The 231173-nt window shown below is 47.3% G+C and overlaps 3 protein-coding genes across 9 annotated transcripts; 2 read left to right on the forward strand and 1 right to left on the reverse strand.

The window, feature by feature from the left end:
* The first annotated feature begins 16377 nt into the window (after nucleotides 1-16377).
* ASAP2 (ArfGAP with SH3 domain, ankyrin repeat and PH domain 2) lies at nucleotides 16378-176438 on the forward strand. 2 transcript variants are annotated; one of them, XM_055400978.2, is made up of 28 exons: nucleotides 16378-16845; nucleotides 66503-66575; nucleotides 85519-85664; nucleotides 104824-104898; nucleotides 107013-107062; nucleotides 110692-110821; nucleotides 115179-115264; nucleotides 121500-121575; nucleotides 121833-121919; nucleotides 128199-128302; nucleotides 128856-128925; nucleotides 134537-134624; nucleotides 137799-137847; nucleotides 137925-138091; nucleotides 140574-140707; nucleotides 148266-148360; nucleotides 153923-154112; nucleotides 154836-154921; nucleotides 156642-156757; nucleotides 157785-157852; nucleotides 159146-159259; nucleotides 161457-161709; nucleotides 164259-164393; nucleotides 165868-166036; nucleotides 171314-171363; nucleotides 171833-171924; nucleotides 172286-172408; nucleotides 173973-176438. In XM_055400978.2, exons 1-28 carry the CDS (start codon nucleotides 16720-16722, stop codon nucleotides 174045-174047), a joined length of 3027 nt encoding a protein of 1008 aa, XP_055256953.2. In that variant the 5' UTR covers nucleotides 16378-16719; the 3' UTR covers nucleotides 174048-176438. The 2 variants fall into 2 exon arrangements, with proteins under 2 accessions (XP_055256953.2, XP_055256954.2); XM_055400979.2 differs by lacking the exon at nucleotides 164259-164393.
* Nucleotides 176439-177743: 1305 nt separating this feature from the next.
* ITGB1BP1 (integrin subunit beta 1 binding protein 1) lies at nucleotides 177744-193228 on the reverse strand. 4 transcript variants are annotated; one of them, XM_055400980.2, is made up of 8 exons: nucleotides 193083-193228; nucleotides 187110-187220; nucleotides 186040-186143; nucleotides 183045-183123; nucleotides 181579-181715; nucleotides 179388-179480; nucleotides 178480-178629; nucleotides 177744-177988 (listed from the first exon to the last, which is right to left on the reverse strand). In XM_055400980.2, the coding sequence occupies exons 3-8, from the start codon at nucleotides 186109-186111 to the stop codon at nucleotides 177917-177919; spliced, it is 603 nt and encodes a 200-aa protein (XP_055256955.1). In that variant the 5' UTR covers nucleotides 186112-186143; nucleotides 187110-187220; nucleotides 193083-193228; the 3' UTR covers nucleotides 177744-177916. The 4 variants fall into 4 exon arrangements, with proteins under 4 accessions (XP_055256955.1, XP_055256958.1, XP_055256956.1 ...); XM_055400983.2 differs by having other exon boundaries at nucleotides 193119-193220; XM_055400981.2 differs by having other exon boundaries at nucleotides 193045-193169.
* Nucleotides 193229-193318: 90 nt separating this feature from the next.
* On the forward strand, nucleotides 193319-225522 carry CPSF3 (cleavage and polyadenylation specific factor 3). Of its 3 annotated transcripts, none has more exons than XM_055400985.2 (18): nucleotides 193319-193523; nucleotides 197971-198034; nucleotides 199702-199799; nucleotides 200688-200816; nucleotides 202289-202466; nucleotides 203769-203858; nucleotides 205160-205310; nucleotides 208730-208905; nucleotides 209894-210052; nucleotides 211292-211438; nucleotides 214075-214227; nucleotides 215175-215283; nucleotides 216854-216952; nucleotides 218479-218573; nucleotides 220272-220359; nucleotides 221265-221334; nucleotides 222381-222477; nucleotides 225340-225522. In XM_055400985.2, exons 1-18 carry the CDS (start codon nucleotides 193474-193476, stop codon nucleotides 225439-225441), a joined length of 2055 nt encoding a protein of 684 aa, XP_055256960.1. In that variant the 5' UTR covers nucleotides 193319-193473; the 3' UTR covers nucleotides 225442-225522. The 3 variants fall into 3 exon arrangements, with proteins under 3 accessions (XP_055256960.1, XP_055256961.1, XP_088697305.1); XM_055400986.2 differs by lacking the exon at nucleotides 193319-193523 and adding an exon at nucleotides 193797-194621; XM_088841179.1 differs by lacking the exon at nucleotides 193319-193523 and adding an exon at nucleotides 196276-196338 and having other exon boundaries at nucleotides 197969-198034.
* The last annotated feature ends 5651 nt before the right edge of the window (nucleotides 225523-231173 follow it).

Raw genomic sequence — 231173 nt, forward strand, 5'->3', positions numbered from 1 at the left:
CAGTTACATAGTCTAGACTGTGAAGGGCCCTATACAGTTCACCAAGGAATCTGGGTTTTATTCGCAGACTCTGGGAAGCCATTAATTCACTGGCATTTTTAAAGGGTCCTTTTTGGAAAGATAACCCTGGTTCCCATGTAAACAGGAGGGACTGGAGAGGGACTTTTCGATCCTTGGGTCGGGAAGATCCCCTGGAGGAGGAAATGGAAACTTGCTCCAGTATTCTTGTCTGGAGAATCCCATGGACAGAGGAGTCTGGCAGGCTACAATCTCTGGGGTTGCAAAAAGTTGGACACAACTTAGTGACTAAGCACGAATGCACACAAGCACCCTGGGCCGGAGACAGGAGGACTTGTCATAAAGCCCGTTCCTCATGCACGGACAGAATGCGGACCCGAATCAATGGACAATGAGGGGGGAACTGAGGGGACAACCATGTGGATATTAAACAGGGGGAAGCATCAGCACTGGTGACTGATGGAACGTGTGGGATGAGGAAGGAGAAGGGTTTAGGATGGTGCCAGTTTCTGTTTGGACAACCAGATGAAGAAGAGCAAGTTAAATGAACCATGAGGTGGATTGCCTTTTTGCTTTGGGTTAGCATTTATTGCAGAGAAGGCAATGGCACCCCACTCCAGTACTCTTGCCCGGAAAATCCCATGGACGGAGGAGCCTGGTGGGCTGCAGTCCATGAGGTTGCTAAGAGTCAGACACGACTGAGCGACTTCACTTTCACTGTTCACTTTCATGCACTGGAGAAGGAAATGGCAACCCACTCCAGTGTTCTTGCCTGGAGAATCCCAGGGATGGGGGAGCCTGGTAGGAGGCCGTCTACGAGGTCACACAGAGTTGAACATGACTGAAGTGACTTAGCAGCAGCATTTATTGGGGGCTCAATCAAAGAAAGCCATCTTTCCTTTGGTTTGGGGTTAGCCTTTGAGCAAGGAGGTGAGGAGGTCTGGCTTTTAGCATTGCAAGAGACTCTTACACTCAAGAAGTGTGAAGACTACTTATTCAGCCTGCAAGCCAGGGGTCTCTGAAGCCCTCCACAAACCATGTGAGTCAGTCCTACCCTGTTATCTTCTGATTCAGGTCTGTATGCTTTTGCTTCTGAGAGCTCCAGACTGGATTTGCAGTGTCAATTTATGGATCAGAGCACAAAGGAGTCATTGATCAGCTGCTTCTCCTCCCATCAAATCCCTCTGCCATTCCTCTGCTGGGACCGGTCTCCAGGGTAATGACTCCAGCTGACCCAGTGTGCCCGACCCTGATTCCGGAAGTCTGTCCCTGTGGGGCATCTTCTGGCCACACTGGGGGGCAGTGCCCAGGGGAGGTTCAGGACAGGACCCTGGTAGAGCCCAGAAGCCCAGGCTCAGAGCTGCTGTGCTCAGAGCTGATGGAAAGTCTGATCAGGGCCTGAGCAAACAACACAGCCCACATCTTGGCATATGTAAGTGGGACTCACCAAAATGCGATGCGGTCAGTGAGTGAAGTCAGCTTTGGCAGCGAACCTCGAAAGGGGTGGGTGGGGGCAGAGTCCGGGGAGGAAGGAAGGGACAAAGCAGCACACGTCGCCAGGGTGTCACCCTGGTTTGAAAATGAGAACAGATAAAGGAGCCCTTGGAGGAAGGTCTTGACTCCAGATCCAGAGGCATCAGCCATCACTCAGCTGGTATCTGCCTGGGGCAGCCCTGAGCACCCTCTGGTCAAGTTAAACAGCCTTAGGAAACGATTCACAGTCCCTTTCCAAGGAAAGTCACACAGACAGCCTCGCAGACACTGGGAATTCCACGGAACCAAGAAAATGAAGTCTCTGTTTAAAGTCATGCCAAGGTCTCTTATGTGACTAAGGGTTATTACTTCTGCTTAGAGGCAGCGTATGTCTACAGCTCCATATCCTACAGGCAAACCAACCCCTCCCCGAGTGTCAGCTAAGCAAGCACTTTCAGAATGAGTACTGGGCATTCTCAGATCCCGTGGGAACACTTTTGCTCTCAGATCATAATTTTGTCAGGAGTTCTCCAGAGAAAGAGTTATTGTTTTGTGGTGGGGGCTTGCTCACCTCAAACCTCCCCTCTAGGATTTGTTCTGACACAGGCAATGCACTTGAAAATGAGTCCAAAAGTCTTGGTTTGGGGTTTCTCCTTTAAAATGGTAGATGTAGCTTTCCAAACTTGCTTTATCTAAAATCTCCTGGAGCTCACATTAAAAATCCAAATTTCCAGACCCCTTTCCTAAACACTGATTCAGTGGGTCTAGAGTAAGGCCTTCTGGAATATGGATTTTGTTTGTTTGTTTTTTGCTGTTTTTAAAAAGGATATAGAATATAGAATGTGAAAGTGTTAGTCGCTCAGTCGTGTCTGACTCTTATGACCCCATGGACTATATAGCCCTCCAGGCTCCTCTGTCCATGGAATTGTCCAGAATACTGGAGTGGGTAGCCATTCCCTTCTCCAGGGGGGTCTTCCTAACCTAAGGATCAAACTTTGGTCTACTGCATTGCAGGCAGATTCTTTACTGTCTGAGCCACTAGGGAATAATATAATACATATATATTATTGGATTATAATTACCTTATCATTTCGTGTTAGTTTCTGCTACAACAAGGTGAATAAGTTACATGTATACATATATCCCCTCCCTCTTGAACCTCCCTACCTCCCATCCCATCCCCTCCTACCCCTCTAGGTCATCACAGAGTCCTGAGCTGAGCGCCCTGTGCTATATGCAGCTTCTGACTAGCTACCTGTCTTACACATGGCCGTGTACAGACATCAGTGCTCTTCTCCCAACTCACTCCCCGCTCCCCTTCCTCACTCCCCGCTCCCCTTCCTCCGAGCCGTCCACGTGTCCTGTTTCTACTTCTTCGTCTCTATTCCTGCAAACAGGCTCATCTGTACCATCTTTCTAGACGGAATCTGGCTTTTTTACAGGGTCCCTGGAAATGCTTGGAATTAGACAAGTAAAAGCACTGTTTTTGAGTCATGGGCTCTGATAGAGGGTCTGGGCCAGCCCATGGTCATTCCTACCGCACCCTGGACAGGTAAGCAATGAGCAAATAAGGAGGCAAGCAAGCTGATCCGGTTGACCAGAAGGTGACGTGGGGACAACAGGCAGGAATGCTCTGGGGGGAAGGAAGCGGTGCCAGGACAGGGTGGAGAGGCGGAGGGACTTTTGCCAACAATTCTGCATTTCCTCAAAGTTCATAAGAAGACCATCTCTGAATAAGATGTTCTAAATAAGGCTGCATCTGCCGGGATTATGAATCACCACCGCAGGACTGTTTGGACAGGACCTGTTTGGGATGTAGCGACAGGATGGAATTAATAGACTGTCTGGAGAGTTGGGAGAAAAATGTAATTATCGGGGAGGTTTCATTGGCGCTGGATGCCCAGACCACAGGCACCGATCATAAGTTCTGCGTGTGACCTTGAACTCCTGTTACATAGACTGCAGAACGCCTCTGTGAAGGGCGTGAGTTTGCTTCTGTGCACGAAACCAGGGGCCTCTGCAGACACCACTTCACCATCATCTCTGCATCCCTGGGCCCAGCACAGCACCGGACACACCATCCATGAGTGCCGCCAAATGGCTTTGCACAGCATCTTGTATCTTTTTTGACCTTACACCTCCTGGCATTGTGATGAAGGCATCTGACTCATGACCAGGGTGAGATTTGATTCTGATTTTCTCTATAAAGCATCAGGAAATGCTTAGACCTGTGGCATTTCAGAGACTTATTCTTAAGTCTTTCTGTATTTATTCACTTCAGACTCAACGCTGACTCAGGTCCGTCCCTTCAAACGGATGTGCTGGGAAACGCCCCCGAACACAGATTTAATAACCCAGCAGCCTGTAATCTCAAGGGTGGGCTCCTTCCTGGGGAACCTTCGCTCTCTTTCTCCAATTCAGCAACATGCTCTTTTGTCCCAGCTGGAACATGTTGCTGAAATACCAAGTAGTGTGAGCCTTCTTTGACAGCTTCAATTATCAGCTCAAGGAATAAAAACAAAAGGCGGGAAGAGGTGTCAGAGGCAGAAAAGCAGCACAGAGTTGGTCCTCCTGTGCCATGAAAAGTGTGAAGGGATATGTTTTTCTTCTAAGTTTTAGTTCTCTTTTGGGAGTTTGATTGTTAAGGGGCACGATAAAGGTCTTATTGAACCATTTAGAAAAATAAATGACTCAAAGAAAGATTTATCCATGATAGAATCACACTGTGTTTTCAAGGGTAAAATGTATGGACTAGTAATGATTTTACTGAGCAACTACTGTGTGCCTGGGGCTTCCCAGGTGGCTCAATGGTGAAGAATCCACTTGCCAATGCAGGTGATGAGGGTTCAGTCTGTGGGTTGGGAAGATTCCCCTGGAGAGGGAAATGGCAACTCACTGCAGTATTCTTGCCTGGAGAATCCCATGGGCAGAGGAGCCTGGGAGGGCTATGGTCCACAGGGTCACAAAAGAGTCAGACACAACTCCATGACTAAACAACACACTGTGTGCCTAGATAATCTCTAATTCTTGAACACTCCTGCTAGACTCCTTTTCCCATATCCACATCTTTCCAGTGGAGAAGTTAAGGCAATTTGCTCAAAGTAACAGAAAGCTGGAGAGCCAGGATCTGAATTTTGGATCCAAATCCTAAGTTACACTTTTGGAAAATGTTTTTAAGACTTTTTATGATGCTAATTTGTGTTTTATTTTGGTAATATCTTTATTCACATAACATACAATTCAACCATTTAAAGTGTACAATTCAATTATCTTTAGCATATTCACAGTTGTACAACCATCACCACAGCAATTTTAGAACATTCCCATCACCCATAAAGAAACCATGTGCCCTTTAACTAGAACCCTCCTATTCCTCCAACCTCTCCTGTGCCCTGAGCAACCAGTAATCTACTTTTTGTCTTTATAGATTTGTCTTTTCTGAATATTTCACATAAATGGAATCACATAATATGTGGCTGGCTTCCCTCACTTAGCACATTTTCAAGGCTCATTCAAGTTGTAGCCTGTGTCAGTACTTCATTCCCCTTTATGGCTGAAGAGTATTCTGTTGTTTCAGAATGGAATTGTGCTCCCTCAAATTCGTATGTTGAAATCCTATCCCCTAAAACTTCAGAGTATGGCTTTATTTGGAGTAGGATCATTGCAGATATAATTAGCCAAGATGAGGTAGTATGGAGTAGGTGGGTCCATATTCCAGTATGATCAATGTCCTTATAACAAGGGGACATTTGGACACAAAGACATGCACACAGGATGAATACCATGCGAACACGAAGAGAGAAAGAGATGAGAGTCATGCTTGTACAACCCAGGGAACAGCAGAGATTGCCAGCAACCCACCAGATGCTAGGAGACAAGCACATATTCTCCCTCCCAGATGTCAGAGGGTATCCGTCCTACCACAACTTTGATCTTGGACTCTAGCCTCCAGAAGTGTGGGATGATAAATTTCTGTGTGAGATGATAAAAAAGCCACCCAGTTTGTGGTTCCTTGTTGCAGAAGCCCTAGCAATCTAATACACATTATATGAATTGACCACATTTTATTTATCCATGCATCAGTTGTCGGACATTTGAGTTATTTCTACTTTCTGGTTATTATGAATAACCAGGTAAACATGTATGGACAAGTTTTTGTGTGATCGTGTACCATCATTTCTTTTGGGTATATACTTAGATGTGGAATTGCTGGGTCCTTAGATAACTGTTTAAACTTTTGAGGACTATTTTCCTTAGTGGCTGCACCATTTTACATTCCCACCTGCAGTGTATGAAGATTCCAGTTTTCTCCATATCTTCGCCAACACTTGTTATTATCTATTTTTTATTATAGCCATCCTGGTGGGTTGGAAATAAATTATACTTTGGTTTTGATTTGCATTGCTCTGATAACTATAATGTCGAGCATCTTTTCATGTGCTTCTTGGCCATTTGTAGCTCTATTCTGGAGAAATAATCTATTCAGATCCTTTGCTCATTTTTAAAACCAGGTTGTCTTCTCATTATTGAGTTGTAAGAGCTTTATATTCCACATTCTAGATACAAAACCTTTATCAGATGCCTACTTGCAAATACTCTTCCACAACTTGTGGATTTTCTTCAGTTTCTTGACATGCCTTTGAAGTACAAAATTTTTAAATTTTGATGAAGCCCAATTTATCCATTGCTAATTGACTCACTGGAAAAGACTCTGATGCTGGGAAAGGTTGGGGGCGGGAGGAGAAGGGGACAACAGAGAATGAGATGGCTGGATGGCATCACCGACTCGATGGACATGAGTTTGAGTGAACTCCGGGAGTTGGTGATGGACAGGGAGGCCTGGTGTACTGTGATTCATGGGGTTGCAGAGAGTCGGAAACGACTGAGCGACTGAACTGAACTGAACTGAATTAGGGGTTCAGCCCCCTGCTTTGCTGCTACACCTGCCTACAATCATTTTTCCAAGAGCAGTCCGTCATCTTTTTTAAGTATAAAGCAAAGCCTGCCATCCTTCTTGTGCAGGAAAATCTCCAAGATTCTGAGGCCTCACGTGATCTGCCCCCATCCTCCTCCTTCATCACTTCATGTCCTCTCTCTCTCCCTCTTTTTTGATATTGTTTTCCCCATGACAACCCAGATGCTCTGTCCTTTTTTCTCTAAATGTCTATCCAGGTCCTGCTTTGGGAACTCTGTGTTCACTCTGCCTTTGTAAAAGTCTCCCCTGCTCCTTCTTTTCATTCTGGGCTCAGCTCAACTGTTCCTTTCTCCAAGAAGAAAGGATTGCCCTCCCTAATGTCGCCACCCCTCACCCATGCCAGATACTCTTTACTACCCCATCCTGTCCATGTGTGTCAATGGGACTCACATGAAATTATTTTATTTCTGTATTTACTTACCATCTGCCTTTTCCTGCTAGAATCTAAGTATGATAACAGCAGCAACCTTTTCTGGCTTGTTCGCAACTACATCCTAGTTTGGGGGACGGTGTTTAGTCTACAGTAGATAGTAAGTACTAATTGAATTACTGAGCAATGGAATTCAATTACAAGTTGAATTACTGAGCAATGGAGTACAACAGCCACGAGACAGAATGGATGACAGCATGGCTTTTCAGAACTGAAAGGAAACTTCATGAATCTCAGCATTAGAAAGAACCTTAACTCTTTAGGTTTTATCAAGTCCCATGGGCATGGTATAGTTTACATATTTTGGAATACCGGGCTTCCAACAGGATGGGAAAGCCAGGTTCCTGCTTGTGGTGTAATCACCCTTTACGTATGCCAAACCACAGTTCCTCAAATTTTAAACAAATGACTTGGGGGTCCTGTGAAAGTTCAAACTCTGACTCAGTAGGTCTGAGACTCTGCACTTCTACCAAACTCCCAGCTGATGCTGATGCTGCCAGTCAGGGGACTACACTTTGAGAGGTTAGGGTTGAGGGGACAGAGTGCCTTAGTTTACATGGGGTGAGGTCACCCCACCACCAGGTAGACACCAGCCACGCAGTAGGTCTTCTGTTATTCATAACAAGGGAGGAAGACTGAACAAGTCCATTTCTGCAGAAGTCTGCTCATCAAGCAAACTGCCCCCCACCCTCAAGCCTTGACTCCTCTCTGCAACTGTATGTTTACCAGGATACTCTAGCCAAGAGAAGGAAAAACCCAGGATGCTGCCTACATCTTCATCTCTCAAACCTACAGATTTTCCTTGTATTGAATTCATGTCTTCTTTCATTTTGTGTATTAGAAGAGAAGCACATCCAAGCAATTCGTGTTTATTAGGCACCTACTGTGTGCATGTTCTGTGTTTTGGGGCAAAGATAAACCAAACCTGGCCCTTTTTCCCCCAGGAGCCTAGCCTCTGAAGGCAGTGAGATGAGAAACAAAAGCTCTGGTCACGCTATAACGTGGAACTTCCTGTCATGGAACCATCTAGTTCTTTGAGTGAGGTGAAGCACTTTTTCTTTCCAGGGTGAAGTTAAGGCTCATCAGTGGAATGAAACAAGAGCCCCCATCTTGCCTGGCTAATGCAATTGCTCCACACGCCAATGAGAGGAGAGAGAGTGGTGGGGAGCACAGGAGGGAGGAAGGACTGGAGACCTTCAGGGTGTCAGGATGCGGAAACAGTCACTTCATTTCACTTCCTAGCAAGAGCATCGGACACAGGTCTAAAGCACAGTGAAAGCACAGAGGAGATGGCTGACCCTGCCTAGAATGTTCAAGAGACCTCATGGAGGCGAGGTTTGCCTTTGACCCCGAAAGGTGGCCAGTGTGTCAGATGGACAGATGAGGGCTCCAAGCCAAGGGGCTTGCGGGGAGGGAACACTGAATGTTGAGTGAACAGTGAGTCAGGGGTGGCCTGAGGTGGTTGGGGTTGCAGGGCGGTGAGAACCTGGGGCTGAGGGCTGGGGAGGGGATGAGGCTGGAGCAGAGAGAAAGTTATGCGAGGCCTTGCTAACTGAGTCAGGACTCGACCTTCTAGGAGGCAGGTTAGAGGCAGAGAACTGCATTAATTCACCTCATAAGAGGACTCTATGCGCTGAAAAAAATGAGAAGCTTGGTGAGGTTGGAACAGGGTAAGCAAACTTCCTCTGTGAAGGGCCAGATAATTACTTAAAAATTTTAGGTAGGGGGGTTGTAGGTGGGTTGCAACGACTCAACCGTACCACCACCCTGGATAATACGTAACTGAGTGGCTGTGGCTGGGTGTCAGTAAAACTGTGGTTTTTGTTCAGTCACTCAGTCGAATCAGACTCTTTGAGACCCCATGAACTGCAGCATGCCAGGCCTCCCCGTCCCTTACCGTCTCCCAAAGTTTGCCCAAGTTCATGTCCGTTGCATCGCTGATGCCATCCAGCCATCTCACCTCATATCATTTTCATGTGTTAAAAAAAAATTCTTCTCCTGATGTTTTTCAACCATTTAAAAGAATGTCAGTGGCTTCCCTGATGGCTCAGTGGTAAAAAAAAAAATCTGCCTGGCAATGCAGGAGACTAGGGTTGTATCCTGATCCAGGAAGATCCCACATGCCGCAGGGCAACTGAGCCTGTGCACCACAACTATTCAGCCTCTGCACTAGAACCAAGAAACCTCAACTCCGGAGTCCATGCGCCACAACTACTGACAAACGCCCTAGAACCTGTGCTCTGCAACGAGAAGATACTGCAATAAGAAGCGCATGTATCACAACTAGAGTAGCCCCTACTTGCCACCACTAGAGAAAAGTACACGCAGCAAAAAAAAGACCAAGCACAGCCAAATTAAAAAAAAAAAAAAAGTCTAACCATTCTTTCCTTGGGGACAGTAGTCAGGCTGGAGGCCATCTTTAGCCCCTGGGTAGTCTGCCGACCTGGCTGGGAGAAGGTTAACAGTCAAGGGAGTTAGGACGGAGCCTGGGACACATTAAAGGTTTTAAACTATATCCTATGGGGCCAACGGGGAAGCATTGGAAGTCTTTCGAGCCGGGATCACGTACAAATGGACTGCTGGGTCACCTAAGAGGGTGTCCCACCAAACCTAAGAATGGTTCTAAATGGTGGCAGAGTGCCTGGACTCAAGAAATTATTGCAGGCACTTTTTAATAAAAGTTTTAGCAAAATTTATGTGCATACAGAGAGCTAATTAAAGGGTTTTATCTTTGCTTTTTGATTCAAACAGACCACACCCTCTGTTGGCACTGGTTGGTGTTGGTCTCAGTACTTGAAAACAACAAACGGTATTTTCTTAATTACTCTGACAGTTTCTATGAACACAGTTGCCTTTGCGTGTATAGTCCAGTTTATTGAGGTTGTGTCCTATGTGGGCTTTATCCTGTTGGCATGACTCAGAATGGGAAGGTCTCATGTTCTTCATCTTGGCAGGGAAGATGCAATTACACTCAGCAGTGGGTTGGTAAATGTTTAACAACCTGCTCTGCAAAAAATGTCTGTGTGTGCATATATACATAAGTTTATTTTCATTTAATTCTACAAAGGAAGTATAGCATCCAATTTGTAAATAATAACAAGTTATATAATACTCTTTATTATAAATTCCACTTGTTGTTGTCATTTAGTTGCTAAGTTGTGTCCAACTCTTCTGTGAAACCAGGGATTGTAGCTCCTCTGTTCATGGAATTCTTCAGGCAAAAATTCTGAGTGGGTTGTCGTTTCCTTTTCCAGGGGATCTTCATGACCTGGGGACTGAACCTGCATCTTCTGCATTGGCAGACAGGTTCTTTACCACTTAGACAATCAACCAAACAATAAAGTTGTGGTTTGTTTTTTTTTTTTAACATTTGCCAACTGTGCTGGTGTAAACGGTCCCACTGTGGACAATTTCAAACTGACAGAATGTAGAGTCAGGGAGAGTTGTGTGGTAGTACACCATGACAGTGGTATTTACACCACACAGACACAACCTGCAGTTTGCAAAACACCCGGAAAGTTAACAGTCAGCTCTCTGGAGTCAGCAGGAGCCGCCTGCAGCACAGTAAAATGATACCTCACTTATCTAGAACTGATTTTTGCAACGGATAAAGAAGCTATAGTACATGTATACAAGGGAATATTACTCAGCCATATAAAGGAATGTGTCTGAGTAAGTTCTAGTGAGGTAGATGAACCTAGAGCCTGTTATACAGAGTGAAGTGAAGAAGTGAAGTCGCTCAGTCGTGTCCGACTCTTTGCGACCCCATGGACTGTAGCCTACCAGGCTCCTCCGTCTATGGGATTCTCCAGGCAAGAATACTGGAGTGGATTGCCATTTCCTTCTCCAGGGGATCTTCCCGACCCAGGGATCGAACCTGGGTCTCCTGACAGAGTGAAGTTAGTCAGAAAGAGAAAAACAAATATCATATATTAATGCATATACAGGGACTCTAGAAAAATTGTACTGACAAACCTATTTGCAGGGCAGGAATAGAGACTCAGATAGAGAACAGATTATGGACACAGTGGGGGCAGGAGAGGGTAAGACAAATTGAGAGCGTAGCACTGAAATAAATACATTACCATGTGTAACAGTGTCAGACTTTATTTTTCTGGGCTCCAAAATCACTGCAGATGGAGACTGCAGCCATGAAATTAAAAGACGCTTACTCCTTGGAAGGAAAGTTATGACCAACCTAGACAGCATATTAAAAAGCAGAGACATCACTTTACCAACAAAGGTCCGTCTAGTCAAGGCTATGGTTTTTCCAGTGGTCATGTATGGATGTAAGAGTTGGACTATAAAGAAAGCTGAGCACCGAAGAATTGATGCTTTTGAACTGTGGTGCTGGAGAAGACACTTGAGAGTCCTTTGGACTGCAAGGAGATCCAACCAGTCCATCCTAAAGGAGATCAGTCCTGGGTGTTCATTGGTAGGACTGATGTTGAAGCTGAAACTCCAATACTTTGGCCACTTCATGCAAAGAGTTGACTCATTGGAAAAGACCCTGATGCTGGGAAAGATTGAAGGAAAGAGAAGGGGACGACAGAGGATGAGATGGTTGTATGGCGTCACCGACACAATGCACATAGGTTTGGGTGCACTCTGGGAGTTGGTGATGGACAGGGAGGCCTGGCGTGCTGCGGTTCATGGGGTCGCAAAGAGTCGGACATGACTGAGCGACTGAACTGAACTGAACTGAACGGGAAGTTGCTGTATAACACAGGGAGCTCAACCTGGTGCTCTGTGACAACCTAGAGGGGTGGGATGGGATTGGAGGTGAGAGGGAGATTCAAGAGGGAGGGAACATATGTATACTTATGGCTGATTCATGTTGATGTTTGGGAGAAACCAACACAACATGGAAAGCAATTATCCTCCAATAAAAATAAATATAATGAGCTTTATTAAAACAAAACCAAAAAAATGAACAGACCTAAAGTATCTTCTGGTGAAGTTAGCTATGAATAAATCAATTTGCCATCTAAATCTACCAGCTTAACAAAATGACAACATTCTCAAAAATTAGTCCCCAACGTCATCTAAAACAGGCCTGTTCTCAAGTGAATAGGACCACTGATTAGATTTCCCCAGTAGCAATGCGGCCCTTGTAGCAGTTCCCTCTGAAATTGCCTAAACTAACACAGAATACGGATGATGGAATCATGAGATGCCTGCTCAGGAAGTAGCCTTTGAAATTAGCTCATCCAGCTTCCTTCATTTTACAAATGGGCTGAGTCCAGGTAGGTTAATTATTATAACTTATTCAAAGTCACAGAGAAGCAAAGCTGACATCAGAACCTAAGTTTTCATTTGTAAAATAGTTTCTTCATGCTGATTTTCCCCCCTCAAGTGCTAAGGTGGGATCACTGTGGTAAGTGTATTCAAATTTCTCTCACTTTGCGGATAAATGGGTCCCTTCAGAAACACTGTTTGAGGGTGAATGTTGTTAAGCATGGAAATGAAACTTCTGCTTAAGCTTACATGTTCACATCTCAAGGTGGGGGCATTTTTCCTTCTTTTACTATTTAATTACACTGTTTACCATAGTTCTTTTAAGACATAGATCTCTCCTTTCCAAGAATAATCATTTCCAAATTAATCATTTACAGCAAGTGAACTGGCTAAGTCTTGTGTTAAGTCAGCCAACCCTCAAGCAAATTTCAGAGATAAGAATGTATTTTAAACCTTGATTTCAGAGTGAAAAATTTCAGGTTCTTGAGAACTACTAGGGTTAGAAAATTCCTTTGGAAAATGGGCTGTTGGCCAATCTCAAAGGGCTGCTGAAAATTTCATTTTTGAGAGAAGAGTTTCTTTCCTCTTCATCAGAAACGACAAGTCTGCAACACCATGTTTCTTTTCTTAATAATACAATCCTACAATCTCTTATCTGAAACCAACCCCTGAGGTGAGATGTGTATGGAACTTGTTGGAGTTTAGAGAGTTAATACAGCACATACACTAGATATTCTAAGTCACGCCCAGTGAGGTCTGCGGCCATACTCCATAAGCAAGTATATTTATAGTTTGCAGGAAAACATAAATATTCCGATGAAGCAAGACTGTAGTCATCTCATTTTAGGTCAAGTTTACTACTAAAAGTGTTGCTTTTGAACTTTAGATTTTTCAGAGATATTCAGAATTTTAAAGTTCTAGATAAAGGAGTATAGGCCTGTAATGATTTCCCCAGCATGTTTTTCTTTTCTTCATGAATCCCCACTCCCCACCCAAAAAAAAGCGTGTGTTTATAATGTCTTCTTGATCCACATTCAACTCTCATTTTTTTTTTTTATTTATTGGAAACTACTCATTCTATTAATTTCAGTGACACATTAGCTATGTTGGGTTCTGATCTTGCTTTAATTCTGGCTTTTGTGCTGGGCAAGGTTTTCTGAGATTCTCAGGGATGGCTGGAGCGAACTGCTTGGGTGTTCTATCACGGATGTTCTCTCTGTAGCGGACTTGGTAGGATGACTTGCTTTCCACCAGCCTTCTCATCCCCGTGTATAACACAGTGCACCTTTGCCATTTTATTTTTGTTTACTACAGGTTTCTGGGACTCCCCTGGTGTATCAGACAAGAATCGCCCCTGCGATGCGGGAGACCTGGATTCGATCCCTGGGTTGGGAAGATCCCCTGGAGGAGGGCAGGGTAACTCACTCCAGTATTCTTGCCTGGAGAATCCCCATGAACTGAGGAGCCTGGCGGGCTACAGTCCACGGGGTCGCAAAGAGTCAGAGATGACTGAGCGACTAAGCACAGTACAGCACAGGTTTCTGTACCTGAAAAATACTATTACATTGTAAAAAACAAGAACAGTAATTGCACATGAAGAGAGGATAGAGAACACAAAGCTCAAATTGGTCCTTGTAGAAGAAGAAGTTTGGATCGGTCTGGTTAATGCCATACTAGTTGTCAAGGAAAAACACTACTTTCTTCTCTCCTTATATCCTTAAATCTGTAGCTTGATAGATACTATTCCTCTAAAAATCAAAACTTGAAAACTTACCAAGGATAAGAAAAACAACACAACTATAGCTAGAAAGCTACCTAGGAGGGAATAGAATCTTCCTGGTGTAGGAGAGGATGTGTGTGCTCAGTCGTGTCTGACTCTTTGTGACCCCATGAACTGTAGCCTGCCAGGCACCTGGATCCATGGGATTTCCCAGGCAAGAATACTGTAGTGGGTTGCCATTTCCTCCTCCACGGGATATTCTAGACCCAGGGGCTGAACCCGCATCTCTTATGTCTCCTGCATTGACTGGTAGATTCTTTACCACTGTGCCACCTGGAAAGCCCATAGGAGAGGGTGCATTAATATAATATCTACAGAATCTGAACTATAGAGAAGAGCAAATAGCAGAAACTACCAAAGACACCAAAAAGGGTGAAACACATAAACAGAAGACAGAAACAGAGATGCCACAGCTTTAAACAGAGATGCTACAGTTACTTATTGCCTGGTACAGTTATAAAAGCTATCCACTAATACAGTTATTTCAGAAAAATGAAATTTCATATGAAATGCTACTAAAATACCAAAGGCCATACATAATGTCTGACCCATGCTGCCACCTCATATAGCAAATTCTTACAAGGGAGCTTTAAAAAGATTGTTTGACTGGTCCACTGTCCTCCAGTGTCAGGAGACTGCTTTGTCTCAGATATTAAATTTCCAATGTCTCTCACACTTCCTCCTTTTCTGATGCACAAAAGGTTTTTGTAAAGTTTCTATTGGTTTTCCTGCTGGCAGCTACAGAAAGCACACCATACGCCTGGTGTAGCGTTACGGGGTGGGATTTTACTTGACCAGTGTCTTCAGAATTTCTGCATTAAAAAAATTTTTTTTTATTAGAGTATGAAAGTGTTAGTTGCCCAGTTGTGGCTCAGTCCTGTAAACTCTTTTGCGACCCTATGGACTGTAGCCAGCCAGGCTCCTCTGTACAGGGGATTCTCCAGGCAAGAATACTGGAGTGGGTACCATTTCCTTCTCCAGGGAAATCTTCCCCACCCAGGGATTGAACCCAGGTCTCCTGCATTGCATGCAGATTCTTTACTGTCTGAGCCACCAGGGAAGCCTTATTAAAGTATAATTAACATGTTGTGTTAATTTCTGCTATAAGGTAAAGTCAATCAGTTATACATATACATATATATGCTCTTTTTTAGATTCTATTCCCATATATGTTATTACAGAGTATTGAAAAGAGTTTCCTATGCTATATACAGTAGGTTATTAGTTATGTACTTTATATATAGTCTGCTCCTCTGCCCCCATGGGATTTCCCAGGCAAGAAAACTGGAGTAGGTTGCCATTTCCTTCTCCACGGATTTTCCTGGCCCAGGGATTGAACTCAAGTCTCCTGCATTGGCAGGCGGATCACTGAGCCCCACCTGGGAAGCCCACAGTAGTGGTAAGTCAGTCTTAATTTCCCAATTTATTCGCCTCCCCTTTTAAAAAATGATTATGATCCTTTCCTTAAGAGTTGTTCAATGGAAATCTGTACTAATTCAAACTCTTTACTGGACCAGTTATGTATAAGCTTTGCCCCCTCTTGTTGCATGTTCTGGTTGAAATCATAAGCAGCAGCTCCTTCTTCTGGTTCTCTGTCTTATCCCCCCCGCCCCCGGGCCCCTCTATCTCCCCCAGGAGCACCACTTTAGCGTCTTCTTACCTGCCTAGAGTGAGTCCTGGCCTAGTACCCCGAAACTATTCCTAACTAACCGAGAACGACCCAGGACGGCAGGCACACGGACCGGGACATTGACCAGGGGTCCTGTTAGCTCTCGAAGGAAGCGCCCCGACTCGGATCTGAACCCCAGTGGGCCACTCTGTGTACTCTCAGGAGCACCGCTCTGTCTTCCGTGTTAAACGAATAACCACTCCTTTACTTGCCTCACAAGGTTGGGAGGACTGGGTGACTCCATGGTCGTTTCTCATTACCGTCACCGAACCCCCAAACTGGCTGGCGGAGGGGCGCGTCGTCCTGTAGGGGGCGAGCTCCTCCCACATTTTCTCGCGCGCCCGGACGGGCATCCCCGGCGGCTCGCGGGTGGGGGACGGCCAAGAAGGGAATCCACTCCCGGGTGGGGCGGGGACGGGGCAGGGGGAGCCGGTGCGCCGCCCGGGAGGTGTCCAGAGCACCCCGTGCGCGGGTCCGGGCGCGGGGCGGGAGGGGGGCCCGGGACGCGCCCGGGAGTTCTGTCCGGCCGGCTCGGCGGGGCGCGCCATGGAACCCCGGCGCGCGCGGCTGGGCGCCCGAACGCCGAGACAATGCGGCGCGCGGCGGCGGGCAAGCAGCTCGGCGGGCCCGGGGCGCGCGCCGCCTTCCTTCCTGCAGGCTCGGCTTCCCGGCGGCGGCGGCGGCGGCGAGCGCGCGGATTGGCGGCCCGGCCCTCCGCGCCGCCCCGCCCAGCGCCCGGCCGGCCGCCGCCCCCCGGCCCGGGCCCGCCCCTCTCTCCGCTGGAGTCGCTCGCGGCCCGCGGCTGGCTGGCGGGCACTTTCCGCCGGCTGTGCGCCTCCGATTCGGGGACCGATCGCGAGCGCAGGCGGCGGCGGCGGACCGACCGACGGACGGACGGGCCGCGCCCGAGCTGCGCGGGGCTGCGCGCGCGCAGCGCCTGCTCCCGCCGCCCGGGCCCGCGGGCGGCCCACCCGCGCCCTGCGGCGGCTCGTGCGGCTCCCGCGGCGGCAGCCCGCGCCCCGGCGCCTTCCTTTGTCCGCGGACCGGCCGGCGGCGTCCGGGCGGCCGATCGGAGCCCGCGCAAAGCGGCTGAGGCGGCGGCTGCCCCGCGGCCGGCCGCCCGCCGCGCCGAGGCGATGCCGGACCAGATCTCCGTGTCGGAATTCGTGGCCGAGACCCATGAGGACTACAAGGCGCCCACGGCCTCGAGCTTCACCACGCGCACGGCGCAGTGCCGGAACACCGTGGCGGCCATCGAGGAGGTGAGCGGCGCCCGCGGGCCTCGCGGGGCGGCCGGAGGCGTCTCCGGCCGCAGGTAGCGCCGCGCCCCGGTGCGCCCCCACCCCGCCCGCCCCCGCCCGCACCGGCCCGGGCCCGGCTCCGGCATCCCGGGAAAAAGTTTCTTTCCCTCGGAATCCGGACGCGGCCGGGCGATCCCTGCCCGAAACAGAAGCCCTTTGTTCCAGGAGAAGGCTGCTGCTGCCAGGCTACCTTGGGCCTTTTTAAGACCACCCCCCGCCCCTTCCCTCCCCAGCCCCCCGCGGGGCCCCGGGCCGGACGGTTCACACCCCGCCCCGCCAGCCCGCGCCCCGCCAACTTTGGCCCGAGAGTCGGGGCAGTGGTGAGCAGGGAGCCCCCCCTGGCTGTCGCGGCGGGGTCATCGGCTCGCCAGCGGGCCCCCGGCCCACCTCGCCCCCCACCAGCTTGGGGAATCGCCCGGGTGCCCAGCCTGCCCGGCGCGGCGCTCTGTGCCTGGGCCCCGCTCTGCCGCACTCGAGGGCCGGTCCGGGGGACCCCGGCTGCCCAGGAAAGGTGTGCGCACCTTTAGCCAGGGAGGCCCGCCCGGTCCCGCAGCGCGCCCTGGGAGGAGTGCGGGGAGCCGGGCTTCTGATCCGAAGGCCTTTGCTCCCCTCCTCTCCCCAGCCCCCACCACCTCTGGATGTGTGTATCTTACCTGATCGCACCCCCCTGACGCCTCCCTTCCTCATCAGCCTGGAGAAGGCCTGATTTTAGGCAAGGTGCAGAGTCATCGTCTGCTGCTAACTAGGAAGCCCTCCACGTCCTAGGCGAGCGCGCTTAGGACCAGCAGGCTTAGGTGACGGTCAGAACGGCCTGCTACCGAAGGGCAGGGTTTTTGAGGCCAGGGCCACCGCTGACTGTGGTTTGGGGCTTTTCCTCGCTTCTCTGCCCTCATTTACCCTTACTTGTCAGACGGGACGAGCAGTGCATCCTTTCCAGGGTGGTGATGAGGGTCAGAGACAACTGTGTGTCAAGTGCTTGGCTTATACGAAATAGGTATATACTAAATATACTAAATAGGTAACTGGTTTACAAGCCCTAGGGTGCCGCTATTGAATGGATGATCACCTTCTTCTCCGCCACAATGTCAAGGTACATCCTTGAAATGGGGTATGGTAGGTATTTTAGAAGGAGAGGACTGGGCTTGAGTGAGTGAAGGGAGGTCACCAGAAGAGCTTAATTAAGAGATGGGATTCAGTTTTTTGCCCGCTTGAACAAAGCAGCTGCTGTTAGGAACTGCTTGGGAAAAAATAAATCCAGATGTTTTCCCTTAATGAAAAAAAAATTTCCTTTGTAGGCATTAACAGTCAATAATAGGCTAAATGAAAGCAGCAGATTCAGCATTCTGAATGTTTTAAGTGTAGTAAGGGCATCCTCCCCTCCCTCCTTCCTCGCCTCCCCCCACCACCTTTTTTTTTTTGATGGAAGAGAGCTGCATGTAAATATTCTGGAGTGAGCTGTGTGATCCCACATCACTTAATTCTACTTTTATTAGCAAGGCTTCAAAATGATGCCTTTAAATTAGGCTGATGGGGGATGAGCATCAGAAGTTTCTTCAGAAGTGCTGGTTGAAAAGCAAGAAAAAAACTTTTGCAGTGTTTTGAAAATACATCATTAATAATGTTTATGGACTGATTGCAACCCAAAAGGTAGCTGAGTATGTTTTCAGGGAAGGGAGCTTTTTATACATTGTGCCTTAAAAAAGAATGCTTAATTGTGTTTAAAGTTCTGTTTCTTTTCCCTACTGCAGTTTGTCGGTTAAATATTATTAACACTGGCAGATGTTGGAAAGCTAGGCAAATAGGAGTTGCTATTAAAATTGGCATACCCTTTCGTGATTAATGTTAGTTTGCGGTGTGTAGTTCCAAAGCTCTTTTAGTGTGCTGGGCAGATTACCCTAGAGCTCAGTTACTGAGTGGATGAAAGAGAGACCGGATTTGGTCATTTTATTAAACTGCAGGCTTGCTCCATGTTGCATCTAGGAACACGAATTGGTTAAAATCTCAAAAAAAAAAAAAAAAACAACTTCATTACAGGTCTGTCTCACTTTAAGCAGATCCTGTACACATACTGAGATGATGCTACATGTGAGCTTACATTTATGAGAGAACTGAATTGGGAACAGTTTTATTTAACAAGTGTGTCTTCATATTTTGATTTTAATCAAGCATGTCCTCTTCCTGCCGACAGTGGTTGTTGGGACAGAGTTACTCATTTCACAGAAATAAATATAAAATTTGCAAGTGCATGGTCCTATGTTTAAACAAATGTGTCACGGAATTAGTAAACTAATTTTGAACTGAGTAACCTTTGTGTATCTGTTATTTCCAGCATAGGCTATGTCTGCTAAAAAATCATCCTACAACTGAAGTGTACTTTTTCTTTGATACGCTCGCCTGTTGCTGGACTACCCTACCTTGTACTATGAACCTCTCATCTGTTGTATTTATTTCTATCCCCACATTACACGTGAGGAAGTTGAGGCTTAGAGATGTTAATTTCCCTGGTAGCTCAGAGGTTAAAGTGTCTGCCCGCAATGCGGCAGACCTGGGTTCGATCCCTGGGTCAGGAAGATCCCCTGGAGAAGGAAATAGCAACCCACTCCAGTATTCTTGCCTGGAGAATCCCATGGATGGAGGAGCCTCTTGAGCTATACAGTCCACGGGGTCGCAAAGGGTCGGACACGACTGAGCGAGCGACTTAACTTATAGAGCTATTAAGTTGAAGAGCTAGAGTTTGAACTTGGCTCCATGCTGTTTTCAGAAATGATGCTGTTATTTGTTACTTTCAGTAAGGCTGAATTCTCTAAATGACTCTTTTGTCGGATTGTCCAAGTTCAGACTCCACCACTGGCCAGTTGTGTGAACTTGGATGAGACACCTAATGTTTTCTCATTTGCCTTGATGTTAGTGTAGATAACAATACCTGTCTGCCTTGGAGAGGTGTGAGGGTTTAATGAGATAGTCCACAACACAGTACCTGGTAGACAACCGGTATAATACATGCTAACTGCTTTAAAAGTTTGTATTATAATTAATCCATAGAATCTGATGGGGATATTTGGCCCCAAGATGAGATTTACATGGGTAGGTTGATGTGGCCTAGGAGAGTAAGGGGAAGGAATGGTTGAATGAGTAAGTGAATGGAAAGCTACTACATGTGTGTTAACCATTGCTTTTTAACTGGTTTGTTGTCTTGGCAGCAGGTCAGCACAGCAGTGTTTTAAAATTTTCACTTGGTGATCTCTTGGTGAAGTAATTGTTTTGCATGGTTTTAGCCAAGTCTGGTGCTTCAACTGGGATCTGCCCTGTGTTTTTGGAAATGATGGAAAAAATCAGTAGTGACTGAATCTGAAAACCCTCCCCTCTACCGATTGTGGGGGTTTTATTGCTGTCTCACTTTCTTTGAGTCTCTGAACTCTTTGAAATATTCTCAGAATAGGGAAAAGTTGTATGCGTATGTGAAATGTTCATCATTAGACCCTCCTTTCGAGCATCAGCCATTCTGTCGTGCTTATTTGGCTTTGTCAAATACATAGTTTTAAAAATAAATTTGATGTTGACTCGTAAGTATTAAAATTTAATCTGCTTCCTTCCGGGCCATAGTTCTCCACTCTGTTGTCCTTGGTTGCCTTGGAAATCTCATTGCTGTCACAATCACAAGGTTCTAACTGCAGGGAGAGAAGGAGCATCTGGACTGCCCAGACTCCCAGGGGCCTTGCTGTCCTTGGGGCCAGATGCCCCTCCCAGCAGCTATTAGTGGGAACCCGGCCTGTGTACTTTTTAGGCAAGAGTATGGTTCTAAACCTTAGCCCTGTGTGACTTGCTTGAAAAACACCTCTTCCAAATAGCAGATTAATGGATTTTTAGATTTATTGTCGGGTTTCCCTGATGGCTCAGACGATAAAGAATCTGCCTGCACTGCAGGAGACCCAGGTTTGATCTCTTGAGTTGGAAAGATCCCCGGAGAAGGGAATGGCTACCCACTCCAGTATTCTTGCTTGGAGAATCCCACGGACAGAGGAACCTGGTGGGCTATAGTCCATGGGTTTGCAGAGTCGGACACAACTGAGTGAAAGGACATCACCTACTTGCCCAGTCCATTCTTATTTTCAGAAATGAGCCTGTATGGGTCAGACAGGACCACCTTAAAAAAATAGACATATATGTTTGTTTATGTGGCTGCGTCAGGTCGATCTTTGCTGTGTCCCTCCGACTCTCTGATTGTATTGCGCTGCCTCCAGAGCCCAGGTGCTCAGGAATTGTGGCTCAGGGGCTTAGTTGCTCCATTTCATGTGGGATCTTTGTTCCCTGGCCAAAGCTCAAACCTGTCTCCCCTGCACCACACAGGGCAGATTCTTAACCACTGGACCATCAGGGAAGTCCCAGGGCCGCCTTTTTTATGCTGTGTTCTGTAATCCGGACATAGACATCTGGAAATCTTGGAGTGATTTGAGAGAATGATCTCTGCTTACGAGATTCCCATTCTCCGCCCCCCCTGCTGCCCCTTCAATTTGTCTCTTTCTTGTGATTAACAGTTAAAGTACTAATGCCTTCCTGGTGGGGTTTCAGGTCTGTCCCTCATTCAGTATTTAGTAAGTGGTGCTCTGTGCCAGGTGATGGGAAGAGAGTTCCCAAGAGGAATGTGTTCTCTCTTTGAAGCAGCCTGCAGCTGAGTGGGAGAGACAGCCATCCTATAAACAAATCAGTTCAGTAAAACATGGTGAGGCTGTGACCACAAGATTGTCCAGAATCCTGGATGCCCAGGGATCGCAGGGGTCAGGTATGTCTGGGGCCAGGGGTAGGAAGACCTTGCGTGATGATGTGAGATTGAGTCTCGAAGTCAAGATAGTCATCTGTGGGTTACCACGTGCTTTAATTACTAAGCTGTCTCAATAGAGCCTTTTGTATTTGTCTCCCCGCCTTAGGTAAATATTGACCCACTCCTGAGGTGGTGGCCATCTAGGCCTCTGGTTGGATTTTCATAGCCAATCCACAGAGCACTGCTCAGACCACAAATTTGGAATAATCCTTGATTCTTACCCTCCCCATTCCAGGCCCTGATGCCTTTCTTCATGGAACCACATGCATTCGAGATCTGCACTGTCCAGTTTGTTGTTGTTCAGTTGCTCAGTCATGTCCGACTCTATGTGACCCCATGGACTGCAGCACGTCAGGCTTCCCGGTCCTTCACCATCTCCTTGAGTTTGCTTACACTCATGTCCATTGAGTCGGTGATGCCATCCAACCATCTCATTTTCTGTCGGCCCCTTCTGCTCCTGCCCTCAATCTTTCCCAGCATCAGGGTCTTTTCCAGTGAGTCTGTTCTTGACATCAGGTGGCCAAAATATCGGAGCTTCAGCATCAGTCCTTCTAGTGAATATTCAGGGTTGATTTCCTTGAGAATTGACTGGTTTGATCTCGTTGCAGTCCAAGGGACTCTCAAGAGTCTTCTCCAACACCACAGTTCGAAAGCCTCAATTCTTTGGCGTTCAGCCTTCTTCATGGTCCAACTCTCACATCTGTACGTGACTACTGGAAAAACCGTAGCTTTGACTAGACAAACCTTTTTCAGCAAAATGATGTCTCTGGTTTTGAATACACTGTCTAGGTTTGTCATAGCTTTCCTTCCAAGGAGCAAGCATCTTTTAATTTCATGGCGGCAGTCACCATCCACAGTGATTTTGGAGCCCAAGAAAATAAAATCTGTCATTCCTTCCATATTTTCCCCTACTGTTTGCCATGAAGTGATGGGACTAGTGATGGTTAATTTCAGGCAGTATCCAACATGGCAGCCTGAAATGAAGCATTCAGTTTCTCGGCTGCTCCAGCCACATTTCAAGTGCTAGTAAGCACATGTGCATTGGAGAGTGTAGGTTTAGAACATTTTCGTCATCGCAGAAAGTTCTGCCGGACAATGCTTTTTAGACACTTGCAACTCAGAAGGGTCTACTGACAGCAGCATCGATATCACCTAGAAGTTTGTTAGAAACACAGACTGTCAGAGCCCACCTTAGGCCTTGGAATCAGAATCTATGGTTTCCCAAGATCCCCAGGTGCAGTCTATACACATTAAAGTTTGAGAAATGCTGTTCTCACCGTGACAGACAGTAGAATCACTTGCAGGGAGGGAGGAGGTTGTCAATAGAGAGATGCCTGGGCCACTGCATGAAATTGTGACTTTATTAATTAGGGTGGGCCCTGAAGCATTGGCATTTTCTAAAGCCGCCCCCTAAATGGGGTTGATGATCACTGCAGTAAAGTAATGTAATGCCAGGTAGTGATAAGTGATAAGTTACACAGGATACAGGAGTAGAATGAGACTCTCAAGAGCAGGAAGCTGAAATCAGGAGAGGCCTCTCCGAAGAGGTGGCATTAGAGCAGAGCCCAGGACGCAGTGAGGAGCCAGGGAGGAGCAGCCTGTGAAAAGGCCCCGAGATGGGGGTGACTCAGCCATCCTGGAGGAGAGGAGCGGCACGGGTGGGGGCCAGGCAGACCAGGTCACAGGAGGCCTTGGCAATGTTGGGAGGGAGTTGGATTTTGTTCTCGGGTGGTGGGAAGCCGTTGGAGCATTTGATCTGATTTACGTTATCGACATTTCAGGGTGGTTGTTCCAGGCAGGATAGACAGGCAGGGCAAGAAGGAAAAGAAGGAGACTGGTGGGGGCTGGGGGTCTTCCCGGCAGGTGGATGCAGTGGGGGCGATGCGAGTCCAATGGAGACCCTCTGTGCTGACAGTCCTGGTGTGCACTGGGGCCAGCTGAACAGAACAGGGTCCCTGTCCCAGTGGAGGCAGCGGCCAGGCTCCGGCCCCCGAAGAGTGGACCGCCTGGTGTCCCCCTGGCGAAGCTGACACCCTGGTGCTGCTTAGTGTCGAGGCCCGTTGTGTGCTGCTCAGCACGGCTTGCTCTAGAAGTTGTGTTGAAACCAACACTGGACGTTCATTTGGTTTTCCGCAGACATGGATCAGAGAAGGGAGAGGGGATGCAGAGCTATGTGGACAGGGTGTTTGCTTCTCTCCTCTTGTTTGTAGGCAGATGTAGCCGGTGACACTTTCTTAGTGGTGTCAGATGCCTGGGACACTGTTCCCATTCAGCTCCCAAACACTCTTCTTTCCACTAAAAAGAGGTGGTGAATTCATTTCCGCCTCCTGCCACCATAGGAACCTGCCTGCTTTGCTTATACTTTCTCTGTGTCATATGGCCTTCCAAGTACTTCCAGGTACCAGGATCCTTCCAGGTACTTTTGTACCGTTATGGTTTTATCATGTGGACGATGTGGAATAAATGAACCAGAGCTGGAATGCTGGGGCTGTATTTTCATTTGTATTTGGTTGTGTTGCGTCTCCTGATTCGTGAATACATCTGGGCACCTACCAGTGTATTGTCACTGTGGAGTGCCAGTGATGTAAAAGCGGGTGGGACCAGCTCCTTCCCGGTAAAGCCCTTATTTTCTCAGTCTTTTGTGTACAGTTAGTATTTATCCCTTCAGCCCTTTTTTTGTGCCGTGGACCCTCTGGAACTCTGGTGAAGATATTTCAGAAAGATGTTTTAATGCATTGACTTAATTGAACCCAGGTCTCCTGCACTGCAGGTGGATATTTAATGTGTCTGAGCCACCAGGGAAGCCCAAGAATACCGGAGTGGGTAGCCTATTCCTTCTCCAGGGGATCTTCCCAACCCAGGAATCAGAGTGGGGTCTCCTGCATTGCAGGCGGATTGTTTACCAGCTGAGCTGCCAGGGTCCCCACACAGATTCTTAAATGGGACCAGATATATTAAAATACAGTTAGAAAAATATTTGAAAAAATCTATCATACTAATATATATTTCTTTACTAATGTATTGAATATCAAGATTTGGTTGGTTGTGGGTCTACTAAATACTTTAATTTTGAGGTCCTGATGAATGTAAGCAATGTGAGGAGCTATTTCTAACAACTCTAAAAAACTAGATTAAGTCTTCTCTTTGGAGTCACAGGTACTGCTGATGTTACCATGGTGTGTTGCTTACATTCATAATTGAGGGAAGTGCTAAATTTCAGTTGGGGGCTAATGAAATACAGATGTAATTCTTTTTTTCCAATCCCAGCTCTCTGAATTCAGACTAAGAATTCCAGCTTGAGAAGATTATTTTAGTTGATTGTCTTTTGGAGTGAGTGAGTGACTCTAACAGTGTTGTTTAAACAAGCCTCGTGATTATTACAGTGTCATTGTCATGAACTGGTTCTTAGAGTTCAGCAGAGAGGGGTGACACCCTGAGCCTGTGTTACAGTCATCGAGTAGTAAAGGTGCTTAGAGGAACTAGGGGTAGAGGGTAAAGCTGTCAGTTGTGCTTGGACAGCCACGCTCTCCACATTTTTTTCAAGGTCAGGGCTTGGCCGTTTCTCATGTGATCCCAGGTTAGTTCATACCCTCATGCATGCCTTGGAGTTCAGTGACTCTATGAATTGCATTTGTGAGTCCTGCAGTTAGGACCCGGAGCTGGGCTGCTCAGTTCTCCTATTTTTACCTTTCTTGTTTTTCTGATTTGTCATCTGCTGTCCTTAACTCTGAAGGGCAAGCTTGGGTGTGAAGTGACAGGTTTATAAGTACCTTCTGCCCAGAATTCCAAGGGGAGACTTGGACTTCCGCCTTGTTCTCGGTGAGGGGAACGTATTTGAAACGATGCTGTTGTTGCGTGAGTGTGTTTGGGGTGTCTACAGCATAGCTGAAATGTTACTGTCAGTCCCTGTTTTTTTTTTTTTCTTTTCTCTTGCCTCTTAGCACTTACTGGATGCTTACAGTATGCCAGGCTTGCTTTAAGTTTTTTACACATATTAACTCTTGTTCAGTGATTACAAAAACCCTGAAACGTCCCCGGAACCTAAACCACTTTTCCAGGAGCACAGAGCTAGGAAGTGGTGGAGCCAGGATTCACATGCAAGCATTTTGACATGCGCGTTTCCGCTCCTATTGCCGCCGGCTGCCTCTGTGGAGCCTGGCCTGGAAAACGCCCTCCGTGCTGATGCCTCTGTGATTAATTGGCACGACCTCTCTCTTGCTGTCCAGTTTAGTACCACGCACCTGCTGCCTTCCTTGAGTGGATGCTTTTGGGGAATGCTTGCTGCCTCTCTGCCTCCTCTGTCTGTGTTGCCCCCCAAATGGTTCCTCTTTACTCCCTTCACTGCTCTGCTGACATGCCCAGCCCTGCAGAGCCCAGTGGCCCCAGGCACTGCTCACACCCTGGCAGGAGGCCTGCCCTACTAACGGGATTATCATCTTCCTGCTCCAGCTGAAGATGGCTCTGTCAATATGATTTTATACACAGGTGCTGGCAATCAAAGTCCTTGGCTGGTGAAGACAGTTCCCGCAAATGATGAATTGCCTTGGCTTTTAGGATTCTAGCCAGGTAATCTGGATTTGAGGACCTCTTTCCCTAGTTTCTTAGAAATCACAATCTTAATAGAGTTTTTTTTTTGTTGTTGTTGTTTTAATTTTTTAACACCAATGGCTGACATTTCTTTGAGCCCTAATTCTGTGTTAAGGGCTGTGCTGTGTTTTAATTGGAAGTTTTTGATGATTGAATACTTTCACTTGGCCTGTCTGGTGTAGATCCTGTTACCTCTGTTTTATAGTTGAAGACACCAAGGCTCAGACAAGTGCCGTGACTGCAGGTAGCTAGCCTGCCCAACAGTTAGCAGATGATGGAACCAGGAACCCCAGCCACGCCGAGATCAGCCTGTGTGCTTAAGACTGTTTTCTTGCTGGTCCTTTAATGCCTCCCTGATAGTCTCCTGCTGGCATCTCTGTTGCTCATAAAGATCCCTCTTTAGGTGTTTCTCTGGGCTTCATTCGTGCAGGTTGATAGACTCCTGCTGGCATTTCTGTTGCCGGTAAAGATCCCTCTTTAGGTGTTTCTCTGGGCTTCAGTCGTGCAGGTTGATAGTCGTCCACCTTCTGCAGGTGGGTCTCCACTGTCGATGCCGTCGAGGTGAGGTTGCCTGAGTAGGGTTGTCAGACTCTAACCTTTAGGGAGGTGCTTCACATCAGAGGTGTTTATTAAGTGGCCTTGCCTGCTTTGGAGTGAGTTAGAAGGACACATGGGAGAAGGCAATGGCAACCCACTCCAATACTCTTGCCTGGAAAATCCCATGGTACAGGAGCCTGGTAGGCTGTAGTCCATGGGGTTGCGAAGAGTCGGATATGACTGAGCGACTTCACTTTCACTTTTCACTTTCATGCATTGGAGAAGGAAATCGCAGCCCACTCCAGTGTTCTTGCCTGGAGGATCCCAGAGACGGCGGAGCCTGGTGGGCTACCGTCTATGGGGTCGCAGAGTCGGACACAACTGAAGTGACTTAGCTGCAGCAGCAGCAGAAAGACACATACCCCCACCCCCAGAGCTGAGGACACTGCCACAGCTGCTTGTAGAGAACTCCAGAGCCACATAGGCAGTGACCAGTCCATCCAGTGTCCCCCCAGTGTCAACAGATATGTGTTTAGAGAGCGACCACTGCAGGGACACAGATGTGACTTGTCTAGGCAGACAGAGATTCTGAGGGGAAGGGAGAGTGTTCGGTCCCCGTACTGTGTCTGTTCCCCTGCTAGCCCTGATCTGATAGCTCTCCTGGTGTTGGGCCTTGGGCAGCTGATTTCAGTGGTCCAGCCTCAGTGGCCTTGGTTGTAAAGTGGAGGGTGGATGAGATGTTTCTTAACATTGTGTCTACAACACAGTTCATCTGCCTCTTGCCTTCTTTCCTTTTCCTGACCATCTCTTCCACTTTCTCTTGGCCTTTCAAATCCATACCTTTCAAGAGGTTAGAGATGAAAATATCCCTTTCTCTACTCCCCCGTTAAACATTCCCTCCCCTAAAATACCACTGGAGTTGATAAGGTGGTTGGCCCAGAGGCTGGAATTTCTTTGGGTGCATCACTAGTTTGTCTGGGACAAATGGGGCTCTGTACTTTGCCATCCCATCTCACGGCGAAGGGTCTTTCCGGGTGCACGCCTTGGTCTCTTGATTGCAGCTCTGTTGTGCTTGGCTTCTCTGGTGAAAAGAAGAAGGACTTGCCCGTGTGGTCTCTGATTGCAAAGTCGGTTAGCGGGAGCGTCACTGTTGATCGCCTGGTTGGTTGCAGATACGTGCTTCATTTGGCCGGGTGTGCCGTGGTACCTGGGAGTTTTCCAGTCCAGGGCCAGGCCTTGTCTGTCTCTGCAGCAGCTAGCTCAGAACAGTCCATTGTTTTTCCTGGTTGTCCTCGCCTTTTGGCTGCTTGTTTCTATAAGCGTCACCTTGACCTGTTCAAGGTGGGACTCCTCGCTTTTTGACCAAAGGTATCTGTTGAGCTTCCTGGTTTTCTTCTCATCTTGTAAATTCTCTTGTGGGTTTTTCTTTTGTGGCCAGTAGGAATGAGGTGTGTTTACTCCTTGTGCTGTTGGGTTGTCAGAACCTGCAGCTTTTGTTTGCGCTGGTGGTAGCTTGCCAGGCCACAGGCTTTTCTCATGGGGAAGAGGTATCAGGCAGGGTGGCGCACGGCGGAAATCTTCAGGAGGCAGAAGGCTCCCCACCTCCTCCGTCTCCCTTCCCTTCCCTCCTCCACGCTATGGTTTCTTTTCCTTGGAGACCAGGTTGCTGATGCTGCTGACTAGGCGGTGTCCAAAGCTGAAAATTCTCACCTTCCTTCTTTTTCTCCTGCGTTCTCTTGCCTGCACTCCTTTGGTGTATTTCCGGATCCCCAGGCCCTGTACATCCTTTTTAAAGTGGATTTCCCAGCCAGAGGGGACGCACAAGGGAAGATTTAGTTTGGGGTTTCAGTCTGCAGCTTTCTTTCCTAGGGAGCTGCTCTTTGGTGATGACACTTCACAGTGGCCTCCTTTCCTACCACCCTGCCTCCTCTCAGTTTTCCAGGAACTGGGTTTATTGTTCTGTCTTTTAAAAATGATTTATTGTCTTCTGTAACAGTGTGGAAGGAACTTAATTTTTTGAAGTGCACCGTCTTCTTCTTTATGGCCAGAGCAAAGCACAGGTTTGATTGATCTTATGACACAGTTGCTTTAGTCATAGCTAATGTAAAGTCTCTTAAGGGCTTCTGTTTTATTTGCTCTTTTTAATTTTTGAACCTCCTTGCATCCCTGAGCATCTGTGCACAAAGCCAGTGAGGCCTGGGGTGTCACATTCAGGGCTTTATTCCTGCCTCTGATGCAGCGAGCTGGTAGGGCGTTCTGACAGTTGGTTAGGTTTTGGGTTGAATTAGGGAGTAGCAGTGTCAGCAGATGAGTGTTTCAGGAATTTGTTACTGGTTTTCCCAAGGAAAACGTACTGTTAGGTTGAGTAATTAAAGCCAGTGGTAGACGTGTGTTAGAAGGTAAACAGAAGAAAAAGCTGTTGTCAGTAGCTGCTGGAACACCCATCTTGTTTCTCTGTAGGTCAGGGTCATCCTCAGGATTCTCGAAAAGACTAGGTAGTGAAATAGAAGTAACAGGGACCAGTGCTCAACAGCTGAGACCAGTGGAAGGGAGGAAGAGAGAACACTGGACTCACTCAGAGTGTGGGGCTACCCCTTCTCCAGGGATCCCCGAGGTCTCTCCCTGCTCAGCAGCAGGACTAACAAGAGTTCGAGTCGGTACTCTCTGCCCTATTGGGCAGGGAGACATGTGATCCATTGAGGGGAGTTTGCACGAGGATGGTTTTTGAGCTTTGCTGTGTAATTTTGATGACTTGTACTTCACTGAGAAAATTCACTTACATGGAACAACTCCTTCCTTTGGTGTTGGTCCGAATGTGGCAATTAGGACATCTTTCAGAATGGGGTCTGGGCCGTGGCAGAATGACATGGAATCAGTTTCTGGGTCACTCAGGCTTTCGTGAGGACAACCCTGGGCTTTTAGATGTCTGCTGTTAAGGAGCATGTGGTTTGCTGTCAGACCTCAGAGTATCTTGGCATTTCCTTCTCGGGGGCAAGGGAGCTTCGGAATCCACAGTTAGGCCTGCTCTTAGGGTCCCATTGGACCCTCCTGCCAGACCCTGAGAGTGCCTCAGTTTAAGTGTCCCTTCTCTTTGAATCCTCGGAGTCCCAGGTGGTTCCCAGACCATGGTTCTCAGAAATTGTCTGTTGAGTGTGAAGGCCCGGGTAATCTTTGTTTTTGTGATTTTATATCTTGATCTTCAAATGGCTTGCTGTATGTTTAGAAATAAATTTGTTTTGATTTGCACAATCAAGATTGTCATGTTATCCTTTGAAACAGGTAAATCTGTATAAGAATTATCGAAATCTCCTCTCTCTGAAGCACCCTGATATCAACTTTCTTCACTGAAAAATATTTTTTATTCTGTAAAACCTTCCCTAACATCCCTCATCTATCAAAACTTTCTTCTCTTTTTTGAAAATAATTTTTAAATTTTATTTTATTTTTTGGCAGTGCTGGATCTTTGTTGCTGCGTGGAATTTTCTCTAGTCGTGGCAAGTGGGGGCTACTCTAGTTGCAATGTGTGGGTTTCTCCTTGTGGGAGCTTCTCCTGTTGTGGAGCAAGGGCTGTAGGGCCCGTGGACTTCAGTAGTTTCGACTCCAGGCTCAATAGTTGTGCTGCATGGACTTAACTGCTCCGAGGAATGTGGGGTCTTCCCGGATCGGGAATCAAACCCATGTCTCTTGCACTGGCAGTAAGATTCTTCACCCCTGAGGCACCAGGGAAGCCCTTCTCTGAAATCTTAAAGCAGTTACTCCGACTCACTTTTGGATCAATCTGTCCATCCATTGATTCAGGGTTTGGTTGATCCATCTGTCCATCCATTGATCTATTGATCCGTCAGTGGTGGATTGAGGCATCCATCTGTCTGTCCGTCCGTCCATCATTGGGGCAGACCTGGGATGTCTCATGACATGAAGTGTGCTGCGTGCAGTGTGGTGGGCCATAGCAGCTGCGGGTCCTCCGTGTGTGCCGAGAGGGCCCGTGCTTCCCTCCTTGGTGCTCACTCGCTTCCGCAGGGCTGGAATCTCATCAGGGAGGACACAGGAGGGGGTCACTTGTCTGAGGGTTTGGGGTTCTCAGAGTTGTCCCTGTTTGGTCAGGACAGAGGACGGCAAGCTTACAGTCCACCCTGTTTTGGTTTGCTAAAAAAAAAAGCTAAAACAAAAACCAAAGTAAACTAAAATGAAAATGGTATTTGCAGTTTAAAAAGAATTATACAAAAAACAAAACACCCAAATCTGAAGACTGTGTGGATGTGGCCTTCAAACTTGAAATACTTTCTGTGGGGCCCTTTACAGCAAGTGCTTGTGCCCCAAGGTACGCAGATGGGCTGTGAGTGTAGAGAGTCTTGACTGAGTGGGCAGAGTGCTGGGGTGTGTGGAGCCTTTGGGTGGCTGAGTCCAGTGGTCCGTGTGTCACACAAGCGCGCTGAGCAGGTCTAATCCCTGTGGAAGCACCTTCTCTGCCCCAGGCTACAGGAAAACACCGCAGCTTTTGGGAAGAGGAGTGAAGTGAGTGGGGCTGGGCTTCAGGCAGCCCATCTTGGGTGGCAGGCAAGGGGTCAGGAGGAGAGGGTCAGCCCTTCGTTGTGGGTGCCCTCGGAAGGGGTACCTGGTGTTCTGCACCCTGAGCCCTGCGGGAGCTGACCCCAGGCCCGCCTGCAGGAACGGTCAGGGGTGACTCGCCTGAAGCAGGCATGCATTCCCACCGTCAACCTGCTTCCTGCATTTGTGTTCTCGTTTCCTGAAACCAAACTGCAGACTCCTGAGAGCAGGAGCTCTTTTTTAAAAAAATAATATGCTTATATTTTTATTTAAACTTGACTGTTTTTCACAACACGGTTTGGGCTGGACAAGTTTTGTGCCCATTTTATAGCTGAGAAAACAGCCTCCCAGGCATCTTGTGGCTTCATAAACAAAGACAGTCAGTGGTAGCCCTGAGAATTGAACCCAGATCTCACAGCTCTTGTCACTGAGGTATCTGTTTCCCAGAGCAACTGAGTACCTGCTCAGTTATCGTTTTATGGAGTTAAAAAAAAAAATTGTGGGTACAGTATTTATGCACAGATTCTGTATGTTTAGAAGCTTCTTTGTTCAGTCTATTTTAAAAGAGATTCAGAATGATGTACATGTATCATTTGCTATGAGTTACTGTCTTTAGAAATGGCTAGAGAGGACAGATAATTTAGAAATATTTGCAGCTTACTTCAGAAGAGAGTTAATAGTACCCGTTACCATTAATACTAGTGGTATTAGCTGTTCCGGGAAAAGGTCCTGTTTATTCATAATAAGCAGATAATAGCAGCAAGATTGGAGAGGAAAGCCCAGATATCATTGAGTGTAGGTGTAATTATAATTTAAATTCCATGGGGGGTATTTAAATATCAGGTTTTAAGAGCTGAGTGGAAGTATAAGGCATAACTCCAGTCTTGTCTGTAACAGGAGGTACTTTTTGGCCCTGTAACCTTGGCGACGTCATCAATCTTGAATTATTCATCATTGGAATGAAGTATCTTTTGAGAGAAGCATATCTTCTTCAGTGTTAAAAATATGTTTCTCTCATGTGTCATAGTGAGTATTCTAGTTACATTGGATATATCTTTTTTTTTTTATATCCTGCCCACTCTACTTGGTTATCCTTGAGAAGAGAGAGGGTTTTAGGTGGTAGCTATGTGGTTCCCAGTCTTTGGGTCTGTAATCACATTCCACATTTTTACAGTTTTCTCAGTCCTTTTTGTTGCTGTTCTGATACTTGACTTTAGATCTCTTTCTTTGGGGAAGGTCCCTTTGATGGCTGAAGGAGAACTGGGCCCATTTAGGGGCTGCTAGAGGATGTATTTTTGTTATGCTTGACAAGTAAGCAGCGTCCTTCCTCCTGAGTGGAGCTCATCAGTGATGGACAAATGAATGGTCTCTTTCCATCTGGTTGTCACACAGACAGGCGGAAACGATGGTGCCGTTTGAACACTGAGTTTCTCAGACTCCCAGGGGACAACAGAATGTGTATATGAGTTGGCATGCCCAAATGCAAATGATTTCTATTGATACCTAATGTATGTAAATTTATGCTGCTTGGTTGACAAAGACATTATGAATGATACTGTTTCTCAATAGTGTTATATAACTGAAATTTTTGTTTTATCGTCACAATGGTGAAGTACAATTCCTGCTGAATTTCTGTGACATTTCTAGCAGCTCCAAAGCTGGCTATGGGGCTGTTGCACCAGAGATGGAAGATTCCACATCTTCCGGAGTGTGTGCGTGCCTCTCTCCTAAAGGCCTTGACTGTCTTCTCCCCACATGGAAATGCCCTTATTGAGGGCAGGGTGAAAGTGTATGGTCAGGGTAGTGCAATGACTCAGCAGAGAAGAGGGGTCTTAGTCCAGTTTTGGGGGCGGGGCAGGGCGTGGCGCTGAGACAAGGGACTGCTTTGGGAAGAAAGTTATCGTTTCCTTTTTAACATTGATTCCTTCTTTTCTTCTTCTGGCAATTACATTACATCTCAAATTCAGGGACAGAGAATCCAGACAGGTTGTGAGAGAGAAGGGTTTCATCAGTAGAGTTGGTGGGATAGGGCCCCGTGTGCCTGATGAACCCTGCTCAGCCCTGGTGGGGGACGTTGGCACTGGGCCATGCTTCACCTAGTGGTCATGACAACGGTATAAGCCCCACTTCTGCTATCTTTACCTCTGCTCTCCCCTGAGCCCTGACAGTGGCGTCTCCCCATCTGGCAGTTAACCCACCTGAGGACTGTGTGCCCACCCTCACTGAGCTGGGCGCTGGGGCAAGCTGCCCAGTAGATAGATGTCCCTGCCCTCCCGACTGTGCCACTAGCCTGGCGGGAGAGGCCGGTGGCCAGTGTGCTTCCTGCAGGACCTGAACTTTTGCTAGATCTGGAAGCATGATCAGGCGTTAGGTAGCCTGCAACAAAGCCTAATGCACAAAAGAGCCCTCTGGGATATTTGCTGAGTAAATGGGAGAATGAATGATAGCAGGAGGTGAGACTCTTCTAGAACGGGGACTAAGTGCCTGAGCCCAAGGCAGGGCTGAGTAAATGGGAGAATGAATGATAGCAGGAGGTGGGACTCTTCTAGATCAGGGACTAAGTACAGAGCCCAAGGGGTTCGGAGTAAATGGGAGAATGAATGATGGCAGGAGGTGAGACTCTTCTAGGTTGGGGACTAAGTACCTGAGCCCAAGAGGGGAGACTGGTTGCGTGCAGAAAGATAAGGCAGCACAGGGCTCTGGAGGGCTGTGCCCAGTGGGTGATTCTCTTGCTTGGGGTAGGGTAGTGTTGGGCTCTTTGTCTGTGTGGCTGGGAGAGAAATGAGCATGTGGAGTAAAGAGTCCTAGCCTTGCTCTACGAGGATGGGAAGGCATTGGTCGAGAGCAGCTTTATGATTTCTGCAATAGAGGGGATTTCTGCAAGAGGAGATGGTTGTGTTTGCTTTTCCCCCCATCATTCATTGAAGGTCTCCCTGGCCCGTTCCAGCACTGGGCGTTTACTCATGTGAGTGAAGAACATCCTGGATTTCTAGGCGTTCACAATTTCACACAGTTCATCTGTGTAAACAGATGAGTAAACAAACAATTACAGTATGGTTTGATAAATACGGTAAGATGCAGAGGCAGTTGCTATGGCAACGCCAAGTCACTCATGACATCCTGCGAGAGCCAATAGGCTTGCTTGCTCAGGGTCTTCTTGTAGGGGACCCAGCGGAGGAGTGATGGTGAGTGGTAGTCTGCCGCTACCACTCAGATGAGCCTGCTGCCGTGTGCCTGGGTCAGCCCTGACCCCAGCAAGTGGGTTTGCCCATGCAGAAGTCTTAAGCAGCTGTGGGCTGAGCCCAGGTCCTGTGACGTCTCTAGCACAAGCAAGAAAAATCTGCACTGGGACCAATTCCCCAGAGGGCAGTCCTACAACCAGATTGTGGGGTGCTCTCCCTGGGTAGATGCAACCTCATGAAGGAGGGGTGGTGGGGACAGAGAGCGGCTTCCACACACCGACCTGGGTTCTGCCAAGAACCAGGATGCTAAATATAGTCCCCGTGTCTCCTGAGCTACTGGGCGAAGGGATGTTTCTTGTTTCCCATCTAGTCTGGGAGCAAGGGCAGGTATGGGAGGAGAGTAGGTTTTTCCCCCTATTTAGGGTTGATTACCAGGAAAGCATCTGCATTTCATAATCAATGGAAGAATCCTTTCAATCAGATCAGGCAGATGTACCAGGGTCTTGACTAGAACGTGGAGAAGGCAGTGGCATCTCTGTGGTGGGGACAAAATGATCTCCGTGTGGAGTCCAGCTGTCTGCCCTCCAAGTGTGGACCACAGGGTTCATGGGGGCCCAGCTGTCCACACTCCAAGTGTGGACCATGGGTTTCGTGGGGCCCGGGCATTGTGTGCGAAGGTTGTGGCGGGGCGGGGGGGGTCCTTGGCTACTTCCAGTGGCAGGGGACAGGTCAACTTCCTGCCTCTTGACAGCACAATCACCTGCCCGTTTTCAGAGAGGAGATCAGGTTGCTCTGTGGTTGTGTGTCACTTTCCTGAGCCTCTGATTTCCTGTTTCCTCTTATATACCAGTCTGGCAGGAGGAACTCCTCTTCCAGCCGCAGGGCAGGTGGGCGGCATTCCGTCTGCTGGAAGGATTTTTCTGGTATGACTCTGCACCTCCCATCCCTCCAGCCAGGACTCGCCACTTCCAGGAGGCAGGTGACAGTCTCCCCTTGACTCCTGACTGGACTCTCAGGCTCTGTGACTTGACCTGTGATCCCCTCTGCCTCACTGCCTCCTCTTGCTCTGGGATATGTGTGGAGTCACATCTAACTTTGAGCCCCGTTTGGATGGCATTGCCAACTCAATGGACATGAATTTGAGTAAACTCTGGGAGTTGGTGATGGACAAGGAAGCCTGGAGTGCTGCAGTCTATGGGGTCGCAAAGAGTCGGACATACCTGAGCGACTGAACTGAACTGAGGGGCATCTGGTGTGGTCGCAGCCTGAGCTTCATATAAATGTGGGTTTGAGTCACAAAGCAGGCTTGCCGTCTGCTTAGTGCTTGCCAGTCACCAGGTGTGATTTGGCGAAGGAGTTACTGTTGCTGGTGCTCGGTCAGCATCTCCTTCGTTTTTCTTAGAGTGAAAGTCCCTCAATGAGGGACCCTGTGTTATCTTCCTGACACAGCCCCGCCACCCTGCTCCCCGACCCCACGCTGCCTCCCGGGGATTCTACTTCAGAACATTTCCCCACCGTTCATTCTGCCTAGAACCATCTTCTCTCTTCACTGTTCATCCACACAGTTCACCCTCTTACCTCTTTTAAATAAATATCGCCTTCTTGACATCCTACCCTGACCACCATTTAAACCAGCTTCCTGCTGCCAGCCCCCTGACCATCTCTTGTCCCGCACAGCTCTTAGCGCCTCACAGCCTAGGACATAACTTACTTAGTTGTTATAGTTTTATTTTCTAATTTCCTCTTTCCTGCGTTAGATCATCAGCTCCATGGGGGCAGGGATTCCTGGCTGTCTCAGTTAATGATGCATCTCCAGCACCCAGAATTGTGCCATGTGCCTGGCACACAGTCCATTAATAGTGCACATTTGTTGAATGAATAAAAGTGGCCAGCAAATACAATTTGGATTGCCGGAAGTGAAACACGTGATCCAGGAGCACTGGTGCTGTTGGTTCATAGAAATCTTGTTTCTCGGGAATTCTTTGGCGGCCTAGCAGTTAGGACTTTGCCAAGCCGAGGGCTGGGGTTTGATCCCTTGGTAGGGAAACTAAGATCTTGGAACCTGTGTGGTAGGGCTCCCTGTTGCTCCTGCTCCTGCTAAGTCACTTCAGTCGTGTCCGACTCTGTACGATCCCACAGACGGCAGTCCACCAGGCTCCCCTGTCCCTGGGATTCTCCAGGCAAGAACGCTGGAGTGGGTTGCCATGTCACTCTCTGCTCCTCCCCAAATAAATTTACACTTGATTCTTAGAGGGTACTGCTTGAAAAGTTTTATTAGTGAATGAAGATCCATGGAAAAGTAAGAGCATGTTTGCGTGGCTCAGTTCCACAGGGCTTGAGGCTGCTGCTTGCCTGCAGGGGTTCGGATCCAGGGTTAGAAATGTGCCCAGCCTCTCTCTCTATCCATCTCCAGACGGCCTCTGGGATTCCCTGGATGTTTCCAGATTGCTGCTTAGTAGGAGTGGAGAGTGCGGCTCCTTATTTCTTTTACTCATTGGATGCAAAGTAGTTTGGAATTAGAGTAATTCACAGACATGGCTTTAAAACTGTGAGTCAATTAATTATTGTTTAAGGGAGCTTGGAGGTTCACCTCCAGGGTTGCTTTGGTGACAGCGATCTGATGTCTTATGTGACAATTATGACAAAGGCTGGTATTATGTTGGGACTTTGAAGAGTATATCAGATGGTGAAGGAATTGAGAAGCAGTGGTTACCACCTGCCCTGTCTCACCCTGTTTTCTGGTTTGGACTGTTGCCTTGTGGAAATTTATTTGTTAATGTTCAGTTCAGTTCAGTTCAGTCACTCAGTCGTGTCCGACTCTTTGTGACCCCATGAATCACAGCACGCCAGGCTTCCCTGTCCATCACCAGCTCCCGGAGTTCACTCAAACTCATGTCCACAGAGTCGGTGATGCCATCCAGCCATCTCATTCTCTGTCGTCCCTGTCTCCTCCCACCCCCAATTCTTCCTAGCATCAGACTCTTTTCCAGTGAGTCAACTCGACGCATGAGGTGGCCAAAGTATTGGAGTTTCAGCTTTAGCATCAGTCCTTCCAATGAACACCCAGGATTGATCTCCTTTAGAATGGACTGGTTGGATCTCCTTGCAGTCCAAGGGACTCTCAAGAGTCTTCTCCAGCACCACAGTTCAAAAGCATCAATTCTTCGGCGATCAGCTTTCTTCACAGTCCAACTCTCACATCCATACATGACCATGGGAAAAACCATAGCCTTGACTAGACGGATCTTTGTTGGCAAAGTAATGTCTCTGCTTTTTAATATGCTATCTAGGTTGGTCATAACTTTCCTTCCAAGGAGTAAGCGTCTAAAATTTCCTGGCTGCAATCAGCATCCACAGTGATTTTGGAGCCCAAAAAAATAAAGTCTGACACTGTTTCCACTGTTTCCCCATCTATTTCCCATGAAGTGATGGGACCAGATGCCATGATCTTTGTTTTCTGAATGTTGAGCTTCAAGCCAACCTTTTCACTCTCCTCTTTCACTTTCATCAAGAGGCTTTTGAGTTCCTCTTCACTTTCTGCCATAAGGGTGGTGTCATCTGCATATCTGAGGTGATTGATATTTCTCCCGGCAATCTTGATCCAGCTTGTGCTTCTTCCAGCCCAGCGTTCCTCATGATGTATTCTGCATATAAGTTAAATAAGCAAGGTGACAATATACAGCCTTGACGTACTCCTTTTCCTATTTGGAACCAGTCTGTTGTTCCATGTCCAATTCTAACTGTTGCTTCCTGACCTGCATACAGGTTTCTCAAGAGGCAGGTCAGGTGGTCTGGTATTCCCATCTCTTTCAGAATATTCCACAGATTATTGTGGTCCACACAGTCAAAGGCTTTGGCATAGTCAATGAAGCAGAAATAGATGTTTTTCTGGAACTCTCTTGCTTTCTCTATGATCCAGCGGATGTTGGCAATATGATCTCTGGTTCCTCTGCCTTTTCTAAAACCTGCTTGAACATCTGGGAGTTCACGGTTCACGTATTGCTGAAGCCGAGCTTGGAGAATTTTGAACATGACTACTAGCGTGTGAGATGAGTGCAATTGTGCGGTAGTTTGAGCATTCTTTGGCATTGGAATGAAGACTGACCTTTTCCAGTCCTGTGGCCACTGCTGAGTTTTCCAAATTTGCTGGCATATTGAGTGCAGCACTTTCACAGCATCATTTTTCAGGATTTGAAATAGCTCAATTGGAATTCCATCACCTCCACTAGCTTTGTTCGTAGTGAAAGGCCTCCAAAATAAGCATTCTTAGAATGGTTGCCAGGATTACAGGATTACCGTGATGAGAGGCTGGTCTGCTTTTTGAACTTCTTTCTTTTGTAGGCCCTGGTAGGTTGTTTTTTTTTTTTTTTTTTTTCACTGTTGATAAGCTCTTTTCAGAGAAACCATATGAATTTTTCAGATTTCCCTTTCTTAGTAACACAACACTTCTAAAACATGTATGGTGGCCTGGGACCCCTAGTTTTGCAGGAATGACGAGATGGATGAGACGTGGTTCGTGCCTAGGAGGAGCTTATGTTATCCCTGAGCCTGTGCAGTGATTAGAGCCTCTGCTTTGAAGCCGCTTGGACCTGGACTCCACCACTGATTTTACCAGTTCATGCATGTGTTAAACCTATTTAGTCTTTACAACAACCGTGTGGGCAATAGGAACTGTTGTCATCCCAGCGTTTAAAGAGGAGGAAACTGGGACACAGAGAGTAGATCCCTTTCCTAAGGTCATTGAGCTAGGCACTCACAAAGCTGGAATCTCCACCCCAAATACTCTGAGTTTTGAGTCCATGCTTCTTGTCATGACACTCTGCTACCTCCCAGCTTCCTAACAAGCTTGAGCTTCCTAAATCCATACAATGGAAGAACTGGTCATAACGCTGCCTGGGTGCAGGATTGATGTGAGAATTAAGTGAGAAAACCCCTGTTAGAACACTCAGTCTGTTGCGTGGTAAGGGCTTGTGGCAGCTGGCGCTGCTACTCCAGCCTGGCGGAGGGAGATAAGATGGTACACAAATTATACTCATGGAAAGTAACGTGTGTTAAGTGTCCTCGAAGAGCACTGATAACAGAGATGACTTCCTGTGGGGCCCTGAGAGGCCTTGGTTGGAGGACAGACTTGACACCACCCGGGCACTGACCATCAGTACGGCAGGCACTGTCCCGTTTGATTAGCTCCTGGAGCTAACTGGGGCTCTAATTGGTTACCAAGCCCAGGGTTGGACGGGATGTGAGATATCACAGGGTGGAGGAAAGGTGGGTCTGTTGGGAGGAACCAGAGGGCTGGACTCTTGAGCAGAAGGAGTGAGAGGAAGGCTGACCAGCACGGTGGGGCCAGCAGGGCCCACCTCCGGCCTTGTGAGTGCTTAATTAGCTTTGCATATTGTCCTTCTGTTCCCTCTCTTTGCAAGTTTTCTCCCACACCTTCCTTCCAGTGGATTTCTAGAAATACTCTATTTTTCATGACTCACTGACGGAGCACATCCTGTTTGGGGAAGTCCTGGGGGAGGCGTTTCGGGACATTGTGAAGGGTGCTGCCCATGATGTATGGTGCGGGCACCAGATGGCTCTGCTTTTCTGAAGCAGAAAACCCTCCCTGCTGTGTACCCGTCTGAGCTTCTCCATGTGTGGGGTTTCAGTGCCTTGACCTGTTTGTGCCCCCTGGAGTCTCCCTGCTCGTGTTGTAGGCAGGGACCTATGTATGGCTGGCTGCAGCGTGACTGATGACAGGATTAATGGAGTTAGACACGGGGCCTGAAGTTTGAACCTGACTGCGTCGGGTGACCTTTTGAACCAAGCGGATGGCCCTACTTCTTGTGCACCAGGGAGCCCGTGGTGGAACCTGTGCCCGGTGCCCTGGACCGAGTTGCTTGCAGAGCTTTGTTGAGAGAATTAGAGAAATGGGGACGGCCTCTCAGGGCACACAGAGCACACAGTGTGCGGTCAGCCGGCCCTTCCCTTGGATAGTCTGATTTTACCATGAACTGCTGCTATTCTGGTTTTTTTATTATTGGCCTTCCTCCTTCTAACAGAGGCCGGATGTTTTAAATCATCACGCAGTGGCTGTCTTCTGTATGGCCCGAGGCCTTCTGGCAGGCTGATTGGAGAGCTCAATACATTAGGTGGTGAAATAATAGGAAAAAAAAAAGAATAGGAGAGGCTGAACTTGAGCTGTGGAGAGGGCCGAGGTCAGGGGGCTGGCCGGGTTTAGATGGAAGGAGAGTATGCCCTGGTGTGGGAGGGGCTGGCCGCTGTGATGTGGGGCTGGACCCAGGGACTGGTGGCAACCTGTGAGGAGCCAGTCAGGCTGTTTTGTCAGAGACTGTGAACCCTGAGGGCGGCTGTGGTGGTGGAGTACCTGGCATGGGGTGCAGAATGGGGGCTGATGATGCCCTCCCGTGAATGGTGAGGGCGGTCAGATTAGGCTGGCACAGAGCCGCTCAGCCTGGGCAAGTTTGCCTCCTAGGGGACTTTTGGCAACATCTAGAGATGTGCTGGATGGCTTCGGCTGTGGGAGGGGAGGGGTGCTGCTGGTGTCCAGTGGGTGGAGTTCAGGGATGCTCCTGAACCCCCTCCAGTATGCAGGGCGGCTCCTGGCCCTTACGAGTGCTGCGACCAGAACTGCAGGGCTGGAAGGTTGTCAGGTCCTGGGAGGCTTGGGGGGCCCAGGGGGCAGCTCTCTGTACCCCTGGTGGCTCTTGCTTCCCTGGTGAGATGAGGGAGGGTCTTGGTGGGCCTGAGTTTCTTCTTAAATTGGGACAGGATGAGGATGGTTTAGGAATTCTCATAAGCTGAAGTTTAATCAAGTGCCGTGAAGTGAAGATCATGATTTCAGGGCACTCGGATGTGTTAAGTCGATCAAGACCTTCAAGGGATTGCATTAAAGTGCTGATCCTCTTAAACTCCTGGCGTGTTCTCCTCTCTCCCTGTGTTATTCTTCCTGTCCTTTAACCTTGTGCTGTGCAGAATACTAAATGACCTCCTTTGGGGTATAGTTTGATACCTTACTTTTATGATATGAAGATTAATAAAATTAAAACTGCCTTAGTACTGATATAAAGAGCTTGAATTTCATTTACTTTTATAATTATCTGCACTTAAAAAATCTTAATTCAGTATCTGTAAAAATAGGAAGACTTTTCACTAGAGAGGTAAAGGGAAGCATAAAGATTGATAGAATTAAAAAAAAAAAAAAGGCAACCCATTACCCCTTTATTGTGTATGTAGCTTTGAGAGTTACATGATACATTTTGCTTTTTTTGAAATGCCCTGCCTGTAAATTTTGGAATTATAATTTATTTCCAGTAGAATTAAAGTCCTTTTTTTCCCCTTGCTTTTCTTTCTCCTTTTCTGTGTCAGATAAAAGTGTTTATTTGCTTCTGAGAATGTGTTGACTTCTGATTTATCTCTCATTTAAAGTTCTGCCGTAAGCTGAAGAGCTTAGACTTTATCCTGTTTGTGTAGGGAGGTGTGGCCAGCTTTTGAGCGAAAGGACAGGGCATGGTCTGAGTCAGAAAGAGCCCTCGGAGGCTGGAAGCAGGGAGACAGGCTGGCCAGCCAGGGACAGGCTGGTGAGAGAAGAGGATGAGGTCTGAGCCTGGGCCAGAGCCAGGGAATGGGAAGGAAACAGACAAGAGGGACAAGTCTCAGTGACCTCTTGGCTGCGGGGGCTGAGGAAGGGGTGGGAAGTCAGGAAAACACCCAAATTTCTGGCTTGCGTGGGTAGAATCTTAAAAAAAGAAGGGGGGGGGAAATCCCTGTTTTATACATGCCTTGATTGTTAATTTTGCTTTCTGGCTTTGGCTTTTCAAAAGTGAAAACGGCGTCATGTCTTGGGGCTAGATTGGAACCTTTCTTACTTTACTGTGAATTTTGGATTAAAAGGTGATGTCTTTGGAAAGATGAGGATTCTTCTGCTTCCTCCTGCTGTTTAGCAAGTCCCAGTTTGGTCTGTCCGCTGTGTGATTGGAACGCTGGATCCTGAGCCTCCAGGAGGATGGGAACCAGGCTTGATATCCTGGTGAAGAGCACATTGCACACAGAGTAGGCAGGCACCAACACTCTGCCTTTGATTTGAGGAGTGGTTGTCCTGAGAACAAGTGGATGCGCAGATAGAGTTTGGAAGGGGTCTTACACCTGTTCCCAAATAAAAGCAAGCGGTAAGGCTGGGGAGGTCCCAGTTGGTGTGTGGCATCCTGTGTCTACCTTGTGGTCCCACGTGTGCAGTCCCTGGCAGGAGTGGAGCCCAGATGGTGTCTGGCGTGGCTGTCTTGTGTTCTCTGTCATTTTTTTCTCTTCTCCTGCGACCGGGCAATGATGAGTGGGTAGCCCTTGCCTCTGACCCTGGGTTCGAATCCAGGTTCCAGCACTCCTGGTATTGCTCCTGGACGGGCTACTTAGTGGTCTTTCACACGTACTGTCTACTGATGATGCAAACTGCAGGTTCAAGTTACACGGTGTAGCTTTCTGTTTGTTCCATCTTTAAAACATAAACTCATCTCCTTCTGGTCTTCGGGAGAAACTTCTGTGTTCTCTTGGGCTCGTCACTCCTCCTCTGTTTGGAGCCTCTCTCTGCTTGCCTGCGACACGAGAGAGCTAGACTGGGGCCCCTGGAGATGCCAACCGTTTGGGTCCAGACGTTCCAGGTCTCTGTCACCACCCATCCTCCGAGCAGCCATGCTCAGCCCCCTTCTAAAGCTGTGTCCCTCCTGATCACGTTTGCCCTTGTGTGGAAGTTGTTTTATCCCTGAGTTACTTTAAAGTGTCTTTCTCAAGAGCCTTTTCTGATTTATAAGTCAGAAATACCCCCTCGAGGCAGGGAAACCACAGAGCTTGAAGCATTTCAGGTCTTGTAAGTACAGCATTGTGTCCCAGTGGGGAGGAGGGTGCAGGCCTGCAGCCTGCAAGCAAGGAGTGGCTGAGTGTTTCCTGTTGTGGTCAGCTTTATCGTGATGTGATTTACATGTAGTAAAATATACCACCTTTAAGAGTACAATTCAGTGAATGCTGACAGATAGTCGTGTAATCGTCACCACAATTACGATGTAAAACAACTTCTATCACCTCCCCAAAAGTTTCCTCCTGTTTCAGACTAATGTATTGGTGGTTCTTGTAGCTTTTTTGTAGGTTCCTTAGCGTTTTCTGCACAGATGATCATGTCATCTGTGAATAACAAGTGTTACCTCCTTCCTTTACTGTTTGTCTTATTTTATTCCTGCTTTACTGCACTCCTGGGTGCTTCGGTACAACGTCAGACCTTCATGGGGAGGAGTGGACATCTTTGTCTCGTTTCTGATCTTAAGGGGAAAGCATTCATTCTTTCACTGTAAAACATGACATAGCTGTAGGTGTCTTCTGTAAGCCCATTATCAGGCTCTCTTCTATTTCTGGTTTGCTGAGGATTTTCCGACATGAATGGGTGTTTAATTTTGTCAGATGCTTTTTCTGCATCGATTGAAATGACCATATGGTTTTCCTTTTTTAGCTTGTTAAAAAGTGGTGAGTTCCATTACATTTTTAATGCTGTGACTACCCTTTGGTATGGAAGCCTTATGTGTAGGGTAAGCACAGATTTTGTGTCATATTGGGATTTGAGGATTAGCTGTGCTTCATTTTTTGATTTTTTTCTCTTCCGTTATGGTTTATTACAAGATATTGAATATAATTCTCTGGACTATATAGTAGGACCTTGTTTATCTATTCTATATATAGTAGTTTGTATATCTGCTAGTCCCAAACTTCTACTTCATCCCTCCCCCACCGCTTTTCCCTCTTTAGTAAATGTAACTTTGTTCTTTTTTTTTTTTAGGTCTCTGTCAGCTTGTGTCCAGGAGCATATTTTATCAATATTAAGCAGTGATGTTGATACTGTAGAATTTGGGTTGAACTGTTGGCATGTAAAACATTCTTTACTTGCCTAATAGTTTTCAGTGAAAGGTTTTCTGGTAAGCCATCACCTATTGCCACTGTGTATGCTAAGTTACGGTTTGATTATGAGTTCCTTATACACAGTTAGAGTTGGCTATATGTGGGCTTCCCTGGTGGCTCAGAGGTTAAAGCATCTGCCTCCAATGCGGGAGACCCGGGTTCGATCCCTGGGTCGGGAAGATCCCCTGGAGAAGGAAACGGTAACCCACTCCAGTATTCTTGCCTGGAGAATCCCATGGACGGAGAAGCCTGGTAGGCTACAGTCCACGGGGTCGCAAAGAGTCGGTCACGACTGAGCGACAGAACGGAACGGAATGGATATACATATGTACTTGAAAATGAAACTGATTTAAGTAAATGCTCATGCCTTCACGGGAAAGTGTCCCATAGTTTTCCCATTGTGCACACAGTCAACATTTACTAAGCATCTACATCAGGCCAGGCAACCCTGCTGAAACACGGAAAGGGAGACGACAGAAAGGCCTCAAAGGATGAGTTCAACTGGCACAAACAGGGTTGAGGGCTGGCGGACACAGGACTCTCTTGATGGCATGTGTTCAAGTCCAAATAAGTTTAATGTTTCAGGCCGCCTATTAAATTGATCGAGAACTTTGTTACTGGACAAATACGTGTGAATTTTAAGCCTGATTCTGCCATTGGCTCTGTACTTTTGGGCAAGGTGGTTTATCTTGTTTAGCCCTAGTTTCTTTGTATGAAACAAAGGAGATGAAGGTACAATGAGTATTTCACAGGTGTTTAGTGTGTGTGTGTTTCTTGTCTTGGAAGTGAGACGAGAGGTCTGTGCTCTGTGTTGGAATGAACGTTATTTTTTTGGCCAGATGGTAGTGAGGGTTGTTCTGTTTGGGCTGGGATCTCATGGGCGCCTGTTTTGGTGGTTTACAAATAAAATCTGCTCTGGCCTGGATCTTGGGAAGTGCAGGCTCAGTCCCTGGTTGAGACTGTCAAGTGTTTTTCCAGCATGCAACCCAGTGCCAGCACGTGGGTCAGGCAAGGTAAATATGTTTGCTGAATCAATGCACCAAGGTTTTACAGTAACCTCTGGAGATCTGCTTTTCTAAGTCTTTCCTTCTGGGAGGATCAGACCTTGGGAGGTTGGATGCTACAGATGGTGACCAGTCCTCGCACTGTAGCAGCTGTGTCCAGTCTGGTGGTGATGGGTGCTTGACGGTCTTTCAGCCTGACCTGGAATGAACATCTTGTGTTGAACAGAGCCTGGCTTCTGTTTCCTGAGCCTTCTGTTTGAAGCCTTTGGAGAGAATAGCTGGTGGCTAGATCAATGGCAAGCCACTCCAGTACTATTGCCTAGAAAATCCCATGGATGGAGGAGCCTGGTAGGCTGCAGTCCGTGGGGTCGCTAAGGGTCGGACACGACTGAGCGACTTCACTTTCACTTTTCACTTTCACACATTGGAGAGGGAAATGGCAACCCACTCCAGTGTTCTTGCCTGGAGAATCCCAGGGCCGGGGGAGCCTGGTGGGCTTCCATCTATGGGGTCACACAGAGTCGGACACGACTGAAGTGACTTAGCAGCAGCAGCAGCAGCAGATCACTGTTGGCCTTCCCCAGTGGCTCAGTGGTAAAGAATCCACCTGTAGTGCAGGAGATATGGGTTCATTCCCTGGGTGGGGAAGATCCCCTGGAGGAGGGCATTGGCAACCCACTCCAGTATTCTTGCCTGGGAAATCTCATGTATAGAGGAGCCTGGTTGGCTATTGTCCATGGGGTTACAAAGAGTTGGACACAACTTAGCAACTAACCAACAATAACAAAGATCATTGTTAGGAGAGGATCCAAAGGCCTGTGTCTCCTTGTAGTTCCAGGGTAGATTCAAAGAGAGAATTCACAGCTGATCACCATCTTATTGTCTTTTTTTTTTCCTGTTTCCTTTTCTGTTTCAACTTTTCTTTCTTTTCCTACCTCTTTTATGGAGGAGAATTGCCCTCTGCGGGGTAGCATGATATTGGGGAAGCAGCTTTTGATTGTGTAACGATTGTCAGATGAGACTTTACATGTATTCAAACCATTAGATATGAGACCTTGGTGAGTATTAGTTGCTTGGATATAACTGAGGCCCAATAACATAAAAAATCAAATTTTTGCTCATAGAAGATGCATTAGTGGCTTTGTGTATTTTCTTTATTCTGGCCTACCCTCAGTAATGACTTCAGGTATAATGGAGAAAAGGCATATGGATTAATAAAAGTTTGCACTTTGACTTCCATCAACAGGAATGTTTTGCCCCAGTGAGCCTTGAAAAATTCTACCATGCACATTTTTGTTCACAAATTATAATCACAGTTGGTAAAGGAACTCAGATGGAAAATGTGACTAAATCAGAAAAGGAACTGTTGAAATGATATTTTTTTAAAAAGCATCTGCTTACTGTGTCATGCAGATGAATTTTAATTAAAATACTTTCAAGATTTAGTTAGGTTGGAAAATCAAAGATATACTCTATTTTTCAGGGAGGTAGGGACCACTTGGAGAAACGGAAGCTTGTTTTGTTTGTAGATGGAGCAATTGGAGGCAGAGTGAATGGGTAGATAGGTCACTCTGGTGTGCATTTATTCATTCATTGACTTGTTCACTTACTCATCAAGCAGTTTGATCGTATACTGTGCTAATTGCTGAGAATTGCCTAAACATGGACCTTGCAAGGCTCACAGTCTAGTTGTAAGGGACAGAGAGGTATAATCTGGAAGTAATGTGGTAAAAATAGCCAGCAAACTTTGTTCCCCAAAATGAAAAGTGGTTTTTCCATGTGTGTTAGCTTTTATGAAACATGTATATGAAGTTTGCTTTTGGGAATTAGTGGAAAATTTACATAAGTTTATCATTAAAGAATTTGAAGCTAATGAGGCTTTAATAAGCCATTGAGATTAGGATTAAGAAAATTATTAATCAATGAATATAGTGAAGTTGCAGGATATAAAATTAATACCCAGAAATCCCTTGCTTTCCTCTACAATAACCATGAAAACTCAGAAAGAGAAGTTATTACGAAACAGCCCCATTCCCCACTGCAGCAAAGAGAATAAAATATCTAGGAATAGTCCTGCCTAAAGAGACAAAAGACCTGTATGCAGAAAAACTATAAGCCGTTGATGAAAGAAATCAAAGATGACACAAACAGATGGAGAGATACACCATGTTCTTGGATTGGTATTTTTCACAGAACTAGAACAAAAAAATTCACAATTTGTATGGAAACACAAAAGACCCCGAACAACCAAGGCAGTCTTGAGAAAGAAGAAGGAGCTGGACTTCAAGTGGACTCTTGACTGTGATGTAGAAGGTCAAGACAGGAAACATACAGGCCCAGGAAGGATGTTAGCTTCTGCCTCTCATTGCAGGTGTGGCTGGAGCAGTTTTCTTTGTCTCCCAGTCTGCAGACTGTAGGGCTTCCCTGGTGGCTCAGACGGTAAAGAGTCCATCTGCAGTGTGGGAGACCCTGGTTCAATCCCTGGGTCGGGAAGATCCCCTGGAGAAGGAAATGGCAACCCACTCCAGTATCCTTGCCTGGAGAATCCCATGGATGGAGGAGCTTGGTGGGCTGCAGTCCTTGGGGTCACAAAGAGTCGGACACGTCTGAGTGGCTTCCCTTTCACTGCAGACTGTCAGGAGGCTCAAGGGTCATAATGCGTGTTACATGCCTCTTCCAGTGTGCAGCTGTGGTCAGGATTCAGTACTTAGGTGGTGATGATGTTATTATTGTTATTAGGGAGTCTGGGAACTAGTGTTGATTTTCATACAAAGAGCAGGAATCCTCCCAGACAAAAGCTTCTGGTCTGAGAAAGACTAGTACTGCCTCTGTTGGGGAGGATGTTTTTTTCTAGATCCTTTGATGACTCTGGGGTGGTTGTGCTGCTGCTGCTGCTGCTGCTGCTACTCCTTGACATCTCGGGTTGGGGGGATGGTACTGCCTGAACCAGAGCTGGCCTGCAGGACCAGTCAGTGTATGCTGGGCCAGCTCGGTCACTCACCATGCTCAGTGTGGAGAGTTCTATAAACACGAGCCCTAAAAGATGAGCCATACATTTATATTGGGGCATTTCTTGAAGTAACGGCAGTTGCCTCCTGTAACGCAGTTGCTACGTCTTTCAGCACATGTTGCTCAAGCATCGCGTCTTCCTGACTTCCCTGTCTGGACGCACCGCTCTTCACCGTTGTGTATTCCTGGGGAGCTGTGCCCCAGCAGTGAGCAGAGGACGCAGGAGGCCCTGCCTTGGGGAGCCTGGTGATGCTCTTGCTTTGCAGTTGACTCTGTCTGACGCGTCATGCCCGCGTGTGTCGCTTTCTGTGTCTACTGGGGTGGCTCTGGACCCTCCAAGGGCTCAGAGTCTTTGTTTCCTGTTCCCTGATTTTTATTTATTTATTTTTGGCTGTGTTGGATCTTTGCTGCTGCGCATGGGTTTTCTCTAGTTGCCATTGAGTTGGGGCTGCTCTCTACTTGCGGTGCACGGGCCTCCTGACGGTGGCTCCTCTTGTTGCAGAGCATCCGGCTTTAGGAGCGCAGGCTTCCGTTATCGGGGTGCACGAGCTTAGCTGCCCTGAGGCACGTGGGACCTTAGTTCCCAGACCAGGAATTGAACATGTACCCTGCATTGGCTGGTGGATTCCTAACCACTGAACCACCAGGAAAAGTCCAGAGGCTTCGCTTCTGTTTGCCGTCAGCTCCCTGGTGCTCTGAACAAAACCAGAGACATGACCGGGGTCACAATAAATATTGGTGGTTGGGCCCCAGGTGCAAGAAGAGCGAGCCCCACCTTTGACTCGCTGATAGAACTTATTAATACAAGTAGTGTGTGGAGGAAATGGTTATTTAAGTTTAATGAAAGGACCACAGGGTTGTGTCCTGGGGCCAGGATGGAGCTCTGGACTGGGAGCTGTGGGTCTGCTCCTCAGAAAGTGCTTGACTTTGGACAACACTTTGCATTTGTGAGCAAAAAATTGGATGGGATTCTCTGTAATATCTTCAGACTCACCCTCCCTGCTCATTTAGCACAGGCAGACTTAACCACCATTCAGACTCACCCTCCCTGCTCATTTAGCACAGGCAGACTTAACACCATTCAAGGTGCATGTGTCTTTTCGGTAACCCAGGTGTGCTGAGCGGTGAGCAGTGTGACACTTTTAATCCTTCAGCAGTATGTAAGGTTTCATCCTGGGTCCAAAATTCTTTTAAAAAAGCAAAAATGCCTTCAATTCAGTAATCTTCAGTACGGTGTGCCTTCCTCACTCCTCCGTCCCTGTGTCCTTGATCCTTCCTTTATATCCCAGTCATTCAGCCACTGTGACACCCCTGTGTGGGAAATGCTTGTCCCCGGGAAGGCCTAGTGTGCAAGCAACGTGTGCAGAACCATCAGCCAGTGGGGGGTTTCGTTGAGGAGACGACTCTTTGCCTGGCAGCAGTTCATCTGTTCCCGAGTTTTGATGGCACAGGCTGCAGGGGCTGGGTGTTGAGGAGGCAGCTGCTGGGAGCCTTGATGAGGCTGAAGTCTCTGCTGTCAGCTGGGGAGATCTCCTTGTGCTTTGAGCTTCCCTGGTGGCTCAGAGGATAAAAAATTCAATGCAGGAGACCTGGGTTTGATCCCTGGGTTGGGAAGATCCCCTGGAGAAGGGAATGGCAACCCAGTCCACTGTTCTGGCCTGGAGAATTCCATGGACAGAGGAACCTGGCAGGCTACAGTTCAAGCGGTTGCAGAGTTGGACAGGACTATGTGACTTTCACCGCCACCTTGTGCTTTGGGGGAGAGGCACCACCTCCACACAGTTGCACATCACCAGGTGCCTCAGGTGGGGAGTCTCAGGTGGTCCCCTATCCTCCTGTGCTCCAGGTGATTGATGGTTTAGCCGTTTGCCTCCGTGATAGAACATCAGCCTCAGGGACCTTATTCCACAGGTGCTACTGTCGCCTTTTGATTCATGTGCTTCTGTGGGTTTGCTGGCTGCTTCCCTGGTGGCTCAGACGGAAAAAGCATCTGTTAGCAATGCGGGAGACCCAGGTTCGATCCCTGGGTTGGGAAGATCCCCTGGAGAAGGAAATGGCAACCCACTCCAGTATTCTGGCCTGGAGAATCCCATGGACAGAGGAGCCTGGTGGGCTACAGTCCACGGGGTCGCAAAGAGTCGGACACGACTGAGCAACTTCACTTTCACTTTCTGTGAGGAGGGTCTTTAAGGCAGCGTGAGACGGCGGAAGGAACCTGGGTGGGCACTGGCGTTTGTGTTCCCGGGTTCAGAGCTCGCCCCCACTGCTCACTGGCTCGTGTGTCCTCCGTCTTAAAAGCCCAGCCTGGCCCTCAGTGTCCTCATTCTGCAGTTTGGGAATGGTACTAAGTCACTTGTTAAATGGCGCCCGAGAGCACAGGGCCAGCAGCAGGCACAGAGCAGGTGTTCAGGGCACGGGCGCTGTTCCTGTTATTGCTGCACGTGCCAGCAGTGCCCGTCCTCGCCTGGTCTCTCTCCTCCTCACTGCACGCGGCAGGCGTCTTCAGGTTAAAACCTGGCGCTCAACTGGGCTGGTCCCGGAAACTGTCCCTCTCTGGACCCAGTCCCCCTCCGCTCCACAGACCCATGGATACACACTCACTCACACACACTCACACAGTCACTCTCACACATACTCATACACTCTCACTCACACACACACTCACACATTCACACACATTCACACTCACATCCTCACACACTCTCACACTCACTCTCACACTCACACATTCACACACACATTCACACACTCACACACATTCACACACACTCTCACATCCTCACACACTCACTCATACTCACTCTCACACACATACAGTCAAACACACACTCTCTCACACTATCTCATACACACTCTCACTCACTCTCACACATGCACTCACACACACTCACACTCACTCTTACACACTATCTCATACTATCTCACGCACTGTCTCGCACACACACACGCACACTTTCTCACAAACTACACACACACTGTCTCACACACACATGCACACTTTCTCACACACAGTCTCTCATACACTTTCTCACATACACTCTCACACACACACTCTGTCTCACACACACACATGCACACTTTCTCACACACACTCTCATACACACACAGTCTCTCACACATGCACTCACACACACACACTCTCAAATACACTCTTACACACTATCTCACACACACGTACACTTTCTCACACACACAGTCACACACACTCACACACAGTCTCTCACACACACACTCTCTAACACACACACACACTCACACACACACACTGTCTCATACACACACATGCACATTTTCTCACACAGTCTCACACACACTTTCACACACACACACTCTCTCACACACACACTCTCACACACACACACTCACACACACACACACTCTCACACACACACACTCTCTGTCTCACACACACATGCACACTTTCTCACACACAGTCTCACACACGCACACTCACACACACACACACACTCTCTCTGTCTCACACATGCACACTTTCTCACACACACAGTCTCACACACTCACACTTTCTCACACACACTCTCACACACACATGCACACTTTCTCACATACAGTCTCTCACACGCACACTCTCACACACACACTCACACACACACACTTTCTCACACACACTCTCTGTCTCACACACACAGTCTCACACACTTTCTCACACACACACACACACATTCTCACACACACACTCACACATACACTGTCTCACACACACACTCTCACACACACACTCTGTCTCACACACACATGCACACTTTCTCACACACACACTCACACACACGCACCCTCACACACGTACACACACTCTCATACACACACACTGTCTCACACACACATGCACACTTTCTCACACACACACTTTCTCACACACACTCACACACACACACTTTCTCACACACAGTCTCACACACTCACACACACAGTCTCTCACACTCACACACACACACATTCTCACACACACACTCAAACACACACACACACTCTCTCACACACACACACTCTGTCTCACACACACATGCACACTTTCTCACACAGTCTCTCACAAACACACACTTTCTCACACACACACTCTTACACACACGCACCCTCACACACGTACACACTCTCACACACACACTGTCTCACACACACACATGCACACTTTCTCACACACACAGTCTCACACACACATACTCTCTCATATACACTCTCACACTATCTCACACAGACTCACACACACATGCACACTTTCTCACACACACATTCTCTCACACACACTCTGTCTCACACACACATGCACTTTCTCACACAGTCTCTCACAAACACACACTTTCTCACACACACACTCTTACACACACGCACCCTCACACACGTACACACTCTCACACACACACTGTCTCACACACACACATGCACACTTTCTCACACACACAGTCTCACACACACATACTCTCTCATATACACTCTCACACTATCTCACACAGACTCACACACACATGCACACTTTCTCACACACACATTCTCTCACACACACTCTCTGTCTCACACACACACATGCACACTTCTCACACACACAGTCTCTCACACACACACTCACAGTCTCACACACTTCTCACACACACAGTCTCTCACACACACACTCTCACACACACACAGTCTCACACACACAGTCTCTCATACACACACAGTCTCTCACACACACTCACTCTCTCACACACATACACTCATTCTCACACACACATACACACACTCTCTCTCTTTCTCTCTCTGTCTGTGATAACCTTTTTGTGACGTGTCCCCAGCTCTTAGGTTCAGTCTTGCCCCACGTGTCTAGGGGTCAGACACTTAGCAACCCCGGCCACCTGAAACAGGTCCAGGAACTGGAAGTCAACAGAATAGGCCTCGGCTCAGCCGCCCTGGAGCCTAGGAGGGCCGAGGGTGGCGGCTGAGGGCAGAGAAGACGTGGTGCCCAGTGGTCCTGCTTCCCACACAGACCGTCCAGGTGTTACAGGCCAGGTGGTCTTTGGTGCTCCCAGCGAGCCTGAGCAATAAGCAGAATTGTGCTCCATTCTCTATTTAAGAAAACAGGACAATAGAAAATATGCTTCTCTGGGATTTCCAACCAAGATAAGTTTTTTTTTTTTAACTTTTTAAGTTTTATAAGTTTATTTTTTGAAGTTTTAAAACTAAAACTTTTAGTTTAAAAAAAATTTTTTTTTTGGTATTTCCGTGTTATTTTTCCCCCCCAGATAGTCAGTTTATGTAGAACTCTCAGTTTTCAAATATGAGGAAATGTTAGACCGCGGGCTGTGGAGTCACAGTCCAGGGTGTGACTCTTGATGACTTCTGCCACCTACTTGCTAGGTGACCCAGTGAGAGCTAACTATTTGAGCTTCAGTTTCTTCTTCTCTGAAACAAGGGATTGCACCTAGCTCAGGGTTCCCAGGAGAATCCATGACACACTGAGCAGAAGGCGTCAGATGTGGGTAATTGGTAGGTATGGGAATTTGCTCTGTTTCCCTGGCATTCACTGTTTCTAGCCATAACACCCCCCGATGTCTACTAGTCAGTTACTTGGTGAATTTTCCTGGACCGTTTGACTTGTAGGTTGTGTATTTCAGTTAGATTGGAAGTCCCTTATGGTAAGGGACCCTGAATCCAGGGATGAAGTTTGTGTTAAATAATGCTGTTCTTTGTGATCTATCCACTCCCATGTGCATAGAGGCGTAGACTCCTAGAATTTAAGTCTAGAAAAAACTCCATGCTAGCATTCCTGTGGACAGTGGCACGTTCTCCAATGAGCCAGCCCTGGCCGGGGCTGAGAAGTTGACCATTGGCCAAAGCCACACACACAGCTAGTGGTGGAGCCAGGTTGGCCCCGGGGTGTCCTGCGTGACCCAGGTTTCTTTCCTCCTTGATGGGGGCCTAATGCCTTGTTCTTCTGCTGTGAGGTTTCGGGCTCAACATCCTGCTCTAAGAACACCTTAAATGTGGAGTGAACCTGGCATGAACTGGGCAGCACAGCAGGTCTGTGGCTTCACCCTGCCCCTTAACCCTCTCTCTGTCTATTCCATCTGCCCCCGGGTCTCCAAAGTGGGTGGCAGAGCTTTCCGCATGTAGCAATTTTCATGTTTGTGATGGTTGTGGCGTCTATAGGGTTACATAGTTATACACTTGAACCACACATTCAGGCTTCCCTTGTGCTCACATGGGGAGGGGTTTGCGGGGATGTCTTTAGCTGTGTGTGCCACGCACACTCCCTGGGGGCCTGCTGGTAGTGTGCCCTGGAAGCGCCTTGCTGAGGTCATGGGGAGAACCCCTGGGAGGAAATGACAGGTGTCACGTGCCTGCCCATCGGGCCTTTGCGGGGTGGGGCAGCACCAGTGGTGCCATGGGGCCCAGAGAGTGGACGCCATGGGCATGCTGAGTCCTGCCGGCGGCCTGCCCCTGAGGGCCGAGTGAAGTTGGCCTCCCTGCTCCTTCAGAGGAGGCCAGGACCTCCCCAGGGGCCCTGGTCACAGAGGAGGCTCCCTCCAAACCCCTCTGCCAACCTCTGGCTTCTCATTTGGGGTCTGTGAAGGGAGTGTGGGCCCGTCAGGCTGGGTGCCGTGGGGGAGGGAAGTCAGGAGCTGGGGGTCACACCCCAGTTACAGCTCCTCCTGTCTGTGCTGTTTCCTTGCAGAGGAAATGTACTTCATCTCCTGAGCCTCAGTTTCACTATCTGTTGATGGTCATTCGCTCAGCGTGTCCGACTCTTTGTGATGGACTGCAGCACGCCAGGCTTCCCTGTCCTTCACCATCTTCCGGAGTTTGCTCACACTCATGTCCATTGAGTCGGTGATGCCATCCAACCATCTCATCCTCTGCCGTCCCCTCCTCCTCCTGCCTTCAAACTTTCAGTGTCTGTAAAATGAGGGAAGTAACACCTACATTAACTACCTCCGGGGTTATTATGAAGCTGAAATGGTACACGTGGTCTCTCTCCTTGGGGCTGAACCTCCATCCATCCTGGTCACTTCTAGCGTGTAGCTTGCTGCCAGACGCAAGTGGGCATTTAAGGTTTGTTGGCCAGCATTCTGTGATCTGCAGGGCATGCTGCACACATGGCGATTGTTCCTTGTAATTCAGCCGCTGCTGTTTGACCACAAACGCTATGGTTGTTCGGGGGACAGGCAGTCTCATTGCATCCTCGTTTCTAGAACCCTGGAGTCCTGGCAGCTCCCAGTGCCACGCATGACTCTGGGGATGTCAGACCCGGGGCCCTGTGCAGCGGTCACGGTCTCAGCCTTAATCATTTAACACGCTTTAGAATGTGTGAAGTGTTACCCCATCCCACAGCTGGTCTGAAAGGATGTGGGGACATTGCCTGGTTCCCTGGGGAGAAATACAGCATAGTGTGTTTTTGTCTAAACCGAGTCCACAAATAGCCACCAGACACGGTTGGAAAGCAGTGAACTGTAGCTGAGAGATTAACCGTGGCTGGTCCAGTGAGGGAATCGACAGGAAGGAAGGATGACCTGACAGGACCACGGATGGGCCTGGGCTGAACTGAGGGACTTGAAGAACAGGAAGTGCAAGTCAGCAGCTCTCATTTTCTCCTTTCCTTAATTTGTTATTTTTTTTTTCATTAATTAACCTGTCTGTTTCACTGAGTTTCTCTCATCAGTGTTTTGTAGTGAGCCAGACTGTATGCTTGGCATGTACCGACAGGGAGACGTTTGCATGTGGCCTGTAGAACATGGCCCTCAGGGAAGGACTGGAAGGAGAGCTGTCTGCAGAGTCAGACAGCCAGTGACATTCCCTACTCAGATGCTGACCGGAGGTACTGTTGCCTGTGGGCAGGGGGGCAGACAGATGCCTGAGGCCATAGTGTTGGAACTGCATTGGAGTTCAGGTAATTGAGGAACCAGTGACCCTAGAGGAGTTGATCTTAAAGGCCTTTGGAAGGTACTTGAAGAACTGAGGGCTCATGCAGGTGTGAGATTTATTAATACCTCCACCCCTAAGGTGACTGCTGACTGACATCTCCATGTTGGTAGCTTGACCTTCTGGTGAGCCGTACAGACACACACTTGACGTTTCGCCCTCTTTTGAGAAGTCCAAGCCAGGGAAATATGACATTTTTAGTTAAAAATTAAGTTTTGCTCTTACCAAGGATTTGTTTGTATATTTGGATTAGGCTTGATTATTCACAGTATTAATGATCGATCTATTTGGTTGAGATCCTTGGGCAGGATTCTCAGTTACCCTGGATAATTAATCCATTATGTCAGGTGCATTTGGCTTCCCTGGTGGCTCAGAGGGTAAACTGTCTGCCTGCAGTGCAGGAGACCTGGGTTCAATCCCTGGGTCAGGAAGATCCCCTGGAGAAGGAAATGGTAACCCACTCCAGTATTCTTGCCTGGAGAATCCCATGGACAGAGGAACCTGGTAGGCTCCAGTCCATGGCATTGCAAATAGTCGACATGCTGAGTGACTTCACTTTACTGCACTTCAGGTGCATTTGAATGCACTTATAGTCCCTCCTTGGAAAGATGGATAGCTGAAATGCAAACTGCCTTAAAGATAGTAGTTTCATTGACTCTTTTGTCTGGGACCTCAGGGGAGAAGTGACTTGTCTCAGGCCACGATACAACAGGTGACAGAGCCTGCCCGTGCCTTTTCCCGGCCATTGTGCCCACCCTTGGTTTTGCACAATCCATCATTCCTGTCCCTGTAATAAATGTAGCCTGGGCTGCTCAGCTTCTACTAGCAGAACGTCTATGGACGCTTGCAGCTTCTGCAGGTTTCTTGAGAAACAATACATATTCTGTATCTTTTTTGAGGGATAGTAAATACTTCACATGTTAGCTTTAAAAGCAGATAGCATTCTGGTCTGAGAAATGTAGGATATCTACTTATATCATCTGGGATGGCAGCTGCAGCGGGCATGTGTCCTGAGCCGGGTAGGTGGGCGGGTGAGTTGGGGGTGGAGAGGAGAATGAGGACTGACCGGGGGTCCTGCAGGCAGGAGGGGGCCTCTCCCCTGGGCTGTGGGAACCCGTCCCCTGCTCTCCCTCCGATTCTGTCAGCTGGGGTTTAGTTTTCTTTGGATAGAGAACAAAGAAAGTAAAACGAATGGTCTGAAGCCCTTCCTTGGGGAGAAACACTCATATCCCCAGATGCTGAAAATAAACAGCCTCTGAGACCCCCGGCAGCCGCCTTAGCCCACTGAGAGCTGCTCTTGCCTTTGCCTGCCTGTCCCTGCCCCCAGGTCCAGCCGTATCCCGCCAGCTCGTCTGGCTCTGTGGCTGCCTCTTCCTGCCGAGCTGCTGGCTCCTCTGAAACCTCACCTTTTCCTCCTCCCTGACCTGGCCGGGATCTCCACTCCCCACGATCTCCACTTCCCAGCTTCCCCCTACTTCCTGGGTGAAAGGGTGCCGTCTGGGGGCGGAGTGGTTCAGAGGGAGGAAGAAGGGGTAAGGCCCTCTGTTCCCCCGGTGGTCCTCCTCTCTGGTCCCAGCATTGCTCCTGGTTGGGTTCAGTTTGCTTTCTGATGTGGTAGAAGCCGTCTTCCGCTGTGTGTGTGTTTAGCAGAGATTTCTGTTCTTTGGATGAACTCATCTGATGCCTCGTCTGTAAAGCAGCCCTGCTGTGTTCCAGGCTGGGGGTGCTGATGGTGAACTCCCCCCACGCCCTCTTTTCAGCTCTCATACACCTGAGAGGTTCTGCACGCTCCTGAGATTAAACGCAGCAGGGAGCAGGGGGCCCCTGGTGTCGACCCACCTGGGGGTTCCTGGCTCCAGGAGCCCCCATTTGGAGCACCAGGGCTGAGGGCAGGCTTGATGCCCTCACGCCCCGGGCACCTCAGCTTCACCCCTTACCCAAGCGTCTGCCCAGTGTTCATCCAAGCTCTGTCCATCACTCCTTACAGATGACCACCCTTAGGTTCTGGAGTGGAGCATCTTGGGGAACAAGCCCATCCAGACCCCAGCTGTGAGTGCAGGGTCCTGGGGTCTGGGTGTCCTCCATGCCAGCTGGGGCGGGGGGTGTGGACTCCCCTTGGCCCTCGTTGTTCTCACCCTAAGTGGACCGGGGCCAGGCCCCCCAGAGCAGCCACCAGGCCCTGTGTGGCCCTGGGTCTGTTCCAGCAGTGACCAGCCATGTGACCCGCCCATGGGGCTGGTCTGTGCAACAGGGATCCCCCGAACATGTGTACTGATGTGCATTTTCACCTCCTTTTCCCCCCTGGAAAACTCCCACTGCTGTGCTGCTGCGAGGGTGGCTCTGTGTGTGGCAGGTGGCTCTGGGGCCTCAACAAGCTGGCTGGTACCTTCCTTCCTTCTTTTGGGTTTCCCTCTTCCCTCCTTCCTGCCTCATCACAGGGCAGGTGCCAGGCCTTTGGGATGGGAAACAGGAACCAAGAAGTGGAAGATCAAGGCACGGCCAGATAGCGGTCCTCTCTCTGAGCTTCCCCTGGAAAAGTCCGAAGTCGATGGCGGAACTAGGCAAGCCCGCCACCTTCACCACCACCCCTTCTCGGCTCTTGGAAGATTCTGGAGTCCCAGACTGGTTACACCCGTGGTCTGCACAGGTGTGTCCCTGCACCTGGACGAGCTTAGAGGAAGGGGCTTAAAACGAAGCCCAGGGAGCGAGGTGCAAGAGCGATGATTTCCCATCGTTAGGAAAGGTGCGTGTAGAAGCTTGGTAAGCTCCACTGGCCACTCTGGAACTCCGGACGCCCAGCTGTCAGCACACGGGGCTGGGGGCGCAGTTCTGGAAGCTTGCCCCTTAGCTTGCAGAACAGAGTCTTACTTTGTGCTCCTTGTCTGCACACGGGGCCCAGAAAGAAAACGACATCTCCAGTCCCCCCTGCCCCGTTTGTGTCACCAGCATGGTGTTCAGTGACTTGCTCCTGTGCCCCCAGGCTGACCTCACTCCCAGCCGCCCCTGCTGCTTTTTCTGCATGGCCAGGCCTGCGGTGCCGGGTCCACGCCTGTTCCCCACCCCGCTTCCTGCAGGGGTGTGCTGGTACCTTCTGGAATAAGGTCCCTTCTGTTTGTGAGCAGAGCACTGTGGGAGGTGTTGGGGGACACGGGCCAGGCCCTCCCCTTCCCCCTCGTCTGTCCAGGAACAGGGCACCAGGGCCAGGTGCCTTTCTTTGCTTCTGGTGGATTGTAGCTCTCTTTCCAAAATTCACCTTTCCCTTTTAGCTCCTCAGATCTCCCAGAACCTACCCCCTAGTAAAAATCAGGAGGGGAGCACTTTTATAAAGCTGGGTTCATATCTGTTTCCGTTTCTCTGCATTAGTGATTCTGATAAGGCCTGTGTTGGGGGCTGGCTTTCCAGGGAGAGGGTCCATGGGGAGCCTGTGGATACACGGTCCTTCAGCCTTACATGCCTCAGGGCTCTCCTTTGTTATCCCGGGTCTTTGTACATGGTCTGTATTCTTTTCCACTTCATGGCTTCAGTTGTGTGACCCAGTTGGCATCAGTCATCCTAACAAGTCTAGACTTGGATCATAGGAGGGCACTGTCATGTGTGAGGTTACCCCCTTAGCTGGGCATTTGTGTCTCTTTCCCATTTTTTCTCAGTAACACCTACACCCTTAAACATAATCTAAATCCCTGAACACAGTCTAATTTTGTCTAAAATTTTTTTATGGTATTATATTGCACGTTTACTTCTGCAACTTGCTTCTTTACAATTTCTGTGAATTTTCATTTGTGTTCTGGGTGGGCAAAGTTTGCTCGTTTCCATCACTGTGTAGCCTTCCGTTATATTACTATACGACAGTTCATCCATTTTCCCATTGATAGGCATTTGGTTTTGCCCAGTTTTCAGCTCCTTGGAAGCGTACCACGAACATCTTTGTATGTATCTTCCAATGCAGATATTCACATACTGTGAGTAACTTTGATATTATTAGGCAACACCAAAGTTCGACCTTCTGGTTTGTCCTCATGCACACGTTACACACAGCTGTGATCCAGCTTGGCTATTTATCTGATCTTTATTCTTCATGACACCTGCTATTCTCCTGGCCTCTGCTTTATTCCCAGGAGGAGGGCAATCCATTATTGCTCTCGCTTTAAATCGAGCCTGCAGGCCACAGTGCATTTCTGTGCTTCCCAAAAGGCTTCTGGAAATATTTGACACTGTCATTAATGTTCTCTGTAACTTCAGAAGTCAGGTCAAACATGCGATGAGGCCAAGCCACCATCTCGATGTCTGTACAACCTTTCTTGGCAAAGCCGTCCTTAGGGCACAGGTCTGCGCATTGTTTTGTTCTGCTATTTGGTCTTCTATCCTTCAAATCTGTCATTTCCTCTCCAGTTAGTCCTTCTTGAAAGGACTGAGGGGACAGGAGATGGGTCAGGCTTTGATTGTGGCCTGAATGGGGAGCCCTGTGGTCCACTGTCCTCCAGAGCAGCATCTCTGGTTTCCAACAATAGACCAGGCCATTGCCACCCTTGCTGGCTCCAGTTGTGGCCTTAGGGAGCTGGAGACCAAGCTGGCCCTCCAGGTCAGGGCAGAAGCAGCAGGGTGCCTGACGGTGCTGGGAGAAACATTTCTGTGGATCTGCAGGTCAGGGATCAGCAGAGTTTATCTGCAAAGGGCCAGATAGTAAATATTTCAGGCTTTTCAGCCCCAGAGGCAAAATTGAGGAAACTGTGTCCATGCTTAGATAATAAGAGATAAAATAAATTTCCACAAAATTTTTTTATTAATGAAAATCAAAATATAATAATGATGATGAAGTATAGTTCTTTTGGTTTTGTTGTTGCTGTTCAGTCCCTAAGTCGTGTCAGACTCTTTGTGACCCCATGAACTGCAGCATGCCAGACTCCCTTGTCCTTCACTATCTCCTGGAGTTTACTCAGATTCATGTCCATTGAGTCGGTGATGCTATCTAATAATCTCATTCTCTGCCATCCTCTTCTCTTTTTGCCTTCAGTCTTTCCCAGCATCAGGGTCTTTTTCCAATGAATTGGTTCTTCACATCAGGTGGCGACGGTATCGGAGCTTCAGCTTCAACATCAGCCTTTCCCATGAACATTCAGGGTTGATTTCCTTTAGGATTGACTGGTTTGATCTCCTTGCTGTCCAAGGGGGTGCTTAAGGGTCTTCTTCAGCGCCGCAGTTCGAAAGCATCAGTTCTTCAGTGCTCAGCCTTCTTTATGGTTTTTTGGTAATGCAGATCTACTAATGAGAAGAGTGGAATTCCTCCTGGGAGGGATGACATTTCTCTCTCTCGCTTTCTTTTTTTTTCTTATTCATTTATTTAATTGAAGTATAGTTGATGTATGAACCTTTCTTTTAATGGGGGTTCAAAGTTAGTATCCCGCATCACCCCTTCATCACCTAGATTGGACTGACCCTTGGCTCATGGCCGCCCGTAAACAGACTGAGGGGCAGACATGCCTGTCGACCCTGGATGCCCGAGGTTCGCCTCAAACAGCCTCAAGGTGTGGTCCCACAGTCCAGCATCAGGACGAGGGTGCCTTTGTGCCAGAATGGAGGTCCCCATAGGGCCCTGGGGACAGGGGAGACAGGCGTGTCACATGGTGATGTTTGTGCCAAGCTCACCGAGGGAAGAGGGCATGGGCCCCTAAGTGCTCCCAGTGTTTTATGGGGCAGCCCTGGTGGCTGGGACACAGAGGGACCCGCAGAGAAGAGGAGAAGCATCAAGGGCAACCTGCTTGGAAATGGTCTCTGGTCCACGACTGGAGCTCCAGAGAAAAGGAAGCGAGGCTGAGGAGCTGACTTTTTGTCTGTGGCTAGTGGCTGCCATCCTGGACAGCACGGGTCTGAAAAGGAGAAGTGTGTGCATCCTCCCGGGAAGATGTCCTTTCCCACGCTGCACACAGCCCTGGACCAGCCGTGGACTCAGAGGAGAGCTGCTTCCGTGAATAAATAAGAACTGTGGCTATTAATAAAACAGTTTAGGGGATCAAAAGAGAGGCCTTAAAAGTGGTTGTAGACGGTTGTTTATTTCCCTCTGAAATATCTGAGACACATCCCCACAGCCTTGTTTATGTGATAAATATACTCTGTGAAATTTGCTTTATAAACTAAAGGTCAGCTGTGGTCCGGCTCCTCAGAATTAATGAGCTTTGGCCAGACAACGGTGCCTGCTTAGGGCCGTATTGTCTATTAGATTTTTGCTTGTTTATAGTTTTTACATGCAAATTCTGGTTGTAATTACAGCTTTTTTTTCTCTTTCCCTGAGCTCGTGTAGATTTTAGAGAGGGCTTGGTGTGGGTGAGGGTGTGATCTGGTTAGAAATCTCAGCCCAATTGCTAGAAGCTTTTGGTTCCTTGAAACTCTCAAATTTTTATTATTTTTGTTCTAAGATTCCTGTGCTGTTTTTATATATAAATGACAGAGGCTTTTTCCAGCACTTAAGCCATCACTTGAACTTCTGACCAAGTTCAACCTTAATTATCTGTAAATATGCACCATAATGAGGGGTGTGTTTTTCAGTGGGGCAGTAATTGCATTTCCCTCTTGTAATTTTAATTAAAAATTACCTCTACCGCCCACCTCACCTTTACTTCCAGGCTCTTCCTAACAGACTGGAAAAGCAGCTGTTGCTGCTTATCTGCTCTTTCCTGAGTTCAGGAAACAGCATGGCCCTTTAATGACAAATCGAGGATTCCATGGGGCGGCATATTTTTATAAGACTTTGAATAATCAGGGAGGGGTGTGTCCCACAGTATAACCTGGGTGGAGATTGTCTTGTGATAAAGCGTGTTTCCTCTGCTGTCAGCCTTCCACACTGAAGTTCCCATTTTTCTCAGCGTGATCGAGCCAAAGCCTTCGTGGACAGATTACTCTCTCGGAGGACTGGCAGCTGGAGAATTTCAGCCTGGTTGAGAGTAGATCTCGGTGGCCACTCCCAGACCTTTCCAGCGTGTCTGCTGCCCTGCCTCGACCTTCCCACTGTGGGGCCTAGCTGGTCCCCCACCTTTGGGTGGGCTTTCCCTGAATCCACTCCCCTGCCTGCCCAGATCCATGTTCTCGCTGGGTCGGCATGACCTTCTCCTCCCCTCTGCCCTCAGCCAAGAAGACTTCAGTGGCTGCCCCTTGTCTGTCCTTAGAAGAGAACGTTAGGAAGGTAAAAAGAAACAGTAAAATTAATTTTATTTATATTTTACTTAACCTAGTATGTCCAAAGCAGCATCACTTTAAGGTGTGCCATGAGCCACATTTCCATGCTCAGCAGACACTTGGGCCTGGTAGGTAAATGGTCAAGTAGAAAAGCAGGTCAAGCTCAGTCCTGGACCCCTGGCTGTGGTCACAGTTAATTTGTGTTTATTTCAGGCATTTAGTTGCTAAATTGTAAACTCTATGAAGGCAGGGGCAGGTCCTGTTTTGCGCCCTATCGTATCTATACAATGTGGCTCATATTCGGCTCATGGTAGCTGCTCAGTGAATCTTCAGTTCAGTTGCTCAGTCACGTCCAACTCTTTGCGACCCCATGGACTGCAGCATGCCTGGCCTCCCTGTCCATCACCAACTCCCAGACCTTGCTCAAACTTTGTTCATTGAGTTGGTGATTCCATCCAACATCTCATCCTCTGTCTTCCCCTTCTCCTCCCACCTTCAGTCTTTCCCAGCATCAGGGTCTTTTCCAATGAGTCAGTTCTCAAGCATAGAACTTGGTAGGAGAAGCTGTGAGGAGCACCACCTAACCCATCCAAAAAGACTTTCAGGAGGAAGAGGTACCTCTAAACCAATCAAACCAGATTCAGCGTGGAAGCTGAGGGTCACGAGGAGGAAGGGAGAGTGTCCTGGGTGGTGGGGGAAGGAGGTTTACAGTACTCGGAAGCCAAGAGAAGGTAGCAGGTTGATGGGAGCTTCATTAATTCATTGTAACAGAAGTTCAGGGTGCAGGTTCATCAAGTTCTGCCGAAGAGCTGAGAGGTTATCCTAGGACCTCCTGGGCAGGGAGCAGTCCCTCTGACTTTTGTCAGTTTCTCTCTTCTGTGCAGAATGTTTTCAACCTTCACACCTCCTACCACGCAGGAGGGGCTTAATATGAATACTGGCTGACTTACAGTGTTTCCATATAGTCTAACCAGGCTGCTGTTGATGTCTTCTGCTATCTGTGGGAAGCTTTAGAAAGAGGATCAGGTTTTATTATTTGAAGGCAAGTCAGACTCTTTTCTACACACTTTTCTACACAGCGCAGTAGTAAAGAATCCACCTGCCAAGGTAGGATACGCAAGTTTCCTCCCTGGGTGGGGAAGATCCCCTGGAGAAGGGCATGGCAACCCACTCCAGTATTTTTACCTGGAGAATCCCATGGAGAGAGGAGCTTGGCAGGCTACAGTCCCTGGGGTTGCAAAGAACTGGACGCGACTAAGCATGCAGGAACCACAGATTCTTTTCTAGTGATTTCAAAGTCTGGGCAAGACCAAATTCTCTCAAGACATTAGGCAAGATGTTGAGTAGAACAGATGTGTTTTCTAGTAGTGGCCCCTTATGTGGGGATTGGGCCCTTTCAGAGCTTTTGATGCTTGTTTTGAGCTTGTGTCTTTGTATGTGAGAGCCGTGTTCTCTGACACATCATTGTCCAAGCTTCAGGAAATAGTGTTTCTGACACAACCCTGAGCAAACCCTGTCTTCTTGCTGGCCCTGGGGACCCTGGGAGTCGGTGCATGTGTGGGCAGTAAAAATTGATGAGATTTTGTGAGAAAGATAGTTCAGTAGTGATTTTCATGGGTTATTTGCTATTTCCAAATCTCTTTTTTATCTCAAGGGAAAGTCAGGAATGGATTAGAGATGACCTTCTAGGAAAATAAAAGCTAATTCTCTATAATTATGTTTACTGTCTTATTAGTCCATACCTACTGTTTTCTACAAAATGTTGGAAAACAATGCTTTTTTATTGTATCCTTTCTATTTCATTACTCTGTCAAATATCTGGTGCCTTGTGATCATTTTTCTGTGTAAAATGTCAACAGCAGTCACATCTGTTTTTAGCGTCCAGCAAAAAATAGTCATTACTGCATTAGAACTAGGACTTATGAAGCAGGTATTGAAAAGGGCTTCCCCAGTGGCTCAGTGGTAAAGAATCCACCTGCCAAGCAGGAGACGTGGGCTCAGTCCCTGGATCAGGAAGATCCCCTGGAGAAGGGAATGGCTACCCACTCCCTGAAGAATCCTATGGAGAGAGGAGCCTGGCGGGCTACAGTCCATGGGATCTCAGTAGTCGGACATGACTGAGCAACTGAGCTTACGTTCAAAATGGATTCAAGAGGAGATTCAGGAAGGCCGGACATCCAGAAGCTGTCTCTCTGGGGAGAGGTGTGCTCTGTGTAAGATGATCCGTCATTGTACTTTTTGGATCAAACTCAAAATGAGTAACAAGTACTGTTATCGATTATCTGCTATATACCAGATATTAGGCTAGCTACTTCCCTGCATGTGTGAGTGTAGTCTTCACGAAAGTCCTGTGTTTGGTGTCCCTGTCCTGGTTTACAAATGCTTTTTCCCTCCCATCACAACAAAAAGTGACACCGCTTGCTCTTCTGTAGAGTTTCGTTGGGATAAAAGGACATTTTACCCCTGTGTCTTTTATGATTAAAACTCCAGGTGTGATTAGTCATTGAACAAATATTATTTGAGCCCTTACTATGTGCTAAGCATCGTTAAGAGCTGAACACACCTATGGTGTGGTGGTTGGTCGAGGCCCTGGCAGGCTGGCACGTCCTCGGGCCTGGCTGGTTCATAGGGATAAACTAAGGGTTGGTGGAAGCAGAGTTGGTTCAGGTTGACTCGCTACACTGCGGGAGGCCAGTATCCAGTGGGCGCAGTGATCAGAGACAACTCAGCCTTCAGGTGGATGAGGGCATGGCAAGGCGGTGGCTTTTAGGGACCACCTGCCTCCCCGCTGCACTGAGTGCTCGTCCCAGGGAGGTGGCCCCAGACTGGCCTCCCCGTTGCTCTCGTGTGGCTGCTCTCTGTAGCTGTGATCTAAGCTCAAGCGTGTGTTAATGAGTACATTCTCTGTATTTTAGGCCTTGGACGTGGACCGGATGGTTCTCTACAAAATGAAGAAATCCGTGAAAGCAATAAATATCTCTGGGCTGGGTGAGTATGCGTTCTTTTCTAGTGTACTTTGTGGACAATTTTGTATTCGCAGTCAGGATATCATAATGTTAATTACCGTGGGTGAATAATCAACCAGACTTCTTTTTCTGGGTGTATAAATTAGAGAGGTGAGTTGGGATGTGTCATTCTTAGGCGTGTGTGTGTTTCCTGTCCTCTGAAGTGCAGTTGAGTTTCCCTGAACAGCTTTGTCAGACTGGTTAGGGGGTGGACTCACTTCTGCCTCTGTTGTTAGGTTTGTGCTGTTAATTACACCACGTGCCCTTTCCATTTTCTCTCTTACATGTCTTGTCTGGAAAGAAAGTAAATAAAAAAGCATAATCAACTAATTTGATTGTAGTAATATTTGATCTAGACTTCATTATATGTTAAAAACAAAAAACACGGAACTTTTGACCTAAAAATGATGGGCTGCACGTATGTGGTGGGTATGCTCCCTGCACAGGACATTACAAATGATAGAAAATGTTTTTTAAGTCATTAAGTGACTGTGAAGTTTGACTCAGAAAGAAGAAGCCTCGGGGGACCAGCAGTTGTGAGGAATCCTGAGGAGGTTGGAGTAGGGCTGATGGTGGGCAGAGAGAAGGGCTGGCTGGTGGGAGACAAACACCGCTGCTGAGGGAGGCAGGTACCCCAGGGGTGCCTACAGGCGGTGGCCTGGGAGGGGAGGGGTCCAGGCTACGCCCCCAGGAGCAGCACGTTGTGCCCTCCCTTCAGGGAAGACGGTGACTGGAGCAGAGGGCAGGGAGTGCTGCTGGGGGTGTAGTGTCAGGAGGAGGGCTATGAGACCTTCTGGAAGCGCAGTCCCACGTGACACCCCTGTCCCCCAGCTCAAATGCAGGTGACCCTCATGGGTCCCATGTGACACCCCTGTCCCCCAGCTCAAATGCAGGTGACCCTCACGGGTCCCACGTAACACCCCTGTCCCCCAGCTCAAGTGCAGGTGACCCTCACTGGTCCCATGTGACACCCCTGTCCCCCAGCTCAAGTGCAGGTGACCCTCATGGGTCCCATGCAACAGCCCTGTCCCCGAGCTCAAATGCAGGTGACGCTTGCACAATGCTGGTTTGAACTGCGCAGGTCCACCTACACGGGGATATTTTTCAGTAGCAGATTCGGATAAGGTCCATGGTTGGTTGAATCTGAGGATATGGAGGAACCACGGGTATAGAGGCCTGGCTGTAAATTCCGTTCCGTTCCGTTCCGTCGCTTAGTCGTGTCCGACTCTTTGCGACACATGGACTGTAGCCTACCAGGCTTCTCCATCCATGGGATTCTCCAGGCAAGAATACTGGAGTGGGTTACCATTTCCTTCTCCAGGGGATCTTCCCGACCCAGGGATCGAACCCGGGTCTCCCGCATTGGAGGCAGACGCTTTAACCTCTGAGCCACCAGGGAAGCCCGGCTGTAAATTATACCCTGATTAATCCCCGCCTTATTCAAGAGTCATCTGTAAAACAGACTCAGAGAACAAACTTATGGTTACCAGAGGGGGCAGATGGGGGAAAGAGACAGGGAGTTTGGGATGGACATGTACACACTGCCATAAAGACATTTAAAAAGAGTCCCCTGTCATGTGAGCACAACTCTGTTTGCTGCTCTGTCTCTCCTCCAGGGAGGGCGATGCAGACCAAGACAGTGAAGAATAGTAGATTTCAGCTACAAAGATGATACTGCAGTTGAGAACGGCCAAGTATATTTAGGAGCAGATTTAACAAAAGATACGTAAGAAACTGACATTGAAAACTACAAAACGCTGCTGACAGAGAAGACCTAAATAAATGAAGAGGTATATGGTGTGTGTGGAGGTTGGAAGATAATGTTGTTAAGATGTCATTGCTTCCCAAATTGATGTTACTGTTCAGCGCAATCCTAATCAAAGCGTCAGCAGGGGAACTGACAAGCTGATTCTAAAATTTAACAAATGCTGCCGAAACGGCCGAATATCTATGTGGGAACAAGGGAGTCATGACCCTCTCCCATCCCTTACACAAAATATTAATTTGAAATGGATCACAGATTTAAATATAAAAGCTAACCCTATAAAACTTCTTGAAGAACACAGGAAGATATCTTTGCATCCTGGAGTAGGCAAAAGTTTCTTGGGTAGGGCAGAGAAAGCTATAAACAAGAAAAAAAATGGATAGACTTCATCAAAATGAAAATCTAACTTACTCAGATAGTATCAAGAATAGCCTAACAGTTGAAGAGAAGCTGAAGATCTCGTACTTGAAGAAACAGATTAATAAGGCAATCAAAGCAAGACTTTTCCGTAAGAATGAATGATTTGGATTCTTCAAGGGGCTAGGGAGGTTATTATTGAAATGGGCAAGTACTAGTGAAAAAGAACTGGTAAAAGGCGTGGAGATTTAAAAAAAAAAAAACAACTTGTTGAAATGAAAACTAAAATTTGATAAATGGCAAGCTACACACATAGGAAGACGGAATTAATGGGGCCCCAGGAGCATGTTATGTGAACAGAAGGAGCTGAACAGAAAAGCCAGTGAGAATAGATTCAAAAGAGTCGATATTAGCATCCACCTAAAAGGAGCTCCAGAAGAGGGAAAAGAGAGTAGAAAGGGGGGGAATGTTTTTTAATTGACAGCTGAAAAAAAGTCCCTGGAACTGAAGAAAGATTTCAGATCTCAGATTTAGAGTCCACTAAATTCTCAGGGAAACAAGTTTTATATAAATGTGTGTGTACTAATATCCACATGGACATATATGTATGGGTGGATATGTGTGCATATCTCAAGACTTGTCCTCCTGTCGTGACATCAAGGATAAAGAGAAAATTAAAAATTTACCAAGATGGGGAGAAAAGCTTATCCACAGGAGAAAATATTTGTTGAGGAAAATAGGCTAAAAATGAATGCTGCAGAGTTTTGACTTTATAGATATTTCTCCTCCCTTTATTTTGCATACTTTGTATGTTGTAATTATATTGACGTTGAGATGATTAGAGGTGTTAATTGTTTTCGACAAGTGCCGAATGAATGTGAAGTAAGTTTAGGAAAGCCAAGACGAGCTGCGAGTTAGGTTCGCCACTGAGCCGGCCCCCACTAAACTGGGAAGCTTTTTGGGCCCGGAGTTTGTGGCACGGGGCTGCTGTGCCCCGGAGCAAGCACTTAGGAAGCCCTGGCTTCCTCGTCTCTGAAATAGTGCATTTAGGTTTGGATGCGAATCAGTGGTTCTCAGCCGGAGTGATTTGCCACCATCAACACAACACACACACACTGAAAACTGAAGAATGTGTGTGTGTGTGTGTTTCGTGCATGCACACTCGCTATTGGTACCTGCTGTTAGAGGCCAGGGATGCTGCTGAAGGTCTTGTGACACAGGACAGCCCCCAGCAAAGAATTATCTGGTCGCAAATGTCAATAATGCAAGCTTGAGAAACCCCCCGTCTAGATTCTCACAATCCTCTACAGCTCTCTTTTTAAATTTATTTTATTGAAGTATAGTTGATTAACAGTGTTGTGTGAAACTCTATGCAGCAAAGTGATTCAAGTATACATATGTACACATCTTTTTCCATGTTTTTTTCCATTGTGGTTTATCACAGGATATTGAATGTCGTTTTCCCTGTGCTATACCGTGGGACCTTGTTGTTTATCCTCGACAGCTTTTTAAAAACAAGCAACAAAAGAAAAGCAAAACCACCACCATGCTTAGCTTGCCAACACTTAGATGTTAACTGATTGCCTGACAACCACTGATTTTATGAAAGAAGGAAGTGGAGTTTTCAGTGACTAACACGTAACTGGAAGTAAACATGTCGGGAAATTTTTATTAATTTTTTTTTTTCTATTTAAAAGTAAACATCAAAGACAAGAGTATAAAGCTTCCTGCACTCACTAGAGCCCTGACATTTGCTGAAACAAGGGATTTTCAATATCCAAAAAGGTGGTCACCCCCGAAAAAAAGTATTTTTCCTGGTTAAAGTGGGGGGTGGACAGAATAATGATAGTCTTATGTTTTTGAACATTTCTGTGTACCTTGGTGTTATACCTTTATACTCATCTTTGGAATACATGGTCCTCATTTTACAAAGAGGACTCTGAGGGCAAAGGTTGCGGGCATTCTCTGGATGCTTCTGGAGCTCAGCCTCCTGCCGGCAGGGCTGTGATCAGTGGCCCCTCTGCTGCGAGACTGCAACTGTTGACCCTGACAGGCTGTCTTCCAGACGTTGAGAAACCACTAAGAGATGGACGTCAATTTTTTGACAGACAGCAGATTGCAAAAAATGTCTTAAGATATTTTTTTTAATTGTGTTCACTTATAAACATTTGAGTTAAAAAGCTTGTGTAAAAGAGATATTTCATAGTCTGATCAGGTTCAAAAATGACCTTGAAGTCCTGCATTGAGAAGTTGTTCTGATCAGAAATAACATGAAGTCACGTGCACACGTCTGCATGGTCGCTGACTGCCTCGAGGAAGGACTCACCGTGGCTCCCGAGGCTGGCCTGGGGCCCGGCAGAGCAGCTTTTGAGCAAACAAGCATTAGGAGGGGAAGGTGTGTGCACTTTGGCGTCCAGAAGCTGCCTGTATGAATTGAACACCACTGGTGGCTGATCCACCTTTCTGACCTGTACTGCGGAACACATGCCTTAAACCTCATGACCTGCCCCCCCCAGAGTCATTTTCTAAAACACGACTCAGTGATGTCGCTTCTGTGTTCATAACTCTGCAGTATTTCTTGTTTGTCCGCATTGATGTTCGTGAAGTTCCAGAGCTTGAGAGAAATGAGGAAGGACGTGTTTCTGTGGGCTCCAAAAATTTTAGGGAAATTGGACCAAAGCACGGGTGACAGGTTTCTCTTCCTGCGAAACTAGCCAAAAAGAGTAACATGCTAGAGTGGATTGTGAGGGGGAACTGGTCTTAACCTTTTCCAAATTCATTTGCCTATGAAACTGCCGCTGCCTCCCTGAGCCTGCCCGCAGCTCGAGCCTCAGCCCAGTCAACACGGCAGGAGACCAGACGTGATCCCGGCTCCTGGCGTCCCCTGGACCCTGGATTCCTGTGCAGAGCCCCTCCCGCCTCTCTGCGCCCTTCTTTGTGTGCACGTGGCTCGCTGTGTGCCCCCAGGTGCCACACTTTGTGTCCTCTTTCCCCAGCACACGCTCTTCCATCTGCTTGAAATGGCATTTTGCCACTTGGTCGGAGGGGAAACTGAGGCCTCAGGAGGTTGAGGCGTTTGCCTGGAATTTTGACATGGCATTCTGGGCACCAGCTTGTTCTTCCTGAAGCACCGCACAGAGTGGGCTGACCGTCAGCCTGACCTTGCAGGGGGGCCTCTATTTTTGTCGCCTTTTACCCATCATTACATCATGCCAAGTTTGAGTTATTATAAGGCTGTGAGTCTGAATTTTTTTTTTTTTTTTAAGCCAGAGTACTGATCCTGGAATCTTTATTTCAGAGCAAGTGTTGTCTCCTTCAAAACAGTCACCCGAGGAAACCCTGTACCTTCTCATGTGAGCTGCTGACATAGTTCACAACATTTTGGATCTCTTCTTTAGCACATTTTCTTGATTATATTTAGTGGGGGGATTTAAGGATAGATTAAACCGTTTTAGAACTAGATGTCAGAAGTAAGCCAGGCAGATTCAGTAAGGGTTTGAGCTGCTGGCGACGATTCGGTTAGGAGCGTTGTGACTACCATCCTTCTGGCTCTGAAGACAGTTCCAGGAGGAGTTACCATAGTGGTTTAATCATCCTTGTTGTTCAGTCACTAAGCCCTGTCCAACTCTTTGTGACCCCATGAGCTGCAACACATCAGGCTTCCCTGTCCTTCACTGTCTCCCAGAGTCTGCTCAAACTCATGTCCACTGAGTCGATGATCTCATCCAACCATCTCATCCTCTGTCATCCCCTTCTCCTCCTGCCCTCAATCTTTCCCAGCATCAGGGTCTTTTCCAGCGAGTCGGCTCTCTGCATCAGGTGGCCAAAGTATTGGAACTTTAGCATCTATCCTTCCAATGAATATTCAGAGTTGATTTCCTTAGGCAGGAAGAATGCTCATTTTATGCACTATTAGAAGAACAGTGAAGATAATTTAGTATTTATGCCTCACACTGCCATATACTTTTTCCTCTCTCATGTTCCTTAATTTATGTGCCAGAGGGACTTCTCTGCCAAGTTTCATGGTTGGTGGTGGGTTGGCGCCATCCGACCTGAGGGCTCTCTCAGGCTGGCCGGTGCCTCCTGCTGCAGGAGCGTGTCACCTCCATGTCTGTGTCCCGAGTGGCCCTGTTCCTGGTCTGTCCGCACGCTCTCCTGTCCCAGGCCTGCCCAGTCTTCCCCATCCAGCCAGGACCTGATATGGTACTGGCCTCCTTTCACTGTCTTGTATTAGTGTCCTGTGGCTGCTGTAATTACCACAGGGTGCCTTCAAATGACATTGATTTATCTTCCAGCTCTGGAGACCAGGAGTCCAAGCTGATCTCACCAGGCTGAAATCACGATGTGAGCTGGCTTCCTTCCTGGAGGCAGGGAGGTTTCCCTACCCTTTCCGGCTTCTAGAGGCCCCTGTGTTCCTCCGCTCATGGCCTCCTTCCATCTTCAGAGCCAGCCACGGCTGGTGTAGGCTTTCTCATGCTCCATCACTGTCTTCCTCTGCCCGGGGCTGCCATAACAGTGCCACCGGCTGGGGGGCTTAAACCTCAGACATTAGTCTCACAATTCTGGAGCCTGGAAGGCCAAGGTCAGGGCACCAGTGTGCTCATGTTCTCATGAAGGCTCCTTTCCTGGTTTGCAGATGGTCATCTCCGCACGTGGTGCAGAGAGAGATGGAGAGGGTAGGCATGGTAGAGCTGGTGGGCTCTCTGGTGTCTCTTTTTATTAGTATAAGGACACTAATCCCGTCTTGAGGTCCTGCCCCCTGGCCACATCTAAACCTAATCACTTCCCAAAGGACCAGCCCCTGAGTATCATCAAACTGGAGGTTCTGGCTTTGGGGGTGGGGAAGAGGCTCACGGCTCAGTCCCCAGCAACACTCCCTCTTCCCTCATCCCGTGATTACGTTGGGGGAGCCCACTGGGATGATCCCAGATAAGCCTCCCCACTCAGCTGAGCTGATTAACAACTCGAATTCCATCTGCAACCTCAAATGGCAGCATACCCTACTGCCCCACCTCCAGGGATTAGGAGGTGGGTGTCTTTGTTGGGGAGGAGACAGCGTTCTGCTGACCACACTTCCCCTCTGAATTGTGAGTTTTGAGGTCAAAACTGAAAGAGACTCTAATATGCAGACTCTGTTCACTCTTTAAATCTTGTTCTTTATTGTTCCCTAAGAGTTTTATGTCTCTTGATCTTTGCCCTCCGATTAGATGACAAGCCCTGAGGTCCGTGACCCATTCTGAGAGGCATTGTGGTTTAATGGGTATCAGAATCCTGAAGGCCAAGTGGGTGGTGCCGCTCAGAAAGTCACTGGGAGTGTGGTTTGCTATTCTGAGCCTCAGTTGCCACACTTGTAAAGTGAGAATGTTAATATTTCATAGGCCTGTCAGTGACAGCGAGCTGAGATAACAAGGAACAGTGAGAGACGTGGTTCTGGACACACACAGTGAGGCAGGTACGAATGTACTTCTTGTGTGTTCCTTGCAGTGGTCGGCACGGAGGCTGGCAGATACACAGCACGTGCTGGTAACACTCATTTGTATATTGTTATGTTTTTCCTATAGGTTCTTACACTGTCTTAGTGCAGGAAAGATAAATTTATAATCCTACTTTTCTAAAATCCTTTTTTAAAATTGGAGTATAGTTGCTTTACATCCCATATCAGTTTCTGCTGTACAACAGAGTGACTGGAAAATTTATATCAACATCCTTGAAATGAACATAGGTTTAATTAATAAGGGTTTCCCAGGTGGCTCAGGTGGTAATATGCCCACCACATGGGAGACCTGGGTGATATGTATGCTTAAATCCCCTCTTTTTTGGATTTCCTTCCCATTTAGGTCACTGCAGAGCACTGAGTAGAATTTAAGCTTGCAGTTTTAGCTGTAAACAGGATTTATATAGATTTGTGTATGCTTCTAGGGGAAGCAGTTGAGATGTCTCGGAGCAACCAGCTGTGCTATTTACAGCCTGTGAGCAAAGAATGGTTTTTAGCACCTGAGTGCATATCTACCCAGAAACCTCAGGATTGCCTCTTGGCCTGCAAAAGCTTTTAATATTTCTCTCTGCCTTTTAGGAAAAGTTTGCTGACCCTTGTCTCAGAGCAGTTGTTCTGACATGTGAGAGTGCCCCAGAACCTCTTGCAGGTCTTGTTAAAGTCCAGCCTGCTGGTCTCTGCCTTCAGGAGCTTCTGGCTCAGTTGGTCCAGGATGGGGCCTGAGTATTTTCCACATGAATGAGTTCCCAGGTGATGCTGAAGCTGCTGGTCTTGAGAATACACCCCACCCCAACTTTAAACATTGGACCATGTCCCCATATATGCAAAACAATAATTTTCTCGCACAAAAGCAAGTATATTATGTTTGTTCCCAGTTTCCCAAAGGATAACAACACAGCTAGATGTATTTTCTAGATTGTCTTGTGAACAGGTTTACAAAGGCAGTTACTATGATGATTTGTTGAACTGTTTCCTCAGTAACTTTCCCACCTACAATAAACTGCTATCTGACCTCTTAAAAAAAAAGCAGTTCATATTTATTCTAATCCTTTCTTAGTCTAGACTTTTCGCAATCTCTTTCTCAGAACTTAGGTGCTTTTTTCGCCCCCTGGGAAGTTGACGCCAACATTTTTCAGCTGTTTGACATATCAGTGGGTGGAAAATTCATTTTTTTCGAAAAGAAAGCAACAGAAGATTTTCATTTTCACTTCTCTAGAATCACTTTAGCTTAAAAGCTTGATGGAGCTATTTTTACTGAGAGTGAGATATTCCTTCTTTACCCTTAGTCTGAACATCCTAGAGAAATTGGCACATCCTTGAAATGAAAAATACAAAGAAAGAAACGCTAATTTTTCTTCAGACCCTTATCATATACTACCTACAAAAGAAAATGAGAGTTCAACTTTGTTTCTCCCTGTTATTTGCAATGCTAAAAAGAATGGCTGTTAACACAGAGAATTATTTTTATTACCATATCATAATTAGGATAGAACAATTCAAAAATATATGTAATTATTTAGGAAGTGAAATGTAATGTGCATTAAGCAAGTACTATATCTGGCATGATTTTCCACCTGTTACATGAGAAAATAAGTTATAATCCTCAGTGTTTGTCAAGAATAAGGTGAAACTGGTATTTTGTTACTTTGTTGTGACATTGAGAACTGGAGCATGGAGTTTTTAGAAAGAAATTTGGCCATGCATATCAAGAAAAAAGGGAAGCACTGACTCATTGGAAAAGACCCTGATACAGGGAAAGACTGAAGGCAAAAGGAGAGAAGGGCAGCAGAGGATGAGATGATTAGATAGCATCAGTGAGTCAGTGGACATGAGTTTGAGCAAACTCCAGGAGATAGTGAAAGACAGGGAAGCCTGGTGTGCTGCAGTCCATGGGGTCGCAGAGAGTCAGACACAACTTCGTGACTGAACAACAACTACATCAAGAAAAATAAGGTCATTTTTTGAGAAGGGCACAAAAATGCTACTTGCATTACCTATCAACGTGAAAAACTGAAAGCCTCCTGTAACTAAGTCAGAATATAGCTCCTTGATGGAATAATGGTTATATAGCAACATGAAGAAAAATACTTATGGTGAAACTTTCAGACAATAAAACTGAGGCTGCAGCACATGTGTATACCATTATCTGTGATTAAGAGAAGAATAGATTTTAACGCCTGATGATAAAGCGAAGAAAGTGCATCTGTTGAAGCACTTTTATGAATTTAAGAATGGAAACAATAATAATAATCATCTGACACTCATATAAAGTGTCGTTTATAGGCCAAACCCTCTTCTGAATAAATACACTGAATCCTCACACTGTGAGTTAGGTTCCGTCAGTAACTCTATTGTAGATGAGGTCCCTGAGCCGTAGAGGAGTGACTGACCTGGGGCTGTCCAGCTGGCAGTTAGAGGAGCTGAGATTCAAAACCAGCTCTGCTTCCCAGGCTCTCCTGTGACCATGGCAACCTGGAGACACCGCCTGGGGCACAGGGGAGATGGGGTGATGGGGTGCCGGGGGGGAACACTGGTCAGTGATGCCGTGGGGGCATCCTCGACCTCATCTGGCTGAGCCGGAGCGGCTCTGATGAAAAACTTTCTGGTGGTCTGGTTGGTCACACATTCACTGTGAGCCTGCACGTGACCGGCATGCCAGAGGTGAGTATAAGTGACCTTCGGGAAGTGTGTAGGTAGTGGCCCCACTGTTGAGTTGTTAGAGCAACTCTCTAAGAAGAGACCCACATGAGAGCCGGAACCCCATGGTGGTAGTGGGGGGACGTGGGAAGGACCTGGGACGTCTTCACTTGCAGGGGCATGGGGGGAGCAGAGGGTGCATCTGACGGCTTGCTTGGAATGAGGAAGTGAGAGGATTCTCTGCCCCTCTCTCTTGGGTAGTTTCAAGATAGCAGGTTTTGACTCAGGTCTGAGAGAGAAGTTAGCTGGGGAGGTCAGCCCGGGGTGAGCTGGTCGTTGAAAGAGCTCCAACAGGGAGAGGACTGGCGGGTAGCCCAGTGTCTCTAGGGCAGTTTAAGGGGAAACTAGAGTCGTGGACTCGAAGACCTTGAGGTGTCTTCCAGGGGCAAGGCTCTGAGCTCCTAGTTGTCTCTTCTCTGCTGGTTAAGAACAGTGACTGGAATTTAGATGGCTAATTTGTGGAATCCCAGCAACTGTGATCAACATATTAATCATGGAAGGATAGTGCATCTGAAGGAAAGCTAAGATATGTGACTTAATATCCCAAGTATTAACATGAATCATGTGTGGTTTGTACGTAATCAGGTATGATCACACATAATTAAATATTATTAACATGGTCATATTTTGGGGGTAGGGAATTTATGCTGATCTAGGCTAGGGCTTTTTTACCTGGTGTGTTGAGTCTATAGACAGGCCTAAAGGGTCTGTTCATCCCAAAATTTGTATGAAAAATTATATCAGGATACCTTTTCCTGAAGAGATAATCTACAGCGTTCTACTGATTTTTATTGTACGTTATCCAGTCCCTTGGACTGCAAGGAGATCAAACCCGTCAATCCTAAAGGAAATCAACCCTTAATATTCATTGGAAAGAACTGAAGCCGAAGCTCCAATACTTTGGCCACCTGATGTGAAGAGCCAACTCATTAGAAAAGACCCTGAGGTTGGGAAAGATTGAAGGCCGGAGGAGAAGGGGACGACAGAGGATGAGATGGTTGAATGGCATCACTGACTCAACGGACATGAGTTTGAACAAGCTCCGGGAGATGGTGAAGGACAGGGAAGCCTGGCGTGCTGCAGTCCACAGGGTCGCAGAGTCGGACATGCAGAGAGCAACTGAAAAACAGCAGCCGGGAGATAGGTCTCGATTTCTCGCCCCCTCCCCACCTCCCCCACCCCGGGTGTGCTGCTGCACAAATTTTATACGGAGGTGACTGGGGTTGTGTTCAGTTAGTTGCATAGACTCCAAGTGTCATTTTTTTTTTTTTTATTTAACTGTTTATTTAACTGCACCACTTATCATACGAGATCGTAGTTCCCCATCCAGGAGTCGAACCGATGCTTCCACTGGACCACCAGGGAAGTCCCCCCAAGTGTCATTTTGTTGTCATTAGTATAGGGCAGGATCAAAGAATATCAGGTGATCACAGACAACAGTTGATACATTTTAATAGCTCACACTGTGACCTTCTGAACTGATTATTGGCTTCCTGTGCCAGACACCCGCAACGGTGACATCCAAAGGTCTCCATAACGTCAGAGGGGACACCCCAGGGAAGTCTTGATGGAAATGAGTTCCGTGTGAAGTTTTGAAAATAGGAGGGGCCTGGTGTGTTGGAGAGAACAGGGGAAGTGGTGAGACCCAGGGGCGAGGCCGTCTTTCCAGATGCCTGTGTCCCTGGCTTGAGCAGGACCCAGAGGGCTTGTAGGAGAGGACAGGAGTTCTCACCAAACCCCCTGGTGGCAGGTGCTTGTGTCTCATCAGAGATGATGCAGGTACTAAGGCCAGCTTGCAGAGGCCGTGTCTGTCATCTCAGCTGGTCCAGGAGAAGCTGGTACAGAAAGACGGATTCTGGTCATCTCAGAGGCACAGAGAGCCAGGGTCAGTCAGCCGTTGTAGCTGGCATTTCAGATTTCTCTCTTTTATTAATTCCTTGCATTGTTATCTGATGATAAAGATAATATGAGCTTAGTTTAGAGCATTAAAAAAAAAATCCAGAAAAGCAGTGGATCAAAGTCAGGGTTCAGTTCATGCCCGTCTCTCTGAGATGGGAGGGGCTGGGCTGTACTCTTAGTCTGAGGTTCCCAGGCTGTGATCCTGGCCAGTCAGAATTGTCACCTGGCCCCCACAGTCTGTCCCCTCCTCCAAGAAATGCCCCCTTGAGGAGGACACAGTGATGCACAGGAAAGCATCTGGCTTGCACCAGCTGCCAGGTACCGAGCACCTGCTCTTTTAACACCACCTTAGCATTTTGATGTTCTTTCCTTTCAGCCTTTTGCCTACGTTTTACATTTTTAAAAAATTGAGATGAAATATATAGTTCTGTGTCCTGCCTTTTTTTAACTTGGCATTCTATCCCGACCATATTCCTACATCATGATGTTGAAAGCTTACATAATATTCCATTTTATAAGAGATACTCTTAACCATTTCCGTATCATTCGAGCTTCATGCAGTTTCAGCTTATCAGTGGTTCCCCACATACATCTCTAAGCACTGGATTATTTCTTTAGGATAAATTTCTAGAAATGAGAGGGAATGACAGACAGCAACATTTGAAAAACTTTTCATGCCGATTATCAAATTGTGAATGGAAAGATTGTTATCTGGGATGACTCCAGAAATAAAAGTTCTAAAAATGGCTTTCTCCCATGGGGTGTTCACAGGGTTGAGATTCTGTTAAGCAGAGGGGATTATCTTTGACTCCGAGAAATTGCTTTCCCATGTGCTGTTTGTCGAGAGTCAGATCTGAAACCAGGTGACATGCAGGGCCCGCGGCCTGAAGGGAAGTGGCCCGGCCTCTTTGCCATTGAGTTGTGCAGGTTCTCCTGATGATACGGTTGTGGCTCACATTTGAATGTTAATCATCCTCTTGGTAGGGTTTTTATAAAGCTGCGACTGTAGAGAATGTATTTCTCTCCTAAAATGCACCCTTGGCAGAGCTGTCTGCGTGGATGCTGGGTGTGTGCAGTATCTGCTTGGATTCGCTTCTGCCTGGCCCATGAGTGGCCGGTGGGCTGGAGGGTCCCAGTCAAGGGGAGCACCATCAGGCTGCCTTCCCCTATTCCCACCCACACCCCCATTTCTCTCTGGTCAGGGCTCTTGGAACTTTGGGTCACTGGTGCGTGTGCTTGGCCTGGAGGATTGTAGCATGTTCCCGTGTTAGCCTAGAGCCGGGAAGAGTGACTGTGTGATGAGCAGTTGCAGAAACGGGGGACTGGGCCCTGGGAAAGCTGCGTTCTAATTCTCTGGCTGCATCAAACTAGCCTGTGTGAAGCTGAGCAAGTCAGCGCCATCTCTGAGCTTTGGTGTCCTTGTCTGTGCAGAGGGGGTCTCTGTCCTGGGTTTCTTTTCAGGATCCTCCAGACTGTCAAGACCCCAGGAGTGGCCCTGGGTGGGTGGGACAGTGAGGCCAGTGCTGCCCTGAGATGGCCTTGCTGGGTGCTGGCGGGCACTTGCAGACTGGGACAGCCGTCACAGCCTCTGCACACACGGGACCTCTCGGCCATTCTCCTGGGGTCAGTACCTTCCTGTTACTGCTCATCTCTCTTGAAATTCCTACCTGACCTGGAGCCCCAGCTCAAACGACCCCTTCTTGGCGTCTCTGAACCGCCAGCCCCAGGATGTCACAGGCCATCACACATGGCTTGATGCACCTGTCCCTGGACACAGTCACACGCGTCTCTGTGTCACACCGTCACAGCCCAGCGAGGGGCAGACACTCCCAGAGATGTGAATGTGGTGGAGGTGAATTGGCTGTGGGACCCTTCTTGTCCTTTGGTAGCACTGGGCAGGCGGTTGGCTTCCCTGACATGCTGTGGTCCATCCAATGGGAGTAAAAAGGCTGCGTTTTTTCCTTTTGGATCCAACATTTTGCTTGAATGGCATGCACTGGGCCTTCTCCTCGGTATCAGTCTTTAAACTGACATAATCAAGTAAACTAAAAGGCACACTTTGCCTACAAAGGTCCATCTAGTCAAGGCAGTGGTCATGTATGGATGTGAGAGTTGGACTGTGAAGAAAGCTGATTGCCGAAGAATTGATGCTTTTGAACTGTGGTGCTGGAGAAGACTCTTGAGAGTCCCTTGGACTGCCAGGAGATCCAACCAGTCCATTCTAGAGGAGATCAATCCTGGGTGTTCATTGGAAGGACTGATGCTAAAGCTGAAACTCCAATACTTTGGCCACCTCATGCGACGAGTTGACTCACAGGAAAAGACTCTGATGCTTGGAAGGACTGGGGGCGGGAGGAGAAGGGGACGACAGAGAATGAGATGGCTGGATGGCATCACCAACTCGATGGACATGAGTTTGAGTGAACTCTGGGAGTTGGTGAGGGACAGGGAGGCCTGGTGTGTTGTGATTCATGGGGTCGCAAAGAGTCGGACACGACTGAACGACTGAACTGAACTGAACTGAAAAGGCACACAGCAAGACCCAGCCTTTACCCCTAAACATACCGAGTGCGCCTGTTTGCTGGCCTCATGGCAGCTCTTCCTGCAAGAGTCTCTGATTGCACCCCCTTTGACGGATTGGTTGAGGGTCTGACCTTGGTGCAGTGAGATGCGGGAAGTGGGAGGGCTGCCCCCCGGGGGAGAACTGGGATCTCACCTGCTGTCGTCTCAGGGATTCACATTCTCATCCTCCCAAGCCCCTCCCTCTTCGGAGTTTCTTGGCCCTGGATGGTGAATGAGAACCAGAGCTGGAGATGCAGCTGAGCAAGGAGGAGGCGGGGGCGTGAGCTCTTCTGAGAGGGACAGCCTTCACAGTGCTCTCAACAGGAGATGAGAGACCCAGGTTGGGCTTTTTCCAGAAACTTGATTCCCAAGCCATTTATTTTAAGTTCCTATTTTAAATTTAGTTTTGGCAAAAGAAAAGTAAAGCAGCTCAACGACTTTCTCTAGTAGGAACATCTCAAACTTTGGGTGATGTGGACCAGTAGGTCAGACAGACAATACATTATGTGTGAAGAATTTACTGTCCTGATGGTGGGCACCAGGCCCAGCTGTTTCAGGGAGACCCAGAAATGCACGGGCTGTGGTCATTTTTCAAGAAGTTTTTCAAGTGTGTTTGCAAGAAGAGAAATTGGTCTCAAAAACCCCAACTATATCAGTGTGAAGAGGTTTCCCTTGACCTAAGCTGGGACAGTTTTACGCATCAGAAGATAGTGATTGCAGTGGATCAGAATGCTTTAAATATAAATACATGAGGTGATGGTGACAGTGATGGTCCAAAACACTCATTAATCACCATTGGGGTTGCTGGGATCAGCACATTATTTTGAAGGTTTAAAAGGGAAAGAATTTTTATTAAAAAAAAGTGACCTATACCAGGTGGTTAGTTAAAAGGCCCAGAAGGAGGAATGAAAGGAAGTGCATCTGTCCTTCCTGGCCTCGCTGGCTGTGTGTCCTCTGTGCCAGGTTGGTCGACTACCCCTGGAGAGAAGGCAGCATCCTTTCTCCCAAGGTTGTCCCAGGCTGGGGCAGCCTGCATGAATAGAGGATGGACTTGACCCCTGAGCCACCTCCTTGTGTGATCTCGGGCAGATCATATAGGCCCTCTGAACCCTACTTCACTCAGCAGATAACAAGGGATGCTGCAGCTGGTACCATGTAGTGTCATTAGGTTTAATTGAACGAAAGGCTTGTGGGCCACTTAACAGCCTTGACTGAAAACTGACACCCCCTCTCCCCCTTCACCCAGAGCAGCTGTGAGGGTTCAGAAGTGTTGTGAAGGCAGCACGTGGCTCCCGAGGTGACTGTAGCCTCCAAGTTCCTGTCTCTCAATGGGGGCAGGGGCGGGAGGGTGGCGATGGTGAATCAGCCCCAGACATCTGCTGGTGGCCGCCACACCCTTGCAGAACCACATGGAATTGCCCACGTCTTGACCACTGGTTTTGAAATAGTTACAGAACGGTGTGTGGTTTGAAAGGACCTGCTCTTCACTGTTGGCCACGTGTTCTAGAATTGTAGAGCAAAGAAGGAGTAACCGATCTGCCTCTGAAATGGAATTTAAAAAATCTAAAACTTGCGTGCCTTTGGCTTTGCCAAGGTAAGCTATTTTTAGAATGGACCGCACGGAGGGGAGACCTCGAATGGGCTTTGGGGTCAGGTGGGCTCGGGTTTGCACCCCAACTCAGCCACTTTCTGCCCTGCTTCCATGGACAGCTTCCTTGACGTTGAGTCCCGGTTTCCTTTCAGCATTGTGAGGAGTCGTGCATGTCACGTGTCAGTTGTTGTGAGGTCTGGAGAACCGTGGACGTTTTGTGCTCAGTGTAGATGACATCTGTGCTGCTCTTGGCCGGTGTCACGGCTGGGGGCGTGTACTGGGTGTGGGTGAGCGGGATTCTCCCCTCATCCTTTGCTTCTTACCTTCTCCTTGTGTCTCACAGCGGGGCTTTGTCCTTCGCGTGGCCCTGACTGTAGCCCCGTGAGAGTAAATGCATGCGTTCCCAGGTTGCCTGTGTTTACTGGGAGGCACAGACTCCAAGGTCTGGACCTGCTAAGGGCTCTTCCAGCTCTACCGCCTGTTCAGCACGGGGTAGGGGGTGGGGGTGATGTGGGGTGTGTGTGTGTTGCTGAATATAGTCTCAGAAAGAAAAGAAAGTGAAACTCGCTCAGTCGTGTCCTACTCTTTGCGACCCCATGGACTGTAGCCCACCAGGCTCCTCCATCCATGGGGTTTTCCAGGCAGGAGTACTGAAGTGGGTTGCATTTCCTTCTCCAGGGGATCTTCCTGACCCAGGGATTGAACCCGGGTCTCCCACATTGCAGGCAGATGCTTTACCCTCTGAGCCACCAGGGAAGCCCAAAAATACGTAGAATGCATCCAGAACTCTCAGGCTCTTTTCTAGCATAGAAGATAGTCAGAAAGAAGGAAAAGGACCGAAGTGGTGGAATTCGTGTTCTCTTGTCTTTGTTAGATACTCAGGAGAATTCCGTAAGGCACCCACATGCCCCCGATGAAACCCGAGGGCACAGTGCCTGCTGGCAGGGTGGGTGGGCGCACCATCAGTGGATCCTGGGGTCTAGCTCAGGCCCAGGGCCTCCTTCCATGAGCACGTGTCCCCTGTGGGTCCCAGTGCTGCTTGCTGATGGTGGTCCCGTTTCCCTGAGGAGGACTTTGCGGGGGGGGGGTCACAGGTGGTTTTTCAGGATCCGTTCTTTGGTGAAGGAGCTGCAGCACGGGGCTTTCTGGCAGCCCTGGGCCGTCCTCCTTCTGGGGCAGCAGTCTGAAGACGTGGCTGACCTTGCCTAGTGTGGTTCATGTGCAGAGTGACATGCCCGCCCACCTGCCCTGATACACCTGTAGAGTTGTGTCACGTTTCTGACTGGAGCCATGGAGGAACAGAACTCAGGTGTCCATGCCAGCAGGCTGTTTTATTACAGACTGGTGGGTTCATTTAAAAATGCTGGCTCTGAAGTGAGGGCTCACATCCAGCCACACTGGCTGACTAGAATTCCCTGTCCCCTTCCCACCCTGCTTCTAACCCTGAGACGGGACTCTGGCTTCTGCAATTTGACAAGAATCTGTGTATGATTTTGATGTCCCACGGGGCCTGGGACCCACAGAGTCGGTGACTCAGAACCCAGGCTTTTCACGCATTAAGCTACTACTGCCTTGGAGCCTAATGGTGGTAAAACACCTTCAGATGGGTGACCAGGGTTTGCTTTTTGCATTCAGACAACACATATGTGGTCTTACATCTCAAGCACAAAGATGAGTAAGACTTAGTCCCTCCCCTGTAAGCACCTGCTGTGTTGGGGACCACGCTTACCAGGTGGTTGCATGCTTACCATGCTGAGTGCAAGGCCAGGACGGTGTTGAGGACATGGGCAGGGGCATGGAAGGCCTGGAGAGGAGAGCAGGGCCCCTGGGCAGAGGGCATGTCATGAGGAGATGTGCCCCGGCCTGTGCTCCGAGGACCATGGCTTGGCTCGTCTGTATTGCAGGAGAAGCCAGGGTGTGTGGCTGGCTGAGTGTCATACCAGAGGCTGGGTTCCAGGAGAAGACTAGGGCTATGGGCTGCGATTCCTGCAATCATTTGGGCCATGAGGGGGTAGAGGGGGCGTCGCCTTGGGATTTCATCGCATCAGTTAGAGATTGTGGGGCCATGGGGGGAGGTCCCCTGGGATCTCATTGCATCAACTGGAGACCGTGGGACTTGTGTGAGCTGCCTCCCTCCTGATCATCCTGCTTGTTCTTTGGGGCCTGTTGCTGGCGCGACTCGGGGCTTCCCTGGTGGCTCAAGTGGTAAAGAATCCTCCTGCCAATTAGGAGATACGAATTTGATCCCTGAGTCAGGAAGATAACCTCAAGGAGGAAATGGCAACGAGCTTGAGTATTCTTGCCTGGGAAATACCATGGACAGAAGAGCCTGGTGCGCTACAGTCCATAGGGTCACAGAATCAGACACAACTGAGCACGCACGCACGCCGGTCCAATGGGTGGTTGTTGGGACAGCAGAGTTATTTCTGTCCCTGGTGCGACTTGACTTTTCTGATTTTCAGGCTTTTAACATGTCCAATTTTGCTCACCCGTCGGGACCCTGCAGAGGGTGGGCCTGGCATGTTGATGCCCTGACCGTGCCTCTCCCATTACTGTTACAGCGCACGTGGAGAACGAGGAGCAGTACACGCAGGCGCTGGAGAAGTTCGGGGGCAACTGCGTGTGCAGAGATGACCCAGACCTGGGGAGCGCGTTCCTCAAGTTCTCAGTGTTCACAAAGGAGCTGACAGCGCTGTTCAAAAACCTGGTGAGTGTCATGAGAGTGTGCGGTGAACAGGTGGTGCGGAAAGTGTCAGCCGATGCTCCGGCCAGGAAGGTGGCCCCAAAGATGGTCGTTGAGGTTTGTCTGATGAACGCGGAATACGTTTCCTACCTGCCACGGTACCTAAAAGAATTATATTTTCTATGTACATTAGGTCACTTTGGAATCATTTTAGAACTGGAATTTTTCCTCTAGTGAGACTTTTGTAAAATTTAACTTGACATTTTGCAGGTGCTCAGCTGAGGCTCAAAATGGATAAATGCATTTGTCTTCTTAAGGGGCTCTGAGATCAATTTTCAGTAGTTTCTTAACTGGGTCGCGTAAGCCTGTTTCTGGTGATTAGAGTAGGTATTTAAACTTCCAGTATTTAATAGATATGTTTCAGACTTGTCTTACACAGCACGGTAACCTTTAATCAAAACCCAGAAATTACTGTGAATATTTAAAGGCCATTCATGCTCCCAAATGCAGAACCTAAGAAAAGACTCACTTTTTAAAGCAAACGGAAGTACAAACTGAGTAGTTCCTGCCTGTGGTAGGTTGCTGGGTAAAATGGGGTGAATGGGTTCTTTCTTGTGCTCGGCAGCCCTGTGTTGTCCCCGTGACGGGAGCCAAATTCTGAAGAAGTGGGCAGCCTGAGAGGGAGCGGGTGTGTGACCCTTTGGACAGTTTCTTCCACGAGGGGAATGTACTCGGGGATGGTCCCGGCATCTCTTCCCTGTTTTTCTCTCCTTAGCTTCTCCCAGAGGTCATGGACAACCAGACCAGGTCAAGAACTCAATAACGCTTTCTGTGTAGGTTGCAAACAGCAGCGTCTTTTTCATTTGTCCTGTCAGCAAGCTCATAACAAGTGAGAAACGAGCTCCTCATTCTTGCAGTGGTGATGGTGGCGGCTTGGACCTCCACAGCGTGGGGGTTAATAACCAGGAGGGGAGAGGCCCAGATCATTACAGCTCTCTTGGTCTCTCTCTGTGTCTCCACTCGTGAAATGTTTCAGTTGGAAATGGTAAGAGTAAAAAGCTGTTGCTGTGCTAAAGTTCTTTACTGGGGTTAATCTGGAGTCTTTTGGGGCTGTTGTCAAGTTTGTCTCCCGTTTGTCAGGTGACAGGCTGACAGCACGGAGACCAGATTTGGAGCCTGGCGCCCCTCTTCCAGCCCCACTCCCTCCCCGGACACGGGCACTTGGCTTGTTAAGGCCTCACCGCTGAGTCACAGGGGAGCTTTCCTTTCTTCCCCACCACGCCCCCCAAACTGGAGAAACTGGGAAAGTTCTCTTTAGACGCTGACACACGGGGGGTCTTCTAGTGTAAAACCAGCCTGCGGACTAATCCCCCAAGTCCCTAATCCCCCAGCCCCTCGGGAGGTAAGCCCCTTTCTGTCTCACTGAGCTGCCAGCCAGCTGCCACATGCCTCCCTCTTAAATATGAATGAACTGCCCCCAGAATGAAAGAGACCAAAATAAACACAAGGAAGATCTGAGGGGGGAACAGACAATGCAAAGAACAGAAGATAACTTTAAAGAAGCTACATTTAATTCCTCAAAAGCAGTCGGAAGGGAGCGTGGGATACAGCTTGTCATTAAAGAGGGGGAGACGGTTAACGTAGGAAAATGTGACATTGGGACTCCTACGAGAAGGGATAGAGTCAGACAGGTCTCTCAAAAATAGATCAAAAGGACCAACCAAGACCAGAAAGTGGGGGAGCAGTTAAAGGCTGTGTCGGGGATTAATCCTCAAGGTCCATTGTCCCACTGACAGGCGTTTTACAGTCAGAGAATAGGAGAGAGAGGAGGACAACCCAGTGAAGCCGAGCATGTGTGCAGCCGAGTGAAAGACGGTTCCTGCAACTAGATGGAAGGGCCCAGGGCAGGAAGGGAGAGGACCTGCCCACCCCAGGGCATCCCCGGTGAAATGGCGAAAGACCTTGAATGCTTTCAGAAAGCACGCACAGGATTAAGCATCACGATGGCACTGGCCGTCTCAGCAGTAACCCTGGAAACTTTGAAAGGTCTGGAACCTTGCTGCTAAAATCCTGGGGAACATAGTCTAGCCTAGAGTGAGACCCAGCACCTGAGCATGAAAGTAGACTTAAGAGATGTTTCAGACATGAAAGGCTTCCAAGCGTCATTTCTGTGAAACTCCTAGAGGTTGTGCTTGAGCATCGTGAAAAGGGAAGCCAGAAAAGAGGAAGATGTGTGAGTCAGGGACCAGGATCCAACCAGAATAAAAGCAGTGAAAGGGGTCCCACGAGGACGGCGAACGGGAAAAGTCAGCGCCGTGACTGAGCAGGTGGCGTGGAGGCAGGAAAGGGAGGCCAGGGGCTAGGGTCTGTCCTCCACGCCAAGCAGCCAGCTCTGGGTCTTCTTTCAGCTGATCTCCACTCGGGTTTTCTCAGCTGTGAGATGGAGATGATGATGCCATGCCTGGTTTTGTTAGGAACACAACCAGTTGCTTTTGCACATCTTAGCTTATTTCATCCTTGTAGCAATCCCATAAGGTGAGTCAGTCTTGTCCCCACTTTGCAGATTAGGTAGCTGAGGCCCTGTGGGTTTAAAGAGCTCATCTCCCTCCCGGCAGCTCGCAGTCTTTGCCAGCTTTTGGATGTGTGCCGCCAGGTGTCGAAGAGCCCACCTGCATTGATCCATATGGTGGACTCCTACGTGAAGTAGCTTGTCCTCAGCTTTAACATGAGCAGCTGCACAGTTAGACAAAAGCAGCCCCTTCGTTTTTTGATTTTCTGCAAAACTAAAGGCAGAGCAGGGCCTGGACATTGTAACGCGTACACTGTCACGTGGGGCCACTACCCCATGGTTCTGCCACTCCGGGCACATCAGAACTCCCACCAGGGACAGTTAGGAGTCACATCTGGGTCTTAAAACCCCAATCCCTTTCCTCGTGGTATTTAAATGAATTTATTTAAATGCCCTTTCCTCGTGGTATTTAAAGGAATTTAGGCCCCTTGTCACCTTGGGAGGAAAAAGGGACAGAACAGAAGGGAAGGCAATGCAGGGGAAAATGTGGCATAAAGACAGGCCCCTGGGTTGTGTTGCTGCAGCCACAAGGCGCCTAACACCGTGGCTGCCTCATCCTAAAACGGGTGAGAAAACCACCCCGCCTCATCTGGCCAGTATCAGTATAACAGGGATCAGTGGGAAGGGCTGTTGGTAAATTAGAAACCCAGCACACAGGTGGCATATCTGTGTTACTGTGGTCAGGTAACTTATTACAGGGCTTCCTTGGTGGCTCAGATAGTAAAGAATCTGTCTGCAATGCAGGAGACATGGGTTTGATCCCTGGGTCAGGAAGATCCCTTGGAGAAGGACATGGCAACCCACTCCAGCATTCTTGCCTGGAGGATTCCATGTACAGAGGAGCCTGATGGGCTACGGTCCATGGGGTTCCAAAAGAGTCAGACACGATTGAGTGACTAAGCAAAAGCAATTTACTACAGCTTAGACAGCAGTAGCTCTGAGTCCAGGTGCAAACTGTTGTTTTGGTTTTTACTTTTTACTATCCTGTTTCCAAGCAGATATCTTATTTGTGTGCAAATTCATGTTCCCAGGCCAGGTACCCCTGGCAGGGTTGATGCTGCAGGTCTGTGGCCTTAGGGACGCCAAGCGGCCGCCTCTAAGAAGCTGTCACTGAGAGTGAGCTGCTTATAGCAGAATTCTCCTTTTTTGGTATTTTGTATACCATTCTTACTCCTATTTTGGTCAAATCTGTTCTATCTCTTGTTTTAAAAGCCTGGCTTTTGCTTTTCTCTCAGGCATTCAAAAACCATTTCAGTTCCACATGGCCAAGAGCCTCAGTTTTACCTTCTCGTCCAGAAAGAATAATAATTACCATCTACCTGCTCTTCAGGATGAAAGAATGTTTATAAAGCAGTTAGAACATCTCCCAGAGAAAAGTTAACTCATATAGAGTGATGATTTTGTTACTAATGGGTGAGATTCTCACCTTCAGAAAGGCTGTGAATTCTCTCTGCTGTAATGCAGGAGAAAGCAAAAAGCAAGGTTGCCCCCAGAAATGTAACAGGTGTGAAGTTAGGCTGGTGATAAAGTCAGCCCAGTCTCCTGTGTTCCTGGAAAGGTTTTCCAGGGCTGCTTCAGTGTTCCGACGGGGCCTTCTGAATGCATGTGACTCAGTTCTAATCAGACGGATGAACCTAGAGCCTATTCTACAGAGTGAAGTCAGTCAGAAAGAGAAAGACAAATACTGTTTATTAATGCACATATATGGAATCTAGAAGGAGGGTACTGACGAGCCTACGTGCAGGGCAGAAGTGCAGACGCAGCCATAGAGAACAGACTTGTGAATATTGAGGGGTGGGAAGGAGAGGGTGGGATGGACTGAGAGAATAGCATTGAAACACATACATTACCATATGTAAGATTAGAGAGCCACTGGAAATTTGCTGTATGATGCAGGTGGCTCAAGTCTGTGACAACCGAGAGGGGTGGGCTGGGCTGGGAGGTGGGAGGGAGGTTCAAGAGGGAGGGCCCATAGGTATACCAATGCTGATGTTTGGCAGAAGCCAGGGCTTCCCCGGTGGCTCAGTGGTAAAGAATCTACCTGCAATGCAGGAGACCTGGGTTTGATCCCTGGGTCGAGAAGATCCCCTGGAGGAGGGCATGGCAGCTTGCTCACTCCAGTACTCTTTCCAGGAGAATCTCATGGACTGAGGAGCCTGGCAGGCTATATAGTCCATAAGGTCGCAGAGAGTCGGACATGGCTGAAGTGACTGAGCATGCACGCACACATGGCAGAAGCCAACATGATATTGTAAAGCAGTGTTCCTCCAATTACTCATGTACACCCCGGGGCAGATTCATGTCAATGTATGGCAAAACCAACCAATATAATATTGTAAAATAATTAGCCTCCAATTAAAAAAAAAATGTTAAAAACAAAAAAATAAAAATAATTTTTTTTAAAAGTGGCCTTTTTGTGAAGGGCTGCATGAAAGGACAGATTTCCTGAAAGATCAGTTGCAGGTGTGTCGTGTCCAGCTCTGTTTTCAGAGAATGGCTCATGAAATATATACCCTCAGATCGTAAACCTGCCCCAGGTAAGAGCATGGCCAGGATGGAGCTCCAGGGTGAGAGCTGACACCGGCCCAGGGGTTGAGGAATTTCACTTCACTCATGTGGAAAGAGGAACCTAAAGTCCCACACTGACCAACATGTACGGAAGTAAAAAAAAAAAAAATTTTTTTTAACACACAATTGGAGTTAGAAGACATTAGTAGCCATAGAGCAAAGAGCTAGTAAGGTTGTTGGGGAGAGTGAGGCTTTGTCCCTGTGATGTGGGCAGGGCCCGACAGGGAGGTCTGAGGTGGCAGGTGCTGATTCTCCACGATAAAGCTCATCGCGTTTTGCTCAACGTGGAGCTCGCTTAAGCAGAGGCCCTCAGCCTCAGTGACCCCGTAAATTTTCTCCTGTTTTCGCATCTACTGAAAATGTGTTACATACTTTCTCCTTAAAGCATTTTTAAAAATTGCTGTAGAGTTAATTTACAAAGTTGTGTTAGTTCCAGTGTGTAGCAGAGTGATTCAGTTATACAGCTATATTCTGTTTCAGATTCTTTTCCCTTGTCGGTTATTATAAGACTTTGACTTAGTTCCCTGTACAGCGGGTGCCTTTTGTTCCTGTGTTTTATCTATAGTGTGTATGTGTTAATTCCAAACTCCAAATGTGCCCCTGTCCCTGCTATCTCCTCTGATAACCATAAGTTTGCTTTCTATGTCTGTTTTCCATTTGTGTTTTTAAATGCCCTACAGTATTTATTTATTCAATGGGGGCACTGATCGTAATTTCATCTTTAGGGGAAGAAGGTTTACTGTTGTCCCAGTTCAGTTCAGTCGCTCAGTCGTGTCTGACTCTTTGTGACCCCATGGCAGGCAGCACGCCAGGCCTCCCTGTCCACGGCGCCAACTCCCGTAGTTTACTCAAACTCATGTCCATTGAGTCAGTGATGCCATCCAACCATCTCATCCTCTGTCATCCCCTTCTCCTCCTGCCTTCAATCTCTCCTAGCATCAGGGTCTTTTCCGATGAGTCAGTTCTTCGCATCAGGTGGTCAAAGGATTGGAGTTTCAGCTTCAGCCTCAGTCCTTCCAATGAATATTCAGGACTGATTTCCTTTAGGATGGACTGGTTGGATCTCCTTGCTGTCCAAGGGACTCTCAAGAGTCTTCTCCAGCACCACAATTCAAAAGCATCAATTATTCAGTGTTCAGCCTTCTTTATGGTCCAACTCTCACATCCATACATGACCACTGGAAAAACCATAGCTTTAACTAGACAGACCTTTGTTGGCAAAGTAATGTTGTACAGTTGTCTAGGGCATAAATTAAGGAGCTGCACGAGACTCTAGAGAAACCCCCCAGTGCCTGGTACTTGCTGCGTAGGAGTAACTGCCCTTAGACTGGTGCCAGACTGTCAGATTTCCATTTTCAACATCTGTGTTTTTTTTTTAATATCCTGACACTGTTTGCCCCGCTAATTGCTGGTCTCCACCGCTCTTAGCACCTGCTTCCCAGCACTGTGAGCTGGAGAGCGCCATGACCAGCTGCTTAGGTTGTACACAGAGTTGGAGTCCATGAGCTCTGAGTGGGAGGGCTTGAAGGCTGGGGCTTCCCTAGGGGAACAGAGTTCTGGATGGACCTACTGGCAGTCATGTTGGACACCTGGAAACCTCTGCTGTGAATGATTTTTGTCTGGCCTGATACATGCTTGGAAATGCTTTTTGCTGAAGAAGACTCTTGAGAGTACCTTGGACAGCAAGGAGATCAAACCAGCCAATCCTGAAGGAAATCAACCCTGAATATTCATTGGAAGGAAACTGATGCTAATGCTGAAGCTCCAATGCTTTGGCCCCCTGATGCGAAGAGCCGACTTGTTGGAAAAGACCCTGGTTGATGGGAAAGATTGAAGACAGAAGAAGAGGGCCACAGAGGATGAGATGGTTGGATGGCAACACTGACTCAGTGGACATGAGTTTGAGCAGACTCCGGGAGATGGGGAAGGACAGGGAAACCTGGCGTGCTGCAGTCCATGGTATTGTAGAGTCGGACACAACTGAATGACTAAACGAGAACACCACAAGACTTAAGCACTGCAAGCTGTTTCCTGTACTCACAGATTCCTGACCCGAATGAAAGCATGTCCTTAGTTGGACCAAAACAACAAAAGCAGTAAGGCTACTTAGTGTCAGAGGCTGTGTTGGGTTGTAGCACAGACACTACTGTGTATACATTGTACTTCGATTCCTTTTTTTTTTTTTTTCAGAAAGGCAGGGCCACTTCATTGTAACTCCTATGGTACACTGACTCCTCAAGGTCTGAGAGGTGGGGAAAGCCCTGGGGGTGCCCAGGAAGAGAGCCCAGCTGAGAGGAGTGAGTGAGTGCCTGTTGGGGGGCACCCAGTTCCCGGGCAGGAAGCACTCACTGCTCCCATCGGGGCTACTTTTATTCAAATGCTGTGTGGGCCAACCCAGCCCTGTACAAATGCCGCGGAGGCCTGAGGGTGCGACCTCGGAAGGTGTCGAGGTGACTCTCACGACCTGGGGTGCTTGGGTAGAGGTGGGCGGGGGTTCTGGGGGCTATCCCAGGGTCCATCCACGTCCAGGCCCTTCACCAAGTTCATGAACACATCCCTTACCTTAAAAGTGAAAGTGTTCGTCACTCTGTGTGTCCGACTCTTTGTGACCCCATGGACTGTAGACTGCCATGTTCCTCTGACCATGGGATTTTTCAGGCCAAAAATACTGGATCAGGTTGCCATTTCTTTCTCCAGGGGATCTTCCTGACCCAGGGATCAAACCCCTGTCTCCTGCATTGCAGGCATTCTTTACGCCTGGAGCCACCAGGGAAGCCCTCCTTTAAACCTAAAATTTGACAAGCTACATCAGTACTTGTATATTCTAAATTCTGATTTACAAAGCTCTTGGACATCATTTGTTTCATTTGCCATCCCCAGAATCCTCATCTTGCCCTCAGAGAGCCTTGCACTCACATGGAGTCACCTGGAGCTACTTAGAAATGCAGGACCCCATCCCCCACCCCCAGGCCCTTGTCCGCTGGGCCTGCCGAACTCCATTTTCCTAGGGCATGAATCACAGCCCATTCAAGTCTAAGAAGCATTGCCTGAGAGCAGAAACTCTCAAAGTATGGTCCGTGGACCAGCAGCAGCAGCATCTGGAACTAGTTAAAAGACACAGGCCCCACATACACCTACTGAATCGTGGTTCTCGAGCTTCACCAAGTGACAGCACCTGAACGGCTGCTAGAACACTCTGCTGGGTGCTGTCTCCCAGAGTTCACCATCCATTTGCATTTCTAATCAGTCCTGGTGACACTGAGCTTGGTGTCGGAACCAGCTGTGCTAAGGACAGCCCAGTGGACCACTTCCCATCTTCCCCCAGAGAGACTGAGGCCAGGATACCAGAGTGTCCACTTGGCTGCAAGTGTCCACCCTCAAGTTCTCAGAGCTGATGCATTGGAAAAGGTGCTTTCGTTTTTGGTGATGGCTTAACTCAGCAATTTTAACGTCACGTGGGTTTTAGAAGACGCTATGGATTGATGAGTCCTGGGCTTTTCTGTGCCAGTTCCCATGCCTCTCAGAGTTGACTACACAGCTGTAGGTGGGCTGCGGTGTGTCGTTTCATCATCTGCTTCCCAGTGGAAGAGGGTCTCCGTTTTCTCTGCACTAAGAACCTGAAAGATCAAAGCGGAGTGACTGCCAGAGACGCAGCGCTAAAGGCAGAAACCGGGTCAGCTGCCTCCCCTTTTTCTTGTGTGAAAGTTGCCAGTGTTTTTGGCAGCTGCCTGGTTTTGATCTTTCAGTTTGTGTTAAACACTCAGGAACAGTGTGGGCTCCCCGTCTCCCTTTTTAATTAAACAAACCATCAGAGTGACTCTGCTGCCAAGAACCAGGCCTGGGCGCGTGTGTTCATGAGAGCCCCATGTGAGAGCGCGAGCAAGACACTGTGTGATGTGTACACGTGTGTGCATGCATGGCAGGCTTTGGGCAATGTTTTCACCAGTCCCTGGGGAGAAATCACCAAAAAATGAAAGTGGCCTAGATGGTGTTCCTTTCTCAGGTTTTCCTATGTGTCTCTGAGGAACTGCTCTATGGACTGGAAATAGGGAACCCCAATATAGATGGCACGTCGTGTAGGGTGGGCACCTCCGGGGGGAGCAGGTGTTCGGCCTCCACCAGTCCCGCTCCCGCCGTGGGTCAGGCTTGAGCAGCCCTGACCTCTGTTAAGGTCAGTCGCCTCTGGCAGGGAAGTGACCAGCAGAGCGCTGGCCTCATTCTCAGCTCAGCTGCTGCTTAGCTGTGGGCTTTGGGGCAAAGTGTGTCACCTGACCCTCCCACTGTTCCCTTTCTGTACAATGGGGCTAACACTGACCTCTTAGCAGATAAGCCTTGCAAGTGGTTAAGTGGCCCTGTGCTGTGTCATGAGTCACTCAGGCCACTTTGCCTGATGCTTCTCCAAGAGGTTTTCTGTCTGGATGTTCGTTCTCTCGGATAAGAAGCCTTTGAAAAGAACAGAAAACTGCTGTGATCCTGCCAGGCATGCGCCTGCCTTGGGCCTCGGTGTGAGGAATTCCCTCTGTTGGGAATGCGCTCCCATCAGCGTTTCTCTGTGCCTGCTGACTGCTTCCTTCAGACTCTGCTGCTTGTCACATTCTAAAATTGCTTCCTGATCACTTTTCAAGAGTCCCATCTCTCGAGTAGCCTTATCTGTAAGATTCAGGTGTGCCTGCCTAGTCACTCAGTCATGTCTGACTCTTTGAGACCCCATGGACTGTAGCCCACCAGGCTCCTCTGTCCATGGAATTCTCCAGGCAAGAATACTGGAATGGGTTGCCATTTCTTTTTCTGGGGGATCTTCCAACACAGGGAAGGAACCCAGATGTCCTGCATCACAGGCGGATTCTTTACCGTCTGAGCTACCAGGGAAGGAAGCCCTTTGTAAGATCTGTAGCAGCTGTCAGACTGGGAAGAACTCAGAAAACTGTCGGCAGGTGTGTGGATAAGCCAGGTGATGGAAAACTGTTCCACAGGAATGGGAGGGAGCCATTGATGCGGCAACACTGATGGCTCTCAAAGCAAGGATGAAAGAAGTTGGCAGAAAGCAGTGCACGGTGTAGGATTTCACGTATGTGAAGCCCCAGAAAATGCAGGTTACTCGGTGAAGACAGAAGCAGATCAGCTGTTGCCTGGAGACTGGAGATGGAGGAAAGAGCAGCTGGGAGGTAGGGATTGCATAAAGGCCCTGGGGGTGACGGGTGCATCCACTATCTGGATTTGGGCAGTGGTTTTCTGGGTGCGTGTATGCATCATAACGCCCACTGTAATGTGGGCAGATTATTGTACTAAGACGTCAGTTACACCTCAGAGCTGCTTAACGTTTTCTTGAGGTTGCTCATGTAAAGCACTGCTGTCCACCACAACTGTGTGTCGATGGACATGGTCTGCATCTGCTCTGTCCAGTATCGGAAGCCACTCGCCACCCATGGCTCTTGTGCGCCTGAAACATGCTAGCACAGCTGAGGAACTCAGTTTCTACCTTGATTTAGTTTTAAGCCACTTCAATTTGGATGGGCCTGTGTGGCTAGTGTCTGTTGTACTGGACTGCACGGGTGTAAAGCCTCTCCTACTACTGTAACACACCCTGCAGTGCACACACATGCACCCACACGTACACACACTCCCTCCCACCCTGCGCCAGGTCTCAGGCTCCAGCTCCTGGAGAAGACTTCGCAGCTCCAGGCAGGTGTAGCCTGTTTCCTCCATGCATGTCCTTGGCTCGTGCCAAAACCTCTGCTAGGAATGCCCTTGTTTGAAGCAGTGAGGTCTGAGGTCTTTGCAGCTCTCCACCCTCCCACACAGAGGTGCTGCTGGGGCCTGTGCACGTGTGAACAGGTGTTTGCCCTTCTTTGAAGTCTTGACTTTACCTCCTTAACTCTGTGATTTCCGGTAGTCATGTATGGATGTGAGAGTTGGACTAAAAAAAAGCTGAGCACCAAAGAATTGATGCTTTTGAACTGTGGTGTTGGAGAGGACTCTTGAGAGTCCCTTGGACTGCAAGGAGATCCAACCAGTCCATCCTAAAGGAAGTCAGTCCTGAATATCCATTGGAAGGACTGATGTTGAAGCTGAAGCTCCAATACTTTGGCCACCTGATGCGAAGAACTGACTCATTTGAAAAGACCCTGATGCTGGGAAAGATTGAGGGCAGGAAGAGAAGGGGACGGTAGAGGATGAGATGGCTGGGTGGCATCACTGACTCAATGGACATAAGTTTGAGTAAACTCTGGGAGTTGGTGATGGACAGGGAGGCCTGGCGTGCTGCAGTCCATGGGGTTGCAAAGAGTTGGACATGACTGAGCAAGTGAACTGAACTCTGTGATAGAGCAGCATTTGCTCAAGTTAAAAAGGAAACAAAACCCAGCAGATCCCAGTATCGTCATTTCGGCCTCTGATTTCTCATAGATCAGGCATGTTAAAATAAGCTTACGTGACACAGCTGCATTTCAGGTAAGGCTCTTTAGCCATGTTTTATATATGGCCTTTTAAGGAAACACTGACTGTCCCCGAAGAGTTGGCCACTATGAAAGGTTTTTGAGGAGAGCCCTTAAAAGACCTGTTCTTTTCTAGATTCAAAAGCCAAGAAGATTCTGCCCAGCAGCTTTTCTGTCCCAAGTCTTCTTGTTGTTTGTTGTTCAGCTGCTAATTTGTGTCGGACTCTTTGCAATCCCATGAGCTGCAGCACACCAGGCTTCCCTGTCCTCCTGGAGCTTTCTCAGACTCATGGCCATAGAGTTGATGATGCCATCCAACCATCTCATCCTCTCTCGTCCCCTTCTCCTGCCCTCAGTCTTGCCCAGCATCAGGTTCTTTTCCAGTGAGTCAGTTCTTTGCATCGGGTGGCCAAAGTATTAGAGTTTCAGCTTTGGCATCAGTCCTTCCAGTGAGTATTCAGGACTGATCTTCTTTAGGATGGACTTGTTGGATCTCCTTGCAGTCCAAGGCTCTTCTCTTTGCTGCTCCTGAGAACAGTGCACTGAGATGTGAGGATTCTTTCTAGCTTCAGGCTTCCGGAAGGATGCCCAGGGCAGCACAGGTGTACTCACTGTCTGAGTCGGGAAGGAGGATGCTTGCGGGGTCCTGGGAGTCAGGCTGGGACCAGGGGCGGAGCTTTGCCTGGCTCAGCAGCTGCTGGTGACCAATGATGAGTGAAGGAGCAGCTGAGACCTTGCCCCTGTGGCAGGGTGAGTGTTGGGGAGCGGATTTTAGAATATGAAAGTGGCAAAGCTAGGGTCAAGGAATTTTGAGACCAAAACATAATAATTAGGAAGAAGCCATGTGGAAAGATGGCTGCTGTCTGGCTGTATTCTCCCACTGCCCCCATCTCCTTATCTGTCTCTGCTGATCAGCTGTGACTTTACGGAGGCCTTTACTTCACCCTTGGTCTCTGATCGCCCGTCTGCCTGTCTCTCCATGACTGAGTCATTCTTCTCCTTCCGAGATTACGGACATTTGATCACTTATCAATTCTTCTTGTCAAGACATATCCAAGTGAACCCAGGAACAGGGAAGACAGAAGGGGAGGACTGTTAAAGATTGCCTGTGTGCTCTCAGTGTTAGATCAGTACTTACTGGCAGCAATTAAGAGTCATGATTTGTACTCAGATCGAGCTTGGTGTTTCAGAAAAGCCATTTTACTTATACTTGTTAAAAGTAAGTCAGAGGATAAGAGAAAGCCCGGTGCTTGCTCGGTGCTAAGGAAAATATTTGCGTTGGGTCGCTCAGGGGTAATTTTAATTCTTCCCGTAGATCATAACAGTTTTGTTGCTGGTAAGTTGAGGCTGGAGCCGTTGAGCACGAGGCATGTGCAGTGAACCCTTGGCTGTGGTTTTCACCTCTTGTGGCCGGAATGGGTATGGTTTGTTCAGCTGTGGACCTCAGACTGCGGGACAGCTCCGGTACAGGCTGTCCAAGGGAGGCCCAGAGCTGGTCCTCTCTGTGCTGGACCCAGACAGGACACCTGGGCTCTGCACACGGTTCAGGGCTCAGGCTGAGACGAGGACCAGTCATTTCCTGGATGCTCACCCTGAGTCATTGTGTGTTGTTCAGGTTGCGTATGAGAGCAGGTAGACGCAAAGGGCGGGCAGAGGCTGGAGCCGGGAGTGCGGGTGGGGTGCTTTGCCAGTAAACCCACCAGTGGCAGTCCTGCATATGTTCGTAACAGTTTCTTCTTTAAAAAAGGAAAAGCAGCTTTATGAGCTGTATTATATATCACAAAATTCACCCATTCTGTTTCTACAAGTCAGAGATTTCTAGTAGCTTTGCTAAGTGTGCAGCTGCCACCTCGACTCAATCTGGGGACATTTCCTCCCTCCCCACCCAGGTAAGGTCCTTCCTGTCCCCTCCTAGTTAATCCCCATTTCCACCCCCAGCCCCAGGCAACCAGTGATCTACTTTCCGTTTCTTTTGTAATAATTTCACTAATTATGTTCTGATTAGAGAAGTAATAGCTTCTTATTTTAGATCATTTGAGTAACCCCAGAAAGAGAAGTGGCTGGAAGGAGGGCCGGAACCCCCTTGGTGGGATCCTCTCCGGGCTGCTCTTTCTAGCTCTTACCTTCCGCTGCTCCCTCCGTCCACCTGGCCGAAGTGCTTCCCCTTCTCGGTCCTGTGCCGGGATGCCCTCCACCCGCTCCCACAGCAGAGTCCTCCCACGTAATCCCCCGTCAGCAAAAGATTTCCCTGGTGTTCAAACTGAAAGCGATTCTCTCTTCTGAGCAATTCCGTGGTGTTCTGTTTATGGCTCACAGGGCTTCCGTGTGGCACCTGCATGCTTCATCTTCCTTACTAAATGGTGAGCCATGAGAACCGAGCTTCTGTCTAATGCGTCTTTGTCTCCCAAGCCCTCTCACCCGCTCCATCTCCCGTTGCTCCCTGAGTGCCCCGTGTGCCTCCTTCATCACTGTCACCACGGCTGCGATGGCTGTTGCGTGTCACGCCCACCTTGTCCCCAGTGTCCAGTGTGAAAGCTGGCCCTGTGTTTGCATGTTCCTTAGGTTTTTACTCTTGGGTGCTGAAGCCTAGTTTACCTCTTCTCACCTAAACCTATCCTCACTACCTGACTTCATTTTTCAATGAAAAAAATAATAATAAAATCTTTTTTTTTTTTTTTTGGCCACACCACACAGCTTGTAAGATTTTAGTTCACTGACCAGGGGTTGAACCCAGGCCCTCTGCAGTGAGAGTGCAGAGTCCTAACCACTGGACTGCCAGGGAATTCCTGATAACAGTCTTAAAATAGATGTGTAAACAAATTCTGGGTGCTATTCTTCTTCCCTGCTGTGCGGAACCTGGTTTTTCTCTCATTCATGCATGCACTCACACGTAATGCACCTCTCGTAGAAACACAACAGAGTTCTTCCTAGAAACACAAGTTTTAATCAGCAAGCACCTTATTCTTTTTTTCCCCCAACCCACCGTGTATCTGTTTGTTTCCGTGTCTTTAGCTCCGCCTCCTGCCCTGAGCGACTCTGACGCCCCCTCCCAGGCCATTCCTGCTGCCCCTGGTCTTACACTGGCCTCGTCCAGGCAGCTCTCAGGACTGAACTGACCTGTCGGACTCAAGCCAGGACTCTGCAGTCCAGTGGACGAAGGGGCAGAGTTGAGGCTTAGGAACTGGAACAGTCACGTTCTTTCCAAGCCCAGGTCAGCCTACCTGACTGCTCAGAACCACTGGTATCTGTACAGAGGCCAACATGTTGCATGTCGTGTGTCTTACACTTTCATTTAATTCTTGGCGTCTGCATATTTATGAAGATTCTTGAGAGTCCCTTGGACTGCAAGGAGATCAAACCCTAAGGGAAATCAACCCTGAATGTTCGTTCGAAGGACTGATGCTGAAGCTGAAACTGCAATCCTTTGGGCACCTGATTTGAGGAGCTGACTCATTGGAAAAGACCCTGATGCTGGGAAAGATTGAAGGCAGGAGGAAGAGAGCAGCAGAGGATGAGATGGTTGGATGGCATCACTGACTTGATGGACATGAGTTTGAGTAGGCTCCAGGAGTTGATGATGGACAGGGAAGCCTGGTGTGCTGCAGTCCATGGGGTCACAAAGAGTCGGACACGGCTTAACGACTGAACAACAGCAACATATTTATTCTTCCTCTGAGATGGCAAACCTTGATTTGTTCGTTTGTAGCCAGCTTTCTGCTGTCTGTAAAATAGGTGCTCAATAAATACATGGTGAATGAGTTAACGAATTCCCACTTTCATGATGTGATGTTTAAAGCTATTAATATATCTCTGGATTCTGTCTCTTATTGTTGTTCAATTCAGTCACTCAGTCGTGTCCGACTCTTTGTCACCCCATGGACTGCAGCACGCCAGACTTCCGTGTCCTTCATCTCCCAGAGTTTGCTCAAACTCATGTCCATTGAGGCAGTGATGCCATCCAACCATCTCATGCTCTGTCGTCCCCTTCTCCTCCTGCCTTCAATCTTTCCCAGCATCAGGGTCTTTTTCAATGAGCCGGTTCTGTGCATCAGGTGTCCAAAGTATTGGAGCTTCAGTATCAGTCCTTCCAATGAATATTCAGGGTTGATTTCCCTTAGGATGGGCTGGTTGGATCTCCTTGCAGTCCACGGGACTCTCAAAACTCTTCTCCAACACCACAGTTCAAAAGCATCAATTCTTCAGTGTTCAGCCTTCTTTATGATCCAACTCTCACATCCATACATGACTACTGGGAAAACCATCGCTTTGACTAAATGGATCTTTGTCGGCAGTGATGACTCTACTTTTTAATATGCTGTTTAGGTTTGTCATAGCTTTTCTTCCAAAGAGCAAGCATCTTTTAATTTCATGGCTGCAGTCACCATCTGCAGTGATTTTGGAGCCCAAGAAAATTAAATCTGTCACTGTTTTCATTATTTACCCATCTATTTTCCATGAAGTGATGAGACTGGATGCCAGGATCTTAGTTTTTTGAATGTTGAGTTTTAAGCCAGCTTTTTCACTCACCTCTTTCACCTTTCAAGAGGCTCTTTAGTTCCTCTTTGCTTTCTGCTGTAAGGATATCTGAGGTTATTGATATTTCTCCCGGCAGTCTTGATTCTAGCTTGTGCTTCAACCAGCCCGGCATTTCGCTTGATGTACTCTGCATATAAGTTAAATAAGCAGGGCTACAATATACAGCCTGGACGTACTCCTTTCCCAATTTTGAACCAGTCCATTTTTCTGTGTCCTTGACCTGCATACGGGTTTCTCAGGCAGTAGGTAAGGTGGTTTGGTATTCCCATCTCTAAGAATTTTCCATAGTTTGTTTTTCCTGCGCTACAGTCAGAGGCTTTAGCGTAGTTCAGTTCAGTTCAATTCAGTTCAGTCGCTCAGTTGTGTCCAACTCTTTGCGACCCCATGAATCACAGCACGCCAGGCCTCCCTGTCCATCACCAACTCCCGGAGTTCACTCAAATTCATGTCCATCGAGTCGGTGATGCCATCCAGCCATCTCATTCTCTGTCTTCCCCTTCTCCTCCCACCCCCAATCCTTCCCAGCATCAGAGTCTTTTCCAGTGAGTCAACTCGTCGCATGAGGTGGCCAAAGTATTGCAATTTCAGCTTTAGCATCAGTCCTTCCAATGAACACCCAGCATTGAGCTCCTTTAGAATGGACTGGTTGGATCTCCTTGCAGTCCAAGGGACTCTCAAGAGTCTTCTCCACAGTTCAAAAGCATCAATTCTTCGGCTATCAGCTTTCTTCACAGTCCAACTCTCACATCCATACATGACCACTGGAAAAACCATAGCCTTGACTAGACGGACCTTTGTTGGCAAAGTAATGTCTCTGCTTTTTAATATGCTATCTAGGCTGGTCATAACTTTCCTTCCAAGGAGTAAGTGTCTTTTAATTTCATGGCTGCAATCAGCATCCAAAGTGATTTTGGAGCCCAAAAAAATAAAGTCTGACACTGTTTCCACTGTTTTCCAATCTATTTCCCTTGAGAGTTAGTGAAGCGGAAATAAATGAGTGCCATGGAGAACAGGAAAGCTTGGAGCCGCCCCTTAGGATTTGTGGCATGCATGACCTTGATAAGATGCATGCAGGGTGGAACCTGTTAAGTCCCTTAAGAAATTTTTTAAAAAGAAAATCCTGGGTATTTCCTTGGTGGTCCAGTGGTTAAGAAGCTGCCTTCCAATGCAGGGGACAGTGGTTCAATCCCTGGTCTGGGAACTAAGATCCCACATGCCACAGGGCAACTAAACCCAAGTGCCACAATTAAATCCTGACATAGCCAAAAATAATGATTTTTTTTTTTTTTTAAAGAATATGTTGGAGGATCGGTGTTGGGGTGGGCATTGCTTCCTGCTGAGCAGTTGGGATGTTAATGAAAATGATGGCAACTGAGTCATCCTCATGGATGGACAGGTGTTGGGCATCAGGGTAACAGGGAAGACCGTGAGCTCAGGATGGAGCACGACATCCGTGAACTTAGACGCCGGGGAGCAGGAAATGAGAACGACATCTGTTCAGCTGGACATGGGAATGAAATGTGGCAAATGAGGTTTGACTATGAGGGTTGAGATGCAGAAACAGGTTTGGTTTTTATCAGGAACACATCAGAGAAACCAGACAGCTGCAAGAAAGGGGTTGGGGCGGGCGGTGGAAGTGATGCATCAAGTCCAGAAAAGGGGCAGGGAGGTGAGAAGGCAGAGGGAGCGTGCGGACGGGTAGTGGCTGAGGGGCTGGAGCCCCAGGAGGCAGGCTGAGTGCCAAGCTGGCGGGTGGAGACATGGGACACGTGTGGGGAAACCCAGGCACGGCTCACGCCAGGGGTGAGTCACCTGCATGGCCTCACCTTAGACTCGGGTTTTCAGTATTTAAATCCGAACTCTCCAGACTGAACCTGGCAAGTCAGAGCTGAGGGCGTCGTGTCTCCGCTGGTGCGTGCCGAGTCGAGCTGTGGGAGCCTCAGACAGAAGTTACACAGGAAGACATTTCAGAGATGACAGTCATGACTTGACCATTCATCTGGCAGGGGAGGTGGCTGGTGCAGGCATGGTTACACACCTTGCTAGTAGTAGTTTTCAGGTGAATTTCTTCCTCCATTTTGAAAGTTCATATGCTGAATAGTGCATGGAAATCAGATCCCACGTGGCTGTAAAAATTGTGATGGTGGTTGGCCTTTCAGCCCAAGGTAATTCTATTAAAAGTGGAATTTTCCTTTGTCAGGTTGTAAGAAGGAAGGGTCTTACAGAAGGCTCTTCTCTCTGTTGACGGTCCCGTAAGTAATTTCGGTGCAGGTCTCTGACGTGACACAGGCACCCGCCTCAGCGGGCCGCACGGCAGCTGTGCTGACTTGGGGAGCGTGTGTGGGGGTAGGTGAGGACAGAGAGCCTGAGCTTTCATGCTCACTGAAGCTTGGTGTCTTCAAGTTGGCTCACAGCTGAGTGGCCGTTGGGGTCAGGCCCCAAGTGTGTCAGGAGGCTTTGGTTCTCCTCGATTTAATCCATGGTGACAACTTGCTAAGCCACCATCTCTTGCCTTCTTGCTTCAGGGGGAAGAACAGGGGACCTCGAGACTGCTTGTCCGTCTTTCTCTCACCTGCTTTCTCCAGCCACCCCCAACCCCTCAGTGCTTGTTCCCTCTCTCTCTCTCACACATGTTCTCTATTAGTTTCCTTTGTTGGGGGCCATGCTGTGGAGACTGGGGAGGGGGGCTGTGGACCCCCAGAACTGACCAGAGCCACAGCCCCAGGCAGGGCATGGATGGAGCTGTGAGAGGAGGAAGTGTTGGTGGGCTCCTGTTCCTGGATCTTTAAAGTGCTTCTGTCATTGATTTTTTTTCCCTTCATTGTAATGGTTGTCTTTCCACAGAGTTCATAGCCCATTAATAGGTTAATATTGTGTCAAATATAAACAGATGTAGACTTTTCACTGTTAGGTTTTCATTCATAAGATGACATCGTGACAGAGAATGTTAAGAATGATGGGGTTTTAGGGAAAGTTTATCACCATGTGTTCTCTTAACGTCCTTACTGTCCTTGCTTTAGATTAAAAAGGAAATGGAATAAGAATTTTTTTCTGTTTTTTTTTTTTTGTCTTTTAGATTCAGAACATGAACAACATAATCTCCTTCCCTCTGGACAGTTTGCTGAAGGGGGACCTGAAAGGAGTGAAAGGGGTACGACCTGTGGAGTCCTGTCTGGGGGGCGGTGGTCTAAGGACAGCATCGCGGTCTCGCTAGCCCGTCTGGGCAGATACCCCTCAGGCCTTCCTGAAATGGAGGGACAGCTTCGTGCCACCTTGGGCTCCCTTGACTGGCCACCTTGGCACCACCATTCAGCCCTACAGTGGTGACCTGTGGCCTTCCCAGCCATCCCACTGGTGCTTGAGATGTGGGAGGGAAAGAAACAGGAAACTATGAGCGACTATGGGCTCGGCTGGCGGAGCAGGGAAGCCCATGTGCAGTCCAGTTTTCCAGCTGGCCTGGCCCTGACTGGCCCCTGTACAGGCCCCTTGCAGGGACGTGGTCTCCCCACTGGGAGATCAGCACCAGCAAGGCCTGAGCCACCTTCGTTTTTCTGTCCTGCAAAGGGCGCCCATTGTTGAGGCCTCACCAACCTCCCACAAGCCCTCGAGCCGTGAACTGTGTCCTGAGCACCTGTGTGTAGGGCTCGAGTGCAGTGTGGGGCCAGGTGCTAAGCAAAAAGTCACTTGTGCATGTCTCTAGCACAGACAGGTGTGTGATACAAAAGGGAGACGACCATGCCCCAGTCCTTAGGAGGCCGAGTTCTCTGATCCCCAGCAGCCTCCACAAGGCCAATCTGGCCGGCCTGGGGTCTCTGCAGAGGCAAACCATGCACGGAGAACTGTCGGGGAAGGGAGTCTGGCTGGGTGAGCAGTTAGGAGTGAAGACACTGAGGGACATTACTCATTGTCCCCTGGGGGCCCGGAGACCATGTCAGGGGAGGTAGGCAGTAAAACGGGAGGGCGGGGCGCACAGGGCAAGTTGTGCCCCAGGGCCTACAAGTCTGGCCTGTCTGCAGCAGCCAGACGCAGTCTTGCCCCGTGGCCTGAGCCGCGGGAGTGGAGATGAAGCTGATGGGGTGGACTGGCCCCTTTCCTTCAGGCTCTAGGTGGCCAGGCTGTGGAGCTTGGGCCTTGTCAGAAGGCCGGAGAACAGCCAGAAAGAATTAGAAATTCCTGCAACAAAAGGGTTTTCTCTTCCAAATGAGCCCTGTTAAAGGGAGCATACATAGGTGGGAACAACTTGATGGAATTTCTGGTGGCTCAGTACTTTTTTAAGTCAGGTTTCATCAGAGAATGTGAATAGAATCATGTAATCCCCTTGTAGCTCACATGGTAGAGAATCCGCCTGCAATGCAGGAGACCCGGGTTCGATTCCTGGGTTGGGAAGATCCTGCTGGAGAAGAAAATGGCGACCCACTCCAGTGTTCTTGCTTGGAGAATCCCATGGACAGAGGAGCCTGGTGGGCTATAGTTCATGGGGTCACAAGGAGTCAAACACGACTGAGCACAATGAGCACAGACATGTCTCTGGCACATACAGGTGTGTGACACGAAAGGGAGACGACCATGCCCCAGTCCTTAGGAGGCTGAGTTCTCTGATCTCCAGTGGCCTCTGCAAGGCCAACCTGGCCGGCCTGGGGTCTCTGCAGAGGCAAACCATATACGGAGAGCTGTCGGGGCAGGGAGTCTGGCACAGACTCCCTACACAGTCCGTGGGGTCACAAGAGTCCAACACAACTGAGCGCCTAAACCATCAGGTCACAGGAGACAGTAAATGACTTTTATATTCTTGTTTTGAGGCCCACATCAGGGGTACGTGTGTTGAAATTCCTGTATTAAAAATTAAAAAAAACAGAGTCCTTTTATTTCAGAGGGATAAATACTTGCAGATTAAATGTTATGTCTTTCTGGGTTTAATTTCAGAATAATTCTAGGGCAGAGGGCAGGGTCTAGGTGAAACAAGATGTGCTGTGAGTTGATAACTCATTGTAACTAGCTGACTGGCACATTATACAATTCTCTCCTCTTCTTTCTGTGTGCATTTTGTATATTCTATAATAAAAATTTCTTAGAAAAGAAATGCCACCATTAGACTAATTAAAAAGCCTAAACTTAGATCTTAGGCTCTTTATTTTTCATGGGATCACATATGTCATTTATCACAGAAATTAATATTCCTTTCAGGGCTAGTCTTGGGATACGTAAGTTTATCTTGCCCAGAAGTTCATGATTAGTCTAGTTTAATTTATGCCTCTCTGTTTACAGGATTTGAAGAAGCCTTTTGATAAAGCTTGGAAGGACTATGAAACAAAAATGTGAGTGTTTTCATTTTAAAAAATAAGCGTGGGTAACTTGAGGCTTTAAGATCGCGCTTTTAATTGCTTAAAGGTATTGTCTGAATGAACCTTAATCCAGGAAAGAATTCACCCAGAACTGTGTTGCCCTGTTGTGCTGTGGTTCTAGATGTTTTCTTGCGCACCAAGTGTCTGCCTTCCTGATGTTCACCTCTTCAGACAGGCTTTTTCTCGTGTCTGCTCGTCCGTCCTATGACTGCTGATTGTTGTTTTCAGGAATGTTAATTGACTGCTGCTGGTTGACTTTAGGCAGCTGTTGTAACATTTCTGATCACAGTTTCTCGATTCCTGGAATAGAGAGGATCGAGCTAGCTAGAACTGGGTGAGCGATTGTGGGGATAATGGTTTTGGTTATTTTAAATACCCGAGAAGTAGAAAATATGTTTTAATGCCTCATGTTTGCTTTGTAATAGCAGTGCATTGGGTAATAGAATTTTCTCAGTGGAAATAGAAACTTTTATATGACGCCATCTGGGAAAGTGGGAAGTATTCAGAAGAAAGCCTTTTCAGATGTCACTGTTGTTGGTCAGTCTCTCAGTCAGGTCTGACTCTTGGTGACCCCTGGACTGCAGAACGCCAGGCTCCCCAGTCCTTCACCATCTCCTGGAATTTGCTCAGATTCACATCCATTAAGTTGGTGATGCCATCTAGTCATCTCTTCCTCTGCTGCTCCATTCTCCTTTTTGCCTAATTTAATCTTTCCCAACATCAGGCTCTTTTCCAATGAGCCAGTCTTTTCCAAAGTGTTGGAGCTTCAGCATCAGTCCTTCCAGTGAATATTCAGGGTTGATTTCCTTTAGGATTGACTGGTTTGATGTCCGTGCAGTCCAAGGGATTCTCAAGAGTTTTCTCCAGCCCCACAGTTTGAAAGCATCGATTCTTCGGCGCCTCAGCCTTCCTTATGGTCCACCTCTCACATCCATACATGACTACCAGAAAAACCATAGCTTTGACTATACAGACCTTTGTCAACAAAGTGTTGTCTCTGCTTTTCAATACACCGTCTAGGTTTGTCATAGTTTTCCTTCCAAGGAGCAAGTGTCTTATAATATCATGACTTGCAGTCACTGTCAGCAGTGATTTTGGAGCCCAAGAAAATAAAATCTGTCACTGATTCCACCCTTTCCCCTTCTATTCCATGAAGTGATGGGACTGGATGCCATGATCTTAGTTTTTTGAATGTTGAATTTCAGGCCAGCTTTTTCACTCTCCTTTTTCATCCTCATAAAGAGAATCCTTAGTGCCTCTTCACTTTCAGCTGTAAAGGTGGTATCATCTGTGTATCTGAGGTTGTTGGTATTTCTCCTGGCAATCAGATGTAGCTCCAGGTAGGTAATTGGGTTTGTTTGTTTTTACCAGCCCCCGGCATCTGTTCAGAGGTGGAGGATCAGAAAGCTCACATCAAGCAATACCAAATCCTTGGTGCTCATCCTGTCCTAGAAATCTAAGTTCCCATACTCCAGATTCTGGAGTTTTTCTAATGGCAAGCATTCACATATTAACAGAGATTATTAAACCAGAATGCTTTGAAGGTTGGCTCAACCCAAAGAGGCTCCAAACTCACTATGCTTGACCCGTTAGCATCCTGCATCCATGTGCCAATTCAGTTCAGTAAATAAGAAGGGGATCCAAATTCCTGCTTTATAGACGGGACACCAGGCCTCAGTATTTGCTCTGGTCAGTCACAAGGGACAATTGTGCCAAGGGCAGGACGTGGGTTTGCCCACTTCCATTCAGCTGCTGTCGCTGCCAGACTCATGGGCCTTAGAGAAAATGCTTCTGTGCATTTCTGAACCCAGGGTGTGAAGGGGTCTCTGAGGAGGATTGCTGGAAGTCTTCTGGTTCTGAAAGCGAAAGATTTGAAAGAAGAATGAGATCAAATTCTATAAAATCAAGACACACATAGATACGGTGAAGACTCACAAAATCCCAGAATTGGAGGACAAATGAGCACCACCCTTTAAAGCTCAGAGTAATTGTGGTGCTGGAGAAGGCTCTTGAGAGTCCCTTGGACTGCAGGGAGATCAAACCAGTCAATCCTAAATGAAACCAACCCTGAATATTCATTGGAAGGACTGATGTTGATGCTCCAATCCTTTGGCCACCTGATGCAAAGAACTGACTCATTGAAAAGACCTTGATGCTGGGAAGGACTGAGGGCAGGAGGAGAAGGGGACCACAGAGGACAAGAAGACTGGATGACCTCATTGACGTCATCATGAGTTTGAGCAAACTCCAGGAGATGGTGGGGGAAGGGAAGCCTGGTTCGCCGCAGTCCGTGAGGTCGTAAAGACTTAGCAACTGAAAAATTAACAACAACAATCCTGGGATAAATTTTAAAATTCACTCTACCCTCTTACATGTGAGATCAGATTATCCTGAGAGGCCCTGTGATGTGTAACAAACAGCTTTAAGACGTCTTTAAAATTCCTGGCCTGCAGTTCCACACCTGACCATTTTGAGAGTGACCGATGTCTGGACTGGATCTCAGTCCCTTTGCAGTAGCGGTGGCGTCAGGGGTGCCTCGGGGCTGCGTAATTGTCCCGTGACCTCAGGGGCCTCCAGTCACACTCCCTCCTGGGGCATGAGTCACTGCAGCAACACCTCTACCAAGTGGTCGCCTTGTACTCACCCATTCAAGTCAGTGACTGTCTACTGCGCGCCTAGTGCTGTGCTCCAAATAAAAAACAAGAATTAGAAGCTCTGTTTCTTGCCTCTTCTTAAATACCCCCTCCCCAAAGGATGGGGACTCTGGACCCAGAGGAACCCATGTCATGTTGAACACTTTCTGAAGAGTGCTGCTTGTGTGGTGTTGCTGTCCGCCTTGGGGTGCTATGCAAAGAGTCTCTGCCCTTATCGTGGTGGTAGCCTTAATACTTCTGAGGGCTTTCTGTGGCTTTTGTTTAGCTTCCTTTTCTCCCAAATAAAAGTCTAATTAGTATTTCAAGCCCTTCCTAACTGATGTGACTTGTAGCTACCCTGGTCCCCCCTCTCAGGACACGCTCCAGGGAGGGGTCAGCTGGTACCCTGTCCCGCACACTGGACTCAGGAGCACAGTCGAGCAGGAGATAAAGACAGAGGGGAATAAAGCTTAAAAACAGGAAAGGCCGTCTGTTTCCTTCTGTGACTGTGAAAGTGTTAGAGCTCAGTTGTATCTGACTCTTCGCAACCTCATGGACTGTAGCCCCCCCAGGCTCCTTTCTCCATGGAATTCTCCAGACAGAAATACTGGAGTGGGTTGCCAATTTCCTTCTCCAGTGCATCTTCCCGACCCAGAGATTGAACCCTGGTCTCCTGCATGGCAGGCAGATTCTTTACCATCTGAACCACTAGAGAAGTCCTCTGTGACCTTGAGCACTGTCCTGGTGAAGTTGCTGTGGAATCATTTGCTGAGTTCAGCACTCAACAGAAAGGGCCAAGATGGATATTTATGGGGACAAATCGCATCTTTTCATCCCAGTGAGTTCAAGTCCGTCCTGTGCTGAGGCATCTCGGGGAGGATTTGTGTCCAGGGTGGGTGTCAGGATCGCAGAGGGGGCTCCCCAGTCTAGAGGTGTCTTGACTGATTCTCTCGCTTTTCCACGTGTTAGAACCAAGATAGAAAAGGAAAAGAAGGAACACGCCAAGCTCCACGGGATGATCCGCACGGAGATCAGCGGGGCTGAGATCGCAGAGGAGATGGAGAAGGAGCGGCGCTACTTCCAGCTGCAGATGTGTGAGGTGGGCGGGCAGGGCCCACCAGAGGCCTCGGGGCCAGCGCCGAGGTGCCATGGATGCTGTTGTCCACTTTCTGCCCCTCAGGGAACCTTAGGCTCCTGGAGTGTGGGATTAGATTAATATGACATCAACATTTATTAAAGGTAGGGAAAGACTCATTTGAAAGATGGGAGGAGGAAATGGCAACCCACTCCAGTATCCTTGCCTGGGAAATCCCGTGGACAGAGGAGCCTGGTGGGCTACAGTCCATGGTGTCACAAAAGAGTCGGACATGACTTAGGGACTAAACAACAGAACTTGCAAGAAAGTTCTTTCTGCCTCACACAGATCCTCCTGGAAACACCTCTCCTCCGCTTTACGTCAGCTAGAATACCCCCTTAAAGTGAAGTTGCTCAGTCTGTCCGACTCTTTGTGACCCCAAGGAATGTAGCCTGCCAGGCTCCTCCGTCCATGGAATTTTCCAGGCAAGAGTACTGGAGTAGGTTGCTGTTTCCTTCTCCAGGGGATCTTCCTGACCCGGGGATCGAACCTGGGTCTCCCGCATTGCAGGCAGATGCTTTACCATCTGAGCCACCAGGGAAACCAGAATACCCGCCTAGGTGCTTTTTAGGTGAGACCCTCTCCCCGACAGCCGTGGTCCCCTCTATGAGTGTGAGCGTCTGTTTCCAGAAGCCCCTGCCTGTCCAAGCCCCCCACTCCCACCCTGGGCTCCACCTGCTCGGGGTAGGGATGCTCCCAAGGCCTGAAGTCCTCTGTCCCGCTCCACTTGAAGCTTGAGTCCTCACCTCCGGGAGGGGAAAACGGCAGGACTGACACTCAGAACTTTTTCTTTGCTGGAGGCTCAGGGATGGAAAGTCCCCAAGACCAGCCATGCAAACCTTTGCTTCCAGCCTTTTTTTCATGCCTTGCTTGGGGATCTGTTGGTTGAAACAGCTTGTGAAAACAGTTCCCCCCTTGCCCGAGGGCTTATGCCTCCAGGGGTGACAGTGGAGTATCCGTGATTGGTGGCGTTTGTGTTCCCCCACAGCAGTGCAGACATACGTTTTGAGTGTGCCCTTGCAGGGGTGATGTTTGTGACAGGCACCGAGACTCCATTCCCTGTGAGCTGTCCACAGCAAAGCTCATCAAAAGGCACTTTGTGATTTTAGGATGTTTGTTAATTACAGCAAGCACCTAGCCTTTCCATATGTGTATCTTAGGAGTGTATTTAAATGACTTTCTATTCCCAGAGCACACTAAGTGCTCCACGGAGGAGAATCAGTCCCTGGGATGAGAGACGGTTGTCTGATATTAATACAGCCACACTGACTCTCTTTTGGTTTCTGTTTGCATGGGATTTCTTTTTCCTGCCTTTTACTTTCAACTTACACATATCTTTGGCTCTGAAGTGTGTTTCCTGTGGGCAACCTATATTTGGGTCATGTTTTTTTTATCCAGTCTGACAATCTCTGCCTTTTGATGGGATTCTTTAATCATTCACACTTGATGTTACTGTGTATGTGGTTACGATAGTAACATCAAAAAAGTCTGTTCTTTTAATTTTTTTTTTTTTCATGTCTTAGGTCTTTTTTGTTCCTCTGTCTCTCCTTTGGTGCTTTGTTTTTCATTACGTGGATATTTAGAAAGGTGTAACTAGGCTCAAAGTGTGCCTGTGGACCCAATGGGAGAGTGGATGTTTTTATCCACATGCTGTTTTATTACAGCAGGCATCACTTAGACTAACACTGGCCTAGCCCGTTTCGCACAGTGTTGGCGAAATCAGCCCGGACAACAGGAGACAGGGACGAGGAAGCAAAACTGCTGCATGTCATGCAGACACAGGGCGTTGCTTTTATTGAAGTGGGATAAAATGAAGTAGCAGTGTTTCACGGAGAGTGGATTTTGAGGGGCGTGTGTGTGAGTTCAGGTTGTGCTCTCTCTGGCTAGTGAGGAGGAAAACTGTTGACCTGCACTCTGCAGGACTGCTTATTCAAGTACATTTAGGGACGAGAGACTCAGCCGGGTGTTACTGGCATTTCCCTGTGGCGAGGATGTGCTTTCTGCAGCGTGCACCTGGTGTGCACCCGGCACTGGGGCTTGTCCTTGTCTGGGCGAATGGGCTGTGAGGGCTGTCAGATGGGTTATTTTATTGGAAAGGCGCTATCTGCCCAACACCGCTAAGTCATACACATGAGTCTTTAGGGCGGGTCCCCAGGCTGTGCTGAGCATCACAGGGTCCCCGCTCTGCAGAGCTGGCTGGGGCAGGGCCTGGCGCTGTGTACAGGCACAAAAGTGGAGGTGGGCCAGTGGGTCGTGAGGTTGGAGTTTGCAGAGGAGGACGCATCTGATGAAACTGCAGACGCTGACCAGCCAGACCTGGGCTGGAAAGAGAGTGTGTCTGAAAAGCAGTCCCCGAGAACCCGGCCCCTCAGAGTGAAGACTGCTGGAGTTACAGTGGCTTTAAAATTGTTCAACCGCTTCCTCAAACTGAAGCCCTCGAGCTTTGTAAATGCTCAACATTGTTCAGGTGTTTACCATTTTAGTTGCCTCGGATCTAATGTAGAGAAGTGACTTTCAGGTGTTTATTCTAAATCTGTGGGATTTTTTCTTCGAAATGAATTTTATAAAGACATTCAGTATGCCAGATCGGTAATACAGATGAATAGAGAATGTATGAGAGATCTGCTCTTGCTTTTCTTATGATTATAAATATGTGCACTTTAAAAACATTGGTCAGTATATATGTGTGTGTGTGTATATATGTGCATGCATGCGTGCTTAGTCACTCAGTTGTGTCCAGCTCTTTGCAACCTTATGGACTGTAGCCCACCAGGCTTCTCTGTCCGTGGGGACTCTCTAGGCAAGGATACTGGAATGGATTGCCATGCCCTCCTCCAGGGGATCTTCCTGACCCAGGGATTGAACCTGTGTCTCTTATGTCTCCTGCATTGGCAGGTGGGTTCTTAACCATTAGCACCACCTGGGAAGCCCATGTATATATGTGTATATGCATAAAAGAAATTAAAAGTCACTACAGATTTTACTTATTAAGGTAACCACCTTGACGTTTAGCTGCACATCTTCCAGATGTCCCTGGTACGCATACGTTAAAGACAGTTTGTATAACCAGGATCATTCTCTACTGCTGCTTTGTATTCTGATTATTTTCACTCACTAGTGTGCCACAGACATCTTTGCACATCAGGAAGTCTCTGCTTTACTGGCTTAATTACTAATAACCCTTCTTTCTATGGATGCGTCACACTTTAGTTCCCCATTCATTACATTTGGCTTGTTGCCATTTTTCACTTTTATAAGCAAGTCTGCAATGAACCTTCTTTTCCATTCATCTTTGTAAATTTTTATGATTGTCTTCTTAGAATAAATACCCGAAAGTGGAATTTCTAGGTCAAAGGGCACATGGATTTTAACACTGACACATGGCCAAACATCTCATTAACCATCTAACCATTTTGCTCCATTGCCAGACATCTTATTTAATTAACAGTGAATAAGTATCAGAAAGGAGGGAGATGAGGACGTAAAGGCAATGATGGAGTTACTGTTTCAGAGCAGCCAGGCAGGAGGACACTTGAAGGCGAGTTTCCCAGGTTACAGCTGCGCCAGTGGTCAGTGGGGGTCTTTCTAGGGGGCTTTCGGTCTTAGAGGTGACTTATTCTCAGGATTGTAAATATCTCCTATTTCGATAGTGAAGGGGACAGGGAATTTATGGGCTCTTTTGTTCTATGAACTCTTAGCAAAGAGCAAATGTACGTCCTGATACTAATTCTATACATCCCTGGGGTTTCCTGCTGTCTTGTTATTGTTATTGAATTCTCCAAGTTAAAAATGATTTTAATTTATTTTAATTTAAAATTTGTTTTTTTTAAATTCAGACAATCACAATGTTTATTTAAATTGTCGGGGAAGTGTTTCAATATCAGAGATGTGGAGACAAAGCCTTAATTACAGAAGACCAGCAGTTAGTGTTTAGACAATGACCTACCTGAAGAAAGGGCCCTGGAACAGGGTCTATGGACAGCAGAGTCCAGAAGGTAGAACCCTTTCATTCTAACCATCCTCACTGGGGCAACTGGGGCAAAAGTTTCCCCTGGCTGGTTAAGACAGAACGTTTTATTGCAAGGAGTTCTTGGCACTTAAAGCTAAGTATTTGATTACTCAAAGTTCAGGTAATTCTTTGGCACCAAAATAAAAGAAGCATTTAGTTGTGGCATTCAGAAAATATTAAGCATCTATCATGAGCCCTACCCATAATACAGGATGTCAGAGAAGGCACGGAGGTGACCTGCCCTCAGAAGTTCATGTTCAGCTCATATTCTGTTTCTCTGACATTTCCTGTTTTGTTTTGTTTTTTAAACAGTATCTGCTGAAGGTCAATGAAATTAAGATTAAAAAGGGAGTGGATTTACTTCAGAATCTGATCAAGTATTTTCACGCTCAATGCAAGTAAGTTCTTGGTTCTTTTCCTTCATTATCATGGTATTTCCGATGTTTCTCTCTTTACGGCAGCTTCTTAGAGATCTGTAGTATTATGCTGAGGAAAGTATGCATGTATTTAAAAATATACTAGTAAATAAGTAAAAAGAGTGAAACTGTGAGGCATGCTGCAACACAGGCGAACCTTCAAAACACACAAAGTGAAAGAAGCCGGAAACAGAAGACCACGGACTACATGAGTCCACTTACTTGAAAGATCGGGAATGGGCAGACCCGCTGCGACAGGGCTTGAGGGGAGGGGAGAGTGGGGAACGACTCCCAGGGGGCACAGGGTTTCTTTTTGGGGTAATGAAAATATTCTGGAATTAGACAGGGCTGATGATTTCTCATCTTTGTGAATAAATATACTAAAACCCACTGAATTGTATGTTTTAAAAGGTTGAATTTTACAGTTTGAGAATTATATCTCAAAAACTAAAAAATAATATAAAAATCTACATTACTTTATCAAATATACTTTTTTTTTTGGTAAAGTGCCAAACTAGTTTGATTCTTGGATGTTCTTTTTGTTAAAAGAGAAGTGAGATGGTTTTAATACAGAGTCTTAAATTAGGAGAATACTTTCATGTATTCCTGGTCTATAAAACAGATGATGTGCTAAGCAAAGGTGGCTGTCTGGGGAGAGAGGGAGAAACGTTCAGGTTCAGGGGACTGCACACGTGCTCATCTTCGCTGTGTCTGTCAGCCCTCCACACCTGGGGCCTCATCTCTTGGCCTCATTGTCTTTCGTGAGCCTGCATCTCACCGTTGACGTGAACAGGCTGTGGGCTCATTCACTGCTGCTGTTGAGTGTGTGCTGTGTTTTGGGAGCCCCCTGAGATACTGGAGACATGGTGGTGTACGTCCTGGGCACAGTACCTGCTGGAGCAAGACGCAGGCAAACCCATGTATAATTGGATGCTTCTCAAACTACCTGAAGTACCAGAGTCTGAGAGAAAGTATAACAGAAGGACCTAATTTAGATTGAGATGGAGGGCAGAGATTTCTTTTCTGTTTCATCCTTGATTTGTTTTCCAGCTGGCAGAGCACAGCACCTGGCCCACAGGAGGTGTTCAGATTCTTGAGTTACCTGCAGGTCTCTCTCAGGGACGTGGATTCTGGGGTCTGAAGGACTCGGACGGGCCAGCAGGTGGGGAGCAGGGGAAGAACCTTCTAGGCAGAGTCAGGGTCTCGAGGCAGGAGGGAGGCCAGCCTGCCTGAAGCCTCGTGAGCAAAGAGAAGCTGCATGGGAAAGCTGGAGGCGGGCACAGTCTGGAGTCTTGTTCACGGCATTAGATTCTGTCCCACACGTATGGGGAGGCGCACAAAGTTTCAAGCAGAGGATTCGTTCAGCAAGTGTTGGTTGAGTTCCTGCTGCATGCAGGAGGACACAGAGTGATACAGAAGGTCCAGGTGATACAGCAAGAAGGAAACCGAGCTCCTGTGGCCTTACTGGTGGGACGGGGCACAGCAGCGAGCCAGCCAGCAGGGCTGTGACAGTCTCTGGAAGCGGCTGTGACCTTGAGGAGGCCACTGCAGGACGAGCGGAGAGTGGAGTTGATTGGGAACGTCAGGGAGGCATCTCCCGATCCGTTTCTGCTTTCATGGGGTTGCTCTGGGTGCCGAGAAGGACCAGATGGGATGGGGTGGGTGTGCGACCACTCAGGTGCAGGGGTCGTGTCCAAGGGTGGCTGGAGCCCAGGCTGCCTGGGCCTGGGGATATGTGAGTGACGTGGAAATCTCTCGAGGGTGTTGTTCCTACATGTATCCACATGCCTTTCCCTTAAACGGGCTGTGCCCCGCACTGATATCCTTTACCCTGCTGTCCCTTTTGCCTGGAACGCAGTTCTGTTTCTTCTGTGCCTTCCCCCAGCCTCTGGTCCTGTGAGGCCCGGCTCAGGTGTAGCTGCCGCTGTGAGGACGTCCGCTCAGCCCACCTGCACATGGCTCTTCATTCTTGTCACCATGGTGCTGCCTGCCCATCCCCACAATGGCGCCTTTCAGGTGTCGTGTCTCTTGCTCAGCTGTATCCTCTGCAGAGATGTCCTCTGTGACATTTATTTTTTCACCTTTGGCCACGTCGCATTTCCCTGACCTGGTTTGCAGTGGTAAATTGCACTGAAGTGGGTGGAAATGGGCTTCGGAATTGTGTCGTCTGGTTTATCCTAGGTTAAAAGAAGAGCTCCTGGCGTGGAGCTCAGGAAATAGGAAGACCCTCAGTTTGTAGAATTTTTGAGATGACTTCTTTTATAGAAGCTCAAAATGCTATGTGATGACCATACAAGTTACTTCTTCAGTCTTCTCTTTGTAACCTTATGTGAGGCCATTTAGGAAGTGGGTCGCTTCCTTGCTGATATTTTATTTTTTAAGAAGTTATTCTGGGGTTTCCTTTCTTTTTTTTCCTTTATTTTGCCCAAACTAATCAGTTGGTTAGCAACAGACCGCTTGTGGAAAAGTGAACGAGTTGGCCTTTTATGGGCATGAGCTCAGTAACTTTTAAAAATGATGAATCTTCCATTACTTCCTTTTTGGATGGAGCTTGTGTGTGTGTGTGTGTGTGTGTGTGTGTGTGTATACACGTGTATATACTGCATGCTGTTTGAAGGGCATAAAACATGGAGCTTGAGTGATTCAGCCATTGGATGAAGGAGCCTGTGGCCACACACGTGTTTATCCGCTGGGCAGTTCCCATGTGTCCCCATTTCACACTCTCTGTCTCCACGTCTCACGGGAGCACAGCCCAGCCTGGCGAGCACAGTGATCCTGGGGCGGAGGCAGCCTGCTGAGCAGGGGCTGCTGGTCTCTGCAGGTGCCCAGAGGCCTCGTGGTGGAGCCTAGATTCCCTGGAAGCATACTTGTGTGTTCTTCCTGAGAACTGCTTAGACAGACTTTACTCTTCTTCCTGTTTGCTTTTTCCAGAAGCCTTCTTGAAGAGTATCTTCTTCATCTTGAGTTGCTCAGACATGTCTGACTCTTTGCGACCCCATGGACTGTAGCCTACCAGGCTCCTCTGTCCATGGGATTCTCTGGGCAAGAATACTGGAGTGGGTCGCCATTTCCTCCTCCAGGGAATCTTCCCAACCCAGGGATCAGACCCTGTTCTCCTGCATTTGCAGGCAGATGCTTTACCACTGAGCCACCTGGGAAGCTGATCGTCTTATAAACTTATGATCTATGCCTTTTATATCATGTAAGGAAAGAAGTGGCATCTCCAGGTCCTAGAATAGCCTGGACAGTGTCTTACTAGCCTTTGCTGCTGAAGACGGAGGCTCCTGTTCTCTAGTGGAATCTAAAACTAGGCAGTCTTTAAAACCAAAATGGTGACGTTCTAGACAGTGGTGATGAGCGCTGCGGTGACTCGTTCTTTGTACCTGCTGGGAACCTCTGTGACCAGTGGCGGCTGATGTCCTTGGTGTTGCAGATGGAATAAGACCCACTCCGGTGCCCCCTCCAGGAGAGAGAGGGCCAGAGGCCACCAACCATGAGGGGGTGCTGGTGGGAAGGCTTAGGAGGGGGAGCCCGCCCTGCTTGTTGGGCACATGAAGATTGAATTTCAGTGGGGGTATTATAAAGCCTGGCGAATTTGATCAGGTAGGCTAGAAAACACTAGATAAAAAGCAAAATTTGATATTTGGTAGTATGGATGGTACTGTTGAAGCCTGGGAAAGCGCTGACAGGCTCAACGTAAGAAAACTGCCTGGGAGTTTGTACTTAGGCTTGAAGTGACAGCAGTTGGTAAAGAGGCCCCTTGTTTTGAAGCGCTTCCCCTAAGGGCAGAGAAGATAGACACGACACACATGCCTCAATACAGATCAGTACACAAAAGATAGGAGTTTTGAAAATCAGGGGGAAGAGCTTTCTAGGTAGATGGTCAAGATTGGCGAGGCTTTCCACAGCGATGAAATCAAGTCTGGATCATTATTCCAAGCGCAGGGCCCAGTGTTGCAATGCAGTGTCTGTGATGAGAAGCACCTCTCTGGGCACCTGACTCCAGCGCAGGGTGCACGTGGGGACCGTTGCCAGGCTTGGAGTTTCCAGGGCCCAGCACCTGCTGCCCTACGCCAGGAGCAGGACCCTTTCTGGGCCAGTCCCCGGTGATGTTTCTCCCCCTCCCTAAACTTGCGTGCGTTCAACTTCCCTTCCCTCTCTGCCTCCTTCTCTCCCTCCCCACCCCCGCCCCCCTCAACCATCACCTCTTGCCTTCACTATTTTACAAGAATTTGAATTGATTAGTGAAATAGTTGTACAAGAGAAAAATGTAACTCAGGCAAAACAGCAGAACCAAATGAGTTCATGACAAGAGGGAAATGTCTGCCCTCTCATTCCTGTGTTTGTGCTTCCCGGTTTCCTTTTCAATTTAAAATTGCTGCTCTGGGTCGGGCATTGTGCTCAGAGTGGAAACACAGGGATGTGCAAGACATGGCATTTCTGCCCTGGCAGTGGAAACAGACACGAGGAAAAGTCATTATAACCCGCACACAATTGCTCTACCAGAAGCGTGTTCTATATTTAGGGGAAGAAAAAAAAAACGAGTTAGGCAAAATACAGGAATGAGAATATAAAGTGAAATTACGCAAATATCTAAAGATTAAAGTAAGAAATGCTGATCGCCCAGCCTCTTTCCTAATAACCAGCTCATAATGGTTCGTGACCCGCATGCTATGTGTACATTTCCCCCTTCCTTCCTTCCTCCGCCCTCCTTGGAGTTGTTGTATTAAGTGTCATGCAGTATTGTTTTTACAACCCCTCCTATTAATTGCAAACTTGATATGGGAAATTCCCACAGGACTGTCGCTGAGTTTAAAAGAAAGAAACGTGTGAGTCCCAGGTCACTTTTTGAAGATAGTCTCCTTGGTACCCAGTAAACCGGCAGAAGTTAGAGACGCCTTCCTTCCTTCATTAATTTCTCCTTTCAACAAATATCATGTGCTTGAGATGTGTCAGGTTTTGCGGGTACCGTGTTCTCACTCTCCCAGAACTTCGGATCTGATGGGGGAACTATATTTTAAACTGTTACCCCAGTGAACACATAACGGCAGTTGTGGCAAGTGTTTCGAAGCCAGAGACAGGATCCCCAAGAGAATTTGGTAAGGAGACCTCTTTGAAGGGAGGGGAGTGTGGCACACCTTGCTGATGAGATTGTATTTAGCTGAAAACTTGGAGAGTGAGTGGGAACCAGCGGGTGAACCAGAAGGCAGACTGCAGGGCCTCCTCAGAGGAAAGAACAGTCTTTGCAAAGGGCCTGAGGCAGAGATGACTGGGTGGCCATGGAGGAGTAGGGAGAAGTGAATAAAGGGGCAAGGAGGGTGGACTGAAGCTTGAAGGTGGGCACTTTAGGCCTTGTTACAGGTTTTGAACCCTCGCCTAAGCTCCCAGAAGCCTCTGCTTCCCCTCAAATGGACTCAGAGGCCGAGCTGCAGAAAAAACTCGTCCAGCCTCCATTCTCATTCCTGAATCGCTTGTTATAAGTGACTTTTGAGCCCTGGGTTCTGAGCGTTAAAAATGTTCCTTTTGATATTCGATCTCAAGTTCTCTGACCATGTCTCCCTGCTCTGCACACAGGGCCATCCATGTGCATTAAGCCAGCTTGCTTTTTTCTTCGTCTTTTGTGTTTTCCACTTAGCTGTGGCCTGTTAAGGAGCCTAATTTACTGTCTTCTTAGGTTCACCCTGTGCTTTTCTGGCCTCAGACTCTTCTACTTCTGAACCCAAGCCTCTGCTGTGATTTGTCGGGAGAGTCCTGTTTTCCCACTCTAAACTGAGAACTTAGGGTTCACTTCATATAAAACAGTAGCATCCCAACCTTTTCTGCTCTGTTCGTCGCTGGATAAGTAGCTCTTAGCACCTAGTCACATAGACTCTCGTCATTCAGATGGGTGTTTCTCTCGCTTGGGCTCTGTGGTTCCCCTACCCTGGTGTCCATCTGCCTGTGTGGCATCAGCAAATGACTAGTGACCATCTGAATCTTCCAGGAAAAACCACAGACACTAGGCTTATTGCGGTTCCTTCTCAATCCATCGCTCATAGTCTTAAACATCACTTTGTTCGTGGTTTGCCTGATATTTTAAGGTTTGATTCCTAGTCTTTTACCCCCAGGAATTACATCATGATCTCAGCCATTTCCTTTGAAGAAGTCTTTTTTCTCCATCTAACGAAATTGTTTTCTCTTTTATGAAACACAGCCTATGTTCTTTTTTCCTCCCTAGTTTTTTCCAGGATGGACTGAAAGCAGTTGAAAGCCTCAAACCTTCCATTGAAACACTTTCCACAGACCTTCACACAGTAAGTAACTTCCCTCCCACGTTGAGTGTCCAAAGTATGCACTACACACTTGGATTTAAATGTTGCTCCCGTGTGATCTCGTGTTTGTATGCCTCACTGCCCAGAATGTGACCGCCCTGGAGCGGGGAATGGGGTTCCCGCTGTATCCTGCGTCTTGGTTTAGGGGGGAAGGTTGCAGTTGTTGAGAAATGACCATGAGCTCCACCATCTCGCTGCACTTCGGCCATACTTTCTCTGCTTTGTTTTGTTTTTTAAAGATCAAACAGGCCCAGGATGAAGAGAGAAGGCAGTTGATACAGCTCCGAGATATTCTGAAATCGGCATTACAGGTTGAACAGAAAGAGGTGAGGGGATTTAAGTGTGAAAGATCGCTGTTTTATCCTTTCATTCCTTAGTCTTGGGGTCTCTAGGACTGAAGAGGTGAGATCCAGGTCTCTGGGTGCTCCTTCACTCCAGGGTTGTATTGGACGGCATGAAAATATGTAGTTTGTTCTTTGAGTTGGTTTTATAAAGCCATCTTTTAAAATACGCTTATTTCATGGAGGAACCATTACCACAAGCCTTGCCTTAATGGCAGCATTTCAACAATTGCTGCTCCGTCTGTCTTACCGTCTCTTCACGTAGACACTCGTCATTCATATCAATTACTGTTGATTCGTTCCCCCGGGCTCTGTGGTTCCTCTGCCCTGATGTCCCTAGGCCCTGCAGGCCATGTGGCCTCAGCAGGTGACTGGTGACCATCTGAATCTTCCAGCCCAGAGATGATGTTCCATAAAATGGGAGGAGCTCGATTTTCTGCTCTCTGATGGGCAGAAACCTTAGTTTCTTACATCATCTCTTTTGTGTAACTATTCCTTCTCTGCATACTAACACATTTGCAGTGATCATTTGTATGTGGGGAGCTCGGTAGAAAAACCAGTAAAAGGTGCATTTTAAGGTGATTTCACATGTTTGCTACAGTGCAGATATTATAATGTGAAATTTAATGCAAACATCTTTGTCAGTGAAATTAAGTGAATTTCAATTGTCAATGAAATCAATCATCTATTAAATGATTTAGCTGGGTGTAAAGTTCACTGCTGCCATTTTGGCATGCTCTATTTTGTTTGAAGTTCTTGTACTATAACCGAATATTGTTGTTTTTCTCCCAAATGCATTTACCTTTTGTGACCGAAGTCTAGGAGAGTAAGTAGTTCAGTATTTTTAGTAAATCGTAGAACTTTGCATGCTTTCTTCATGAACTTCAAAAAATAGATATTTTTTCCGTGAAATGTCTAGTAGCAATTTTTATTTTTGTGCTTCCTCTTCCAAGAGCTGTGGGTTTTATTAAAGACCAAAGAATTTGAATGCATAACTGTTAGTGAAATGGAAGTTTTCCAAATTTCCAGTTTAACATTTGGGGGTCACTCCTTTGTGAAGGTGAAACCTCCGGCCCCCTCCCCTTCCATTGCATCACTGAGTTCTTCCTGTCTTCTGAATCACCTCAGTGCCTGCCTCTGGAGCAGGAGCTGCCTGTTTCCCCCAGCCCCAGGGATCTGTATTGCACATTCTGTTTGAGTGACTTTTTAAAAAAATGACAGCATATATGTTTGGGGCCTTGTTGGCCGTGTCCTCAAGTGTACAGATGCTTTTTTCTCCAGCTGGACCTTGAGCGGGCAGAGGAGGCCTTCCAGCCTTCTGTGCCTGGCCGGCCATCAGGTCATCTCACCATATTGCTCCTTCCGTAGGCTCTTGGTAAACACAGGTCAGCTGAGTGAGAGGTTGGCAGATTGAGGTCAGATGCAGTGCTGGAAATTTCTCACAGCCTGGTGACTTCCTCCCGGGCTAGAGAAATCTAGGTCCTGATATTCCCAAACATGGAATATAAACAGCAAAAGGGAAAAAAAAAAGCTTGGAGTATGGAGTATCAGACAGTGGCCTGATTGTAACCAGAGGAGGGGAGATGGCACTGATGTAGGAGCCACCGGCCCCGGGAGAACTCAAGGAGGATCCCTGAAGAAGGGTCAGACCTGTGCAGCAAAACCCAGGTTTAAAATGCCGGAGAGCAGGTGCTGGGGTTCAGTAGCCTTCGGGGCACAGAGAGGCGGGGGCTGTGTTTGCTTTGGCTGCCTGGGAAGAGGAGGTTTTTTATAGCTCTGCAGAAAAGTGTAACAAACTTACCAGCGCAGACCAGAGGTCTTTAATGGCTTGTTGTTTTTCTGTTGACCCGCCTGTCTGCCCCAGATGCACACAGGGGCCGAGTGAGCCTTCTTGGCTGGCTCCTCTGGCTTTACACCAGAGATGGAGCCCCCCATCCACTGCCTGTGAATGTGCTGTCTTTTCCGTGTCTCACGCTCTGTGTTGCTTTTTGGTGATGATATTTCATCAGCTGGACATTCTGTGAATACACTGCAAGTAGTAAAAATTTAAAAATGTGTGTAAGTTAAATCTGATCTATTTTAAAATGACTTTTGTAATTGAAGTCCCTGCAGTTAAAAGAACTGAATATTTGGGCGTTACTGTTGTTTAGTTTTCATTGCTTCTTTTTGGATTCTCTTCTGTGACACAGAAAAATGAAGGTGTTGATGGATTTGATTCAGTGTTATAAAAATTCCAAATCTCCATGATTATAGTTCATAAAAATTAGGTAGCGTGCCCCAAAGAAACTGCACTGTTGGTTGGTAGGACCTACCCGCTGTGTCCTCTGTGGCGTTTCCTGCCTGCTTCGCTCCTCAGGTTTTTCCAGGCTCTTGCTAAGTGTGACTAGCATCAGGCCTTAAAACGGCATGGCGGGGCAGGTAGTGTTAGCCGACGTTCACAGCTTGAGTCTGAGAAATGCACTTGCTGGAGTGAACTCAGGTTTGAGCCCTGGTCTCTTCCACTGCAGAGCTCTTCTCTTTCCAGCTGTATTATGTGACTTTGATAATATCTCTGTCAGATAGTATCTTTTAAGAAGCTACTCAGAGGGAATTCTCTGGCGGTCCAGTGATTAGGACTTGATGCTTTCACTGCCAGGGCTTGGGTTCAGTCCCTCGTTGGGGAACTAAAATTCCACAAGCTGCTGCTGCTGCTGCTGCTAAGTCACTTCAGTCGTGTCCGACTCTGTGCGACTCCATAGACGGCAGCCCACCAGGCTCCCCCGTCCCTGGGATTCTCCAGGCAAGAACACTGGAGTGGGTTGCCATTTCTTTCTCCAATACATGAAAGTGAAAAGTGAAAATGAAGTCACTCAGTTGTGTCCAACTCTTAGCGACCCCATGGACTGCAGCCTACCAGGCTCCTTCGCCCATGGGATTTTCCAAGCAAGAGTACTGGAGTGGGTTGCCATTGTCTTCTCCGACAAGCTGCGTGGCAGTGGCCAAAAACAAGTGCTACCCAGCAGTAACGGGGAACAGGTGGTAAGAGATGTTCACAGATCACAGCTTAGTGCTAACTTAGCAGAGCCCCGCCCCAGTGTGTCCATGCACATGTATCCAGGGATATACCTGGAGAAGATGGGGGCAGTTGGGCATCACACCCCTCCCTTGGCAGAGAGACTTGAAGCCTCCAATCCACTCATCATGAGTTGTCTGAACATAGACTTTCTGAGAGGCGGATGGATAAAACGTAAAAGTGTTTGTGATGTTCTAGATTCCTAGGGAGCTCAGGGATATTTCTGGGGTGTGTGTGTGTAAAATATGCAGCTTCCTCTCTCCCCCTGATACTTCTGGGGTGTGTGTGTGTAAAATAATATGCAGCATCGTCCTTCTCCCAAGGCATTCCCAGGTGGTACAGTGGTAAAGAATCTGCCTGCCAGTGCAGGAGACTCATGATGTATGGGATCGATTCCTGGGTCAGGAAGATCCCCTGGAGTAGGAAGTGGCAACCCAGTCCAGTGTTCTTGCCTGAAAAGTCCCACGGACAGAGGAGCCTGACGGGCCACAGTCCATGGGTTGCAAAGAGTCAGACATGACTGAGCTACTATGCACGTGTCATGTCCCCACCCCATTCCTAAAGGTTTCAGACATGGAGTCTACTGTTCATCTGGGTGGTTTCTGTCTCTGCAGGCTCCAGTGGCTAACCCTTCATAAGGCCACACAAAACTGAAGATCTTGGTTGGTGCCTGGGATCTGGGAATTTGTCTGGGTGTCACAGGACAGAGGGTATATTGGTACTGATAGAATTTTATGAGTGCTTTCGGAAGGTCTATAAAATGCCTACATAACCTGTGTGCTTCAGACATACTAATCGTCTCCACGGGGAGGTTCACTCAGTCGGTCTTAGGTCATCCTTGGCCCTCCTGGGGAAGCATGAGTACATTGGAGAATTTCAAGAGTCTGGGCAGTGTGGACGCCCTGGCCAGTTGTCTGTGTTGTTAGGTGATGGATCTCCTTAGAATGAAAGGCTCTTGTCCCTTGATGTCCATTCCGTTCAGCTGAAATCTTGGTTATATGAAAGGGCCAGTTTTACTTCCTTCCCTTGATCACATGTCATATAAATAGGTAAAGAAAGGCTTTTTTTTTTGTTGGGTCACAATAGAAGTCACCTGGAAGGTGCTGAAATAGTTCTAAAGCAGGTTCAGTTTTATGTTAGATGGATTATATTCCTCTTACAAATTTTAAATTTTATAGTTTCAGATTTGCTTGCACTTTGAAATTGATTCAAGAAACACCTTGTCTGAAGAATAAAACAGTAATTTCTTCCCCAACCTCTGGCATCGCGTCTGATTCTGTCGAAAAGAACGTCCTTTTTATCCTGTTCATAAGACCTGTGAAGCGTTCCGATTAATAATATGCATGGCATGAACACTTTTAGCACTGTGTCACATGTTTCACCACTTTGTTCAGGGTTTTTCTTTTTCTTCCCCTCCCCAGATCAATAGAGGTACTTCTTGGTTGTACGGTGTAGCCTTTCGGCAGGTCTGTTTTTAGTCTTTCGCGGAGATCCAGATAAGTGAACATTGTTTCTCCATTTCCCTCCACTGCATTCATGCCCAGTGATGTTTAAAGCTGGTTTGCCCTCAGTGTCTAGTGCCTTCTGAGAGAATGTGGGAACTGGGACCGTTCTCATCTCATGAAGGAGTTGCTTGCCTTAGTTGTTTAGGGGCATGAATCCCCGTGGAAAAGGAGGGTGTTTCTCCTGTTTGAGGCCTGCTTGTTCAGGCTCTGTTGTCAGTTCAGTTGTGGAATGGTTGTGTATATTATTGATTTCTCAGATGAAGATTTTTAAAAAATATATATATATATTTTTCCTGAATTATCTCACCTATATTTCAGAGTTTAAAAAGTCAGTGTCAGACAGCCCATGTTCATGGATTGGAAAATTTAACTATTCTTAGGATGGCAGTATGCCCCCAAATTGATCTACAGATTCAGTGCCATCCCTATCAAAATAAAATCCCAGCTGCCTATTTGCAGAAATCCACAGGCTGATTGTAAATTCATACGGAAATGCAAAAGGACCCAGAACGGCCAAAGCAGTTCTGAAAAAGAAGAACAAAGTTGGAGGACTGAGCCTTTCTGGTTTCAGAACTTACCACAAAGTTGTAGCCGTCAGGACAGTGTGGAATTGACGTGAAGATGGGCACATAAGTCAGTGAAACCCTCACATTTATGGTCAGTGGGTTTTCAGCAAAGGTGTTACAGACAGTGCAATGAGAAGGGCTTCCCTGGTGGCTCAGATGGTCAAGAATCTGTCTGCCATGCAGGAGACCTGGGTTCAATCCCTAGGTCGGGAAGATCCCCTGGAAGAGGGAATGGCAGCCCACTCCAGTGCTCTTGCCTGGAGAATTCCATGGGCAGAGGAGCCTGGTGGGCTTCAGTTCATGGGGTCACAGAAGAGTCAGACACGACTGAGTGACTTTCACTTTTCAATGAGGAAAGAGTCATCTTTTTAGTAGATGACGCTGGGGCAGGATAGCCAGAGCAAAAGAGTGCATTTGGCCCCTGCCTCATGCCATAATAAAAAATTAGTTCAAGAAGGCTGGAGTTTGCCGGGTGTGGTGGAGTCGGCCAGATTCTCAGCTGATGGGGTGGACGGTCTGCCCCGAGGGATGCCCACAGCCCCGCTGCTGGGGTGCGTGGGGTCAGAAGGAGGGTGTCGTTCGTGTGTGTAACATCCCAGGTGTTCACACAGGTGGTCTTCCTCAAGCCTTCCTAGGTTTACAGTCCTGACTAGAAGTTGTTTCCTGTTTTCCCAGGAGGAAACTGAGGCAGGGAGCTTAGTAACTTGCCCAAAGAAAGAGGCGGAATGTTGCTTTTGTGTGTTTTGCTTGAAAGCCTCACCTTTGTCAGCTCACTGTGTTTCCTTTCTTCTCAGAGGCTGCTTTTGCTGCACCAGGAGCTTCTTGCCATTGTCAGGGACTTAAGGCTTGTAAATAAGTGAAATTTAAGTAACTTCACAAGTCACTGCCAGACAGCCCCTTTTTCTTTCAGCCAGTTTGGGGATGCCGGTGTTTGTCATCTCCCTCTCCAGCCTGTGGGTGGCATTTATGGGTCCCAGGATGTGAATTGTATGTCCCTTTTTGGATGTGTTTAAGAAGGGAAATTCTCTAATTTAAAATTTTTTTTTTTTTTTGGTAAGGGCATAAGTGACTTTGTGTGCTGCCTTTTGAAAATTAGAATCTGGACAGGATTAAAAACAACTCACTTCTTGACCCTTTTCAGGATTTGCAGATGCGCCAGAGCACGGCCTATAGTTTACACCAGCCTCAGGGGAACAAGGAGCACGGCACGGAACGCACTGGCAACCTCTACAAGAAGAGCGACGGGTGCGTAGATGGGGTCGCTGCAGGCTAGGGGTGTGCGCGCGTGTGTGTAGACAGCATCGCTGCAGGCTCGGGGTGTGCGCGTGTGTGTGTAGACGGCGTCACTGCAGGCTCGGGGTGTGCGCATGTGTGTGTAGACAGCATCGCTGCAGGCTCGGGGTTTGTGTAGGGGTGTGTGTGTGTGTGTAGACGGCACTGTTAGAGGCTCAGCGAGTGTGTGCACACATAGAAGGCGTCGTTAGAGGCTTGGGGGGTGTGTGTGTGTGTGTGTGTAGACCGTGTCACTAGAGGCTTGGGATGTGTGTGTGCACATAGATGTCATCACTAGAGGCTCAGGGTGTGTGTGTGTGTGTAGATGGTGTTGCTAGAGGCTCAGGGTGTGTGTGCACACATAGACGGCGTCGCTAGAGGCTCGAGGGGTGTGTGTGTGTGTGTGTGTGTGTGTGTGTGTGTGTTTGTGTGTAGATGGCATTGCTCGAGGCTTGGGGGGTGTGTGTGTGTGTTGTCCTGCGTCTACAATCTTTGAACTCCTTATCTTTCCCCATGTGGCTGTAAGGATCCGAAAAGTGTGGCAGAAAAGGAAGTGTTCAGTGAAAAACGGCTTTCTGACCATATCCCACGGCACGGTAAGTATCCTCTCGTTGCAGTCCCCGTGGTAAAGTGATGAGACGTGCGGGCTGGAAGCCTGGGGAGGGGACCCGGCCCTGGGTGCTGGCCCTGAGGGTGCATTTTAAACACGTTTCCTGCTGAGAAACGCTTGTCTGGGTTCCTCCTCTGTCGGTACACCTGCTCCTTGTTCACGGTTCCCTGATCGGGGGCCCTTGCTGCCTAACAGAGTCAGGAACATCTGAGGAGTTGGGTGGTCTGTGTTTGGAAATTGAACGTCGCACTTGGGACGATTTTTTCTTTTCCATTAGAGGAAAACAGGCGGTCAGGACTCTGGGAATCAGAAACCCAAGAGAGGAGAGATTTCAGTAACATCACTGTAGACAGACACACTGCACCCAGCCTTCATCACGTTCTTTTCTCCAACCCTGTATACAGTTGCCCATGCAGGAAACTGAGCCAACTTAGGCTGAGCCAATTGGAAAACCAACTGGAACAGGATGGTTGGCTAATCTGGCTTGCAGAGACCGGGACTTGTAACCACAGTTACAGACACGGCCCTTGTCCATGGTGGTCTTGAGGCTTGTTATCACCTTACCAGGCGTGGACGTGGGATCCAGTGAAAGCCACGGAGGCTGGTAGATATTTGTTAAATGTCTGGAGGTGGAGTTGGTGGCCGTTTTGCTATGACCGAGGATGCTGGTGGTGGCCTGTGTTCCCACGCTCCTGACCACAGGCCCATGATGGAGAAGAACCAGCTCCCCTGGGAGGGGCAGAGCTGGGCAGGAGCGCACACAGGCTCTCTGGGCGTCCAGACGGAGCTGATAGCTCAGTGTGGTTCTAGGGAAATGGCCCTTGTCCGTGTTGAGGAGTAACGAGACAGGTGTAAACCCCACTCGAAGGATGGCACTGTGGCATGGGATGTGTTCCACCAGGAGAGGTGGCCTCCTTCATGTCCTCTGACTCTGTGTGGGGAGGGAGAGATCATAGAACTAGTGAGTGCCAAGAGTCAGGAGGGGTCTCTGGGGACCTCTGACCTGGGGGTGGAATGGGGCTCCTGCCTGGGCAATTGAAAGTCATTTCTCTTCTCTAAAATCCAGCCTTCATGGGCCTTCTTTACAGTCATCTCATCCCTGTGGGGCCTTGCAGTCTGGGTCCTGATGTGAAGTTCTGTCTATATGGGTGTGTGTGTGTGTGTGTGTGTGTCTGTGTGTGTGTGTGTGTGTTGTGAAGTTGTGTGTGTGTTGTGAAGTTGTGTGTGTGTGTGTGTTGTGAAGTTGTGTGTGTGTGTGTGTGTGTGTGTGATGTGAAGTTCTGTCCATATGGGGGTGTGTGGGGCCTTGCAGTCTGGGTCCTGATGTGAAGTTCTGTCTATATGGGGGTATGTGTGTCTGTGTGTGTGTATGAAGTTGTGTGTGTGTGTGATGTGAAGTTCTGTCCATATGGGTGTGTGTGTGTGTGGGTGTGTGAAGTTCTGTCTATATAGGGGTGTGTGTGTGTGTGTGTGTGTGTATCGGGGTGACAGTGTTGTAGACTAACGAAAGCAGATTGATTCAGTCATCAATCCTCTTCAACGTGGAGAATAGAAAAGATGGAGGAAGGCCAGGTTCCCTTCCTGCCCTAACATCTGTGATTCTCTGGTTTGCTTTCCAACTGTTCTCTACTCTGTTTTAACTCAGGTTTACTGTCTCAGTGCAGAAAATATTATAAAGTAAGACTGGGTTTCCCTGCATGCTTGTTTACAGCCCTAAAGTCATCAGGTCTCTTCAGCTTCATTGGTGTGTCCATGAGACCCAGGGCCTCAGCTTGAACCAAAGAGTGGTTCTGCCTGCACTTCAGAGATGACAACAGGCCTGGTCATTTCTGGTAATCCTTTGCTGACAACATTGGTTCTCATCACTTCTGTTGCTTGAGCTTCCTCTTAAAAGACACAGAGGCTTAGTTTTCTTTAAATGTTGCCGGGTTGTCCCAGTTTTCAGCAGATAGTACAGTTATAACCAGCTTTACTCATTGGAAAAGACTGATGCTGGGAAAGGTTGGGGGCGGGAGGAGAAGGGGACGACAGAGAATGAGATGACTGGATGGCATCACCGGACTCTATGGACATGAGTTTGAATGAACTCCGGGAGTTGGTGATGGACAGGGAGGCCTGGCGTGCTGTCATTCATGGGGTCGCAGAGAGTCGGACACGACTGAGCGACTGAACTGAACAGAACTGAACTAGCGTGGTGACAGCTCAGCTTGCCACACCACCGCATGTTGAGTTAGCGTTTCCTCTTCGGGGGTTCTGCTGCAAGGAGTCCTTCTCTCTGGACGCCTCCTCCTGCCTTTAGCTGCCAGCCCATAAGAGTGGCAGGTGGGGGCTTCGTCCCTCTGCCTCCCCTGGGAAACAAGTCAGCCCTCTTTCTTCAGCGGGGTTCCCTGCATGCTGCAGAAGGCAGACCCCGATGCCCCAGTGCCACCGCACCCACAGAGCGTTCACTCGTGAATGAACCTCCACTGAGAAAGGAAGGAGGCCTGTTTGGTTTGGTCTGGTTTGAATCTGGCTCCTTGTGTGGCTTACCTGTTCAGCCCGCATCTCCCTTGGTGTGCTGATTTACCATCAGGAAAAAATGGGCGCAGTTTTTCCAAGACTCAACCGAGTAAATGGGAATCTTAAGAGCAGAGTCCGCCACCCAGCTGAGAATCAGGTCTTTAAGTTGTGCGGAAGCTCGGGGCGTATTCACATTGCTGGGAGAGCTAGTTTCTTCCCAGGGAGCTGGCCGCCTCTGGCCCACAAGGTTGCTGTCTTCTGTGTTTCGGTGGAGGCCAGTGATGACATCCGGGGGGGATTCAGTAGGAAGCCCAAGTTGGTATTCCCCATTAGCCAAAGCTAATTGTGTTTTCTGGCACCGGAAAGAAGTTATCCTTGGGACAAAATGACTCTAATTAGATATCCTCCTTGCCAGATTCATCGCTTTGCCACACTGCCAAAGACTAGAGACTGCACCACGCTGGAAGAGAAAAGTCTGTTGGCGCTTACAAAAATCTTTAAAAAAATTTTTTTTAATGATTCTCAGTCAGGCAGAAGGAAGAATATAAGCTTCCTTTTAAAAAGCCTGACAAATTGGGGGGAAAATGGAATGGCCTGATTAAAATGGAGCCTCACTAATAACCCGTGTCTTCATGGCAAACACTTAGGGCTGTAGGTCTGTTTTTTGCTCCTTCCTGAGTTTTTTCCTACTAAACCAGGGCTCCTCATAGAACATTGGTATCTGATGAGCTAGATGGACCTGTTCCACAACTGAATTTTAATGATGGGAGCGGTGCCCCCAAAATTGTAGCATGGAGGGAATTTAATGGATAGAATGTTCTCTGCTTAAAATTTTTCTCCCGTGAATTTTTCGGACAGCTTTGCTGGCAAACTCATCATTAATCTGAATGGGCCAGTAGCAAGCCCTTGTTAATGTAAAACTCGGAACAGCTCAATGTGGTTGGCTTCTGTGTTTCGTGGACCATTCTCATGGTTATCCTTTGGAATTGTAGCCACATTCACTCCATCGTCATTCCTATTTCATAGATAGGCACTGGATATTTTTCCAGTATTGTGTGTATCTCACAGCACACTCACGATGAAGTCAGAAGTCTGTCTTTGAGAGGAGTTGTGTCTCAAAAAGAATGGACCACTTTCCCAACTTCCCAGGAACAACGAAAGAATGCAGGTTGGAGGGGGATGGATGGAGGGGAGCGCTCACTCAAGTGTGTCTCTTTGCTGCACTCAGGACACCGAGAGATAATCCAGAAGTGGCTCTGCTTCCCAGGAAGCCGTGTCGAGGGCCGTCAGGAGCTCAGGCTCCGGGGCTAGGCTGCCTGGTTCCAGTGTTGGCGTCACTGCTCCCAAACTGTGCCTGCATCATCAGATTTACTGTCAGGGTCACTTTCTTTGTAAATGGAGGAGCAGTTCCTCCCTAGGAGAAGCAAATGAGTGAGTTCTTTAAAAATGCTTTCAACAGTGCTTGCCTCATATAAGCACATATGATAACAACCGCAAGAACAATAGCAGCAACTGAGTAAAAGTGTCTGTTCTTATTCAAAATCATCTTCTCGTCCATGGAAGCGTTTCTGCATTGAGCACGGTCTGTCATCACCCCTTTCACCGCTCCCGGGTCTAGATTCAGTGGACAGCAGCACTTGGAAGTAGTCCAGGAATGTCACCTGAGTGCGCCTGAACAGTTGTGGGATTCCGAGAGGTAACACAGTAGATGGATACCTCTTGTGGGCCAAGCGCTTGATTGCAGTTGCGGTGGTGTGGACTCCTACTGTAGAAATATACCATTAGATCTCCTGGTTCCTGGATGAGCCAGTTAACTCTCCTGATACAGATCTGAAACTGGATTTATGGTGCTTGGGATTGTCCAGGTGTGCTGGATCAGGCCGAGCGTAGAGTCCTGGAGCACGGGTTTCTGACAACCCAGGGCATCTGTTGGACATCTGCTGTGATAGACACCCCTTGATTTCCATGTGAGGGATGAGGGCAGCATGGCCGTGACCTGGAGAGTCCAGTCCAACCCTGTCTGTCCAGCTCCTGCTCACCCCCAAGTTCCTTTTATCAAACTTGTTCATGCTGCCGGGGTCAGTCCTCTTGGAATGGAGACCCTCACTCTCGACTCCGAGCTCAGTGGAGGTGGGTCTGTAAATGCTGGTCTGCCCAGGTGTGGATGCATGTGAGTGTGTGTCTCGGTTAGTCCCACATCCAGGCATCTGCCGTTTATTGCCTTGTCTGGTGGTCATGGGAAGGGTGAGGAAGAACGGCTGAACTCTGAGACATTTGACTCGGTCGCTGCTTTAGCAGCGTGGTAGGTTGTAAGACAAGCCATTCACATTGGGAGATTTCTTCAAGATTTCCAAGGGCATTTTGCCATTCAGAATTATTTTTTTTTTCGGAAATTATCTTCTTATCCTCTGCCCTTTGCTTTCTGGGGACTAGGTATAATAGTTTTTGAAATAGTAGTAAAGTAGTCATTTTTGCCACATCTCTGACAAAAGCGTGCTGTGATCTCTTGTTACCATTGTGCTTGGAGTGGGGAGGGGATACATATGTGAATGAGGTGGGTTTTGTGGAAAGTTCAGTCACAGATGGCTGGCGTTAAGGATCATGAACCTATCATCTGTCATTATTTCAGAAAGCCAGGGATATGATTTCACTGTTATATTTGTGCCCTGAGATTACTCTCCCTGAAAGTGCTCAGGAAAACACTTTGAGGTCGCTCGAAGCCCATCTGGAAGCCCATGTTCCCAGCTGATCAGGATGGAGTGCCTCTGGGCTTTGACCAGGGAGCATTTTGATCTCAGGGAGTCCACTGCCCTTGGACCTCAAAGCTGGCCCAGCATCACTTGTCCCCCTACCCAGGTCGGGGTGTAGGCCCTGAGTGTCCCTTGCAGGGAGGGGCAGCTGCCCCCTGGGAGCCAAGACCCAGGGACACCCTGCCAGGTGCCTTGTTGTGACTTCCAGAGAAAGCCTGCCTTCTGGTTGCTGTTTCTGCAGCCCCGAGAGACCCTGCTCTTGCTGCATTTTGATGAGGAATGATGCTGTGGTTTCCCATTCCTTTTCACCCAGATCTGTTTTCGTGTTTTGCTTTTGTCTTTGAACAGGCTAACCGGCCTCCCGCAAAGCTTAACCTGTTAACCTGCCAAGTGAAAACCAACCCTGAGGAGAAGAAGTGTTTTGACCTAATTTCACGTAAGCTTCTTTCTCAGACACTCTGCTGCAGAGAAATTATTTAAACTCTCGTCTAGGGCATCAACCCCATTTCAAACAGTACATTTTGAAGAATTGCTTTTCATGGAGAAATGCCTTTTTTCCAGTGACTGCATCCTCTCTTTCCCCTCCTGGTGACTACAGTCAGCTTGCTGGTCTCTTGGGTTCAGGACATGAAGCTGCGCCACTCGGGGGCTCTGTAAACCCGCCACATCCTCTCCACTTCCCAGGCCTCCAGTTTCCTCTTTGTAAACAAGGAGATTGTGCTAGATCAGCCCTCTAGCCTACAGTCCTCTCACTGTGAAAACAGGGCAACCCTGTCTTCAGAGCTTCTCTGACTTGGGGGATGTTAGAAACACTGCCATATTGGCCTTGATGCAGCCCCCAGCAGAGCCCTTGAGACCCCCAGGTTGGAAATCAACTTATTTTTCCACCACAGAGTCAGTGTTTCTGTTCCTGCGTGCTGCTTGTTTCGGGGGCACACCCAGAAGAACCCCACAGACCGCTCCTTTGTGGTGTGAGGCCTTTTGACCTCCCCTGAAGATGAATGCTGTCTCATTAGCCTCCGTCTCTCCTCAGATCGTGAGGCTTTTAAAGATTAGTGTGGGGTTGTATTATTGAACCTGGGGAGTTTACTATGTAGTTTAATGCTCCCAGCCCCCGGAACGATCAAGGGAGACAGAGCAAAGTGAGAAGACCCTGGCCTGATGAGCCTCCTGAGAGGCGGGGATCGGCCTCCTGCCTGACTCTGCCTGACTCTTCCTGCTGAGCGGGTTGCTGGGGGCACGCATCACCAAGACACCTTTCTTAACACACGTGGGTGGTGGGGAACCACAAGTCAAGCTCCAGACGGGCAGCAAGGGTGCAGTTTCGGGTGTGGGTCCACCAAGCCCCCAGGAGTGCCCATTCCTCCTGAATCTCCCCCTGCAAAGCTAGCTTGGCTCTCTTAACCAGAGAGCCCAGAAGAGGAACAGACTGACCACCGGCTTTAGCCATTTCCCCACAGGATCCTCCTTTACCCATCTTACCCCCAGATGGGGATTGCCGCGCTGATCAAGCTGTCTGTGAGCCTGGCTGCTCAAGGAGGACGTTCCTGTGGCCAGGCCAGCCGTTCCGGGAGCTCGTCCTACCCCCTTGCCCTCAATACCCTCTCCCCTCCCCCCCATTTACAAATCCAAGTCCTGAGCTGTTAGCCTCAGATCACATGGTCCACTCGGTGCAGGAGAAGCTGGAGACGGTCTGGGTCAGTCCCCTGAGTGGGACGGACCCTCCGGGTCCACATGGAGGGCAGGTGGCCAGCTGGAGCCTGAGCCCACAGTGGAGGAACAGCCTAGCCTGGGACCCGGCATAGTGGGTCTCCGACCACATCCTCTTGCTCTTCTCCCTCCAGCTGAAGCTGCTAGAAACTATTCTTGGTGTAAAGGCATCTTATTTAGTGTGCATGCCAGGGAATTCTTATTTGGCAATCTTCATGGAGAATTTTCCCGGCTCCCCACCATTCACGTGCTAGAGCACAGAATTAGCTATGGACGTGGGTTGCTCTCCACCCCACCCCACCCCCATCTCCTTGATTTTCCTGTGCCTGGTCTAACCGTGAAGTGACTTGGGGAGAATGGAGGGTGTTAGCCTGATGTCATACTGGGGCCTCTGGACAAGCTGCCGTGGCCAGGGCTTCCCCAGGACCCGGGGTCTGCTTGGGGTGGGTGAGGCCCTGTACCCCAGGTAGACTGGAGGTGGGGAAAGTGGCCTCTCTTCTCTTCCTAGCATCAGGCAGCAACGCCCCACTCGGCCACTAACATCTGCACTGCAGGATCAAGTTTATTTTTCACTTGACACAGTTCTCTTAAACCCTGTTTCTTTCCTCAGTAACGGGCGTGGGGGTGGGGTTTCCTCTGGGTGTCAGAAGAAAGGTAGGAGGAGGCTGGAACCTGGAGTCAGAAAACCTGGCACACTCGTTCCTACCCCTTCACCTCTCCAGGCCTCAGCCTCCTCTCGGCCAGCTCACCAGAAGTCTCCTGAGGACTAAAGCGCTTGCATGAGTGTAATAACAGCAGAGGCTGGAGATGCTGTGTTTGCTTACTTTGAGGGACACGGATGTTTATTCTGAACCCAGAGTATAGGCCCTGCCCGGCCCTGCCCTGCTGTCTACAGAACTTGGATCTCCCTCACCCCTTTTACTTTCTTTGTGTTTTAAATTTAACTTTCTTTTTTACATTGTTTCTGGACCGATTGTAGACAGAATTTCTGTATATCCCTTATCCAGCCCTCCTAATACTGACAGCTTAGTACAGAACAGCTTAATTCCATTAGCTAGTTAGTCACTCGGTCATATCCGACTCTTTGCGACCCCATGGACTATAGCCCACCAGGCTCCTCTGTCCATGGGATTCTCCAGGCAAGAATACTGGGGTGATCCTACTCCAGGGGATCTATCTTCCTGACCCAGGGATCAAACCCTCGTGTTCTACATCACAGGCAGATTTTTTACCATCTGAACCACCTCCAGGCCACGTCTGGAGCTGTGAAAACCAGGAAGTTTGCATGGCTGCGATGCCTGTAACAGAATCTTATTCACAGTTTACCGTTTCTTCTGTTAGTGTCCTTTTTCTGTTCCAGGGCTTCACATTGCTACTGCTATTTCGTCCTAAGTCTCCTACAGCCTATAATGATCCTGTATCTTTCCTTGTCTTTTGTTACTTTGATACTTTGAAAATTATTGATCAGCTTTTTGGTCACCTGGCTCTCAGTTTGTATTCCTCTGATGCTTTCCCAAACTGGACTGAGGTTACACATTTTGGGCTAAGAACCCAGAAAGCTTGTAAGATCTTTGCTTTAGAAAAGGCTTTTATACTATTCAAAGGGCCACAGCAATTGGGGACCAACTCTGTAGCAAGTTAAAAAAAAAAAAAAGACTGATTCTCTTTAGACTTGAATGGAGGAACCAAGGCGGCTCGCTAATTTGCATCACAAAACCACAATTTCCAAGCCAGGGCCTGCCTGCGAAGGGGTGGGAGTGCCTGATTGTACACAAATCATTGACTTCCTAGCGGAGTTTAGACTGTTCCCAAGGTTAATTACAAACCACTTTCTTTTGGAATTGTGTGTGAATTACTGTCCAGGCTTATAATTGACAAAAGTCCCCTCCTTGCCCTGCAGATGACAGGACGTACCACTTTCAAGCCGAGGACGAACAGGAGTGTCAAATGTAAGTTACACAGCGGAGGAATCTGGGACGGGCCATTGTCCTTGGGATTTAACAGAGCGTCACTGTTACTTCTCTAGATGGATGTCCGTGCTGCAAAACAGCAAAGAAGAAGCTCTAAACAACGCCTTTAAGGGAGATGACAACACAGGGGAAAATAACATCGTCCAGGAGCTGACGAAGGAGATCATCTCAGAGGTCCAGGGCATGACGGGCAATGACGTGTGCTGTGACTGCGGGGCGCCAGGTGACCCAGCGGCCCCCTCCCAGCCCTGGGGCTGTGGAACATGGTCACGGATTTTCGCTCTCCTGTCACATGTCCAGTTCAAAGCAGCCCAGCCCAGCCCGGGCTCTCTGAACTGTGTGCAGACTGTGTGGGGAGAGGGTGCCTGCCTCCCAGCCCTCAGAACAGGCCCGGGAGGGGAGAGAGCTGAAATATACAAATGCTTTCTGAGAACTGAAAACAAGCACACAGTGAGGGTGAAGCCGGGGTCACCGGTCACTGTTGGCTGGAGGCTGCGGTTCCTTCCGGGGTTTTATCCATGCTCTCTTTGTATCACGTCTGCGGCAGCTTTAAGCTGCTGTCTAGCCGATAACCCTGGAAGAGCCACTAGCTTTGTCAGATGGCAGTTTTCCTGTTTGGAAAGCAAACGGACCAATCCAGACTGCTTGTGGGCCCCTTCCAGCTGCCGTGTTCTGTGAAATGAGGTTTTTATTTCTGAGTTTTGATAAAGCCTGCTGGGCTTCCTGGGTGGCACTAGCCGTAAAGAACCTGCCTGCCAGTGTAGAGATGTAAGAGACGTGGGTTCGATCCCTGGGTCCAGAAGATGTCCTGGAGGAGGGCGTGGGAATCCACTCCAGTGTTCTTGCCTGGAGAACCCCATGGACAGAGGATGCTGGGGTGACAGTACATAGGATTCCAAAGAGTCAGACATGACTGAAGCGACTTTAACACTCACTGGGGTTTCATATTTAATGGACAGAAATTTTCATTGTAGATTTTAACAAGCAGTACTTTAAAAGTTTAAACATCTTGTAATTCAGATGGAATGGTGTCAGGGGAGCTGCAGAGTAGTGTTTTCTGAATATTTGTAAAATGGGAAAGGTTGTGGCTTGGTTAGGATGGCCACTTACCTTCTCGTTCCTCTAGTTCTATGATGATTTTTATTGAAAACAAAGCAAAGATAGAGTGGACAGTTGAGAAGGGCCATGGTGGGGGGTGGGGGGTTCCTGTTAGGTTGGAGGCTGTATTTGGGGGTAATTTGAATTACCTTGTGAGGCCTTGGACCATTAATAACATGTCTTTGGCAGGAAGTGAGGTGGGTAGCAAAAGTAGTAAATTGCACGTTTTTCTTAGATGAGGACATGTAGTACTTGGACTTCTAAAACACTCTTATAAGAAAGAAAGTCAGAGCTACAACATGTTCGTTTTAAAATGCTAAGACAATGATAAGACTATAAAGTATTAGTAGCCTACTTTAATATGACATGACATAGTAAAGCTTGTGTCTACTAAGCATGACGCAGTTGATAACAGCAGAATAGGTCCAGAAAAGTGGAAACACAGGTGCCCAGGAGTGTTTCCAAACTCGGATAAAAATTTTATAACTTGAACATATAAAAAATAACTTCGTGATTCACATGACCAAGGTTGTAGTATTTACCTGCAATGAGTTTCTGAGGGCAAACAAGCAGTTCTAAAGAGAATTGAACTTCCGGACTGTGCTCACATACTCAAGTGTGTTTTATTTTGAATTCTGAGTTTTTCAGTAAACCTAGCATTCAGCAAACCTTTCTTAACTGCTTACTGTGACACGTGGTTAGGACACTTTCTCGAATAAGTGAACATGCAGTGCGAGCTGGGTTTGAACCCGCGTAAAGGCAGGGCTGCGGTCTGACTCTTCAGCATCAAGCAAGGCCTCTGGCCTCTCTGAGCAAGATCATGAAGGCACCGGCCCTGTTTGCATCCAGATGCTCATGTATGTGTTAAATGAGCTATAAGGAAAGCACCTGTAATTTCTGAAGCTCTTGTTACAGGTGGAGCTGTTCCTGCTGTAATTGCTTCAGCTCTGTGCTGAGCAGAGCTTGGCATCAGTACATATTATGTGTTCTCTGCTGGTATTATTAACATCTTTGACATACAGACATGTGAATTAAGACTGTCCCCCATGTGGCACTAGACTGTCCCATTTGCTGATACAACCTGGTTGCTGGTGGGTGTGGTCTGTGTCCAGGGACCCATGACCACTAGAGGGCACTGTGTTCTATTCTACGCACAGCCCTGCCTCTTGGGCGTATTTATTAAATGAGTGGAAGGATAGGCAGGTGGAGCCGTAGGAAGAAGGAGAAGAGATATGTGCACTGTGTTTGACTTGTGTACTTAGTCACTCAGTCGTGTCCGACTCTGCGACTCCATGGACTGTATGTAGCTCACCAGGCTCCTCTGTCCATGGGATTCTCCAGGCAAGAATACTGGAGTGGGTTGCCATGCCCTCCTCCAGAGGATCTTTCTGACCCAGGAATCAAACCCAGGTCTCCCATACTGCAGGCGGATTCTTTACCATCTGAGCCACCGGTGGTAATTAATGATGGATGAGGGTTCCCACTGCACCTCGAATCCTGCTGCATGGTGCATCAAAGCTCCATGTTGAGTAGTAACTATACAAGAACAAAGCCCTGACCCTGGCCCCCTCCTTACAAGGTTCGGTGTTCCTCGCTGTCTTTGGCAGATCCTACATGGCTCTCCACCAACCTTGGCATTCTGACCTGCATCGAGTGTTCTGGGATCCACAGAGAGCTGGGAGTCCACTACTCGAGGATGCAGTCCCTGACGTTAGACGTGTTAGGAACGTCCGAACTGCTGGTAAGCTTCAGGTCCCTTGATGTTGGAATTTTGGAGTGAACACAGATGAGCTGAATGCGAGGTTTCCATTTTGGTCTCCTAAAATTCCCCTGGGCCTGGTAGCTGTTGATTTTATTGCCAAGTACATTTGGGTAATTAGAAACTCACGGGTAATCCCTCCTCCTCAGCTACTAGAGGTTGCGGGTTGCAAAGCTTTATTCTTAAATGACTAAAATGGAAGTGAACTCGTAAAGGAGTGTGGAGACTGGTGTGAGTGTTGGCAGAGTCCCATTCACCCCAGGCATTGAGAGGACACAGAGCCCAAAGCCCCTTCTCCAGAGTCGTCAGACAGATTCTGCTGAGTCTGTGGTCACTACCTGGCTGGAGCCTTGGGTGGACTTTTTCTCTGCCCCTTATTGTTTGCCTTTTGGGAGAGAGAGTGATATTTGCTTCTACTGCCTGTATTTCTTTAAAAAACAAACAAACCTCTCATTCTAGGTTCAGAGATACACATAGCCATGCACTATAGATCACTATTAGAGGTTGAAGCATTTGCTGTGAAGTGACTTTCAGAGCCTGAAGACTGTGGTCCCATCAGGGAACAAGTGCTTTGGGGTCACCTAAAGCATGAGCTCTTTGGAGTGTTTTCAAAGTCTGTAACTGCTGATTAGAAGGCAGTATTTGAAGTTCTTTGTTGAGATAGCCAAGCATTGGACAGTAAATATTAAGAGGATATTGATTACCATTGATTTTAATGTCAAGAGCAATAGTCTTGGCAGAAAAATCAATTGCTGTGGTCAATAGACCTCTCGAGGGGCCGTAAATCTTATTGATGACCATTCTGGAACAGACGTGTCTGAACTTGTAATGCATTTTGAACTATCTTGTCAAACAAATCCTTTGTGTCTTTCCAAGGAATTCCTTTATGGTCTTGAAAGACAAAGCTGGGAGAAACTACAGTGGGTTCTGGTAGCCCAGTTAGTAGCATCACTGATTAATTGAAGTTTAAAACTAAGCTATCCTTGGCAAGACCCAAGCAGTGTATTCTTTGTTACACAGTACAATTATTGTTAATGTCATAATGCATACAGGCTCCATCATAGATCTGTGTGTGCAGGCAGTGTCCTGGGTAACTGGAGACAGCGTAGACATGAAACGTTGGTAACTGGCGACAGCATAGACGTGAAACCCTCACGTGTATTGTCATTGAGCACTGCTAAACCAGGGTAGCTGCTATTATAGCCCTTGTTATTGTTCAGCTACTAAGTCAAGTCTGACTCTTTGTGACCTAGTGATTTAAAAAAAAAGAAACAGTGGGAAGTGTTAACTGGTTTACGTTGAGGTTTAATTGTTGATTTTACGTGAGGCACTTTGCAAAGCACTTTGTGTATATTAGCTCATTTGCTCTTCAACCCCGTGGCCTTGGTATATATTATCCCCATTTTACAGAAGAGGAACTGAGGCTTAGAATGTTGTAACAAGCCCAAGGTTACGTGTTATCCACACACCGGTTCTGGAGTGGTGGGGGCCTCTTTAGTCAGAGCTCACACTCTTAACCCCCAAGGACTCACCCCATGGGGAATGCATAAACCTCACTGCAGCCCCTCCGTATCCCCCCTCCCCATCCCTGACAGTGTCTACAGCCAGCTGTCTGGGAGGCAGAGACGTCCTGCTTTGTAGTCTGCTCAGTCACATGATGTAAACACTCCCACTGGGGCCATTTTCAGGCCACCATGTGAACCACTGAATGAGCCATAAGAAAGATTTGGTCACACACGTAGAGTAAGCTCACCCCACAAAAACACTGTTGTTGCAAGTATCTTCAAAAACAGAATAGTGAGATGTAGTAAAATCAGAAGTGATGAGTTTTGAGGACTGTTTTTTTTTTTAGTATAATTTTTATGTTAAAGCCACGCCGTACTGCTTTCAGGATCTTAGTTCCCTGACCAGGGATCAAACCTGGGTCCCCGGCAATGGAAAATGTGGAGTCCTAACCACTGGACCACCGGGGAAGTCCTTAGTGTAGTTTATTTGATCATGAGTTTATAGAATGTAATTTTTAATAATGACTGTTTAACAGCTGAGCTTGTATAAGCTGGTGGGAGCACATCTGTTACACCTGCTTAAACACGTCTCAGAAATTTATCTGATGGTCTGCGTGAGACTGTTGCCTGCTGCAGAGGGAAGCGCCAAAGAGGGCTGGAAGGAAAATGTTTCCGTCTCAATGAAAGGAGGAGGCGACTTCTGATCCCTGGCTCAGAGCTTCCTTCCTGTCTCTCAGAGCCTCATCTGTATAATCTCTCAGGCGTTTACAGTCCGACCAACTCAGCCATTATGGAGAAATCCAGGCAGAGGCCGCTTAACTGACAGCTGCAACTATTTCTGATGTCTAATCTCTGCCTAAACTCCCTTATCTAAGCCTCTTTTCCTCCATGATTATCAGAAAAACAAAGGGCAGAGGCCTGAATCACGTGGGGTTTATTCCCACCCTCTCTTTGCCCTGAACTCTAGCCACTCGCAGGAAGGGGAAGTCTCCCCACCTCTCATCCCAACCCGGTTACTGCGGACGTGACCCCACGCCCAGACCCTTACTTCTCAGGTAGAGTGTGTGTGTCAGGTGTTAGTAACACTTGTAAAGCATGAGAATTTCAAGCCTTTATAAAGCACCAGGTTATTTTGTTCAGACAGATGCTGCCTGAACAGAAGATCTCCTGAAGGCTTGACTCACACACATCCTGTGTGTGGATGTGTGTGTTTAGAATTCCACCTGGCGCATAGTAAGAACTATCAAGTATTGCCTCCTCCTCCAGAAGGATTGGAACAAAATCCTCCCAGAAGAATGATCCGTGTGTCATAACATGTGAATCCTGCAACCAGCCCGACTGCTCCCTCTGTGAGCTCTTCAGGTTCACAGAGCCGTGGTGTCAGGGTCCTGGGCTGGGTTCATCGGAGTGTGTCTTCTGGGGTCGCACATGGTAACTAGACTCTCTGAAAGAGATACGAGGGTGAACTGGAGGAGGACATGCTGGCGTGTCTGAGGCTGCAGCCTGCCCCGAGCCAGGGTTCCAGCCCCACACAGGGGGTGCTGTGACATGAGATGGGGTTTCGAACAGCCTGATGGAGACAGCAGAGATATGAGCAGGCAGCTTCGTTTCCTGTCGGCATTGCGTTCTGAACAGACAGATGCTCACCCCGTAAAATGCCGCCTCTGTCACTCCATATGGCCTCAGCGTAGCCCTCATGATGGAAGTCTTTAATTCTGTCTAAATTGTCTTGCAAACAGCTTCCTCTGATGTGGTGCTTCACCATTTCTTTTTTGTTTTTGTTTCAAGCATGCTGGAGTCCCATTTTTAGTCGAGGGGTTTTAGCAGCCTTCGTGAAGGTGGCTGGTTGGCAGTCATCTTTTCTTCCCTTTTCCTTCTCCTGGAATCACTTCTTATTCAGTGGAAGGAAACTGGGGTAATTGAGGTATTAATTTGATTAGTTCAGGGAAGCTGTGCCATCTTAACTCGTGTGCACCAGCTTAATACCCTTAGATGTTAAAACAACTCTACTTTCAGAAGGCCTCCTGAAAAGCAAAGATTTTAAAAAGATAAATTTCCTCCTTAACACAAAGAGTATGATTTCAGCTCCAATTTTTAGATCCTTCATAGAACAGTATTGTTGGTATGAGACTGCTAGTTTCATATGATCAGTTTCACATTGTAAATGAAGTTACTAAAGGAAACTTCAGTGTTCTGTAATTGAATTTGAGTCAGTAATTTAAAGGGCTTCCCAGGTGGTGCTAATGATAAAGTATTCGCCTGCCAATGTAGGAAATGTAAGAGACACGAGTTTGATCCCTGGGTTGGGAAGGTCCCCTGGAGAAGCAAATGGCAACCCACTCCAATATTCTTGTTTGGAGAATCCCATGGACAGAGGAGCCTGGTGGGCTATCATCCATGGGGTCGCAAAGAGTCAGACAGGACTGAAGTGACAGCACGCATCCACAGTAATTTAAAAATCATCTAACATCAGAGAATGGGGTCAGAAACCCCAGGATCCCACAATCCTGATTCAAGCCCGTTTTGTGACCTTCTCTTGCCTCCTTCTCCTGAGGTTGTTAACAAGCTATTAAATGTAAAGCAAATGAACTAACAGCTGGGTCTGTGAGAGAGAGGAGAGGAAAACCCTCAGAAACTGAGAGCCTCCTTACAGATGACACCGCTGTTTCACTTGGGGCTGAAATGAAGCCATTCAGGCTGCAAAGAGCAACAGGAAGTTGCAGCGTCAGCCCCCGTTTACTGAGTGACTGTCATGCTCCAGACATCGTCCCAGGTCCTTTGTCTTATCTAGCCTGAACAAGAGCTCTGTGTTAAAAAGGTGGCTAAAAGGTTTATTCTTAAATCACAATTATGAACTTTTAAAAAACCACCAACCCTATCAGAAAAAATTGAGCACCGAAACCTAGACCAGTATGTAATATATAGTTGCATTTGTCTCACTAAGAAGTGTACTGTATACTTCATAAAATATATCTAAAGTAGAAATTTTAAAGGCTTAGGAGAAACATACAGTTTTTCTCAGAGTATTTTATTGTGCTCTCTTCTTTGGAGGCAGCAATTTAGAGCTCACTGCTGTTTCTTAGCTCTGCCGACAAGGGTCAAGTTCTTTCACTTTCCCAGAGCCTTTTCTGTCCATCTGTGTGCCATGCACTCCAAGCTTTCCAACCTTCTGGGATCTGAGGGGGCCCAGGAGATGACACCCCATTTTCCTGTGTGGATTTGGAACCACTTGAGAGATTGAAGGTCCAATTCATTGTTGAAAATCGCTGCATCCGCTGACCTGGTTCCCACTTGTGGGGCTAGCCGAATCCCAGACTTGGACTCAGGGTCCAGGCGGGGCTAGAGGGGCAGACCCACCCCACGCTGCGTCCTGGGGGTGTCCCAGGAGTGTCTGTCCTTCTGAGCCCCTCAGGCAGGGAGGTGTTTTCCCTCACTGTCCACTCCTCTCCTCCGGGGCATAAGTACAGGAAGACAGAATGTCTCAGGAATGGTGACCCTCCACCTAGAAGCATGAAAACAGGGCGCCAGAGGCTCCCCGTCCTCACCCAAACTCTGGAAACCGTCTCTAGAAAGAACCTATAGCCCCTTTCTGGCTCAGGGGCCCTAGAGGATAGGTGCCCCGGGTCTCCAGGAATGTGTGACTCCTGGACCTCGTCCTCATCCTCAGGTGCTTTGTGCATCAGGGAGATGCAGTCCCAGGGCATGGGGTGCGGGGTGCGTCCAGTCCAGACCCCTGCTCTCCCACCATCCTGCTGTCTCCATTCCTGCATTGCCGGTTCAGCCCTTATCACAGGTCCCTTCCTTTGCTTTTTCATTCACCTCTGTCTTGTTAGCCTGAGTCCCTTGGAGCAGGCCTAGAGTCCAGACTGCCTGAGGGCCCCATGTGTATTCTAGCCTTCCCTGAGGCTCACTTCCCTGATGACATGGCTTGTAAACACCCCAGACCCCCCAGATCTGCTGGGACCTTGTGTTCCCTCGATGAGGCACCCCGTCCAGGGACAGTGCTCTGGGAGCAGAGTGGGTTGGGGCTGGTTAACCCTCCTTCCTGCTGCCCTGGCTCCTTCCCTATCCTGCTGGGCCCCTGTTTTCTTGACATGACGCTGCACCTTCCATCTGCAAACACTGTGCTTTGGCTCCTGGTTGCAGAGGGTTCTCCGCAGGCTGGACCATCCACTAAGACTTGGCGAGGCTGTGAGGCGGCCCATTGACTGTGCTGGATGGCTGTGATGCACAGCCGTGGTGGACCCCTGGACCAGCTGGCCCCTGTGAGCCGGCCAAATCCAGCAGAAGGGAAGCAGCTCCTGATTCCCGGGAATCCTCCTCCTCCCCTCGCCCCTCCTATCTGCCTATAGCCCAAGGGGCTGTGCAGGGGTGGGGCGGGGGCTTGTCCCATCACCCCCCTGAAGGCAGCTATGTTTGGCTGCAGGATGCCGTTCATGTTGGGCGGAACAGTGGGGCCTTAGCAGGTGCCTGGCTCTAAACCGGGGCTCCGATACCGGGGTTCAGTCTAGATTCTTGGTACGCTACATCACCCACTGTGGCATGCTACTCTGATCATCAGCTTTGTCTCCGGAGACAGAGCAGTGAGGCACCTGGAGTTTTGCCACCAGAGACCCAGGGGCCAGGCCAGAGGCCCAGGCAGGGGCTCCTGAGAGCCTGGGGCTCAGGACATCCCAAACTTGGTTCACAAGGACTAAGAACTCAGGAAGTCTCCCCACCTCGATCATGAAACTGGCATGTTTCTCTGTCCTTCGCACCCCCCTCGCCAAGACCCCCTCTCCATGTCGTGTGACCTGCCACCAGGAAGTGTGGCCTCCTCCAACCCAGACCCCTTGGCTGTTGCTTCAGCCACGCCCCCTGAGAAAGGCCGTTCGGGCGTAGCCTAACTTCCTAGAACATCCCACTCACCTGTCTCCAGTTGGTTCACTGAGGGCAGAAGCCCCAGAAGTGTCACTGTTCCCACTGTTGTTGTTTTCAGTGTGGAAATGGGAAATGAAAATACTTGTTCTCTGCAAATCACTGGGCCTGGTGTTCCCGTTTGGACTTTTTGTTTCATTGGATGTTGAAGAACCCAATCTCCATCCAGTGTTGAGCAGGGTGCTGGGGGCAGGATGATTAAGTCCCTGTTCCTAAGCCCTAGTCACCTGATTTGCACTGGGCCCGGTGTTCACGTTCGGTTTCTTTGTTTCGCTAGATGTTGAAGAACCCCACCTCGGTCAGGTGCTCAGCTGGGTGCTGGGGGTGGGACAAATAAGTCCCTGCTCCTAAGACCCCAGTCACTCCAGATTTGCACATCCATTCAGGAGTGTGCCAAGTGTCACGCTGCTGGGGTGGCCTGGCTGCCACCAGCCATGGTGTTTACGTGGTACCCACCGCATCCAGCACAGAGCCTGTGTCAGCGAGCAGCGATGAAACCTGCTCGTTTCTAACTAGGTCATGGGCTTGATTGGCAAGTGAGAACCTTACCTTGAAACAGACACGTTTTCAGTGCTTTGGTGTATTGAATGCTTTCACATAAAATCCCATTTTATCATTATTTGCAGGCTGGCAAGGTAGGTATCATCCCCGTTTTTCTATTAAAAAACCAAAGCTCAGGGAAGCCACCTTGCCTGTGGTCACAAAGCCAGTAAATAGAACCACGATTGAATGTGAATCTTGGCTCCCTGGCCGAGGTCCCCCCCTCGCTGGCAGGAGTAAAGGCTGTTAGATCTCTCTCAGCCAGAGCGCAGGTTCTTCTTAGGGTGGGAGGTTGGGGAAAGAATAGAAACTTGAGCCGAGTTCCTGCTCCTCCCCGTCCATGGAGGCTTTCTGTCCAGGGGACGTTTTATGAGAGCCCTCCTCTGTAGCAGGCTGTCTTGTCTCTGGTTTTATGGGTACCTCTGGGGTTTGGGTTTTGTCCAACTTCATTAAAGGCAAACCACTTTATTGCTCTATTTCTTAGCGACCATTAAATAAATCATCAGCCGTGTGAGTAGTGTGGAGCGGTGGAAGGTATTAATAATTGAGTGCACTGAAACAGACTTTTGTTTTTGCAGCTTGCCAAGAATATCGGGAACGCAGGCTTCAATGAAATCATGGAGTGCTGCCTCCCCGCTGAGGACTCTGTCAAACCCAACCCGGGCAGCGACATGTACGTATGTGCCTGGCGGGTCTCGCCCACTGAACAAAGGTTGGCTTGCCCCTGGGCCCCCAGAAGCAGGGGACTGACAAGTCTGGGTGTATAGATTGTTGCTTCTTTAAGGAAGAAGTCAGCCTGTGTTGTGTATAAAGTCTCTGCAACCCTTCTGGGTGTCTAAGTAGAAATTTGATGTGGCAGTTTTTCTTAGAAGCCATAGGCAGGCAGATTTCCCTGGGGGTTGGGGGTTGGGAGGGAACACTGAGTGTAGCCCTCTGTGTGAGCACAGCCTTGCCTCTGTCTCAGGGCAGGGTCGTCACCCTCCCACCTGAGTTCTCTCTGAATTCTGAGCCACTGAGAGGGTGGGTTGTCATAGATATGTGGTTATGTCTGGTCCTCAGAGCAAATGTCGAGTGTGTTGTTCCCTTCAAAACAGTTTTTGTTTCTGTTTTAACTGCTGACACGAAACCTGATTAGGACACGTTCGTGCCTCGTCACGCACCCAGCTGGCCCACTGAGACAGAGCTGACAGCAAGGGAATTTCCTGCCAGTGTTATCGTATAAAGCATAAAGCACCCAGACCGCACACTGGTCCTCGAGAGAGGTGGTGGGTGACCGGGGGCCAGGGCAGTGCCTGGCCTGCCCCCAAGGCTCCAGCCCTGTTCTCCCTGGATGGCCTGTCTGCTGCACCTGGACTGGGTGGTTTACCCGCTCTAGGGGGGCACAGTGAGGCAGATGGGGGTGGTCCCAGGCCAGTTCAGCATTTGAGTGGTATTGTTGTTCAGTCCCTCAGTCGTGTCCAACTCTTTGCAACCCCATGGACTACAGCACGCCATGCCTCCCTGTCCATCACCAACTCCCGGAGCTTACTCAAATTCATGTCCATCGAGTCAGTGATGCCATCCAACCATCTCATTCTCGGTCATCCCCTTCTCCTCCTGCCCTCAATCTTTCCCAGCATCAGGGTCTTTTCCAGTGAGTCAGCTCTTTGCATCAGGTGGCCAAAGTTTTGGAGCTTCAGCATTAGTCCTTCCAGTGAATATTCAGGGTTGATTTCCAGTCAGAATATGTTTTGGCAGGAAAGGGGAAGCGAGAAATACATGCTCAGGGACTTACCTGGTGGCACAGTGGATGAGAATCCACCTGCCAATGCAGGAGACACAGGTTCAATCCCTGATTCTGGAAAATTCCACATGCCATGGAGCAGCTAAGCCTGTGTTCTGCAACTACTGAAGCCAGCACACCCTAGAGCCTGTGCTCTGCAACAAGAGAAGTCATTGCAATGAGAAGCCCCTGCTCGCTGCAACGAGAGGAAGCCTGTGTGCAGCAATAAAGATCCAGTACAACCAAAAAAAAAAGAAGAAGAAGTAAATAATTTAAAAAAAGAAATATATGCTCAGAAAGAAGAGAAAATCCATTCACTGAGACAGCCATCCCCTGGGAGTAACCAGAACGAGAGCTGCTTTCAGGGCTCCCCCAGGAGTCAGGCGAGGACCCCGAGCCGTGGTGGGGAGAGGGTTTCATGCTGTGGGGGCGGGTCTTTGGAAGCCAAGGTCACAGGATCTGTGTTCTTTGGCCTTGGGTGAGGTGACTTACCTCCAGGGAGGGAGCTTAGACAGACTAATGGGAGGAGCAGGTGACCTGCACTCGCACACCCTCACAGGTGTCAGCCTCGGAGGTGAGCGTGGGTGGGGTTGGATTAGCACCAGTCCTCGTCTGGGTCCTGGAGCAGATGGCGGTGGTGTGGCATTTCCTTGAGATTGTACGAGGTGTGATTTTAGATTCCAGGCACGGGGCTTACTGAGTTGGTATCCTCTCCTGATGAGGATCTGAGTTCCAAGTCTGTATCCTTACCCAGACCTGGAGAGACAACAGGGAAGCATAGAAACCTGCATCCTTCCCCACCACGGGAGCTGGGAGGGTTCGTCAGCTTCCTCTGGCCCTTTTCCTTTAATAGAAGCAGAGGGACAGCCGTCCGCCTGCTCAAGAGTCGCTGGGACGTACATCAGGGTGAGGGGGTCACTCACCTCATGCCTGGTTGGTGTTGGCTGCCCTTGCTGCTCACTGTGGGCGTGGGTGCTGAGACGTTCGGGTCCTCTCGAGGCAGGTGTCTGTGGAGAGGTCCCTCGACATGGGCTGACTGGGTTACAAGAAGGTCTGTTGGGACAGAGACGTCGTGGTCCCCTGGGGCACTTCACTTACTGTCTCATAGACACCTGCTCTCACGGTGAAGGGCGTGGTCTCCTGAAACCCTGTGGTACTGATCCACTTTGAACAAAGTATAAGACATGGTCACTGGTTTCTACCAAGTACCAGGGGTTCTTTATAAAAGCAGAGCATTTGTTTATTCTGGGGGAAAATGGTTCTAAAAAGTGAATTCTGTCTGCGTGGGACTCTTGGATATAAATGTTCCATCTACAGTGAGGCCCTGCCCCACCCCCCAGCCTTGGCGCCAGTGAAAAAGATGTTTACTCCCCTCCTTTGTTTTTTTCAAAATGAGGGCAAATGACCAGTGTGACAGCAAACTGGCACCCTCGTGGATGCCCCTCAGCTGGAACCAGTTGCGGGAGCAGCTGTTTTAAAGCATTCCATTCCCCTTTACATTGTACCTAGGTGTCCACATACTTTTTTCTAATAAATCTCACCTTGCTCGTGTTTGTATGTCCCACCACAATATGTTGCTTGTGATGGGAAATATTCGTACCTAAACAACGAATCAATGAGTCAGAGGTGAACTCTAGCTCTGTGACTACTTAGAAAAGCTACTATCTTACTTCCAGATTAAAAGGAGTGCACTGCTCCTGGCTTTATCTCAAAGCAGCACTCCATCTGCAGATGAATCTGTTGAAAGGGAAGCCAGAGACCGTCTCATGGCCTGTAAATCCCCAGATGGATTTGGGGGGGTGTTGAGAGATATAAATAGGCAGGAAGCAGGGAGCTTCCTGCTCACAGAGGCCAGAACCATTTCTCTCCTGTGATTCAGGGCGCTCATGCACGCCCTGTCCTTTGGAAGTATAAGAAGCCTCCCTCTCTGAACGCATGCCAAATACATTATTATTAAATTCATTGCTCTCCTCCAAAAGCCTTAACCTTTCCCAAAAAAAGAGGGGGTGGAGGGGTCACTCTGGCAGAATCAGCTTCCACCAGGAATCCGTGGGGCCTGGTGTGGCCCAAACAGACCTGTACCTGTGCTGGTGGAGGGACCACCTTCCGGGTTTGGGACCCAGAGCCTGGACAAGTGGATAAAACATTTAAAAAGTATAAGGTCCAGTTTATCACTAGCCCCTTCCTTAGGGTTCGTAGTGATGCTGCCCCAAAGTGATTATTGGAGCCATCTAAGCCCTGACACCTGTCCAGCCATGCCTCCCGTCATATGAGACCTGTAGAGTTTCATCGGACGGGTTGTTGGTTTTGTCAAGCCAGGACGGTCACCAGGCAGCAGCCAGAGCGTTGCTCTGGCCAGGAGCCCCTGTGAGGAGAGCTCAGGGCAGCCCTCGGAGCTGCCAGGCTGCTGGAGGGCATGGGTTCACATTCACAACGCTGTTGCGAGGGTCAGATGGACAGCACAACTTCACCTGACCTGTGGCCCACAGAAACCGTCCCCCATGGGGGACACGTGTGACGTCCCCCAGCACAGTTCACACGAGGCAGCGTCTATGGACGCCTAGGTGATGGTTTGTTAGGTGAAGCCGGCAAAGTGTTGTGTGCCCCCGCTGGGATCCTGGAGTTGACCCACCCATTCCTGAACCCTGGTGGACTGCAGCAAGGACCCACATGGGTCGACCTGGGGGCCTTGGGCCCTGACGATCATAGAAGCAGGTGCGGTGGGTGTAGCCCTGGTCCCAGGGTGGGAGCGAGCAGTGCCCCAGCCAGGAAGAGCCGGTGGGTTCCCCCAGCACCTCTTTACTCCGCGCTGCCCTGGTTACTGCATACGGAATCCTGGGCTGAAGGCCTCAGCGTGCTGTCTCCGTCTCTGTGATCCCGCGGAGGCCTGTGAGCAGACGTTGTTGGCTTGTGCATGCCTCACACGGGATAAGGAGGTTTGAGTCGCTGGCCCAGAGTCACCGGGGTGGGGGTTGGGGGATTAACGCCTTGATCCGTGCTGAATTTTTGTCTTTGGAATTTTAACAACTTGGTTGAAATATGACTCACATACCATCACAGTTCACCCATTTAAAATAAGGTTCACTGGCTTCTAGTATATTCTCAGTTGTTCTTCCATCACCACAAGCAATTTTAGAACATTTTTTCATCGCAGCACAAAGCCCCGTACCTGTTAACCATCCCCTGTTCTGTCCCCTTACGCGCCCCCCTCCCCCCAGCCTGGGGCCATTGCTCCCCTACTGCCTATCTCTACACAATTGTCGGTTCCGGGCATCTCAGTGAATGGAATAACACCATGTGTGGTCTTTAGTGTTGGCGTCTTTCGTTTAGGATTTCAGGATGTTTCCAGGGTTCGTCCACGTGAGTGCTTCGTTCCTTTAGTGGCTGAGTCGTACTCTTGTTATGTGGACAGCACGTCTTTTTTACCTGTTCATCAGCTGATGGACCCTTCTGCCTTGGTTGTCATGCGTAATTAGCGTTCACTGCCCCTCAAACACCGTGTGTAGGTTTTTAGTGTTGCTGTCGCTGCTTGTTACAGTCCTTGGAGTGAGATGCTCAGGCCTCCGGACCAGGAGCCGCTGTTTTTCTTGCTCCGTCTTTCAGGTTCATCAGTACTTTCCGAGGCCCTACGGACCTGCTGGGAGTGCGGCAAAGTGTCACCTCGTGTGCTTCACCCAGGCTGTGTCCTTTCCACAGATAAGAAGATTTGGGGTCACATACTTGCCCAGGGTCACTTGACAGTCTATGGCGGGGGAGGATTTTGGCTCCCCTGGAGTTGCTGCTGCTCTTTGCTCCTTGGAGAGGTGGGGGTCTGTGCCTGCAAGGCCGAGTTAAAGCCAGGAAATAGACCATGAAGATGGACAACTCATTTGATTTAATGGGGCACGTGGGGAACCTGGCTGCCAGGCATGGTGCCCACAAACAGGACAGCAGTCTTCCCTTGGAGTCTGCCAGTTCCCTCACCCAGCTGCTTAGCCCTTAGACCCAGACCTTGATACCCCTTGTCTTGGGTGTCCAGCCTCCTGAAAGTGCTAAAGGCAGAGTGGACGCCGATGCTGCAGAAGAGCCGCCTGCCACCTGCCTCCTGCTCTGTAATTTTCTGCCCTTGATGCTTGTTACCATGTTGTTCAGTCGCCAAGTCGGGTCCAACTCTTTGCCACCCCATGGACTACAGCATGCCAGGCTTCCCTGTCCTTCACCATCTCCCAAAGTTTGTTTGAACTCACGTCCATTGAGTCGGTGATGCCATCCAGCCATCTCATGCTCTATCACCCGCTTTTCCTCCTGCCCTCAATCTTTCCCAACATCAGGATCTTTTCCATTAAGTCAGCTGTTTGCCTCTGGTGGCCAAAGTATTGAAGCTTCAGCATCAGTCCTTGTTACCATGAGGGGGTGGGATTATTTTTAACTCATTACAGATGAATGGATGTTAAGGCCCTTAATCATTTACAGGGCAGTTATGTTTGATTTCAGGAACGCAAGAAAGGACTACATCACTGCCAAGTACATTGAGAGGAAATACGCACGGAAAAAACATGCAGATAATGCGGCCAAACTTCACAGTCTTTGTGAAGCCGTGAAAACAAGAGACATTTTTGGATTACTTCAAGCATATGCTGACGGTGTGGATCTTACAGAAAAAATCCCACTGGCCAACGGACATGTAAGAAAGGACATGTGAAAACAGAAAGGGTTGGGGAGGTTGATGGGGAGTGACAAAGCAGTATCATCAGAAGTGCTGACAGTGTTATGAAACACCCTGAGAGAAGAGGCAGTGAGTCCTGGGTGAGAGGAGATTCGTGGTTGATTCTTCAGCCAAACTGTAGTGGCAGCTCTGGGAAGAGAGTCCATCCCCAGGGGAAGGAGCCTTTTCTCAGAGGCCCACGCTTCATCATGTTGATGATGCAGGGAGGGGGTCAGAAAGCTTGAGAGGACTTTGCAACGAAACCCCCAAATTTCTCATTCTTTCCCGGGGACGGAGGAGGACTGGGCCTAGTCTCTAAATGATAGGCAGTCTGTAAATCCCCAAGGGCAGAATTTGCCATGGAGACTGGCTTCCCTGGTGGCTCAGCTGTAAAGAATCTGCCTGCCAGCGTAGGAGACTCAGGTTTGATCCCTGGGTTGGGAAGATCCCCTGGAGCAGGGCATGGCAACCCATTCCAGTATTCCTGCCTGCGAAATCCCATGGACGGGAGAGCCCGGCAGGCTATATACAGCCTATGGGGTTGCAAGACACAACTTAGCAATAGGTAACACATTTTAGAGATAGGTTTTTCAAAGGACAGACTCAGAGGCTTTTAGAAGAGAAATATGCGCTTTCACTCGTGTTGGCCACAGAACTGAGTGCTCCCCTTGGGATTCTGGAATGTTTCTGTTTGGCCTTCAGGAGCCGGATGAGACTGCCCTCCACCTTGCCGTCAGGTCCGTGGACCGGACTTCTCTCCACATTGTAGACTTTTTAGTTCAGAACAGGTAGGTGTCGTGAAATCAGGGCTGGTGTTTGATTTTGCTCCTGGCTGTTTCTGGGGAAGGGATCAGGGTTTGCCTCACTGCTTCTGCGGTGTGGCCAACGTGCTGGAATTTCCTCAGGTGTGACTAAGAGTTACGGGACAGCAAAAGGGCTGCAGGTGTGGGGTGTTCCCGTGCAGTCTTAACCCCTCCTGGTATCTGCAGCATCCAGCTTCTAGTGTCGGGGGCTCAGGGGGATGCCCCATGAATAGGTCTGCTGAATTCCAAGCCCCTGGAAAGCAGCCTCTGGCTGTAGCCCCCTTGACTGTCAAGTGGGAAGTGGTCCCTACGAGGTCAGGCAGGGAAGTCCCCGGGCTTGTCCTGTGAGGTGGGGGGTGGTCCCCATGACATCAGGCAGCGCAGCCCTCAGCTTGTCCTGTGAGGTGGGGGTTCCCATGACGTCAGCCTGGGCGCCGTGAGCAAAGGGAGAGGGAAGCAGGGCTCCACCTCCAACGTGGGCCGAGGCAGTGTTGTGGGCGTTTTGCTTGGTAGGAAAAGCTGTTATTTTCAATTAGGGTGTGCCTGTGGAGAGGACGTGCGCGGGCAGTTTCCTTGGCCCCAGCGCTTCCATCAGGTTCGTCCTGCCTTGCTTGGTGCAGGGCTGGCCTGACGGTCGGAGTCCAGTCATGAAGCCTGGTCAAGGTGCATCATGTCTCCCTGAGCATGGCTTTGGCTGGGGGTCGGGGCAGGGAATGGCCAGAAGCCGCAGAAATTCTGCAGCAAGTGCAGAAGCAAAGAGCTGTTTTGTGTTTTGTGTCTTCTGCCGTTCCTGGAGGGAAGAGGGAAGAGATGGCCAGGGCTGGTGGAGCTTGGGGGCGGTCAGCTCCTTCCCCAGGAGCTGGGAGCTCACTGGACGCCTGCGGGGAGCTGCCCACCCAGCACCAGGAGCGTGGAGGGGCTCGGAGCAGCCATGCGGTGCCAGCTCCCTCAGAGCAGACTCTCAGGGGGCAGGAGAAGGGCAATCCTGGTCCCTCTTCTCAGGAGCGGGGAGCAGAGAGATCAGAGATCAGACTCTTTTTTACTGAAAACATAGCTGCTTGGAAAAAAAGGAACAGTGAACGTGGCTGGTTTCCTCCTGTTGGGATCCTGAGGCATTGTCACCCGGTGGTCCCTCCACGTCCCCTCGTGTCTGTCCAGGGTGGAGCCCTGCTGTCCCGCTCACAGCGTGACAACGGCTGCCCCACCGGTGGGCTGAGTGGCTCATTCTGGGATTGCTCAGTCTGTTCTGTGTTGGCAGAACCCGTGTGGTCCTCTCGTTCCCCCGGAGCCTGTTTTCAGGGTGGTCCAGGGCGAGCCAGCTCAGAGGAGCCTGGTGACTCTGAACTTTGGAAAAAGTGGCTTTTCCCCTCCCTGGCAAGAGTGTCGTCAGTAGGATGAAAAGAGCTCAGCCCAGCCTTCCGTGCGGTGGGACACACTGGTGGGGCCTTAGCAGTGCAGCAAGAGGGACCCCGGTTTACCTGCCCTTCTCCCAGCCCCCGCTCCGGGGTGCACAGGTGCCTCGCCCCCTTTATTTGGCTGGGTCTGCTCGTCATTTATTCCCCGAAGGCCTTAAGCGCCTGCCAGCCACGAACCCGGGCGCCAACTGCCTCTCGCGCTTCCGAACCCCAGTCCCCTGCCCAGCACCCCAGCCCTCTGACCTGAGACTTCCCTGTCCTCCTCTCTCTCTCTGCGTCGTCCTCGCCAGCGGGAACCTGGACAAACAGACGGGGAAGGGCAGCACGGCCCTGCACTACTGCTGCCTGACCGACAGCGCCGAGTGCCTGAAGCTGCTGCTGCGGGGCAAGGCCTCCATTGGCATCGGTGAGCCCCAGCCCCGCCGCCTCCTCCTCCCCCGACCCCTCTGGCCACTGGGCTCCGGGCAGAGCCGGGAAGCCGGCGCCACCTAGCAAGACAGGGTCCGCTCTGCCAGGCTGCTGTGGTCTGATACTTAGCAGTTTTCCTCCGCTGTCTCATGGACTTGCCCCCGTGTTGCAGGCATTTTCTGGGCTCTGAGAGGCAGAGGGTGGCCTGAAGCTGTTAACCGGTGGCCAGGTGACCCTGGACAAGGTTCAGGCATCTTGCCCTCCTCTTCCTGACTCCACCTGAGATCTGACTTGGTCCCTCACTGGCCCTGGGTGGGCACGTTTACTGCTGGGAGTCACTGCCCACTGCCCCTCTGTTCACTGGCATGGAACCTCCTCCGTGAGGGACCATGTCTGCTTGGCTTCCATCACTTCGTCCTCCCAGGGCCCTGACCTGCAGCTAGCCAGGCATAGCCTAACCCTCAGGACATCTGGTCTGCGGAGGAGCTTTGAAGAATTATCAAACAGAGAGCCAAGACTGGAAAAAAGGCTCATGCCTGCTTGAGAGCCGAGTTTTTTATTTTTTAATCAATCATCCAACCTCACTGACTGAGGCTTGTTTATAAGAAAATACACAATTCCAAATTTACAGGCTACTTATTAATAAAAGGAGGTGTAAAGTCTTTCAGCCAGGTGTCTGGAACTAGATTAGCAGTGCTTTTGGTTAGAGAATTACCATGAACTGCTTTATTCAAGTGAATTACGCCTTGGACATTTATTTTTACATTAGGTGGCTTAACTTTAGTTGGCTTTTACTTTCATGATTAGTTCAAACCTTGTCTTTTAAAACGTTACTGACTGCACACTGCTTGGTTCTGCATGATTTCAGAACAGTTCAGCCCCTATGGGGGCTAAGTTGCCAGAATTCATTAGTCAGGTCCAGTTTCATTTGGGCTGCTTCACTGGGTCTCTGTTTAATAGCCTCCGGGTATCAGACCTTTGCTTGATTTGGCCACAACATGTCCTTTCATCCCACCGTCCCTTAGCTAACGAGTCAGGAGAGACACCACTGGACATCGCCAAGCGACTCAGGCATGAGCACTGTGAGGAGCTGGTGAGTCTCCCCTGGTGGGATGGGGGGTGCCCCTTGGGGAGGGTCTGCAGGAGGATCCTGAGCAGATCCCAGTGTCCTAGAGGGGACAGCTCGGAGCAAGTGTCCTGGGGCACCTTTAGAGAGGAGGGTACCACCTGCCTAGCAGTGACACTTTTGGAACATGAGTCATTATTTTCTGGTTGGACATGTTTTCGGCTCTGGCTTTGGGGGTGAGTGGAGCCAAGGCCCCCTGGGTTTGCAGGGAGCTCCACTGCTGTGGCTTGGGAAGGTCGCGCCAGCTCTCCCCACTGCTGCCTTGTTTATAAAGCGGAGTCGGCTCCGCCAGTCTGCAGGGTCGTCATGGACTTGAACTCTGTGAAGCCGTGGGCACGTACTAAGTGCTCAGTAAACAGAGCCATTAATAGCCGCTGCTATAGAAGATGAGGAACATTATTATTATTATCCTGAGCTCTTTGTGTCCATTAACTCGTTTAATCTCGATAACCCTTAGGACACTGATTAGTGGGCGCCTACTGTTACCCCTTAGGACACTGGTTAGTAGGAGCCTACTGTTACCCCTTAGGACACTGGTTAGTAGGCACTTACTGTTACCTCTTAGGACACTGGTTAGAAGGCGCCTACTGTTACCCCTTAGGATACTGATTAAGTAGGCGCCTACTCTTTCCCCTTAGGACACTGATTAGTAGGTACCTACTCTTACTCCATTTTACAGATGAGGAGACAGCTTCAGAGGGTTAAATAACTTGCCTGCGATCACATGGCTACTGTCTGGCTTTGGAGAAAATTTAGACCCTGATGTGCTAAGACACCCATTTATCTGATGCAATAACTTCTCACCTGTGCATCTAGAATGAAACCAGCTGTCTACCTTCCCAGAGAAAGCTGGGAAAGCAGTCATTCACGTCATTTTCCGCAGGGCTTAATTCTCTTGCACTGGTCAGGAAAAGCGGGGTCTACAGTTAACAGGCTTATTCCTTCTTGGATTAAGTGCTCCCTATGCAGTTGTGGGTACCCAGGGGCTGGCCATTACCTTTTAGATCTCAAACACTCCTTGGCTGCATGCTGTCACTTTGCAGCTTACAAAGCACTAAATGGGAGTTGTCGGGTTTGAGCTTCCAGGGTTTGTGTGGATTTGGGAGGGGCGATTGGCCTGAGACGCAGCAAATTAAATAAGCCAGCCTCATGCTGGGGCAAAGCTTCTCTGGGGCGCAGGCCCGCTGCCTCTCGATCCACATCTGCTTTATAAGGCCGAGTGTGTGAGCAGCGTCACTGATGGCCTGTTGTCGTTCTCAGCTGAACCAGGCCTTGTCTGGAAGGTTTAATTCTCACGTTCATGTGGAATATGAATGGCGATTGCTCCACGAAGACCTGGATGAAAGCGATGACGACATGGACGAGAAGTTGCAGGTCTGTGCCAGCTTGTAAAACGTGAAGAGTTTTATGATGAGCATCCTTCAGAGTGGTGTGGGTTCTGGCCTGTATTTAGGGCAGAAAGCTGTTGTAGGAAAGGAAATAGAGTTTACTTTTTGCTTCCGCTGATCTCAGTAGTTCTTGGGTTTTACCCGTCCCACAACTGCCCCTTTCTCCCAGCTCCTACAGATGTGACTCTACGGGACATTAGTTAAGTTTTCATGGCAGCAGCTCACCTTCTGATACGAAGGAGAGATATACGAGGGCCTCTGATTCTGGTGGATGTTAGAGGAAGCTCTCTCACTGAGAATGATGTGATGAAAAGCCATGTTTCCCCCAGGAGCGGCTTTTGTGTTCACTGAGTTGATCTTTAAAACCTTCACTGAAGTCAGTGACCCTTAGAGCTCATCTGGTCCAACCCGTTCCTGTATCAGATGGGTTATTCAAGCCTCAAGACTGAGAGGCTGGCTTGGCCACAGTGAAGCCAGCTCTTGGAGACTGCCCGGCTCTTCCCTCCTCATCCAGCTGCTCTCAGGATTCTCTAGCTTGTGCACTTGGGGGCACCCCTGGAAGGTAACCACCTTCACACCCGTCTCAGAGCTCAGAGTCAGACCCAGGACGACTACTCCAAAACCTGTATGCCTCGAAGCTGTGAAATTAGTGGGAGTGCCTTGATGTTATGTTTTAATTCTTACTGCTGGACTTTAATGTCCTTATGTGTATATTTCAGAAATATGTGGCATTTCTGAAAGCTGTTGGACTATTCTGTTTCTTAGAATAAGGAATTTCTGAGTTCGCTGTAAAACAGTATCAAAGTGAGAGGAGCTGGTTATTTTATACTTAGATTTTCCTTTAAAAGAGGTGAAGGTTTGGGACTTCCCTGGTGACCCAGTGGTTAAGACTCCACACTGCCAGTGAGGGGGCATGGGTTTGATCCCTCCTTGGGGAACTAAGATCTTGTATGGGTCAGCCAAAAAATAAATAAAAAACAATAAAATAAATATTTTTCTTTAAAAAAGAGAAGCTTTGAAACATCTGCCCCGGCATGAGTGCCTCTTGGTCAGGCACACGTCACGTTGTCAGGTTCCCAGGGTCATGCGGGCAGTGACTGGGCAGGTCCTGTGGTCCCAGTGAAAGCCCAGCAGCGGTGCTGACATTCACGCCCCCCGCTCTACTCCACCTCCAGCAGTGAGCAGTGGGCATGATTCACACAGCCATAGCCGTGCTCCCTGTCAGAGTTTAAACTCTGTAGGAAGAACCACTGGCCATTGAGCTCTTTGCACTGGAGCTGAGTGTGAGCCGTTGGTTGGCCAGAGCCTTGACCAGGCAGGTGGTCGTGTGAGGGCAGGTGGGTGTGATAGCTGATGCTCATACCTGCTAAATTCTGGGCTCTGTGCCGCTAGTTAAATTTGTACCCATTTAACAGATGAAAAATAGGGTCAGCAAGGCTAGTTTGCTCAAGATCGCAGCTGTTACAACAAAGCTGACATTTGAGATAGGAGTTTGATCAAATTTACCCAAGTCCCTGGTTCCTTGCACATGACCTTCAGGTGGAGCAAGATTCAGCAAACCCATAAAGGGCCGGATGACAGATGTTTTAAGCTTGTGGGCCTAAAATATGAGCCTGTGTTCCAACTCCTGTCCTCCAGGGTGGTAGGAAGAGCAGCCATGGGCAGTGTGTAAACTGCAGGCATGGCTGCTTTCTGCTAACGTTTTACTTATTAAAACAGATGGTGGTCCCACAAGTCATAATTTGCTGACCCTGAGCTAGAGGACTCTGTAGAGTCCTAGTTCTATGGGAGGAAGACATTGAGCTCCCTGAATTAGCTGTGTGGCTGTTGGGGATCGCTCACAGCTGTGGGTGCTGTCTGAGAAGGATGCTCGTGGAGGGGATGTGCATTGAAAACAGAGCTAAACTGAACCAACTCCGGCTGGTACAGATGAAGCAACTTATATTCTAAGTTCTTCCCAGAGTGAAGAATTGCAGGTTCTTGTAAAGCATGGCTCTTTTGGTGGGTGTGTCCATTAAGAGACATGCTAAGAGGGAGGTTTAGGTCTCGCCATTGTCCTGTAAGAGCAGAAATGCGCTGTGCCCAGGTGGTTGAGTGGAGTGCCTGGGCTTGTCACCAGCACATCCATAGCTGTGAGGTCAGCACGTCTGCATCTCACACACCTCTGCCCACCACCCCCACAGCCCAGCCCCAGTCGGCGAGAAGACCGGCCTGTCAGCTTCTACCAGCTGGGCCCCAGCCAGCTGCCGACCAGTGCTGCAGCTCTGGCGAGAGACGCCGGCAGCCTGGCCAAGGACAAGCAAAGGGGATTCGTGCCCAGCCTCCTGCAGAACGAGACATACGGTGCCATCCTGAGTGGCAGCCCGCCACCCACCCAGCCTGCAGCCCCCAGCTCGGCCAGCGCCCCCCCACTCCCCCCGCGGAACGTCGCCAAAGGTACGTACTGAGCTGTTGGTTGCCCTGGGTGCAGGAGCGCTGTGGTTGGGGTCACGCTTTGGGGACTCTCTACTTGCTTTGTCCCAGCTAGCTCGCCTCTGGGTCAGCGTCAGGACACGTTTTTCTTTTGGGTGTTTTGTTTTGTACTTAACGTTCTTTGCTTCCAAAATGAGCTCCATCATTCTTAGGGTGGTGGGAGTGTGTCTTGGCTTCATTCTTGTTCCGGGCAGGGAGGTGGCTTGTGTGGCTCAGGGAACATGGGGACTGCACTGGGCAGGCCTGGGATGGCCGGCAGAGCCCTGTCGCTCTCCCTGGGTGTTTCCCACAGACCTGCTTCCTGGTGCTTTTCTCTTTGCTCTCCACCCCTCCCTTTGCCTCCATTCTTTCCCTTTCTATCTCCTTCTGCCTCTACACGGCCAGCTTGTGGCATCTGATTATTTTTTCTCTCTGTGATTCCCCATGAAGTGAAGGATAGAAAGATGCTAATTTGGGAAGCAGTGCTCAGCCTAGCTGTAAAAATACAGAATAGTCCCTGAGGGTCCTGCTGGCACTTCAGGTGCTGAAGCTTTGCTGTGCTGGCCTCAGTCGCTCTTTCCCAGCATAGTGAGTTTGACACCACAGATGCTGTTTTCTGTTTTTATAAAAATGGAAACTGAAGGCCCGCCCACTCGCCCGCCCACAAAGGTTAAGTAATTTACCCAGCACTGGAGGCCCACTGGCCATTTTGCTCCTTAAGGTAGGTTCAGCAGGTAGCCAGGCCGGCTGTATGCTGGGGCTCCAGGAGGCTTCCCAGCGGCGGGGGGCAGCAGCCTGCCCTGGGTGTGATGGCCAAACCCCACAGCTGCTCTAGGCTGATGGCAGCCCCAGAAGTAAGTCCCAGATTGCATTTCGCAGGAGCTACTCTCGGAGAGGGGCATGTGGCGGAGTGGCGGTGACGCTGGGAGGTCTGGAGTCTGTGCTTACAGTGTGGGATGGCTGTTGCCCCCCCACCCCCATCACCCCGCCCTGGCTGGGAGGCCCAGGGGTCACAGGCTACCATGGGCAGACCTCGGAAATCAGCCTGCCCGCTCCTGCAGAGCCCGTTCCTCTTCCCAGGCCTGCGGGGAGCCCCTGTGTGAGGAAGGAGGCCACGTCCCGCAGCTGGAAGGGGCCCCGGTGTGTGAGGGCTGCTGTGGTCAGGGGGTCTCATGGGGGTGGCTTGTCGCCTCCCCCTCCCTCCTCCCAAGTCCCAGGTGTGTGTGGTGTCTTGTGAGGCTGGAGCTAAATGGTTAGGTCGTCCCCACCTCGTAAGCGGCTTTTCCTGGCTGTGTGTGTTGTGGGTGGAGAGGTTTTCTTTTGCTCTGCTGGGTCACACGGAGAAGGCAATGGCAAGCCACTCCAGTACTATTGCCTAGAAAATCCCATGGATGGAGGAGCCTGGTAGGCTACAGTCCATGGGGTTGCTAAGGGTCGGACGTGACTGAGCGACTTCACTTTCACTTTTCACTTTCACACATTGGAGAAGGAAATGGCAACTCACTCCAGTGTTCTTGCCTGGAGAATCCCAGGGACGGGGGAGCCTGGTGGGCTTCCGTCTATGGGTTCACACAGAGTCGGACATGACTGAAGTGACTTAGCAGCAGCAGCAGCAGCTGGGTCACAGAACAGCGGTAGAAAGCTGTTCACCTGTATTTCTTGGCTTCCTTCAAGTCTTAGGATGAGAAGGGTTTGGAGGGTTCCCTGTGTCTTCCTTTGATGATGGAGATCGCCCTTCACCCCCTCCAGCCCCCTAAAGCCTATCTTTGTTTTCCGTCTGTTCTACCCTTGATCCACATGGAGTATCCACCCAACAAATGGAAGAAGGTCAGCGCTGTCCCCGTCAGCAGACATGGGAAGACTCCCCCTACCCCAGGTCTGCCCTATGTGGCTGTGGCCTGTTTTCATCTCCAGGCCCAGCTGGCCATGTGGGCCACAGGCAGCCTCAGACGCGGTCACCCCTGTGCCCTGGGCAGACACCGCTCTGTGAGGAGGAGCGGGCAGAGGAAGGTGTCACCAGGTGCCAGCGTCCAGCCAGAAATACATCTGCCTTTCATCTGCCCTTCACCAGCTGTGTGTGACTTGGCCCTCCTCTCACGTGCTTTGTCTAAGGACAGGTGCCCCCCAGGGCAAGGTGCTGACCCCACGGGAGGATGTAAATGGGTAGAGACGAGCAGATGTTCCATCCCCGAACGCAGCGTTCAGAGGGTCACTGTGGCTATCATTTCCCTTTTCAAACTGTACTTCCATTAGAGAAATCCGTAAGATGGAGACCAACTGGGAATTTTCCCAGGAGCATCGTTGGTTTGGTGTGTATTGGTATCTGTCTTCCAGGTGCCAGAAAGAATTTTTTTTTAAACAAATGAGCATTCTATTTGTAGTCTTACCGCTGTTCTGTCCACAGAAGGGTCACGTTTCCCGTCGCACAGGGAGAGGATCAATAATGCCGTGTTCTGTTTCTGTTTTTGTTCTGTGCTCCTGCGTGCGTGTGCATGCCTGCGTGTGCATGGGCGTGCGTGTGCGTGCGTGTGCAGCTCAGCCAGCCTCCTCCGCTAACGCCCCGTGGAAGACAAACTCTGTAAGCGTGGACAGTATAAGCCGGCAGCGATCTTCGTCAGATCCGCCCGCTGTCCATCCACCGCTGCCCCCTCTCCGCGTGACATCTACCAGTACGTTTTTTTTTTTTCCTTTTTCCTTTCTTCTCGTCGGGCTTCGTACTACACGGATGGCTGGCGGGGAGGAGGGGGGTCCTCTCGGCCACCACGTGGGGAGCAAGCCCCGGCCTGCACACTGCTGGGGGCTCCTCCGTGGCCACCTCCCTGCGGCCCCCCTCCTCCCCGGCAGCTGGCTGCTGTCTGTCCCACTCCCCACGGGGGCCACCGCCACCCCTCCTCCGTCTCCAAGCACTCCAGCAGCGTTTCTTTCTCTCGCACGTCGGTGCCGGGGCCTTCTCTGGCTGTTCCATGCTTTGGGGTGCTGGGGTGTGTTCCTGTGGGTTAGAATCTGCTATGTGTTTCCCTTCAGTGTCACGTGTGTGCCGGGGGAAGGGGCGGGGGGGTGCAAAGCAGGGGTGGGGGGTGGCAACTGGACCAGGAGGCAAGGCCTGGATGCTGTAGGAGGAGGGGCTCCAGCCTCTCAGAGAGCGGGTCCACTCCGAGGGCCCCGAGGGTTTCCCTGGGTTTCCATAGCTGGAGTTAAGGTGAGAGAATTCACCCTGGCTGCACTCGGTGCCCTCTGGGTGCTGGAGGCCGAGCAGGCAGCTGCCTTGGGGAGGGGGGCTTCCAGAGGCTGGGTGGGGCAGGGGCACCCAGGTCCGGGGTCGGTGGTAAGAGGCACCCAGTAGGTCTCTGAAGCCCCCTCTTCTGCCTCATGGTCCCGCGTCCCCAGGACTGTAAATAGGCATGCAAGAGTCTGCCTTTTGACTTTGCTCTTAAAGCTTATGAAAAAAGGAAAGAAAGCCTGAACTGGACCCCTTCCTGCTTAGCCAGCACCCCCCTCCTCCGCCGTCCGGGGCCGAGGCTCCTGAGGTGTCCACGTCCAGGCCCGGGGGCAGGTTGCTGCCTCTACTCGGACCGCAGCACATGGGTGCTGGCCATTGAGAGGAACGCTGATGTTTGTCAGCAAACAGGAGGCTCAAGGTCCGGCCCTTGTCTTACCAGCCCCGTGCCCTCGCTGAAAGCCTCGGCTCCCTCATTCTCTGTTAAACGTGGAGAATATAACCTGCTGCCCTGTCCCCTTACAGACAGGAAACCTTCATGGAGTTGGCTCTTCATAGAATGACCCCAGACTGACCAGTGATATGGGTGCCCCAGGGCAGGACCCGGGCCAGGCCTCCTACGGCTGCTTCCCCAGGTTCCCTGGAGGATGGAAGACCCAGTTGGCTTCCCCAGGGGGATGTTCTAGCTGAGAAAACACCCCCAGGCCCATGGAATCATTTTAATCCTCCCTTGAGGCCTGGAAGGACTCTCCGCGGATACTGCTGTCTGAAACTCTTCAGTGGAAGGGGGTGTTTTTCCCATGAAATAGTGGAAGGAGAAAAGGAAACCCTTGTTGGAGGAGCCTTGGGTGGGGAGGCTGGGAATATGATGCTTGGAGGCTGACCCTCTGCGTGTGTGTCTCTCTCTTTCTTTCTTCTCTCTGCAGACCCCCTGGCTCCCACACCGCCCCCTCCGGTGGCCAAAACGCCCAGTGTAATCGAAGCCTTGAGCCAGCAGAGCAAGCCGGCCCAGCCCGGACTCCCACCCAGCAAAGCCCCGCCACCCTTGCCGCCCCAGCCGCCCAGCCGCCTCCCCCAGAAGAGGCCTGCTCCCGGGTAACTGCTGCTCATCTGCGTCCCCCTCGGGCCAGCCAGGTCACCACCCATGCTTCCTGCCTTCAGGGGGCTTCCCAGTGCACCTGCCCCACAACCTCACCTGCTGGGGTTTCTCTGAACGTTTGAAATCGTCCACGTTTCAAATCCTGCTGTGACCCCTGAGGTCAAGTGTTGCATTGTTTTAGGGGTCTTCCAAATAATTTACCAAGACTATTTAACTGCAAACATTTCATACCAATGTGTGTCATATCCACATGATGAATTTAGATTTCTGTCGAATATAGACACTGGGACTGGGGGAGTTAAAGTCCTCAAGACACAGGGCCTCTAGGTCTTACTTGTTCACTCATAAGATTATCTTGAATACGTGGACTCTGCAGTGCAGGGCATGTATTTTCAACAAACTAGGACATTCTCCTACATAAACATAATACAGCCAGCCAGATCAGGAAATTAACATGGCTGTTATTGTTTAGTCGCTAAGCTGTGTCCGACTCTTTGCAACCCCCATGGACTATAGCCTGCTAGGCTTCTCTGTCCATGGGATTCTCCAGGCAAGAATACTGGAGTGGGTAGCAATTTCCTTCTCCGGTGGATCTTCCTGACCCAAGGATCCAGCCCATGTCTCCTGCATTGGCAGGTGGATTCTTTACCACTGAGTCACCTGGGAAACTCTTAACCTGGATACTGCCTTCCAAAACTCAGACTCCATGTTTTGCCATTTGTCTCAATAAATGTTCTTTACCACATTTATTGTAGTAAAGCTTATGGGATCCAGTTCATGGCTTTCAGTCTGGATCTTTATGGTAGAGAAATGGTTCCTTTTAGTGGAATGATACTTAGACGCCAAGATCTAGGTACTTGGTGTCTTCATTGCCATTTGAGTGTCAGTGCTCCCAGGCAGGCCTTCTGAGTGATCAGAACTAGGGATACACATGTGTATATTCATACATATACATGCATGCTTGTATACATGCATAAACATATTTATTTCTGTTTCTTGTCTATATGGCTGGAAATCCATGAGTTCACACTCTCTCCAATTTCTCTGGTTCTAAGTAACAAACCACACCAAAATGTATTGACATAAGACACAACTGTCTTATTACGCTCATGAGGTTGGGTCAGCACAGGGGGAGTGGCTTGTGTTTGCTTGACAATATCTGAGCCTTTAGCCAAAAAGACTCGAGGGCTGGGGGTTGTTCAACAGAGATTCATCAGAGGAGGCCTCCCCACTCCACACACATGGTTGGTGCTGGCTGTCAGCTGGGACTCCAGCTGGGGCTCTCGGCTGGAATACTTAACGTGTCCTGGCCCGTCTCACATCAGGGTGACTGGGCCCAAGAGCAAGTCCTAAAAACCAGCAGGACATCACATTTGCCTTCTGCTACTGCTTGGCACAGGCAGAGCCTGGACTTGGTCAAGGGAAAGTGGGACATTGCAGTGGGCATGCAGTCCATTATCGTTTTAAACGCTCCACAGTTCATTCTGTATAGCTTTTTATTCCTTTCTGCATTTGTTACTCCCTTTTCTAATGGTAAAGAAGTCCGGCTCCCATGTTTACTTAACTGATCGGTATCCTTATGAAACACATCTCCCATCTCCGCCTTCTCCTCTGTGCAGAAGCCTCTTCTCCCTGCTGGAATCTGGGACCCTCCTGGATCTCCAGCTCCCCTCACAGGCCAGCCCCTGCCCCTAGCCAGGTGGATGCCTTCCTGTGTCCCCTCAGGCAAACCCCCCGTCAGGCCCCCATCCATGGACACCTCGGGCTCTGACTCCCCGAGGTGAGGTGGTCTGTTTTCATCCCTGCTCCCAGGTAGATGATGGAGCCTCTCAACATAGAAACTAAATCCTGCATCTGAGAAATCTTCATTGATTTTTTTTTTAAATGACTTAGCATCTGTATTTTTCTGTTCTAACCAATCTGTAGTCTAATTCTTACTATTCGGATATCAGATCCCCTTGGCCTTTCCTCTATGTGTATCACCTTTTCTCTTTATTAGAGTAAGCTGATTGCTCTAACAGTCTACCCCTAGACCATCTCAGTGGTTTAACATAAGGAATTCACTTCTTGCTCCCACAAGGTTAAGTGTCCCCATTCTTGCTTGTACAGCAAACCCAAGGGGGTGAGTCAGAGACCCAGACCCCTTCTATTTCTGACTCCACCATCTTTATCCCCTGGGCTGAGGGTTAATTCAGGATTGCTGGGAGAAATATCAATAACCTCAGATACGCAGATGACACCTCACTTATGGCAGAAAGTGAAGAACTAAAAAGCCTCTTGATGAAAGTGAAAGAGGAGAGTGAAAAAGTTGGCTTAAAACTCAACATTGAGAAAACTAAGATCATGGCATCTGGTCCTATCACTTCATGGCAAATAGATGGGGAAGCAGTGGAAACAGTGAGACTTTATTTTGGGGAGCTCCAAAAGCACTGCAGATGGTGACTGCAGCCATGAAATAAAAGACGCTTGTTCCTTGAAAGAAAAACAATGACCAACCTAGACAGCATATTAAAAAGCAGAGACATTATTTTGCCAACAAAGGTCCATCTAGTCAAAGCTATGGTTTTTCCAGTAGTCACGTGTGGATATGAGAGTTGGACTATAAAGAAAGTTGAGCACCGAAGAATTGCATCTTTTGAACTGTGGCCTTGGAAGAGACTCTTGAGAGTCCCTTGGACTGCAAGGAAATCCAACCAGTCCATCCTAAAGGAAATCAGTCCTGAATATTCATTGGAAGGACTGATGCTGAAGCTGAAGCTCCAGTACTTTGGTCACCTGATGTGAAGAACCAACTCATTTGAAAAGACCCTGATGCTGGAAAAGATTGAAGGCAGGAGGAGAAGGGGATGACAGAGGATGAGATGGTTGGATGGCATCACCCATGTGATGGACATGGGTTTGAGCAAGCTCCGGCAGTTGGTGATGGACAGGGAAGCCTGGCGTGCTGCAGTCCACAGGGTCACAAAGAGTTGGACATGGCTAAGCGACTGAACTGACTGAGGGTTAAACCATTCTGCAGGAGGAGAAACTGGGAGGGCTAACGAACCCCTGGGGCCTGAGTGATGCTCTGGCTCAGGCTAGTCTCATGGCCCCACCTAGAGGCAGGGGCTGGAAGTGCAGCTGCACTGTGGAGGGGCCAGCTCCCAGCCCACTTCTGGTTCTCCATTCCGGCCTTCTTTTCCTGCTTGCTTGCTTTTTACAGTCAGCTTTCTGGGAGATTTTCTCAGCTTTTTGCCATCATATAATGTTCATGTTCAGTTCAGTTCAGTCGCTCAGTCGTGTCCGACTCTTTGCGACCCCATGAATCACAGCATGCCAGGCCTCCCTGTCCATCACCAACTCCCAGAGTTCACTCAAATTCATGTCCATAGAGTCGGTGATGCCATCCAGCCATCTCATTCTCGGTCGTCCCCTTCTCCTCCCGCCCCCAATCCTTCCCAGCATCAGAGTCTTTTCCAGTGAGTCAACTCTTCGCATGAGGTGGCCAAAGTATTGGAGTTTCAGCTTTAGCATCAGTCCTTCCAATGAACACCCAGGATTGATCTCCTTTAGAATGGACTGGTTGGATCTCCTTGCAGTCCAAGGGACTCTCAAGAGTCTTCTCCAACACCACAGCTCAAAAGCATCAATTCTTCGGCGATCAGCTTTCTTCACAGTCCAACTCTCACATCCATACATGACCACTGGAAAAACCATTGCCTTGACTAGACGGACCTTTGTTGGCAAAGCAGTGTCTCTGGTTTTTAATATACTATCTAGGTTGGTCATAACTTTCCTTCCAAGGAGTAAGCATCTTTTAATTTCATGGCTGCAATCAGCATCCGCAGTGATTTTGAAGCCCAGAAAAATAAAGTCTGACACTGTTTCCACTATTTCCCCATCTATTTCCCATGAAGTGATGGGACCAGATGCCATGATCTTTGTTTTCTGAATGTTGAGCTTCAAGCCAACCTTTTCACTTTCCTCAAGAGGCTTTTTAGTTCCTCTTCACTTTCTGCCATAAGGGTGGTATCATTTGCATATCTGAGGTTATTGATATTTCTCCCAGCAATCTTGATTCCAGCTTGTGCTTCTTCCAGCCCAGTGTTCTTCATGATGTAAGCAGGGTGATAATATACATGTTAGTAGTATCCTATTGGTTTCATGGACTCCCCAGGGTGAAGTGGTCTGTTTTCATCCCTGCTCCCAAGTAGATGATGGAGCCTCTCAACATAGAAACTAAATCCTGCATCTGAGATTTTCTCTCATCTCTTCCATGATTCTTTCCCTTCTGACTTCTGTTATGTCATAGACATTTCCTGTAAGTGTGGTCTTCCCTGTCGTTGAGTTGCCCCTTCAGATGCAGCATTAGAAGCTGGCAGACTATACCCTGATGGCACAGAGCTGCTGGCATGGGTCTTGCCATAGAGCAGTCTCCCTGGGTGGCCCTGGTATTGAACACCAAAGGTTCCTTAGAGAACAGACTTCTAGTCTATTGCCTGAACGGAGCATGTTTTCTGGGAGTTGAATGTAGAAATAAAGATAAGCTTTCACTTGGCCCCTCGGTCCTGAGGGGAGCCGAGCCATGGTCAGTCTCAGGGGGTTATAGGCAGCAGGGGTCACGGTACAGAGGACAACACAGGCCAGCGGGGCCCGGACAGTCCTGGCAGAGCCCCCAGGGCCCGCGGATTGATCCAGCCCCACCTGACACAGGAGGAGACCTGAGCCGCATGGGATGGGAACATCGGAGGCAGAGCTGATTCTCAGTGCCCAGCTTCCTGCCCAGACCCAGGGTGTTGGCTGCAGGCTCACACACGACAGGAGAGTCCCAGGAGGAGCCTAGTTTTGGAATCAGGAACCCCTGGGGTCTGGTGCTGTCCTCTGGGCCTCTCTTTCTTTTTCCAAGAGAAAAAGAACTAACTTGGATGGCAGTTGATAAAATTAGCTTGCCCGTTTTCAGTTTGAACACAGGTCCTGTAGAACAGGGAATGCGGTAGGGCAGTCACGTGCCTTTCGGGCTCCCTGTACCAGTGACTCTCAGCTACCCAAGGGATGTTCGTGGTCAAGAACCCGCCTGCCGAGGCAGGAGACGTAAGCGACGCGGGTTCGATCCCTGGGTCAGGAAGTTCCCCTGGAGAAGGGCATGGCAACCCACTCCAGTATTCTGGCCTGGAGACTCCCATGGACCGAGGAGTCTGGTGGGTTACAGTCTGTGGGGTCACACAGAGTCGGACACGACTGAGCAACTTAGCATGCACGCACACACCGGTGACACTATTTCCCCTTCTTCGTAGGCCTGACAAGTCAAGCCCCCTGATTAACAAAGGCCAGCCGAGAGGACCTGGTAATTATTGCACGTGAACTGGTCTGTGAGGGCAGAGTGGGGGATTGTCCTGTCACGGTCAGCCCTGTTTCCTGGCCCAGCTGTCCGGTCCAGGGCAGGGCAGGGCAGCCACCCTGCCCCCCGCAGAGCCCCTGACGCCCCTGTTCCCGGGGCTGCCTGGTACCATACCACACATTCTACTCCCTTTCTGTCACTGGGGGCGGGTGGGGGGCCCAGCAGGAGATGGGGGTTGGTCAGTGGAGGAGGTTATAGCGTCTGCCCCATGGTGACAGCTGCAGGCCAGCACACTCTACAAAGGCCGCAGGGAAGTCACAAGTTTCTTTGGCCTTCAAGGGATTTTCTGTCAATGATTAGAAAAACCTCAGGAAACCTGCCTTGTGAATCTGACACAATGGCTTTTACATTGTTTCTGTCTTGTGGTGATGGCTGAGGGGGCATATTGTGAAGTTGATTCATTTTGGCCCTAAAGCAGTGGACCTCTCTGGAACAGAAGCTCTGGGTCCCCTGTCCAATGCCGTGGTCATGCAGCCCCCAGCGCCCATGCCCAGGAAGTCCCAGACGGTGAGTGGATAAGCCCCTTCTTTTCTGCCTGTCTGCTCTGGCCAGGAGTGTGCGGGTTATCCTCCAAGGGCTCAGATCTAAGCCGGCCGCAGCCCAGAGCTCACAGCCGAGGGGCTGGCTCTAGGGCCGACCCATCTGCATACCAGGCTCCGGGCTGCCACTCTCTTCCCTGGGCTGGCCTCCTCCGGGAAGTCCCCCTGCTGCCAGCTGCACTGAGCCTCCCCAAGTTGCCCTGGGTGGGTACGCAGGCCTGCATGCTTGCAGGCCCCGGGGACCATTGGAAGCAAGGCAGCCTGGTTCTCCCCTGAGCAGGTGTGTCTCCCCACAAACTCAGCTCTGAGCCCTCTTCTCCTTGACGCAGACCAAGCTGAAGCCCAAGCGGGTCAAAGCCCTGTACAACTGCGTGGCCGACAACCCTGATGAGTTGACGTTCTCTGAGGGGGACGTGATCATCGTGGACGGCGAGGAGGACCAGGAGTGGTGGGTGAGTCTGGGCCTGAGGGGGTCTTTCCCCAGGTGAGGCTGCCCTGCCCTCAGCAGCCTCAGCTGTCCTTTCCATTTCCCCCCACTTCTGAGGGGTCCCCCCTCGGGTGGCCGGGCCACGTGGGCTGCAGTTTCCAGAGCGCACCTGAGGGTCTGCAAGGAGGATGTGGCCTTGGGAGTCTTAGGCTGCTGCCTCTGCCACAGTGCGACGACAGAGCAGCGCTTTTTAAACTTTAGATTCTGACCAGCAGTGGATGTGTGCTTAGTTACTTGCTAAGTCGTGTCTGACTCTCTGCTAAGTCGTGTCACGGACTGAAGCCCGCCAGGCTCCTCTGTCCAGGGGATTTCCCAGGCAAGAATACAGGAGTGGGTTGCCATTTCCTTCTCCAGGGGATCATCCCAACCCAGGGATCGCACCTGGGTCTCTTCCATCTCCTGCTTTGGCAGGCAGGTTCTTTTTCCGCTGAGTCACCAGTGGACATTGGAAACCTGAAGTCATAGCCAGCCTCTCAGCCTTTTTTTAATAGAAATATACGGCATGGTGTTCTTGGTGACCAAGTGGGTAGAACTTGGTGTTTTTCACTGCCGTGGCCCCTGGTTCAACCCCTGGTCAGGGAACTAACATCCTGCAAGTCACATGGCATGGCCAAAAGAATAAGATAACTCTTCAGTTTTTCTATATTTTTTTAAAAAAGTATCAAGTACAGAAATGCTGCCTGTAACCTCCAGGGTTCCTCCACTCATTAAAAATAAATTTAAATTTTGGTGCTTTTCTTTTAGACTTTTGCTTACCTACTTAATTTACATCATTGACATCAGACTTGATATAGAACTTACATAATTTTCCCAGAGCAAAAGTGAATGATTTACTGAAGTCTCATAAATGCTTGCCTACATTTAAATAGGGCTCCCTCATGTTTCCCACTTTCTGTGACTAAAGCTTACAAACTTCGGACATTCAGTCCCTTCGTCTATTAAAAAAACAAAAACACAGATGGGGGTGACGGTCAGATCCTGTCCTATGTGCCCCCCAAGACTGCCAGGACTGGTGGTGGGGGCATCTTTGAGGGCACCGACTGCCCATGAACAGGAGTTCTGAGTAGTAGGCAGGGACTGTTTGAAATGTGAGTGGAAGAAAAAACAGTTTAGATGTTTTACCCAAGTTAATTCTTGCCCAGAAGAAGTTCTTCCAGACAGATCTGTTTTTTCCCCCCTCCAAATGCTAAAATGCCCTTCAGAGTTTCCAGCATTTGCAATTTTTATAGCCATCTAACCTTGTATTTAACCCACTCCAGTGCTCTTGCCTGGAAAATCCCATGGACGGAGGAGCCTGGTGGGTTGCAGTCCATGGGGTCGCTAAGAGCTGGACACGACTGACTGACTTCACTTTCACTTTTCACTTTCATGCATTGGAGAAGGAAATGGCAACCCACTCCAGTGTTCTTGCCTGGAAAATCCCAGGGACGGGGGAGCCTGTTGGGCTAACGTCTATGGGGTCGCACAGAGTCGGACACGACTGAAGCGACTTAGCAGCAGCAGCAGCAGCAACCTTTTATTCATTTCAGATCGGCCACATCGACGGAGATCCGAGTCGCAAGGGAGCATTTCCTGTGTCTTTTGTGCACTTTATTGCTGACTGAATTGCTACTGAAGAAAAATACTTCTTTTAAAAGTCATGTCCTGTTTCATTTTTGGTACCAGTACTCTTGCCAGATAACCTGTTTCATGACTTGTACCGTACCCACTTTCTCTAATGCCACTGTTCTGCTTTATAAACTCAAAAGGCAATTTATATATATATCAATGAATTGTTTTTATATTTTGTGTTTTTCATGAATCATTGCTATACTTTTATTAGGAAAAACTCAATTTCCTAAGAGGTGAACTGAAAAGTGACTTTTTGTTTTTTTCCTGAAAAGTTATTTTAACTACATAATCAAGCCTGAATCTACAGCATTAGCTGAACCTCAGAATAGTTTTGAGTGTTGGGAAGAAACGCGTCCTGCTTTTCTTGGCCCATTTCTTTAGTCAGTGACCTTTAGCACAGTTATTCTTTTTAGAAAGCCAGTAAACTTTTGCTTTCCAATTCTGCAGCTAACCTGCACTGTCTAGAGAAAATGCTTCAGTTCACCTTTAAAGACTTTTTTTTTTTTTTAAAAGATACCTTGAAAGATTTCCTTTGAAATCCACCCGACATTTATTTAAAGCAACTTGGGAGTGTATACGTAAGCGTTGTATTTTCCAGCACCTGGTGTGTAAGGTTGCAGCTGTCATTGTATCCTGCATGAGTGTGTAAACTATTGTGAACAAGCCTACCTAAGCTAACTAGAGATGGTTTGCTATGGCATATGTCAGCTCCAGATTGTATAAAAATGCATTTCCTGAATTCGGTTGAAAGCTAAAGATGACGGATTGCGACACAGTTCTTCAAGCTAGTTTATACGCTTTAGGAGTCCTGGGATTTGCTTTCTCGAGCCCCTTGGTTGCAGCCAGAGTACCGTCACCAAGTCCTCGCTGTTTCCTGTCGAGCGTCCCGCTGCCTTCCCTCCTAGTTCGAGAGAATGTTTCCTCGATTTAGTGTCTTGTATTTATAGAATATACCAACAGGAATGGTAGTTACACTGTCTTGCAATTTAATCTGTCCACTTGTTTATCACGAACATATCAGAAATCTGTAGGTCCCAGGTAATAAAATAACCCCAGACATCTGGATTTCCTGTTGAAGTCCATCATATCATTCTTAAGCTACTGGGGGCAGGGGGGTGGGGGTTAGGTTGTACACGATAAAATAAAAACTCATTAGGTTTAATGAACTTGACTATCATACCTCTACTTAGTCATGGTGAGTGTGAAGACTCAGAGTAGGTATGTTGAAAAATTTGGCGCTCTCTGAGAATAAATAGGCATGTGATGCCCACTTAGATTTTTACCAAAAGCGGTAAATTTAAGGATAGGCTTGGAAAGCAAGGTGATGATGTTTCTGCTTGTCATGATGGTACATTTGATTGAAGCAGCCTGTCTTTATTATGCAAGACTCTTGTGAGTGTAGAGCTTTTTTTTTTTTTTAATTTCATTGTTTTGTTTTGTTTTTTTCATTGATATTTTTATAAAGGAAGACAGAACAAACTGGAATGTTTTATGATGTTGTATGGCAATTGCGTTTTTTGCCTTTCAAAGTTCCGGGTAAAAATGTGTTAGATCTGTAATTAAAGTCTTTCTTTTTTTTTTTAAGCACTACATCTGTTTTCACTAATTGTTCATTTCTGTTTTTGAACCCTTCATTTAGTTAATTCTCTCATAGATTGAAGAACGTAAACAGATGTTTTGCACAGTGCACTTCATATGTATATTTTAGCACAGCCCTCCCACATCTGTACCTTATAATCAATCAGCTTTTTGCCTACTTGGTGCCAGCTATATAAGGAATTAAAGTTGATCCATATCAACAGTGGAACACCAGTCCCAAACTGATATATCAGGTTCACTGGTACATACATAAATATCTAGGAAATATTTTCCCAGTCTATAATTTGGTGGTGCTATTGTGCAGTAATTAACATTACTTTTGCCAGAGGAGAAATTATATTAACTTCCCTACTAATGATGTCCTTTCCTAGTTATTTGCTCTTTGCAAATTAAAAAAAAGCAACTGAGAAAAAGGAAAACACTGTAGATAATCTATTTATATTTAAAGTTTACGTTTTGTGACCTCAGCTGCAGGATTCTGGCATTTGGCATGCCATCCTCCATCAGGTCTGACCTCTAGGGATGGCGACTCAGAAATCTGTCCACGGACTAATGGTTAGCGTGTGATCTGTGAAGGGTGGGAACCACGACTGCAGCCTGGATGCTATCTGAGATGTATGATATTCAATTCATTCACTGATTATTTCTGTCTAGTTGCAGTGCAACTGTATATATTGTATAACCTAAATCAGTTATTTTCATTGTCCTAATTAGAGCATGTTTAACAAGTTTACTCTTCTTAACTAGTCATCTGACTGGAAAAAAATAAAATACTTTTAAATGGACATGGTGTTTTTCACGTTTTTAATCTTTTGAGTGTTCAGTTGCTTCAGTCATGTCTGACTCTTTGCAACCCCATGGACTGTAGCTCACCAGGCTCCTCTGTCCATGGAATTTTCCAGGCAAGAATACTGGAGTCGGTTGCCATGCCCTCCTCAAGGAGATTTTCCTGACCCAGGGATCTAACTACCACGTCTCTTTCGTCTCCTGAATTGGCAGGCAAGTTCTTTACCATTAGCGCCACCTGGGAAGCCAGCCCCCTTTCAGTTCAGTTCAGTCGCTCAGTCGTGTCCGACTCTTTGCGACCCCATGAATCACAGCACGCCAGGCCTCCCTGTCCATCACCAACTCCCGGAGTTCACTCAAACTCATGTCCATCGAGTCGGTGATGCTATCCAGCCATCTCATTCTGTTGTCCCTGTCTCCTCCCTCCCCCAATCCCTCCCAGCATCAGACTCTTTTCCAGTGAGTCAACTCTTTGCATGAGGTGGCCAAAGTATTGGAGTTTCAGCTTTAGCATCAGTCCTTCCAATGAACACCCGGGACTGATCTCCTTTAGAATGGACTGGTTGGGCCTCCTGGCAGTCCAAGGGACTCTCAAGAGTCTTCTCCAACACCACAGTTCAAAAGCATCAATTCTTCGGCATTCAGCTTTCTTCACAGTCCAACTCTCACATCCATACATGACCACAGGAAAAACCATAGCCTTGACTAGACGGACCTTGGTTGGCAAAGTAATGTCTCTGCTTTTTAATATGCTATCTAGGCTGGTCATAACTTTCCTTCCAAGGAGTAAGCGTCTTTTAATTTCCTGGCTGCAGCCCCCTTTAGTCTTTAGTAAAACACTGTATATAAAAAGTCTTTTTAAAAAAGTACACTAGTCTACTGAACATGAAATTCTTCACAGTGTATCACTTCTAACATGATCAGTAATCTTTGAGGGTTTTCAAAGATAATTACTGTGGTTTACTATTGTGGTTTGCTCACAGGTTATTCTGACAATACACCTTTTAAAGTTTCCCTTTTTGTGACTTGAGTTGACAGCATCACTGTTTCAAACCAGCATGATTCCTGGGTCGCTGGACCAGACCTCTGCCTGTTAGAGCTCCGAGCTGATGAGACTGTGTCACCAGCCAGTGCTGCAAGACAGATGGCCTGGGTCTCCCTCAGAAAGTTCTCCATGGTCATTTCTCACCTCACATAAAATTCATTAGGCTTATTTGTGTCTAAAAGCAACAAATGATGTTGCTCTTTTGAGTCCTAGTAGGTAGGTAACTTCAATGAGTTAATTCGCTGTTAAATAAGACACATTTTACTAGAAAAACAAATGACTGGTATTTTATACACTGCATTTTCTTCAGAAAATTGAGAGCAAAAGATCGCTCATATTTCTGTAACAGTTCAACACTGCAGACTGGAAACAAACTATTGAGAAAACAGCTGAATGTGCACATGAAGCTTACTTCCCCCTTGACTGCAGAATTCAAGGTTTCTCAGAAGTCAATACAGAGTCGAAAGCAGTGGATAAAACTTTGCAGATTGCTTGTGCTTGTTCCTACATTAAGTGAAAAGATACAGTAAAAGAATTAGTAAGTCTGTTCCCACTAGATCAGACCCCCTAACACCTGTCCTAAACCTACACACCGCCAGTGTGGGGACGTCCAGGACACGGCCTGCCTGGGTCACCACTTCCCGGGCCCCTTTAGTAACTGCACACGGTAACCACAGGACCCGCGGCCATTGGGAGGGACCCTCAAGAGTCAGGACAACGAGGTGCAGGAAAGCGGGGCTGTCAGTGGAGGACACACCCCTTCTGCTCATGTGCTTTGCATTCACTCATGAGGCACGAGTGCTGCTTCTGGGCTAACAGCTTACAGCCTGCAGTAGGCTGGTCCGCTGGCTGACCTGCTGCCTGATACACGCATTCCCATTATGCCAGGTATCAGACAACATGACAGACAGCATCTCTTCTGCCTTTGAGAAATCTAAATAATCTGGTTTTACCACTTGGTTTGATGGATGAGACTACTAACCAAGGAGACTTACCAGGCTGTTGCACTGGTAAACCCACAGGCTGTATTCTTGGTTGCTTGCATCTGTGGTCTTCAGAGCCAGTAAGCTCTTTCCTGCCCCGAGACCATCATCATAACACACCATCCGGATGATTAAATACAGAGCATGCCGATGCAGAACGTCCTGCAGAGGTCAGGGGAAGAAGGACCGTGCTATTTCTTCACATGTCCACATTTTCCAGTGCAGAGTTTACCATGAAGCTTTAAACAGAATCTATGGATCTATCTGGCTGAACATAGGGGTTTTATAGGTTTTTCACCAAAAGGGACATTCCGATGAGCTTAGTTAGAGGCCAATTTGCCTTTAGAATCATGCCTTCCTACATAAGTTCTAAAAAGACTGAGACAATCTGAATTCACAGCCCTGTTTTCTACACACAGCTGACAGCTGCTCTGAATTGGCATGGGGTCCTAAGCTGAAAATGCACGACGGACCAGCCGTGGGTTGTGGGGCAGGGCGGGGCGGGGTGGGGACTTGGCCCCTGTGCTGTGCTAAACCGCTTCAGTTGTATCTGACTCTTTGAGACCCTACAGACTACAGCTAGGCTCCTCCATGGAATTCTCCCAGCAAGAATACTGGAGTGTGTTGCCAGGCCCTCCTCCAAGGGATCTTCCCGACCCAGGGATCAAACCCATCTCCGGTATTGGCAGGTGGGTTCTTTACCACTAGCATCACCTGGGAAGCCCTGGCTTGGGCCTGACACAGAAACAAAAGCCTCTAATCATCTACCCTAGGAAACTGGTCACTTTTAAGGCCAGCTGCCAGGAATGATGACAAACCAACCACTCTGTAAACGGGCAGATCTAACTACAAGAAGCCCATTCCTGGTCTGAGCTCCCCAATACATAAAGCCCCTTTTCCCCTTTAATTAAATTACTTACATACTGATCTGATGTGGACACTTTTATACCGTACTTGGAAACTCCCATAATAAATTCTTCCTCCAGAGGAACGAAGGGCAACTTTCCATCTTGCTTTAAAGTAAAAATAAATTACATTTTAAAAAATTATGTTTCCTTCTTGATTCTGATTAGTCAGTTTTAGCATCTGGCCATCGCAAACCCAAACTCTTTAAAGAATGTGTTGCACACAACAGCTCAGCCCTCTTCTTTCCAAAGAGGCAGAAGAAATACCCGCCACCCTTTTTTTTTTTTTCAGTAAGAAGTCCACAAATTTGACCAGATCCATGTGCCCCATGGAGAAGGCAATGGCAAGCCACTCCAGTACTCTTGCCTAGAAAATCCCATGGATGGAGGAGCCTGGTAGGCTGCAGTCCATGGGGTTGCTAAGGGTCGGACACGACTGAGTGAGTTCACTTTCACACATTGGAGAAGGAAATGGCAACCCACTCCAGTGTTCTTGCCTGGAGAATCCCAGGGAGAGGGGAGCCTGGTGGGCTTCCCTCTATGGGGTCACACAGAGTCGGACACGACTGAAGTGACTTAGCAGCATGTGCCCCATGGTTCTTGTTTGTAAACTGACACTCCTCACAGATACCAGTGGGGCTTGTATATTTACATTAGAAAAATGTAAGGCTCCTTTTTCAAAGTCTACCATAATGTCATCATGTTAAATAATACGAAACACACTGTAGGAACCATTCTCAACCGGTTTATATCCTACCCAGGTGTTGATATGTCTGGTTATCCCAGTGTCCCAGGGCTTTGGGCGAATAAATACAGCTTGACAAATGGTTTTTCGGCTCTTGAAAACATCCATCAGTATTTTGAGCTCTTCAGAAACAAGGAAGACAGCAGATAATGCCTGATGGTTTTCCTAGCAGATTATCACATTTTATCTGCTTAGTGTACCTGACTTGTCTTCTCTAAAATAAATACGTGCTGTCAACCATCAGTAGATGTTCCACACAGTCAGCGTTTCTGCGGAACCGTTTGCCTGCAGTCAGGAGCGGTGCCCGCCTACCTTAGTTCTTGGGTCCTCACACGCAAGCATACCCTCATGCCTATCACCTCTCACACAGCGTAAAGCAACTCCAAGAATCCACAACAATGCTGTCAGTTGTGAAGTTCTGACAAGCCCAATTTTACAGTGCTGTGAAGAGACTGAGCAGCCCCTGTCAGTGTGAAAATAATCCTAGTGTACTTTGTGGGGGGCGGGCGGGGGGAGCCTGATTAGCAAACTTTCAGGAGACTATTAGTTGCTGCTTGCACGATGTGGGAATGACTTTATAGATTCCAAAGTAAAATGCTGGGATAATCGTGTTAGTTGCCTGGTCAACGGCGGATTAGACTGGCTGACTTCCCCTCAGACAGAGGAGACTTCCTTCAGGAGGACATGAAATGGCACATGAAACGAGCGCACCTCCACGCGTTAAGAGACCACATGATCTTAGGAGTGACCAACACTCCACAGATTTGGTAAGCGGACCTTCCCATTGCAGTAACATCCCTTTGTTCATGAACACAAAGATGGGCAGTTCCATCTTCTAGAGACTTGGGGAGCAACCGACTGTGGACAGCCTTCAGGCTTCCAGTCCTCCACTCCCTTCACTGGTAAGAGGACCGACCTCACAATACTTTATGCACAAACCTTACACCTTTGTCTTCATTGTCACACTAAATTTTCCTTCGTGATGAATTTATTCTTTTATTTTCTCGGCTGGGATATATTTTCAAAACCCACCTCACCTCAATCCTTGTTGGAGACAGGGTATGAATAGAGAAATATGGGAGTTCAACACCATGAATGAGATTGCTCATTCAAATAACTGAAAATAGTTCCATGGAGACACAGTTAAGACTTACCAGAGTGTTCTAGAGCTAAGCCTGTGGTGTGCACTCACTGCGCTCAGCTCCCCGTTGAAACAAAGAGACATCCTCAGTCAGCCCCAGAAAGAGTAAAACACCACTGTTGGCAGGAAGGAACTAAGTCCCTGTGTTCCTCCGCGACTCAGTCCCCAGGTCCCTCCTCTGACCACAGCGCTCAATGACATCTTAACAGTGATAAAAGCTGGCTTCAGGAGAAGCAGTGAAGAGACTGGAAGAGTGTCTTCTGTCTCCAAAGCCACGAATTTACCCCAGAATCTGAGAAAACAGAACTTTTTTTTTTTACCTGAGCAACATCTATATAATTTATCAGGTCCAGTGGCCCTTCAAGACTTTTCCCCTCTGAGAGTTTCAGTTTTTCAATGGCACCAACATACTTTATTCGAAATTCTGCACAGGTGTCTGAATTGTTGTTGCTTTGTCCTAAAGGTGAAAGAAAGATCGTTTAAGAGTAAGACTTCAAAAGAAACAGCTGTGTTACAGGGTATTTTTAACCCCTCCCCACACAGGAAATCAACTGTATCATTAGAACTAAACCTTTAATAAAAATTAAAAATTTTTAAATGCAAACTCTTTGATGCAATGGGAAAGAACTTGAATTCTCACTAACCTTTTCCTGATGACTCACAATGTACTAAATGTATAAAATCTCAGTAGGAATAAATTAAGTATTAATAGCCTTCACTTCTTCATCAAAAAGAAGAAAACTAAAATGTCAGCTTGACAATGATTGAGCACCTTTAAAATGCATATGACATTTGATTATTTTTTTGGTTTCTTCTCCCACTTTCCCATGTGAACTTTAACTTTCTTTCCTGATTCAGGAAACCTGATCTACCTCTCCCATTCAGCCAGAAAAGACCAGGCTTTCTTTCCCCCAGTGTAGATGAAGCAATGCCAGACAGGACCAGATGGTAACAGGTGAAGAACTCCATGTGCCATAAAGTCCAGCCAGTACAAGGTACCACAAAGGATTTACAACATCTGACATAGCAAGGGAATACTATGTGGTCATTCTTAGATCATGTTTACGTGATAAAAAGAGGCCCACGTTTTTAACATTTCAAAGCACCTGCAAGTAAAGACAACAGACCTTATGATGCCACATCCCCTTTCACACCTCTCCTGCTCTCACCACCTTGCATGGACTGAGTTGTCGGTGATCCCAAAAGAAGTAGAAGGATTTTGTATAACAAAACGAATGTAGTAGGTTTCCAGTTAGACACCAGCTGACAGGTGGGTTAGAAGCCACCTTTTGATTTCTACAGAGCTGTTTCTTTCAGGAGGCTGCATAAATGTTTCCAAGGGTCAGTGACAGACCCCTGCTTATAACCATGTGCTCTTGATGTTAACGAGCTGGTACATCTCTGGGTACAAGGCTCCTTAGTCTTTTTAATCAGCAGGACATTGTCCTAGCCCCCGCAAACAATGTAACTCCAAAATAATTCACCCTCCACCAGCCCACTTCTTAACAAAGCTATTCTAATACTTCTAAACTGTCACTACCAAGTAGCCACACATAATTTTGCTCCACAACCATTGCGAGCAGCTTGCTCCCGTGGCTTTCACCACCCATTCCTCACCCCAACCCACCTTCCACCAGATCCTGGGCCATTTCTGAACTCTTATCAAAAATGACAGAGCAGAGAAAGAAAACCCCAAATACTCAAGAACTCCTTGTCCACTCTGGTAAAACCCTGTGAACTTCAGTTAAAAGCCCGAGATGATAAATGATCCCACCTCCATCCATACCTGAGCTCTTGGTGGAATCGGTGTCGAGGCTTGCCACCGTGCTGGACCGTGAGAGCCCCCCAAGGCTGGAGTCTACAGACTGAGAAATAACAACCAAACAAACAAATATTTTAAACATAATTAGAAGCACTATCTTCTTTCAAGTTTTTTACCAAACATTCAAATGACTTATTTACTATCACTGAATTAACATGAATAAAATCAGGTCAGTTATTTATGCACATTGACTGTAACAGATTCTTTTGAAGACAAATTCCATAGCAAACTTAAAATAAAAAAAACAAACCCATAATCCCAACTGCTCTTCCCATAACACAGTAATAGGTCTAGGATCAACACTTTCAGTTTAAATTAAAGACATTACCTCTATAGCCTTATAAGACAGTTGATATTTACATCGTATTGAGACTTGAGATTTCACATCATATGTGAAAATCTATACTTCACTCTCACATTATTTCCACAGAACCCAAGAAGAACTCTGTGCAGAATGCAGGCAGGGAGTGTTCTCCTGTTTAGTAAATGAGCAGAGAGACGCAGAGCAGTGAAGTGATTTACCCAAGGTTACGTCTAGTCACCCCAGATCTCAACCCGTCTCCTGACCCTCACCCCAGTATCGCAATGCCTCCAACTACTACCTGGCCCCAGCAGGTAAACACAGGTGGTCCTGCCCCTCACCCCAGTATCACAATGTCTCCAACTACTACCTGGCCCCAGCAGGTAAACACAGGTGGAACAACAGACCAGAGAATAACTGTGATGTGAAGTACAAAGAAAAATCAATGAAACTGTTCAGCAAAATTCAGAGAATCATAGGTGTCAGTGTAGTTTGTTCTACAGAATCATACTCTCAGTGTGCTTAATTTTTTAGAAATAAGTAAAAACATTTGATTAAAAAAAAAAATCACTTTTTGGGAATTCCCTGGTGGTCCAGGGGTTAGGACTCAGCACTTTAACTGCCGGGGCCAAGAGTTGAACCCTGGGTGGGGAACTAAAATCCCGCAAGCTGCTTGGCCAAAAAGGAAAAAAAAAAAAAAAAAATCACTTTTTTACACTTCAATTCAAAATTGCATTTTAAAAGTACAGTCAAATTTTCAGATCTTTAAGAAGTGAATCAAAATGAATGTAAAAATGTATCAAATCTTCAGATTTATTTCTTCGCTTTCTTAATAATTGCATTTCTGGGAATCTGAAACAAGAGCAGAGCTATATGCATAAACAGGGTCATCATCACGTTGTGGCTCAGATAGTAAAGAATCCGCCCACAATGCGGGAGACCTGGGTTCGATCCCTGGGTTGGGAAGATCCCCTGGAGAAGGGAAAGGCTACCCACTCCAGTATTCTGGCCTGGAGAACTCCATGGACTGTATAGTCCATGAGGTCACAGAGTTGGACACGACTGAGTGACTTTCACTTTCAAACAACAGCAGAGCTGTATGCACAGAGAGGGTCATCATCATATTTCTGTGGTTCTGACAACCTGGAAAAAATCTGAATATTCAAAGAGTGAAGGAAGGGGAGCTAGAATTAAGATGCTGTTACAGAGGCAGGCTGCCTTCTGGGAAGGGAGTAACAGAGCGAGCTTTTGTGCTTCCAGTTACCCCCACATGCAGGAGAAGGCCAGAACCTAGCGACCCCCTGAGCAAGGAGGAAGGGAAGGGAGAAACTGGCCTATCTCCCCTGGTTCTGAATGACAAGAGCAGAAGCTTACTTCACCCTAGAGCACACGTGTAACAGTCACAGACCTGCATAGAAGCCACACGAGACTCCCCGTCACTTGGGGATAAGACCTCACTCCGGGGCATGGGTCTTCCTGCATCCCCCCAGCACCCCTACCCTGCCAGGGCGGCAGATCCTTGAATCAGCACACAAGCTCTGGTCCGACTGGGCCAGCAGCAGGTCCGTGCGTCTCCCCTTCTCCATTTTCTGAACTAGAAAATAGGAAACTGGGCCCAGTTCAAGCCTGCGGGCCTCACGCTGAGGTAACAGCATGGTGATTCTCTGTGAGCTTCAGGAGTTTAGACACCTTAAAGAAAAACTAGTTGTCCCATTCCCAGACTGCACCAGACTTCAAAAATGTCAGGTTTCCGTGGTTTCGGCTCCATGCTGAGAGCTCAGCCCTCCCACCTGATGGAAATTCCTGTAGGGCAGTGGTGTCGTGTTCTTCCCTGAATATGGCTATCCTCACCCAGGGCACTGCCCACAGGCTGGCAAGAGGCACCCCCTGGAGGTGCTGGGCCTTGGGCTCCTCTCCTGCCACCTGCCTTGCCCAATCCAGGTTCTGGGCACAGACACCTTTCACAACCGGGAGCTCACAAGGATGAAGAATGATTTTTAAAAGGCTTTCTAGTCCTGGGGGCTTCCCTGGTGGTTCAGATGGTAAAGCATCTGCCTGCGATGCAGGAGACCTGGGTTCGATCCCTGGGTTGGGAAGATCCCCTGGAGAAGGAAATGGCAACCCACTGCAATATTCTTGCCTGGAATTTCCCTGGACAGAGGAGCCTCGCAGGCTACAGTCCATGGGGTTGCAAAGAGTCGGACACGACTGAGTGACTTCAGTTTCAGTTTTCTAGTCCTAGTCCAGTGGGCCAGGACTTGGGACTCTGAGGGCCCTGAACAATCAAATCAGCACATTTGCCTCACTCTCCAACTCACTCCCCGCGGGGGACACAGAATTATAATGACACAGACACACCTCAAGCCCTAGAATTCAAGACATCCAGTTTCCTGACTGCCTGTCAATTTCCTTGACTAGTGTTTCAGTGAGACCTCTCACAGGTCCCAATTCATCTACATTAGTGGATTTAAGGACCTCAGAAAAATCTACCAAAACAAAATTAAATCAAATGCAGGATGTATCTTGTGCAAAAAAAGAAGACTGTAAAAACCTCCAGTATGAAGACCATCAGCAGGTCTGCTGTGCCCAGCGCCTTTTGCACAGCACCGCTCAGGAGGGGCAATCCTCCCTAGGACCCGCCTCCGCTCCACCACCCACCTTGCTCTTCGTACTAATCTCGCTGCTCTGGGAGCTGCTGCTGCTGTGGCGCTTTTTGCCTTTCCGAAACATCTTCCACCATTGCTCAATGTGCAGGCGCTCCTCTGGAAGAGCAAGAGTCGTTTAGACACGTGGAAAGAAGCAACTTTAAATCCCCTTACACATAATAGGAATAAAATTAAATAATAACCATCAATTCCTCCCAGTTCCCTGGTATACTCCTTTTTCTTAAAACATAAATACTCCCCGCCAACCCACAACCCACAAAATTTGGATACTATTTCATTCTTATACTTTTCTTGAATCACAAAGTTTTAACCCAGTGAACCTGAAAGGTAGGAACTTTTTTGTCATCTCTAGAAGTATGAAGAGCACCAATCAGAAGTCCCAGACACCTGTCATCTAGTCTCAAAACAGTCAAAGTGCCTGCCTTCTCTTTAATCAAGCGCAGACGTTAGTAAAATACGTGACATATTAGTTTATCAGCCAAGATTCTGAGATCAGTTACCGTCTCCGCTTCCTGTTCTGTAAACAGCAGGGCCAAGAACTGAAAGCACTAACGCCTTTGGGGTTTGGTGCATTTTTCTTAAAGTCTTAAATTATGTTTACGGAAAGGCAGACATGACAATAATGTCGGGTGCTACCTCTCGCCTCATTCCAGTAAGACCAGGAAGGAGGTGATATTAAATATCCCAGAGTCAGCCTTATGTAGATCTTTAATGAACTATTTCTCCTTGCCCATTTCATAGAAGCAAGCATATTATACTTGAAAATGATGAACTGGCCAGAAAAACGTTTCATAGTTCAAGTGCTTTCCCACTGTCTCACTTAATCCTCACAGCATCTGGAGACACCCGGAGTCTGCGCCAAGTGTTCTCTGAGGGTCCGTCTGCGTCTATCCTGCTGGGCTCTGCCCCCAACCCCCAAAGGGGGTTATAGAAGGGAGGTTAGAATCCACGTTTCACAGATGAGGGAACTGTGACCCATCTTTCAGGAGAATGTATGAATTCGAGAAACTAACAAATGTTTACCAAAGACTGATTCTACAGAGGGAAAAGGGGTCTGCTTACTGCAGAATCGAATGCTATTCTATCGTCTTCAAAGGTTCCACAGGCAGCAGTCTGCAAAGATAGCTTCCTTTCACTCTGACATGGTCAGTTCTTGAGAGAAAAACAGGATACCTGATGAAGGAAAGGAATGAGTAAATCAGTGAATGGCCCTCTCCAATGAACAGTTTCTCCCAGTGAATCTGGAGATACTCCCCTTCCCACCCCTCACCACCAAGTCCACTCACAAGCATCTGACCTTAGACTTGACTCCTGAGCCCAAGCATTTTGATCAGCCCCATCATCCAATTTATTTCTCTATTTTTGCCTCATTTGTGGGGTAGCAAGAACACCCAACTCATTCATGCATTCATCCTTTCCTCAGTGGCCAGCACGCACCTACCAGGTGCTAGGACTACACCAATGAACAAGACGGATACAGTCTCTGACCTCAGGGAGCTTACTTTTTATTTATTTTTAATTAATTTTATTTTTTTCGGTGTGGGACCTTAGTTCCCCCACCAGGAATCAAACTTGTACCCCCCACACTGGAACCAAGGAGCCCTAACCCCTGGACCACCGGGGAAGTCCAGGGGGCTCATTTTTACAGGGAGTAGCCAGACCAACATGAAAACCAAGTATCAAACACATTATTTGGAAATAATAATTGCTCTAAGGGGAACCAAAGCAAGTTAAGGAGATAGTGATCAAAGGAAGGGGTGACTCTTTGAGACAGAAAAATAGACGTTCTGAGGAGGTGACAGCTAAGACCTGAGAGAAGCAGGAGCAGACATGACGTGGAGAAGAAGCACTGTGAGTGGAGCTCATGGCAAGTGCAGAGGTCCTGAGGGATGCCATCTGACGTGAGGACCAGTGAGACGCCAGAACGACTAAGAACAGGAGGCGGAGGGACAGGCTCAGGCGAGACAGAGCCACAGAACACCTCGCAGGCCACAGCAGAAGTTGCGGTTTTATTCGGGGTTTCACAGGAAGACTCTGGAAGGTTTCAAAGAGCATTCAGGGATACGAGCAAATTTCTGTTTTAGAAAGATGACTGGCTGCTGGGTAGGGAACTAGCTCCAGAGTGTAAGAGTAAAAAGAGGGAGACGACTAGGAAAGCTCTGGTGGGTGACTTGTTGGATAACTTTGTTGCCAACGAGAGCTTCACCGTTGCAGGATACTTTTCCGTTAGAGAAGGCAAGAGAGCCTTATTCCAAGGTCTGTCCAAAACTGGGTTACCCGAGCAGCATAAAGCACCATGATCTGATTGCTTAAAATGTTGTTGTATAGCACAGTTAAGCACAATACATTTCAAGTCCATATATATATCAATTTTAATGATTGTTAAAAATTTGACAGTATTGTTATGGATTCCCAAAGCATCTATTCAAACCCCTAGAATACTAGAATGATTTGAAAGTCACTACATTATAAGGCCTTGGCAACTCATAAGACTTTCTTTTTTTATCATTAGTCTAGAAGCTGTAGGGGGAAAGCACTTATGAAAGCCTTTGATATCTGCCACTATTTTGATGCATGTTCTTCATTAAGCAAATCATTCTCGTCTCTGAATTATTCGTGCATAAAAATGAGGCCAAAGATACTGCCACTTGGATGTTGCACAGACTCATCAAAGGCAGAAATGCCTAAAGCAGAACCCGTCTTCCCCTCCACACCTGCTCCTCTCCCTTTCAGTAAATTACATTATTTCTGGTATAAAGTGGGAAACCACCAACCCCTCACTGTCCTCCCGCCCCACATCCAGTTAAACCCGAGACGCACTGATGCTACCATCTGTAGATTATACATGAATCAAACAGGGCCTGCACTGTTCTAGACTATGGTTACATAGAAATACTTTTTCATTATCTGATGAAAGTGACAGACCCTTAACCCATAAAAAATGCACAAAGTCTGGAATGCAATTTAAGGAATTCACCAGCCTCCAGGAGACATTTCAAGGGAGAGGGACCCTGTCCTGAGACAGGTTGGGGCCTGGGACCCTTTGCTGCAATGCTTGCATCTGGACAAATGCCTCCTTGAGCAACAAAATATGAAGAAACTATATGGAACTAAAAACAACCATGTGCAGGCATGCACAAATATCTTGGAGGAAAAGCTATGACAAACCTAGACAGCATATTAAAGAGCAGAGACATAGCTTTGCAGACAAAGGTCCATATAATCAATGCTATGATTTTTCCAGTAGTCATGTATAGATGTGACAGTTGGATCATAAAGAACGCTGAGTACTGAAGAATTGATGCTTTTGAATTGTGGTGCTGGAGAAGACTCCTGAGAATCTCCTGGATAGCAAAGAAATCAAATCAGTCAATCCTAAAGGGAATCAAACCTGAATAGTCACTGGAAAGACTGATGTTGAAGCTCCAATACTTTGGTAATCTGATGCAAAGAGCTGACTCATTGGAAAAGACTGATAGTAGGAAAGATTGAAGGCAAAAGGAGAAGCGGGCAGCAGAGGATGAAGACAGTAAGATAGCATCACTGGCTCAATGGACATGAATCTGAGCAAACTCTGAGAGAGAATGGAGGACAGGAAGCCTAGCGTGCTGCAGTCCATGGGGTCACAAAGAGTAGAACACAACTTAGCAACTCAATAACAATACACGTGCAGTTGGGGCAAATTCTGGACAAGACACAAAAAGACCAAAAACCCAACTGCCATTTCTGAGGAGCAAAACCAGGGTACTGTACATGCCTCCTGCACTCACCACCACCAAGTTCAGTTCAGTTCAGTTGCTCAGTCATGTCTGACTTTGCGACCCCACGGACAGAAGCATGCCAGGCCTCCCTATCCATCACCAACTCATCCTCTGTCGTCCCCTTCTCCTCCCGCCTTGGATCTTTCCCAGCATCAGGGTCTTTTCAAATGAGTCAGTTCTTCGCATCAGGTGGCCAAAGTATTGGAATTTCAGCTTCAACATCAGTCCTTCCAAGGAGCAAACGTCTTTTAATTTCATGGCTGCAGTCACCGTCTGCAGTGATTCTGGAGCCCAAGCAGAGAAAGTCTGTCACTGTTTCCACTATTTCCCCATCTACTGGCCATGAAGTGATGGGGCTGGATGCCATGGTCTTTGTTTTTTGAAGGTTGAGTTTTAAGCCAGCTTTTTCACTCTCCTCTTTCATTTTCATCAAGAGGCTTTTAAGTTCCTCTTCATTTTCTGCCATAAGGGTGGTGTCATCTGCATATCTGAAGTTACTGATATTTCTCCTGGCAATCTTGAGTCCAGCTTGTGCTTCATCCAGCCTGGCATTTCATATGATGTACTATGCATAGAAGTTAAATAAGCAAGGTGACAATAAGCAAGGAGTACTTTGAGGTCCTGATTTGGAACCAGTCCGTTGTTCCATGTCTGGTTCTAACTGTTGCTTCTTGACCTGCATACAGATTTATCAGGAGGCAGATAAGGTAGTCTGGTATTCCCATCTCTTTAAGAATTTTCCACAGTTTGTTGTGATCCACAGTCAAAGGCTTTAGAGTAGTCAATAAAGCAGATGTTTTTCGGGAACTCTCTTGCTTTTTCAATGATCCAACAAATGTTGGCAATTTGACCACCACCAAAGGGGTGGGCAAACCACATAAAGCCACCCCTCCTGCCTGACCCCTAGACACACCCCTACCCTCTGGCCAAGCTTTGCCTGAATTTCTTGACTGGCCTCCTATCAATTTCTATTGATTAGGGAAGGCTAAGACCACTGGTTGGTATCAGTCCCAGCTGGACTTCTTGCCATTTCAAATCTATCACTAAGCTCCAGCTAAAATGATGTATTTAAAACTCAAGTCAGATGCCATGTAACCAACTTAAAATCTTTCACTGGCTCCTCAAAGTTAAAGCCTGAAGTCAAGGTTCTTTGCCAGGACAAGCACAGTCGGTCCTGCATGACCTGGCTCACATCAACCTCTCCACTCTCCAGTCTCGTCTTCCACAATCAGCTTCACACTCACCTAATATGTAAGGATGCAGAACTGCTTGAGGTTCTCAGCATGCATTATGCTCCCTGTTTCCACACTTGGCTCCTGCTGTTCCTTCTGCCTACAATACCCTTCCACCTTCTACTTGATCTGCTAACTTTGGTCACCTGTCAAGACTCAGTTCAGACTTCTTCTAGAAGGCTTCCAAGCTGGGTTAAGGGATGGTCCTCCACATGTTGATCTTAGCATGAGTTGGCTACTGCCCACTTTTAACTATCTCAGAACTGTGAGTGCATCAAAGACCAAAGCTAGGTCATCTCTGTATACCCGATGCCTGGCACAGCCTGACAGAGGCCAAGCTAGCCAACTAGAGAACTTTCTTGTGAGATAATACCCAGATGACAACTTCCACATACTGAATACCTACCATTTGCTGCCCAGTGCTAAATGCCGTATACACACATACATAGAGGTATCTACATGTATATGTATGTGTGTGTGTGTTTCCCTGGTGGCTCAGCAGTAAAGAATCCTCCTGCCAACAATGCAGGAGTCCGGGGGTCGATCCCTGGGTGGGGAAGATCCCCTGGAGAAAGCAATGGCAACCCACTCCAGTATTATTACCTGGGAAATCCCACGGACAGAGGAGCCTGGAGGGCTAACAGTCCGTGCTCAGGAGCTCAGTTGTGTCCGACTCTTTGTGATCCCAAGGACTGTAGCCCGCCTGGTGCCTTCATCCATGGAGGTAAGAATACCGGAGTGGGTTGCCATTTCCTTCTCCAGGGGATCTTCCCAACCCAGGGATCGAACCACTGTCTCTTACATCTCATGCATTGGCAGGCAGGTTCTTTATCACTAGCACCACCTGGGAAGCCCAAAGTCCATGGGGTCGCAACAAAGTCAGACACTACCAAGCAACAAAAAATGCTACATATATATATGTACTTATGCTGTTACACAGTACCTCTGACCCTCTCTACTGACTAGCAAGGTTGCAATATTACAGCCCCTTTCAAATGAGGCAGCCAAAGCTCTAAGTTTATTAAGCATCGTGTCCAAGGCCACAAGGTGAATAATCAGTTCGGTTCAGTCACTTAGTCGTGTCTGACTCTTTATGACCCCATGGACTGCAGCACACCAGGTCTCCCTGTCCATCACCAACTCCCCAGAGCTTACTCAAACGCATATTCATCGAGTCAGTGATGCCATCCAACCATCTCATCCTCAGTCGTCCCCTTCTCCTGCCTTCAATCTTTCCCAGCATCAGGGTCTTTTCCAATGAGTCAGTTCTTCACATCAGGTGGCCAAAGTATTCCAGTTTCAGTTTCAATATCAGTCCTCCCAATGAATATTCAGGATTGATTTCCTTTAGGATTGACTGGTTGGATCTCCTTGTAGTCCAAGGGACTCTCAAGTCTTCTCCACAGTTCAAAAGCATCAATTCTTCCGCACTCAGCTTTCTTTATGGCCCAACTCTCACACGATTGAGGCCAAATCTGGAGCCTCGGTAGAGTTGCCGCCAAAGCCCCTCGCAGACCCCACCCAGCTCCCAGGTATCCGTCGCCGTCGTGAGCGCCTGTCACGTGCTGGTGGGCTGGACAACAGACAGACACAGCCCCAGCCCCGCGCTGCGGGGAAAACCCCAGCGCGCGGAGAAACGGACAGGACCCCGCAGAAAAAAAGGCGGCCGCTCTTCGTCGCCCTGAGCTCAGATCAGGGCAGGGCGCGGGGAACAGCCCCGCGGGTGCTCGCACCCCATCGCCTTCCGACAGGGTCCAGCCAGACGCCACACCCGTCGTCACCGGAGCCGCAGTCCCAACTCAGACAGTGATCGGCCCAGGGCCCTGCCTCCAACCTCAGGCCCAGGCCCGCTGCGCGGCTCCCGCCCCCCGTTTGGCGCTGCCCCCGGGGCCCGGGGCCCGGGGCCCGCGGAAGGCGGATCCCTGCAGAGACGGCGGCACCACCCATCCGCCCCGCGCCGCTGGCCTCCCTGCCGGCGCCACCCTCAAGGCCCGCGATCCTGACCACGCTCAGCCCGAGCGCGGCGACAGCCGGGCTCTCACCTCCGCGCGGTCTGCGCTCAGGCGTCAGACACGCACCGCCTGGGCAGCCGGAGGAGCCGCGGCGGCCCCTCCGGTTCTAATTCCAGCGCCAGCTCTTCCGGGCCCCGGAGCCCTGCCCACCTGGCCCCACCCCCGAAGCCTCGCGCAGGCGCAGTCCGGACCCCGCCCCAGGTGCCCAGAAGCCTAGGCGGGGAGGAGCCTTGCGAGTTGGGTTCTGCGACCGGAAGTCGGAGGGAGGAGCCTAGTGTCGCGGGTGCAGAGATGCCGGAAGTTGTGCTCTCGTGGGATGGAACTGGGGTGGTTCTTTCGTCTTAGGATCTCTCTGTCTTTTCTTCTAGTTTAGAAAGACTCCTGCGGCCTGTTGTTCCTCATTCCCGTTTGGACTTCTGAGATGTCCGCGATTCCTGCAGAGGAGAGTGACCAGCTGCTGATCCGACCCCTGTAAGGGACCTGAGAGGGACTGAAGCCGTGACTGTGAGGCGAGGAGGGGAACCCAATGGTTGGCCTCAGTCGCCCCCCCGCCCCAGGCCCGCTTGCCTCGGCAGCCTGCTTCTGGCTCGCACCTGCGGGCCAGGCCTCTGCGGCTGCAACGGTTTGATGAACTGTGAATCGGAAGGGGCCTGCTAGGTTGAATAGGATTTTGCTTTTTCTTCAGTCTCAAGGGAGGATAGGATGTTGGGTTTGGGGGGCGAGGGCCTATGGTGGGACCGCATGGCGCTTTCCTATACGCCCAGGAGGGGCTACTCGTGAGGGAACCAGGGATGCTGGGGATGGCAGGGTGAGATGATAACCTGGATAAGGCTGTGGCAGCGCGAGGAAGAACTAAACTTGTGCTTGTTAACCTCCAGGACTCATATTTGCCAAAATGTGAACTTGTGAGTTCCATTCAGAGCTCAAACTCTCCGGGAATAGGGAAGGTAGAAGGTGGGAGAGGTGAAAAGGCAGAAATGTTAGGACAATATCTCAGGCGCTGATTGACCGAGAGAGTGCTTGTCTTGCATTGGAAATGGCCTTCTATCAGAGAAGCACCTTATGGACCTGGAATGCTGCTTAGAGAAATGAGAACTTGCCTAACTGCGCAGTTTGAATTCACAAACATGTTTACTGTTAGACAGGAGTTAGCACCAAGTGAACACGTGCATTTTCCCAAAGGTAGAAGGTATCTCCTTCACTTGTCATTAAGTAACTCCTTGAGCACCTACTGGGGATGGAACACAAGTTTGCCCGCTGCTCACTTCACATCTGTCATCTCTTCTTGTGTTCTGCAAACTCTGAGCGGGTGTCAAACAGCACACTAGGCACTCAGGATACAAATAAGACAGGGCTGAGTTAACGGAATTCACCCTTCTGATGGGAATTGCAGTGCCAAATGAAAAGTACTGGAGAGGGAGTTTGGAATGATAGAGGCCAGTTTCTTTGGAGTCAGACCTGAAATCCAGTCCGCACCCCAGCGACTACTAGGACAGCAGTCTCACTGAACCCACTTCCTCCTGTGGAAATAAGTCGAGCAGCACTTAACTGTGCAGAGCAGAGCTCCTGGTAGGTGCCCAGTGAATTGTGACTACTGTAAGAGGACACATAGGCATTGCACCAAGGCCCTGAGAGTATGCAGGGTGGATTTCCAGTGAGAAGACAATGCCATCCTGCATCCTGGAAATTAGGACACTGAGCTGAGTCCTAGAGATTGACTAGAAATTAAAGACAGCCACAGCATGGGGGCAGGGATGTTCCAGGCTGAGGAAGTGGCTCTTGTGAAAATGACAGGTCTCTTTGTGGCCAGTCTCCCTGTGGGTGCAGCTAAAAGCAGATGAGGTGGTAGAGCCTGTCAGAGTCCAGCTTATGAAGGACCTTGTATACATACATACTAAGGATTTGGAGTCTTTATCACCAGTTATAGGGAGCCAAGGAAGGGTCTTAAGCAAGGATGGGGTGTGGTGGGAATTATACTTTAGGAAGATCAAAGCTGCCTCTGGCAGCAGGGACACAGATGAATTAAAGGTGTATTAAGGGACTTCCCTGGCGGTCCAGAGGTTAAGACTCTGAGCTGCCACTGCAAGGGATGTAGGTTTGATCCCTGGTCGGGAAACTAAGATCCCTCATGCCACGTCGTGTGGCTAAAAAACAAAAAAAGGTGGATCAAGTGAAGAGAATCCAGTAGGATGAGATTGAAACAAACCAAGTGATAAGCAGTGAGATCTTGAAATGAGCAGCAGTGGGTTGGAAAGAGAACCCTGAGAGAGTAAAGAAGTGAAAGCTTTAGAGCTTTGTCAGTGATCAGATACGTTAGAAGGGGCAGATGTGGAAGGAAAGTCCGGGCAGAGAAGAGAGTTAGGATGACTCCCGTTCCCAGGTAGGATAACTGGTAACTGGTGGTGTTACCCACTCCAGGAGTACCCGAGATGGGGCAGGTCTGGAGTAAATTTGGGAATTTTAAATTGTTTTATAACAGCCTTATTGAGATTGAAATCACATCAGCACACTCATTTAAAGTGTACAGTTAAACAGTTTTTAATCTATACAGGGTTTTATAACCACCACCACTGCCTAATCCAGGACATTTTCATCATTCTAGAAAGAAACCCTGTATCATTGCCCTCCAACTTGCCCAGCCCTCGGCCACTGTTAATCTCCTTCCTGTCTCTGCAGATTACCCTGTTTTGGACAATTCATATAAATGGGTTGCAACATGTAATCTTTTGGAACTGACTTCTTTAACTTAATGTAATGTTCCCAAGTTTCCTAATTTGGGAGTTTTTACTCATTTAATAGGTTTTTCTTGAGATTTAATGCATGTCAGGCACCTTACTATATAGCAGTGAATGAAGTAGACATCTATGCTGTTATGGAGATTTCATTTTAATAATGAGAAATAAGCCATAAATAAGTAGATATAATGACATCATGTAGTAATAAGTGTTACAATAGAGTGGTCTGAAGGGCAAATGAGGTGACATTTGAACTGAGACCCAAATGATACAAAGGAGCCAGTTATGTCAATATCAGGGCAGAGTGTTCCAGAAAGAAGAGCATGGGCTAGGGACTTGAGGTGCACATTTGTTTGGCATATTTGAATATTAGGCGCCTGTGAGGTGTCCCGAGAGAGACCAAAGCCAGGTGACTGTTCGAGGTCTGGGATTCAGGAGAACAAATATCTGTATCTGGACTACAAATAGAGAATTGGAAGTCCTTGAGGATGAAGATCAGAAAGACTGAGAAAGGAGCCGAGGAGAGAACCCTCGGAATAACATTTTTTGAAAGATGGGTAGAGGCAGCCGCATGAAGGAAGCTAAGGGGGAAACCAGCAGGATGAGAGCGTGAAGTCAAAGAAACCAGGCTCAGAGAGGGACGGGATAGGGCAGATGACGTGCTGCCTGGAGAAGAGTGAGATAGGATCTGAGAAGGGCTCTTTGCACTTGGCAACAAAGAGCTGTTTTGCAGGGAGAGTTTCAGAGGGATGGTTGGTAAAAAGCCAGAATTCAATGTATGCAACCTTTAGTAAGTGGACAGGGAGACTAGAGATTAGAATTAAGGGATTTTCATTTGGGGACATTTCCATATGCTTGGGGACTGGCATGTTTAAATGCAGGTGTCAAAGAGGATAGTAAGAGGAAAGCCAATGATGTAGCGGGGGTCAGTACTCAGGGAGGGAGGGAGTGGGCAGAGTGTAGAACCGTGGTGAAGAGGTTAGCCTTACAGAGAGAGGTCTGTTCTCTGTCCCAGGAGAAGTGGAAGGAGAGAGAGATGTGAGTGGGTTGGCAAGTTGAGGGAACTGACAAGCTGTGCAATTTTTTGATACAGAGAAAGCCCATGACTCGAGTAGGATAGAGCATGGGAAAATTTAGGAAAGGGGAGAAAGTTTGAAATAGTTACTACACCAACAACTGTAGGAAAAACTGCACCAAAAACTGGAGGGACACTCAAAGAGGGAGAGCAGAGGACCAGTTAAAGTGGCAGGTCAGGGGCTCACGGTAGCTCTATGGTCATCTGGTTTTCTTTGTCTGCATCCTGCTCTGAAGTAGGATCTCAGTCTTAGGATGCGTCCATCTCATGTCAGTCCTGTAGCATATCCATTCTTGGAGCCAGCGTCCTGGTATTAGGCCCTTCCATATACTAGGTGCTTATCTACATTGCTTGGCAAATAGAAACTGCTGGAGGGACTTCCCTGGCAGTCCAGTGGCTAAGACTTAGTGCTTTCAAAGCTGTAGTCCTAGGTTCAGTCCCTGGTCAGGGAACTAAGATCCCACACGCCCCACAGTGCAGCCAAAAATCCCAAAAAAACTGCCTGATGGTACATAAGTGGGTGAATCACAAGCTAGAATGGTTGGGATAAGGCATCAAAGAAGGCGAGGGGTTAGACTGGTGAGGCCTAAAACCTTGTGATAATTGGAAAGAAAGGCTGTTTATTCTGAAGAAAGGAAATCTTTTTTAAGTGAAATAACAGAAAGCAGAAGGAGAAAGGGATGAGATTCACATGTATGAATAAGTAAATTTAAGCTATTTGGTAAATGTGTATTATCACCTTAAAATGAAAGAATTTTTAACTGCTTATGGGTTTTTACTTAAGTGCTGATTCTAAAAGTCTTATTAAATCATCTGAGTCACTGCTAGTTTACATTTTAAATACATCATCATTTTAACCCTAACATTCAGAAGATTGGATTTAACCTTTGATCCTCTCAGTCTGACCTCTCAGAGGTCACTTTTCATTTTTTCCCCACTTGACACTGTTCTTCCCTGTCTTTGTAATTTTGTGGAACTCATCTGTCTCAAGTTAGTGTTGTCATCAGATGGAACATAGTTAAAGTTGTAAAAAACAAAGTTTGAATTTATTTGGCTTCATTTTGATGGCTTTTTAATCATTTTTATTTTTTCCTTTGAATGGTTATAGTGGAGCTGGGCAGGAAGTGGGAAGATCATGTATAATTCTGGAGTTCAAAGGGAGGAAAATAATGGTAAGTGGCTTAGATGGTAAAGAATCCACCTGCAATGCGGGTGACCTGGGTTCGATCCCTGGGATGGAATGATCCCCTGGAGGAGGGCATGGCAACCCCCTTGAGTACCCTTGGGCTTCCATGGTAACTCGACTGGTAAAATATCTACCTGCAATGCGGGAGACCTGGGTTCAATCCCAAGGTTGGGAAGATGCCCTGAAGAAGGGAGTGGCTACCCACTCCAGTATTCTTGCCTGGAGGATCCCCGTGGACAGAGGAGCCTGGTGAGCTACAGTCCATGGGGTTGAAAAAAGTTGGACAGGATTGAGCAACTAAGCATAATATAGTCAGATTAACAGTATGTCTGCATTGAGTGTTAGGTCTGTTCTAGTTCAGTAGTTTTTTCGATTCAGCAATTAACTGTTTAGCCCCCAGAATAATGTCATGGTTAGTATATGTGTCTATAAAATGTTAATGTGGAAAACTAGTATACTTCCCCTTGGCATTGACATATTAGACTGAGGAACTAAAGATTGTAAAACTGTCAACTGGATCTCCTAAGCTAAAAGTCTTCCAAATCCCTCTTCCATTCCTGAAGGTCTGCCAACCTGTCTGCCCCACCCCCAGTGGGAGACCCCAGGGAACTGGCCTCCTGAACTCCAGCCTCCTGTGCAGTGGGACAGTAGGCCAGGCCCTAGTCTGGTAGCCGAGGTACCTGAGTTAGCATCAGGGTGCCTGGCCTTGGGCAAGTCAGGCCCCTTCTCAGCCCGTTTCCTAAGCTGAGAGCTGGAGGGACTGGAAGAGGTGGTCTCTGGGGTCCTCATCAGGAAGTTGGTATAGAGGCTTATCAGGGTCTTTTGGTCTCACTCTTCCCCTTCTCCCACTTAAGAGAACAGGAACATGGCAGACACAATCTTTTTAATCATTTACTGTATTAATTTGATAGAAATACCCCCCCCAAATAAGGATATAATTCAGGAATTACTGGTTCTGAAGAATTTGTCTTTTAATACTTAAATTGTCCTGATCAGAGAAGTTTGCTGTTTTCTGATCATTGCCTTTTCACGATAGTCACATCTGGTAGTAGTGAATCTATAAACTTTACAAGTGCTAGCCATTTCTGTGGAGAAGGCAATGGCAAGCCACTCCAGTACTATTGCCTAGAAAATCCCATGGATGGAGGAGCCTGGTAGGCTGCAGTCTGTGGGGTCGCTAAGGGTCGGACACGACTGAGCGACTTCACTTTCACACATTGGAAAAGGAAATGGCAACCCACTCCAGTGTTCTTGCCTGGAGAATCCCAGGGACGGGGGAGCCTGGTGGGCTGCCGTCAGTGGGGTCACACAGAGTCGGACACGACTGAAGTGACTTAGCAGCAGCAGCAGCAGCCATTTCTGATATTAAAGTTCTTGGAAAAGAGTTCGTTCATTATTAGAGTGCCTTTGAAAAGTAACTAGAAAGAAGATCTCTTGTATTTTGTCCTGTGACTCTAAATATGAGCTGTGTTTAAATTGGGGAAGTTGGAATTGTTAACGGTGTATTTGCCCATTTAATAAGAATTGCATTCCAAACATATAGAATCTTTCCTGATTGTGTGTGGTATGATGGATCAGTTATGATGTCTATTTGTTGAGTGAATTTGAATAAAATGTGGAGAAGACTGTGATCTTTTTTCCTGTGTCTCTCAGCTGGACTGTGGGATCCACCCTGGCCTGGAAGGAATGGATGCTCTTCCTTATATCGATTTGATTGACCCAGCTGAGATTGATCTCCTACTAATTAGTCAGTAAGGTTTTGGTTTTTGTTTTTTGTTTTACTTTTTATTACGGGCATTGTTTTTCAAGGACTTTTACTATAAAGATCATTCTTCACCAGATTTTAAGATTCTATTTTTAAAATATTTTCTGCTAGGAATTATATTGCAAACATCTAAGACAGCATGCCGTATTGTCATCACAGGTGAGAGAAGTTTATGACAGAAAACTTTTTTCGCTTATCTAGAGTAAATGAGGAGGAGGGAAGAGATAACATATGCCTTGATCATTGTGAAACTTTAGACTAAGAAAGCCCTTTCACAGAATATCCCTGAGGCTGCTGTGTTGCCTGAATATTCATCGGAAGGACTGATGCTGGAGCTCCAATACTTTGGCCACCTGAGGCAAAGAACTGACTCATTGGACAGGGCCTTGATGCTAGGAAAGATTGAGGGCTGGAGGAGAAGGGGACGACAGAGGATGAGATGGTTGGATGGCATCATCAACTCAATGGACATGAGTTTGAGCAGACTCAGGAAGATAGTGAAGGAGACGGAAGCCTGCCGTGCTTGTCTGTGGAGTCGCAAAGAGTTGGACACAGCAGCAACCGAACAACAATTGTGTTGTCACACTGTTCTGTGGGAACTTCATATGTAAACCATGATGGGTTTCAACTTTATACCACTAAAGCGCTTGTTATAATTTTGACTTTTGATAATAGGCTTGGCTATATTTGAGAGAAATACTTTTAATTTGTTTTTCTTATGCTAGAACTAAATACATTATTCCTTCCCTCTGCACATACCTACTCTGGGTGTTCTGAAAATATCTAATTGTTACATAGAACTCTTCTGTACCTAAAGTATATGATCTATAATATTTTAAGAATTGACAGAAGCTCTTTTTTCTTTTTTTTAAAGTTTCCATTTGGATCACTGTGGAGCTTTGCCCTGGTTTCTACAGAAGACAAGTTTCAAAGGAAGAACGTTTATGACTCATGCTACAAAAGCTATTTATAGATGGCTTCTTTCAGATTATGTCAAAGTTAGGTAAATTACCGTAATAGATTTATACATGCACTTGGTTCTACCCAGTACATACAGTTCATTATATAGACCATTTTGTGTTTTGAAATGAGATGTTTTCTTCTTATTCACAAGGGTATCACTCATTTAATCCTTCAGTACCAACTCATCAAATAGGTGTTGTGTCCCCAGCACCTCCTTGGCGTAAAGGTTTTATGTTTTTGCATCCTTTTAAGTCTTTGAAATTTAGGTGAGTTATAAGGTATGATAGCAATATTCTATATATGGAATTTCATAATTTTATTAAAATTTAAAGCAGAATACATTATACAGTGCTATGTACTGAGATTTTTTTGGGGGTGATTTGATCAAAGCAAATTGACTGTCTGAAGTGAAAAGGTTCCCTGGGGAAGCTTTGTCCAGCAGCAAGAGGAAAATCTCCTTTTCCAGAAAGTTTGGAGCCTTCTTGTGATAAGTATAGCACAAATGATGAACCTTCAAAGGCTTACTGTTTCATATATATATTCCTAGGGTAGCTAAGATGCAGTTTGTTATTCTATAAACATACAGAAGAATGGAAGAGTTATCCTTGGTAATGATTATACTGGTTAACACTTAAATGAAGCTCACCATATGCCAGGCATAGTCCTCAGTTCTTGACATATGTTGACTCCTTTCATCATGTCAGCCTTGTGATGCAGACTCTGCATGAATCCATTTTCCAGATGATTAGACTGAGGCATGGGTTTCTCTGATGGCTCAAATGGTAAAGAATCCGCCTGCAATGCAGGAGACCCAGGTTCGATCCCCAGGTTGGGAAGATCTACTGGAGAAGGGCATGGCTACCCACTCCATTATTCTCACCTAGAAAATTCCATGGACAGAGGAGCCTGACGGGCTGCAGTCCATGGGGTTGCAAAGAGTCGGACATGACTGAGTGACTAAAACTTTCACTTAGCCTCACTTTTCAGACTGAGGCTCAGAGAGGTTAAGTAATTTACCTGTGACCGTCACAGTAAGAGGCAAAACTGGAATTCAGATCTGTCAGTCTGGCTCCGGACTGTGTCCTTAACCCCCACCTCTCTTGTTTTTTTTGAAAGCATGTTAGCATAATTTTCCAAAGAAAACTTGTTAGACTTTCTAGACAAGTCTTTTCATATCACAGGTAGGGAAAACTGCTGTGATTCAATGTGTGTGAGTGCCTTTATCTCACAGGAGGTATTGGGGTAGGAAAAAAGGTTGAGAAGTGCTATCCTGAAGAGTACTTTGCCTTGATATAGTATGTGTGCTTTGCTTAAAATCATGCTTTATATACACTAAGCATTTTTCCCATAATAGCAGAGTAAAAAGATATACAAAAGGTCCAAGAGATTAGAAATAGCATAACACCTGCAATATGATTTTAAGAAATATGTGGCTATGTCATCCACAGACAATTTCTTTGAGTTTAAAGACTTACCCTTAATTTTTTTGTGTTGGCATTTTTAAAAATTTAGTAATATATCAGCAGACGACATGCTGTATACTGAGACAGATTTGGAAGAAAGCATGGACAAAATTGAAACCATCAATTTTCATGAAGTGAAGGAAGTTGCAGGAATCAAGTTTTGGTGTTATCACGCCGGCCATGTTCTGGGAGCTGCCATGTTCATGATCGAGATCGCGGGCGTGAAGGTACGCTCTAGCTTGGGAATTTCCTGCCCATAAGAAATACGTGCAGGGCTTATGCCACCGAGTGGTACTAAAAAATATTCCCTAAGGCTAGCAAAGTGCGAAAACACTGAAACAAGGTAAAATTAAGCTGGTACTTTTGCCTTGTAAGTATCATTGTTCCTACTCCTGTGTTAGTACCTTCTGTATCATGATTGAGAAGAGTACAGTAAGCATCTCAAAAAAGTAAAGAGTTTTTTCCTGATCATCATGCCCTTTTTCTCTAAGATGCTGAGAGTACATCTCAAGGTTATCTTTGTGGGCTAATTCTGGGATTATATTATTCCCATTAGTTAGATAGAATAATTGAAACTCTAGATGGTTTATGACTGAGTTAAGTTACACATTTTGTATTAGACACAAGTGATGACACCACCCTTATGGCAGAAAGTGAAGAAGAACTAAAGAGCCTCTTGATGAAAATGAAAGAGGAGAGTGAAAAAGTTGGCTTAAAGCTCAACATTCGGAAAACTAAGATCATGGCATCCAGTCCCATCACTTCATGGCAAATAGATGGGGAAACTGGCTGACTTTATTTTTCTGGGCTCCAAAATCACTGCAGATGGTGATTGCAGCCATGAAATTAAAAGATGCTTACTCTTTGGAAGGAAAGTTATGATCAACCTAGACAGCATATTAAAAAGCAGAGACATTACTTTGCCAACAAAGGTCCGTCTAGTCAAGGCTATGGTTTTTCCAGTGGTCATGTATGGATGTGAGAGTTGGACTATAAAGAAAGCTGAGCACCGAAGAATTAATGCTTTTGAACTGTGGTGTTGGAGAAGACTCTTGAGAGTCCCTTGGACTACAGGGAGATACAACCAGTCCATCCGAAAGGAGATCAGGCCTGAGTATTCATTGGAAGGACTGATGTTGAGGCTGAAACGCCAATACTTTGGCCACCTGATGCAAAGAGCAGACTCATTGGAAAAGACCCTGATGCTGGGAAGGATTGAGGGCAGGAGGAAAGGGGACAACAGAAAATGAGATGGTTGGATGGCATCACCGACTCAATGGACATGGGTTTGAGTGGACTCTGGGAGTTGGTGATGGACAGGGAGGCCTGGCGTGCTGCGGTTTGTGGGGTCACGAAGAAAGAAAGAAAGAGCAAATGAACTGAATGCATCTACATTTCATTAAAAAATTAGGCTATTTTCTATTGCACTTCATTTTCAAGAATTTATGAGTAAAATATATTCAGAGTAAAATGAAACATTCCAGAATTCTAACTTTATAACTTTTCTAATTTCTTTCTCTTTTTCTCAGCTTTTATACACAGGTGATTTCTCAAGACAAGAAGACAGACACTTAATGGCAGCTGAAATTCCTAACATTAAACCCGATATTCTTATCATTGTGAGTATTAGTGCCCTGTGTTGTAATTAGTGTGATGTAAGCAGGATTTTTTCCGGGGAAAAATAACATGATCTCATTTTCATACCTGTGATCAGATATAAATATGTCTAGTTTTTTAGTACAGAAATTTTTTGGCCTCTCTTTGTAATGCAGCCCCACTTCCTGTTAAATATATCAGCTAGTCTAATATCACGGAGAAGGCAATGGCACCCCACTCCAGTACTCTAGCCTGGAAAATCCCATGGACAGCAGAGCCTGGTGACCTGCCATGTATGGAGTCGCACAGAGTCGGACACGACTGAAGCGACTTAGCAGCAGCAGCAGTCTAATATCAGAGATGATATTCTGTCTCCTAAATATTCTTGTTTAGGTTAATTACTCCAAATATGTAGAACATCTTAAAGGTTGTGTAGAATGGCAGGCCCCATTGTCTTTGCCGTGGTGACTGTCTTCTGGCCTCTCTCACCTGCTAACTTTCTGTGTATGTCTTACCTTCCTACTAGGTTGCAATTCTCAGGAGAATAATAATAAAATAAAATTAACTGTACAGAAGCTTTGGTGGGGAGGTGATGATTGGTGAGGAGCAAGTTAATAAATGTGCATTGGTCCTACGGTTTATATAAGAATATCCGTGGAAGTGCTGTCTGTTGTCCCTTCACCACCCACAGCATCCCCCAGCTACCCAAGCATGAGGGACTGGTGTGTATTGCTGTCCATATGCAGTATATTGTGAGTGAACTCAGTTTGGCTTTCAGTTCAGTTCAGTTCAGTCGCTCAGTCGTGTCCGACTCTCCGCGACCCCATGAATCACAACACTAGTTCATGGTATATTCAGCATGTAAACTGACCTTAAGGGAAGTGTTTTTTTTTTTAATTCTCAGGGGAAAAAGTTATTTTCATTATGTCTGGTACTGTAGAGCAGTACCTCTCAAATTTTAATGTGTTTATGAATCATCTGGTAATGCTGTAGAAACACAGATTCTGACTGTGGCTGGACTGGGGCCCTGGCACTTCTGATAAGCTCCTGGGGTAGGCCAGTGCTGAAAGAAGCATCCTAAAATTGTCTGGAGCAGGGAAGATACATTTTTTAACTGTTTCCTGATTTTTTTCATTAGCCAGACCTGAATTCTAACATTTTTATTCACTCTTCGTTCCAGTTAGTGTTTTAACAGCATGTGTTCAAGTAAACGGCGTAATAATAGAGACATCGGTCACTTAGCTTCTACGTTTCATTGACATTTCCCTTTTGTATTCTTTGAGACTCACCAGCCTTGGTCTCACCCTTCTCATGTGTTGTTTAGGAATCTACCTACGGGACCCATATCCACGAGAAGCGAGAGGAGCGCGAGGCACGGTTCTGCAACACCGTCCATGATATTGTGAACAGAGGGGGCCGAGGCCTCATTCCCGTCTTCGCTCTCGGACGGGCCCAGGAGCTCCTCTTGATTTTAGGTATGCCTTTTCCTTTTTATTAGGGAGATTCTCAAAGTCCTGCAGTGCAGTTAGATCAAGATCACTGCCGTGTCCTTGGATAGGTCACTCTACCCTCTGGGCTTGGTCTGTATTTAAGATGAGGAAATTGGTGCCAGTAAGAGCCCAGAGACACAGCGACTGTCTTCCAGCGCTGCTAGGAATATAAATGATGAACAGTCAGCATGTTAAAAATACCCTGCCCTTGGACCCAGCAGTTCAACTTCTGGGAAATAAATACATCGAAAATTCTGTGAGTAAGAGATTTCATAATTCTGAATATTTCTAATGAAATATTATGTCAATAAATATCACACTCTAGGAAAAAAATCATGTTTCAGATGAGTTAATACATATTTTTACATAATATATTAAGTGGACCAAAAAAGTAGGGTTCAAAACTGTGGACTCTGACCCTAGTTAGGTAGAAAATACACAAATGACTGGAAAGATATCCAGATACTAAATCTGGATAGTGAGAAAGTGGATGATTTCTTTTTCCTGCTTTTCTCCATTTTCCAAATACTTTAATGAGCATGTATAACTTTTTGTAATAAGAGGAACGGTGGGTGTCACTTTCTGCATATTTTGTATTTAGCAACCCTTTTTAATATTCTGTGATTCTTTCCTGGGGAATGCACTGTTCTTTACGAATAACTGGTGAGTGCTTTATACATACATGGCTTCAACGAGAAGAGCTAGAAATGATCTCGAGCTCTCAGTCTCACTTCCTCCATCTGTATGGTGATAGGGACAAATAGAGTCCCTGTTACACTGAAAAGGGAAATAAGTGGAAAGAATAAACGACCTCAGATCAAAAGCAAATCTTGAGAGAAACAGGGCTTCCCAGGTGGCGCTAGTGGTAAATAAAGGACCCACCTGCAGGAGACAGAAGAGACGTGGGTTCAATCCCTGGGTCGGGAAGATCCCCTGGAGGAGGGCATGGCAACCCACTCCAGTATTCTTGCCTGGAGAATCCCATGGACGTAGGAGCCTGGTGGGCTATATACTCCAAGAGGTCGCAAAGAGTCGGACACGACTGAAGGACTTAGTAGAAGCGTATATTAAAAAGCAGAGACATTACTTTGCCAACCAAGGTCCGTCTAGTCAAGGCTATGGTTTTTCCCGTGGTCATGTACGGATGTGAGAGTTGAACTGTGAAGAAAGCTGATCGCCGAAGAATTGATGCTTTTGAACTGTGGTGTTGGAGAAGACTCTTGAGAGTCCCTTATACTGCAAGGAGATCCAACCAGTCTATTCTAAAGGAGATCAATCCTGGATGTTCATTGGAGGGACTGATGCTAAAGCTGAAACTGCAATACTTTGGCCACCTCATGCGACGAGTTGACTCACTGGAAAAGACTCTGATGCTGGGAAAGGTTGGGGGCGGGAGGAGAAGGGGACGACCGAGAATGAGATGGCTGGATGGCATCACCGACTCTGTGGACGTGGGTTTAAGTGAACTCTGGGAGTTGGTGATGGACAGGGAGGCCTGGCGTGCTGTGATTCATGGGGTCGCGGAGAGTCGGACACGACTGAGCGACTGAACTGAACTGAACTGAACTGAAATTTTCTAAAGCCTAAGCCAGTCCTTTTTCTCTTGGTTCTCCTTTCCTACTGCATGTCACATTTGTCCTTATAGAAGTCTTAAAATGAAAAGTCTCCATAGCAAAGTAATGAGAGGAGTAGAAGAAACGAAGATGTAAAACTAGGTTGTCACCATCATCAGGTTGCCAGATTTAGTAAATAAAAATGCAGGATGCCAGTTAAATTTTAATTTCAAATAAATAATATATTTGATATTATAGCAAATATTTCACACAAATTATACTAAAAACTTTTGTCTGAAATTAAAGTTTAATTGAGCATTTGCTGTTTTTGTCTGACAACCCTACTATCAAGTATATTGTGATTCCTTTTATGATTGAGGACTGCTCTATGCCCTTGTTCCTTGTCCCTTAAATTCTCCCTGTACTGTTCTGTAATAGAGAGGATGACCTTGCCAACTGCCGGTTTCAGATCTCATCTATGATCTAACCGTATGACTCTGGGCAAGTTATTCATCTTTTTTTTTAACACTTAAAATTTTCTCATAAAAGTACACACGAAAAATAGCAGGCTGTGATATGATCTTGGGATATAGTATACTTTGGAAGGTATTTGAGAAATCATAAGAGTATATATGAGAGCATTGACACCGTTAAAAATTCTAATCATATCTAAAAGAATACAAACAGTTAAACCAGAGGAAAAGTAAGAAATGTAACACATGTGACAGGAAAAGTCCCAGTCCTTATATAGAGTTTTCATTTATAAATCAAGTTAAAAAAAAAAATTGCCACAGTTTTCAGCCTTTTTTAGCCTCAGTTTCCTAATTATGTAGACCTAGAGATGATCATACTAAGTGAAATAAGTCACACAGAGAAAGGTAAATATCATATGTTATCTCTTATATGTGGAATCTATAATATGATACAAGCAAACTTATTTCCAAAACAGAAACAGACTCAGGGACAGAGAACAGACTTAAAGTTATTAAAGGGGGAAGGGAGGGCCAGAGGGGATAATTGGGGCATTTGGGATGAGCAGGTACAAACTACTGTGTGTAAAATAGATAAACAGCAAGGCTATACTGTGTCGCACAGGGGAACCGTGTTCAGTATCTTGTGATAAACTAGCGTGGAAAAGAATCTGTAACTGAATCACTTTATCGTACACCAGAAACTAACACAACGTTCTCAATTAACTATACTCTCATTTAAAAAAAGAAGGAAAGAAGTTCTGGTTTTATAAGCTTGAGTTAGGACCAATTTTATCGGAGAAGGCAATGGCAAGCCACTCCAGTACTCTTGCCTAGAAAATCCCACGGATGGAGGAGCCTGGTGGGCTGCAGTCCGTGGGGTCACTAAGGGTCGGACACGACTGAGCGACTTCACTTTCACTTTTCACTTTCATGCATTGGAGAAGGAAATGGCAACCCACTCCAGTGTTCTTGCCTGGAGAATCCCAGGGACGGGGGAGCCTGGTGGGCTGCCGTCTATGGGGTCACACAGAGTCGGACACAACTGAAGTGACTTAGCAGCAGCAGCAGCAGGACCAATTTTAGTAAAATTTTAATTTACTTAATTTTTCTTAACCTCTTTATAGTTTTGTGCTTTATTTCTTTTCTGAATTTTTTTAAAAACTACTTGTGTGTGTCATTTATTATTTGAGCCATTTACCCCACGTTAAGGGGAGAAGGAAATGGCAACCCACTCCAGTAGTCTTGCCTGGAGAATCCCATGGACGGTGAAGCCTGGTAGGCTATAGTCCATGGGGTTGCAAGAGTCGGACACAACTTAGCAGCTAAACCACCACCTCACATTGAAAAAAAAAATGTGTTTCTTGTAAAATCTCTCTAGATGAGTACTGGCAGAATCACCCAGAACTCCATGATATTCCAATATACTACGCATCGTCTTTGGCCAAGAAGTGTATGGCTGTGTACCAGACATATGTGAACGCCATGAATGACAAAATCCGCAAACAGATCAACATCAATAATCCCTTTGTTTTCAAACACATTAGTAACCTGAAGGTGAGTGCTTGTGGAAGAAAGAAGGATGAATAACACTCAAGTAAGTCATTAGCAGTGGGAGATGCCCACCATTGATCCTCTGGTTGACTCCATGCTGAAGTCTTACCTTTGCTGAAGCAGGCGTCACTTTTCTGAGGGACATCAAAAACTTCGCAACTGGCATTCCTTTTTGCTTAAACATAAATATTGCCATTTTTTCCAAGTCTCTACATGTTCTCAATATTTACTGTTGCTAAATAACTTGGATTTCTCTGCCATAGAAATAAAAAGCCCTGATGAGAAAAATATCTGCTATGTATTTTTTCTGTTCCTACTCAGACCTAATTATCTTTGATTAGCACTGCAGATTGTATATGTGAAAATTTTCATGTTTATTTTTCTAGAGTATTCAATAAAATCTAATTTCCTTTCATTTAAATAAAAAGTTTCATTTGAACTAATGCTCTAATCATAATAACACAATACCCTAAATAATTCAAGTTATAAGTGGTCTTCCAATTATTAATAGGTTCTGTTAGCAAAGTATTTTTTAGGTTAATTGCTTAGGAATTAGACCCAAGTTTTCCCTAGAAACAATGTTAAACTTAGTTAGATTTCCAGGCCGACTCAGAATACTGATGAAGTGTGCAAAGCCATTGTGAATCTTTGGGGAAATTCTTTCAGAGTTCTGTCTTGGATAGATAGAAACCCATTTGACTCTTCCTTCCATTTGACTCTGCCTGTCTGCTAGGCCTTGAAAATGCCCCTAATAAGTTTTTAGCTACCTAAAGAGGGTTTTGAAGGTTAGTGTGAACTAATGACTTTTTATCATTTTGTTTTCCTTTCATTCCCAGCCTAAATAAACTGTTCAGGGACTTAAAATGTTTGCTAGTTTTATCAAGGCCCTTCCAGTCACGTGATTAACCTTTTTACCTCACTTTTTGGTGTTCTTTACAAATAAAGAATGCTTTATTTTAACATGCTGTTATCATTTCCTTTCCTCTCTCAGAGCATGGATCATTTTGATGACATTGGTCCCAGCGTGGTCATGGCCTCCCCAGGCATGATGCAAAGTGGTTTATCCAGAGAGCTCTTTGAAAGCTGGTGTACTGATAAGAGGAACGGCGTCATCATAGCCGGCTACTGTGTAGAAGGCACGCTTGCCAAGGTCAGTCAGAGCCTGAGACCATTGGGCACTTCCTAATCAAGGCTGCAGAGGTGGCACTGTCCTCCCAGGTTTCTCCATTGAAGTAGTTCTTTAAATGACATAGGTCTTGATTTTTTTAAATGAGGATGTCAATAGGCAGCTGGAGCTGCTCTTGAAGTTGACGAATGAGATCCAGGTGATGGATAAGCATGTGAAAGCTTGAGAAATACTCATCTAGTAACAGTAAAAAAAAAAAGTGGAAGGGAATCTGTTTGAGACAAACACATGGATACCCTCATCTGATGAAGAAAAGGCTTATTAGTGTTCTCTTGAAAAGCTGGAGAATGTGTTTGAGTGCCCCCCTTCCTCTTGATGTAAAATGTTTGAGGGCTTCTCTAGTGGTTCGGTGGTAAAGAATCTGCCTGCCAGTGCAGGAGACAGCGGTTTGATTCCTGATCTGGGAGAATCCCACGTGCCACAGAGCAGTTATGCACATGCGCCTCAGCTGTAGAGCCAGGAGCCACAGCCACTGAGCCCACTTGCTGCAGCTACTGAAGCCCACGTTCCCTAGAGCCTGTGCTCTGCAGCAAGAGAAGCCATCAACGTTGAGGAGCCTGCACACTGCAACTAGAGTATTCCCTGCTCCCCGCAACTGGAGAAAAGCCCATGCAGCAACGAAGACCCAGCACAGCCAAAGATGAATAATAAATTTTTTAAATGGTTGATATTAACTGTGAGGAATGTAGACACTGATGTGCAAAGCTTGAGAGGCAGATTCTGAACATTCCTGTATCACATTCTCTTATTGATAACTAATAAATACATTATGAGTCCCAGCTCTGATCATTTTTATTACTTTACCTTATTCTGCTAGACACTTAGTGTTGGCTGTGTATCTATAGATTTCAGAGTAGAAATACTTTGGTCTTTTATACAGATCCTCTCACCTGGAAAGGGACTTTTCAGGGCAGATGGTTGGGGATGCAAGTATGCTTTTCCAACCACAAGTTAAAATTCTCCCTTGTAGGACTCCAAATACATTGAATTTTTGTTAATCTGCTTACTTTCCTGATTAAACGTTTGCTTGATTGAGAAAATAAGTATTTGATATTGTCTGAGTCAATAGTATTAGAATGCTTTTTGTGCTAAAGGTCCTAAATTAGCATGAGTTTATGGCTAGGTGAAAAAGTAGAAAACATACCGTTTGTTTTCTAATTATAGAGTTTATGTGTTTTGTTTACTTTTCTCTGTTTATAACAGCATATCATGTCTGAACCGGAAGAAATCACTACCATGTCCGGGCAGAAGTTACCTCTGAAAATGTCCGTTGATTACATCTCTTTCTCTGCGCACACGGATTACCAGCAAACCAGTGAATTTATTCGTGCTTTGAAGCCACCTCATGTGGTTAGTGTATGCGTTTGACTTTAGCATTAAAGGCTCAGGGAGAGGCTGACCCAGCAGCAGCTGGTCCTCAGAGCAGCCCTGGCCTGACAGTAGTGCTCTCATCAAGGCCTTTCGTGCCCTTACATCTGACCTTCACCACTTCCCTTTGAGTTAGGCAAGCTGTGCACTTCATTTTCTCCATTTTACACGGGATCTCTGTCTCAGATCTACCAGCTCAGCTTCCTTTCCCTTATTTTTCAGCTGTCTCCCCAGTAACTTAAGAGCACTGACTTCGCAGCGTGACTGTTTTGAATCCCATCTCCATCCCCTACTTGCCCTGTAGCCCTGGGCAAGTGACTTAACCTTTCCTTAGCTCATCTGTAAATGGGGATAATAACACCTCTTAAAGTTCTTACGAAAACTAAATGAGAGAACATATATTTAAAGCATGTAACACGGGTCCTGGCATATAGGAAATGCCTCTTAATGTGGAGAGAGGAGAGAGGCAAGCCATCATAGTAAGAGTTAATGATGCAGTTAGCTATGAAATACATTGCACAGCTCCTTAAGTTTTATGTATCTTTGATGGTAACAGGTATATTTGCGGGGGGCTGGAGAGAGTTAAACTAAAAAAAAGTTTCTTAGAGGATCACTTACAGAATGTAAGATGAAAGATGAGGAAATGGACGAAGTAATGAGATACCCTCTGAATGTAGCATGTATCAAAACTCCATTTCTTTTTATGGCTGAATAATATTCTATTGCATGTATATACCGTGTTTTGTTTATTCATCTGTTGATGGACACTTGGGTTGTTTCCACCTTTTATAATTAGTGTTTACATTCCCACTATTGTAAATAATGCTGCCATGAACACTGGCATGTAAGTATCTCTTTGAGTCCTTTTTCTCAGTCCTTTTGGGTATATACCAAGGAGTGGAATTGTTGGATCGTGGGCTAATCCTATGTTTAACTTTTGAGGAATCACTGAGCTGTTTTCCACAGCAGTTACACCATTTTACATTCCCACAGCAATGCACAAGGGGTCCAGTTCTCCATATTCTTATCAACTTGTTATTTTCCTTTTTAGAATCATCACCATGCTAGTAAGGGTGAAGCAGCATCTCTGTGTAGTTTTGATTTTCGTTTCCCTGGTGACTAAGGATGCTGAGCATTTTGTGTCCCATGTTGTTCATTTCTTCTTTCTAGCAAATAGTCCTGACAGTTACTGCTGCCCCTTAATGAGCAGACTCTTTGGTGGAAAAAGTCCCTCTCCTACTGACTTTAGTTAAGTGTAGGCCACTCATGGGTTTCTACTACTGTGTGTGGTTGGCTTTATATTAGTTAGGTGTAGGCCGTTCATGGCTGTCTACTACTGTAAGTGGTTTAAGGATATTCTCGCAGATTTTAAAGCCATGGAGGGAAGGCTGTGTTGCACTTTCTCTCTGGAATCACCCCTCATCCTCAGTCCCATTGTGTTGTTCTCCAGAGTCTAGCTCTGCTGTAGGTTTAAATCCCTGAATTGGATTTGATGTTTACCCTCCTCCAGTAGCCAAGTCAGCAAAAGTCTGCCCACATGATAAACCAGTAATAGTACCGGTGACAACAGTAAACAACAGCATTTATTGATTATTTACTGTGCGCCAAGCACTGTGCTAGTGTTTTGTATTTATCGACTTGCTTACTCCGCACAACCAACAATGGTTCTGTAGACGAGGCAATGAGATGTTAAATAATTTGCCCAGAGTTACACAGCTAGTAAGTGGCAATGCCAGGATTTGTGTTACAGCAGCCAGGCCCTAGAGCTGGGGCTCATCATCTCCAGGCCATGTGCCTCTGCCTGTAGTGACACTGGGCAGGCTTCTGTTAGCCCAGGCAATTCAACTACCAGTAGTCGATAGGTTAGAAATGATCTCTCTTGGGGCTTTCCTGGTGGTCCAGTGGCTAAGATGCTACACCCACAATGCAGAGCACCTGGGTTCGATCACTGGTCAGGGAACTAGATCCCACATGCCACAACTAAGACCCAGTGCAGCCAAATAAATATTTTTAAAAAGAAGAACATTAGGAAAAAAAGAATGATCTGTCTTGTAAAATATAGGTTATGAAAGTCAATTAGAAAGACTATTAGCTAATGCAATACTTGTAAGTACCTCTCTGAAACATCATTTCATTTGGTTGTGAAATACTTTATATGGCATTACTTTAAGAAATAGAAGAAAGCATCAGAAGTCATTTTATCCCATAAAAAGCTTCTTTTGATAATCTTATATTAAGAAACCTGAAGAAAACTGGGTGTTTTCTGAGACAGTAGGAGTAGCAGTAGTTGCATGCAAGAACCATGTACATTTAAAGTGGGTAGAGACTACAGAAGTCACCTTGTCCAGCCCCTTTCTAGAAAAAGTCATCTTCCATAAAGTTGTATATCTCGCTAGTGGCAAATACTGGAATGGAAAAGAGATTTCTTTACTCCCTCTTGAAATAAGCCAAATAGAATGAAAACCTCATACATGTTTGACTGGGGATCCTTAAACGTAGTAACGTTTAATGACTTCAAGTATATCTCCATTTCATATAATAACTAATTCAGATAAAGACCAACATTAACCTGAACTAAGGATGCTTCCCTATGCTCTTTTAAAATTTATGCTTTGTAGATTTTAGTCCATGGAGAACAGAATGAAATGGCCAGATTGAAAGCAGCCCTGATTCGAGAATATGAAGATAATGATGAAGTTCACATAGAGGTTCATAATCCTCGGAATACAGAAGCAGTGACTTTGAATTTCAGGGGAGAAAAACTAGCCAAGGTAAAAGGTTCTGGTTTTTAATCCTATCCATTCCTAATAGTTCATAATCCCTGTAGAGAAATGTATATTAAGAAAATCCAGGTCTTAATCGAATCAGAATAATGTGCTAAATGATGATTTCTGTCTACTCAGCATATTAATACTATAAGACTTTATCCTTGTGTTTTTAGGCTTTTTCTGTTTCCACTAGTATGTTTTTTCATATGGAAAATTTTCAAATAAATTAGATAGCTTTTAATCCACATTCCCAACTTACTTTTCATACCTGTATCAGACAGTAAACCAATGTCCATTACGGTTTTGTTTTTTTCCACTACTGTTTTTTACTACATCCAACACAGTATTCTGCCTACCTCCTGGCATTCTCCCTAAGAAACTGAAGATAGGCCCATGTCTAAACATAATGTCTGTGGATACGATGGAATTTATAAAAATTTGTCTTTTCAAGAGTTAATCATTTTTGATGAAATGTAAGATTTTCACAATTTAAAAAAGAAATAGTTGAGAAAAAAATTCTTCACCTGGAATTTTAGTGGGATGCTGTAAGAAGTCTGCATTTTTACCTCCTGTTCATCAGAAGTCTTTTTAAGATACCACTAACAGGAGCTTTTTCATGACCTGTCTGAAGCTTTAAATATCAAGCAACTTGACAGAATTCTTTTAGTACATGAGCCAAATTCCAGGAAGTCATTTGATAAATATCATTTCTTGCTGTCAAATTGAGGAAAATTTGCAGAAATTAGGATGTAAGGCTTTTCTTGAAAAGTAGAGCCAATGGTTATGTTGAATCCTGAATCTCACTGTTCACAGAACTTTCCAGGGGATAGTTTAATGGAAAGGTTCAAATGGTCATCATTATGATTGAGTCCCTGAATTGTTAATTGTGTTTCACAAGATTCTGTTCTCTTCAAATTGTTTTGGGCTCTTTTTCTTCTCTTTTAAAATAGGTCATGGGCTTTTTAGCAGACAAAAAACCAGAACAGGGCCAGCGGGTCTCAGGAATACTTGTTAAAAGAAACTTTAATTATCACATACTTTCTCCTTGTGACCTCTCCAGTAAGTATACTATTAAATGTAGACTTTAATTTGATTTTAGTAGATTAAAAAAATCTGGGACTTCCCTTGTGATTCAGTGGTTAAGACTTCCTGCTTCCACTGCAGAGGGCTCAGGTTCAATCCCTGGTCAGGGAACTGAGATCCACATGCCTTGCAGCCAAAATAATTAATTAATTAAAACTATATATTACAAAAGATCTGTAAGAAAATCTGAAAAACTCTTACCTAGTGGCCAAATTTTAAGTAACAATCAAATAACAAAGTACAAATAGTCAAAACTTAATAATCTAGTTAACATTATTTGAAAAAATCTTCCTTGAACTATTAAAATGTTTAAACAACTTTTTTCTTAATTGGAAGCATAAGCTCTTTTGTAAGACCAGTTGGCTACTGCTGACGCTTCTCAAGCCTGTCTTCTACATTTCACATGAAGTACTGGTACTTTCATTTCCTGAAATGATGTTAGACTCTCCACATAAACTTTTTGATTTGTATGACCTGTAGTGTTAGGTTGCTTGCTGCGCCTTGTGTTTAAGCCCATGCAAATGCTAAGCCGTCCTTATGTGTGCAGTAACTATGGTATTTGTGCATGCATGCTAAGTCGCTGCAGTCATGTCTCTTTCAACCCTATGGATAGTAGCCCTCCAGGCTCCTCTGTCCATGAGATTCTTCAGGGAAGAATACTGGAGTGGGTTGCCAAGCCCTCCTCGAGGGGATCTTCCTGACCCAGGGATCAAACCTGCGTCTCTTACACCTGCTGCATTGCCAGGCAATGTATTCTTTACCACTAGCACCACTTGGGAAGCCCCGACTATGATATTATCTTCAAGTAAATAACTGTGCTCAATTTTATTTATATGACAGAAATAAAAATAATTTAGCAAGGAATAAATAAGCGATGTTTAGGGTGCAGCTGTGAGAAGAGCCAACTGTCAGCTTTCAGACCATCACACAGTAGAAATATAACTTGTTCCATTAACAGTTGGTGAGTCTTACTCTATGGCAGACATTGTGCCAGGTACTGGAAGACTAGAGATGTATTAAAACATACAATCCCAGGCCTCGAAAAGCTCTCTGTTAAGGGAAAGCATCTTGTGAAGAGCTAATCACAGTACTGACCTGGGACCTACAGAGTGCATCAGTCTGTGAGGAAAGAATGGGCCTAGAAGAGTTGGGAAAGGCTTTGTAAACCAGGTGGTGTTTATGCCAGGTGGTGAAGGAATGCTAACCAGAAAAGATGGCAGAACACAGCTGGCCTACTGGCGTGGAGATGTTTAGCGACCTGATGTGTTTGGGGAAATGAGTGCCTTCTGGAACACAAGTTAACTGTTGGCTGGGGTGGGGGTCCAGGTGAGGGGAGTCGGGGGTGGGGGTCGGGTGAGGGGAGGGGGTAAGGGGGAGGATGTAGAATGGGAACCAGTTGCAGAGCACCTTGTTATCTTGAAAAACGTGTTCTCGCTTACTTTGCTTTTACTTCTCTTTTCCTTTACTCCCGATCTGTGTTTGCAAATTGTGTTTTGTGGAACTAGTATTGTTTTTTACAGCTTATTTATTTTAATTTCCTCTCCAGATTATACTGACTTGGCCATGAGCACTGTAAAACAGACCCAAGCCATTCCATATACTGGTCCTTTTAATTTGCTCTATTACCAGCTACAGAAATTGACAGGTGTGTATTTATTGACATTCACTTAATTCTTTTCTGTTTTTTGCATGCGTATATATCTAGGAAAGGATGTTAATTTTAGTAATTGTGTCAGAATTGCACAAATTTTATTTGTACTTCATCTGGTCATTTTATCACATTTAGGTGAAATTTTAAAAATAGACTGATAAACATTTTTTAAATCCCATAATATCTCTTATTCTTGATCCACATAAAATTCTAAAATTGTTAGTAGTTTTTGCTTCTTGTATTTAAAATCCACTTCAGTTTACATAAATTTTATACCTAGTATACCTAAATTTTATAATGTCTTTTCTTCATTCAATGAAAATAATTTTTCTGGTTCCATCAGTACAGATCTATAGAGCAGGTTTTTAAGAGTGCATGACCACTGCTCAAAGGTCAGTGAAGAGTAACCTCTTCTGTTTTTATATTAGACCATTTTTAATTAGAGACTTTTGTGTATGAACACCATGCAGGTCAAAGACTAAAAATGTGGGCTCTATCTGATAAACAAGAGCTTCAAATCACAAAGTTATATACTTTCTATTAACATGTTCTTTGTAATTGATATAGTACAGTACTGCTAAAAGATAAACCAGTAGAAAGAATTTTTTTTTTTAACCTCAGAACCTCATGTTAGAAAATAACACAGGAAGTTAATAAAATATGTCTGAAAGTGTTAAGTGTCAGTTGCTTCGTTCTGTCTAACTCTTTGCAATCCATGGACTATAGACCGCCGGGCTCCTCTGTCCATAGGATTCTCCAGGCAAGAATACTGGAGTGGCTTGCCATTCCCTTCTCTAAGGGATCTTCCAGACCCAGGTATTGAACCTGGGTTTCCCGCCTTGCAGGCAGATACTTTACCATCTGAGCCAACAGGGAAGCTCAAAATATGTCTGAATTAACCCTTAATTAAAAGGTTACTGGGAAGACCAGAAAAGCTTTATCTTAGACAATGGAATTTCCCTGTAGAACTATTAAAACCTGTTAAGACAGAAGGTAGAAATGACGGTTCATGTTAAATATTAAGATGCTAGTTACTGAATCTCTTGTACAAACATAGATGTTTGACAGTCATCAGTTTGCAATTGATAACATGTTTAATGTTCAAGGTAAATTGTATCTAGTTATGTGAATTTTTGTAATATAATGCATGTTGATCTCTTTCAATTGCTATTAGCAATTTATATAAAATCTACTTCACTACTTAAAGTCTGTCTATACACGTGAGTTATTAAATTTTTTTCGTTGTATCTTATTTCAACTATCTATAAGTAAATAATTATGCTCTAGAAGATTATTTTTAATTTTTTATTATGGCTTTTTTCCAAAATTTTTTATGTTTACACAATTTTTAAAGGTTTCTTTCCATTTATAGTTATTACAAAATACTGGCTGTCTTCCTCATGTTATACAACACATCCTTGGCCTATCTTATACCCAGTAGTTTATGCCTCCCATTTCCCCGCCTTATGTCGCCCCCCCCTCAAAAAATTATATACATCTTACACTTTCTTTTTTTTCAGGTGATGTGGAAGAATTAGAAATTCAAGAAAAGCCTGCTTTGAAAGTGTTTAAAAATATTACTGTAATACAGGAACCAGGAATGGTGGTATTAGAAGTAAGATGAGGTCATTTACCTAAACACAGAGGGGGAAATGTTTTGAGTTCACATGTAATTGTAGAGAAAATTGGGTTCTTCCCAATCAGGAAAAAAATTGTTGGAAAATACATATGTGTATATTTTTCTTTGCAAGATCAGCTTTAAATATAGCATAGCTAGGCATCTTCTGTATAGTTACAATAGCATAGGCACTAATAATAAATTAAGACTTAGTATTTAGTGTGTGTAATGAGCCAAAGTCTCTCATATGAATAAGTGTTAACTGATTTTGTGGTATCCTAGAATGTCTTCAGTGTAATATCAAAAGGTCTTAAATTCTCAAGATAAAAATATAATTGTTACTTTAAAGCAAACAAACTTGTCATGCAGTTCTTCTTAAGAGGGTGGAATCCTAAAGATTCAATTAGCAACATTAAAATGACCCAAATCCACAAAGGCTGGCAATGATTAATTTAGGTAAATGTGGTTCCCACTGTTATAAATTTAAATTCATACAGGTAGGATTTAGGACCCACACACCAAATGACTTTGATGGTTGATTTTCATAGGTTGTGAAAGTCACTCAGTTGTGTCCAACTCTTTGCGACCCCATTGACTATACAGTCTATGGAATTCTCCAGGCCAGAATACTGGAATGGGTTACCATGCCCTTCTCCAGGGATCGAACCCAGGTCTCCCACATTGCAGGCAGATTCTTCACCATCTGAGCCACCAGGGAAGCCCTTTCATAGGTTGGCATCTATTTAAAGAAGGATTTTCTTCAGTGAGTCCTGGAACTGAATGATCCAGGAAGATACCTTGTCTGTTTCTCTGCCTCATGGCAGAGTGTAAATTTCCCAGCCCTGTGGTCTACTATTCTGTTTATACATACTACTTTTTAAACAAACAGAAAAAGATCGGTCAGTGCTGGTCCCACTGCAGTTCTCTGATTTAAGTTTGAATTGTATTTATAAGGCTAAAAGTAACTGGAAAACTGTCAAGAGAAATAGTTATCTATAACATGAAGTTACATAAAATAATATATTCATATAAAGCATATCTGAGAAAGGGGAGAAGTTATTAGAGACATTAATTTAGCTCTTGCTACTAAATACTATTAAGAGAATGCATTTTTTTATTTCCTAGAATTAACATGCCAAAGAAGATCTTCAAGGTAGATCTTCAAGTGACTCTTATTGCTTATAAAAGAGGCGAGGTGGGGGTGGGAGTCTCACCTAACCTAGCAGACAGGAAAGACTTTTCTAGAGCAGTGGGCACATGACAGTGACAGAGGATCTTAGACTTTATATGAGAGACAGAAGTAAATCTTAGAGATGATACTGGCTGTGCCACTAAAATATAGTGACTAGCAATTTGAGTTTGAATCCCAAAACTAGCAATTAATTACTGTTTATCTTACACAAATTACTTTTGAGTCAATTTACCCCTTTATGATGAAGATGTGAGTTAAATGAGAGGATGCATATAAGACACTCACCACAAAGGACATACTTGGTATAAAACATTTTACTGTTTAAAAAAAAAAATTAGAGAAGTCAGCGTTATTAGTTAATTTCAGTAAACAATGGGTCAGTTGATTTCAGCAAAATGCTCGAAGCGGTAGTCCCCCAGTACAGTCTGTGGATGGGTGGTGGTGATCGCAGTTTGTGGGCATGGCTGGGCTGTACCCCACTAATTCTGCCACTTGCTTTGCAGTGGTTGGCAAATCCTTCCAATGATATGTATGCAGATACAGTCACAACCGTGATACTAGAAGTTCAGTCAAACCCAAAAATAAGGAAAGGTACAGAATTACTTCATTTTCTTCAATTCTTTCATTTCTCCCATGGTTCTGTGAAATAAAAAGCAGAAAACAGTCCTCAAGATCTTGAAATCTCTTGTTTCATTCCTATAATTCAAGATATATAAATAACAGTGTATATTACTAGTATTTTACTTTTTATCTTGAGTCTCCATTCGTGCTGTAAAAATGTGGGTGCAATTAACAGGAAGATAAAAATCTCTTTAGTAATAGTCCTCTTAAAAACAATCAGAAATTCCAGAATGTTGCTGAGTTGAGCCAACATTTCTAATATGAAAATATGCTGCTATATTCATGTCTAGTAAAACTTGTTAAACAAAATGGAATTTCCATTGGGGGCAGTTTTGCAGTAATTTTGTTTTCTTTTCTAAGAAGCATGTTTTAATCAAAATGCCCATGAAAATATCTTTGTATCATTTCTTTATAGTTTGATTCTATTTTCTACATGATTCAGTACAACACATGTTAAGGTACATGTGTATGGTGGGCCTTTGTGTTCCTGGGAAGGAAGCCTCACATGCCAGCTGTATTCTAGAAGCACCTTCTGTGAACACTGTTGTTCTTCACTGATAGCTTTTGCTCCCGTTTTGTTTCTTAACCTGCTGACCCCTCAGTCTGGATCTGGAAACAGCAGCTGTATCTGTACCTGCACGCACGTTCAACCCTACCTGCCATTTATTCTGAGTCCCCCCATTCTGAGGACACATAAGAAAGTTATACATTTTCCTCAGTTTACCTCCACAGGTAGATGTTCTATGTGCATTTGTCACTTAAAGGATTCCAGTTAACCATTTTGGTTTCTCAGCAACTATCTTCTGATTGTTGATTTGGAAATTATCCTAACGAGGAATATGGACATTGAACCCACCGTTGCTTTTTTCCCCCAGGTGCAGTACAGAAGGTTTCTAAAAAATTAGAAATGCACGTTTACAGCAAGAGGCTGGAGATCATGCTCCAGTAAGTGTTTTGTGATTACTGCTCAGCCGGGTAGTGACGCAGGAGGGAGGTGCTCAGTGCTGGAGCCGTTGCTGCCTGGCTGTGAGGCTCAGACGAGGCCACCGAACTGGTCTGTGTGCCTGTTTTCTATCAGTAAAGTGGCTTGAATCACTTCCTTCCAACTCAGTACCCCAGCCACTGCTGAATGTAACTCACAGGAGGCCTTTGGAATTGATCTAGAGACCCAGAGAGCCAGTGGACTGGGGTGCTTGGATTTGAAGACTACTCCAGAGCTTCGTAGCAGTGGGGCTTTAAGCAAATCTGTGTCTTGTTTCCCTCCCGTCTGAAAGGGGTTCCTTACCAAAATGAAGTGAAAGTGAAAGTTGCTCAGTCGTGTCTGACTCTTTGCGACCCAATGGACTATACAGTCCATGGAATTCTCCAGGCCAGAATACTGGAGTGGGTAGCCTTTCCCTTCTCCAGGGGATCTTCCCAACCCAGGGATCAAACCCAGGTCTCCTGCATTGCAGGCGGATTCTTTACCAGCTGAGCCACCAGAGAAGCCCCCTTACCAAAATACATACAGATTAAGATAATGTATATAAAGTACCTAACACAGTGCCTGCTGAATGGAGCATTCTTAGTAAACAATAGCTGTGTATTTCACCTGTCTTGTAAAATTAATAAAATACATGAAAGTAAGTAAATCTCGGGGTAGATGGGGATAAATGCTCTGGCTGACAGTAAAGACTCTGCCTGCAATGTATGAGACCTGGGTTTGATCCCTGGATGGAGAAGATGCCCTGGAGTAGGAAATGGCAACCCACTACAGTATTCTTGCCTGGAGAATTCCATGGACAGAGGAGCCTAGTGGGCTATAGTCCATGTGGTCACAGCAAAGTCAGACACAACTGAGCAACTGACACTTTCACTTTTTGGGGGTAGGTGTAAGTATTCTACTGCACAACTACAGGTTATTTCCAATATTTTCCCCGAAATATATAAAACTGTACGCTACATATTTGTAAAGCATTTTCCACTAATAGCGCATCTTTGTTTATTTTAAGGGACATATTTGGAGAAGACTGTGTTAGTGTAAAAGATGGTTCTATTCTTAGTGTCACAGTGGATGGAAAAACTGCTAACATAAACTTGGAGACACGGGTATGTAGCTGTTCATTTCTATGTTTCAAGATATTTGGGGGGAAAAAGTGAAAGTAAAAATCTCTTACATTTTGGCATTTCCTTCAGGTTTCTTCCTACATTTTAAAAATTATGTTTGTGTTACCAGTTTTGCATCCCTACTTTTTATTTCTCTTTTGTCATAAGCATTTTTTGCATGTTGCTGCATAGCACACATTTCCCTTGTCTTTATTACTCCACTGTTTTCTATTTGCATAATGTGCCTTAACCTCAGCATTTCTCTAGTTTGGCGTCCAGCTGACTTCAGATTTTTCAGAGAAGTTGCTCTTCTGTTGGCAGCAAGATCCAAGTGAGTTTTCCAAACAATGGGCTTCCAGAGTGTAGGGCCTCCTCCCACCACACCCAGCAGATCTTTCATGATTATGTCACAGGCAGAAATCAATAAGTACATCCTCCTTGTGGAGTTGTTTTTGAAGACTAAAACAGTTCTACTAAATAATACCTTTGGTATTTCTTCTGTATATACTTTGACTGTTTAGATGTTTTGAGAAAACACTAGATTTATTGTATCTCAATAAGAAAAAAAAACAGCTAAGAACCTAGAGAAGAAATATTGAGAGCTAGTAAACCTATGAAACAAATGCTCAAATCAGATCCACTAATAATTAAAGGAAATACACATTTAAAGCATGAGACGTCACTGTTTCTGTGCTTATATTGGCACAGATTAAAAAGGGTGCTATGATCCCGTGGCACTGAAAGAAGAGGGGAACAGTGACTTCCAGGGCTATTTTGGAGAAGGAGGAGGCTGGAAGTTGGGGGGCGCGTTCTTCCTGCAGCGTGGTTTGGTGATCTGCATCGAAAGCCTTCAAAAAATAAATACTTTTATCCACAATTCCACTTGCTAGATTTAACCAAAGAAGATAATTAGGCAAGTGATAAAAGTATCTATAAAAGGATGTCTATTTTAGCATTGATTATAGCATAGAAAAACTGCAAGAGACCTACATTTCCAAGACTTCAGTTCAGTTCAGATCTAATAAAACAACTGAAAAAATAATATGTGTGTTATACCCTTATAATGATACTATATGTACAGCCTCTAGGAATGATTTATTAATGTGCAAAGTTGTCCACTTACATTATTGAGTAGGAGGAGAAAGTTATAGCAAGCATGATCCCTCATAATCAGAGAAATGCAAATCAAAACCACAATGAGATACCATTTCACACCAGTCAGAATGGCTGCTATCCAAAAGTCTACATGCAATAAATGCTGGAGAGGGTGTGGAGAAAAAGGAACCCTCTTACACTGTTGGTGGGAATGCAAACTAGTACAGCCACTATGGAGAACAGTGTGGAGATTCCTTAAAACACTGGAAATAGAACTGCCATATGATCCAGCAATCGCACTCCTGGGCATACACACCGAGGAAACCAGAATTGAAAGAGACACATGTACTCCAGTGTTCATTGCAGCACTGTTTATAATAGCGAGGACATGGAAGCAACCTAGATGTCCATCTGCAGACAAATGGATAAGAAAGCTGTGGTACATATACACAATGGAGTATTACTCAGCCATTAAAAAGAATGCATTTGAATCAGTTCTAATGAGGTGGATGAAACTGGAGCCTATTATACAGAGTGAAGTAAGCCAGAAAGAAAAACACCAATACAGTATACTAACGCATATATGTGGAATTTAGAAAGATGGTAATGATAACCCTGTATACGAGACAGCAAAAGAGACAGGTGTATAGAACAGTCTTTGGGACTCTGTGGGAGAGGGTGAAGGTGGGATGATTTGGGAGAATGGCATTGAAATTGTATATTATCATATGTGAAACGAATCACTAGTCCAGGTTCGACGCATGATACAGGATGCTTGGGGCTGGTGCACGGGGATGACCTGGAGGGAGGATATGGGGAGGAGGGAGGTGGGAGGGGGGTTCAAGAAGGGGAACACATGTACACCCGGGGTGGATTCATGTCAATGTATGGCAAAACCAACCAATATATTATTGTAAAGTAATTAGCCTCCAATAAAAAAAAAAGATAGCAAGCATGATAAATTATCCCATTTTTGTTTTAAAGGAGTATGTGTATAGCCAGAAGTCTAGAAGATTATATACTGAAAGGCTAACAGTAGTTATCAATAGGTCATAGAATTAAGGGTGTTTTCATTGCTAAATTTTTACATGAGGGATATTTATTGTGTGACAAAAATTCTTTTAAACAGCATAGTAATTTGTAGTTAAGAAGTAATTGGGAGATGACTGGGCTTCCCAGATGGCTCAGTGGTACAGAATCCACCTGCCAGTGCAGGAGACGTGGTTTCCCCTGGGTCGGGAAGATCCCCTGGAGGAGGAAATGGCAACCTACTCCAGTATTCTTGCCCGGGAACGCCCATGGACAGAGGAGCCTGCGGGACACAGTCCATGGACTCACAGTTGGGCGTGACTGGGCACGCACGCGCAGGAGCTGACGAGTGGATGCGGATGAAGTCTCGTACCAGCTGCTGAGGGGAGGGCCGCGCCTGCTGTGCGCTCAGTGTCTCAGTAATCTGTGCTGCACAGACTGAACTCCGTGGAGTACCAGTTGCTGGATCAAAACACAGGCTGTGCACCAAACAGTTCTCTCAGCTTTCCTTTTGTTCTTTTTTCCTCCCAAGTAGCCTCTCGTTAGACCCAGTCATCATGCCATGGGGAATCTCCGCATCCAGGTGCAGGCGCACAGGTGTGCAATGCAGCCATTCTGGCTTTTGATAATCAAGGCCCCACCCCCTTGGGAGCCAGTTGTTTTTAAAGAGCATTCGTTTACCTTGCATATAATAATTCTAGACACTTGCGTTAAAAGGCATGTCTGTGCTCTCACTTTCAGACTGTAGAATGTGAAGAAGGCAGTGAAGATGACGAGTCCCTCCGAGAAATGGTGGAGCTGGCAGCCCAGAGACTGTACGAGGCGCTCACACCCGTCCACTGACAGCCTGTCTCTGTCAGCGTTCAGCCTTTTGTAATGCCTGACTCTACTTCTGTTGCTTAAAATAAAATACATTCATTTCTCTGGGGTAGCCAGTTCACTTTCGATGGCAACTGGCCTTTATCCCAGCACCTTGAATCCTGCTAAATCACCACCAAATGTGTCCATTATTCTCGCACTGCTGAATAAACCACTGTTACTGATTTTGCTTCTAGGCATGTATGCAGCTCCCTCGGGAACTTCAGATCTGCTCCTGGCAGTTGGGTTGGAATGTCTTATGTCCCTTTTAAGGAAAGGTAATATGTGATGGTTTGCATTTTCATTTATATCCTCTGAATTTGAATTACTAATTAGAGATTATCACTTAAAAGTTTTAAGCCCCCTTTCTATTTCTTCCCAATATTCTTGCCAAATTCCTTAATTTATAGTTTGTAAAATTAGGACTTTAGAGATTCAATATTATTTTCTTTGTATAATTCAATTCAGAGATATTCAAAATAGATTTTTTATGACTCAGGTACAAGGGTTTTATTCTTATGTTGTCGAATTGTTTTATGCGTAAAGTAATCAGTAGTCCAGTTTCTTCAAGTACAAGTAATTCAGACTTGCGGTGGACACAAGAGGGTTGAGTGCCGTGTGCGGAGGGGTCAGCCCGGGGCTGCTTTCTCAGGGAAAGGGCTTGATTGCTCCCTCTGAATGAGAATGAGCACAGACTGGGGCCATTTCCTCAAGTTGTAGCCCAGCTGCAGAGGTGTTACACTCAACGTCAGGCTAAAGCCTCCCCTCATCCAGTCACTATTTAGTTCTTCCCTGTGCTTCAGTGATACACACATCAGTGCCTGAATCTGAATTTTTGCTTGAAACGAAATACATCTGTTTCTATAAGGTACTCTCAGTTCAGTTCAGTTCAGTCGCTCAGTCGTGTCCGACTCTCCGCGACCCCATGAATCAAAGCACGCCAGGCCTCCCTGTCCATCACCAACTCCCGGAGTACACTCAAACTCATGTTCACAGAGTCGGTGATGCCATCCAGCCATCTCATTCTCGGTCGTCCCCTTCTCCTCCCGCCCCCAACCTTTCCCAGCATCAGAGTCTTTTCCAGTGAGTCAACTCGTCTCATGAGGTGGCCAAAGTATTGGAGTTTCAGCCTCAGCATCAGTCCCTCCAATGAACATCCAGGATTGATCTCCTTTAGAATGGACTGGTTGGATCTCCTTGCAGTATAAGGGACTCTCAAGAGTCTTCTCCAACACCACAGTTCAAAAGCATCGATTCTTCGGCGATCAGCTTTCTTCACAGTCCAACTCTCACATCCATACATGACCACGGGAAAAACCATTGCCTTGACTAGACGGACCTTGGTCGGCAAAGTAATGTCTCTGCTTTTTAATATACTATCAAGGTTGGTCATAACTTTCCTTCCAAGGAGCAAGCGTCTTTTAATTTCATGGCTGCAATCAGCATCTGCAGTGATTTTGGAGCCCAAAAAAACAAAGTCTGACACTGTTTCCATTGTTTTTCCATCTATTTCCCATGAAGTGATGGGACCAGATGCCATGATCTTTGTTTTCTGAATGTTGAGCTTCAAGCCAACCTTTTCACTCTCCCCTTTCACTTTCATCAAGAGGCTTTTGAGTTCCTCTTCACTTTCTGCCATAAGGGTAGTGTCATCTGCATATCTGAGGTTATTGATATTTCTCCCAGCAATCTTGATTCCAGCTTGTGCTTCTTCCAGCCCAGCGTTCCTCATGATGTACTCTGCATATAAGTTAAATAAGCAAGGTGACAATATACAACCTTGACGTACACCTTTTCCTATTTGGAACCAGTCTGTTGTTCCATGACCGGTTCTAACTGTTGCTTCCTGACCTGCATACAGGTTTCTCAAGAGGCAGGTCAGGTGGTCTGGGATTCCCATCTCCTTCAGAATGTTCCACAGTTTATTGTGATCCACACAGTCAAAGGCTTTGGCATAGTCAATGAAGCAGAAATAGATGTTTTTCTGAAACTCTCTTGCTTTCTCCATGATCCAGCGGATGTTGGCAATTTGATCTCTGGTGCCTCTGCCTTTTCTAAAACCTGCTTGAACATAAGGTACTCTACTTTGGCCCAAACCAGAGGTCTAAGGGTCACCTTTTATAAGTGTCATTGAAGATTTTGTTGAGATTTAAAAACATTGTTAAGTTAATACACACTTGTGTTATCTTTACAACCCAGGTTATATACAGCAAAAAGAGCAAGTCCTGTTTCCCAGTCCCTCCCCCTAAGGTACCAATTTCAGTTAAAGATGCTAAGCTGCTCTTGGATCTCCACTGTGGCTCTAAGTCCAAGTCATTTTCTCCCATCTGGTTCCTGCCACGGTTTTCCTTCTTCTCTCCCTATGACTGATTCCTAAAATAACAGACCTGCCCTCAAGTCACCCCTGCTGGAAATCCTACAGGGCTTCTTCACCTTAATTAGGGTGAAGTCCGAACCTTAACTTGGCCTCACAGGGGGTTCTCAACCCTGGCCGCACTTTGGAATCACATGGGAAGCAGTGACGATGTGCTGATGCCCATGTCCCACCATCTGGTGTAGTTAACTGGTCTGCGGTGATGCTACTTCATCAGCACACTCTTAAAGCTCTCAGGTGATAACTAGTTGAAGCCAAGAACTCCCAACCTGAAGACAGGGTCCCTGCCTGCCTCTCCAGCTCCAGCCACTCCCCCTACACTCCATGTCCAAGCCACGCAAATGGCAATGTTTCTAACACACATGGCTTCCCTGCTGGTCTTCCCCTTGAACTCAGTTCTTTAAGGACATCCTTCTGGCTCACTTTGGGCACAGCTGTCAAACTTCATGGCAATGACTGAGGTGACAAGGACTCCTATGAGCAAACTTGGGCCAGGCTCCTCTGTCTTCTAAGCCCCCACCTTGGGTCCTACCCTTGGCCCCTTTAGATCAGTTTTAGCAAGAATCCTGCTGAGTTGCTTTAGCAAAAATTCTTCAGTCTTGATCTACTCACCCAGAATATCCACTCAGATTCCTCATCCTGATATCACGCCACCCTGCCTTCAGTGGGAACCCTGTCAGGGATATTTATCCTCCCTCCTCGTGGTTTCACATTCACCTGACCCCTCCCCCTGCTCCTTAGCTACAGACCCCCACTCTTCCTTCTTATATCCAGAGTTTAGTTAGGTTCATGAATCAAGGTACATTGGAAGTGGTCAAATAGGAGATGGCAAGAGTGAACATTGACATTTTAGGAATCAGTGAACTAAAATGGAATGGGTGAATTTAACTCAGATGACCATTACATCTACTACGGTGGGCAAGAATCCCTTAGAGAAATGGAGTAACAGTTATAGTCAACAGAAGAGTCTGAAATGCAGTACTTGGATGCAGTCTCAAAAACGACAGAATGATCTCTGTTCATTTCCAAGGCAAACCATTTCAATATCACAGTAATCCAAGTCTATGCCTCGAACAGTAATGCTGAAGAAGCTGAAGTTGAACGGTTCTATGAAGACCTACAAGGCCTTCTACAACTAACACCAACTAACACAACTAATCCTTTTCATTGTAGGGAACTGAAATGCAAAAGTAGGAAGTCAAGAGATACGTGGAGTAACAGGAAAATTTGGCCTTGGAGTACAGAATGAAGCAGGGCAAAGGCTAATAGAGTTTTGCCAAGAGAACGCACTGGTCATAGCAAACACCCTCTTCCAACAACACAAGAGAAGACTTTACACATGGACATCACCAGATGGTCAACACCGAAATCAGACTGATTATATTCTTTGCAGCCAAAGATGGAGAAGCTCTATACAGTCAGCAAAAACAAGACCAGGAGCTGACTGTGGTTCAGATCATGAACTCCTTATTGCCAAATTCAGACTTAAATTGAAGAAAGTCGGGAAAACCGCTAGACCATTCAGGTATGACCTAAATCAAATCCCTTAACGATTATACAGTGAAAGTGACAGATTCAAGGGATTAGATCTGATAGAGTGCCTGAAGAACTATGGACGGAGGTTCATGACATTGTACAGGATGCAATGATCAGGACCATCTCCAAGAAAAAGAAATGCAAAAAGGTCTAATGGTTGTCTGACGAGGCCTTACAAATAGCTGAGAACAGAAGTGAAAGGCAAAGGAGAAAATGAAAGATATACCCATTTGAATGCAGAGTTCCAAAGAACAGCGAGGAGAGATAAAAAAGCCTCCGTAAGTGATCAGTGCAAAGAAATAGAGGGAAACAATAGAATGGGAAAGACTAGAGATCTCTGCAAGAAAATTAGAGAAACCAAGGGAACATTTCCGGAGAAGGCAATGGCACCCCACTCCAGTACTCTTGCCTGGAAAATCTCATGGATGGAGGAGCCTGGTAGGCTGCAGTCCATGGGGTCACTAAGAGTCGGACACGGCTGAGCGACTTCGCTTTCACTTTTCCCTTTCATATATTGGAGAAGGAAATGGCAACCCACTGCAGTGTTCTTGCCTGGAGAATCCCAGGGACAGGGGAGCCTGGTGGGCTGCCATCTGTGGGGTCGCACAGAGTCGGACACCACTGAAGCGACTTAGCAGCAGCAGCAGGGAACATTTCTTGCAAAGATGGGCACAATAAAGGACAGAAAAAAGATCTTCATGACCCAGATAATCACGAAGGTGTGATCACTCACACAGAGCCAGACATCCTGGAACGTGAAGTCAAGTGGGCCTTAGGAAGCATCACTACAAACAAAACTAGTGGAGGTGATGGAATTTCAGATGATCTAATTCAAATCCTAAAAAATGATGCTGTGAAAGTGCTGCAGTCAATATGCCAGCAAGTTTGGAAAACTCAGCAGTGGCCACAGGACTGGAAAAGGTCAGTTTTCATTGCAATCCCAAAGAAAGGCAATACCAAAGAATGTTCAAACTAATGCACGATTGCACTCATCTTAAAATGCCAACAAAGTAATGCTCAAAATTCTCCAAGCCAGGCTTCAACAGTACATGAACTGTGAACTTCCAGTTGTTCAAGCTGGATTTAGACAAGGCAGAGGAACCAGACATCAAATCGTCAACATCCGTTGGATCATCAAAAAAGCAGGAGAGTTCCAGAAAAACATCTGCTTTATTGACTATGCCAAAGCCTTTGACTGTGTGGATCACAACAAACTATGGAAAATTCTGATAGAGATAGGAATACCAGACCACCTGACCTCTGTATGCAGGTCAAGAAGCAACAGTTAGAACTGGACATGGAACAACAGACTGGTTCCAAATAGGAAAAGGAGTACATCAAGGCTGTATATTGTCACCCTGCTTATTTAACTTAACTTATATGCAGAATATATCATGCAAAATGCTGGGCAGGATGAAGTACAAGCTGGAATCAAGATTGCCGGGAGAAATATCAATAACCCCAGATAGGCAGATGGCACCACCCTTATGGCAGAAAGTGAAGAACTAAAGAGCCTCTTGATGAAAGTGAAAGAAGAGAGTGAAAAAGTTGGCTTAAAGCTCAACATTCAGAAAACTAAGTTCATGGTATCCAATCCAATCACTTCATGGAAAATGGATGGGGAAATAATGGAAACAGAGACTTTCTTTTTGGGGGCTCCAAAATCACTGCAGATAGTGATTGCAGCCATGAAATTAAAAGACGCTTGTTCCTTGGAAGAAAAGTTATGACCAACGTAGACAGCATATTAAAAAGCAGAGACATTACTTTGCCAACAAAGGTCCATCTCGTCAAGGCTATGGTTTTT

Source organism: Moschus berezovskii, chromosome 11 (assembly GCF_049115385.1).
Source record: "Moschus berezovskii isolate FMDL1 chromosome 11, NW_MosBer_1.0, whole genome shotgun sequence".
Lineage (NCBI taxonomy): Eukaryota > Metazoa > Chordata > Mammalia > Artiodactyla > Moschidae > Moschus > Moschus berezovskii.

What these genes read in the sequence shown, in the direction of transcription:
- ASAP2 (XM_055400978.2), top strand. Translation starts at nt 16,720, where the DNA reads ATGCCGGACCAGATCTCCGTGTCGGAATTCGTGGCCGAGACCCATGAG. An exon ending in CTGTGACTGCGGGGCGCCAG is followed by an intron (nt 138,092 to 140,573) that starts GTGACCCAGCGG and finishes TGTCTTTGGCAG; the next exon opens with ATCCTACATGGCTCTCCACC. An exon ending in CCCGCGGAACGTCGCCAAAG is followed by an intron (nt 161,710 to 164,258) that starts GTACGTACTGAG and finishes GTGCGTGTGCAG; the next exon opens with CTCAGCCAGCCTCCTCCGCT.
- ITGB1BP1 (XM_055400980.2), bottom strand. Translation starts at nt 186,111, where the DNA reads ATGTTTCGGAAAGGCAAAAAGCGCCACAGCAGCAGCAGCTCCCAGAGC. An exon ending in CGATTCCACCAAGAGCTCAG is followed by an intron (nt 181,716 to 183,044) that starts GTATGGATGGAG and finishes TTTCACCTTTAG; the next exon opens with GACAAAGCAACAACAATTCA. An exon ending in ATTATATAGATGTTGCTCAG is followed by an intron (nt 179,481 to 181,578) that starts GTAAAAAAAAAA and finishes TTTACTTTAAAG; the next exon opens with CAAGATGGAAAGTTGCCCTT.
- CPSF3 (XM_088841179.1), top strand. Translation starts at nt 196,276, where the DNA reads ATGAAGATCAGAAAGACTGAGAAAGGAGCCGAGGAGAGAACCCTCGGA. An exon ending in TCAGATTATGTCAAAGTTAG is followed by an intron (nt 200,817 to 202,288) that starts GTAAATTACCGT and finishes TTAAAAATTTAG; the next exon opens with TAATATATCAGCAGACGACA. An exon ending in AAACCCAAAAATAAGGAAAG is followed by an intron (nt 220,360 to 221,264) that starts GTACAGAATTAC and finishes TTTTTCCCCCAG; the next exon opens with GTGCAGTACAGAAGGTTTCT.